Here is a 288358-nt window from a genome sequence, read left to right as displayed (position 1 = left end):
CTCTTCTGTTCTTAGACAGGAACCATCAACAAAATAAACCAAATCAGATTCTGGTAAGGGAACATCTTTTATGTCCTTCCTGGGCTTGGTGCAGTAATCTACAACATCCAAGCACTCATGATCAATGTCGATTTCATTTTTGACTTCAGTAACAACACGATCGGGCAATAATGTGGAAGGATTTAGATTCACACATCTTGCAATAGAAACATTATCTGATCCCAGAATTGTTTTCTCATATTTGGTCAGTCTGTTACTTGTTAAATACTGGGTCTTGCTTCGGGTAAGAAGAATTTCAACTGAATGAGGTACATACACTTTTACAGGAAATCCCATAATGATTCCTTCACTCTGCTCAAGGCTTACACTTGTTGCAGCCACTGCTTTTAAGCAACCTGGCAAAGCTTTTGCAACAGGATCTAAAACTGCTGAGAAATAAGCAATTGGCTTTCTCAGTTTTCCATGTCTCTGAATTAGAACTGATAATGCACAACCTTCCCTTTCACTGCAGTACAGCTCAAATTCTTTTTCATAATCTGGCATTCCTAAAGCTGGAGCTTCGCACAGACTTCTTTTTAACTGCTCAAAGGCCTCTAACTCAGTTTTTGTCAAAGTAATCGGGTCTTTTGTGTCAGCTTTTGTCAGTCTCTGTAGTGGTTTCGCAATTACCGAAAATCCACTAATCCATTGACGACAGTAACCAACCATTCCCAGAAACATTCTGACCTGTCTTTGAGTTGTCCGGGGTTGTATTGCTCGAATCATTTTAATTCTTTCAATTGTCACTTGTCTGATTCCTTTTGCAATTCTGTGACCAAGATATTTTACCTCTTGTTTGCAAAACTGTAATTTTGCAGGTGACACCTTATGTCCCTCATCGGAAATCGGTTCAAAAGAGTAATGGTGTCAGTTACACAATTTTCTCATGCTTTTGCAGCCACTAGAAGGTCATCAATATATTGGACCAATGTCGATTTCCCAGGCAAAACTAAATCTTCCAGGGATTTCTTTAACAACTGATTAAAGATAGATGGACTCTCAGTATACCCCTGTGGGATACGACACCATGCTAGAATGCGGTTCTGGAACCTGAACGCAAAGATTTGTTGGCTTTCTGGATGCAGTGGAACTGTAAAGAAGGCATTACATAGGTTAATGACCGTATACCATTCTGCATCATGCGGAATCTGATAAAGAATTACCGCAGGGTTCGGAACAACAGGGCAACATGGAACAACAATCTGGTTAATTTTTCTCAGGTCCTGAACAATTCTGTAAGTTCCGTTTGGCTTTTTGATACCCATAATCGGTGAATTACATGGGCTGCTCTCAATCTCTTTTAGAACACCTTGACTTATGAATTTTTCAATCACAGGAATGACTCCTTCAATTGTTTCAGCTTTCATTTTATACTGAGGAACGTTTGGGAAATCTACTCCTTGTTTTACAGTAATTTTTCCTGGATCCACATGTTTCATGAGACCCATATCATTTCCAGTTAAGTCCCAAATTTCTGGATTGACTGGCCTTTTAAGCTCTTCAGGCAAATTGTTTTTGTTAAAAGCAGGAAATAATTTACTTTCCTCTTCGACCATCAACATTGTTAATTTGTAAAGACCATCTACTTCTGATGTTTGTAGCTCAATACCATCCGATGAGCAATAAATTCTACAATTCATCTTACACAATATGTCACGTCCTAACAAATTTACAGGACTACTATCACAAACTAGAAATCTGTGTTTGTCTTTAAAATTCCCAATCTCAACTTTTACTGGTTCAGTTAGACTTGTTTTAATTTGCTGATTAGCCACACCTACAACTTGGATGGACTCACCAGAGAGAGGAAGATTTTCAATTTCTGCTGATCTAATAGTAGAATGGGTAGTACCTGTGTCCTCAAGAAAAGTGACATCAACATCATTCACTTTACCATTAACAAATGGACCAGCCTGATCTACCTCAAGAGTGGGTCCAAGCACACACTCTTCTTCCTCTCTCAGACACTGTCATGAGTAATCTTCAGAAGAATCACTTGCTTCATTATCTTTCAACCAAAATTGCTGAGAAACTTTTGACACATTCGTTTTTGGCAATCTGTTTACCTGATCTCCTCCGCAGAAACCTGTGTCTGGTATGTACCTCTGAGCATTCACACTGATGGGAAAAGGTGCTTGTGGAATCTGGCTCTGCTGATTCACTACCTGCCGCTGTAGCTGTCGCTGCTGACTTAATTCATTTAACTGCTGTTGTAGCTGCTGATGCTGATTTATCTCACTCTGCATCTGTGGATTCAATGATGAATTTTTAAAATTTCTGGGTGGATTTTTGCACTCTCGCTTCCAGTGTCCAATTTCGCTGCAATTAAAACATAGGAGCTTTTGTTTTAGCTCTTCAATATTCACATTAAATTTAGGTTTATTATTAAAATTGTTTCTAAATTTGCCTTGATTCTGTTGGACATTTTTATTTTCTAAGGCTATCTGCTGTTGCTCAGCTACCTTCACCTGTGCCCACATTGCCTTTTCCTTAAGCTTCTTTTGTTTTGCATCAATTTCATCACTGCAATATTTTGCCTTTCTCAAGATGTCATCAACTGAAAGTGATTGCCAACCCACAATTCCATTTTTAATCATATCACTTATTTCAGGCCTCAGGCCATAAACAAATCTGTAAATAAGGTGGCTCATGTCCTTTTCACTTAATTTTTCATAGCCACTGTATTGTTTGAAAACCAACAGTAACCTTTCATAAAATGAATGTACTGACTCTTTTGGCTCTTGGTTTGTTCTGTCAATTTTAACCCAATCTACTTCTTTCGGGGGGATTTTTTGTTTCAGCCAATAAAGTACTTAATTGTATATTTCCATTACATCTTTTGATGGGGCACCTGTAATAGTGTCTCGAGCAGGCTCTTCTTTAGGCCAACTCACAGAAATTTTACATTCTTTCCAAAGATCTGATGGGACAACAATGTCAAAGAATCCATCCAGATCAATCCACAGAACTTTTGATACTTTAATGAATCTGTCTACCTGACGATACCATTCCACAGGCTTTTCTCTCAGCCGAGGAAAATAGTTTGTATACAACAGGATGTCCTGTCTTGACCAAGGGACATGCACATACCCTCCACCTGCTATTTCCCTCATTGGAAATTTGGAAACTGTCTCTCCTCTGTCTCTTTTGTCTTGTTCTTTATTCTTTGAAAATTTCATTCTCCATTTAACTAATTCACCTAATCTTTTGAGGAAAGCTATCAATTCTCTAATATGGGTTATTCTTCCTGAAGTATTTAGGTTGTCAATATCTTTCTCAGAAAAATCCACTCTGTAATGTTTTTGCAAATGTTTCTGTTTGCTTAAATCAATTTCTAATTCAGCAGCCATTTCTTCCAGTTGTTCATACCTGTTTTTTGTTTTCCACTGAATACTTTTGCAAATAAAAAGAAGTCCATCATGCTGATACAATCTTAAATTGTCAGTACCAATTGTGCCAATTATTAATTCCTCCAAATCTGCTTTTAATTTTGCAACAAAGCTTTTTAAATTCAGGGGCTTCTGGAGACAGTGCATTTTGCGGTAAGTCTATTTTATTCAAGCTTCTTTCTGAAGAAGCAGGATCAGATTCTGCAACAGATGGTGTCTGACAACCTGTCAAGCTTTGATTAAAAGTTAAATTTGGCATCATAGATTTTTCCCTATGTATTTCTGATAGCTCCGAATAAAAATTTTCAGCCACTTTTTAAATTTCTGCATTTAATGGAACTGTCAAAGCTGAGTGTCTATTTTCTCTCTGATCAAAAACTGGTACAACAGGACCAATCGGTACTGGTACTGTCACTGCTTCTATGCCTTTAGTTAATTGTTGAATTAAATCTTCCTTTGCTTTATTATAATTTGAAATTTCTGGCATATCAGCAAGTCTTTCTGGGTTTTTCGGAAAATCACTTCTCTGATCTGAAATTCTGTTTTCTCATGGTGTACTAGAATTATTTATTGACCCTACCCTTTCAGGTAATTTTAAAAATTTGGGTGAACCTTCATCAGCTTCCCTAGGAGGTGCACTTGGAGAAGTTCCTATAGAAACTCTCGGGGTAGATTGTGAATCTGCTTGATAAGGTGGCGGTTTGCATTTAGTAGAATAAATGTCTTCTAAAACTGCATCATCTTTTTCTTCATCAAGTTTACCTTTCTTTTGAGTACTCTTTTGACCTGGAGTTTCAGTATTCATTATTCTCACTGGGTACAGACCATCATACATGTCTGCTTTTCTCCAGCGTCTCACTTTATCCTCATGTGTTTCTCTATTTACATTATATTTTGGGTTTCTAGGTAAACCTTTGCTTTCTCGTTCGAGTTCCATCATCTCAACCTCCCATTCAACTAAAGCTTTAAATTGTGTAGGTCGAGGCTTTGGCATAAGACCCATCATTTTTTCTCTCAGGTTTTTCAAAACTTTCATATTAAATGATCCATCTTCCGGCCATGCTAATACACCATCATTTTGTGTATATTGCATCCAATTTTCAAACCAAATTACAGTATGGTAACCATATTCGCCTTCCATATATGCTGCGGGTGTTTTGTACTTATGAAGTAATTTTCCACCACGCGTTTCAATTTTCTTGTCGGGATTAAATACATTTTTTATTTTCTGAAACCATGAAGGCTTCTTTTCCTCCCTATCGTACCAATAGCTCATGTTTTTTTAAGCAAAATCGCTTATTTTAAAAAGATCGTAATATTTTCTTGATGTTCCGCTACTCTAGTCAATCCGTGCGCGAAAGACACCAACAAGCCAATCAGGTTAAGCTACGTCACCACCTTGATCAACCAATAGAAATACTGTATTCAGAATGGACCAATCAGCTATCAGCTCGTCACTGTCACATGAGCCAATCAGTGCGCTTGCTGTGACGTATACTAGCCAATCACAGTGCGAACCCAATGACGTACACTGCCGCTGCAGCTTCGCTGTGTGTGCCACTCCGTAAACTCACCCCTCCTTCACAAAAAATTTTCACAGCGCCATTTTAAACAATACTTTTCAATGAACTTCAGTTAGTAACTACAGAAAAACAAACCATTTGTCTGTTTCGCTAAGAAAGGATAGTTTTAACAGTCATTCAGAAAATCTTTCGCAAGGAAATAGACAACACTATTTCTCTCAAAAATCATTTACGCATTCAAATGGGAAACCTAAATATACATACATGAAATATTGGCAGGACTCTAACCAACCATAGAAATCCGGAATCGCTAGTAAGAATAGACAAGGCTTCCTTACCCTTCACTGAAGCTCAGATAGATCTATTACCCTCTTCACAGAAAGTTTTAAAACAGGCTCACCAGGTCCCTATACTTAATGTTACGATTTCATAGACAATCCTCACAATGCATTTAACCAGACACACCTAAGGTCCCTAAACTTGTGTTGTTCGTCCGCAACACTAGTGATATATTCTATACCACAATTTTGAAACAGAACAAATGCACTGTGTAACTTCACCTGTCACACTACTCTTTCGCCGGCTAAACCAGGAATTTTCACACTGCAGGAAAAATCCTTTCGACTACATACAACAAGTGAACAAACTTAACAACATGTTTTAGACATGGATCCTATGTAATTACCATGTAACATGTCAGTTACCATAGCAACCGAACTCTGCTACCAAGGAAATTGATCCAGCGCCCCTAAAGAAATTCTGTCTCAAACTACACCACTCACTACCTAATACTCACCATTATATATAAAACTCTCACAAGGCCCATAGAAACCGAGACAGAAATTGAACAACTGAATCATGTGACCTAATTAATCAAACTATCTAATTTATTATATACACTTTATATACAACTGCAGTAAACAAACTTTAACCATGGTAAAAATAACAGAACATTTAATTAAGCCACTTTGGACAATGAATCAACTGATGGTAATGACTTTAAGAACTGACAAAACCAGCTTGTCATTTCAAAATCTATTTTATAAATTTTATTAAATTTCAAAGCAAAGCATCTTTATTAGAATTAATTTCTTTTATTCAGCAATTAATTAAACATTGGCACATTAGTCTGGCATTTCAAAATTGCTCAAAATGCATGAATCAAACAAATATTTTAATTCCCTAATTCCCTATGTTAAGCTCTCTATCCTGAAAAGGAAAAGACATTCAAGTTAAGTTCTCTTACGTGCGCCAAGAAATCGGACAGCACTTCGCCCTCAGGAACAAGACAGCCCAGTTCCTCTCAAGGGCCAAGTTTTTATAACTTTCTAACTCACTAATCTAAACTAAATTTAATTTTTCAGAGTCTTTCAGCAATCTCATTGGTTGACATCTGTCGGACCACATTAGATCATTCATTTTTTACCAAGTCCGGGGCACATCATAAGCCCCTTTTGTTCATAGTTTCACCATCATCCAGCTTCCTCAGAAGTGCAACATTAAATAACAAATCATTGTTGCTTCCTCAGCTTGGCAGACATCTCAATATCCTGTCCTTGTCCTAGGAAAGGACCATCAGAGCTCGACTTTGCTGGTCTTTGCACAGTTACATTTCTCTTTCGATGAACACATTAACAAGGCAAACCTTTTCCACTTTACTTTTCTCTGTGCTCAGCTCTTTCACGACAAGATTTCAAACACCCTCCAAAAAGTGTAGGCCTCAAGCCTTTTTCATGGGCTAGTATTCAAACAAACACAAAACAATAATTAATTCAGGTAATGAAAGTCATTCTGTTACCCACCCACCATTGCTAATGTTAACCCATTAGTTTATGTCACCTAGCAAAAAGCACAAAGAAAAGCAGCGTTTTTAAATCTACCATTCTTCATAAAGTCCAGCAGGATTCTCCATATATCTGAAAAAGATAAAAATACACAACATAGACGAAAGCACATAAAAAATAAGCACATTCCATTAATTAATCAGCCGCATTAATATTGACAAAGACAATAGGACAAACAAAACAAAGTTAGTTAATCATTTAAAAACATACTTGCATATGCAACAAAAAGCACATAATATTAATCCCGCGTATTGGTTTCAGCGATTTTACTCTAGGTTGGTTTAGTAATACAAATCATGCAAAAACCTATTAATAAGATTAATCAAATTATGGAAGATTAATTTCACAAGCCAGAATAAAATTATTACTGAAACTCGCTCCATCAATGTCATCAAGCTGCATCGATATGAAGAAATCGCTATTTGTGAATCTGTATTTGCAGATTCACTTTTTGCGATTCTGTAATACGTAATCGCTATTAGCGTTGCGATTTTTATGCATAGCCTTTTACAATTCCTAAATAGCGATTACTTAAAAATCGCTATTTAGAAATTACAAATGGGATGCTTGTGGCCCTATGTGATTTTGAGCATACAATAGTCTTCCGATTTTGGTGTGATGCTACATTACTAGGACACTGTTAGAGGCTTCATAAAAGAAGAAGCCCCAAAGGAGGGACATCGCAGACACCATTCTGATTTTTTCCTACTTGAGACCTGAATGCTATGCTAGTTGATTGGGAGGATTACTAAGAACTTTTCCCTTCCTTTGGACTGCTTTTCTGATGCTACAGTTGGTAGCTGATGGACTGAAACCCTCGTTGCTGAATCATTTTTATTTCCTTTTATCTCCTTGTTTATGCTAAATGACTCTACCTTAATGGACTTTAGGTTTGAACACTTTACCCTTGTGTGTAGGCTTTTGAGCTGTTAGGCAACGATCAATCCTTCTGGCTTAATGGTAGTGCAACTCTGTAAACTGATTCTGCTAAATAACCATCCGACAAAGCCTTGACTAAATGTTTCATGCTTTAATGCAAGCTGTGATATTCTTAACTGAAATTCTCAAAAGTTTGCTAATGGCTATACATTTTGGATCTTTAATACAATAACCCAATTAATCTAATAACTGTCTGAGTCTTTTGTGGAGTCTTGTTGGTTCTTCCATTCAAACTATGCTATTTTACAAATATGTTAAATGTGTTGTAGGGAGAATCAGTGAGGTCTGTCCGAACAAAAAGTATTACTGCCTTTATTCTGTGTTGCTATTGCAGATCTTCTGGTTTGCATAATTCTTGCCCAACTTAACTTTTTCAGGAGGTTGGGCCTTCCTGTTGCTATTCTTTCTTTCACAAACAAAACAGGTGATGGACAGAATGTGGATCAATGTCACACATTCACCCCAGTCCAAAGATCTGGGCCCAAATCCATCGTTTTTTTGCACTCCACACCACCCTGGGTTAGACAATGGCGATATGCAAATCAGCTCTGACCCTGTGCCCCATGGGAACAGTCCAGTCCGAACTACAAAAGCCATGTCCTTCCCAGAACGGAATCAAGCATCCGAGGACCGGACCGGTTTCGAGGTAACACCTCTCATCAGCCCGGCTAGCTTGACTCCAGTGGTGTGGAGTGCCTGGGACCCACGTCTGAGCATCCCCAGCGCACTTAGGGCGGAATTTGCAAACAAAACAGGTGATGGACAGAATGTGGATCAATGTCACACATTCACCCCAGTCCAAAGATCTGGGCCCAAATCCATCGTTTTTTTGCACTCCACACCACCCTGGGTTAGACAATGGCGATATGCAAATCAGCTCTGACCCTGTGCCCCATGGGAACAGTCCAGTCCGAACTACAAAAGCCATGTCCTTCCCAGAACGGAATCAAGCATCCGAGGACCGGACCGGTTTCGAGGTAACACCTCTCATCAGCCCGGCTAGCTTGACTCCAGTGGTGTGGAGTGCCTGGGACCCACGTCTGAGCATTTCTATTTCTATTTCTATTTCTATGCGGAATTTGTTAAGCGCACGGACACCCAGGGGTTTCATGGCGCTAGAGAAACAGAAGAGAGGGATCAGAAGATGTGGAGTTCTAGCAGTACGCTTGTGTAAATAGCCCGGTCTTCAGTGCACGTCTGAACTCAATCAGCTTGGAGCAGCTCCGGATAGACAAGGGCAGAGAGTTCCAGATCTTTGGGGCGAGGTGTGCGAAGCTGGATCCGCCGAGTCGTTTCTTTTTAAAGGTCGGCGCCTTGAGAAGGGATAGATGGGCAGACCGAAGCTCGCGGGGCGGGATGTGTTTGACAATGAGTTGGTTGATGAACCTAGGGCTTTTTCCGTGAAGAGCCTTGAAAATTATGCAGCCTGTCTTAAAGGTGATCCGATGGGTGATGGGGAGCCAGTGGAGGGAGGCTAACAGAGGTTTGGCTGACTTCCTGCGATTGCTCTTGGAAATTAATCTGGCTGCTTGATTTTGCACAATCTGCAGGCGTTTAGAGATGGTAAGGGGAAGGCCGAGGTAGGTCGAGTTAGAGAAATCTAATCGCGAGAGGACTAGTGCAAGTACTGCCTGGATGAGGGCAGAGTGAGACAGCAGATGAGCGATTTTTTTAATTTTTCTCAGTTGAAAGAAGCAGGAGGAGATCACAGTTCCGACCTGGGTTTTCAGAGAGAGATCGGCGCTAAGAGTGACCCCAAGGCTTTTAGCTGTCTGGGAAGGTAATGGGGGTGTGCCCATGGAGGGAGGCCAGAAGTGGGGCCCCCAGCTGAGTGCGCTGTCACAGGTGAGTACTAACTCAGTCTTTCCTGGGTTTAGCTTAAGATGATTTCGATCCATCCAGCTCTGGATATGCAGCATGGTCTTTTGGAATTCCTCGACGGAATCCGGGGAGTTAAGGGGGAAAATCAGCTGCAAATCGTCAGCGTAGTTAAAAATGATTACTTTTCTGTTTTTCAAGGAGTGCAGGAGGGGTTTAAGGTAGAGATTAAAAAGCAGGGGAGACAGTGAGGAGCCCTGTGGGACACCACAAGTGGTTGGGAGGGTGGGGGCTGTGAAATTCTCCAGCTTTACCGCCTGATATCTGTCCGTCAGGAAGGATTTGACCCAAGAGAGGGCCGTGCCACTGAGGCCGGCTTGTTCGGCACGGTGTAATAGAATAGTGTGGTCCACCGTGTCGAACGCGGCCGATAGGTCGAGTAGTACGAGGGCCTGATGGATTCCGTTATCGGCATTGGTCCTTAGGGTGTTCTGCACGGCGAGGATCACCGCCTCGCTGGAATGTGCCTGGCGGAAACCAGCTTGGTTAGGTTCGAGATAGTCAGATATTTTGATGAAGTTCGATAAGTGGCTGGTTACATAGGCTTCCAGTAGTTTTGCGCAGTAGGGGAGAAGGGAGATGGGGCGATAGTTAGCGAGGTTGGAGGGATCAGCGCCAGGTTTTTTTATGAGAGGGACCAGGGTGGCGTTTTTAAAGGAGTCGGGAACTGTACCATGTGATAGGGAGGTGTTCAGGGTGGGGAGTATGCTCTGGGGGAGTGTGGTGTAGACCTCTTTCAGGATGTGCGGGGGGCAGGGATCGTTGGGTGAGCCCGATTTTACTCGGTTCATTAATTCCAATAGTTTGGGTGGGTCAATGGGGGGGAAGTCTTGTAGGGTGTTGGGGTTTCTGCAGATATCCGACTCGTCTGCGGGGTGATTGGTATGAATGCTGTTTTTTATGTTGTCAATCTTCTCCTTGAAGAAATTGTTGAGTTGGTTACACAGCGTTTGAGATGCGGGTTGGGAGGGGGCAGTTCTGGTGTCATTGCAAAGGTCATTGACGACTCTGAAGATTTCCCGTGATTTGTTATAGGCGTTGGAAATTTTATCTGAAAAGAAGGTAGATTTAGCCACCAAGATTGAGTCCTTGTAGTTTTTGCGGGCTGTCTTATACAGTGCTCTGTCAGTGGCTAGGTAGCTATGTCTCCACTTCCGTTCGAGTTGGCGGAGTTCCAGTTTCTGCTCTTTTAATTCAGCAGAGAACCATTTGTGGGCGTCCATGTGGCGGGCGCGCGAGAACTTGGTCAGGGGGCCATGTTCATTACATGCGGAGAGGAGCCATTCGGAATGCATTTTATGCGTCAAATTGATATCTGGTAGCTGGGTAGGGATGGAGTTGGACAGAGAGGAAAGAAAATCTTGAAGGTTTAAAGATCTCCATTTCCTGACTGATCCTCCGGGGGGCGCATGGTTTTTATGATAACCCTGAGTGGTAATAGAGAATTGTAGTAAGTGGTGGTCGGACCATATGCATGGTGAGACCGTGGGACAGGAGGTAGAGATGTTGTGAGACCAGATATGGTCTAGGGTGTGTCCCTTTTCATGGGTGGGGGTCGCGACATGTTGGTGGAAGTTTAAGTTGGAGAGAAGTTCAAACAGTTCTGTGGCGTGAGGTCCAGCATCAGCGTTATTATACCAGTAATTGAAATCTCCTATGACCATAACTTTGTCGTGGTCGACGACTAGGCCTGCTATTTGCTCAGACAAGGAGGCAGGGAAGGAAGGCATGGATGTAGGAGGACGGTATAGCAATACTAGCACCATGGTGCCTGTCTCGGTGTCCGATTTGATAACAAGGTTATCCGAGTCTAGTAGGTCCAGAGGGCGTAAGGAGGAAAACGTGTGGTCTTTACGAATAATAGCGGCCACACCTCCCCCAATTTTACCTGATTTTCTATTTGCAGACAAGATGTAATAGTCTGATGGCAAGGCCGAGAGTATATCTGGCAAGGAGTCTGTGGTGAGCCATGTCTCAGTGACAAAGAGTATGTCGGGGCTATCCGTTTTCAGAAGCAGGAATATGTCGAGTTGGTGTTTGACCAGGGATCTGGTGTTGAGGTAGAGACAGCGGAGAGTCCTGAGATTGGGTTTAGGGGGAATGAGATTTTTTGAGTTTAGGGGGAGAATGTGAGTCGGGTCTTGTGAGTGATGAAGAGCGAGGATGCTACTTGCCTTTAGGCGAGCGTGCGTGGACGGGTCGAGTGGCTGAGGGACGGGATCTTGCAGGGAGTGTAACTCCAGGGAGGAGTATCTGATGATTTCATCATTCTGTCTGGTCCCTGGGCCCGTCCAGGCGCGGACGGGCGCAGACGGGCTTGCCTTAGGCGCGCCTTCGGCGCGCAAACGGCGCTCCCGCTGCGCTCGTCCTCTGCGCTTCCTGCCCTGGCACATAATAAAGGAGAAGGAAGGGGCGTGGCCTTAAGGGGGCGTGGCTAGCGAGCCCGCCTGCGATGGCGGCCGCTGGAAGTGAAACAAACAATTACTGCGACAGCGCTTAATCGGCTGCGTGGCAAGAAGGTAGGATGCAAGTATCAGTCAGCAGTTTTGCAGGTTATTAGTCAACACAGTAAAAACAATAATCACAGTTTTTTAAAAAGATCGCGTACCTCCAGAACCCGGCTTCCGCCTCAGGTCTGGGATCTGATTCTGTAGGTGTGTTTCAGCATACCCAGCACACTTAGGGCGGAATTTGCAAACAAAACAGGTGATGGACAGAATGTGGATCAATGTCACACATTCACCCCAGTCCAAAGATCTGGGCCCAAATCCATTGTTTTTTTGCACTCCACACCACCCTGGGTTAGACAATGGCGATATGCAAATCAGCTCTGACCCTGTGCCCCATGGGAACAGTCCAGTCCGAACTACAAAAGCCATGTCCTTCCCAGAACGGAATCAAGCATCCGAGGACCGGACCGGTTTCGAGGTAACACCTCTCATCAGCCCGGCTAGCTTGACTCCAGTGGTGTGGAGTGCCTGGGACCCACGTCTGAGCATCCCCAGCGCACTTAGGGCGGAATTTGCAAACAAAACAGGTGATGGACAGAATCTGGATCAATGTCACACATTCACCCCAGTCCAAAGATCTGGGCCCAAATCCATTGTTTTTTTGCACTCCACACCACCCTGGGTTAGACAATGGCGATATGCAAATCAGCTCTGACCCTGTGCCCCATGGGAACAGTCCAGTCCGAACTACAAAAGCCATGTCCTTCCCAGAACGGAATCAAGCATCCGAGGACCGGACCGGTTTCGAGGTAACACCTCTCATCAGCCCGGCTAGCTTGACTCCAGTGGTGTGGAGTGCCTCGGACCCACGTCTGAGCATCCCCAGCGCACTTAGGGCGGAATTTGCAAACAAAACAGGTGATGGACAGAATGTGGATCAATGTCACACATTCACCCCAGTCCAAAGATCTGGGCCCAAATCCATCGTTTTTTTGCACTCCACACCACCCTGTGTTAGACAATGGCGATATGCAAATCAGCTCTGACCCTGTGCCCCATGGGAACAGTCCAGTCCGAACTACAAAAGCCATGTCCTTCCCAGAACGGAATCAAGCATCCGAGGACCGGACCGGTTTCGAGGTAACACCTCTCATCAGCCCGGCTAGCTTGACTCCAGTGGTGTGGAGTGCCTGGGACCCACGTCTGAGCATCCCCAGCGCACTTAGGGTTGAATTTGCAAACAAAACAGGCGATGGACAGAATGTGGATCAATGTCACACATTCACCCCAGTCCAAAGATCTGGGCCCAAATCCATCGTTTTTTTGCACTCCACAGCACCCTGGGTTAGACAATGGCGATATGCAAATCAGCTCTGACCCTGTGCCCCATGGGAACAGTCCAGTCCGAACTACAATAGCCATGTCCTTCCCAGAACGGAATCAAGCATCCGAGGACCGGACCGGTTTCGAGGTAACACCTCTCATCAGCCCGGCTAGCTTGACTCCAGTGGTGTGGAGTGCCTGGGACCCACGTCTGAGCATCCCCAGCGCACTTAGGGCGGAATTTGCAAACAAAACAGGTGATGGACAGAATGTGGATCAATGTCACACATTCACCCCAGTCCAAAGATCTGGGCCCAAATCCATCGTTTTTTTGCACTCCACACCACCCTGGGTTAGACAATGGCGATATGCAAATCAGCTCTGACCCTGTGCCCCATGGGAACAGTCCAGTCCGAACTACAAAAGCCATGTCCTTCCCAGAACGGAATCAAGCATCCGAGGACCGCTGGGGGATGCCCAGACGTGGGTCCCAGGCACTCCACACCACTGGAGTCAAGCTAGCCGGGCTGATGAGAGGTGTTACCTCGAAACCGGTCCGGTCCTCGGATGCTTGATTCCGTTTTGGGAAGGACATGGCTTTTGTAGTTTGGACTGGGCTGTTCCCATGGGGCACAGGCTCAGAGCTGATTTGCATATCGCCATTGTCTAACCCAGGGTGGTGTGGAGTGCAAAAAAACGATGGATTTGGGCCCAGATCTTTGGACTGGGGTGAGTGTGTGACATTGATCCACATTCGGTCCATCACCTGTTGTGTTTGCATATTCTTTATTTCACAGCATAGTTTTAAGAGTGGTGTATCTAAATCTGAACTCAGATTTGTGAGTTGGCTGCCAATTAATGGTCCTCATTGGACAGCTAACGTGGTGATTTGGCTACCCTAATTTCCACCCCTCCTATCGGCGGAGTAAGATTGTACAGAGGATAATTTCCTCAGTTGTAAATGGAAATGCTTCAGATTGTCTAATCGTAAATGGCCCAGTTCGGTTAGAGTAGTAAGGAGAATAAACATATAATAAAGATGCTACCACGCTTCTGCTGCAACACTTAATCCTTTTTGCTCTGGAACAGCACCAGCCAGGAACTCAGCAAGTAATCTGAATGGAAAATCCACCTTGGAAAATCTACTAAGTCTAGAGAGAGCGCAAAAAGAGATCCTACAAGCAGAACAGAGGTGTTCCTATCTCGCAACCATCCTTTCCTACCACCGTTTTGTGTGGGGTAAACCTCTAAATTTGGCATCTCAGCAATATTAACTAAACAGTACATTCATGAGTTGATGAATGGGAGACGGTGTTAAACCTCAAATTCATGAGGCAATTTGTTCTCGAGAGAAGGCACCCCACAACATATCAAAATATAGTCAAGTAAGGGCCAACTCACTGTTTGCATTCTAGATCAGGAAAAAATGTAAAAGATTTATTACAAAAATGTTAAAAATTATGATACAGATATAATAAATGCGAAAGCATGCAGATAATGCCATGAAGGTTCAGAGAAATAAGGCGTTACAGTATAAAGTGCAAATCAAAAAAAACACTAAGTACCAAGTGAGCAGCAAAATCAATAGAGAAATAGACATCATCCTGAGTAGCATTAAGGAAAGTTCTGACTGAAAATTAGTGGTTGATATAGAAAATCTCCTCACTAACAGATTAGAATGTACAGATTCTTCATGGTATGAGCAAAAGAAATACATTTTCAGAAAATCAGAGCACATTTATTAAGCGTGATATTGATGTTGCTTTTAAGCACTACCCCACTGCAGGAATACTGATTCTGCTTGCTCTATGCTAGTGGCATCCAGAGATGGCAGAACAAACTAGTTACATGAACAACAGTTTGCTGTTGTGAATGAATATGGCACAGTAAGCTAGTAAAAGGTCCTGGAGGAAAGAAACATTATTGTGGCCACGCAGGAAAGTTTTCATCAAGAACAGAAGAACAAAGTCAAAGAGAATAAACTAACCCGACTGCTTGACTGTATGCTGTAGAAATCATGAACGGTATCAATGCTGAAGGAGACATCAAAATGGTGACTAGGTCTACATTGAGGCCTAGTTAACAAGAGCCAGAAAAACATGCTTCTATATGTCATCGGAAATTTGTTTCAAGTGCAATAGCATTATGTCAGTGTCCACATTTAATTGTAAAAGTAAATCCACCTTTTGTACATTGTTAATAATGCACAAAAATACAAAATGCACAAAAACTACAAGCATGATCCAATTTTTAGGTTTTTGAAAGGGGACTTCTATGGTTCAGATTTATTAAGACTTTACTTCAGTGCAAAGTGACACAGAGTGACTCAAAACAGTGCCCGATATTTACTAATCAGTGCAGTAGGTGCTCTGTTGCTGCAAATGTGCCTTTTTGTTTTTGGGCAAAACATTGTTTGCTTTACTTTGCATCGCTTTATATAAAGTAGTCATTGTCAGGGTGAATCATTGCAAACACACAGAGGATTTGATGCAAAGCTTGATCTATTGAGAAAGTCAAACTGGTTTTTGTGTCAAAAACACCTACTTGAGGCAGCGGTAAATAAGGGTAAATGTATTCATGAGTTAAGAGTTTTCTACATACAAGAATTTGTTCTGAAAAGGCAAGCTTCCATTACAAATCCTAGGCTAGCCAGTACACAGTCCATCTACACTATGGTGGCGGTCTATGTATGGTGAAAGGCACACTTGTCAGAGCGCCAGTGCAGGAGATGACTACAGCAGGCCAATTTTAGTAGAAATGGACCTTTGCAATTGTCCCCCCTTGTGTAATGCAGCACAGCAAATTTGCTTGATGAGCGGAGCGAAAAATTGGTAAAACGGGGCAAAAGTGCATTATTAATGTTCGTGTTTCTGTACCTTCGTGGATTCTGGCAGCAAGGTCTTAAAAATTATATAGAAAAGTCCTCGCAGGCATATTTTTGATGGAGCCCGCTACCATTCTGATAAAGCTGAGGTTTGACCAGATTGATAGGTTTTCAAGGCCCTTGCTTTTACTTTGGAGTTTGTGGATTACTCTGTAACTTTCTGTTGAACCACCATGGAAGGATTGATTTTTTACTCTTCAATGGAGATTCATTGGGAGAAATGTTCTAGCTTGTGGTCTAACTCATATACTTTCACATTTGTTTCAGAGACCTTCTTTTAGGAATTCTCCTATATTGCATTCAACAGAATATGATACAAAAGCATCAGCAGTCTGCTGAGGATCTGTAGAATTGCATTTCCTGTTGTGTGTTAATTAGATTTTGTCCTTCCCTGCCTGTATCTCTCCAATTGATAGAAATGCCCTTTCTGATTAGAAATTTACATTCTCCTGAAAGCTCAAGCCTAGCAGAAGACATTGAAACATGCCTCAGTATCTCTTCTCTAGCTTCACGCCTAGACTTCCCAACTTCCAAAGAAGGAAAATAAATGTGCATGTGTCCATACCAGAAAATGCTGTTGACCTGGTACTCTATAGGCTTGATTCATGCAAGGATTGAGCCCTCCTAACTTCCTCAGACCTTCTCCCAGATCTCACCTGCCACTCGTGAGGTGTTGGAGCATATTTAAGAAGGAATTGAGCAAGCCCTCTCCACTGAAGTGCAAGCCTAATCAACTTATTAGAAAGCAACTGCTTTGAGGAAAGCCTTATTTCAGTCACCATCTGAAAGACAATTTGATATTTAATATTTAGGGGTATCTGACTCATATGTTTTTGGGGAATGGTATACCGTGACAGGGCCCGCCTCATGCTTTCGAGGCTCAATGTATGTAGTGATCTGTTCTTATGTTATATTTTGTTCAAATAAATTCTGCGAATACTCAAGGGTTATTTGGCGCTGTGTCTTGGCGTGTTGTGTCTTGCCACTATGCTAACCCACCATAGGCTCTCCCTTGTGCCTTGGGTGAATGATCAACAGGGTCTCTCTATGACTATCCTTAAATATGGGGCGGGCATGCTTTGGCCTACCACTAACCGGGAGCACTTGATATTGTGTGGATAGACTATAAGTGCAGTAGGTGAAGGTGATATGAGTGGTAGGGAGAAGGTGCAAAATGACATAAAATTAGAAAAATTCCCTGGCTAGTATAAAAAATATACTTTATTCATATCTCTGTCTGGGAACATTAAAAAGGGGAAGAAGAGAGTAAGTGTGAGTAAATTATACTCTACTCTGTCAACATGTTTCGTAAGCAGTCACCTTCGCGAAGTAGAGGCAATCCAGGCGGATGCATGAGACTTGTCGGGAGATTGGAGTTTTTGCTGTAGAAGCCTGAGGGCTGCTGGTCCTCCTCTCTCCAGAGCATGACAACACAAGATGGCTGCCAATGGTGCAGTAGAAAGTGAGCGCCAGGAGCTCCACCGCAGAGTTAATCAAGCCACAGAGGAGATACCAATTTGGTAAACCTTTTTGAGGAGGTCATTCTGCCTCCACAATTTTAAGTTGACCAGCCTATTTTTGCGGTCAGCTAGTTATTAAATAATAGGCATATAAGACATATAAACTATTATCTCTGAGTGCAGTAAGGATCGCAATAGGTCCTGATGAGTAAAGCGGTAGGGGACTGCTTACCAAACACGTCGACCGAGTAGAGAGTATAATTTACTCTCACTTACTCCCTTCTTCCTCATTTTAACATTCCCAGCCAGAGATATGAATAAAGTATATTTTTTCTACTAGCCTGGGAATTTTTAACATTTTAAGTCAATTTGCACCTTCTCCCTACCACTCATATCACCTTCACTTACTACACTTATAGCCTATTCACACAATATCAAGTGTTCCTGCGTAGTCGTAGGTCGAAGCACGCCCGCCCCGTAGAGGGACGGGAAGACCCCCATGATGAAGCATGACACTATGGGATTCATAGTGTGTGAGGGGTATTTTAAAAACACTTAGTGCTTTCCCCATACATTTGATGGGTATAAGCTAAAGTCACACATCACAAGCAAAATATAAAAACCTAAAAAGAAAAAGGATAGAATCCCGTTGTTGATTTATAGTCTTAGAGGAGGTAGGTTCTATCCGTTACCTCTATACTCCCCTTTTTTGTTACTTTTATATCCTTAAATACCTCTGCTGTTCCTCCAGCCTCCTGAAGAGATCCTTCAATAATAAGAAGGTAATCCTTGGAATCGTTTGTAATAATGTTTATTAAAAGGAGCAGTGAAAGACACGTCTCAGTGAGCCAGGGCCAACCGCTACAACTGGAGCTCTCGGAACACTCTTCACTCCGAGTGATCCGAGTTCCATACATGAGCGTAGGACACGAGGACACACGAGGACACCACACATCTCCCCCCTTAAAAGAAACAAAACATAAATAAAAACTTTCAAGAATATTACATATTTGTAAAACTGAACAATCAAGAATGAAAACAAAATTAGGCATCAAAACAAAAACAAAGATTGTACACAAAAAATCATAAAACTATTACGACATAACATAGTCTTTACACCATGCAGGAGAACACCTTTTCCTCTGATTAAAACTATGTTGATTCTTCCATGTGTGCATGTTCCCATGAAAAGACAAACTACATTGTGGCACACTATCACGTGAAGAAACAGGAGAAGAAAAAGTATCCCTCTGACACTGTGTTGAACCTGAAGCATCGTCTGACCTATGAACCTTGAAAGGAAATTAAATGAAATGAAAAAGGATTTATAAAGCGCATGGCTGCCCGAGAGCATCCCAGCGCTGAGAGTGCAATGGAAAACTGAGGGGGGGCGAGGGGTGAAGGGAATGAATTTTAAAATTATTGTGGGAAAAGATATGTCTTAAGAAGCTTACGAAACTTCATATAGTTCGGTTCAATTCGCATCCGGGATGGCAGAGAATTCCACAGGGTTGCTGCCGTGATCGAAAAACGTTGCCCTCCAGTGTGGGCCTTCTTGACTCTATGAACAGTGGCCAAGTTGCCTTGAGATGAGCGCAGGGACCTGGAAATTTTATAGGGGTAGAGTATTGTCCCTGGCATTGGGGGCCCTTTACCCTGCAAGGATCTGTGAGTGATACATAGAGCCTTAAATTTGATCCTTTCCCGGACAGGCAACCAGTGGAGAACTTTAAGCGCTGGTTTTGCTGATGCTCTCTGGACGGTGCCTGTCAACAGCCTCGCTGCTGCGTTTTGGGTTCGCTGAAGGATGTTAATAGTGGATTCAGGCTCAGCCATGAAAAGGGCGTTGCTGTAGTCTAATCTGGATAAGATGAGACCTTGGATGAGCAATTTTTGGGACTGTGTCGGGAGTAAGGGGAGAATCTTCCGGGCTGAGCGAAGTAGGCCCACACAGGTACCAGCCGTCTTTTTGGCCTGAGTTTTCAAAGAGAGGTCTTGCTCCAACCAGAACCCTAAGCTTTTGAGTTCTTTCTTAGGTTGTGGGAGAGCTCCTAGACACAATGGCCATATGGAGGTGGGAAGGGATGTTATTCGATGACCCAGAAGCATAAGCTCTGTTTTAGTGCCATTTAATTTAAGTCTCGAGTCACACATCCAATTATAGATTCCTGCAAGACAATCATGCAGATTTCTAAGTTTATCTTTTTCCAGTGAGAATGAGACAACCATTTGGGTGTCGTCAGCGTATGTGACAGCTTTGATCCCAAAGGGAGTGACAACATCCTCCAGGGGGGCCATATAAATGTTAAATAATGTAGGGCTCAATGAAGAGCCCTGAGGAACCCCACACTGGAGGGGGAAAGACTTGGATCGCACATTCCCTTCACAAACCTGGAAGGTTCTGTCCTTCAGGAAGGATGTGAGCCAACGTAATGCAGTGTCTCTCACCCCTAGATTGAGGAGTCGCTGGGTCAGGATCCCGTGGTCTACATTTTTAAATGCAGCGCTTGGATCCAGGAGGATCAGCAAAGCCGATCCTCCTGAATCTAAGATGCACCTGGCCTCTTCGACCACATTCACAACCTTTGAAAGACTCCAAACATTACCATCAGACAATTCCACCACTTGTCTCCCTACTCTGACAACGAGCATTGGATCAGAAAAACGAGACTCACCAGACCTAATAAAACCAGATTTCCTAACACGCATCCAATCTCCAATGTTGCAAGGAACACCAATAGCGGAAGACTTCAACTTGGACACAGGTGTCATGACCTTTCCACTAGCCAGATCCCTCATCCATTGTTGGCTCATGTTACAAATGCTTTTTCTGCCACGCATTTTCTCAAATGGAGATAATCGCTATCACTCCTGGGAGTGTTCCTATAATTCCACAAAAGTTTTTTAACAGCATCATAACAATTTTGACCATTGCATAGAGCTAGTTGTATGCCCTCCTTCAAAACCCTAATCCACCTTTCAACCATTCCATTTCCCTGGAGATAATACACAGATGATCGTTTGTGAATGATAACATGATTGTTGCAAAATAACTTCATTTCAGCAGACGTGAACTGTGTACCATTATCTGATAACATGGAAACAGGAAAACCTTCTTTTTCAAAAATACAGTTAAGAAAATCAATGACAGTTTTTGAGGATACATGAGGAACGAATTTCACCTCTGGCCATTGAGAAAATTGATCAATCAAAACAATGGCAAAAATCGGATTCTGACCAAAACTCATGGGACCAGCAATGTTAATTGAAACACATTCCCAAGACCTAGAAGGTTTAGTAACACTATCGCGATGATAGTTAACAACTTTCTGAGACTTGTTACTAACAGTACATTCCACACAAGACCTGACCTTTCTCCCAATGCACCTGTCAATACCAGACCACCAAAACTCACACCTAATTCTTCTTTTCATGCATGTCATTCCGGGGTGACCTTCATGTGCCATATCGAGTACATTTTCTCTAAGATCCTGTGGTACAACTAATTGCAAACCTCTTAACAAAATGCCATTATGAACAGACAACTCTTGCACAATCTGAAAATATGGTAGCACATCTTGAGAAAAACTTGTTTTGTTGGGCCAACCATCCTTGCTAAAAGACATAACACATTTGTAGTTCTCATCGTTACTGCATGCAATCCTCCAATAATCTTCCTTAATACAACCATTAGAAACTACGCATATAGCAACCACCCTATCAGGATCCTCGTCACAAGCAACAACGTCATCATCATCAATGGGAAGTCTTGAGAAACAGTTAGCTAAAACATTTTTTGCTCCTGGGATATACTCCACATGAAAATGGAAAACTTGTAGTTTATATTGCCATCTAGCTAGTCTGGCAGTCGCTTTGTTACACCCCTTTGCTGTGAACAAATCAACAAGTGGGCGATGATCAGTCCTGACGAAAAACCTAGAACCATAAACATATTTACGGAAATACTCAATACCCCACCAACAAGCAAGGGCTTCTTTCTCCAAAGTGGAATACTTGTGTTCTGCATCCTGCAATGGCCTAGAAGCAAATGCTATGGTAGCAAACCCCTCTTTCTGCTTTTGCATAAGCACAGCACCAATGCCAACATTGCTAGCATCTGAAACAATGACAGAATCACAAGTAGTATCAAACGTAGAGGAGCAGAAGCAATACATTTTTTAAGAAAAGTAAATTCTTCTTTACAATTAGAATCCCAAACATATAATTGATGGTTTTTCATCAAGATTCTCAAGTGTTTTGTTTTGTCGGCAAACGTAGGGATAAATTTGGCATAGTACTCAGCTAGTCCTAGAAAGGATCTGAGTTGATCTTTGTTAGTAGGTTCTGGGGCCTGTTCAATAGCTTTTACTAAGCTTTGCTTAGGAGAAATACCTTTGTTACTAATGGAATGACCTAAATAGTCAACTGATTCCATGCCAAATTTACACTTCTCCTTGGTTAAAGTTAATCCACTATCTTGTAAAATTGATAACTCTTGATAGAGAACTTCAGAGTGCTCTTTGTCATTTTTCCCGAAAACTAATATATAGCCCTGAAAATAAAGAACATTAGGTAGATTCTTAAACAATTTGTGCATAACACGTTGAAAAACTGAAGAGGCTGAAACTAGCCCAAAGGGCATCCTTTTGTATCTATACGCACCTTCAGTAGTAATAAAAGATGTTAGATGTTTACTTTCCTCATGCAGTGCTATTTGGTGATACGCATTAGATAGATCTAACGCTGTGAACACGGAAGCATCTTTAAGTTTTGAAAACATCTCCCCAATATTGGGAAGAGGATGTCTGTCAACCCATACATTAGAATTTAGGTCTCTCATGTCGACACACAATCTTATTTTGCCATTAGGTTTGTGTGCGACGACAACAGGCGAAAGCCATTCAGAAGATTCAATCTCCTCAATAACATCCAGATCACAGAGCCTTTCTATCTCTTTTTTGACAGACTCCCTTAAAGATGATTGGAATATTGCGAACCTCTTGCACTTTGGGAATAGTGTTATGCTTTAGTATGATTTTGTGTTCAAATTTCTTTAATAAACCTAATTTAGGAGACAAAACATTAGGAAAGAGTGCTTCCCATCTATTATCAGTGACTAAATTAACTTGACTGATGATGTCAGAATAACCCAGAACTTGTTGAGGGTGATTGGGATCTAATTTAATCATTAAGTCTCTTTGCTGAGGCCATCCCAATAAACATGAACCCTCTTTAGCAACATAAACCCTAGAATTTATAGTTTTGCCTTTAAAAGAAAGATCTGTGGTAAAATAACCTAAAACATCTATTGTTTTTTTATCATAACCGACTAACCTTATATCCGAAGGAAGTAATGACACGAGGAAATTCTTTTAACCATTCATCACCAATTAAAGTGTGTTTAGCACCAGAGTCAGCCATAACTTTTATAAGTTTGGAACTAATTTGTAACATGCAGAAAGGAGCATCCATCTTTTCTTCACCAATTTCATATACGGTTAACAAATCATCATATTCATCAATATCAGCATTAACTTCATGAATGTCACCAGGTTTGACACTTCTTGTGTCAGAAGAATTGTATCTAAACTTATTCCTGCTCTTGCACATTCTGGCAAAATGCCCCTTGGATCTACAATAAGTGCATACTTGACCAATGGCAGGACATCTTTTGTCAGTTGCTACATGACCTGGAAAACCACATTTGAAACAGGTTACATCTTTTTTGAAGTTGAAGCTAGCTGAAGAAGACGGTCTATTGTAGTTATCAGAAAATTTCTTTTTGACCACTTGAACTTCGGAAGTCAATTTTTTTTCAGAGGATTCCTTCATTTTATTGTCAGATAATTCCTTCATGCCCAATTTCATGTCCTCAAAATGATGTGCGATGTCGAGAGCTTTGGAAAGAGATAAATCTTTTGCATCTAATAATTTTTCTTGTAACTTGACGTTGGCAACATTGTGTACTAATTGATCTCTTATCATCTGATCATGAAATTCCTGATTATTGCATTTAGCGGCCAAAATTCTTAGATCTTTTACAAAAGAGTCAATGGATTAGTTAGCCACTTGAAGTCTGCTCAAAAATTTGTGACGTGCGACAACCTCATTAACTTTCTTAATGTACTGTTTGTCAAGTTGCATTATGGCATTCTCATATACATCGTTTTCTTCTTCACTAGAATTTTCCATAGCTAAAGGAGGTAGATGACTAAGGACTTGCCCGCCTTCTGCGCCAAGAGAATGCTTTAAAATTGCCAACTTGCGCTTATCGGTATAATTTTCACCTCCTATAGCTTCAAGGTAAGCCTCAAAACCTTCTCTCCATTGTTTCCATTCCAATGGAGGTTCTCCAGGAGAAACCAAAAATGGAGGTGGAGCATTGAAACCCTCCATGATAAAATAGAGAACTGGAAAAATTAACCTAAAAGTTTAAATAAAATTAATTGTAATAATTTAGCACAAAGAGAGAAAAATAGGCAAGCTATTGTGATATCATAGCTTTCCAAGGCTATTAGAACACAATTACTGTTAGATGAGGAAGGCCTTGTAAGGTCAGAGTCATTGTACAGTCATCGGCAGCAAAAAGTAAAGAGAAAAGCCAAATGCGTCATAAACACTGGTTGCTAGGATACAGGAATGCACTTGCACTGAGATTCGATGCGTCATAAACACTATGTTGCTAGGAGACAGAAATGCACTTCTGTGGAGATTCGATCACACGGAGAATTGTGCGCATGCGTTAGGAAAAGCGTCACAAAGGTTAGTTGCGCACGTGCTGAAATGTGATGTGCGCGAGGATGCGCATGCGTGAGCTCGCGTTGAAGGAGAGTGTTAGGAACACTCACAAACGTGAAATGGGACGAAAAAGGATAAAAGTCTCACCGCTCAAGCTACAATTGCGGAAATTTCGTGAAGAAGCAGGAAAACGTTCTTGGCGTAGTCCGACAGCACAGCAGGCAAAGAAAATGCAAAGGCGGTATTCATGATCTGCGGGATGCAGGGCTCCAGGCTCCGGATTTCAGCTGGTTCGTTACCCGATCGTCGCCAGTGAAGAGATCCTTCAATAATAAGAAGGTAATCCTGGGAATCGTTTGTAATGATGTTTATTAAAAGGAGCAGTGAAAGACACGTCTCAGTGAGCCAGGGCCAACCGCTACAACTGGAGCTCTCGGAACACTCTTCACTCCGAGTGTTCCGAGTTCCATACATGAGCGTAGGACACGAGGACACCACACCGCCTTATGTGGGGCAAACAAGCTCTACCTCCTAGGGTGCCCATGGATTCCATTCCATTACATCTTTCAGCCTGATACTCCTCAGCCAATTGCTTCTTTCTAGGGTTAAACCTTGGAGATGGTAGTGCATATGGTGCAAAGCGGATTTTGTGAGACATGGGAGCTGCTGTGGGGGCTGGGTTTCCTTTTGTTGGGGGAAAATAATTATTGTACATCTTTTGTATAAGGGTCTACATGGCCAAGTACCTGCATCCTTACTGAGAATTGTGACGATGCAAATTCAGCTAATATCCCAATGAGTGAATTCATTAAAACAATGAAGATCAGGGTCATGAGGATGAATGCATAGGTAAACATACAGATGAAGAATGTGAATAAAGATGCAACCCACTCGTTGGCTATCTAAAACGCCAGAGTAAGACCCCTCAGTTGATCAGCAATGTCTCTGTAGTAACCACGCAAAATTAGATATGGTTAAATTCCAGGTTTATTAAGAAAGCAAGCTGTAACTGTCAAATGCCAGGGCCACACATTCTACAAACCCAGTTCCATAATGCCAAAGTCAACTCGTTGCTTCTAACTCCTTGGAAAAGGCTCCCTACAACTAGAGGCTGCAGGCAGGCTTTTGTCATAGCCTTTGTTCAGCACCCTAATCTTTAAAATGTTTCCACCTCACATGCCTGTGGATCAGACAGAAACTTGTGAATAGCGCATTTTTTCCCCAACTCTTTTCCTTGTGGAAAAATGTCATTGAATTGCTTGCCTTGTACTTGTTTTCTACTATGTGTCTGAAATACACATAGTTTTTTCTGCTACACTGGATCCAGTGGCATGTGCATTGCTGGGATGTCTGAAAGCAGTAGCTGCAACTTGCATGAGTCTTGAGCAAAGTGAATCCATCATTATGGGACACCCTGTAACCCTGTATGTGTCACATGCAGTTGTGATTCTATTGACAAGAACACACACTCAGTACCGGACTCCTAGTAGGCTGACTGGGTATGAGCGAGTTATTCTAGGTGCAGAAAATTTAACCATTGCCAGATGTACTGTTCTGTACCCAGCTACCCTATTACCCAATTCACATTTTGAAGAAGTAAAAGAGGAAGTAGAACATGATTGTATCAACCTCATTGAATACAGTACCAAACCACGACCAGACATACGAGAAAAACCATTCATAAATTCAGAACATGAGCTGTTTGTAGATGGTTCATGCATGCGACATGAGGAAGGAGGATTGAGCGCTGCTTTTGCTGTGTGCACATTGAATGGTATAGTCGAAGCATCCTATTTACCCGGAGTCAAGTCTGCACAAGTAGCGGAATTGATTGCATTGACAAAAGCTTGCAAAATTGGGAAAAATGGGAAAGTAACCATATACACTGATAGTCAGTATGGTTACGGGGTTGTGCATGACTTTGGCCAGCTCTGGATGTAAAGGGAGTTCATGACTACTTCACGTACTCCCATTAAAAATGGACATTATGTAAAAGATTTGCAAAGAAGCAATTCAATTACCAGAAACAGTGGCTGTGGTCATGTGTGCTGCTCACCAATCTGGAAATGACAAAGTGACAGCAGGTAATCGTTATGCTGACCAAGTAGCCCAACATTGTGCAAAATTCAAAACAGCTATAAACAAGAAAATTGAGGCTAATGGAAACAGCTGACAATTTATGTTGCTTGGACGTGTGAAAACGTGGGAAGAAGTGAGAGATTTACAAAAATGAAGCAGAACTAAAAGAAAAGGAAGAATGGGAGAAAATAGGATGTCAGAGGAGGGCTGCAGATGGTGTTATTGTTTATTTAGATGGGAGACCTTTGTTACCAGACTGTATGCTTGCTCCTATGGCTGGGATGTACCATGGAGACTCACACATAGGTAGAGATGCAATGATTAGGTTATTCAGACAGAGTTGGTTCAATGTGAGGTTCAGGAATGTATCAGAGAGTCTTTGCCAGAGGTGCATAACCTGTCAACGAATGAATCCTGGGAAGAAAACTGTAGTCTTGCCAGGAAACATTGGGAAGGCAGAAGGTCCATTCATAAGACTGCAACTTGATTTCATTCAGTTACCTCCTGTCGAGGATTGACGTATGTCCTAGTCATTGTCTGCCGGTTTTCAAAATGGGTAGAAGCCTACCCTACCCGCAGAAATGATAGCATCAAGGTAGGCAACCTCTTACCTAGAGAGCTCATACCATGTTTCGGTTTTCCAGTAACGATAGAGTCAGACCGAGGGTCTCACCTTAATAATAAAGTTATTTGTCTAATCTGTGAAGCATTTAAAATTTAGCAAAAATTGCACTGTGCATACTGCCCAGAGGCTTCTGGAGTGGTAAAACAACTAAATGGCACAATCAAGTCAAGATTGGGAAATATGTATGAATCTACCCGATTGGAGTGGCCTGATGCTTTACCTCTTGTTCTGATGGGACTCAGAAGCATTCCAGATAAAAAAAATAAGCTTGAGTCCCCATGAGATACTCATTGGAAGAGCAATGAGGCAAGCATGGGTACCAGGACACAAACTGATAAATAATACTGATGATTTAGTGCTCGAGTACTGCAAAGAACTGGCTGATCAAGTGTGTTCTATCACTCACAAGGTTGAGGAAGACGCTGTTGCCAGACAATGATCTCCAGCACATGACCTGAATCCATGTGACTGGGTAGTGATAAAAGAACATACTCGAGAATCTTGCCTAGAACCACGGTGGGGAGAGCCACATCAAGTGATATTAGTTACCACCACAGCTGTAAAGTGCAAGGGAATTCTGAACTGGATTCATGTCACTCACACCAAAAGGGTGACAGAACCTGATGAAATAGAAGCTGAAGGTTGTGCAGCTGTGGGGTCCCAAGAAATCGATCCTGAAGTAGCTGATGAGGAACAACCGAGCACCAGTCAGGAAGAATGGATTCCAGTAGTTGACATACCTGCGGAAATTGTGAGAACCAGAAGTCAAACCTATCTAGATAGTCAGAGTGATAGTGAGGATGAGTCAGGAATAGAAGAACGCACTCATATTACAGAAATCAAAGTGAATAGTAATTCTGAGGAGGATCAGATAAGGAGAGATCAATGTACTCAGACATTCAAAACCCTAAAAAGAAATCCTGAGTCTGAGAAGGGACAGATAGGTATTAGGGCAAAAACTCAGGCAGAAGGCAATCAAGTGATCAGAAGACCTGAGCAGGACCAGATAGGTGTAGAAAAACGTGTTCAGGAAGAAGAAAAGGAACTAAGTCAAAGTCAAAATCAAATCCAGCTAGCTCCTGAATAAGGCCAGATTAGTATCCAGGCAGAAGAAACAAAAACAAGCCCTGGACAAAGTCAGATAAAGAGGAATGCAGAAGACGACTTTGAACAAAGTGTGCCACAACTGAATGAAAATAAATGAGCATCTGAAGAAAGTCAAAGCACAGTGCCAGCTAAAAGACTCAGATAGGGAGATAAGTGGCCTGGTTTTGTCAAAAGACCTGACATTTCACCTTAAAACAAACGAAGAACCAGAGCAAGTAAATGAGATATCGAGCCAAGCTGGACCATCCACAGAAAAGCCACGAAGGAGAAGTCCACGTTTGAAAAGACTAAATAATAAATTCAGATACCCTGAATGGACCTACGTCATCCTTGAAGACTTCAAAAACTTAGAAATAAGTGACGAAAGTGATGACAAATTAATTGCTGATCAGACTGATGAAGAAGTGAGACCAACCTGAAGAAAATACACAGGTTAAGGGACTGTGTTAAGTTACAAAGAGGGGTTAAGACTCCTTAGTAAGATATGGCTAATTATAGTGTTGTTGGAAGAATGAAAAAAAACTGTATAAAAACATGTTGTAGAATATGCACATGTAGTATAGTGATAGTACTCATAGCATGGTTAGGACTGACATTAGCTATTCCTCATCTAATGAGTAGAAACATGCAGAATGACACTAGTATGCATGAAAGGGTAGATACATCTGAAAAATTAAATACATATGAACAGGTAGATAGCCTCAAACAGCAAAAAGTAGACTTAGAAGCACCAGGTGAGGTAGAACTACACTATAGTAGAACTAAGAATAGAACACATTTAAATGTGTTTGCTAATTTGTTAGTACACTATGTAGAAGCGATGGAAATTAGAGATTGCTATGTGTGTATGAAATTGCCCACATCAGTAGCTGAAGGGGTTACCCATCAACATTTGCCCCTGACATATGGTATTTCATGTAGTATATTAACTAGTTTATTCTATAGAACTGGAAAATTACAGTACTATTATTTTAATTTTGATGTAATTTTCTCTGAAGTCCCTTTACGTAGAAATCTAAACCCTGTTCTTAGTACTAGAGACCTAACAGTAGGATAAATAGATATCGCTGAAGCACACAAAGACAACTTAACATGTAAACTACACAAAAAGGAGAAAATATTTCTGAATTTAGTTGAGAAAAGGAGACAGGATTTCCATACAAAAGCCACTGAAGAGAAACGTAAAATTCCCAAATGGGCCAAAAGTAGAGAGTTTATCTCAAACGGCAAGACTCAAGCTGCTATGTTACTGGATTTCGAAAAGAAAGGGAAACTGTGTCTCCATATAGAGAAAACAGATTAGTATAACAATATATTCTTTGGTTCCAGTGAATGTGAACACAATTTCAAAGTCATTGGGGGTTGGGTTTTTAAAGATAGAACTGAACCACTTTTTCCTGGAATTTATTACATTTGTGGGAACAAAGCATATTTTTTGTCAAAGATATTTTTATTGATTTTAACAATTGAAATGCAACATTACCCGCACAACTTCCCTCGCAGGGGAGAGCGCTCTGTGGCATAACAAAATAGAGGCTGTGGTATATTATAGGATCTAGCATAGACACAACCCCACTACAGAGAGTAGCTTACTGAAGGTTACAGCTTCAGGAGAAGTGTGGCTCACTGGTAAGAGCGGCAGACCCTGATGCAGAGATCTGACCCGGGACCCGTTGCGGCTGGGTCTTGGGCTCAATGTCCGCGGACCCGATAATTCTTGCCACGGTGCCTACTCTAATCATGGGTCCCACTCTGCAACTCTGGGCAATAGGTTGCTTAATCGCCACACCGGCCCTAATCACTAAGGATGCCTGGCTTCACCTTGGGGTGCCCAGGAGTGGGCGCCTCACAGGAACAGGCCAGGATGGGTTCCTCAGCGGTACAGCGCGGGGACACACTGGCTAGTGTAACCAGGCGCTTTATAAGCTCAGTTACTTTACTGCTTTACTACTTTACTAATATCAACGGGGCTTGCAGTACAGTCCATCAAATAAAGAAGGCAAACAGTAGATCTATATGCCATCCATCCTCTCTCCGCCAAGTGCATGGTTCTGCGCCTCCTAATCAGAAGGCGCCATCCGCCGTAATCTTATTATCAGATCATAACTCTCCCCTCCCAAGATCAACCCACGGGAAAAAACGAAGGAAACAAGAATAAACCCTCCCAAAGCCATCCCCCCTACCCCTGTGGTGGCGGCAGCGTACAGGTGGTTGAATCAACCTAATACAGTGGAGCGTCCTCTTAGTTGAAAAAGATGAAGTGCCCTAACGCTGGAAGGGCAAACAGCCGATAGGAGACCCCATGAGAGAAAGGAGACCAGGGGACTCCACCTAAATGCAAAGTTCTTAAAGTCATCCCTAAAAATATCAGACATGCGCTCCAGACTCAGTAATTTCCATAGGCGGGAGTGCCAAATGGAGATGGCCGTCGCCTCTTTCCTTTTCCAGGCGGCCGCCAAGGTAGTCTTGGCTGCGCCAATACTGAGCCACATTATCTTTTTATCCGCTTTGTTCTGATGATCTAGAGATGCATCTCGGAGACCCAAAAGAATACTAGCCTTAGTTGTGGGGATGGAGTACCGCAACATGTCCTTAATGTGTGCTAAGATCTCCTCCCAGAAGGGGCGAATAATGAGGCAATCCAACAAATATGCTGAAAGTCCCCCAGTAATCCGCATCCCCGCCAACATCTTTCGGAGGTGTCGGGAAAGATCTGTCGAAGCTTGGATGGGTGAAGGTACCAGTCCATCATAGTCTTCATGTGGGCCTCCCTGAGCTCCAGAGAGTGGTTAAACCTTGAAATGTCAGACCATAAGTGAGTCCACTCCTCGTCAGTTATGTCTAGCTGAAATACCCCCTCCCACATGGACACATACCTTGGGCGGGGTGATAGCGTAGTAGTAAGCAGGAAGTTATATATGAACGAGATTACTCCCTTCATCGAGGAGGACCTAGTGAGAAAGGCCTCGAATTTAGTGAGGGGGTGCATAGCCGCCTCACGTACCTGAGTGGTGAGCGCCCAATGTAGCAGTTGAGCCTGATGGTATCTTTCTGTATCCCCTATTCCATAATCACGCTTGCAATTATCAAAAGAAAGAGGGTCAAAATTGTGGAAAAGGTGTGTTAGGGCAAGGCATCCTCCCTCCCTCCACGTATCAAATGGGCCCTCGTGTAGTGCTGGGGGAAAAGCTGGATTAAAGTGAAGTGGTGTAAATGGAGAAGGAAAATCGTCCACCTATCATCCCTTGTCACTGAGTCCCATACTGATATACACGTTCTTAGGTCTGTCACATTTGGGGCGCCAGACTAAGTCCCATATGGTCCTCCCAGTTACACTACGATCCATATGTAACTAGTGTTTTTCGGATTCTAATTGCGACCATTCTACAAATACTCGAAGCTGTGCCGCTTTATAATATAGGTGCATGTCTGGAAGACCCACTCCTCCCTCCTTGCGAGAGCACCGCAGTAGAGAGAAGGAGAAGCGAGCTTGCCCCCCTTGCCAGATAAAGCAGAGAATCATGGTCTTTACTCGTCTAAAGAAGTCCCCATCTAGTTATATGGGAAGGGCCTGAAATAAATACAAGAGCTTAGGGAGAAGGGTCATTTTTACAGCATGTTGCCGGTCCATCCAGGATAGAAACAGAGGTTGGTGTCAGATGAATCCCCAGGTATTGAATGGAGGAGCCGGCCCACGGTAGAGGTGTAAGGGACTGGAGTCTATGAACTTCCGACTGCGGAAGAGTGAGGTTGAGTATGTATGACTTGTCCAGATTTATTTTAAACCCTGCCACAGCTTCAAAGAGTACAAGCTCCGACTGCACATGCAGGAGGGAAGTGGCCGGTTCGGAGAGAGACAAGAGTACATTGTCTGCAAATAGAGAAATTTTATGCGATTCCCCCGTAAAAGGCAATCCTCGTATGTCAGGGTTAGCCCTAATCGCCAACGCCAATGGCTTGATACGAGCAATGAGCAGGGGCGAGAGGGGGCAACCCTGCGTAGTGCCCCTAGAATGGACAAAGAAAGAGGACTGGATCCCGTTTACAGAGACCCCGGATTGAGGATACAAATAGTTGACTTGGATCATATTTAGAAATTTAGGTGAAAAGCCAAATGCTGTTAATGTCTGGAAAAGGAAGGCCCAGTCCACATTGCCAAATGCCTTTTCGGCGTCTAGTCCTACCAGCCCAGCCGAGATTTTATACCTATTGGCCTTCTCTAAAAAGTGTATGATGCGTCGTGTGTTATAATGTGTCTGGCATCCCTTAATGAATCCGGACTTAACAGGATGAATGAGGGCAGGCATAAGATCATTTAGTCTTTTTGCGATAATTGCGGAGCATAACTTCGCATCTAGATTAAGTAGGGTGATAGACCTGTAAGAGGCACAGCAGCTATGGTCCTTCCCAGGTTTAGGTATAACCGAAATCATGGCCTCGGCAGTAGTACCAGATGTCTCGCCATCTTCAGCCATTTTATTAAAAAGTCGAACCAGGTGTGGCAGTATAGCCGTCAGGTCCAGGGGCTTTATGGGGTTTCAAGGCTTTAATAGCAGAAGTCACCTCCTCCCTAGTGATGGGGGTAGAGAGTTCCTCGTTCCACTCCGCGGATAGTGGAGAAGTGTGGCTCAAGTGGTTGGAGCGGCAGACCCTGATGCAGAGGTCTGGCCCGGACCAGGGCTCAGATCACCGCCTCGGCGGGTCTTGGGCTCAAAATTTCCCTGGACCTGACAATTCTCGCCTCGGTGCCTATTCCAATCATAGAGTCCCACTCTGTAACTCTGGGCAATAGCTTGCTTAATCTCCACAACGGCCCCTCGCAGTGGGATGCCTGGCTTTCACCTTGGGGATGCCCAGTAATGGGTTATCTCGCAGGGAAATACCAGGACGGGTTCCCTAAGCAAGCGCTGGGACGCTTTCGGGCAGCCATGGGCTCTACAAATCAAATTTCATTTCATTTCATTCATTTCATACCTGGGGCAGAGGCAAAGTCTGAAGATAGTCTTGCTGTTTATTTAGATCGAGAGTATCCCCAGAGTACAGGTATTTATAAAATGAACCAAAGAGCTCAGCTTTGACCTCATCTTTATGCGTAATGTCCCTTGGATGCCCCCTATATACTCCCGCTCTCTTTTATCTCTCAACTGCCTGGCGAGGTGCTTGCCGATCTTGTTGCCCTGTGTATAAGATAATTGTTGTAATTTTTGCAGGGTGAACTCCGCCCTATTATGATAAAGCGCCCTGAGCTTACCTCTGACCGCCGTCAATTTGCGCTGCGTTTGCCTAGTGGGGTGAATTTTATGTGCTCTTTCGAATATAGTTAGTTCCCCCACTAATTGTTCCCTCTCTTTAGTGCCTTACTTATTTAAGGCAGCATTGAGAGCGACACAATGTCCTCTAAAAAACGCCTTAAATGTGTCCCATGTGTTATACACCGATGTGTCCTCCGGTTTGTTAAGGTTGAAAAAAATCAGTGATGGGATTCCCTTAGGTTGGTACAGAAATCCTGGTCACGCATCAACGATGCCGGGAAGTACCATCTGGGGGAGGACGGGGCGCTCCCGTCCCAACTGAGACATATAGAGAATAGGCTATGATCGGAGACTGACAGAGGAAATATCTTGGCCTCCCGCAAACTGCCTTGTATAGATTGACTAAGAAAAAGATCATCTAAGCGGGAGTATGAACGATGAACATGGGAAAAAAATGTATAATTCCGAGACTGGGGGTACAGAGTTCGCCAAGAGTCCAAAAGACACAGGTCCTGAATCCGCTGTGGAATATCCAGTGTGAAAGAGCCCATGTCGGAGCGTTGTGGGTGTGTACTGTTGAGGTCTTTCTGCCATACTAGATTAAAATCCCCCATTAGGAACATCGGCTCTTCAACAAAGTCTATTAGGTTTCCTTCATGCTCTTTTGGGAAAGCTGTCTGGCCAGAGTTCGGTGCATATAGCGCGACAATTGTGCACATTTTCCCCTGCAAACGACTCTTACCCGTGACCCAGCGGCCGTCTTTATCGCTCTGGACAACCAGTGATTGGAAAAGTATGGCAGAACAGAACATAAGTGCCACCCCCCTGTGTTTCGTAGTCGCTGAGGAACGATAAATAAGTGGGAATTGTTTGTGTTTGAGACGTGTGTCCTCAGCCTTGACTAAGTGGGTCTCTTGGAGAGCCACTATATCAAGATGATGGTTGATGATGAATTTCCATATTTTTTTATGTTTCTGGGGGGAATTAAGCCCCTTAGCATTCCAGGTTCCAATTGTAATCAGCATCATAATAAAGGAACAAAAAACTCTGCTCTAAAGGAATCCATTACCCTTACAGCGCTGGTGAATTGTGCTGGTCCCTCAAAACATCTACCCCGCCTGAGCTTCCCAATGGTACAGGGAGTCATCTCAGAAGACCCCCCGTCTGGCACAGTTAAAAAGCCGCCACCACGTCCCTCCCTCCCCCCCAACACCCCGAAAATAAAAACAAACAAAAACCAATAAACCATACATACATCCTTGCTAGATCGCCCAGTGGGGCACAAAAGCCTCCACATGGACCAAGAGGGACACCAGGTCCGAGGACCCGGTCCGCGGCCCATCCGGCAGGATTCTCAAACATGAATCATCACTCCAAGTCAAGAGTCCAGGCCAAGCCCATGGCTCCCCCCGAGCGGGCCACCAAAACCAAACTGTCATTGCGCATAATGAGACCAGCAGTCTGATACTGCAACACAATAGAATACTAGCAACACACACATGAGGGGCTGGATAGTCCTTCAAGGTCAGAGATAAAGAAAAAAAGGATATGGTATAGTCCTGACTCAGGGATCTCTGTAAACCTCGGCATGCCTTCCAGAGTAGCAACAAGTCCAGGCTCCCCGAGTGGAGGGCCCAGGAGGAGTCCGAGGGTAGGCGTCCACTACCAGAGGAAGCTCGAGTGCACCTCCCCGCTGAGTCCGGAGATCCCCCGATGATCCACCGCCCCATGAAGGCGTTCACGAGCCTGGGTAGAACATTATCGGGGAGGGTAAGGCGCCCAATGTCCATCTTGTTGCTCTTCCTCGGTCATCACTTGCGTCCTTTGCATGCAGTCATCAGCCAAGTAGAAGCGGAGCCCGTGACTTGCGAAGGGCCTCCAGCTGCACCCGAGGTGGGGCCCTCCCCTTCGGGGAAAGGCGCAGGATGTCCAGCCCTTCCTTTAGGTCAACCACGTGGCATCGCTTGTTCCGGAACTCAAAACTGAGCCAAAATGGGTAAGTCCACCAATATCTTATGCCGTCAGCTTGCAGTTTGGCGGTGACCGGTCTGAGCGCTTGTCTTCGTGCCAATGTCGATGGTACGACATCCTGGTATATGATGCAGGAATGGTCTTGAAAGGAAATTGCATCTTTCGATCGCGCCGCCTGTAGGACCGTCTCTTTAACTTTGTAGGAATGGAATTTCGCCAAGACTTCGCGTGGTCTTTTCTTGTCGCCAGATTGTAGGGGGCCCACCCGATGGACTCTGTGAAGTTTTATCTGGAGTGTTTCTAGGGGCTCAAGATTTCCACAAAGAGACCTTCCATAAACGCTTCAAGGTCCGGCCCCTCAAATCCTTCCTTTAGGTATCAGACCCTAATGATCTCCCTTCTCGCCCGATTTTCAAGGTCCTCTGCTTTAAGTTGGGTCTGTTGCAGTTGCTTCTTGAGAACGCGTACGTCTTCGAGCCGCTCAGTTGAATGCTGACTTAGTTCCTGAGTTTGCGTTTCCAAGTCTAGCACTCTAGTACCCACAGAGTCCACGTCTTGTTGGAGTGAGGATAGGCGGGCTGTCAGGTCAGACCTCAATTGTTCAATGGAGGAGGTTATGTTGTGACAAAGCTCAGTGCGCAATTCAGTTTTAAACTCCTTAAGCATGGCCATCAAATCAGACTTTGTGAGACCCCTTGGCTGCCACTACCGTATACCCCCGCAGGGTCGGCCGCTTATCTGGAGTTGAGAAAAAGTCTGATACCTTGCTGGTCATCTTGCCTGTTGCTTTCTGTGGCGGCATATGGATGAGGCCTCATAGGACAGCACAGCTCCGATGATCCTAGTCCTCGTCACGCCTTAGTTAGCCCCAACCGGTCCTGAGAGTGAGGCACTAAGGCACATCTCCCCTCCTCCGGGCCGGTTGGCGAAGTAGACGCAGGGTCTTTCTGGTCCAGCTACCAGCGATAGTGGTCATGCAGGGGCAACCCCAAGAGCTCCCTTTTAGAGGCGGGACTATATTGATGAAGAAAACTCTGGCTTCAAACAAGACCGGAGGGTGCGGACAATGGCCTGAGTAGAGCTGGGGGGCCAGATCTTCAGGCGGTGTGCAGGTGCCTCGTTGCTGGTGATACTACGGCGGGAGTGGGGACTCATGCGTTCCCGGCAGTGAGCGTGGTTCCTTGGGAGGCACATACGCCAGTCAGAGTCCCCAATGATAGGGCACCGTCCCACTGTCCATGTCGCTGCAACCAACTAGTTCAAGGAGGACCCGAGGACCCTGTCAGATTGCAACGCAAGCGAGCTCGCTCCACTATCTCCGGCCAGATTCCGCAGGTAACTGGGAACACTCAAGGAAGGCCACTGCCCCGAACACATAACGTGGCTGCCATCTTAGGGTCAGGCAGGAGTGCCGATATATCTGGCAGAGCTCGCCGCTGCTAGGGTCCTTCAAAGCCACTCGCAGGACTCACCCCCAAAATCCTCCAGGCTTTAATGATGCCACTCGTCCGCCAAAGTCGCAACGCCACTCCTGATGTTCATCTTTGATCCGGGTACTTAGGAGCTCCAGCCGCCATTTTGATTCTAGCTGGGGGCAGCCGCAATCAAAACCTCTGAGTGCAGACTCTCCCGGGGCAGCGATTCACTCCCTGCTCACGCCGCTCATCATCCGTCGCCCGGGGGTGCTTCTATTGGACAATTACGCCAATCAAAGCCGCTGCAAATCACCCGCCGAAAGCCCGTGGACCGGGAGCCAAGACGATCTACGTCCGCTCGGCCATCTTGCCCGGCCACGCCCCTCAACAAAGCATATTTTAAATTGCCTGATCATTGGTATGGGTGTTGCTATTTCAGAATAGTATTTCCAAAAGTATATCATGTAAAAAGAATCACTGGAAACAATGAAGACAACACTGGACTAACACGTAATAAAAGAACTAGTTTTGCTGAAAATGTAGGGGATATATTTAGTGCATTGATACCTTCAGTGGGAGTGGTTCTGAATACTCAAAGAATTTGCAAATTGTCAGTGGTGGATCGCTTATCAACCGACACTGCTAGTGGATTTCTAATGATCAATACCAAACTAGTTGCGGTAAGATCAATGGTTGCCTTGCTCTTGACATATTATTAGCAAAAGAGGGCGGAGTCTGTAGAATGCTGAAAACGCAACATTGTTGCACCTACATTCCAGACGAAAGTGTCAAAATTGGGAAGTATGCAAGAATTATTAAAAACATTTGAAAGAAGAATTGAAACCACTGGCGGTTGATAGTGCATGGAAGAGACTAGTTAATGGTCTCTCTTCTGTAGGTAGTTGGTTTTCAAATGTAGGAAAAAGATTTGTAGGTAGAATACTGATGGCAATAACGGGAGTAGCCCTACTGATTTTAGGAATAATGATTTGATGTAAATGCTGCAGACACAAAAAGACATATACAGCAAATAAGAAAGGAAAGAAAATACATTTTGATGAAATTGAGCTGGAAGAGTTGAATGGGAATATATATAACAAGAGGAAAAATATCCAAATGAATAATGGGAAAAGACCAAACAAGGTTTTTGAGGAGATTGAATTGGGAAAATGTTGAAAGTTGGCATCTGTTTCTGTAGTTTGTGATGATATAAAATATCATCAAAGAGGGGATTGATGGAGTAAGGTTTCGCACGTAAAGAGACTTGCTTGGACTCAACCCTCTCTAAATAACAAGTAATGTATTAATCAACTGGTTTCGTCTTATTAATAATGCACCACACAACATTTCTAGCATCTAGGGGTAGCTTGACAATGTGCTTTTACTAATCGTAACTTGAATGCATTACAAGGGCCGCCGCAACGCGGGAATTTCACTGCGCATGTGTCTGTCACACTCATGTTACATGACGTCTTCTCTGTTTTGGTGGGAAATCTTTGCTTCTGCGAACTAGAACTAAAGATGGCTGCTCTATGTTTCACATGCTAACGCTTATGCTGCTGATTGTACTAAACATTGTTCATTCTGCTTAACTCAACGCTATAGTTAAAATAAAGTAATGGGAATAGAGTAGAGATAAGTGGTATACAGTGCATTCATTTATTCTTTGTTCTAAAACTGTTCTTCTTTGACTTCCTACTAGCTCGTGTTTGGACCAATGATGTACAATGTAACGCCAACTTGGGTCTTGGCACATGAACCAAAATCCCGAGTGTCCATAAGCCATGGCATTGAACTCGCGCCAGTGACAGTCTTGCCTGCGATGCTCCTGGGAAGCCGACCTCCTGAACTTCCAAGAGGATGTCAATTTGTTAAAATGTTTTAACATTGTATTTACTATTGGAAAATTCATTGTTGGGTGGAGTGCATTATGGGAGGGAACGTTGATTTAAATATTTGAATGAAGTGACCTCATAATGGCATGGTGTGATGACCTCTCCTCGCCTTTTGACCAATCAAAGTGAGGGAATACACGAATTTGCAACATTGGGGGTGGTACGTTGCCCTGGAAATTGGTATATCTAAGGTAGACTTACCTAGTTAGATTGTCCGACTTGTTCGAATAGCTGACCTGCCACTGACCCAACATACTCAATAGGCGATCGAGAGCAGAGGTGCTAGTGGAGCACTCTGTCAGAAGAATTGATAACCCAATCGGGGTTCTGAAGGAGAAGAATTCGATAACCCAATCGGGGTCTGACTGTGAGCCGCAGAGAGGGGTGTGACACTGGCATTGCACTTTAGCTGAGGGTACCTGTCCTGACCTGCATTTGTCCTGATTTGGTCTTCACTTGTCCTGATCTGCACCTGTTCTGTCTTGCTGTCACCTGAACTTTCGAGAGTCCTGTCCTTTATCCCAGCCTGTGGCCAGGGTTGGTCTTCACACCATTCTGGGTAAATATAATCTGTGTGGGTACGTCATCGTACTGTTTCCCTTGTCTACCCTTCCTATGTTCAAATGCTTGAAGACAGTCTCATAAAATCTCTGCATATTTTTGCTTTGGTCATTATCTTCCTAATTGAATGCAATTTTTTGTTTTCTAACGATTATGCTAACACCTTTGATCCCTTAGGACTCTAGGTACCGGTGACACGGATTAGTAAGTCATGTGATATAGGTATAAGCCCTAAAAAGTTCATTAAAATCCTAATTAGCAAGGGTTACCTGTTCAAAGCACGTATGACTATGGGCCCAGATGAGTATGGTAAAACGAGCAGGTGAACCCGCACTCTATCAGTGCCTCTGTGATCCTTCTTGAGTAGGATGAATCCATACCAGAGAACGACTAGGCAACACCTAGCAACTGACCTCAATGCAGATGATGATCGGTATTTGATTATTTTAGGAATTTGCTCATTAGGAAGATTTTAAACTTCCCTCTTGAAGGTTGAAGTATTTGGAGGTCTTCTAATGCTTTGAGGGAGCGAGTTCCAGATTCTGGGGCAGCTCCAGAGAATGCTCTGTCATACGTTTCCTTCCTCTGAAAGAAGATAGGTTTAAGCATCAGGTCTCTGGCACTCCGGAATGGTCTGCCTCCACCGATAACTCAATTTTCTGGGCTAGGTACGCTGGTGTTTTGTAGTGGAGCGCTTTGTGGTTGATACATGCCAGTTTAAGGCGAATTCGGACTTTGTATGGTAGCCAGTTTAACGCCTTCAAGTGTGGAAAAATGTTATAGTATTTTCTTGAACCTGTAACGAGTCTTGTGGCTGCATTGAGACAGGCTTTTAGCCCCTCCCATGCTCATGACGAGCTCAGCTCGTCATGAGCCATGGTTACCGTGTGCTCATGACGAGCTGAGCTCGTCACAGCCATTAGAACGCTCACACGTGGGGATAATACCCCTGCTGTGCTGAGCCTTCTATTGAAACGAGCGTGGCCGTGACGAGCTCAGCTCATCATGAGCACACGAGAAACGTGGCTCATGACGAGCTCAGCTCATCATGAGCACCGGGTGGTGTGCGCGCCCCCCTCCCCCAGCACAGCAGGGGAATGTGCCCCTCAGCCAAGGGGTTAGTGGTGCTGTGGAGATCTTATGTAGTCCTGTTAATGTTCTACAACCATAATCAATCCTTGAGATGACTAAGTCTGAACTGCCAATTTGAGGTCTGAAGTAGTAATGATTGGTTTCAATTTACTAAGGTAGTTCAGGTGAAATAGGGCACTTTTTGCCATTGATTTGATGTGGGCCTGCATGTCTAGGTCCTCATCGAGCGTGATTCCTAGTGATTTGGTTGAGTCAACTAGGACAGTGGTGCAATTTAGCGCCGTGATCAGTTTGGTACATTTCTTCGCATCAGCAGAGCTTTTTGGGGGGGATATTAATAGGAATTCCGTTTTTTGTGCATTTAGTTTAAGATGATTGCTAGTTAATCAATGTAACAACACCTTTAATGCATTATTCATTGTCTTGATCTCCTCCAGTGAAGAGATATTGATGTAGATCGGAGTGTCATCTGCGTACATGTGATAGGAGATGTTGGCGTAAGGGGTTCGACATATAGGTTGAATAGTGATGGAGATATATTTTTGAGCCTTGCAAAACTCCAATTGAATTAGGGGATGGCAGTGACAGTGCCTGGTTGACCATGAATCTGTGCATTCTGTTCTGTAGGAAGGATTTAAACCATTTAAGCACATTTTCGGATAATCCCATCCTGTCTTCAAGATGGGCTAGTAATTTTTCATGATTTACTGTGTCAAAAGCAGAAGACGGGTTAAGAAGAACTAGTAGACATGTTTCATTGTGATCCAGTGATTGTAATGCATCATCCACTATACATAAGACTGCTGTTTCCGTACTGTGGCCTGGTCTGTATCCAGATTGGCAGCCATCCAACAAACTGAATTTAGCAATGTGATGGCTTAGTTGTTGTTGCACACATTTTTCTAGTAGTTTGTCTAATAATGGAATATTGGTCACTGGACGGAAATGGTTTGTGTTGGCTGGGTCCCCTGTAGGTTTTTTTATGAAAGGTAGGACTTGACCTGGTTTTAGGCAGTCTGCTAAGGTACCTTGAGACAGGGAGGCATTGACTATTGTTGTTCATATGGGGACTACAAGGTGGTTGATTCTTTTCAAGCACTTTGAGGGGAGGGGGGCATTGTAATAGTTATTTAGTTTTATAGTTGAGAGAGTTTTGGCAATGTCATTCTGGTCATATACTTTGAAGGACGACCATTGTGCTTTATTTTTAGTCATAGATTCTGCGGTGTGCATGATAACATCATTCTGTGATGACAATGGGCTAGAGAGGTTGTCTGCTGCCATCATGAGCTCCCTTTCTAGAGAGTTGGCTTTGTCTGTAAAAAAGGCTGAGAGTTCCTCACAGTTCAGTTGGGTTTTTATAGATTCCAGAACAGATTTGGCCAATTTATTGGATTGTTGTTTTAACATCTCAAAGAGGTTCTGAAGTCTGTTTTTTTAGCATTATCCAGTTCAGATCCAAAGAATTCCTTTTTGGATCTGAGAATGCTTTTGTTGGAGTCGTTTCTAGTTTTCCTGAGAGTTTTTAGCTAGGGGAAAGATGGGTGTGGTCTCCATTTCCTTTCAGCTAGTCTCAGCCTCCGCCTTTCTTTATTTAGTGTCCCATTAAACAAGGGATTTTTGTCTTTCTCTGTAATTCTTTACAGTCTTAGAAGCACGGCGGAGTTGATTATATTCGTTATTGTTGAATTTTAGCGATCCGTGAGTTTGCTTACATTTATTATGTTGTTAGGCTGGTTTAAATTGCGATTCTACTATTAACATGACCAGAGAATCTGGATTTCATTAAAGACAAGGAGGCTAGCATTATGCTTACATCTTTTAATTGCAGACCAAGCAGCCGCATATGTCACAAAGTAAAAGTTCCATATTAGAACACTATAAACCAAACAATAGCAGTAAGCACTAGGCAATCAGCCTCTTTTAAATGTGGTGCAAAGGAGCAAGGAAATGTCCAAAGAACATCCACGAAGTATAACAAAATTCCATAACTTGAATGAAGAAGATGGAACGAAAAAACTTCAATATCTAGAAAACAGGAGTCAACTTGAAAATCTGTAGATCAGAAGCCACGAAAAGGAACTCACGAGAGGTTATCTGAAAAGATAAAGGTGTGAATGAAACCAGAAATATAATTTTGTAATGGAACATAAGAGCATGTTAAGCATTCAAATAAACATATCAAGAGAATAAAATAGACGCACAAATCAAACACAACCACCCAAGGGAAGGGTGGGAGGGATAATGCTAGCCTCCGTGTCTTTAATGAAATTAAGATTCTCTGGCCATGTTAATAGGGGAATCGCAATTTCATTACAAGACTGGACGCTACCATTATGCTTGTTGGTACTCATGTAGAACAACATCAGACATATGAGTAAAAGGTTTACAATAGTGATGAGCAAAAGTTCTAGAATTAGACCAATCAACAGCTTTAAGAATATCTTCCAACTTACCACCAGACCGGAATGACCTGCTGGCCATAGCACATCTGATGGAATGTGGTTTGAAGAGATCCAGATTGACACCTGCAAGACCCATAACAATTTTAACCCATCTTGCTATAGAGGGGGAAGAAATACCGTTGTGAGGCTTAACAAAGGAGATAAGTAATTGATTAACACCAGAAGGACGAAGAGAGTTCATTCTCAGATTGTATTCTTTCATACAGTGGACAACACAAAGTTTATTACACATGTCAAAGCGTGGGTAAAAAATAGTATCAGACATAGTTTTGGTTCTTCTATGTAAATCAAATTTGACCCCAAACATATCATAAGACCTATATGAAATATCCAGCGCTTTAACATCAGAAACTCTTCGACATGAAATTAAGCAAAGAAGAGTGGCTAATTTCAAAGAAAGGTTCTTTCTATTCAAAAGGGAGTTATCAGGCCAGGAACATAAAAGGTCAAGAACCAACTTAACATCCCAAACGGATTGATATCTAGGTTTTGGAGGTCTCCTAATTCTTAAACTCTTAAGTATTCTACAAATAATAGGATTTTTCCCTACTGTCTTATTGTTGACAAGGGAATGACCGGCCGAAATGGCAGACCTATAACAGTTGATAGATCTGTAACTCAGACCTCTATCAAATTGTTCTCCAAGAAAATTAACTATATCAACAATAGGTGCTTCCACGGGATCCAGGTCCCTCTCCAAGCACTAACGTAACCATACCTTCCAAATGTTGTTATACTGGTAATGTGTGCCGGGGGCCCATGATTCTCCGAGGAGAGCAGAAGCTATTGACGAAAGTCTTGTGAGATGGTTGGATCTCCTGACACCTTCCAGGTAAGACGGTTTAAATTCCCTGTCTGAACAAGAGGGTGAATCCGACCGTCTACGTCTGTAAGGAGGTCTAGAAGAGAAGGAATCAGGAACGGAAGAACGTAAGTGTGGAGTGGGGGTTAGGGCGGGCCGGAATACCAGGCGTGGAGGCCGTATGAAGTGAGCTATGATTAGCGAGAATTTTATTGATTGTACAGAAAGTTGGTCTTTGAAGTACAGTTGTCCGGGTGGGAGTCCAGGTAAGGTTGTAGTGATGAGGTTTCCGCGAGGCATCGTCGGTAGGATGTCCGCTGCTGGGCTGAGGTTGTCTTTCCGTGGTGTAGGTAACGGTGTGTCCCTCGGAGGTAAATAGAAAGAGACACAGGGCGGTTAGTCCGGAGGACAACGAACCTCGTAATACTGTCACCTGCACCGGGGAGTGAGAGGGTTTGAAACGGACGTGAGGGAGGGGCGGTAGGGTAGGTAGAGAGAGAGCCAGAAGATGGGTAGTGGGTAGAGAGTGTGGTTTGAGGGGGGAAAAAGGAGATGTGCACAGTTCTATACAGTGTCGGTGTACGTTTTTACAGTGAGTGTGGTTCGGGAGTCTATTTACGCTATGTACACTACTACAAAGGGGAAACACGGAGAAAGGTAACAAGCTACTCACGTGCCCCGCCGTAACTCTCCTCCGAGTTACGGCCGCTCTCCAGCCACCTCATGAGGACGCCACCAGTCCTCACACCAAACGTCTTCTTCCTCTTCCTTCTCTCGGCTCTTCCTTTCTCCTCCGCTTTCCGCTGCTGGTTCTTCGCGTGCTGCTAACTCCTGTCACGAGTCCACTGCTGGGAACCCTGTGTCCTCCGAGTCGTCGGCTTTTCTACCATCTGGTCGGGATCCAGTAGAATGACTTCCGGGGTCAGGTGTGGTCGCTTCCGGTCCTTCAGTACCCGCCACACTTCCGGGGTCACGAAAGGTCACTTGCGGTCCGCTGTGCACCGGTGTTGCCGTCGGCGCCTGTAGGGAGACAGAGAGAGGAGTAGCCTGGGTTGTCTGAGTTGTGGTACGGGTGGTTCCGAAGGTATGGGAGTCCACACTGGTTCGCCGCGCCCTGGAGGTAAGGGTCGGCCCTTCACATCCCCTTTCCCTAGGAGTGTTTCTTGTAGGGTTATGGGTGGCGGATACCGGGTGAGGTAATCCACATTACCCTGCTCTAGCCCTTTCCGGTGTAATGTTCTGAAGCGAAAGGGTTGGAGAGAGAGGAACCACTGAAGCACTCGATCATTGTGTCCTCTGTTGCGGGCCATCCATTCAAGTGGAGCGTGATCGGTATATAGAAGGAATTCCCGTCCCTCTAGGTAGTAACGGAGGCTTTCCACCGCCCATTTAATAGCGAGTGCCTCCTTTTCAACAACGGAGTAGTTAGTCTCTCGAGGGAAAAGCTTCCTGCTAAGGTAAAGGATGGGTTTTTCTGCTCCCTCTGAATCTCTTTGGGACAGCACTGCCCCCAAGCCCTGATCCGACGCGTCGGTTTGTAGTATGAAGGGCTGGGTATAATCAGGACTCATTAGCACAGGTTCAGAAGTCAGGGAATGTTTGAGGAGGTTAAAGGCACGCCACAGTAAGGGAGACGGGTGTTTTAGGACCTCCTCTGTTTTTGCCGTCTTCTTCAGGAGGTCGGTCAGTGGAGCTGCGGAATGGGAAAAGTTGGGGATGAACCTCCTATAATAGCCTAACATCCCCAGGAAGGCAGGGAGGTCTTTTCGTGTTTGGGGAAAGGGTATGGCTTGTATGGTCTTAACCTTGCTGTCCTGAGGACGAATGTGCCCTTCACCCAACAAGTATCCTAGATACTTTACACTCTGTGCCGCTAAAGTGGTCTTGGATGGGTTGATGGTGAAGCCGAATTTACCCAGGGAGGAGACAACAGATCGCAAATGTGAAAGGTGTTGTTCCCAGGTATCGCTATAGAGGACTATGTCGTCAAGATAAGCGCCTGAGTACTGGGAATGAGGTTGTAAAACCTGGTTCATGGCCCTCTGAAATGTCGCCGGGGCCCCATGCAGCCCGAAGGGCATTACTTTAAACTGGAACAAGCCTTCTGGGGTGGAGAAGGCGGTCTTGTGTTTATCTTCCGCTTTCAAGGGGATCTGCCAATAGCCCTTGCACAGATCAAGGGTGCTTATATACTTTGCTTTGCCAATGCGTTCTACCATCTCGTCTACATGAGGTAGGGGATATGAGTCGAAGGCAGAGATCTTATTCACCTCCCTAAAATCGATGCAGAATCTGGTAGAGCCATCGGGCTTAGGGACCAAGACGATGGACGAGTTCCAGCTGCTGCTGGAGGGTTCTATGATGCCCATCTTTAACATCTGGTTGGTTTCCTCTTTGATGACGGCTCTACGGGCTTCAGGGATGCGGTATGGCCGTTGTCTTACCGTCTTTCCGGGTTCTGTGTGAATGGCATGTTCCACCACAGTAGTGTTTCCCGGTAAGGAGGAGAAGACCGATTGTAAGGATGACAAGGACCGGCAGAGGTCCTTTTTCTTGCACTCTGGTAGGTCTGCGTCAAAACATACCTCAAACGGGAAGGGGGGACTACCGGATAGGACGGGACGGGGACCCTCCCATTTCTTTAGGAGGTTGATATGGTAGATTTGGGTGATTCCCCGGCTGGCATCCGTTTCAATTTCATATGTGACCGGAGTCACTTGCCTTATGACAGTGAACGGACCCTGCCACTGTCCTAGTAGCTTATGATCCGAAGATGGTATGAGCAGTAGAACTTGGTCTCTGGGAACAAAGGACCGAACTTTGGTTCCTTTGTCATATTGGGTTTTCTGGGTAGTTTGGGCGGCCAACAGATTCTGTCTCACGATCTCCCTGATTTCTCCTAAGTGTGTCTTGAGATTGTCTATATATTCGGGAAGAGGACTGGTTCGGTCAGGCTCAGCTTCCCAGGCCTCGCGAGCCATGTCCAAAAGAGTCCTGGGTGCTCGGCCATACAACAGTTCGTATGGTGAGTAGCCAGTACTACTTTGTACCTTACAGCGAATGGCAAAAAGGGCGAGAGGAAGCATCTCCTCCCATCTTTTGCTCTCAAGACCTAACAGTTTTTTTAGGGTTGTTTTCAGGGTTGCGTTATAACGCTCCACTAACCCGTCTGTTTGGGGGTGGTAAGCTGAGGTTCTTATTTGCTTAATTCCCAGATTAGAACAGACTTGGCGCATGAGAGATGAGACAAAGGGTTTTCCTTGATCGGTCAATATCTCACGGGGAAACCCCACTCTAGAGAAGATGGAAATGAGGGCTTTGGCTATGTTCTGGGTGGTGGGTTGACGGAGGGGTACTGCTTCAGGGAACCGGGTGGCGTAGTCCACTAACACTAGAGCATACCTACACCCGCTCTTAGAGGGTAACAGGGGGCCTATAAGGTCCATCCCTACTCTTGTAAAGGGGACATCTATGAGAGGGAGGGGTTGGAGGGGAACCCTCGGAGGCCGATATCGGCTGGTTTTCTGGCACACCGGGCACTCCCGGCAGTAGCGTTTAATCTGAGCATATACTCCTGGCCAGTAAAATTTCTCCAAGATCGCTTCTCCAGTCTTTTCATCGCTGAAATGTCCTCCCAGGAGGTGACTGTGGGCCAAAAACAGCACCTTCTCCCGAAACAGTCCAGGGATAACTAACTGGGTGTTTGTCTGGGGTCCTCCCTTCCTATATAGGAGTCCATTCTTTATGAAGAAGTAAAGACCTACTTGCAATGGGTCCTCATTGGGGAGAGCACGCCCCCAGGCATCCTGTAGAACTGGATCTTCTTGCTGGGCGGCACGGAATTCTCGATCTGTTTCCCATGGGTGTGTGTCTACCTGAGCAGGGCAAGCCAGGGCAAAGTCCCTTTTTTTCTTTTTTCTTTTGGGTTTTGGTTTTCAATGGTTTGGGGGAGAAACCTGAAGCAGGAGAATCATGGGAAAAAGGGGCTTCTGCCCACCATTTCTTCAGAGAATCTGTAGTGTCCTGTAGGAGGTGGGGAAGACCACTATAGTCGCTACCCAGAATAGCTTGTTCGGGTAGATTGGGTACCAGTCCGACTGTTAGTGTGCTTCCTTTATCGCTGGGGTGTTGTACACATACTCTTGCGGTCGGGTAGCTTTTTGTATCGCCGTGGACACATTTGATGGCCACGGTCCCTGTCACGGGTCCCACTGAGTGGGGAAGGTCTTGTGGTCGTAGGACACTATGTCGGCACCCCGTATCGGCAAGCGCCATCAACTGGTGTCCGTCAATCTGCACAGGACAACGGAAGGGTGGAGGGGTTGTTTCCGTAGTGAGACACCGAAGTTCTTATTCAGCCCTATTTCCATTGGTTCCTCCTTCTGGGGGCAAATGCGGGCTATGTGTCCGTATCCACCACAATGATAGCATTGTGGACCGGGTTGTGGTGGCCTAGGCATGACCGGATAGGGCATCAAGGGTACTGGGTCGGGTTTTCAGACCACCGGAGGTGGTCTTTGTGGCCGGGTATGACTGCCATGTGGTATGCGTGTGGGATGTTCTTCCTTCACACGTTGGGACTCTTGAGCTCGGTTATAGGCGCTGGCGATTTCCACAGCACTATCGAGAGTCAATCGAGCATGTTGACGCACCCATTTCTGTGTGGCTGGGTGTAAGGATGCTAGGTACTGTTCTAGGTAGATCTTGGCTAGTATCTCTTCCTTGCTGGATGTTGCAGGTTTTAACCATCGGTTGGCCAGATCCTTTATACGAAAGGACAACGCCCTGGGATTTTCTTGGGGCCCTTCCTTGGCCTGATGAAGTCGAACCCTGTACGTTTCGTCGTCTATCCCTAGACGCTCCAAAATACAAGCTTTAATGTCATCATAGGGGGTCTGTCCCTGTATGTTTGCTTGTTGGTATGCTGCTTGCAGTTCCCCTGTTAAAAGAGGACCGAGGTAATGACCCCAACGATCGGCCGGCCAGGCTGCGGCCTGAGCCAGGTGCTCAAAGTTTGTAAAGAAAAAGTCGGGATCTTCGCCAGCCACATATTTTTGCAGTACTACGGAGGGAAGAGAGGCCATTGGTCTTTGTTGCCCCATGACGGTTGTAAGCTTCTCAAGGGCTTGGTCCTGGGCTGTGCCCTGACCATTCAGGACGTCATACAGTTGTCCCCGGTCATCTTCTGCGGTCTTGAGGAACTGTTCCATCAATTTTCCAAGGTGTTCCTGGCCTTCTGCCAGTTGTTTGACCGCGGCCTCCATGCTTCCGGGCGATCCCACTTCTGACACCACCTGTGGAGTGGGGGTTAGGGCGGGCCGGAATAACAGGCGTGGAGGCCGTATGAAGTGCGCTATGATTAGCGAGAATTTTATTGATTGTACAGAAAGTTGGTCTTTGAAGTACAGTTGTCCGGGTGGGAGTCCAGGTAAGGTTGTAGTGATGAGGTTTCCGCGAGGCATCGTCGGTAGGATGTCCGCTGCTGGGCTGAGGTCGTCTTTCCGTGGTGTAGGTAACGGTGTGTCCCTCGGAGGTAAATAGAAAGAGACACAGGGCGGTTAGTCCGGAGGACAACGAACCTCGTAATACTGTCACCTGCACCGGGGAGTGAGAGGGTTTGAAATGGACGTGAGGGAGGGGTGGTAGGGTAGGTAGAGAGAGAGCCAGAAGATGGGTAGCGGGTAGAGAGTGTGGTTTGAGGGGGGGGAAAAGGAGATGTGCACAGTTCTATACAGTGTCGGTGTACGTTTTTACAGTGAGTGTGGTTCGGGAGTCTATTTACGCTATGTACACTACTACAAAGGGGAAACACGGAGAAAGGTAACAAGCTACTCACGTGCCCCACCGTAACTCTCCTCCGAGTTACGGCCGCTCTCCAGCCACCTCCTGAGGACGCCACCAGTCCTCACACCAAACGTCTTCTTCCTCTTCCTTCTCTCGGCTCTTCCTTTCTCCTCCGCTTTCCGCTGCTGGTTCTTCGCGTGCTGCTAACTCCTGCCACGAGTCCACTGCTGGGAACCCTGTGTCCTCCGAGTCGTCAGCTTTTCTACCATCTGGTCGGGATCCAGTAGAATGACTTCCGGGGTCAGGTGTGGTCGCTTCCGGTCCTTCAGTACCCGCCACACTTCCGGGGTCACGAAAGGTCACTTCCGGTCCACTGTGCACCGGTGTTGCCATCGGCGCCTGTAGGGAGACAGAGAGAGGAGTAGCCTGGGTTGTCTGAGTTGCGGTACGTGTGGTTCCGAAGGTATGGGAGTCCACACTGGTTCACCGCGCCCTGGAGGTAAGGGTCGGCCCTTCACAGTAAGTTAGTTCCAGAGTAGTAGGGAACCATGCTTGGGACGGCCAAAATAGGGTTATCAGGACAATTGAAGAGCGTTGCTGTCTCACCTTCTGAAGTACTCTCTGGATCATTGCAAACGGAGGGAAGGCATAACCGATGATGCCTTCCTAAGATTGGAGAAAGGCGTTCACCGCACGAGCACCCGGATCGGGAATCCAGCTGTAATAATTTTCCAGTTGGAATGTTAGTCTGCTCGCAAACAGATCTATTTGGAAAGGACCCCAGAAATGATTGAGGGAAATGAAGACAGACGCGTTGAGTTTCCAATCGCTGTAGTCATTGATGAACCCCGAGTTCCAATCTGCACAGAGGTTGGATTTTCCTGGGAGATGTTCTGCTCCGAGGCAGAATATCCAAAGTTTCTTGGCTAGGTTGGAGAGGTCCTCCGATTTGGTACCACCCAAGCGGTTTATGTAGCCGACAGCGGACATGTTGTCCATTTTCAGAAAAACCGATCTGCCTTGAAGAGAGTGCTTGAAACTCATCAGAGCATAAAGCCCTGCGGTTAACTCTAGGTAATTGATGTGTTGAAAGGATTCTTCCTGAGACCATATCCCTCCAGTGTTTTGATCTTGGAGACAAGCACCCCAGCCATGAAGGCTCGCATCTGATTCCAAAATAAAATCTGGAGCTGAACCGAAGATCGCCCTGCCATTCCATGCGTCCAGATTGTCCAACCACCATGTCAGTTCCGAGATGGCTTCCTGGTTCAAAGAGACGCAATCTCCTTACCAGAGTCCTGATCTGAGGGCCCTTGCTTTTATTCTTTGAAGGGCTCGATAATTCAAGGGGCCCGGAAAGATAGCCTGAATGGAAGAAGAGAGAAGGCCCAAGAGTCTGGCTAGTTCTCTTAGGGAGAGATTTTGCTGTTTCAGGACATGTCTTATCTCTTTCCTGATTTTGGAAATCTTCTTGGGAGGAAGAAGGCGGCAGTTTGTGGTGTTTACGGTGAAACCCAGGAATTCCATAGTTTTTGAGGGGATTAGAATGGATTTTTCCCTGTTTATGATAAAAACCCAGGCTTTCTAAAAGGTCTATAACTGTTTTGAGATCCTGGATGATTTGAACGTAATCTTGAGATAGGATGAGGATATCGTCCAGATAAATGATGAGACAAATACCTTTTTCTCCTAGAGATGAGGCGACTGCCCTCATCACCTTGGTTAAACACCAGGGGGCAGAGGACAGGCCGAAGGAGAAGGCCTGAAATTGCAAGAGACGGTTTTTCCAAACAAACTGAAGAAAGGGTTGATGTTCCTTTGCCATTGACTAACCAGTCTCCTTCCAATAAGAGGTCTCTGAGAAGATGGATGCCCTCCATCTTGAAATGTCTGTAGACAAGGTATTTGTTGAGTTCCCTCAGGTTTATGACGGGTCTCCAACCTTTGTCCTTCTTTTCTACAAGGAAGAGAGTGCTCATAAATCTCAGAAATTCTATAGGGACCTCTATAATTGCACCTTTCTTGAGCATTGAGGAAATTTCCTCTTCTATTATTTTCCCTGAGCTAAGGTAAGGGGAATCACCCTGGAAAGTGACTTCTGAACTGGAGTTTGGATGAAGTCTATAGAAAAACCGGCCACGATATCCAGAACCCAGGGGTCGTGAGTGATAGTCTTCCAGTTGTGGTAAAAGAATTTCAGTCTCCCTCCCACTTTTGGATTCGAAGAAAGGGGAGGGGGGGGGTGGGGAGTACTCACTCTGAGGGGTGGTGTCGGCAGAAGCTCCTCTCGCTCTCGAGCGGAAACCTCTTCCTCTCGGTGGGTAGAACTGAGGTTGGTTGGGTGGCTGTATCCTCTACCACTATAACCTCTCAATCTTGAAAAGGGCCAGCGGTTGAACCGGCCGGAAGATTGGCCCCTTCTTCCAGGCCTTCCAAAAAGGTTGTTAAAATTGAACACTTTTCTGTTCTGATGAGCTTTATCTAGAGCGGTGAATGTAGAGACAAATTTGCCCAGGCTTTTAATTAGATCCTGTCCGAAAAGTAATCCTTTAGGATTAAGGGAGGTCTCTTTGTCAGCCAGGTTGCTTAGTTTAGGGCTAATTTTTGTCGAAACCACTCTTCTTCTTTCAGAATTAAGGCCTGCATTAGCATTGCCTAAAAGTACAAGTGCCCTTTGGCTCCAGCCCCGAATAGAGTGGGTATCGAGAGAGCAGCCATTAAGGTAACTCTCCTTGGCTGCGTCGATAATCTTGGTTAGGGGACCCAGAATGTCAAGAACCTTATCTTGACAGATATTAAAGGATCTTTCCAACCATTTATGAGGGTCTCTGCCGAGTTTAAAAAGGTAAGTAATAAGTTCAGGGTCGAGATTTGGGGTCTGGCAAACTCTACCCTCGATCGGAGGTCTGGAGCACTCGGCTCTTAAGAGCCTGCGAGTCTCCCTCTCTAAAGGATTTCTAAGCCATTTAGTAATGAACTTAGATACATGGTCATGTGGGGTCCACTCAGAACTCCTAGGGTATTTCATATTGAAAGGAGAGAACATCTCCTCACCCAAGGGGTCTAAAATACTATCTTTAGATGAGGATGGGACATTATATTTAACACCTTGGCTGCTAGGGGGTTTTCCCCTCCTGTGTTGCAAAGTGGTATTTATCATTGTTCATGACAAGGTCAACTCGTCATAAGCACAGCTCAACCGTGCCTCATGACGAGCTGGCCTTGTCATTAGCATGGAAGGGGTTTAAGAGAAGGGAATCAATATCCTGATCGTCCTCATCCTGATCAAGGATGTATTTGTCAGGAAATTCTGAGCCATCATCGTTATCATTGGAGATAAAATTGAGATCATCAGTATCATCTTGAGCACTTTGATGGATTGTGCCGCGAGGGACACCAATTAATTATGTGCCGCTAAGGACACCTTTCGATTTTGTGCCGCAAGGGACACCTGAGGCAAATGAGGTGCGAGGACCTCCTGTAAATCTCGAGGTGCTAGGACCTCCTGTGTAAATTCAGTATTCTTTGTTTTCTTATGCCTCTTACCCCTTATTTCAGTGAGGTCATTCTCGTCCGTTATGTCTAGTTCTGAAAGATCATCCTCTTCGTGAAGGAAAGATCTTTTAGAGGACATAATCTGGGAGATTGTAGAGAACATGCATGATGTCATTTCTTTATGAATAAGGTTTTTAATGGCTTCATTAGGGAAGTCAGATTCAGCTGCATTAGCCTCATCTGAATCGGAGTCAGACATATTGAGTAGAATAGGTAAAAATGTCTGATCCCTCTGATATAATGAGTATTTTTCAACACAGATAAAACAATAATCCCTTCCATTTTTTCATATATATATATATATATATATATATATATATTATTATTATTTTTTTATATATGTCAAATAGGAGTTGGGGGGGTGGAGAGGGCCCAGTAGGACAGAGAGACTCACAAGGACATTAATGAGGGGAGTATAATGAGGGGAGTAATAAATAGAAATTAATGAGGGATGTATCAATAGTAATTTAAGACAAAATGACCCAAAAACTAAGAGCAGGGAATTCCAGCTGATACAGGACGCGAGCAACGGAAGGAAATTGTGCTCGAGGGGGAGATCAGTTGCTTTCCTCGATAACACGAAGAGGAAAGCCCCTTGGCAGCGTGCGAGCGCGACGCGGCTGCTGCCAAGGTGCTTTTACCGGCTTGCTCGAGAGGCTCCGAACATTGGAGGAGCGTCGGGCGGTATGCTAGGAAAGAAAGGGAATATTGGTTAAAACTACACGGGGGAGAGGTGCCTAAGGCGGCGAACCTCTCCCCCGAGTATTAAATAAAACTAAATGAAATACGGGCATTTAAGGACTACGCCGGTCTCCGTACATTGGAGACCGGGAGTTGGACACGAAAAGGGCGGAAAAGTGCGGAACAAATGCCTCAATAAATAAATGATAACAAAAATAATAAGCAAATATAGGTCTGTACAAGCAAAGGTATCATAGACCAATATAAACAATAAATAAGCAAATATAGGCTAACATAAGCGAACACATGTTAATATAAGCTAACATAGAGCAATATAAACGATAAATAACATAGAGCAATATGAACGATAAATACAATGATAAAGGAATATATTAAACAGTCAAGTAGGGTAATGAACTTATCTGCTTGGAGCCGCATTTAAAAGAGGCTGATTGCCTAGTGGTTACTGCTATTGTTTGGTTTATAGTGTTCTAATATGGAACTTTTACTTTGTGACATATGCGGCTGCTTGGTCTGCAATTAAAAGATGTAAGCATAATGGTAGCCTCCGGTCTTGTAATGAAATCCTTCTCACAGTGTACCACTAATTGCTCACTGTTTAAGCCTCTAGTGCCCCGAAACCCACTGTTTAAGTTTGACAGGTTGCGTGGTCTTATTCTTTTTTATAGTAGGTATTATAGAAGGTTATGGCATGGTGATCCGACCAATCGCATGGATCAATTGAGTGAATTGTAACAGCCTTATGTCTAAAGATAACCCAGTCTAAAGTTGACCCTTTGAAGTGTGTCAGCAGTGTGCAGGCTTGAGTGAGATTTAGGTCTGCTAAGACATCTTTGAGTATATTGACCTGTTTGTCATTACTATCGTCCCAATGTAGATTAAAGTCACATAGGAATATATCATTAGTGTGAATGTTAGAGTTAGCGGTGATGATCTCCATTAACTGGTCTGTGAAAGGGTCATTGTTACCTGGTGGATGGTAGAACGGATGCAATTTGCACAATTTATTATCTACAGTTCTTATAGCAAGACCAAGGTATTCACACAGGACTCAAGGGGGTCGGACTGTAGTTGGGTTACAGAGAGATCAGAGCGATGTATGCAAGCGATACCAACTCCTGTTTTTTTGGTCTGCATATCCTCCTAATATTATATTTGGGAGGCACCAGTAGATCCATGTATGGGGAAGAAAACTCAGTTATCCAAGATTCGGTTAAGATTGTCACGTCGATTGCATGACTGAGGATGAAGGCAGAAATTTCTGAGGCATGTTTTACTGCTGAACAACAGTTGAGTAGGAGGCATAAAAGCATTTTCCCTGAATTATCAGAATGTATCTCTTGATTGCTGGCATTTAACTGTACTATTTTTTAGAATATTAAGGTTGAGTTCTCTGGTATTGGGCAAGGTAGTCCTATTTGCATCGATCGGGACCGATATAATTTCTTGATGGGAAGAGTGGATGCAGACTCATAGGAATGGAGTAAAGCATGGGTTTCATCATCCGATGGATATTTAAGATCTTTGCATGGTCAATTTTGTCTATTTGGTAGTGGCTATCCATTTACGCTTTCCTTGAGGTTCATGCACTGATTCTTGAATGATATTGGCTATGGCGTGAGTACTTACTGTGATTTCCAAAATGTTCTTCATTACGTGTAACACATTAAGAATGCTCTGTGACATACTGTCAGCTTGTACTTTAAGAGTTTCGATTTCCATTTGTGGAGAAGGAAATATACTAGAAGTGGACACATACCTATTGCGTAATTTGCATGAGGATCTTGAGTCCCAGAGACTCAGCCTGACGTCTTTTCCAATGTTCCTTTTTTCTCATTAGGTAGTGTGCTTGAGCCTCCCCTGAGGGGGGATATGCGATTAGCTTCGTTTGTCCTGGAACCTTATTTTCGAACTTCGATGATACAAATTTTGTAAGGAAGCAGATGCTACTGGTTGTGTCGTAGTGTAGGTTTTGGAATGAGGGTTAATCTCCCCACCCTTAATTGCTGGAAGGGGGTTCCCACTAAGTGGCCTATGTGTGGGAGTGAGCATATCCTGGAGAAGAGTTATGATCAATACTCAAAAAAAGAAATTTACATGAGAAATATTTACAAGAATTCTCTCCTGACTGGCTTGATAGTCGGGATTAACTGGAAAGCTATTTTAACCAATATGGTCGCCTAACAAACCCTAGATTTCTTTCCACCTGCTCTCGGGTTAAATTAACAAGTTCATCATAAAAGTAAGAAGACTTGCTAATTGCATCTAAGTTAGCTCTTGAAATAAAAAACATTCAATTCGTTTCTTCTGCGTGTTTAAATCTAAAACAAAACAACCACGCTTGTTTTTAAAATGAAATAATTTACTCCAAAACTGAGACATATGGTAAAATAGTAGTGACATTAAAATATTTTTCAGACATACAAAACATTGATTGAAATATAGTACAGAATAATACATGAGACAACAATGGTATGTAGATATAAAATATATTCTATGCCAAGCTGGAAAACAAATTGGCGAGCACAGGGATGGACCTATGCTGGGACTATAATAGGAACCAGGCTGAACAACTGTCAACAAGTATTGGGAGCTGAATTCTTTAACAGAAAATCAAGGAGAAAATAAAAAAATAATTATCATTAAAGCCACAACGTTTTGTTTTTTTAAGTCATCATTATTCAAGGAACAGTTGGCATTCTGTAGAGTAGGAGACACTAGGATTGGCTTTTAAATGCTTCTATAATGTATACAGGATATATTTTGTGAGTTCATTTACATTCTTGTATGCATAAAGTAATACCATGCCACCGTGATCAAACAGGTGTTAATGTGTTTTTACTGCTCACACTTGCTCCACTCCCAGGTGCTCCTCCAAGCTCCTTTTTTGCTTCTCTTTTTCATTGCATTGCATGTGCTTTAGGGCTTCCTGACAAAAGGTTGCCTTTTACAGCTAAGAACACATATGTTTTGCGTTTTATAAATGTTCACGTGAAAAGGTTGAATACAATGTTGCATGCCCTTCTTCAAAGGGCATGTAACATTGTATATAGCATGAAAGGAAGAGAACCTATGCCCTGTTGATGAGTTGCTTAAATGTTTAAACACTCTTCCAAAATCAGCTTCCCGAACAGCGACAGAGCCTTTCTTTCACTATAAAACAGATATAGCCTTACTCACTCTTCCTTGGCAATGATGTCCACCTCCAAACATTTGCTTTTAAAGAGTTATGAGCCACCATCTTACTTCTCCCAACCCTTCTCCAAAATATGTCCCACTTCAGGTTTCCAAAGCCCTTGAAGAGGACCTCAAAGCCCTTTGTCTGACGCTCTGACGAATCTTGAGATATGACAACAAAGGGGTAGAATGAAACCTGAAACTATGTACAGTGTGAAGAATGTTATTATACACATGCACAATGAAATCCAATCGCAGTTCAACATTGCAAACTATATATGAAGATGCTCATCTTTTGATAGGAGTGTGTTATGCATTTTGTCACTGAGCGGATTCATCATTATTGCCTTATCATCAAATATATACACAGATGTGTACATTACAGTGCTGAACATAGAGTGTACGCTCAATATCAAGTGTTCAAAATCATGGTGTCCTGTGGCTTCTAAATTTAGTGGCCAAATGTATACTCCAAGCTCAAAATCCCATAGTGGTTGCGATTTTTTGTTCTCTTATTTGAGTTATTGCAGTGTGGAATGCAGGGAATGTCCTTCTTGAAGACGGAAAGCTCTCGTTAGTGGTCCTGAACCAGTGGAGAAGGGTAAATTCAAAGAGGAGTTATTCCTCAAAAGGAATGGTGGGAGTGGAGTGCTTTCTTTCAGTCCACAACAGACATTCTGCTATGTGGTAAGGCATTTGGGCATTCGTTGTTCTGCGTGGGTGCACACTGGGAGAACATCTCACTTCAGGAGTAAGGCACTGCTGGCATTACTCTGAAAAGGCTGGGAACATTAAATTATGCTGTACTTTGGAAAGCTTTGCAGAGAAATGATGGGGTCCCTTAACTCTTTAACCCCTTTGACGCTCATGACGAGCTCAGCTCGTCATGAGTTACGCCTGTTGTACGCTCATGACGAGCTGAGCTCGTCATGAACCGCGGGTTTTTTAAAAGTTCAGCGCACAGCGGGAAAACAGCCCGCACGCATGGTGTTAAAAACAACATTTTTGGGTGTAAAAAAATTAACAATGTAAGGGCTATTCAACTATTTATTCAGCAACCAGGACGAAACATGACTTATGTCACTCTCCAGCTCTCAATTAGCTATTCTATTTTTTAAAGTCTATTTCAGCTATAGTAGCTAGATTTCTGGCTAGCTGCAGAAATTGTTAGAGAATTCAAATACATGGATTTAATTTGAACTTCTGCGATATTAAAATGCCTTAAAAGGACCCTGCAAAAATAATGTCATATTCCCATTTACAATATCATGAGATTAAAAAACTCACATATTTATAACAAAAAAAATTGGGTTTACAAGTCTTTTTCAGGAATAAATGTAAATTAATAAACAATGTACATGTATTCCAACTTGTGTTTCAAATACAAGTTATATAAAAGCATAGTATCCATTGAAATCAGCTAGTAGCACATTCTCAATTATATTTTTTGCATAAAGTGTTCACATTTTACTTCTTCCTTACTGGAATATGTTGGAAGTCATAAGCACAATGATTACAGCAACTATTTTTATGTACGAAATTAAATGAGGGTAAGAAATGATGGAGCTGCCCACCCCCAGAGAAGAAAATAAAGCATCACAAATTATTGCTTACGATTTCTCTTTGTCTTGAACAAATACGTTGTTATAGCTCAAACATTATGAATTCAAATTATCAGGAAAATGTAAATTATGTAAATTAAAATTTTTCCATCAAAAACACTCGCTGTAATGGAGAAAAGAGGATCTTACTTTTATTAGCAGTCAGCTTTAAGTTTAGTGCTGTGTCATTCATTCCTTAACTTTTTTTCCCACTGGTATTAAAAGTCCCTGAATACATGATCATTCACAACTCATTAAATTGTAATTCTCCTGGCTGCAGTCCCTCTGCTTCAGGCTAGGTCTATTAAGACCTGTTGCCTTTTTGGGTCTGACTCTTGCAATGTTTCAGATGAAGTGAAGTCGTAAAATGCAGTAACAATTAGAGACCATTGGTTACGTCATTACCTCTAGGTGGAGATAGCATGAGGTCTAGCCTACTACTTTTACCCAAATCCTACTCATGCCTTTCTTTCATTAATTCAGTTTCATTATGGTTTGTGCTTCTTGTTGGCAAATTAAGAAAACAATGACAAACTGAAGTAAAAACCCGAAATAGTAGTTTTTAGGAACAACAGAGGGGAACACATTTAACATTATTTAAAGAAATTCAAAAAAGCTACATGTTCCAGTCAGTTTTGGTTCTTGTATTTTGTTGCAGCCCACATAGGGTCAACATTTTCTTCTTTCTACCTTTGAAAAATGAGCAAACATTTTATTTTATCTTGCTTAATTATTCCTAAAAAAAGTCTTTAAATCAACAAACACTACAATATGTTACTTAATCCAACATATTTCAGAGGTATGTAAATTATACAGTGATACAATATATATCTCTTAAATCATCTGCAAAAATAATGATTGTACTTTCCTTAATGGTGTTTAATTTGTGTGACCATGAGACATGTCCAGATATTCTTACTTTCCCTACAACAGTGAGACACTGCTACAGGGAGCATAGATACGGTTACTAGTGCTGGGCAGCACATAAAAATGCGAAGCAGAGTAGAACTGAGGCTTGTGCAGGACATTAAGGACCTGATTAAGAGTTGCTTTGTTATTCCGATGAGGGCAAAAAAGAAGGAAAAAGCTGTGCAGGTAAATTCATAGCTGTTTTGCTTTTCCCACTTACATTTTGACAGGAAAATCGTGATAAAATGTCTGCATGAAAAGCAGGCCGTAACGCAAGCGTACAGATTCAGTTTGCTCTGTAAGTAATGCTTGCCCGCCCAATAACGGACAGTTTGAACTACGCAGCAGATATATATAACCGGATGCATTATATTTAAGAGGTGTCCTCTCCTAAAATACAATAAGGGGTGGGTGAATGCAATTGCACGCATACTGCTATAGTATTGTATTGATTGTCTGAAAACTCAATAAAATTTGTTAACAAACCAAAAAAATGAAAAACAGGCCAGAAATGTGGAAAATCCAATGTGAATCAGTTCTCCGTTTGTGCGATCGCAAGCAAAAATGACTGCTGATCCACCATCCGAAAAGACTGATCTCTGCAATGTCTGTACGTCTGAATGCAGGATTGCAGATGAGCATGACTACATAATCTGTAGTCTGGTTCTAAGGATTTATGGTGGGATAAAACAAAGACACGTAGAGGTACACAAAGGTGCCCAGGTGAGGATAAAGCAAGTGAAGGAGTGGATAAGAAAGGGATAAAGGCACTGTTCTGTGAAATTGGAATCGTAGGGTCATTCCATGCTTGACTTCAACCAATGATCTTGCACATTTCTTTGATTATGACAATGTCATCAGCACTTGGACACCCAAAAGAACCCTTCACTATATTCACATCATGAAGGATCAGATTTATTCAGAATTGCACTCACACAAAATACATCCTTGTGTCTGCTGCTTTCATCCACAACTCTTCATTAAGGTTGTGTCTCTTTTTCTTGTTTGTATCCACAAAACTGTTTTGCAGTGAGGCCACATATTTTTTTTTCAGAGAAGCGACTAGTGTTTTCTAGAACTAGTGTAGAAAACGGGGCAAGATCAGCAAGTTCAGTTTTCCTACATTTTTTTTTACCTAAAGGAAAAATACTTTTCGCAGTGGCTAAATCCTTTCCTCTTACAACCACATCGATTTTGTGAGGTTTTAATCCCTATTAATCCCCGTGAAAACTTTATTACTGCAGTTGAAAGGAGTACATATGAAAGTGTTTTCATTTGTAATATTTCTCCCGTAAATGTTGCCTTTTGCACACTGGACTTGAACTTAGGTGCGCAAAAATGTCTGAGAATTGGGATAGTATTTCTCTTATTTGCTAGCCCACATATTGTTGATACGCTCAACAGTTTATAACTAGACTGATTAAATATGACTGATGATTGTGACACATATTTCAGCATAGTATTTTCATTGTCCCTGATTAGATAATCTTTTTACAAAACCTCGCGGAAGTGTTAAGGTAAATGAGCATATACCATTTTACATGCTTCTAATCATAGCTCTTCGTTTCCAGAATTCCATATTTTGTAAAGTCAATCCTGAGATTCATTACTACATGAGAAAAGTTAACATAAACTCCTTGTAGAATGCAACATATTGTATTAGTGAAAGCCAACGGCAACCATACTTCAAGATCATTTTAGAAATTGCATTATACCGAGAAAGAATGGTTTCCCTAACAATGAAGGGTTTATAAAATTGCCTAGTAGGACTTTAAGCATTAGGAACCAAAATCTACAGACTGCCATGGATATATAAAATTTCAATTCAAGAATAGGGCATGTTCCAATCGTCTCCTACCTCACCATGACAGCCATGTCAGCCTTAGTATTTTCAGAATGTCCTTATTTATGCAAGACTAAAAGTTGTATTACTTCTCTTACTGTCGATATGATAATTGGACTCGCTCCCTTCCCCATGCCTATCATCCACTACACTCACTTTTGTTATCTTCAGATAACATGCCTACGTTTCTCACATTATCCTCCGGGTGCGTAAATCACATCTCTTTGCATTAGGACTGAGAACTGTGCAAGATGATGATGCCTCTTCCACCCTTCAGGTAATTGCTAAACTCAGGGACCATTGCATGAATGGTGTGGTGTACATGCTCAAGGCTCAAGGAATGTCTCTCAGAACCGAGCCTAGATGCTGGGATCCTGACACAGGCTTCATGTGGTTGTCGACATTAAAATGTGGCCTGGATACAACTGATATAATTTTACAGAAAATTGAATATGACAGTGATAGGGATCAACTGAGAAGAAAGCATGAACCTGGATTTGAGGAAACTGGGATGTTTCAATTTTTCGGCAAAACATAGTTTGAGAAGGCAGGCATGGACCATTGTTAATGTTGGACTAAAGAGACTAGCACCATTGTAAAGGGCCAAGATTTGAGGCCAGGTACAGAGTTTTTATGATAAGTTGTTGGGGACATGAGAGGGCATGTTCTTGAAAGAGAAATTGGATCTCCTGCACAATGAAGATTGAGACTGTTCTAGCTATTTGTATCTCTGTTCGGGCACTGAATCGCAGGTACTAACACTTTAAAAATAAATGAATATTTGAATATAACTTTTAATTGCTCCCAAGTGTCCAGCTCCATTGATTATTGCAGAAAACGCAGTTTGTGTATGTTCGTTTGGAGGGACATGGATGAGCCACAAATTAAACTTTATGCTTCAGAATCGAAACAATTGGGTTGTAGCACCAAATTGCAGCTCGCCTTTAATGGACAGCATTTGAAATATCTCGATTATGTTTTTTTTAAATTTAAGTCTCATGCTCAGATTTCTAATAGTGTGCTTTTGAAACTGGTCACTTGGTAACACATTTTCAGGTGTGCAGTATGCAATTCTGCAAGGATAATGCTTATTTTCAAAAAATTCTATTTACGAAGTAGGACGAACGCATGTTGGAGCCCTTTTCTACTCCTCAGACATAATCAGGATGTTTCTTGTGAAATGAAATTGAATCCTGCACCGTTAGAGACCACACCTATTAATTCAGTTTTCCCTGATCTGGAAACAGTACATTTGACTGGCATGAATTTAATGCAGAAGCCAACCATTTTATAAAATACGTAGATATGGAAAAAAATCAGTGTGTCAGCTAAAACAAGCAGGCAATTGCAAACTGCTCACAAACCTTAAAAGGTACATTTTCACCTTCACTTACTATTGGGAAACAGAGTCAAAAAATCTGAAACATATAAAAATGTGCCAATGCACAGTAAAAGGTTAATCCTGCTCATTTCATTTCTATTTGTCCCCTTCCCCTCCTTTCCCAAAAAGGCACTTTTGCACTTAGCTCCCCTTCCCTTAGATTCTCCACTCGAACAGAAAAGAAAATAAGTCACTTTTTCAAGAATATTTTAAATGAATAGAGCAGGGCTTTCCACCCATCTCTAGCCATGAAATGGCTATCCTCTTCCTTTCTACTAGTTATACATTTGATTAGGATTTTATCAACTTTGTGAGCCAAAAACTATAATAGACAAATACATCTTCACATGGGCTATTCACGTCAGTGATCTGCAGTTTGCATTTGTAAATTCTGTCACTGTTTCAGACATTTACAAACTTGTATGATTTTGCTGTTGCGGTTTTACTTCAGCTGTACTGATACCGACATCTGAAACGTCTCCCTACCGACCAGACCTCTTTCCACTGTTTTCGGATTTCTTTGTAGCAAATTCTTCCTACAGCCAACATTCCACAAAATAATTATTTTCTTCAGTTACAGTATGCGATCAAGGAGGTTGTTATTTTTTGTGCAAACCTGTAACATTTAAGTGATGCCAGAACAAAACTGATCCTTTATTTACCTGCCACTTTGCATACCTAAAACTTCGCCACTTATCAAAAATAAATGAACTAGTGGCAGACCTTCAGGTCATTGCCTTTGTTCTTGCACATATTTGCTAGTCTTTTGTCATTGCTATGAAAGCACCTGATTTATCATGGCACGATTGGATCTCAAGCTGCCGCCATTTTGTCCAGCAGGCCTTTCAAGACCCTCTACATTTTTGGTGGCAGTGAGTAGAACAGAAGGAAAAGCATTTGGGCGTATGTAGATCATATATGCTATGTTGTGCTGGTATGGACTAATATCCAGAGAGGAAGCACATTTGGTCATGATAGGACTTGGAGAGGAAGACATAGTTTTATCTGGGAAAAAGTGCTTAGCGAAAAGATCCCAAGAGCCCTCCAGCACCGTGGGAGATTGTGTCTGAGCATGGGTAGGAGAACATGAAGTTCACCGCATACTTCATCTCTTTGCTCTTCTTGTCCCATTTATAGATGGCCGTGAGCAGAAGCCGCCCATCAACTTTGCGCCCCATGATCAGGAAGCTGCCGCTCAGGTTGTCCAGTTGAGGGCATGGGCATCCCGCGGCATTCTTGATGTACAGCACAAGCCTCCGAAATTCTTTCCTCTTCAGTTTCCCTGCTTTCAAAACTTTTTTCTTCTTCTGCGCAGCAATTAGTTTGCGATCCCCATTTTCAATCTTCACCTCTTTTATCCTCATTCGAAGTACTAATAGGAAAAAAACAAAAACAAATATATTGTAGCTTGGTGAGGAATTTTTCAACTTTTTTTGTCATTTTAGGAACAGGAAAGAAAAGATTGGGAAGAATACTTTTTACTAAAATATAATTGAACACATGAAAAATTTAAATCATATAAATATCTTGTATCTCACTTGCATAACTTTGAGATGGCTCAAACCAAATACAACATTTTTAGGAGAGTTGTTCTAGAATATTGTCAAACAGATAGGGTTTCCAGAAGATTTAGCTGCAGGCGAGGCAGAGCAACTGCATTCCTTTTGCTTAAGGGGCTTTAAAATAAGGATTTTGGGAATATCCCGTTCTACTGAAGCTTGAGCCCTGCTAGTTATTATAATAGGAACCTTAGAGGTTAGATTAGTAATGGTAGATTGTCACATTTATTTTCAGCCGCTGAAATGATGTAAAATGGAAGATAACTCATGCCAAGAAAAAACACCAGAGCTAGACATCTTCAAAAAATTATATTTTCTATTTGGTGCCTGATCATCAAATGTTTTGACTTAAGTTTCTTTTATGTGAATCATAATTCTACTTTGGTGTACATCCTATTTCTGGAATTATGCAATTTATCTGAAAAAAGTATGAAACATGAACAGGATTGAAACTCCTCGATGCCCATCTCCAGGTGCCTGCAATGTTTTGAAACCTTTATTGGCAGCACTGTTTCTTCAAGTAACTAGTCACAATGGTATTTTTGAAAGTTGTAAATCTATTCTTTGTAGATTTCCTAATTTTGAATAGATCTAGAACCTTTATACGGCTCACAAAAATTCCTAAGCATAGCTAGCTAAATTTGCAAAAATCAGATTTGTTTTAAAAAAACAATGATTTCGACATTTACCAGCAGTAGAGAGCAACAGTATATGATTAAAAAAAAACATTCTGCATAGTCGCTTTCAGCATCAGGCTGGGAGACATATCAGTAATATACATTTGAACAACTGTAATTCACCATATTGGACAGGGTGGCCTTACTAGCAATGATTTAGCTACCGAATACAGAATCTACAATTTTTTATGTTTCAGATTAACAATAATTAGTATGAAAATTGGGGGCCCCTACCTTACAGGATGAACCCTAGCAGGGAGACTATACTTTTAGGAAAAATAGGATTTTGCACCGGGTTATGTGCAAGGATTTAAATCACAGTTAAGACGCTGAAAGAAGATTCAGGTACTAATGAATTTTTGTATGATCTATTTTTTGTTTAATTTTATTAATTGTATCAAAAAGTTTGTTCACATTTTTATATCTATATATTTTTTTTTAAACTTTACATATTTTGTGACTGTACAAATAGTATCGTGCTACAAGTGACCATGTGCAAAAATTAATGAGTTACAAACACAGATTTATCACAATAAGTTGATCAGTCTTTTGTTGAAATACAGAACCAATTCCTCTTCAGATTAACAATAATTCACTTCTGATTACCTATACTGATCGTATCTAAAGGGACTTAAATTGTCAACCAATCCCCAATCTGTCATCGTCTCTTCCTCCTCAGCTTTGTGGGCGAGGAATGCCTAGTATGGACCCCAAATGTTTTTTGGCCTGCAGCGTGTGGGCATGAGCGCATTATAGCTGTCTGACTGTGTTTTGCAATAGGACAAGTCTGTACACCATTCTGAGAAGGAGGGTGTTGGGCCCTTCATCCAAGCATAGCTATTCCACGTTTTGCTATTAATATGTCAAGCGCTAGTAGTCTAAGGGTTAGCTTAGGTAACTCTGCGACGTATCCCAGGAGGGCCACTAATGGAGTCACAGGAACATCTGCCCAGCCATGTCCTGCAGTGCAGCAAAGACTGCTGTCCAGAATCTGCAGATCCCAGGGCAGTCCTGAGCAAGATTTGTAAAGTTTGCCTCAGCAGCTCCACTTCGTACACATTTATCATGTTCCCTCAGTCCATATTTATATATTAGGGCCGGCGTGTAGTACACTCTGTGCAGGTATTTATCGGTGTCTGCCGTTTTGCAAGATGGATTTCATGCTTGAGCAGCAATATAACCATTGCTCTTCTGTTATATCTACCCCTAATTCAGCGTACCATTTCTACACCTTTATATGTGTAGAGTTGATGCCGGTCCTCGTGAGTGTGAATAATATTGAAATTGTGCTCCGCATGGTCTGAGCATGCAATAAATACATTAAGAACGAGTATTCTCATGGTTCCAGCATGCAATGACCTAACACCTACGCAGTGTCTGTCTAGCTCGATGGTAATGAAACCTTGTGAGCACTGACGCCTCTGATGTTTGTGCCTGCAACTGATCACACTTATTGACCACACCTCTGAAAAGTAATCATCCATGGTTCGGGGCGTAGAGGAGAGTGATCCTCTGTATATCAGCAGCCCAAAATTGGCTTCATGTATTCCCTACTAGGTCTATAACATGGTATTGTCTCTGTGGCTTACCAAGGAGATATTGCGGCAAGGACACTGTGCTCACTTCATCTCTCTCAATGTACAGGTGTGCGGTATCATTGGGACCATGCAGCCAATAATATGCTTGCATTTGTTGTGCTGCGCAATAATACATTTCAAGTTCTGTGGCATTAAGCCCACCTGCTGATTATGGTTTAGTCAGTGTCTCCCACTGCACGAGTGGTTGCTTCCTAGCCCATGCCAGTCTGATCATGAGGGATCTTAGAGTATGAAAGAATGATTTTGGTAATGGGATCGGTAAGTTCACAATAAGGAATATAAAACGTGGAAGCACCATCATTTTCATGAGTGAGATTCGCCCCAGCAGCGACAACGGCACTCAAATCCACTTCTCAATAGTCTCTGAGAGCTTCTGTGCAAAAATCAGATTCATGTAAATTCACCTAATCTGTAAATTAATGAAAAATCCCATCTTTTTACAGTTATTCTTCAAGTGCCAATCGCTCTGCTGCGCCCTTCAAAATACGGTTAGTTTGAAATATGGTGATGATCATAAATTCTTTACCCTGGACTTATCTGCCAAACTTAGGGGTCAATTAGGATGGCGGACAGACAAAGTCCGTCCGCCATCCTGTCTGAGGCAGGTACCGTCCACCACAAGGGCGGAGGTACCGTGCCCGAATTAGGATGCACCCGCCACAGTGGCGGGTGCATCCCGCATTTCTAACATTGCGGCCGACGGTGCTGAAAGCATCGCCCGCCGCGATGTCAAAAATGCATGTTGTGCGTTTCACCGCAGAACATGACAGGCACCGCGCGGTGCCTGCCATGTTGTACTGTGAAACGCAGGGGGGTTCCATAGGTACCCCCCATGAGCACCCCCATCCCCCCTTCACCCTGGGAGCCCGCAACGGGCCCCCAAAACAAGGACCAAATGCCTTTTCGTGGCGGCATTGCCGCCACGGAAAGGCATTTCCCTCAGACCATCCTAATATGGCTGGCGGTGTCTGATAGACACCGCCACTATATTAGACCTTTTCTTGCAACCGCGGCGGAAAAGCGGCGGACGGTCTTCCCATCCGCCACGGTCTTCCCGCTATTGTAATATGGCGGGGGGGAAATAGTTGGCGGACGGGCAAGGATGGCGGATGGATTGCCACAGCCTGCAAAGCGGTGTCGATCCGTCTGCGATCCTAATCGCCCCTTCATTTTTTGGAGTACCTTTGGATGTGTATATGGAATGGAAACATTGATTGGAAGGATTTGTGAATTTGTGTTCAGGAGTATGCCTTGTATCACTAGCACAGGAGTGGAAATTCTACAAGCGAATTGCAGCCATTAGAGGTTACTCTTTCATGGAAGTGGTTTCACTACCAATCAAAAATAATATTTGCTAGAAGTGCATAGCTGTCTAGGTTTCAGATTGCTACATGTGTGACATTTTCATAATTTAGTGCATTTATGAATGGCATTTCAATGACAATAAGGAACACTTTCTCTTGAGCATAATTAAGCAATGAAGACGAGGGAAACATACAAATCCTCAAGAGATTGAGGCTGAGGCACACATAGGGCACAACCAAGCCGTATTATTTCAAAAAAGCTTCAGCTTGCTCAACCCTATAAAAACCATTAGCTGAGCGGTCTCCCCAGTCAGGCGCACTGCCTAGTATCCCAGATCACACCAGCCGCAGCCTGTCAAAGTGCTACTCTACAGGCTCTGCTCACTTAGTGATGCTCGGCACGGAGTTCACGGTAGTTACGTTGCTCCACAGAGACTCTCACCCCTTAGACCCAAAATTAGTTAGTGCAACTACTAACGCAGCTGAAAACTGTCAGGGAGCAGACAGACTGCTCTCAGCTGTAACACACTGTAGGCAGATCAGAAGATGGTCATGAACCTGCATGCTGCTAAAGCAAACTTTTATTAGCATTTAGCAACTTAACTGGAAGATACCCCAATGTCACACTCAGGCACTTTGAAATTGGTGGGCCGTGGCCGCAATGACCTATTGACTCCCTCGGCAATGCCTCATGATTCTTGCTAGGCAATACACTGGACTTGTGTGCTCGGGGCTGCTGAGGATCCACTTTGGAAGCAGCCCTTATGGGTCACTTGCCTCCCCATATATTCTCTTAGTACCTTCCTGCAGATTTATGTGTGCCACGTGCCCCAGCAGCCTTTGTTTGGTACCCTGCCCCAACTCTGCTGACCTTCTATGTACCCCTCGTCCACTGCAGCCCCTCTGGGCTTCCCAGTCTGCTTTGCTGGACCATCTGTAACCTCACCCTTCCTCTAGCTCCATCTATGTGGCAGTATGCCACTCTCTGTAATCCCTTTATTTGCTGCCCTACAAAACCTCTGTCTTCCATCAGCACCCATCTATGTGCCCCCGGGCCCCTGAAATCGTCCTGTATTCGCTTGCAGCATCAGCGTCTCCACCAGCTGACCCTCTGTGTGCATCTGGCCCCCTTTCACTCAATGTGTGATGCCCCGCCACTGCATATGACCCCTGCTGTCCCGAAGCTTCTAGAATTTCCACTGTGATGTACTCTGCCCTGACCTGTGTAACTTCCCAGTCTGCAGCACTGACAAAGTTAATAGTTCTGGCCTATACAATAAAATGGAAGCAATATTAGTTTGGCTTTGCCAATTCTTTTTAACTCTCACCCAATGGTTAAGACCATCAGAAGAGATATCGAACCCAGGGATCAGAGATGCAAATAAAATATTTACAAAAGTTCAAATCTGTTTCAGACTAAGGCAACACTTTTCAGTCTCTTGGAAACCACAAAAATTAGAATGTTCTCAGAGAGGGCAACACATTCAATAACATGAATCCAGTGAGTGCCCCAAATTTTCCACCATGCTGGGTACAGCTCCATATCGGGATACGTTTAGGTACAGCTGTAGACCACAGGAGTCTCTGAAGTGGAGCAGAGGCGGGGACCCTACAAGCGTGCGGCTGGGGGAGCCAAATGCCTTGCTGCTTAGGCGCGTCACTCCTCCCCTTCCTCTCGTAGCATGAAGCTGCTTCTGGATCGTGCTTCTCAGGAGCTGCGAGCCACGAACAGCGAGATGAAGATCATAGGAGATTAAGGATGTTTGTAGTGGAAGGTGCGGAAAGTGCCACAACACAACAGAGGACCTGCGGAGAAAACCCCCAAGGAGAATGCGGGTATTCTGGTTGTTGTTCTCCGACCCCCCGTGAGGACATGTGCAGCAGCTACAAGGAACTGCAGTATGAACCTGTGGCCCTGCGGTGAGAGAAAAATGGAGGTTAAGCAGTGAGCACCTTGAGGTTATCGTGGCTGGTGTTGGAGTTCGAGGAGGTTCTTATTGGATTGGAGGAGGTATCTTTTTTATGTGTGCTTTTGTTGGGAGGCTCTGTGGCTGCCCGTGAATCACTAGCTCCAATATCGATGAGAAGGGGTGAAAACTTTAAACAACTCTAATAACCTCTTAAAACAAGCAGTGGCATAGCCAATAGGTCTCGCCTTTGGGACCTTGACCTTATAAGTGTTTAGCCCATGGAGAATATTACCCTCAACTTTGGGAAATTCAAGCACCAAAATATGTAATATACATTAATATGCCAAACAGCGTCACAGGCGAGACCTGCGCATTTTGCCAATGGAATGCAGAGAAAATCAAAGGAAGAAAATGTTTCTTCAGGATTCCTACCACATTCCTGGCTAGTACAGATGTTTTGAGTGTCACAGAAAGTGGAACAACACACTTATCTATAATATTCAGCCCACGCAACACTCAGTGACAAGGGGTCTGGTTCCTTTTCACTGGGTCAACTACAGCGTTTAGAAACTGAAAGATTCGTTGTGACACGCTATACCGAAACAAGTTATTATGACTGGGTCGGTTTACGCTGCTGAAAATAATCAAATGCTAACTAAATAAAATGTTGAAGTGACATGTTTATTATAAGAAGGCCTGCGCGGCTTGGGCTGGAAGTGAGTCACAAGCACCAGGGAAGTTGTACGAGGCGATAACGGGGCACGAGCCCGGGTGGCGGGGTAGGAGGCTGCAAGCATGTCTGTGTGGAATGAAAAGAGAGACGCGACTAGATGCAAATTACAGATCTTTAAAATAACGCACCAGATGAATGACAGGCATACACGTGCAGTCTGAAGGTGGTAGGTTGGAGCTTGCGTGCCGGGCAGCGTCCCGTGAATGGTGACGGCCAGCGTGACCATCTGTTTACAATTAACGTGAGCGCCAGACGGGGGTGCGATAATTGGAAACAGATGGCTCTGCTGCTCGCAAGCCGTAGGCTTTGGCGGATACAAAGGTGGGACATGCACCTGCCTTTGTCCATTTGCGTGCTGTCTTTTTATAAAGACGCACGCAAAGCCCATTAGCGTGTGAGTACCACCCGCACCAGCTTCAAGAAAAGCAGTAGGGATGCCAAGAGGCCCTCTCCTAGAGCAGCGCATGAGCGCTGCGCTCTAGGCAAGACCTAAAAACTAAGAAATGTTTGGAAAAGTAATTTGGGAAAGTACTCGGCTTGTATAGTGTCCATATAGCAGACCTATAGTGACCCATAGTGTAGAAGTTAAAAACACTTATTCTGGGGCTTTGGTCTGAAGTATGCAGCAGATGGTCCTGAAGGGATCAGTAATAGGAGCAGGAGCTTCAGCTGCAGCTTGCATCTCTATCATTGACTCAGAAGGCGAGGAGAAAAGCAGCTCACTCACACATTTTTTCAGCCAGGAGAGGAAGACTATACTGAAAATGAGCGGGCGGCAAATACTGCAATGGATCCTTTGTCTCCAGGTTCCTCTCCCCAGGCGCTGGCCTCTTCAGTACCCTCTCCAGAATTTGATACCAGCAATTTGGGCGCTGGGGGCGGATACCATGGCCCAAAGTAGTTTCCAAAAGTTAATGGGGGTGGATGCTCCATAACTCTCCATCAATCTGCAAAAGACCAACAGGGCTGGAAGTGATGTAGGGTCAGCACGAATGGCTGTAAGAAAAGTAGCTGAGGAGAATTACAAGGCGGGAGGGATGGATAAACCTCCTAAAGACTACCCAGTATTTTTCAAAAATCGTAAGGCAACCTAAATGGACACTAATTTGCTACCTGTAGATCGGATGTCACACGGATGTTTCTCAAGTCTCAACAGTACAAGTCTGGAAATCTTACCTGGTAACAACCTGGATCAGAGGGGGTAGTCTGTCCAAGGGAAAGGTCTGACTGCACCTTTTTATGATCTAGAGATATCAGACTGCCCAGGGTTATGGTCTCCCTCAGTATCCTGCAGTCTCCTGATAAAACCCAGGGCTGAAGAGCTGGATTTGCCAAATCAGGAGGGTGCTATGAGTACGACTGTCTTTTCCAGGGAAAACGTCAGGCGGATGCAGTTCCTGTTGGTCTCGTTGCACCAAATGCAACAGTTTTTTGAGACTATTTTGGGGGAAATACGCGATTGCAAAACCTCTCAGGCCCAAGAGCTCTCTTTACTTCATCAGAGATTAGACAAAGTCGAGAATATGGTCAGCAAATACTAGAGCGATTTAAAGAATTGGAGCAATGTGTATCTGACATTGAGGACCACTCCCGGTCTTGTGACTCCGATATTGCCTCTCTGCAGAAATAGCTGCAGGCTTCACAGTTGAAGATGGTCGAGATGGAGAATTACGCTAGATAATCAAATTTGCACTTTACAGGGATACTGGAGGATAGTGAATGCCTCAATGGTCAGTCTAACCCCTTGACTTACAAAGAGACGCTGATCAGAGAACATATACTTGAGAAAGCACCAGAGGAGCTCCCTATAATGAGGGCTCATAGATCCCTTCCCAGAAACTTCTGGGGCCCCAAGTACCCTGGGACAATGATTGTGAATTATTCGGATTATCACATTAGAGAGGGAATTTTCAATAAGGCGATTCAAAGAAGGGATATTGTCCTTCCCGACGGAGCCAAGGTGAAAGTGCTCTCCGATAGGTCTGCGTTAGCAGCACGTCGATGGAGGGACTTTGTGTGCATGATCAGTCAATTCAAGAGCGCAGGAGTGCAAGTCTCCATCGTTCAGCAGTCAAAAATGAAAGTCTTATGGAGAGGCCAGTTCCAACTTTGCTCCAGTCTTGAAGAAGCTCAAGAGCTATTACAAAAGATATCCCAACCAAGTGGAAAATAGAAAAATGAGGAGTAACCGAACAGAATGAGGACACCAGGACTCTAGGACTGTACTTAGTTATATGGATTTGAAATACAGTGCAATATATTAAGCTCGGTTTCTATATTACCATATGCAAGTGGTAGTAGGCTTAGTTACTTGCACGTGGTATTTTTTGCACTTTGCACTTTATGCACCGTGTTCACTTTCACTATTGCACTTTGTTCTCCCCTTTAGGGATGATTAATGGTACCTACTTGGATGCATTGGGTAAAGCTGCTTTTATTCTCTTTTTATATAGGTAATCAGTCCCATTAAAATAGACTGCACTTTGCACTTTATGCACTGTGCTCACTTTCACTACTGCACTTTATTTTTACCCCTACGGTGGTATGATGGTATTCACCATGCCGTATTGGGCAAAGTGGGTATCAATCTCTTCTTTTATAGGTAATGGGTGACTTAAAAAAAGATTTGCACTATTTGCATTATCTAATTTTGCTACTCTACTTTGCTCTTCCCTTTTGGGGGGTAAAATGGGGCTAATTCGTATCTATAAGGCTGTGTTAGGAAAAAGCTGTTTTACATTTTTTTTTATAGGTAACTGGTATCTTAGAATAGCTGAAACTTCAGGTTGTTAGAGGTTTCTGAAGCCAAGGACTTTACATGCATGTTCTACCCCTTGTCTGCACTTTTTGTGCAAGAATTAATCTGCTTTTTCCCATGCTATGGGGTTTAGGTTTTGGCCAATAAAACCAGTTACAGATGGATATTTTTTGTCGGCGTGCACACTTAAAGCACAATCACTTTTGGTTAATGTTAGCACTTTATGTAGGAGGTACGCCAGTGGTAAATAGTGACATGATAAATAGCACAGAGGCGGAGGGGGGAAAGATATGAGACTAGGTGCCAGGTCAAGGCGCCCTTGTTTGCTGGGTAGGCTGGGGAAGGGAGGTAAGGGCTACTCCCTGCTTCAGGTAGCTTTGGGGGGGAGGGGGTTGAGGGGGTGTTGGGTGAAGTATAATAAAAGAAAATGGGCAGGAAAATAGCAGGCCAGCAATGGTCAAGATACAGGATTGGAACAAAACCAAGTACAGGGGTCAAGGGGCTTGCTGTGGTTTGTATGTTATTAAGGGGGTACAGCTAACTTCAACAAAGGAGATGGTACAAATTGGGGTATTGCAAATGGTAGAGCATAATAAGTATTCTTTGGTTGAGTTAATGAGCTTGATTTTATCCTGCAGAATGACACAACCAATAAAGATAATCTTGTGCAATGTAAATGATTTTCTAAATGTGCAGAAAAGAGGAGCAATGTAAAAATGGTTGGGCTCATTCTACCTCAGGTGTTTTTTTGCAAGAGACACACCTTGAGTCCAACTCCCCCAATTTATCACTCCCCAGGAAGTATGCTCGAGCGTACTTTGCTTCGGCTAATACTGTGGTACAGGGGTGGGTATTTTACTTTCATCCGTACTAGACTGGGAGGTAGGAAATGGGATTCGAGATGAAGGAGCAGGGTACATTTGGATTGAGGTCTCAGTTAATGGGGCAGGTCTTGTGCTGTTGAACTATTATGGGCCAATTTATGACGATATTAATGCCTTGAAACAGATATATGACTTGTTGATAAATGCACATGGCTCCAAAGTTTTGGGTGGGGATTTTAATTTCATACAAGGTTCAGGTCTAAACACTTCAATTAAGGGTAAACAGCAATTAAAACCAAAGATTGCTGAATTATTAAGAATTATGAAAGAAGATTTTGCCCTATTAGATCATTGGCGGGTAGATCACCCAGGCTCTACCCAGTTTGCATGCTATTCAGCTAGATTTAAAACAGCTTCACAACTAGACTTTCTTTTGGTAAATAAGCAACTTGTAAGAGGGGATTCTGATATTTTTCCCAACTCTTTTTCAGACCATTCATTAGTCTCCTTGGTAATATATTTAACCACCCCTAAAAAAAATAATACCAGGTGGTACTTTGATAAAGCATTGCTCTCGGATCCAATATGGATCTCTCAAACTTGTGAGTTTATACAGTGGTTTTATAGAGAGAGTGTTAATACAGCATTAGGTTTTATGGTGTGGGAAGCTTTTAAGGCCTCTTTTTGGGGACAGGTGATTGCATATAAAGCTAATCTATATAAATTTAGGCAACGTAAGATTGAAGGACTCCTGAATGCTGTAGATCGAGCTAGGAGAGATCTTACATTCAGGCCCCCAAGGGATCATGAGGAGAAGGTGCTTCAGCAGGAAATATTAAGGGAAAAAGAGCAACTAAAACACTTTTTTATTCTCGAAGAGATCTCTGGGATCAAAGAATTCCAACAGAAAGTATACGAAGAAAGACAGCAGATAGGTACATTTTTAGCCTGGTCTACTAAAACATAGCAAAGTAGGCAATTAATTCCACAAATAAGAGACCCCAGCACTGTGAGTCTGGTTAGTGATGAAGATAGAATTGCCCACATTTCTTATGTCGTTTTAAGAAAATGTATGCGGAGACCCAGCTAGTAAACATCCAGGCTCTTGAGAATTTTACTGAAGTCCAGTTACCCATGATTACCAAGGATGATAGTTAGGCTCTGAATGAACCGATTACACTTGCAGAATTAAGGGAAATTGTAAAAGGACTAGCTAACGCTAAGTCAAGTGGTAATGATGGAATCCCGATTAAAGTCTATAAGCTGTTTTTGGATGAGCTCCCTCCTTTTTTGATACTCCTGTACAATCAGATTATGGATGGTTTTCATGTCTCTGACAGATTTAAGGAATCAGTTGTGATTACTATCTTGAAGAAGGATTAGGACCCAAAGGACACGAGCTCCTATCGCCCAAGAAGCCTATTAAATGTAGCCTACAAGCTTTTTAAGAAAATTTGGGCACATAGGATCTTGGGATGTGCAAAACAGGTGGTCCATGAGGACCAAACAGGGTTTTTGCCTGGTAGATCGATGGCTCCTAATGCCTTTTTCTGATACAAGCAATTGACTATTGTTTAGCCAAGAAGGACAGAGCGGCTATCGTATTGATGGATGCCGAAAAGGCATTCGATCTGGTGGATTGGCAGGCCCTTTTTTCATTTTACGGAAGTTTGGTTTTACACCCCACCTGATAGAAATGCTAAAAGGAATCTATAGTGCGGCAGTTGCAAAGATAATTATAAATGCGGAGCAGGCGTGTGAGGTGGTGATTAGGCGGGGTACTGGACTGCCCCCTTTATCTTTTTATTGAGCCATTGGCAATAAAAACCTGTTCTAATACATCAATTTTGGCTCCGCTAACGCAAGGGTACGAATAGGAGACTCATTGAGGCAATACTTCCTAAAATTGCTTCGGAAACTAATTGTCGGTTTAACATTACGGAATGGCAGCAAGTGTGTGAGTTTTGGAGTAAAGTTTTGGAGTAAAGCACGGAGGGTGGCCAACTTCAAAAGAATGTATTTTCTTTATAGATGGCTGGTCTATTACACTCCCCTTAGATTACATAAATGGTTCCCATCAATTCCTAATGAATGTTTTAGATGTAATTTTGCTGGGGCAGGAGACTGGATACATACATTTTTTACATGTCCAAGACTGCAACACTTTTAGGAGGAGGTGTTTAGGTTTATTAGCTGTTGTATGTCTTTGGTTATCCTACCCTCAACGTCGCTGGCCTTATTTGGGTTCTCTCACACAGGCAGTCAGAGATAGATAGATAGATAGATAGATAGATAGATAGATACTTTGATGGAACCAAAGTAAACAAGCATTGAAAATGCAATAGGTCTCGCCCCCGTTTAAGTTAAAGCAATTCTGTTTGTAATTAGGTGGCTTTTTAGCTTTGCTTTTATTAGTGTTTTTCAAACTTTCATGTACATAAGACATGCATATGTATGCGTATATGTATGCATGCATTTATATTTGTATTTATATAGATATGCAGATTATATATATATATATATATATATATATATATATATATATATATATATATATACACACACATATAAATGCAAATATATATGTGCATATGTGTGTGTGTAAAGAGAGGTAGAGAGGCTAGAGGTGTAGAGGTAGAGGTGTAGAGGTAGAGAGTAGAGTAGTAGAGAGAGGGAGAGAGAGGTAGAGAGTGAGTAATAGAGAGTAGAGAGTGAGTAGTAGAGAGTAGTAGGGAGTGAGTAGTAGAGAGTAATAGGCAGTGAGAAGTAAAGAGCAAGTAGTAGAGAGTGTGTAGTAGAGAGTGAGTAGTAGAGTAGTAGAGTTTGAGTCATAGAGAGAGTAGTAGAGAGCGAGCAGTAGAGAGCGAGTAGTAGAGAGCGAGAAGTAGAGAGCGAGTAGTAGAGAGCGAGTAGAGTGAGTAGTAGAGAGTGAGTAGTAGAGTAGCAGACAGTGAGTGGTAGAGAGTAGTAGAGAGTGAGTACTAGAGAGAGTAGTAGACTGAGTAGTAGAGAATAGTAGAGTAAGTAGTAGAGAGTGAGTAGTAGGGAGTGAGTAGTGGAATGAGTAGTGGAGTGAGTAGTAGAGAGTGAGTAGTAGAGAGTGAGTAGTAGAGAGTGACAAGTAGAGAGTGAGTAGTAGAGAATAGTAGAGAGTGAGTAATAGAGAGAGTAGTAGAGAGTAGCAGAGAGTGAGTAGTAGGGTAGTAGAGAGTGAGTGGTAGAGAGTAGTAAAGAGTAGTAGAGTGAGTAGTAGAGAGTGAGAAGTAGGGAGTAGTAGTAGAGAGTACTAGAGAGTGAGTAGTAGAGAGAGAAAAGTAGAGAGTGAAAAGTAGAGAGTAGTAGAGAGTGAGTAGTAGAGATAGTAGTAGAGAGTAGTACAGAGTGAGTAGTAGAGAGTAGTAGCGAGTGAGTAGTAGAGTAGTAGAGAGTAGTCAGTCAGTGTCAGTCAGTGTCAGTCAGTCCGTCAATCAGTGTCAGTCAATCAGTGTCAGTCAATCAGTGTCAGTCAGTCAGTGTTAGTCCTTCAGCGTCAGCTAGAGCAGCTCTGCTGACCTTGTTCTCTGGCTCTATAGCAGCTCTGCTGACCTGGTTCTCTGGCTCTAAAGCAGATCTGCTGACCTGGTTCTCTGGCTCTAAAGCAGACCTGCTGACCTGGTTCTCTGGCTCTAAAGCAGCTCTACTGACCTAGTTCTTAGGCTACAGAGCAGCTCTGATGATCTGGTTCTCTGGCTCTACAACAGCTCTGCTGACCTGGTTCTCCGGCTCTAAAGCAGCTCATCTGACCCGTTTCTATGGCTTAAAAGCAGTTCTGCTGACATGGTTCTCTGGCTCTAGAGCAGCTCTGCTGACCTCGTTCTCTCCCTCTAGAGCAGCTCTGCTGACCTGGTTCTCTCCCTCTAAAGCAGCTCTACTGACCTTGTTTCTCTGGCTCTACAGCTCTGCTGACCAGGTTCTTAGGCTCAAGACCAGCTCTGATGACCTGGTTCTCTGGCTCTAAAGCACCTCTGCTGACGTTGTTCTATGGCTCTAAAGAAGCTCTGCTGCCCTGCTTCTATGGCTCTAAAGCAGCTCTGCTGACCTGGTTCTATGGCTCTAAAGCAGCTCTGCTGACCTGGTGCTCTGTCTAGCGCAGCTCTGCTCACCTGGTTCTCTGGCTCTAAAGCAGCTCTGCTGACATGGTTCTCTGCCGCTAGAGCAGCTCTGCTGACATGGTTCTATGGCTCTCAAGCAGCTCTGCCGGCATGGTTCTATGGCTCTCAGGCAGCTCTGCTGACCTGGTTCTCTGGCTCTAGAGCAGCTCTGCTGACCTGGTTCTCTGGCTCTAAAGCAGTTCTGCTGACCTGGTTCTCTCCCTCTAAAGCAGTTCTGCTGACCTGGTTTTCTGGCTCTACAGCAGTTTTGCTGACCTGTTTCTCGGCCTATAGAGCAGCTCTGCTGACCTGGGTCTCTGGCTCTAAAGCGGCTCTGCTGACCTGGGTCTCTGGCTTTAGAGCAGCTCTTCTGACCTGGTTCTCTGGCTCTACAACAGCTCTGCTGACCTGGTTCTCTGTCTCTAAAGCAGCTCTGCTGACCTGGTTTCTCTGGCTTTACAGCAGCTCTGCTGACCTGGTTCTCTGGCTCTACAGCAGCTCTGCTAATCTAGGTCTCTGGCTCTATAGCGGCTCTGCTGACCTGGTTCTCTGCCTCTAGAGCAGGTAAGCTTACCTAGTTCTCTGGTTCTAAAGCAGATCTGTGGACTTGGTTCTATGGCTCTAATGCAGCTCTGCTAACCTGGTTATCTGGCTTTAGAGCAGATCTGCTGACCTAGTTCTCTGGCTCTAAAGCAGCTCTGCTGACCTGGGTTCTCTGGCTCTAAAGCAGCTCTGCTGACCTGGGTCTCTTGTTCTAGAGCAGCTCTGCTGACCTGCTTCTTAGGCTCTAATGCAGCTCTGCTGATCTGGTTCGCTGATTCGAAAGAAGCTCTGCTGACCTGGTTTCTCTGGCTTTACAGAAGCTCTGCTGACCTGATTCTGTGGCTCTAAAGCAGCTCTGCTGACCTGGGTCTCTGGTTCTAGAGCAGCTCTGCTGACCTGCTTCCTAAGCTCTAGATCAGCTCTGATGACCTGGTTCTCTGGCTCTACAACGGCTCTGCTGACCTGGTTCTCTGGCTCCAAAGCAGCTCTGCTGACCTGGTTTCTCTGGCTTTACCGCAGCTCTGCTGACCTGGTTCTATGGCTCTAAAGCAGCTCTGCTGACCTGGTTTTCTGGCTCTATACCAGCTCTGCTAACCTGGGTCTCTGGCTCTACAACGGCTCTGCTGACCTGGTTCTCCAGCTCTAAAGCAGCTCTGCTGACCTGTTCTATGGCTCTAAAGCAGCTCTGTCCACTCCTACAATCATCCTGACAGAAGCATGTCCTTATCTAATCACTCTGCTGAAACATGAGCACTTATAAACTAATCCTGCTGTCAACTACTAGCACTCTAGGAACCCAGTCACTGTCTCTGCACTTGCAGAATGACTCAGGCATTGGGACAAGCAGTGGTACAGTCAAATGTGCACAATATATGCAGTCCCTTAACCCCTTGCAGACTGAGTCAGTCCTGCAAAAGTCCAGGTAATAGTCATGCTTGTCTGGAATCACACTGCGAGTCTGTGTCCACTCCTACAATCATCCTGACAGAAACATGTCCTTGTCTAATCACTCTGCTGAAACATAATCAATTATAAACTTATCCTGCTGTCAACTACTAGCACTCTAGGAACCCAGTCACTGTCTATGCACTTGCAGAATGACTCAGGCATTGAGACAAGCAGTGGTAGAGTCAAATGTGCAAAATGTATGCAGTCCCTTAACCCCTTGCAGACTACTGAGTCAGTCCTGCAAAAGTCCAGGTAATAGTCATGCTTGTCTGGAATCACACTGTGAGTCTGTGTCCACTCCTACAATCATCCCCATAGAAGCATGTGCTTATCTAATCACTCTGTTGAAACATAAGCGTGTATAAACCTATCCTGCTGTCAACTACTAGCACTCTAGGAACCTAGTCACTGTCTATGCACTTGCAGAATGACTCAGGCATTTAGGTAAGCCGTAGTACAGTCAAATGTACACAATATATGCGGTCCCTTAACCCCTTGCAGACTACTGAGTCAATCCTGCAAAAGTCCAGGTAATAGTCATGCTTGTCTGGAATCACACTGGGAGTCTGTGTCTACTCCTACAATCATCCTGACAGAAGCATGTCCTTATCTAATCACTCTGCTGAAACATGAGCACTTATAAACTAATCCTGCTGTCAACTACTAGCACTCTAGGAACCCAGTCACTGTTTATGCACTTGCAGAATGACTTAGGCATTGAGACAATAGCTAATCACTTCTAAATTAACTGAGCACAATGTTTGCAGCACTGTCATCATTCTAGTTACTAGTGATGTTCTTATAGAATGACCTAGGCACAAACACAAGTACACGTACAGTATTCTGTGCACCATCCCTACAAACCACTAAGCAGATACATACTATTGGTACACTCCACTAAATACTGAAGTGGTACTCATGCAGCCTGGGATACCTCCTGTCAGTCTCATGCAGTTCGTCAATCACCCATCCAGCACTATGTTCTTACTGTATCACTCTGCCAATACCTAAGCACCATGGGGTAGATTTACAAGCCCCCTGCGCTACCAGTACGTCACTTTTTGTAATGTAGTGATGGAGCTGGGGACTCCTTCAAATTTAAAAGGAGAGGAAAAGCCACCTTGCGTGGCTTTTCCTCTCATTGAAAATACGACCCATTCAAATGCAGCACTTTAAGTTGAAGGGGCGTTCCAAGGGTGTTGCTGTGTCTGTTCCCACACAACACCCATGGAATAACACATCTCAAGATTTACGAGAAAGTGTATATCTATAGATACATGTGAATGGTGCACCACCCTAGAGGTGGTGTAGCGAGGCACAACATGAAGAAATGTTTTCATTTCTCCTCGCGTTTTCTTCTTTCAATGCATGCTGCATTCCACAGCACACATTGAAGGAGGAAAATGCCTTTGTTTTTGATTGTTTTTGTGCAGGAAGTAGTCCCTTCCTGCACAAAAACAATCGCCCCATGAAACAGATATCCTTGCACCATGGTGAAAGTGTGTCTGCGTCACTGCATGGCTGAAGTTTGTGTGCTGCAAGGATTGGACTAGCAGCAGATTGGACTACAGCAACGCACTCTATGCAGGAATCCCAGCCAAATATCTACCTGCTTGTAGGCCAGGTCGCTCCCACGCCGCACAGCACCACCAGTGTGTCTGGGCCTTCCCCCGTGCTGCCGATTCTGCCGCGAGTTTGCAGCTGCTGTCTCCTGTGCCCCTGTGCCTGGTGTGAGCTTGAACTGTTCTTTCTGCCATTACTGTATTTTAACTGTTTTCTTTTGCCTCTCTACCGCCCCGCCCCTTTATGGTCTGTGCTTTTCTATTTTTGCCCTCATCGACGTTCCGCTCCCTCCCCCCTCCCCCCTTCTGCCCCCTCGCTTTTCCATTCGCCACCCCACTCTAGCCTCCCAGCTGCTCCTCCCTCCCTCTTCACCCTAAATGGTGGTCGCGCGCAGGGGGCGCACAATTGGTGCGCTGGAAGCGCACCAGAGGCAAGCCCGTCCTCGCCCGTCCGTGCCTGGATCGCGCCCAGCGCCAGAACCCCTGGACCCAGCAAACGCAACGCCACCAGACTTCGATACGACGCCTCCACCCTCCTCGCACTCAACACCAGCCGAAACCACACCTGCTTCCAGGCCGCCCCAAAACGGACCCAGGGACCCTTCTCCTGCCGGACATACGGCTTCACCTGCGACAGAACCTCCAAACCTCCAAGGACTGGTCCCAACCAACTCCGCTGCATACTCCTCAACAACCGCTCAGCACGCAAACATGCCCTCGAGCTCTGGGACCTGGTCGACACCTCTACCCCAGACGTGGCCTTCCTGACCGAGACCTGGTGGAACGACTCCTTGGCGCCCGACATCGCCATAGCCATCCCGGATGGCTACAAGGTCACCCGCAGTGATCGCGCCAACAGAACCGGAGGAGGAATAGCCATCTTCCACAAGTCCACCCTCACGGTCGCCACCCACGCAGACGACACCCTTAACACCGCCGAACACCTGCACTTCCGGATCCACACCGACCCCAACACCACCCTCAGAGGAACACTCATCTACAGACCCCACGCCAGCAAGAGAGCCACCTGGTTCACCGACGAGCTCCAGACCTCCAAACGCGCATGCAGGAAACTGAAGAAGAAATGGCTCCACGATCGCACACCGGAAAACCACGCAGCCCATAAGGACGCCACCCACAGACATCACAACCTCATCAGACTAGCCAAGCGATCCTCCTTCAAAGACCGCCTGGATAACAACACACACAACAGCAAAGAGCTCTTCAGCATCGTGAAGGAACTCTCCAACCCCAGCGCAAACGCCGACATCTCGCCCTCACAAGAACTGTGTGACTCTCTAGACATCTTCTTCCACCGCAAGATCACTGACATCCACAACAGCTTCAACACCACGACCGCCCCGACCAAGCCAGACTCCATCTCCCATGTCAACACCACCAGTGCCATCCTCCTGACTTCCTGGTCCAGTGTCAACAACGATGAGACGCGCAAGAGCATGAACTCCATCCACTCAGGATCTCCGTCAGACCCATGCCCACACCACATATTCAACAAAGCAGACGCAGCCATCGCACTCAAACTACGAAAGGTCATCAACATCTCCTTCTAAACAGCCACTTTCCCAGAAAGCTGGAAGCATGCAGAAATCAACGCCCTCCTCAAGAAGCCCAAAGTGGACCCCAAGGACCTCAAGAACTTCCGGCCCATCTCCCTGCTCCCATTCACAGCAAAGGTCATCGAGAAAATCATCAACATGCAACTGACCTGCCACCTCGAAGACGAGACTCGTCCCAGTCCAGATTCAGACACAACCACAGCACCGAGACAGCCCTCATCGCCGCCACAGACGACATCAGGTGCCAACTAGACAACGGCAAAACATCAGCCCTCATCCTCCTGGACCTGTCGGCCGCCTTCGACACGGTCTGCCTTCGCACTCTAAAGACACGACTCCTAGAAGCCGGAATCCAAGGAAAGGCCATTGACTGGACCACGTCCTTCATCTCAGGCAGAACCCAGAGCGTCCGGCTCCCACCCTTCCGATCCGAAGCCACCGACATCATCTGCGACGTCCCCCGGGGCTCATCCCTCAGCCCAACACTGTTCAACATCTACATGGCTCCCCTCGCACAAGTGGCCTGCCATCACAACCTTAAATCATCTTCTACGCCGACGACACCCAACTCATCCTCTCCCTTACCAAGGACCCACACACCGCCAAAACCAGCCTCCAAGAGGGAATGAAGGCCGTCGCTGACGGGATGAGGAGCAGCCGTCTGTAGCTGAACTCGGACCCACTCGCACAACATGGGACGACTCCTGGTGGCCGACCACACTGGGAACAGCACCAACACCCACCAACCATGCTCGCAACCTAGGATTCATCCTCGACTCCTCCCTCTTCATGACCAAGCAGGTCAACGCCGTCTCCTCCTCCTGCTACAACACCCTCTGCATGCTCCGCAGGATCTACAAGTGGATCCCAACCGAGACAAGAAGAACGGTGACACAGGCCCTCGTCAGCAGCAGATTGGACTATGGCAACACACTCTATGCAGGAATCCCAGCCAAACATTTATGACGACTACAACTCATCCAAAACGCCTCTGCCCGACTGATCGTCAACGTCGCCAGCCGCAGCCAAATCACCTCCCACCTGAGAGATCTACACTGGCTCCCCGTCGACATAAGGATCACCTTCAAGCTCCTCACCCACGCACACAAAGCACTACACAACACCGGACCAGCCTACCTGAACAGCAGACTCAGCTTCCACACCCACATACGCCAGCTCCACTCCACTCCACCAGGCTCGCCCTCGCCGCAGTCCCCCGCATCCAACGTTTGACATACGGCGGCAGATCTTTCTCCTACCATGACGCCAAGACCTGGAACACCCTCCCCACCCACCTACGGCAGACCCAAGACCTTCAGAAGACTCCTCAAACCTGGCTCTTCGAACAGTAGCAGCACCCCTCCTCCCCTCAGCGCCTTTAGACCCTCACGGCTAAGGAGCGCACTTTACAAATACCATGATTGATTGATTGATTGCTTGTGCAGAGGGAGCAGAGAATTGTGACATATTCATGTAAATATGTCACATCCATGTGCTTCAGAAGTTCCGCAGCACGGTGCAGCTAGAGGGCTTGCAGTGTCACGCTGCAGCACTTCCTCATAGATCTGCCCCTGTAAATTCACCATACAGTACTAATACATTATTTCGGTCAATCATTCTCTACATATACATTCAACCAAAGTTTCAGACATTACCATGCAATTATAGTTCATTTTTTAACCAGATAAGGTAGTTCTGAACTTTTTTTTTCTTCTGTTTTTGGTTTTCTATTTTTTTTTTGTAGTTTAACAATTTTGTACTTGTTTGGTGCTTTTTCAAAATTCAACAAAAAAGGAACTAAGTAAACAGTTAGCTTTTTGAATTCAACATCATTCCAAAAACAAAAAAATGCATTTGTTGTTCCGTTGAGCTGCACATATAGCGTCCACTGACTGTTCACCATAACAGATGATGGTTTTGCACTTAGTGCAGTGCTGCTGCAGAAAAGCAAATTCTGGGCGAATATCTACTGATGGTGCTGAAGTGGACGCTCTGGAGGTGCTAGCAATGCCTGGTGGTGGATTCAGGCCTCTGCTTGGGAGGATCTTTCTCCAAGATATCTTCATCTGAAGAATGATGAGGAGCTTGCGAACTAGATGCCATTTCTCCAATGCAATTTTTTAAAAACACAAAAAAAATTCCAAAACCAGCTCTGCAAGAAGAAATGTCTATCAACTTCTCCAAACTGAATAATTAAAATGGGTGGGGTCCTTCAATAGTTACAATGGGAAATGTTATGAACCAATCAAATCTTTTTTTTTTAGGTCACATGGGATCTGCACACTGTGCGCTCACGAAGCGCGCACCCAACACGACTTCGCGCAAATATATTGAAAAATAATATACGTTTATTACAAGTAGAAATATATTATTTTTATGAATACCTTAGACAATCTTTTGCCCTAACATGTATATTAAAGATACGTACATATCATTTTAGAACATAAAAAATTTCGTGGGAGTCGCGCACCCAGCGCGCCCCAGCACGTATATTTCGATCACGTGGGGCCCGCCACCATGCAAGGATTGCATACCGTAATACACATGTGTAGTAAATGCACAGGAGCAGGAGTTGGAGACTGGTCGTATACCAGTCGCCCACACCACGTAACATTGTACGTATATGACATAACTGAAAAAAAAAACACCAATCGTCGCTCACCATATGCGGATTCTTCACAACTTTTCCAAAATATCAGCTAGAATACGCGGACCCGCTGCAGTAGGTACGCTTTGGGTGCCTGTCTCCCAAAATCATTTTGAAAAAAAATGTTTAAAAGAAAATTATACAAATATATTAAAATACAAAAAACCCAAAATAATGAAAAATATTTCAGTTTTAAAAATTGTTTTACTTTTTTTTGCAATTTTCAGAAAATGATATAATGTTTAATAAATAAAATATTTATAAACAGTTAAAAAACTGTAGAAATTCAGTACAAACAAATAGGTATAACTACTTTTGCACTTAAAAACGTAGCATTTAAAAAAACCTTTGAAATTCACTTAAAAAACCATAGGTCTCAGAGATGTTATAGTTAGAAATTAGCATTTAAAAAAACCTTTAAAAATCACTGAAAAAATCATGAGTGTTATAGTTAGCCGGACATTTCACTTGTACAAAACCATAGAAATTCCTCGGTTATAGTTAGTTGTGCTAACTATAACTTGCGCGCCCGCAATGCACTGCTGATGATTTCACATATTACATCATTCATGACATGGTCAGTGACATCACAAATTCTAAGCTGATTCCTGCATGTGTTTGAGCAGAATGGCAAGAGAAACTGTGTTGGATACTAAACATGTCACCTGTCGTCAACAAAGCTCCCTCTATACGGTGTCCTACTCTGAAGCCAGACTTCTAGGGATCAAGAAGGTTGTGCATTTCTCATTTATTAGAAAGTTGTGTTTCCTAGCACTTGTGCACAAGAGGGCAGCAAAGATATGGGATCTGTAGTTAACAAGCATCTGAGAGTTTGTGGCGGGATCCTTTAATAAGGGAAGAATGTTAGCATACTTCCATCCAAATGGGACTTCAGCTGTGGCAAGTGAGATGTTGAAGAGGGATGTCAGTGTGGACCTTTATTTACTTGGACAAAGAGCAAAGATGTATTGCACTGCAACAACAGCAAAGTTACAAATGGGATGCTGGAATTAATCTCAGCAAATGGCGATCGCTTGGGCTGCATTCCAGTCCATCGTTTTCCATTCACCATGTCACTCTAGACAAAGGCTTACCTTATGCAAATCAGTACTATACCGGTTTCTCATGGGAAGAGTCTAACCCAAACTGCCAGGACAGGCCCCCTCCAGAAGGGTCCATAAACAACCCCAGACTGGTTTCGACCTACTTGGGCTAGTCAGTAGGGCAGTAGCTTGTGTCCTATGGCACAGTGAGGAGCGGACCGACATCTGAGCATACCCATCATGCTTAGGGCATCAACTGCAACAAAACAAAGATGATAGATCGAATGCTTGAATTACTTTAATCCACTGGCAGTCGCTTGGGCCACATTTCAGTCAATCGTTTTTTCAATGGCCTGGCAGTTTGGGATGGAATGCTCCAATTAGAGGAGAATCAAGAATAATTTGCAAATGTCTGGGTTCAAACTGAGGATGCATGGTGCGCAAAATAATGATGACTTGAGAGGTGGCCTGAGTAATTACTAGTGGCTGAGATTAATTCAAGCATTCCACTCATCACTTTTTTGTATACCTCAGTGCGATTCTCTACGTATTACGAGTAGGCGGAGATTTGGGAACCATGCTCACGGTGTCACTGGAACTAAGTTACACTTGAAGGAAGCATCCCAATCAGGGCAAAACCTGTCTTGGTTTGCTTGATTTTTAGCTCTTGGGAAGACCTAGCCTGGCAGTTCATAATGGACTGTTCCAATTGGAGGAGGGTCAATACTGATTTGCATGTTCTGGAGTTCAAACTGAAGTGGCATGGTGTGCAAATCAATGATAGAATGGGATGCAGATTGAAGAAATTACCAGTGGGTGAGATGATTAATTCAAGCATTCTACCAGATTTAATGCAGCATATTGTGTTGCAGATATGTGTTGACCGACGTGAATTTGGACAGGGACTTGCCACAGTAGGTAGAAGTAGGATGACAAGCAGAGTATCATTGGGGGGTTGGGAGTCAAAGCTGGTGAAAATTGGTTTGATTTTATAGTAAAAATCTTTAAAGTGCAGAGCAAAGGGCCGGTGAGGGATGATGGATTGTGAGCTGGCAGTAGCTTGTGAGAATTTCTTCATAATAGCAATACTTCTTGTACTAGTGTTGATACAGTTTACAAGAGAATCTTGACAAGTCCATCCGATATACCAGTGATAGTTCCTCAATGAAGCTTTGTATGTAACTGTATCTAGGTAACAGCATCTCCTGGAATACTCCAAGCATTTGGAATCTCATTCAAGATCTACTAATTAATTTGTGTGCCATTTGGGGGAACTCTCTTAATAGGATCGATAAAGTTGACAGTATTGATAATTTATTGGCTAAAACTTTCAGCTCCTAAGGAGATGTATGTCTCCTTGCCTAGAGGAGTGTTATTTAGCATCTCTTTCAGTCTGTATTTGTTTGATATATTTCATGGGTGATAGCAAAATGAAAGTGTGAAAGATCCGCGGTCCCTACCTCGTTGGAAGCGCAGAGTAGGTGGGGAAGCCACACCCCCATCCCGGGAGGAACATCGTCCCATTGTCACCGGGCTCCCTCTCTTCGCCCACAGGATCCGCAAAACCCCGAAGACCCGGAACCAGAACAGGATACCGGAAACAGAACTCCCGCCGACGACCCGGAACCCCACCCGACCGGAACCGGAAGTACAACCACGGCAGTCAGCCGGGACACTAGAAAAGACGGCAGGAGCGAGGAGACAGTGTTCAGCCCAGCGGACTCGTGGCAGGAGACAGCGAACGGCGCGGAACCCCCGACGGAGAGTGGAAGGAAGGAGGAGAGCGGAGAGGAGGCGGAGACCGGAGAAGAGAACGAGGAAGAAGACCTGTGGACGGAGGATTGGTGGCGACCTCCGGAGGTGGCGGGAGAGCGGCCGTAACTCGGATGAGAGTTACGGCGGGGCACGTGAGTACACTCTATCCTTCTCCGTGTTTCCCTAGTGTAAATATTGTACCTAACTGTAAGATATTGTATATAGAGCCCCACGAGCACTCCGCACCAGCCTTAGTACTTAGAAGTAACCTCACGAGCACTGTATTCATAGTCCCCACACTTATCCCGAACACTCCCATCACAAACCCCTCCTGCTTGCCGAGTGATCCTATCCTTACCTGCCCTTCCCTCCTTCCCCACGTTCATTACCCGGCCATTCACTTACCGGTGACGGTGGTAGTACTCAGCAGTCCTTACTGGACGGGACTAACCCCTATACTCTCTCTTACTTATCTCCGAGGAGACCCATCGACCGGCAGTAACCTGACGACCACAGCCCAGCAGCGGACCACATCCAGGATATCCACATACCATCGAGATTCCCTCCCGGCTGGGAGCTTCTTGGCAGAACTATTCTTCCCTACGAACTCTTTATTCCGGACTTTGTATTCACTTTCCATCAATAAATCCTTGACCATAGCACACTACATACGGCCTCCCCGCTTGTTATTCCGGCCCGCCCATCCCACAGTCTCACAGGTGGTGTCAGAAGTGGGATCAGCCGGAAGCATGGAGGCCGCCGTCAAGCAGCTAGCTGAGAACCAAGAGCAGCTTGGCAAGATGATGGAACGCTTCCTGAAAACTGCCGAAGATGATCGTGGACAACTCCATGACGTCCTTAAGGGACAGGGGACCGCTCAGGATCAAGCCCTTGAAAAACTAACTACAGTCATGGGGCAACCAAGACCCACAACCTCCTTACCCTCCGTTGTTCTCCAGAAATATGTCTCGGGTGAAGACCCCGATTATTTCTTTACCAACTTTGAGCGTCTGGCTCAAGCCGCAGCATGGCCTGAAGATCGCTGGGGCCACTATCTAGGTCCCCTCTTGACTGGTGAACTGCAGGCAGCATATCAGCAGGCCAATATCCAGGGTCAGACTCCCTACCAGGACATCAAGACATGTATTCTCGAGAGGCTGGGAATAGACGACGAAACCTACAGGGTACGTCTGAGACAGGCGAAAGAGGGACCCCAAGAAACGCCCCGGGCTCTCGCATTCCGAATACGGGACCTGGCAAACAGGTGGTTGAAACCCGCCACAGCCACCAAAGACCAGATTCTCGCAAAAATATATCTGGAACAGTATCTGGCCTCCCTACACCCGGCCACACAAAAATGGGTGAGACAACACGCCCGCCTGACTTTGGACAGTGCAGTGGAGATAGCCAGTGCTTTTAGCAGAGCCCAAGAGTCGCAACGGGTCCGAGAGGAACCACATCCACGAATTCCTCATGGAAGCCACACTCGTCCCCAAAGACCCCCACTGACGGCCAGAAGACCAGATCCTACTCCCTTGATGCCCTACCCCGTCATGCCTCGTCCTACCCCACCTGGTCCTCAGTGCTATCACTGCGGAGGGTATGGCCACATAGCTCGGGTGTGTCCCCAAAAAGAGGAACCGATGGACATTGGAATGGCCCGAAATTACGTTTGCCTGACTAACGAAGTAACCCCTCCGCCGTTCCGATGTCCCGTGAGAATAGAGGGACACCGGATGATGGCATTGGCCGACACGGGGTGTAGACATAGCGTTCTCCGACCCCAGGAACTACATCACCCCATTGGGCCTCTGACCGGAACAGTAGCGATCAAGTGTGTCCACGGAGACACTCGGAGTTACCCGACCGCCCAAGTGCGGGTACAACAACAGGCAGATGGAGGCAGAATGTTAACCGTCGGGTTGGTCCCTAACCTTCCTGAACAAGTCATACTAGGAAGCGACTACAGTGGTCTTCCCCACCTCCTGAAAGACACTACGGACTCCCTAAAGAGGTGGTGGGCAGAGGCCCCGTTTCCCCAGGATTTCCCCGCAGCCGAATCACCCTCAAAACCACAGAAGTCCAAGAAACAAAAGAAGAGGGAGAAAAGGACCTTTACTGGCGCTTATCCGGCTCAGGTCGAGGCCCATCCTTGGGAAACCGACCGCGAATTCAGAGCCACCCAGCAAGAAGACCCCGTATTGCAGGAAGCCTGGAATCGTGCCCTGGACAATGAGGATCCACTACACGTAGGTCCTTACTTTTTTCGAAAAAATGGCCTCCTCTATAGAAAAGGCGGACCACAGCTACCGGCCCAGTTGGTTATCCCAGGGTTGTTTCGGGACAAAGTCCTATATCTGGCCCACAGTCACTTGCTAGGTGGCCACTTCAGTGACGAAAAGACTGGCCACACTATCTTGGAAAAGTTCTACTGGCCGGGCGTACACGGTCAAATAAAGCAGTACTGTAGGGAGTGCCCAGTCTGCCAAAAAAACAGTCGTTACCGGCCCCCTCGAGTCCCGCTCCAGCCCCTTCCCCTTATAGATGTGCCTTTTTCCCGAGTTGGAATGGACCTGATAGGACCCATGTTGCCCTCTAGAACGGGATGTAGATATGCCCTAGTATTGGTAGATTATGCCACCCGGTTCCCAGAGGCCGTCCCGTTGAAACAACCCACTACCCAAAATATCGCCAAGGCTCTTATCTCCATCTTTAGTAGAGTAGGGTTTCCTAGGGAGATCTTAACAGATCAAGGTACGCCTTTTGTGTCCTCCCTCATGCGTCAAGTCTGTGCCCAGCTAGGTATTAAACAGATACGAACCTCGGCGTATCACCCACAGACCGATGGGTTGGTAGAGCGCTATAACGCCACCCTAAAGACCACGCTAAAAAAACTGTTAGGCCTTGAGAGTAAAAGGTGGGAGGAGATGCTTCCTCTGGCTCTTTTCGCAATCCGGTGTAAGGTGCAAAGTAGCACCGGGTATTCACCCTATGAATTATTGTATGGCCGAGCCCCCAGGACACTACTGGACATGGCCCGCGAGGCCTGGGAAGCTGAACCCGACCGAACCCGGCCCCTCCCGGAATATGTGGATAATCTTCGAACCCATTTAACCCAAATCCGAGAAATAGTGAGACAAAACATGGTAGCCGCGCAGGTATCTCAGACCCAACAGTACAACAAGGGAACCAAGGCCCGTACATTTAACGCTGGAGACCTGGTATTGTTGCTTCTACCCTCCTCCGACCATAAACTATTGGGACAGTGGCAGGGCCCCTTTCCTATCCTAAGACAGGTGACCCCTGTTACCTACGAGCGTGATATTGATGCCACCAGAGGGGTCACCCAAATATATCATGTTAACCTATTGAAGAAATGGGTGGGACCCCTCCCTGTAATGACAACCAATCCCTCTCTACCCTTTGAGAGCTGTATCGATCCGGACCTCCCGGAAAAGGACAAACAGAACCTGAGACAGGCCTTGTCCTCTGTACAAACAGTTTTTTCCTCCATGCCCGGGCACTCCACCATTGTGGAACACGCCATTCACACTGAAGCAGGGAAAACAGTGCGACAGAGACCCTATCGGATCCCTGAAGCGCGAAGGGCGGTCATAAAGGACGAAACGACCCAGATGTTAAGGATGGGTATAATCGAACCCTCCTGCAGCAGTTGGAATTCCCCAATCGTTCTTGTTCCTAAACCTGATGGTTCTACTCGTTTCTGTATAGACTTCCGGGAGGTGAATAAAATCTCTGCCTTTGATTCATACCCCCTACCTCGAGTGGACGAGATGGTGGAGCGTATCGGCAAAGCCAAGTACATCAGTACCCTAGACTTGTGCAAAGGGTACTGGCAGATCCCTTTAAAAACGGAGGACAGACCGAAAACGGCCTTCTCAACCCCTGAGGGTCTGTTCCAGTTCAGGGTAATGCCCTTCGGGCTCCACGGGGCCCCGGCTACCTTCCAAAGGGCCATGAACCTGGTCTTACGACCCCATACCAGCTATGCCGGGGCCTACCTCGATGACATAGTCATTCATAGTGACAGCTGGGAACAACACCTTCAACACTTGCAGGCGGTAGTACAATCCCTGGGTAAACACGGTTTTACCATCAACCCTGCTAAAACCACCTTGGCGGCCCAAAGTGTGAAGTATCTGGGGTATCTATTGGGCGAGGGGGTCATTCGCCCTCAACACAATAAAATACAGGCCATTCACTCCATACCCTTCCCTCATACCAAGAAGGAACTCCGAGCATTCCTCGGGTTGCTGGGGTATTACCGGAGGTTTATCCCCAACTTCTCCCAAGTGGCTGCCCCCTTGACCGACCTCTTGAGAAAAGCCTCCAGAACCGAAGAGAAGCTACAGCAACCCTCTCCCCAATTGCTGAAAGCCTTCGATCTCCTTAAACAGTCCCTGTTGTCTGAACCCCTGTTAGTCAGTCCTGACTATTCCCGTCCCTTTATCCTGCAAACAGACGCCTCCGACCAGGGTTTGGGGGCTGTCCTGTCCCAACAAGATGAAAGAGGGGTCGAAAGACCAATACTGTACCTCAGCCGAAAACTCTTTCCGCGAGAACAAAATTACGCTGTGGTAGAAAAAGAGGCTCTAGCGATTAAGTGGGCAGTAGACAGTCTCCGATACTATCTGGAGGGTCGGGAGTTCCTCCTATATACGGACCATGCCCCACTGGAGTGGATGTCCCGGAACCGCGGCCACAACGACAGGGTACTCAGGTGGTTCCTGTCCCTACAACCCTTTCGGTTCAAGACACTACACCGGAAGGGACTAGATCAAGGCAATGCAGATTACCTCTCACGTTATCCCACTACTGATACCCCTACTAGTAGGACAGCTAGGGAAAGGGGATGTGAAAGATCCGCGGTCCCTACCTCGTTGGAAGCGCAGAGTAGGTGGGGAAGCCACACCCCCATCCCGGGAGGAACATCGTCCCATTGTCACCGGGCTCCCTCTCTTCGCCCACAGGATCCGCAAAACCCCGAAGACCCGGAACCAGAACAGGATACCGGAAACAGAACTCCCGCCGACGACCCGGAACCCCACCCGACCGGAACCGGAAGTACAACCACGGCAGTCAGCCGGGACACTAGAAAAGACGGCAGGAGCGAGGAGACAGTGTTCAGCCCAGCGGACTCGTGGCAGGAGACAGCGAACGGCGCGGAACCCCCGACGGAGAGTGGAAGGAAGGAGGAGAGCGGAGAGGAGGCGGAGACCGGAGAAGAGAACGAGGAAGAAGACCTGTGGACGGAGGATTGGTGGCGACCTCCGGAGGTGGCGGGAGAGCGGCCGTAACTCGGATGAGAGTTACGGCGGGGCACGTGAGTACACTCTATCCTTCTCCGTGTTTCCCTAGTGTAAATATTGTACCTAACTGTAAGATATTGTATATAGAGCCCCACGAGCACTCCGCACCAGCCTTAGTACTTAGAAGTAACCTCACGAGCACTGTATTCATAGTCCCCACACTTATCCCGAACACTCCCATCACAAACCCCTCCTGCTTGCCGAGTGATCCTATCCTTACCTGCCCTTCCCTCCCTTCCCACGTTCATTACCCGGCCATTCACTTACCGGTGACGGTGGTAGTACTCAGCAGTCCTTACTGGACGGGACTAACCCCTATACTCTCTCTTACTTATCTCCGAGGAGACCCATCGACCGGCAGTAACCTGACGACCACAGCCCAGCAGCGGACCACATCCAGGATATCCACATACCATCGAGATTCCCTCCCGGCTGGGAGCTTCTTGGCAGAACTATTCTTCCCTACGAACTCTTTATTCCGGACTTTGTATTCACTTTCCATCAATAAATCCTTGACCATAGCACACTACATACGGCCTCCCCGCTTGTTATTCCGGCCCGCCCATCCCACAGTCTCACAGAAAGTTTATATGGTTATGGGAAGGGGGGTGTCTGTCTTAAAAGTATGTTATATTACTAAATATATGTCAATCTTGGCCAATAGGGCTGGTAAGCAATAGGGGGAGGCCAACCACTTTGAGGGTGTCAAGTCAAGTGATAGAGTCTTGATTGGAGGTATTGTTCTGATATTTAATGTGTCCTAGTATCAAGAAATCTTGGTTTTTTGAGAATGAAAAGAGAGACACATTACAGGTGTTTTTGCCTAAAGTTCTTGTTCGAGTCCCGGGCCTGTAGATCGAAGTGAAAGTGAATATGAAGTCTAAAACCCCATACAGGATAGTGGAGAATTATGGTGATTCCACCTCATATTTTAAGAAGTCTATTTACTCTCATGATTTAATAGCTGGGATGGCTGGTCACAGCATTTTCCGGGTTGGAGAATACATTGACCCCAGGTCTCCATGACAAAACATGGATCCAAAGGATGGTAGATGATGAAATCCCACATTTTGATTGGATATTTAGAGACATCCAATTCAATATGCTAGCCAAATAATGGCAGATAGTAGGGGAGAGCTCATTGTCAGGATTGGTTTGCTCTGCATTAAAGTCTAGATAGTTTTTGACACCCACGCTATTATAGAGATGAGGCAAGGTAAGTTGGCACCAATATTGCTATAACTGTCACAGAGGTCCAAAAAGATCTGGGTATCATTAGCATTCATTTGACACTGTAGATCCCGGGCCACCATAAACCCCATCCTGCGATCATGGGCACCCAGTGGGGTGTTCAGTGATCTGATGGAGGAATTTTGTCTGGATGGATAGTCAGTTTGGAGAGCAGGAATGTCACAGAGGATGACAATGAGCAAAGAATGTCAAACATGGCCTTATGCAGAAGTCTTGACTCTTATGAAAGACATGAGAACTCTATTCAATGTTCCTGATCCAAGATGAAGCAGGAGTCTTCTGTGAATGCAGTTCCTGTTTGAAACCTAATTAAAGGAGGCAATCACAAGAGGTAGATGCATTGCAGCACATTGGTTTCTTATTTTTTCTAATGCTCGTTGCCCGCTCCTTTCTTGTTGTCAGAGGGAGGCTGGAGCATGTCTAACCTGCTTAACTTGCATCTCAATCTTCAATCAAGAATTATATTTTCAAGGATTTTTTTTTCTTTTTTTTTTTTCCTGGGGCCATCTAAAGTAGACACTTGATAGTATAAATCTTTATTTTGACCAATGACGGCCATAAAAGATAATCATAAAAACACAGTAAAAACAAATCATTGAACAATTAAATACAGTGCAAAAAGTTAATGTGCAAAAATCATGATTAATCGATTGATTAAAATATGCTAACATGACAATAAAGAGTTAAAACGTGTCATCATCTTTAAAACAAGATAACTCACAAACGCTTGATGTTTTTTGTTTTTACTGATTTTTACAGATAAATACAGACTGAAACCATTTTTGTGTCTGTATTTATTTTAAAGTGTTGATAAAAAAGAAAATGTTATTTTTCAAGTAATTCTAAATGCTGTCAGTCATGACTGCTTGACCAATAGCTGTGTGTATTGACAGGTAAGGAGTTAAGAAAATATAGGAATTCTAGTAAAGAGGCTTAAACAGCAGTAGATACGCACAACCGTGATACTAAAATGTTTTTGTTATCATATATGTGCATTGATTTATCATCTGTGGGTGTTAATATTATTGACACACATCAGACATTTCAAGCATGAATGCACATTAATCGGGTACATAAATGTGGAAATATGCAAGTTTCAACTTCATTTTTTCACGAAGCCCAAAATAAATATGGGTAAATACAGTTAACATTAGAAAGAAATATATATGGATAAATACAAACGAAAATGTCCAAAAAATAAATACCATAAAACTGGCAGCCCTACTTGCAACCAGCCACCCAACAGCCAAATCATTGCATCAAGACATCAGCCTAACTGATTGCAATTCTACAAGCTCAAGCATATCAATATCATAACAACCAAAGGCACATATGGGCACATGCATCATTGTCAATTGCATTCGCAAACAGTGCGAATCGCAATTTTCGGCCGTTTGCGAATGCAATTGACAAAATTGGGAGGCATCATGTTTTTCGCAATTTTAGAAATCGCAATCAAGTTGAGATTTCTAAAATTGCGATTGCATTTAAGAAATCGCAATTTGAGATTTCTTAAATGCAATGCATGAACATTTTAAATTTGCGAATTCGCAAATAGGGAGAGGTAAATTACCATGAAGTTGACCTTCATGGTAATTTGTGAAAAGTTTCAAAAATGCACAAAAGTGCATTTTTGAAAGTTTCATTTTACACACACACATGCCCTTGGGGCATGTGTGTGTGAAAAATGCACTTGAAGTTATATTTCAGGGGTGCAAGGGGGTCCTTTGAACCCCCCTGCACTCTTGAAATTGCATTTTCAATTTGCGATTCGCAAATTGCTAATCGCAAATTGAAAATGACTTCCCATTCATTCCTATGGGCCTCTAGGCCCATAGGAATCAATGGGAAGGGATTCCTTAATTGCTATTCGCAAATTGTGAATCGCAATTAAGGAAATTTAAGAAATTGCAAAAAAATGCGATTTCTTGGTGCATAGCCGTTTGCGATTTCTTAATTGCGATTCCCTAATTTTCGCAATTAAGAAATCGCAAACGGCAACAATGATGCATGTGGCCGATAGAGTAATAATGTGTCAGATATAGCAGCGATTCATAATGCTCATCTTATAAGGATAATTAGGGCCCTTGTTTCTTGTGATACATACATTAAATTTCATGCAGTCAAAAAGAACCTCAGCGTACACTTGTTTCTGTGGCAGCGAACATCTCATGAGGGCAGTTGAACCCCATTATGCTTGTGAATAAGCCTCCAAGCTTTGTACAGATATCTGGCAGTTGGGATCGTGAGGGCAGTTGCAAAGTTTCTTACACCCCACATTCGACAGGCCAGGATCAACCAAGATTTCCCCACGCCTGCATATGCTCTACAAAAGAACATAAAATGTGCAAATGTTTCAGACTGAGATGTACAGCAAGTACATTTTTTAGAGATTCTTGGTTGCACACTCCAAGTACTTCTGTGCTTATTCACAGGTAAAATTCCATATTGGAATTTCAGATATAGGGTTTTCACCCCAGGGAGCTCAACTTGATCAAGAAATTCCTCAAAGTAGGGTACACATTTTACAACTAAGAATGTTCAAGTTAGGCTTCCCAAACAAGATGTTATTAACAAAGGCCCAATATCAGACGGACCGCCAACACCCTTATCACATGAAGATGGATTATCCCAGAGTCCACTCAAGTCTAGATTGGTAAGCCATGCCTTCACACATTTGAGCCAGGGAGTTCAAACTACAGATTCAAGTTCTATCAGCTCCTTGAGTGCTTGCTGGTACTGGCGCAAGTCTTTATTCAACCACAACCTCACCTAATATAGAAGGGGCTTTAGATTAGCAATTTCTGAGATGCTCTGCAGTACTAGGTCCAATCTTAGGGGAATCAGTGGGGCATTTTGAGAAAGGCCAGTAGGGGAATGCATAACTTTCTGTTGCTACCAGCTGGGAGACATTACCGGTACCCCACGCCTCAGAGCCACACAAGTCTGCACTTACTGCTGTTGCATGATATATCTGCAGCACGGCTGATAAGGGACGATAAGTAGAAGATTTTAATGCCCTCAGGGCAGCCTATGTTGGAGAAGCACCTTACTTTCTAGAGTTGTGCCGACCAAGAGAGGGAGCGCTTCAGTTGCACCTCAAAGTATTCAAATTACTTCACTCTCTCTAGGGGTGCGCCTTGGATCTGTATTTTCCCATTAAAGACCAAGGCGGATTGTAAGACATAAACTTTGTCTTATTGACATTTATCGCTAGACCAAGCAAACTACAAACTGTAAACATTTTTGAGGAGTTTGTAAGACTCTTGGGGTTTTCTTATAGTAAAAGAGGGTCATCGGTGAAAAGCAGGGCAGGGATATTTTTGCCTCCCAACTTAGAACAGTCGTTGTTACAATTGAACAAGTGTTCAATTACCCCATTGATATAGAAGTTAAATTGTGTTGGGGCTAGCCTTGACAGACACCTCTTTCAAAGTGGAATTTTATCTGTCAGCTCTCCCCTGATGCCCCATCTAACACGTGCAATATTATTACTGTGCGATCTTATAACCAGGGATAACAGTAAATCTGGTAGTCCCGTTTTGTGAAGGACTAGTCAGAGCTGGGCTGTGGGAACAAGGTCAAACGCTGCCCTTAGATTAATGAAGGCAACATAAAGATGCTCATGCCTCAACTTGACAGTCTTCCAGATCAAAAGGGAGAAGATAAAGACTTTATCAATTGTGCTGCTATTTTTCCTGAACCTTGCTTGCAAGTAGGAGAGACCCTTTGCCGCTTGAATCCAATCTTGGACTCACTCTAGGATCTGCCTACTAAAATTGTTTTGGGCAGTACCAATAAGGCTAATAGGCCGATAATTAGTTAGGTTGTCCCTACAACCCTTTCTAAAAATTTGAATGATTTCCGCCCCTCTCCACATGGCGGTAATGACCAAGCCCTGCGCTGTTGCATTAGTGAGTAGGTATAGATAAGGGCAGAAGATACCAACTTCTGACTAATATAGGTCCGCTGGGATCCTATCTAAACCTGCTGCTCCCCCCCCCCCCACATCCCTCCACCCCTTCATGGATTTGATTGCCTTCACTGTCTCATCCATTGTAAAAGTAGCTTGGTTCTGACTGTCCACTTCTAAATTTTTCAGCAACCTCTTAGTAATATCATGAGGGTCCACCCCCCCTCTCGGAGGGTGCATACAGTTCCCTGTAGTGCACGACCTATACCTCAGGTTGAATGTGGAACTCTTCTACCTTGCAGGGATTGGCACTGCCCTGTGGGAAGAGATTCCAAAATTCCTTGCCTTTTCTGACAGACATTGGCGATACCAGATAGTGAGGTGCTCTTAGCCTGGATTGCTGTTCATGTAGACATTTTTTTGGAGTTCATAAATGCCCATATAAATATTTGAAAAGTTTCAACCAAAACTAGCAGTCATCAAAAGTAGATTGAAAAATACATTTATTTAGAAAAAAGAGACAAATCTTTGTGAAAGTAACCTCCAGACAACGCAAGCTAAAAATCAGATGGTAGAGAGTGGGCAGGTGTCAAGGGCGCAATGGGTGACCTTAATGGCTTGTGCAATTTCAGTTTAGAGGGTTTGAATGCCCAGTGTCTTTATTATTTTGGAGCGTGTTTCAAAAGGCTAAAAATCAATGGTGCATATAAAGTCTGTACTGTACTCTACATAAGCAGTAGTGGTGGGAACCAGTGATCTCATAAAAACGTCTATACAATGACGTGTGATTGAATATGAAGCAACACACAGATACAATAGAGCATCCTATAGGATGTTCCTAGTTTTTATGGACTTTTAGGACTATGTATACTACCAGTGTTTAGGAAAAGTTTTTTACGCCCTTTTTTATAGGAACTATCTCAGCACTGATATCGCCAGTATTTTGGGCATAAAGCTCTGGTCCAAATATTTGTTTTGGAATGTCTTTATTATAGTTTGCAGTGCTCATAATCATCATGTGACTTCCCTTATCTGTAGATTACTCTGGCTGATGCATCCAAATGCATCCATTAGGACTCATAGTGTTATGAAATAACACTTGTATATCTGGTGAAGTGTTGTGTGATTCTTTGGGGGAATAGGTTTGTTGGGAAGAGTACTTGCCTCGACATTTCCATTTCTCTCTTCGTCTGTCCTTTGGATTGGTTTCTGTCTCAGAATCGGGGGATCCAGAGGAATGAAAAAATGTCACCGAGAGGTTCCTCTATTGCCCTTGTGGCTGTTTTTACTCTGTCTCAAATGCCACCTGCCCTCTTAGTTAATATTACCCACATTAAAATGTTTTCGACTACATATTGATGTATTTGGATAGAAAAGGAGGGCATCAAAACAAGAGAGTGAGAGCAGTAACAAGGAAAAATGAAATGCGCCCTAACACTATAATTCGATTAGTGTCTGTCCTCCCATTTGAACACAGAGCTGGGCATTTTAAAGAGGTAGGAGTTAACAAATAACGCCCTACCCCTCTCTACAAAAATCCATCATCCTTTGCACTACAATCAGTGTATAAACTGCCCCCTCTGCTTTTTTCAAAATCATTTCTCTTAAGCATTCAGGGTCACATGGAATATGAAAACTTTTCTCTGATAGCATTGGGGTCAACGCCCATATTATATTATGTCCTGTGAAGTAAATGAGAGGACTCCTGGGCCATTTGACGTCACTCCTGGAATTTTAATAAACTGACAACTTCTTTTGAGTAATCCAAGTTACAGAAACTAGTCTATCTCTAGAATTGCTTTTTCTTGTGGGTTCAAATCCACCACAAAACTGGTTCACTTGCGGTCAGCCTGCCTCAGATACCAGTCTCAATTAAAAAAAAAGATTAAAAAAAACTATAGACCCAATTAGATAGAATGCTTGTAAGAAAATTGACCAACAATATGTACCCCACTACGTCAGCACTAATACATAGTTCTCTTTGGGGGGGGGGGGGAGGAGACATACTGAGCATAACACCACTTATAGATATAAAACCTGACATTAGGCCTCCTCTTTGTCTTCCACCCTATTCTAGTTCGTGATTTAATCTTTCCCATGAGCATTTACTTGTGTGGTTAGTGACCATTCAGTGTGTAATTATGAAATACTGTCAAGATCCTCTGTGACACAATGTTAGTCAATATCAAGTAATCCATCTGCATTGCATCTGAGTTGTAATATTGGTCAAAACAGCAGTTGGAAGATAAAGTGGAAGGCGGTATGGAAAATCACAATGGAAGAAGGAGAGAGACTTATAGAAATCCGCCACTACAAGAAGAATCTTAAAGGAAGCACAAGACGTATGGTATGAAGTTATTTGGTGAATAGAGTACTCGAATATTACACTGTAATAATAACATCAACAAGACTCACCAAACCTCTCCACTAGGACTAATTGATCAGTATTCCAGTCAAAGTCACCTTATAAAATGTGTGAAGGAGTCTCAAGGCATTGAAACACTGCAGGCTGTACAGTCAGAGTCAACCACATGAAATCATAGCAACCCCAAACAGTGAGGCCGTTAAAGCCAAGTGCAAATTACATGAGGGAGGAAATCCCTTACAACCTGCAATGTTGCGGAAACAAAGAGTGAATCTCATATATAGCTTTGAGATGGACTCCGTCTTCCGTAACGCAAAGGCAGATGATCCCCTGAAGCCTCAAGTCTCTTTTGTGGCGCAATCTTGGTTGGAATGTATTGGGGCTGCTGGATTGCTGCTAAAGCAGAGGTTACCACAAACACCTGTCCTGTTCCTTGGTACTGTCGGGCTTGAAGTCTGTAATGCCATGCCATGCAAAGCTTAGCAAATACTGACCTCAGGATGCTCTAACCAACTAACCACCAGTGCCAACAGTGTGTTGTGAATATTCTACTAAACAGTTGCATTTTTTAGCATTTCATCTCTGTATGTAGTCTGGTTCCATATTCTGGTTTATTCAGTGCGTTTTACATACTACTTATGCAGGTATGCATTTAATTCGATGAATTAACAGTTCTGAGTTTTATTATCGATGGCAACTCCGTAGCATGTTTTGCATATAATGTAGTGTAGAGATGAAGTTGCAGTTTATTTAGTGTTCTAGAAAATACTTTTATTTGTTTAGTATCCTCGGTTATCTGATTGCGTATTAGTGCAGTTACATATTTAGTTCACTTGTTGCGCAGGTGTGTGCACAGTGCCCCTTGAATAAACAGTGACAGTCGTATATTTAGCATTCGATGGATAAACGTAATTTTGAATTCGTGAAAATGCAGATGTGTTTAAGTTCCCTGGTGAAATAGTGGTGTGTTTAGTAGTCCTGCTTATGCAGTGGCAGGATTACATTCTAATGGACATTCAGTACTGTGCATACTATTCATGAAGACGCATTTGTTGTGTGGTGTGTGCACTGGCCTGCAGGGATCTGTTCAGGCCCCCTTGGATATGCAGTTGGGTGTTTACTATACCTCGTGCTGCAGTGTCGTAGTAACATGAAATGGATATTACCGTTTTGGTATTCACGGAAATGCAGTTGTGTATTTAGTATCCTTGATTAGGCAGCTGTGTATTTAGTAACCCTGCTTTGCCCGGGCATGTTTACCACGCGGTGAGCATGACGCTATTTGTTTAACTTTCGTTCATATCCAGTTGCGTGTTTAGTACAGTATGCAGTGCCCCGCAGACAGGTGACCTCGATAGCGCCTCCTGGTGGTGCAGGCTCAGCCTACACCGGTTACTAGCTTTAAACAATGTATCACACCGTTCAGTCATTGGAAGCAGTTCTAGTTATAGAACATATTTTGCTTCAAGGTTAACACTCTTGTCATTGCGCTCGACGTCTTGTTTTGTAAAGTGCCAGGAAATGCAGCACTTACTTGTCTGGGCTGATGCGACCTGCCAGACAGGACCATTTGCTCGCTGCCAGAAAGCAACTGTTATCCACAGTAATTCAAGCTGTCAGTTTTGGCACAGTGCATACAGATCACACTCCTATGTACCCAGAAAAGGAAGTGCTTGAACTGTTAACCATCGGATGTGCTTGTGTATACTGTATCCTTTCCATAACTTCTCTTTCAACGGGTGCCAGCTTCTCATGTGGCTTTGGATGCCAGGCTACCACTATCTGAGGCGGCTTATGAAGATTAAAAAACATAACAGAACACATTAACTTGCAATTTGCTTGAGCATGCAAACACAGTGTAATCACTTCTTCAAGTGAGACATATTTGTAAAGTCCCTACTGCAGTGCCGCCGTATTGTACTATAAGCGATAAACCGAAAACTCACGCCGACGTGTATCAAAATCACTAGAGAGCCAATAAACCAGAAAAAGTAGCCATTTGCATCAGAGATGTAACAAGTCTTAGAATTTCAGTGAGATTTTAAGACACAGAAAACGACTATGGTTTTTGAGTATCAAATTGATACCCTTTCTACTTCTTTAGTAATTGAGGTTGCAAACCCATGCCAATGCAGTACTGTAACAAGTGGAAACAAATGCAGGCCAAACTTTCTGCTGGTTTCTAAATCAATAAAAGAATGTAACATGTGCTCTTATTCCATGGGTCCCAAAAGCAGTTACCATAACATCACTGTGAAGTTGGTAGATCACCTGAATGAGAGGAAGACTCTGGGGTTCCTTTGGGGAAAGTTCGTATTTATTTGTACATATATAATTCACAGGAGGAGCGCCGGGCGTCTTACAGTGCGCTCCGATCGCTCCAAAATGTGCGCCTAGTAGCTCGCGCATGCGCACTACTCTTCGCGATCTCGTCCTTGCGTGCCGCGTCATCACGCGCCCGCTAAGGACTAGACCGCTACACTACATATCTCCCCTTTTTACACACACAAAGAGATGGTATAAGTCAACTATTTCAACATCCCCCCAATTCAAAGTCTCTGAAGCGAGCGGGTATGACCACCGCTCTCCCTGCACGTGTACGCCTTACAGGGGTAGAAGTTCTCGGACACCCTCTCCCACAGGTCTCAACACTCCGCTCCTCATCTGACTCAGTTAATTTCTCTGGGGTGTCACCTCCCTTTCAACACGCTCTTCCTCTACCCTCGGGGCTTCCAGATCTTCTCTCTCTACGTGCAAATGTGCTTCCCCTTGGCTTTCACTCTCTTCCGTTTTTCTCTCCTCTCTTCCACTCAGTCCTTGATCTTGTTGGCCTTTCTCTTTTTCCTCAGGCCACTGTAGAATTTTGTTAATTTTAGCCATGCGGTCTTGGGGCCACACATTTCCGTCACTAAGCAACGCAGCTCTGTCATATACTTCCTCCACTTGCATGGGTGGGCTGTACTTGCTTTCTCCTTTCCTTTTCAGCACAGCCAACTTGACTCTCACCCATTCCCCTTTTTCCAATGTCGCTTCTTTCATGTTTCTTCTCCTGTTCTAGTGCTCAGTATATACTTTTTGGGCACTTTTGAGATTGTGCTGGACTACAGCAGGTGACCATTTGCTGGTGACGGTCTTCTCCCTCCAGACCACATTGTCCTTCGTGAACGGATGCCTGCCCCTTAGGACTTGGAAGGGGCTGTACCCTGTGGAGGTGGGGGTAATCCTGTATGCCCACAACATGCTTTGGACCTCCTTCTCCCAATCTTTGCACTTCATGATGGCAGCTTGTATGGATCCCATGAGGACACGATTAAATCTCTCCACCTGTCCGTTGCTCGCAGGGTGGTACACTGAGGTGTGTTTCACTTTGATTCCATTCCTTTTCGCGTACTTGTACCACTTCTCAAATGTGAACTGCGGACCATTGTCACTGAGGACCGTCCTTGGGATCCCTTCTCTCAGGAACACGGATGTGAGAAACTTGATGATTGTGTAAGTGTCCATCTCATCCTGCACATGTATTTCTGGCCACTTCGAATACTGGTCCACCAAAACACAAGTATTTCGGCTTACCTTGGCTATCCAGCACTGGTCCCAGAATGTCAACCGATACATCCTCCCATGGGTTGCGCGATTGGTCAAACCTTCCCAACGCAGGTCTCAATGGTTTCAATATTTTGTCTGCTCCTTGGCACTGGTCACAGTCCCTCACATGCCTTTCTACTTGAATGTCCAGTCCCGGCCACCAATAGATTTGCTTCACTCGCAGTTTTGTTTTCATGATGCCGAGATATCCCTAATGTAGCTGGCGCAGCAGGAGCGGGATTAGTCCCGTAGGGGGCACCACTTTATCACCTCGATATAGGAAGATTCCAGAGTCACTCACCGATAGTTCTTCCCTTACTTCGTAGAATTTTCTGAGAACCTCCTTCAGCCTCCTTTATTCTGGCCAGCCACCGAGCACACATTCTTTGACCTCCTTCATGTCTTCGTCCTCCTCATACGCCTGCGCCCACTCTTGCTTGCTGATTACTTTCTCGGAATCCTTCATCACAGCGATCATCTCTTCATTCTCCAACGACAAATTTGGCGCCTCTTCCATGGCCGAAGCGCGACTAAGGTAGTCAGCCACTTTGTTGCGTGTCCCTGGTATGTACTTCACATCATACCTATACTCTAGCAGCTTCAGCGGCATCTTGGCAATGCGTGGAGTTGCAGTCGCATGTCCACTCGAGGTGAGCACCTTGACCAGCGGTTTGTGGTCCGTTTGCAGACGAATTTTCGTGCCCCATAACAACTGCCTGAACTTCCCCATGGCCCATACCACCGCCAGCATTTCCTTCTCTAATACACTGAACTTTTGTTCTGTGGGGGATAATGCTCTGAATGCGAAGCTGAGGGTTTCCACAGTACCATCTTCTCTCTCTTGTGTGAGAACTGCTCCTAGCCCCTTCTCGCTGGCTTCTGTGGTCAGTATGGGCTGTCCAAGAGGATCATGTCCATGCAAGGGTACCGCCTGGCTTATTTCCGTCTTCAACACTTCGAATTCTCTCTGTGCTTCTTCATCCCAATGGAACGCCGTCTTGTTTCTTATGAGCTGTCTCAATTGATGTGTCTTAGTCGCAAAGTGCTGAAAGAATTTACTATAGTATTCGGCCATCCCTAGGAAGGATCTCACTTCCTCCTTGCTGACGGGGGCTCTGGCATCACAAATCGCCTTCACGTTCTCCCTCTCTTAGGGGTGATCCCATTTCCTCCAATTTCATGCCCTAGATAGGTGACGGATGTCATCCCCAATCGACATTTGTTCCATTCAGCTATCAGTCCCTTCTCCTGCAGCTTGCCCAGTACCTTGTTCAGTTTCTTGTCGTGGTCTTCTCGGTCCGTTCCCATCACCAAGATGTCATCTTGGAAATATTGGATGTCATCTACGTCCTTGAACAGGCGGAGCATCAGTTTCTGGAACACCGCTGCGGCCGATGCCAGCCCGAAGGGCATTCTGCGAAATTGATAACATCCAAACGGTGTTATGAAGGACATTAATTTACTGCTAGGTGGATGCAAGTCTATCTGATGATAGGCGAACGCAAGGTCAATGGTGGAGATTCACTTCACTCCCCTTGTTCCGGTTAGCATTTCTTCAATCCTCGGCAACGGGAATTTCTCCACTATCAGGCATTTATTTAGTTCTCGCAGGTCAACACACAAATGCACCTTGCCGTTGGGTTTTCGTGCTACGACTAAGGGTGATAGCCATTCCGAACTGTCTATGGGCTCAATTATCCCTTGTTCTTCCGGTCTACGTAGCTCTTGCTGCACGCTTCCCTCGCCGCAATGGGCACGTTCCGGACCTTGTGGGACACTGGGTGGGAGTTCTCTTTGAGCAAGATTTTGTGCGTGAATTTCTCCAGCTTGCCGACTTTCCCTCCAAATACCTTTGGAAATTCTCTCTTCACTTTCTCTTGATTCGGCCAGCACTCACAATCCATCAGCAACACTTGCTCACTGCCTCCTGGGTCCAATTTGATCCCTGGATCTCCTTGATCTCTCCACCCCAACACCGATGGGCCCTTCTCTGCCACATACAGTTTGCAGTCCACTGTTCTTCCCTTAAACTCAAACTTCACAATCCGGTAGCCCACCATGGGAATCGCGGTGTCTGTATAAGATACCGGCCGAATGTCTGGCGGTTCCAACTTGGGGCCTAGGCTTGGACTGAACTCTTTCTCCCATACCAATCTCTGGACTATGGTGTATGGGGATCCGGAGTCTATCGCAATCCTGATCTTCACTCCTCCTATCAGTATGTCGGCCCGTGGTTTACTCGAGCGCTTGTTTTCTATTCCCAGCACCTGCTCCTCGATGCACAACACCAGGTCTTCTTCTTCCTGTTCCTCATCTTCTCCTTCTAGCCGGTCCTGTGCCACATACTTCACGACCGTCTTCTTCCCCTTCCTGCGACATACCTTCTCATAATGACCTATCAGGCCACAGAACATTCATTTCGCCCGAAAACCTGGGCAACGGTTATCTTGGACCGCGTGGTTCGCACTTCCCCACCTGTAACACGTGGCTTTGCTATCCGTGGACTGTTTCCATGTTTGACTTGACTTTCCCGACCATCTGTTGGTTTCTTTATTATCCCCGGGCATCATTCTGTTTCGTCCTGACTGCTCTGCATCGTCCACCTTGTTCACCATGGTTCTCTGGGTGTTCTCCCATTTCGCTGCATCAGCGCATTGCTTCGACTTCCGCTTTCTTTACCATTGCTATTACTTCTTTTAGCGTCTGCCCACAACATATTCTGCACCGTCTTATTGGTGGTGTGCATCACGATTTGGTCCTTTATGAAGTCGTCTTGTAATGTCCCATACTTGCATGTAATCGCCAACCTTCAACGCCGCGACGTAGTCGTCAATGGATTCTCCCGCTTCTTGGTTCCTCTGCTGGAAGTTAAAATGATCAATGGAGACACACACTGCAGGCCGGTAATGATTATCTAGATCTTCCAAGGCATGCCGGAAGACATCATCATCAGCCGCTTGTCTAGGCGTGGCCCGTGGGCACTAAGTTCGTGAACACTCTTATCCCTTCCGGACCTAGATTATGTAGGAGTATCCTTCTTCTTATCGCACTGGGGAAGGGTTCTCCATTTTCGTCTTCCAAAGCTTCTAAATAGTTCTTGAAATATTCCCTCCAGTCTTCCCATTTCTTCTGGGGTTCACCTGGTTTAGGCAGAATCGGAATTGGCGCCGTAAGGGAAGATGCTTGTGTGCTCCTCCTGGCCTGTTCTTCCGGTTCCCCTCCTTGACTTCTAGGGCTACCTGGCGCACTTGTGTCCCCGCCTGGCGCCGTGTTGAGTCGGGGTTCTCCTTCTCCCCCTTCTCTTCTCTCTCCCCGTTCCGCCAGGCCCTCAGTAGTGGTGTATCCACCCTCCTACAGTGCTTCCTTCCCTTGTTCGCCTCTTTTCCTGGCCCTGGTGCACGTGGTGGGAGCCGCTAGTCTCCTTGCGCCTCTGCCACGCTCCTCCTGCGACTCTCTGCCCTTGTGATTCTTTCCTTTCAGTCCCCTGACTGGTACAGTGCAGTGGTGTCCCAGCGTCCGTTGCTCCTCTGTGTGTTTTTAGTCTCTTATGAAGCAGTCAAGGCTTCTTGTGGGAAATCCAACCCTCGTCGCCACTGTGAAGTTGGTAGATCACCTGAATGAGAGGCAGACTCTGGGGTTCCTTTGGATAAAGTTCGTATTTATTTATACATATATAATTCACAGGAGGAGCGCCGGGCGTCTTACATTGCGCTCCGATCGCTCCAAAATGCGCGCCTAGTAGCTCGTGCATGTGCACTACTCTTCGCGATCTCGTTCTTGCGTGTCGCGTCAACACGTGCCCGCTAAGGACTAGACCGCTACACTACAATCACGATCATTTCATTCAGCATTATTAGAAGATAATCACCCATACCCATCTAAGAAAACCGTCCTAGGCCAGAGATGAGGGCCATAATGAATAATGTCCTTAAGACTTTAATAAAGTTACTAGTATATTCTTTCTAAAAGCAACAGGGGTTATGAACGCATCTTCTAAGTTTTATGTTTTAAAGGTTGATTATGCAAATGTCCTCTTTTATGGCTGCTGGTATTCAGTTTCCTCATTTCAAGGGTTCCTAAATGCTGTCACCCAAATAAAACTTGCGCTCCAGGAAATGTGACTATTTCTAAGATTACCATTGAAAAAGGTCATAGTGGGCAGAGTAGGGATACCCTGACCTCCAAGCCCTTGTGGGGGACAGGAGGTGTCCCAGAGGAGATCTGACAGTTTCAGGGTTCATAGGCTTCTTGGGATCAAAAGGGGGGTCTTCAAAGTTATTTACCCCAATGTATGTATGATATTATATCTACCCCTACCTCATAAATTAGATTTCACCCAATAGCGGAGGTGTGATCTTTAACCTAGAGACCAAGGAGGCATCCGGGCTCCCTAGGCTCTGTATAAGTGGAGGAGTCATCGCAGATTTACTTCCCTTGGCCTCAGACTTTAGGGCGCTACCTCTCCGCCCACAATAGAATTTTATTACATTTCAGCCGCCATTCGTGCAGGTAACACTGTGGTGTTGGGGCCGGGTAATGGGGTCCTTCGAGGGACGATGCCGTGGGAAATTCAAATAAATAAATAATTTTCCCTTGGCATCGTCCCTCAAAATCCCCCTTTACCCGGCCCCACCTCGGTTATCTGCACGAACCGCAGCTGTGATGTTTAACAGGAACTGAAGGACCCTTCTTAACTCTGGTGTTAGTCAAGGTATGCCTTTTACTCTAGCCTACTTGCAAGCCTATGTTAGTGTCTCAAGAGATCATTATGTTTACAGTGTGCACAATACGAAATCAAAATAATCAATAAATGTAGCCTAACATGTATGCTGTTGCTATATGTATTTACAAAGCATTTCCAGAAGATGACAGTATGTCACTATATGATTAGATGGTATGTATGTTTACATCACATGATGCAGATTTATAGAAAACAGGCTTTTCCAGGCATTATATTCACATGAAATCCAAACACACTCATCAGTGAGTGTTTCAATCCTCTATTTTATTGGCATCAAAAAAATAGCAATTTAACATGTGAAATAAAGAAAGAATGTTTTCGTATGTTACAGAGCATGGTTTAGAGGACTATACATTTTGGGAGACAGCGTGGGATTGGTTCAGACACATCGTTTCGGTCACCACTGTATATTTATAGTTAGGATATAGTTACTACAGGAAATACATTTTTAATTTTGCTAATAGCTCTGGCATGGTTTGCTGAATCTTCATGAAACTTTCCAAAAAAAAGTTCAACCTCCTAAGCTCCTTCCTGGAAGTTTCAGGTTGAACATCAAGTGTGGGCTGAGAAAAAGGGGTGTCCCGAATCGCTATTTCCCCATGCAATTTCCATAAGGATTTTTGAACAGCGCTACTGGCAAAATGGCTGAACACAGTTGCACCAAATTTAGCTGAAAACTAGATATTTACCTGGAATGCATGCTTTTTGTGATGTGATGTGAATCCATTTAGTAGTTTTGAGAAAATAGGGTTAAAAATGTATGGATAACTGAACCGTTAGGCTGAATAAAAAAAATGAAAGCCTCCTGGCTGTCTGAGGGGGCAAGAACTCTGAATGTCGGCCCGCAACATGAAAAGAAATGTTGCAGCATCTATTACAGACTCGGGGACTTGATCCTCTGTCGTGAAAAGGATTTTGAAAAAGGACATAATGTGGTAGAGTAGGGATGCCACCAATTTTGTCTTAAATTTATCCCGCAGTCCGGTTGTAGTTCCACTGGACCAGCTGACAAGATAAAAAAAGATGTGGGACACCACATTTTGCTTTTTAATACTCTAGGGGTAGGCTAAGGCCCGGGCCTCGGCGCATTATTAAATAATGATGGAGAGGATGGTTATGTGTAGGGGCTCCCTTCCCAAGCTGGCCTTTGTCCTTAGGGACCCCATACCTGTCTCCAGGATCTCATTCCTCATGACAGAGAGAATAGTTAGTTCCCTGCTCAGACGGTGGGCATTGAAAAACTACTTTGCTCTTGTCCTGCAGGAGCCAAGAAAAAAGTCTAATCCGATCAGACAGGAGCTCACAGCAAATGGTGCCTGTAGCCATGCAGCCCCATAGGACAGGTGCTACACGGGGGAGCCAGTGGGGCCGCAGGACCCATGGGCTCCCTCATACATTATAAGATATAGTAGGTGTCCCTGGTGGAACCGGTAACCCAAAAATTCGCAATTTAAAAAAGAAGAAAGAAAGGACTACTAAATGATGAACCGGATTGCTACTTTATAATTCAATGCTCCTGGCCAGTAGTGCCCCATAATGCACTTCATGGACTTATTTTCATACTTTTTCCTGCTTAGTGGTGCCCCAATTTGGTCAGGGGCACTACCAACATGTTACAAAAGTGTAGTGGGGGGCTGCAGGGAGTGAAGCGGCCCACAAAAATAATTTATTAAAAGTAACTCTACGTTCCCTGGATTGTATACAGTGTGACTTCAGGTAATATTTGTAGTGTTTCTAAACTTTACCAGAGATGAAGCTTTTCATCTTCAGCTCAAAGTTGCAGGGACCTCAGAGAAGAATGAGCGGCTCGAGATTTTCAGGGCACTCAAGACCTCCAGGACCATCCTGAAGGATGGTGATTTCAATAGCAGATTAGAGATGAATTGATGCACTTTGCCAGAGTCTGCTGGGATGGACGTAACATTCAGATTGTTGGTGGAGAGTATAGGTGAGGTATCCCTGTGGAATGTCATTGGAAGCATGGGGCTGAACACCAGGAACTTCTCCTGGAGTAGGTAGGACGGATCTGTGTGTTCATGCATCGACTTCCTATTTACCTACCCAACAGTATAGCCTGGGCAAAGCTCCATGGTCGCCATTGACTTTTTTGACACAGAGCAGTCAATTTTGATGGGAAACTTCCCCTCTGGCCCCAGGTCATGGAAGCTGAACTGCTCTTTCCTGGAAATGTAGGAGTTAGTGGTGAACCGGAGAGCCGTGTATGTAGAGTTGAGGGACATGAGGGACCTCTTTCACTCCGCCAGTGAGTGGTGGAAATGAGTGAAGGACAGGTTCCGGGTGTTCTTCTAGGATGCAAGCAGAGCTGCAGTACAGGAAAAGAGAGTGAGCTCAGGAGGCTGCAAAGCAAACTGCAGCAACTGTACAAACTCAACTCAGGAGATGGGAGGTGGAAGACGAACTGGAGGCAATCCAAAAAGGGCTTGCGAGCACTTCAGAGAGGAATCTAGGAAAATCATCTACCAAGAACCTTGAGAAGGCAGAGAAATGCCACTCATTCTTTTTCAAGAAACTTCACTCAGCCCACACCCCGCTAGTAGAGTTTCGAGACTTTGAGGACAACCTGCAAAGTGAAAAAAAACACGCCATAAGAGTTGTAACTGGCTTTTATGGCAAGCTTTACTCACCAAAGTTGTCAGAGAGATCCCAGGCAGACAGTTTCCTGGAGGGCATCTCAAAGACACTGGATCCAGAAGAGAGAGAGGGCCTAAACGTGCCCTTCTCCCTGGAATAGCTGCATTTGGCCTCTGTGACCTCTAAGAGAGGCAACACCCCTGAAAGTGATGGTCTCCCAGTGAAAGTTTATGTCGAACAGTGGGATCTGATCGGGCTGGATTTGTTGGACCTCTATGAGGAAATGGTTGGCAAGGGCAATATGCCAAAGTCCCTGCGTGAAGGCATTATCACACTTTTGTATAAGCAGAAGGAAGAGAGAGAGAGAGAGAGAGGACCTCAAGAACTGGAGGCCCATTTTGCTCCTCGATTTGGACTCCAAAATATTATTGAGGGTAATGGCCAACCACCTAAAGAAGGTAATAGCAAAGATAGTTCACCCTGACCAGTTCTGTGGGATACCGGGTCAGAAAATTGAGAACAGTCTTGCCCTGGTCTGGGATACGATTGAGTAAATCAAGAGCCACATTCAGACATCCTTGGTCAGCCTGGACAAGGAGGAGGTGTTCAACCATGTAGCCATGTTATTAGACAAGGTCATAATTTGTTGCACTCTTATCGTATATCTGTGAATAATGTATTGAGAACCATGATCCTATATATTGTTTTCTTGCAGCTTATAAATGTGTGATATGCCAAATAGGAACCTTTGATTTAGATCTTTTTCAAACCAGGTCTAGGACCATTGTTTTTTGTACTATATCATACCCAGGTCCTCGATCAATATTGGGTAACCCCATTTTTTGAAATGGGCGCCAAAGATATAGGCACTCGAAAAATGCTTTTCTTATAGATAAACATTAAAAAATAAATACCCACTAAAAGTGTGGCTCAACTGTAACTACTTCTGGCTATCCCAGAGTTACTCCAAATATTAAACCAAAAAAAATATGTTTTACTTCTTTCGAATGTCCCTGTGGGAAAGTGTACGTGGGGAAGACCACGCGCAAAATAAAAATAAGACCTAATGAGCATAAGTCGAACATTAGAACTGGAAATGTGAAAATCGACAGTGGCCACACATTTCAAAGAAGAGAAACACAATGTGTCCCAACTGAAATTTTTGATTTTAGAAACAATTAATAAAATAGAAGGACGGGATAACAATCGTTTTCTCCTCCAAAGGGAAAACAATTGGATGTATCTTCTGAACTCCCATAAGCCATTTGGGCTCAATGATCGTACTGAATTCACTTGTTACCTTTAAACTTAGGACATTGCATAATGGTTTACTCTTTTTAGTTGTAACTAGAACTAGGCACTCTGGTGCTTCAGCCTTGCCTATGCGAATGGACGTCTGTACATTTACCCAGTAGCTCATGAGACATGTCCTTTTCAATTACTTGGATACGCGTAAGCTTTATTGTCCACAAAGCGGAGTGTCAGATTAAACAGTGGGTATGTTAACCTCCTCATTGGCCGGTTTTCCGATCGTGTGATCGGAGTTCGGGCCAATCAGAACTCATCATTCTATTTGAGGCCACTTCATTGTTATCAAATGTAACGCTATAGGCCAGATGCCCTGCTAATGCCGGCATCATTTGGATTAAGTTAAGGAAGACAGTTAAAGGCGTTTCTTCGTCAGAAATGTAAGTTTAGAAACATTGCGATAAAGTGGTTTTTGAAAACAGCAAACTGTTTTAAGAGTTAAAGTGAGTTGCTCAATGTTATTTTACTTTACAGTCATGTTTTACTTTTCAGTTGATGCGTTATTGAAGGATTGATGAACATGAGTACAAGTGAGTGTCAAGTTGGCATTATTTTTGATATGCACGTTACACAGCACCTATGCACTGGGTTTATCACGTTTGAACACAATTTTGATCACAATGTTTGTTTGATTAGATGCTTGTATACGGTAATTTAACTATTCATTGATTGGCATTTTTATACCTTGTTTCAGCTGATTGTCCCTGATGAAGGTCAACTATGACCGAAATGCATTGGACGAATGTATTGAAAGTGATTATAATCCGAAAAAGCAATGATTCATGAATGTAAAATGAACTTTTGAAAAGCTTAAGAATGAAATAAATTCGAAAGAAGTAAAACTTATTTTTTTTTTTGGTTTAATATTTGGAGGAACTCTGGGATAGCCAGAAGGATTTACAAGCTGTGCAACAGGGGATGCTCTCACAGTTGGATGGGGAGCACGAAATTGTGACTTTCAGTTAAGACGCCTACGACAAGAGGCGCCGCTCTGTTTCTGCACGCTGCAAAATTGACGTAACTAACTTTCTGAAAATATAAACTTCTAACTAAACGACAGTGCGCTCGTACCTTACATCTTTGCACATTTACGTATTCAACTGTAACTACAACACAGAGGCAACTGTCAGGCCAGGCCCTGTGGCCAACACCCCACCATACACGGCCAAAGGTAATTAAATATTACTTTACATTTAAAAAAACTAGAAATTCACAGAATAAAACAAACTTTAAAGGGATGTTATAGTAAGAAAATAGCATTAAAACCGTAGAAATCCATGGAAAAAAACAAAAGGTTACAGGGACGTTATAGTTAGGAAATAGAATTGAAAAAACGTAAACATTTGCTTAAAACACAAAGGTTACAGGGATGTTATAATTACATTCAAATATCAGCCACACAAAAGTATAGACATTATGTAGTTATAGTAAATTATCTCAAGTAACTATACCTCGTGTCCTACGGTAACTATAACATGTGCCCTCACAATGCACTGCTAATTATCCCACATATTTCATCACTTATGACATCTTGTATGACATAATTGATAATATGACATGCTGTGTGAGTGGCGGTATTGGTGAGTGAGTGGGTGTGTCAGTTGCTGTATGAGTGAGTGCGAGGCAGCGTGAGTGGCTCTATGGGCGGGTATGTAGTGACTGTATGGGAAGTGAGTGGGTGTCTTAATGGCTGTATGAGTGAGTGACTCAGTGTGTAAGTGGCTGTGTGGGTGAGTGAGTGGCTATTTGAGTGGGTGTTTTAGTAAGATTATTATGGAACACTTGTGGGGACAAGCTAGTATGCTTAAGTACTAGTAGTCACTTATTAATTCAAGTGCCTTCAACTGTATCAAATGGTTTCGGAGTGGAAACATACTTATTTTGCTTCTATCAAAACATATGACCTTGTGCTATGGTTGGATGAAAAAAATGTAACGCTAGTTATGCAAAGCAAAACGCTAAAGATATTTGATTAAATGTTCTTTTATTCATATATATATATATATATATATATTCATATATATATATATATATATATATATATATATATATATATATATATATATATATAAAAGTTATTATGGATTTTCCATTTTCCTTCAGGCTTGCAAGCTTGTCACAAACTGCAGTATCTTGAGTGGTTAGTAGATGTCCCTCTCAAGTTAGATGCAAAATCCTAAAACATTCATTCACAAACCCGCAGTTTCTTTAGTTGTTACTACGTGTTCATCTTGCATATTGAGCCAAGTGAAATGTCAACAAACTTGCAGTACCTCAAGGTCTTACTTGAGGTCCCTCTTGAGTCAGATGAAAGGGCTGCAAATGACCTGCACCAATCTGAGGCCTTTAACATATTCATTTTACCATGCATTCACAGGTAAATATAAGTGCCTTCAAGTAGATAGGTTTTGGCGTCTCAGTTTCGCTGAATGTATAAGGGTGTGCAATCTAAATGTTGTCTAGAAGTAAATGTACTCAATGTCTGAAATGGGATGATCCACTCTCATGCTGTGTGTGATGTAGTTAGATGGGGCATAATTTGAATAACAATTGAGCGGCCTAATGGATAATGATGGTTGACTGCTAGTCCTCTGTAAGTACTCATTTTATCTTTTTTTTGTAGAAAACACTAGGTTGGCAACTTTTAGCAAATGTCTTGATTATTATGAAACACTTGTGATGATATTCTCGTATAAAGCATTAGCAGTCACTAGTAAACCTAAAGTCCTTCAACCTTATTTTAAGCAAGCTGATTTTTAAGGGTCACTATGCATGTGTACCAATGATCAGAGTTGCCTATATTAAAGTGGAGGAGAAGGAGCTGGTAAAAGTATGAGCACTGTGTAGAGTGCCAAAAAGCAAAGAAACAGGTAGGTCTTAAAACAGGTCTTAAAATGGGAGCAGTGCATGGATACTAGTACAGGTCCATGCTCTCGGGGAAGTCTAAACACAAGAAGAGGCATGACCCATGCATGCCATGGATAAATGGGGAGAAAGAATATGAGAGAGACGAGGGAGCAAGTAAATGGTAATGCTAGGGTTGGGCTGAAGCCAACAGATTAAATACAACAGGTCTCTTCAAGATAGCGCATGGGCTGTCTAGCCAAGACCTAAAAACAAATGCTGAACAATGAAAAATAAATAAATACACCAGTTATAGTTTAATGAGCTAACTCGAATTTACACCCTGCCATGCACTGTTGATCACCTCACCTAATACATTACTCTTTACATGTTAAATGACGTGATTGATGATATTTCTGATGATATTGCAAGTGATATAATTTATGACATCACTAAAAACTTCACTGATGATATTGTCTTATGAATATGACAGTTTGCTATAAGCTTTTCATACTGGAAGGTATTTAACAAGGAACACATAGACCATATTTTCCATAACATCTGTAGGACGAATGGGCATACCCTTTCGCAACAAGCAGAATATGAAGCATACCTGTGAAATCACCCAAATTAAGCAGATATTATGATCATTTTTATTAGTGTTGAGGTGTGTTGGAAATGTAATGGCTCTGTTGGCATTAACAAAATTAGCAACGTATGCAACCTTGAATAAAGTTCAAAAACAGTGTTTGGTTATTATTATTTACCCTGATGAGATGTGCCTGTTAAATACCTAACCTGACACAGAATTTCAAGAGAATGGATTTATTTCTACACATTTGCCAATTATAAGGCATACACTACCAGACCCTATGAACAAACCTCCATAGTATCTTTAACTACCCTACACATATTTTTAAAATGAGCAGAATGGTGTGCACTATTTTAGCAATGCTTGAAATCATACTGCGACCTGAGACATCTATAAGAGAGTTGAGGAAATATAAATTTTATGGTCAAGTTGTGTTCCCTAGCGCGTACCCCACCGACTCCATGTACCAGCTTAAAGTGCATGTAACTTCCCTCCTGTGTCAGCTATGAAGACGCAAATACATTTGCGTCCAACGTTAACTTGTCCTCTTTCAGATCCACCCTGAATGGATTAAATAGCCCGTTCCTAAGTATGCTATGCCACCGTCTTTTTGTAGTGTACTTTACATGTTTTCCTGCTCTGGCAAAGTAGGCCCTGAATTTCTGCCATCGAGCCTCTTTTTCTGGCTTCTGACTCTGAAAACTTCAGCCCAGGATGCCTCTGTACCCGTGAACTCTGACTTACTTCCAGCGAGGCCCATCGCGCTCAGCTCAGCCTGCTGCCTGCCAAGACTGACTATAACCTTCGAGTTATCTGTTCCGCTCCTCGAAAATGCATTCCTGCCTACTAGCTTCAGTAAACATCCCCCTCTGCTACAGGGCCAAAGGGCCGACCTGTCTCAGTACAAGTAATTCATAGCCTCTGTTACCATGCTCCCATGGAAGGCCCATGCCCCCACGCTTCTCATGCAGACACTTAGGCGCTTGAACACGCACTCACAGTCAGTATAGAATAAGCTTCTGCCCTAGAGACCTTTCCGTCCAGATAATATGGTTCCTAAACATCAGATATCAGATATGATAGAAGTACAAGTTGATCTGACATGCCAGACTTCTGTCTCTTTCCGTCAGTGTAAATGTCAAGTCCCCTGCACCCCTCCAGTTTCACGTCAATCACACGTCATGCAGCTGCGCGCGCATCCAAGCTTCCGATTTCTGCTGACATTGCAACATTTCTGTTAGTGCCACCCCTTTGTGACACCCATCTGTGACGCTACTAGCACACACCTCCAGTTCACGCCTAGTCCACGCCTTCTGATTACGTACTAGTAACACGTGCATACTGTTATCTTGTCTTCTCTCAGCTGTTACGCCTACTGTACTGTTTTCTATGACATGAATTAAGTATATAAGCTATGTACTGTCAATAAAATGTAGCGCTCTTACTATCCCTTCTTCCACCCCAGTGGTGGGAAGAACATGATATCTTGGTCATGACCATTCCTTTTTGAGGAATAAAACCCCTAAGAACTCTAACACCACGGACTCTGGTTCTTTCTTTCCGATTTGAGTTATTATTGATTAAGTATTTACCTGCATAGAAATTAAGAGAGTAAATTATATATTTACGTCATTTTGGCGCCCGAACAGGGACCCCTCCCCCACCTCACGCGCCGGTTGGTGCGTTGCAAGCTCTGTCCCCTGCCATCAGTTAGATGGAAACTACGCGTACCGGCAGGATTTCCTGCATCTCCCTCTGACCCACGGAGGTGACGAAGACTGCGATCAGTGCCCAGACGAGGCGGTGAGGAGTGCGGAGGATCCCGACCAGAGCCTAGCCGAAAGAAGCAAGGTCTGAGGTGTCAAGAGGCCCACCAGTTTTCCGAAGTTTTCCGAAGTTTTCCGAAGTCGAGCCGAGTCGAGTCCAGTCCAGTCGAGTTTTCCGAGGCCTTCTGTTTCCGTGCTTCCCGGTGAGTACCATTGCTGGGACGTATCTAGACGGGTTTGGGTACACAAGTCCGGTCTGCACTGTTTCTAGGCAGTGTATCTGTACTGTTTAGCAGTACATCCAGTATAGGGGGTAGTCATCTATGTCTCAAATGTCTTTTCATGTGATTAATGTCGTGGTATGAATGTGACCGTTTTAATGTGCATTATTGTGTTTCTTATATACACTAGCTGTATCCAGTATTAAGTAGTAAGGATTGAGCATTCAGTAATAAGTAAACAAGATGCCATTTTTCAACAAGTTAAAGCAGATAGGAACTAGGAAAGGGATACTAGAGGAAGAAATTCCTATCCCCCCTAGGGACACTCCAGGAAACTTCATGTACCACAAGCATGGCATAGATGCCATATTATTTCTAGAGTTATGGGCCGACTATACCAAGCATCTAGACGAAAGACACAGATGGCCTGTTACCGGAACATGGGATGCCGAGTGCATCATGAAGGTAGAGGAAGTGCTATGGAAAAAGAAAGCCAGACAATCTCAGAAAGACGCCATAGAGTTTTGGCGTAAGGAATCACACAAGCGTGCTGAAAAAGCACTACGTAGAGAAGACAGACTTAAAGAATCAGACAAGGCCCAAGAAAACGAGTTAGTTAACGAGGGGATCCGAGTAAAAACAGAGCAAGTAGACCGCGCACGAAATAACCTCGTGAACGGTATGTATCTCGCGGCTGAGGGTTCGCCTGAGGCCATTTCTGAAATACCGAAAAACCTACCGCCACCATTAGTTCCAACTAAAGTAATGCATAAGACTACTAAAGACATATTCCTGAATTCCTATCTAGAGGATGTAGCACCCGCTTACACCAATCTGCCTGTCCGCGCCCTGCCCAACGACAGGGACGGGGGTGGTAACCCGCCCCGAGATCAAATTCCGCCAGTACCACAACAGAAACCTCCTGTTCCACTACCTCCACCACTTCCCGCACTTAAAGTTGATCTACCGAAACCACTTCTACCTGATCCTACTAAAAGGCAAGTTCAAGTTCAGATACAGACTCCGCCGAGAAATGATGCCCAAGCCTCCGCCTCAGGGGGTGCGGAAGGGGGTCTACACACCCCGCCATTGACACACAGGTTACAGCTCAGGGACTTTCGCAGTCCTTTTACGTTCAAATCACCCCGCCTTGACGCATTAAAAGAAAACCTTTCAGTTTGCAGATATGATCCAGTACCCGGAAAAGACGATCTAATGATGTTGGCATCACTACGGTTAAGATCTGCTACTGATATCTTGCTGTGCTATATAGGAATGAAGGACCGTCTAGATAGAATATATGAGTTTGTTCAGACAGGGAAAGACCCTGACAGTATTCAGGAGGCCATGGAGAAACAGAAAGTTGACGTTCAAGCACAGATACTACGTTTTTTCATAAATTGCCTAATAAGAGAACGAGACAGGCCCGGAACAGATCAAAGTGAATTGGATGCACTAAACAAGTGGGGTCAAAATATAGCTGAGGGAAAACATGATAAGGGGACTTGCATAGCCAGTATGTATAGAAAAATAAGAAAGACAGTAATAGAAATACACCAAAAAGAGAAAGAAAAAGCTTCCTCCGAGGAGGAAGAAGAGCTTGAAGAACCAGAAAAGACTACAGATACTATAGCATATGTAGGGAAGGGAACTTACCTTAGGAAAGGTATCCGTCCAGAAAGCAAGAGAGTTTTTCTCTCTGCCTTAACAAACCCGAATTCTGCGGAACATCAGTTCCAGGAAACCGATAAAAGACTCAGAGACCGAGTGGGGTACCACATACTCAATTCAATGGATGAACAAGAACTAGCCCGGTCAGCCATATTATGGGCTGAAAATCCGGATATGTACAATGATGACACAGTAGCACAGACATTTCTGAACCTCTCCCCAGATGAACAGAAACTAGCAGGTGTATACATGATTCAGCACCTCCTCACGAAATACAGAAACCAACATTCTGATCCAGGTCCCTTACATGAAACATTAGAAGCACTACTCATGGATAGATGGAGAGGTCTCAGTACCAAGTTAATACAAATAATTCTAGAACAACGACATAGATATAACACTTTCATAAGCTCTGAATATGTTCCTGCTCCGCCCCCAGAAAGGAAAACGTATCACCTGCAATGCGTGAGTGGCATTGAAAGTCAGAACCCCTTACGAGAAGTACACCCAGTTATGGGTGAGGATCATCGCTTGAAACGTGTATATGTACACACGCCACTGACTAAGTTAGAACTGTTAGAAATGAAGAAACTAGTCCCGAGCCATGATAAAGACCCTGCAGGTTTTCACAGAGAGCTTAAAGACATGTTACTGATGGGGGATTACACATATGATGATATCATGAAAATGTTAAAGGTACTGCTGCCCACGGGCATCTACGAGAAACTAAAGGAAAAGGAATGGGAGGTGGGAGAGAAAAAGATTGTATGGGCAGAAATAGAAGACGAAGAAAGCAAACGTGTCCCAGGAGTAGGCCTTGGGGACAAAACTAAAGCATTACCAGGTTTAATAGTACAGGTTCTGCCAAGATTATTGGCAACTAGAAAAGAAGACTGGGATGCAATCTCAGCATGTAAACAGAAACCCGACGAAGATACTAGTGACTTTTATTCAAGATTCGAGAAATGTTTTATTATTAATAGTGGTCTTAAACCAAGTAGCGAATCGTACCCGCATCTTTTTGTATCGAAGTTAGTTGATAACTCCCTGTTAGCAGTCAAGAATCGTGTGTACAAGGTTGAGAGTACATGGCAAGCAAATACGCCATCCCAGATGTTACAAATGTTACAATACCATCAGAATAGAATTAGAGAAGAACAGGATCAAGAACAGAAACGTATGAAAGACACGAAAATGAAAATGTTGGTAGCCCAGTCGGTCCATACCGACGGAAACAGAAAGGGTACGAACCAGACAGGTCACGTCGCAGGTCCCGTTAAAGGAACGTGCAATTATTGCAAGCAGCCAGGTCACTACGTACATGAATGTCCAGTTCTGAAACATAACATAGCAACAGGTAAAACTAAAGAGAGACCGCATCCACCTAGACAAGATCAGGTTCAGCAACAGACTTCACAGACTGTACAGCCCATGCAGAATACACAGCCTATGCATGCCACATCTCATACAGCACAGACCGCAGCAGTACCACAGCCCACTGCCACGACTCAACAAGTTTCCCAACAGATGTACCAGTATGCCCAATCTGCTTACCCTGAGTATCAACGATACACATGAAACAGCCTAGAGAGGGAATTTGGCTTGCCTCTTATTGAAATTCCTGTAGATCAAGAAGGTCCTTATGTACACAGTCAAGTATTGGGAAAAGACAGAAAGTTTTTAATTGACACAGGGGCAAGCCGCACCACAATCAGCCATAATGAAGTCCCAGGGGCACCCCTCTCAGGCTCACAGAATGTTTCCCTTGGTTTTTCAGGACAGCCTATTGTAAATGAAGTATCGGAACCAGTACCCTTGGCTAAGGGTCCATTATCACGAGTTACAGATTTGTTACTTACGAACTCATGCCCAGAAAATCTGTTAGGAATTAAAACATTGAAGGCTCTAGGAGCTATAATCTGCTGTTCCCCGGAGGGAGTTAGACTCTTTCTACGGGATTTCAAGGGTCACTATGTGTTGCGAGAATTCGATGTCAGATTGAAAAATGTACCAGATCACCTGTGGGCAAAAGGCCCAACTGATGTAGGTTGTATGCATATCACACCATACCGTGTTACACTCAAGACAGGAGTTGTTCTACCACGAATCAGACAATACAAGTTACCACCCGATGCTGTAGTGGCTTTACTGGAAATCATTGAAGAGCTTATAGCACAAGGAGTGGTCGTCGAGACTGACTCCAATATCTGTAACTCACCTATCATCCCAATTCTTAAACGTACTGACCCCAATGCACCGCCAGTATATCGGCTGGTGATTGATCTTCGAGAACTGAACAAATGTATTGTACCACAGTACCCTGTGGTCCCCGATATCTCTTCCCTATTGACTGCTATTGATTCAGAAGCAACGTTCTTTACTGTAATTGATCTCAAGAACGCTTTCTTCAGTGTACCTATTGATCCGGAGAGCCAATATCTCTTCGGATTCAGTTTAAATGGACGAAGTTTCAAATTTTCCCGCGCACCTCAAGGATTCACAGAAAGCCCCAGCATCTATAGTCAAGCACTGAAAAGACAACTAGATTGTATTCAAATGCCAGTTAACACAGCTTTACTGCAATACGTCGATGATCTGTTGATCACCGCACGAAGTGAGCCCGAATGTGAACAAGCATCACTGACAGTTCTACATTTTCTGGCAGACAAGGGACACAAGGTGTCTCCTTCGAAGCTACAATTCTGTGTTCAGCAAGTTGTGTACTTGGGTCACTTGCTGTCCAAAGTGGGGAGACAGCTCACTCCCGATCGCATTCAGTTAATTGTAAATATGCCACGACCCCAGACACAAAAGGAAGTGCGGGCCTTCATAGGCCTCACCTCGTACTGCAGACAATGGATTCCTCAATATGCATTTCTAGCTAAACCACTCATCCAGTTAACGACGCAGGAGGCAGCAACTTCGACTGCCCTCCCTTGGACTCAGGAACATACACAAGCCTTTGAGGAATTAAAGAAAGCATTATGCCAAGCACCAGTTTTAGCGACACCATGTTACAGCAAACCGTTTACACTTTTTGTTACAGAACGTGATGGTACAGCATTGTCTGTCCTCACTCAAGATCAAGCAGGTTCACATAAGCCTTGCGCTTATTTTTCAAGTACATTGGATTCAGTAGCCCAGGCACTCCCTGCATGCTTAAAGTCAGTAGCAGCAACAGCGTTAGCAATAAGACAGAGCGATTCAATTGTTTTAGGCCATCAGTTAACAGTACAAGTTCCACACTCTGTAGAGGTTCTTTTAAACAGAACCCAGACTCAGCACTTGACCATAGCACGACTGACAGGTTACGAATTAACACTATTCCAGCCACACATAGAAATCAGACGCTGCAGCATTCTGAACCCCGCAACACTGTTACCTATAATTATGACAGATCCAGCCCCGCATGATTGCATAGATATCATTAATGCAGTAACAAAGCCCCGACGAGGCTTAACAGATGTTCCATTGACAAATCCAGACCTGACACTTTATGTGGATGGTTCATGCATGCGAACAAGTACAGGAGAATTAGTGGCCGCATATGCCGTGACCACTGAAACCGAAGTAAAAGAAACACATCGTATTGACACACTGTCTGCTCAAGCGGCAGAGCTTATTGCTCTGACCCGAGCCTGTATTCTAGCCAAGAACAGAAATGTCAACATATATACTGATACCCGTTATGCGTTCGGAGTTGTACACGACTTCGGTATGTTATGGCAAGAACGAGGTTTTCTGACCTCTCACGGTGCCAAGATCCAACATGGTCCCCTCATTCAAGCACTGCTAGAAGCAATACATCTGCCTTCAGGAATATCTGTCATGAAGTGTAAAGCACATACTAAAGTCACAGATTCTGTTTCCCAGGGTAACGACCTGGCAGACCAGACAGCAAAACATACAGCATTGACTCACACTCAGACAACTGACATGACAAAGACAACCGGACCGACACATTGTATGACAGTCAGAGATCCCACACTAGATGTTATTGATATTCAGACACATGCTACCCCGGAAGAAATAAAGAAATGGATTGAACTAGGAGGGATCCAGACAGATCAAGGTTGGATGACGAAGGGAAAATCTACATGGTTTCTCCCTGACTCTATGGTTCAAGTCATGATTAATACAGCACATAGTCCAGCACATCTAGGAGAAAAAGCGATGCTAGACAGTTTACAAAATCTTTGGAACAATAAACACTTACGAGCAGCAGCAAAACAGAAAGTGCGTACTTGCATGATCTGTTGTCAGTTCAATCCAGGTAAAAGCGTCCCTGTAGAGCAAGGTGGATTTCATCCTCCCGATCACCCTTTTGAAGTCCTCCAGATGGATTATATCCAGATGGACTGTTGTCGAGGATTTAAATATGTTCTCGTAGTTGTTTGTGCTCTGTCCCGTTGGACCGAATCATACCCAGTCCCAGATTACACTGCTCCGACCACTGCCAGGCAGTTGGTTCGTGAATTCTTCCCACGGTACGGCTTGCCTCGTGTCGTGTACTCAGATAACGGTCAGCCATTCTCATCCGAAGTAATGAAAGAAGTTTCTTTATTGCTAGGATACCAGTGGAAATTCCATTGTGTCCGACACCCCGAAGCCGCAGGCCTTGTAGAGAGGCATAATCAGACATTAAAAACACGACTTGCTAAAATATGTAAAGAGAAAGGGGTCGACTGGATAGTCGCCCTGCCAGTGGCACTGTTCTATATGAGAATGGTTGCCCATTCGAGATCAGGGCTATCCCCGTACGAGGTGGTTTTTGGTAGACCACCGAATATGTGGGGGACGCCCATTCCGAAAAAAATTACTGATGTTGATTGCAATATGTTGACAGATTACCTTGCCTCCTTGATGTCTGCACTCCAATCATGTCGTTCACAGGTTGCCGCAGCCTTCCCTGACAACACTGATGTAAAGCCACATGATGTCCGTCCAGGGGATCTGATCCTGATAAGGAACTTCGACCGGAAAAGTCCGTTGGAGCCCCGCTGGAAATCGCCGAAGACCGTTCTACTTACCACGAGGACCGCAGTGAAGATTGAGGGCAGGAAGGGGTGGGTCCACATGAGCCATGTTAAGCTGTGTAATGAACTGAAATCCGACCCAGGCTCATCCACCCCTTTCAAAGACTGTATCGAGCCCAGTGACTTTAAACCTTCCGAACGAGAAAAAACTCCTCAAGAAGAATACAGACTCAAGCTCCGATCTAGCAAGTCAGACAGTTTAATTGTTTAAGTCCTCCCCTAGGTGAATCGGTTAAATAGTTTCTGACATGTATCCCCTAGATCGAGATAGAGAGAGAGAATTCAAGAAACGTACATACTGTAAATCACTGCGTAGTCACTGTATGGTGACATTGTTAATAATGTTTTTTCTAAGTCTTCTGATCATAGTTGCCAGTATACTTCTCCCTATCTACTACCCTATTTTCAGGCGTGAACAATGTGTTTACAATGTCTCTGCTGAACACACTTTTAGTGAGTTACCTCCACACGAACTCTCCTACAGACTTGCGCTGCGCAACAACACATTCATTAGTATGCTACACCATTCCTATCAAACTAACAATGCTACAGACTGCTGGATATGTGGCCGACTCCCTCCCTACCAGAATTACAAGGGAGCTCTGCCCCTCTTTCCGTACCCGTTCACTCACAATGGTTCCTGTGGTGCATGGTTTAAAATAATTAATTCCTTAGATCCTGATATTGCTGTTTTCGACGGGGGCTGGGTTTGGGGAAACCTGAACTTGGTCCTGCTCGACGTCTGTTACCCTGATAAGGAGGGACTCCCCACTAGAATAGGAACTGATCTAGAAAATGAAGTGTATGGATTAGGTAATTATACAATTAGCCTTATGATTCTTACTGTTGAATCCGAAGCCGCACCTGTTATACCCACTATGTCAGTATTACCCGTCACGGGTGAATTATGTGTCAGGAAAAAAGGTTCAGTACACTTAGGTCATAGTAAATGCACTACTGTGGTCGAATTCAGTGATCATGGTAAATCGTCCTTCAAAGCTATCCGTCATTCTTACTTTGTTTGTGGTCATACCGCATACATACGCCTACCTCCAGATTGGGATGGTACCTGTTATATAGCATTCCTTCTGCCACCTGTTTTCCTAGCTCCTCCTGATTACCACAGAAATACAAATCTAGTAAAGAATAGACCCAGAAGAGATATCCCACTTGTCGACTACACAGAAACGGCATGGGAACAGTACACCGATTTTAATAAAGGATTCTTTTTCTTCTTAGGACCAGTTCAAAATAGTAAATTAATACGCAGATTAACTAGAACACTTGAAGCAGTAGTGAATGAAACTGCCTCCGCCCTAGGTAACTTAACAGAAGAGCAGTCCGCCATGCGGGTTGTTGTCCTTCAGAATCGTCTTGTTATTGACGTCATCTTGGCAGATAGAGGTGGAGCCTGTAAGGTCATCGGGTCAAGTTGCTGTGTTTTCATTCCACAAAACGCACCATCTGTATATCAAGCTATTACACGTCTCCATAAAATTGCAAATCAGATACATCAGAATCCAGGCACCTGGACTTGGTCCGGTTGGTTCTGGACAACGTTAACGGCTTGGGGATGGAAGATCCTATCCTTCCTAGGCATTGGCCTAGTCCTAGTATTCAGTTGCTGCCTGTGCCTGCAGTGCGGGCCAGCGATTTGTGGACTGTGTGCCACATCTTGTATTGAACATTCCAGTTCTCTCAAAACGTAAAAGAAAGAAAGAAGAACAAATGATGTTACAAGAACAAACTGATCGATTCATGAGGATCGATATATCATGAAGGGTCCGTAGGGAACAAGGAGGGAATGAGGAAATATAAATTTTATGGTCAAGTTGTGTTCCCTAGCGCGTACCCCACCGACTCCATGTACCAGCTTAAAGTGCATGTAACTTCCCTCCTGTGTCAGCTATGAAGACGCAAATACATTTGCGTCCAACGTTAACTTGTCCTCTTTCAGATCCACCCTGAATGGATTAAATAGCCCGTTCCTAAGTATGCTATGCCACCGTCTTTTTGTAGTGTACTTTACATGTTTTCCTGCTCTGGCAAAGTAGGCCCTGAATTTCTGCCATCGAGCCTCTTTTTCTGGCTTCTGACTCTGAAAACTTCAGCCCAGGATGCCTCTGTACCCGTGAACTCTGACTTACTTCCAGCGCGGCCCATCGCGCTCAGCTCAGCCTGCTGCCTGCCAAGACTGACTATAACCTTCGAGTTATCTGTTCCGCTCCTCGAAAATGCATTCCTGCCTACTAGCTTCAGTAAACATCCCCCTCTGCTACAGGGCCAAAGGGCCGACCTGTCTCAGTACAAGTAATTCATAGCCTCTGTTACCATGCTCCCATGGAAGGCCCATGCCCCCACGCTTCTCATGCAGACACTTAGGCGCTTGAACACGCACTCACAGTCAGTATAGAATAAGCTTCTGCCCTAGAGACCTTTCCGTCCAGATAATATGGTTCCTAAACATCAGATATCAGATATGATAGAAGTACAAGTTGATCTGACATGCCAGACTTCTGTCTCTTTCCGTCAGTGTAAATGTCAAGTCCCCTGCACCCCTCCAGTTTCACGTCAATCACACGTCATGCAGCTGCGCGCGCATCCAAGCTTCCGATTTCTGCTGACATTGCAACATTTCTGTTAGTGCCACCCCTTTGTGACACCCATCTGTGACGCTACTAGCACACACCTCCAGTTCACGCCTAGTCCACGCCTTCTGATTACGTACTAGTAACACGTGCATACTGTTATCTTGTCTTCTCTCAGCTGTTACGCCTACTGTACTGTTTTCTATGACATGAATTAAGTATATAAGCTATGTACTGTCAATAAAATGTAGCGCTCTTACTATCCCTTCTTCCACCCCAGTGGTGGGAAGAACATGATATCTTGGTCATGACCATTACTTTTTGAGGAATAAAACCCCTAAGAACTCTAACACCACGGACTCTGGTTCTTTCTTTCCGATTTGAGTTATTATTGATTAAGTATTTACCTGCATAGAAATTAAGAGAGTAAATTATATATTTACGTCAGAGTCATCAATAGATTATATGTTCTATAATAATTCTTACTGTATCAGAATTATCACTGAACTTTTGGAAATAAATATCTACTCTTTCAAAATCTCCAATCTATACAGAAATTGTCTTTAGCAGCACATGGCAACGATTTAATGTCAGCATGTGCACAGAAATCCACAGGTTAATTCTAGAAAGAAGCTTTAATTTTTCTCACATATTTTGGGTAAAAATTTGCATTAAGATACAATCTATTCAAAATGTATGTTTGAGATCCTCACTAGTTGTGCTCATTCTCTATCTTGCTTTAATGAAGCACTGGTAGCAGCTAAAGAGTTCACCATACAACTTTTAGCATACTGAATGCGAATGGTCTCTAGCATTACACTTATTCCGTTTGAGTAGTAGTAGATTAGATGATGTCATCATTAATGACATCAATGATGTAAATAGAGATGTCATCAGTGATGTGATCAATGATATCATCTAATATGTCATAAATGATGTTATTTGTAAGGTGATAAGCAGTGAATGGGGAGGGCACAAGTGGTAGTAAGTTCAGTAAACTATATTTGGTACATTTCAGTGGTTTTGTGTTTTTGAAACATTTGCTTTTTTATTATTATGCTTAACCATCACTTTCATCTTTGGTGTTTTCAATGTATTTGTGTATATTATTATTATATACTACAGCAACCTGCAGTTTTTCTAGTTGTTAATAGAGGCCCCCCTCGAGTCAGATGTAAAAACAATAAAATTCCTTTCTGCTGCAGTTCCTCAAGTCATCACTAGAGGTCACTCTCAGGACATCTACAAAATCATCAAAATTCTGTATCAAAGCTGCAGATCCTGAAGGTGTTACTAGACATCCCTTTTGAGTCAGATGCAGAAACATTGAAATTCTTTCATGAAGCTGCAATTTCACAAGTCGTTATAAGAAGATCCTTTCAAGTCAAATACTAGTGCTTGAAATGTCAATTACAAAGCTGATGGGGTGTGGGTTCAACCTAGAAATCTGCATATACTCTTTCTACTCTAATGCCTTGTTCTCTTTTTCTTAAGGATTAACAAAAATCAAAATGTATTAATACTATCTTTGGGAAAACATCAGGTTGACAGCTTTCAAGAAGTACGTACATGTAAGTGCCTTCAACTGATTCTTAGTGAAGTAGCTTTTGAGTGGCACCATACATGTATGCCAATAAACAAAGATGTTTGTAGTAAAGTCCCATAACCCTATACACTAGTAGGAAGAAGAGATTATATATTATATTTCACATACACACTCACTAACCTGCAAAACCTGCAATTCCTTAAGTCATTACCAGTGGTTCCTCTCATTACAAGAGGTCCCTTTCAAGTCAGATGCAAAATCTTCAAAATTCTTTTACAAAATTCTTTCACAGAGTTGAAGTTTTTCAAGGCTTTATTAGAGGTCCCTCAAGTCAAGTGACATGTTTCAAGAAACTGCAGTTCCTCAAGTAGTTACTACGGGTACCACTAAATTCAGATACCGGTACTTGAATTGTCAGTCTCAAAGGTGAGGGGGTGTGGTTTCAATCTAAATAATGCATCTACGCTCTTGATATTATAATGTCTTGTGCTCTCTTTCTAAAGGAAAAATAAATATTCAAAAGCTGGTTTATGGTTATGTACCAAAATTGCAACGCACAATAAATGTCTTCAGTGAAATGGAAATTGTTGATGACACTCTACTATACATAGCGAGTTGCAGTGACTGAGAAGTACAGGTTTTGTAATAGTTCTATTCTTCCAGAATAATTTTTAGGTGCATGTATCCATGCACAAGGAAAAAAATAAGTCACTCAAAGTGAAGGTATGCAATTGCTGAAATGGGCTGGTCCACAGACCTGCACATTGTTCTTTGGTGGGAAGCAGGGCCATTCAGAGCATAGCGATTAAATACAGCGAGCGAGTTTGACAACTGGAGGGAGGCTTGGGGGGGCGGGTTCTCCCCCCACCCAACAAAATTTGGGGAAAATTGTGCATTCTATAACACATTTTTCATTATAAATTCAATTGTATTCATTTTGGAAGCATAGAAAATGATGACCTTACCGTGCACCAGGATACAGCAATCTTTATGACGATTCCCTCACTATTACCCCCCAAAAGTGCCTCACATCTCTCCATAGCCCCTCTCTCACATGTATTTGACTTGTTTTATAGAACCTCTCATACCAGAGTAGGGTGTCAGAGCATTTTACATCACACACACCCACATACAGAGACAGAGACAATGAATCATATATGTGTAAATACGTGTATAGAAAATGTTACATAAGAAAAAGGGGAGTTTGCAAGGTGTAGGATTCACATGCCATCCATACTGTTAGATATTTTTGATCTGGGAAAGCACAAACTCAGGATTCAGTTTGTAACGAAGTGGTTAGGGTGGACTTTACTACTAAGAATGTATTTCTACCTAAACAAACCCTTTTTAAACAAAATTAGGATAATGAAAGACTGGGGAAAAACAGAACTTTCTAACTTAGATTGTAATTTATGAACTGCACAGTGACAAAAGCAGTAACCCACTGTGCTGTGCACATAATACACCGTTCTGTGAACTGCATAGTACATGCTCTGTGCAGAAGGCATATTAACTATTTGTGCTACCTTAAATGAGTGAAAAATGCCACTAGACAGATTCCTCTCCAGCAGGTACATTAATCACCAGAGTTATCCTGTCACTTTTACTGTTGTCTGAAAACAGTTGGATATGCAAGGAACTCTGCAAGGCTTTTCAAACCGCTGAACAGCTACAAAACCAGCCACCAGTAACAAAATCAGCCCCTCACCCTTCCAGCCTCCAAGGGGAAAAATCGCTTGATTGCCGGTACAGCAAGTACAGATTTGGTGGGAGGAAGCATAATTCGAGTGACATTTGGGCAGACAAATTGTGAAAGTGTTGATGATTAAAAGCCTCAATAAGTGTATGTTTTGGAAAATATGAGGCAGGCAAGACGGCTAAAGCTGTCTTTAGGTTGACCTAAAAAATACATACACACACATATATTATATATATACATATATATAAAGAAAATGAAATCTGGTACAATCATGAGCGCAGTCTTTGACTGGAGAAGAATCCATAGATTGATAGGCAAGTACTGACGGCGAGGAATTTACAGTGGCTGTGGGGAATTATACTTTTGAATTTTTGCAAGTTGTGGGTTTATCTCATGCCGATTTTAGAGAATTTCCTTAGCTTACTATTGATAGTATTCTCTACATTACAGATTCAAAGAGGTTTTAAATATACACCACCTGTTATTAAATTGTAACAGTTCTTACCATAACCAGGGCTGTTAATACTTTTAAACTCTTAAAAATAGATGTCTCTGTGGGGCTCCCACCCCTCCATAGCAATTGTCATTAAAATCTCTTTTGCCTAATGCGCTGGGCCGCAAATAATATAAAACATCACTTATGTTCTTCCATATCACAAGTTCATCTTAAACATACTCTGTACGTTTGTACCATGTTGTCTATTTTTGATTTTTTTTTGTTATATACATATATTTTGAGATTGCTCACAACACTATAAAAAAAGGTCATGTACACAATGTTTCCCCTTAAAAAGTAGAAACGGTGACATTTGTGGTGGGTGCCAGTTACTATAATAATCCAAAGATGTACACATAAGAATATTAAATAGACACATTAAAAATACATCAACATTGATATTAATAGCAAGACCAGACTGCTACAGCCATTTAAACAAAACCACAGCATTGCACACCGTGTTGTAATAAGAGCAGACATTTATAGAGGGGCTGACAAGGTAAAGAATAAACAACTCGTGAAAGGGAATTTAAAAACCGTGAATTATTATGACACTTAACCCATGACTCCGAATAAGTGATGCATATCAGTGCATGTTAAACCGGGTATGTGTCAGCAGCAGGCCTGACTGTTCAGACCCCTCAGCATGAAAGCATGCAGGGGCTGCTTGCTCATTGGCCGAGACAGAACCCGCACGCCGCCCTGCCGCCTTGAAAGCATTTCATTCTGACAGCCTGAGTGCAGGCGGAGGGAGGGCTGCAGCTTTTAGAGGTAATGTGCTTACATATGATCACTTAAAATAGGGTAGAGGTGTCTAGGAAAGATGTATAACACGTGTTTTGACAGGCTGCTGATTAGGTGAACAGATTTTCCGTTCAAACTACTGTATTGCCACACAGGGAGGCGAGGACAGTGACATTTACGAAGTTCTTCTGGCTTCTTCAACGAGTAGCTGAACAGTTATTAGTAGCTCTCCTTTGTGCAGTCGAGCGTACTAGATTAGAAGCTTTTGTTTGGTTAAATTAACGTATGTATCAGAGAATTGAAAAATGTGCATTCAAGATTAAAAAGGTGCAAATAGGTGCAAATTTTCAGAACTTGAAATCTGATGTTTAGAGAAAAATAGATTTTCAAAATATATTTAAAACCGATATTTGAGTGAAAAATCATGGAAAAATATTAATTCCTTGTTGACAAGGGCATTTCAGCTATGGCTGTTGTGTACTACAAATGTAGAGCCATTCCTAATTGAACAAGCCTTTTTACATTACTGCTGGCAACCCTGCACGATGCACTGAGGTGATCACTCCTGGTAATCTTGAATGGCCACTGATGTTATCTTGTCCGTCGTGGTCACTACTAGAACACTAATGTTAGTAACTCAAGATGCTTTCTATTGAACATGAGTAGCTAGTACCACAAAAAAGTTTGCAGACCATAGACAAACAGTTTTGTCCATCATTCGATGGACAGGTTATGGTAACTTTGTTTCAGCAGCGTTAATCACAGCACACCATGCAGCCCTTCACCCATTGGATTCTGGTTTGGGACAGACTCCAAGAAATATGCCACATGGCACCATATAAATAAAGGGGAACACAATCGGTTCACAGTTACCTCACTACAATGAACTGATGCATGTTTCCTTGTTATAAAATTCAATTATAAGAACTTTGTTCATACCTAGTACTTTCTCTGACCATCTTTCAGCTGCCTACTGCTGTAAACATCAGGTGGCAGTGTAACACAATGCAATGGGTCTTATCTGCCTTGGACTGATGAAAAACGAATAAAGTCCGGAGGACACAATTCAAACCTGACACTTGCATGTTGTTGACATATTTCTGTGCAAACGCAGAAACAGAGGTTGCTGCTGCATCGTCGGTGTCTACGCATCGGAACCCATGGCCTCACTATTGAAGTTGGACATAAACCACCAACAGGGGTTGTTAACTGCACCCTCATATGGGGATGGTGGTTTCATGGAGGGTCCCTCTCCTGAAGAACACTATTGGACTTGGCACTTTCTGCAGGGTCATCTCCAAGTTTTTTGCGTTCACCCTACAGCTTTCTGAAGCCATTTTTGATGTTTGTTGGACTCTGTGCACTTTGCCACCGCTGACCAGTGTTAAAGTGCTTGTGCTCTCTCCTTAAAATATGGAAGAATTGGCTTACACCCAATTGGCATTCTTAATTCACATGTAGACCCATTAAAAAAGTTGTATTACATGTGCCCTGGGATTGTGAAATAAATGCTACTAGTGGGCCTGCAGCACGGATTGTGCCATCCACTTAAGTAGCAATTTAAATATGTCTCAAACCTGCCAATGAGGTGTACGAGTACAGTTTTAAACTGCCACTTCGATTTGGCACAATAAACCTTTTGCCAGGCTCTACCTTCCTTTTTAATACATGTTAAGTCACCCCAAGGGTGGAAGCAGTGTATTTAAATAGGTCAATATGTACCTTTAAGTTTTACTTGCCCTTGTAATGATAAACTTCTAAATGCATTTTTTACTACTGCAAGACCTACCTCTCCCATAGGATGAAATTGGGGTTGCCTTATTACATTTAATAAGCTGCAATTTCCCAAATGGGAGTAGGTGATCCATTCCTGTTTGGTGCCTTTGGAATCCTATCTTATGGCAAAGTTGGATTTTAAATTACAATTTCGAAAATGGCACTTTCTAGAAAGTTGAACCACGATAGGGGTTAGGCCCGATAGACAGCAACCAGGTAGGGCCTGTATAACGGTATGAACGTGAAATGACCTGGTGTCTTACTTAATTCACAATAGCAACCACACTATGTGCTTTTGGTGGTTCGGTCATTTATTTACCCTATTTTTTTATATACTTAAATTTCTTCTTTTTTTAATAAGGAAACTCATATCTTTTTTAGAAAAACATATATATAATTGAAATACACAATTTATACAACATATATCACAAAACATCTTGACATTATCAAACACATATATCATTTACCATCATCAATATGAACAAATATGTCCTACGACTTATAGCACCAACTTATATGGCATTTATATATCACAAAACTTGATATGCATTGGTTTTCTATTGTCCCAAATCAATCAATAAACATTTCCTATTTTATGCAAGACAAACTATTTTAAAGTCATAGATTGATATTGCCGACGCGTTTCTAGCCTCGCGGTTTTCTCTGCGGGTTTTCATCACGGCTCCTTAATGACAGTTCATTGGACATATCTACAAAATATAAAAACATATATACAGAATCACTTATTCAGCCTCTAACCTTCATAATTACTATCCCACCCATCTCCATGGGATTTGTCATGCCTGCTGTGTATTTTCTGTCTTTAAGCCATTCATGAACGACTTTTCAGCCTATAGAAATAGGCAGGGAAATAACCGGTGTGCACCCTATGTAAACAAACAGTTTAGTTAGATCCAATCGGTACCTGGTTTACTTTCTCATAACTGCTCATGACGATTTCTAGTTGCAAGATGTCACATACCTTGGGTGTATAGGCTGTTGATTATACTGTTGTTGTTTTCTTTTTGTCAGTGCGCCTAATTTTGGCCTCACGGATCTGGAAGGAAGTGATATCTAAATAAAGCTTCCTTCTGCAGTGCTTCACAAGTTTTTCAAATACTGGTACAACATGAATATCATACCTGAAGGTATGATATTCATGCTGTACCAGTATTTGAAAATGTTGCAGAGTGAAGATGTTCCAGAGTTCCTTTGAGTTGCAGATTTGGTGAGGTGGTGGTGGTTGCCAGACTGGCCACGAACAAGCCTTGGGCAGCGGTAAGATCAGCTAAATGATACTTCGGTGTCCAGAGGTCTGGGGGAAAGCGGTAGCCACAAGAAACTTGCTGGAGGTCAGGACTACATTTCCCACAATTCACTGGACATTTACTTTTGGGCGATCCCTCGGAGTACCCGAGAGCCAGCAATTTGTTGGTTCCAGCATGCTGTTTTACTAGTGCCACTAGTCCAAGGGAGTCTGGATTTGCCTTTGGCTTTCAAAGGGGTCCCCCTGTCTGGGAGACCGGGTCTTTGGTCCGGGACGTGACATCATTGTGCAGTTCCAGGAAGGTTGCTGCAGGTACAGGGTATAACCCCTTGCTTTCTGCATGTCCTGTTGTTGCATGCACAGGTTTCTTCTTTGTTCTTTGTTGCAGGTCAGATCCAAACTGAGGCTCTGGTGTCAGGGGTGTCCCTTAAATCCTAGATTTAGGGTTATTAGGTGTGTGGGTGTGAATGGCCAATGGGTCACCTTTTCTACCCCAGAACCCTCCAGTTTATCACTTTTAAAAATGGCAGAGGTTTTTCTCTGCTGTACAGAACAGGTAGCCCACCCTAGGGGTGTGGGTAGCCTTCTGGGGGCATAATCCTCTTGATTACATAATTTTCCAACCTGTGACATCTTGCAACTAAAAATCGTCATGAGCAGTTATGAGAAAATAAACAAGATACAGATTGGATCTAACCAAACTGTTTGTTTACATAGGGTGCACACCAGGTATTTCCCTGCCTTTTTCTATAGGCTGAAAGGTCGTTCATGAATGGCTTAAATACAGAAAATACACAGAAGGTATGACAAATCCCATGGAGATGGGTGGGATAGTAATTATGAAGGTTAGAGGCTGAATAAGGGATTCTGTATATATGTTTTTATATTTTGTAGATATGTCCAATGAACGGTCATTAAGGAGCCCTGATGAAAGCCCGTAGAGAAAACCGCGAGGCTAGAAACGCGTCGGCAATGTCAATCTATGACTTTAAAATAGTTTGTCTTGAATAAAATAGGCAATGTGTATTGATTGATTTGGGACGATAGAAACACCAATGCATATCAAGTTTTGTGATATATAAATGCCATACAAGTTTGGTGCTATAAGTCATAGGTCATATTGGTTCATATTGATGATGGTAAATGATATATGTGTTTGATAATATCAAGATTTTTTGTGATATATGTTGTATAAATTGTGTATGTCTCTTATATATGTTTTTCTAAAAAGGATATGAGTTTCCTTATGAAAAAAATAAATTTAAGTATATAAAAAATAGGGTAAATAAATGACCCCACCAGCAAAAGCACATAGTGTGGTTGATATTGTGAATTAAATAAGACACCATGTCATTTCACGTTTATACTTCTAGAAAGTTGGCATTTTTCTGGATTAGCCGTTTGGTGCCTGAAGCTTGTCTATGGGTCACAGGACTGGTGTAGCTGACAGTTGGGCTTTGTGTATAAATCCTAGGCAGCAATACACAATAGAGAGCTTAGGTTGGCCCGGATGAGCCATCATGCAGGATGGTAGGGCGGAGCTGGGCACAGCCCTACTTAGACTTAAATAGGCAGTCTCGTCCACACAAAAGGCTACATACTCCCTGTAGTTAGACTGCAGTCATGGCAGGGAAGGCAGAAAGCCTGTGGGCTCCAAAGGGAAACCTCTAGAAGCTTCTAGCAAGGAAGAACGAGGTATAAATATCGAGCCTCAGACGCAAACTCTTCAGTATACTTCTGGAACTGTGGATACTCTGCCAGGAAGTAGGACTCCTGTACTGTGGAAAAGACTACCACTCTGCTCGACTACTGCCTTACTGGACTGCTTCCTTGCTGGATTGCTGCCCTGCTGCCATGCTCCCCGCCTATATGAGTCTGATTAATTTGGACCTCCACTTGAGCCCAGGACTCTTAGAGTGGCTCCAATTGCTAGTCTGCTGGTCTGTTCAGAGCCAAAGGGATATAACAGTCCTCCAAAGACCTGAACCAGCACCCAGATCCAGCTGGAGCAAGCCCCTGATTCCCATGTGGTGCCCCTCAGGTGGATCCTTGGTGTGGTCCCAGAGAGGCTGCATTGAAGTTTTGGGCTCTTTGCGAACAGTCCTGTTGGTGCCAAAATCTTGTCACTCACACAGCCCACCAGTGCCATCAGCCTGACCCTTTACACTACAGCATTGACCGCTCATGGAGGGCGCCATCACAAAGCACTGGCCAGACCAGGAGTAATTACAACAGGATCGTCGTGGTACAGTGACACACATCTGGACGCCAGGCCTGCTCTTTGAGCTACGTCAACTACTGTCTGCGATGCTTCCCCGCTCCTCACGGCCCCCTCCACAATAAATGCCACTCTGTGTTGGACTAAAAAGATTACTTTTCAGCAGGACTAACCTGGTCCCTGTATCCGACCAGCGCTCTATCGCAGCTGGCCTGAACTTGTGACTTTCTCAAATGAACAGATATCCACTACAGGAAAGTGGAGTATTATGTAGTATGGCTAGTTCACCTGCACTATTTAATACTCTCATAATCCCCAAAGATGGTCCCTTGGATTCCCAATAATAAATCCTTAGCTCAGTCCTGGTACAGTGGCAAAGAGTAGACATGCTTTACTATAGGAATATATGTTGAGCATTTCAAAGTACCACTGTTGGCATTGATGAAGATGTTGCAGAGTTCTATGAGTTGCAGACTTGGTGAGGTGGTGGTGGTTGCCAGACTGGCCACCAACAAGCCTTTGGCAGCGGTAAGATCAGTTAAAGGATACTTCGGTGTCCAGAGGTCTGGGGCAAAGCGGTAGCCACAAGAAACTTGCTGGAGGTCAGGACTACATTTTCCACAATTCACTGGACATTTACTTTTGGGCGATCCCTCCGAGTACCCGAGAGCCAGAAATTTGTTGGTTCCCGTATGCTGTTTTACTAGTGCCACTACTCCAAGGGAGTCTGGATTTGGCTTTGGCTTTCAAAGGGGTCCCTCTGTCTGGGAGACCAGGTCTTTGGTCCGGGACGAGACATCGTTGTGCAGTTCCAGGAAGGTTGCTGCAGGTACAGTGTATAACCCCTTGCTTTCTGCATGTCCTGTTGTCGCAGACACAGGTCTCTTCTTTGTTCTTTGTTGCAGGTAAGATCAGAACTGAGGCTCTGGTGTCAGGGGTGTCCCTTCAATCCTAGATTTAGGGTCATTAGGTGTGTGGGTGTGAATGGCCAATGGTCACCTTTTCTACCCCAGAACCCTCTAGTTTACCACTTATAAAAATGGCAGACGTTGTCCTCTGCTGTACAAACCAGGTAGCCCAACCTAGGGGTGTGGGTAGCCTTCTGGAGTGTAATCCTCTTGACTACATAATTTTCCCACCTGCCCAGGTGCAAATGGGCCTGGGGGAAGAGGGAGTGCTATTTACTCATTTGCTGCCTGGATGCATATCAGAGGCAGTGAATGCTTTGAGGCTCACCGCTTTGATGTGCCAATTCCCTAGTCATCATGTCAGGGAGGGAGATGTCACTTCTTTCCCATCCAGGCCTTTCTTCACACCTCCTAGCAGGGGGGTCAGATCCCTATCTTGGTGGTAGCAGCTGTAGGCTGCCAGCCAGAGCACAGGAAAGGCTGAAGCAACCAGCTGGGCAGCCTCCAAGGAAGCCAACTGGGTGAATGCCACACCAACCCTGGCATGAGAACCATATCAGGGGTGATAAGATACATTGTTTGATACCAAACACAACATATTTCAGAGGTACCAAATGGAGCTGGCTACCTCTGGGGTACCTGGGTGCAATCTTGTGTAACCGATGTACTGCTGATCACTTATATTAGTCTTTAATGGAAAAGGCTACTAAAAAGACATATAAGCTGGCAATAACATCCTCAACTTTAGTAGACTGCACCCTGCCTCCTGGGCTCAGGCAGCCTATCTTAGGGGAGACCAACATATATTAAAGATAGTGCTTTGACCTGGTCATACATGGTGAGGGCAAAATTGAGTTTAAACGGCCTGTACTGCTTCTGCAGTCTGTAATGGCAGGACTGCTGTCATTTGTTTACTTGGGTCACTCAGGGTGGAACGAACAGCAGACCTCGCTGTCCCCTTGAATTCCCAGGCCCTGGGTACCAGTTACCAGGGACTTTTATAAGGGGGTTAAAGCCCTTGCCTCCTTGGGTTACCAATTCACATATATCAGTTTAAGGGAGAGACACTGGCATTGGGCCTGGGCAGCAGTCTCCAGTGCACTTTCAGAGTCATAACCATCAGCACTCGGGCAAAAAGTGGGGGGTGACCATATGCAAAGGGCACTTTCCTACAATTGTGAGTGGCAGTTTGGGCTTTTTGGCACTATTTTCACCTAAATCTTTCAAATTGCATACCCCTGGTTCTACTGATTGTCATTTTGTTCTTGATTTAATTATTACATTCTACTCTATTTATCTAATCTGGTGTGGGATCCCTTTTGTGGTGTGTTTCCACTGTGTTACTATTTAACCGCTTAACCGCAGCGCAAATTCAACCGCAGTGCGGCGGTTTTAATGAGTGGGCGGGGCTGCGTCAGCCAAAGGGCGTGCGCAGCACTACGGAGGTAGTGCTCACGACGGCCTTTGTCCGATGGAAGCATGGAAGGGGTTAAGTGCTGCACAAATAATTTCCACATTTCCACTAAGCTAAGCCTGATTGCTCTTTGCCAAGCTTCCAGAGGGCTGAGCACAGGTTAATTTGCAGTTTGCTTGTGACTTCACCTTGACGAGAATTGTGTTTTTTTGCTTGAGTAGGATTCTACCACCCCCCCTCAACTAGTAACCGACTTTCTTACAGATGCCATGGGGAGGGGGATCAGTGATGCGCCACCTCCTGTTTGAAGAACATTCAGGGGCATATTTACTAATGCTTCACGCAACACACGACAGCCAGCAAAGTTGCTGCTCTGCGTTACGTGAAACGGAAAGAGCAAAAAGGAGTCATGCCTACTAAGATATGTCACACTTTTGCTCTCTGCTATTGCTGGTGTACTGGGTGAGGTCTAGCACCAATGTAGAAACCCGTGTGTCATGCTCCAGGATTGTTTTTTGCGCAGGAAGGGATACCTTTGCGTGGTCCTTACGAGCAGCAAGGACAACACAAAGGCTTAAAAAGTCTAGGACCAAGCGTGTAGTTATGGACTCTAGTTTGCAAGCATTGCAAAAATGTTGCCAGGTTGTTGTTTTTTTACCTAAAATTAAGATACAAAGAAGAGTTTTTCACAGCTCAGTCAGTGAATGAATAGTCCGTGTTCTTCGGTGTTAGACAGAAATTCGACATTTAAAGATAGGTCACTTTTTCAGCAGTCCTCTGTAGCTATTTGTAAAATGGTTCTTACAGTTCTCCATTCTTATCTTTACTTCTGCAAAGACCTGGATGTATACATACATTTTGTTTGGCTAATTCAATCATTAGATTCAAACATAGAAGCATATTCTAGTAGGCTATTTCCTTTAATTGATTTTGTACTGTACACAAAGCAACTCAAAGCATGCTGAACATTTGTGTCGCTCTCTACACCATGGGACTGTTTATCAACACGGTTATCCTCTTATCAGCATGTCGATACTCTCCATTTCTATTGTTGCATATTTGGCTTTTGCACTGTGAAATTATTTGAGCTCTTTTAGGATTATGTTTTCATAAAACTGTCATTAGAGGCATCTGTTTTTAGTTTTAAAAAGCCTGCTGGAGAGTCAATTTATTAAAACTAGCCTTAATTTTCCAAACAGAATGAAAATATTCAAACAAAAAATGCAAGATAAAAAATGATTTGATAATGGGCATTTCTAATCCCGCTCGCTGCTCATCTCTACTTCGCATAGTGTTTTCAGCAGCTTCAGAAAACTTGCCTAAGCCCTCTGCGACGTGGCGCAAGCTAAAGTGCTCTCCCTGTGCCAACATACAACACGCTGGAGCAACAGGGGCCATGTGGAGGTCGAATCAGAGTTGATATGCACGTGTACTGGCTCCCTTTTGTCTAATGAGTGCGCAAACTCAGGTCTGCAAATTCTCTCTTGCTGCGACACCACAGGCGTACATGGTTAAATAGCCGAACTCCACCCCCTGATCTGGCAGAAGGTCAGTGCTTAATTTGTAATAAAAAAAAAATTAAAAGAAAGAGGTGCCCGTGCCAAGAATTTTGCCAAGGAGGCCACAGCCCACTTCTACCTCGGTGAGCCCCACTTACGACACAGACTGCCTCAGTCTAATCTTCTAACCTTGCTTTGTTGTCTGTCCTCTAAGTCTTTGCTATGAGAGTCTATCCTCTCACCTCTCTAATCATTTTCTATCGTCTTTGTCACACCTGGTGCTTTACCTTATTTCCTGTATTTCTGATTTGTTCGCTATTCATTCTACCACTGGCCTTTTTCTTCTTCACTGTTATCTATGTTTTGCTCTCTCTCCCCTCGATCTTGGCTCTTTACTATCACTCTTCTAGCATTGTTTAGCTGTGTCTCAGTTTTATAATTTCTCCGCTTTTTTCTTCTGTCATGTCCTCTACATCCTTTCATTCTTTCTTTTCTCTTCCTATTGCTCTCTTCTTCACATCATGTCTGCCTTCTCTTTGTCTCATTTGCTCTCCTCCTTTTCTTCTACTTTGCTCTGTTTTATCTCTCTCCTCTCTTGTTGTTTCTTACTCCTCTCTACCCTTGCTCTCTCTCATCTAGAACACTGCTACTAGCACCCCTGTCTCCAGCCTGTACATTCCCCTGCTATTGTGAACTCTACGTTTTCTTGTTGTCATTCCTAAAGAACAGGAAGATGACATGGATTGGACTTTCCTACCTATACCGAGTGCAAGAACAAAATGTGCACCAAATGAAAATGCTTTTTTTTGCGTATATTAATCAGTGCGGTTCGACTGGGTTTATTGCAGAACAGACGGCTGCCCAAGCACAGCAGGTCATGTCACTGCTAGTGCTGCCTCTAATTAGTAGGTCCAGGGATGACGAGGACATTGGTATCCACTGCTCAGTTTGCTGTGACCCTGCCTGCTACTGTGCTACTGTATAAAAAAGAAGGAACCCACACTTCGGTAATTTCACACCATTCAACTTAAGGTGAAAAAAGAGAGATAAACAAAGTTTAATATGTTTATCCGGGCGATTAGTTGCGCCGTTTTATTTTTTCAATTTTATCAAAAAGTACTTTGGTCTAAAGAAATCACAGTGTCTTGAACGTACTAGCCACCAGCGTACAACAAGAAACTTAAATCAAACAGTGCATCAAAACACAATAATTAAGCACAACATACAACGTGAAATCTGAAAGCATACTATGAGTGAAATTTGCAATGTGTAAAAAACACAACAAAACACAAAAAATGTGACAAATTATTACAGCAAAAAGGGGGAAAAAAAGATATATATAATCATATATTTTAAACATGACATGATCAGAAAATTGTTAAATGTAACCAATAGGGAATCTATTGATAAATCTCTTTTGGTCAGTTCATCACAAAAGGTATCAGCATGCACATTAAACTCCTCGAGATCCGAGCAGTTACGCCGAATTCTGAGTAGTTGGCCGTAGGGTAGATTCTGTTTGAGCCCTTGTGGGTGAAAGCTTTTGTAATGTAAGATCGTGTTTTTGTCTGTGGCCTTTTTAAACAAGGTGGTGGTGAACTTGCCACCTTCGGTGCCCACGATGAGCTCACTCCTTTGAATCACTGAGGTAATCGACTTCACATTCAGTCGCAGTGAAGGAATGAGGAAGTAGAGCACGCTGTCAAGCGGCCAGGTAAGACAAGCGCTCTGCTAACTGACAGCGCGTTACAAAGCGAAGCTCAAACCAGACGCACACGCCTTTCCATTTTGGAACGAGCGCTAAACATTTAAAAGTCGACCCGTCCCAGCGCGGCTTTTTTGTAAACTTCAACGCGCGCTTTGTGTTCTTACAAAGGAGCTTGAGGCTCCCGAGGGATTACTAATTGCCGCCCGTGCTTTTCCAACAGAATCACGGCACCAGTCGCTGTTGAAAGACAACCGGCACAAACCCCTTGAACTAAGGCATTCTTATTTTTCGACAAGAAAAGTAAACAAAGTAAGTGACTATTGGTTTCCAATACCCCTGAAAGTGCTATATTTCCCGCATTGATAACAGCGAGTAATACGCCCATTTTACCTGCAGTTAACTATGTGGAAAACGGTTTGAAAATCGGAGCAAAACCATTGATTTTCCCTGCACGCACAGAACCCACCAACCCCTTTGAAACCGACACATGTGGGTTGGATGAATTACTCCACCTCTATTCCCCGGAGGTACGTGTCATTTTTATAGTAGTATGCATGAGAAAGCGAGATTAGGTTGATGGGAGCTAATAGTAACAAGTGTCCCCTAAACCTTTATGTTTTTATGAATAGGTTTAACATACGGGGAAAAGAATTCAATTTGCCCTGAAGAGAGTTTGAGAAGACACATCACAAACTCGAAACGCGTAGGCGGACAGGATTAAGTCCTCAGTTCTGACAAACAGACTAAATTGTTAGGAACTACAAGCCTGCTAATAAGGCCACCGAGAGGTGGTCTTGTTCCTTCTTGAGATTTATCAATAGATTCCCTATTGGTTACATTTAACAATTTTCTGATCATGTCATGTTTAAAATATATGATTATATATATCTTTTTTTCCCCCTTTTTGCTGTAATAATTTGTCACATTTTTTGTGTTTTGTTGTGTTTTTTACACATTGCAAATTTCACTCATAGTATGCTTTCAGATTTCACGTTGTATGTTGTGCTTAATTATTGTGTTTTGATGCACTGTTTGATTTAAGTTTCTTGTTGTACGCTGGTGGCTAGTACGTTCAAGACACTGTGATTTCTTTAGACCAAAGTACTTTTTGATAAAATTGAAAAAATAAAACGGCGCAACTAATCGCCCGGATAAACATATTAAACTTTGTTTATCTCTCTTTTTTCACCTTAAGTTGAATGGTGTGAAATTACCGAAGTGTGGGTTCCTTCTTTTTTATACAGTATTTGGGCCCTTACCCCACTTCCGTCCGCATGGGCCAAACTCCCTTTGTTGTTACATGCTACTGTGCTACAGCACAAGCTTTGCCCCCGGCCCTAATGCTGCCAATGCCAGTGAGTATGGCTGTGGCTCCTAGGACTCGAGCACGCTCAGCAATTAGCATGCTGGGAGGCAGCAGCACCGATACAACAAGTGACTCCATGGCGCAAAAATGTTGCGGTGGGCCGCATCTAGCATGTTGAAGATTTAGCAGCAATGCAGGGGTGCAGCCAGTTTTACAGTCCTTTAGGGGCTGGCATCAGGAAGCTCTGCTCTAACCCCTTCTGGCACTACAACTTGCTACGCTCTTGTCTGTGTAGCCCCTATGGGTGGCAGTGGCCTGTCCATTCATGTAATCTAAAGCATCAGTAGCCCCTGTGCCCAGCCCGAGTCTGTGGGAAGTGCTACAGATCCAGAGACACACCCCAGTACAGGGGCAGCGCGATCCTGCCTGGATTTGCATCGCCACAGGTCGAGCCTGAAGGTTTCAATAAATTAGTGTTTTAATGACGCGCAGTCATGAGACTTCGACCTGTAGTTCAGGCCCATTAGTCCCTTTGGGTCCCAAATTTCCTTTCTATGTCAGTGAGTGAGCTCTTAAATCACGCTTTAAACCCGGTGCATTTTAGTTCACTTCCTAATCCGTTAAACAGCGTGCTTACAATCAGGAATGAAAAGAAACGCGAGGCGCGTGCCTCTTCCAGGCCCCAGGTTATGCTACTCTGCCTGCACAGCAAGATGAAAGTCCACAGTTACTTTCATTTATTCTTTGTCATGATGAGCCCTCACTCTCAAGTTCCAAATGCGCTCTTGCATCTTCCTTGCCTCAACTCCGTCATGAGCCAGCCCCCAGCTACAATTATCCAGTGGGAGGCCTAGGCTCAGGTAGTGGCGGGGTGCAGCAGACTCTGGGGAATAGTAAGAAAGCTATTGTTTGAAGATGACTTCTTCGATACGTGACTGCCAGGCGTGATGACATCATCACTAACGTAGTGATACACGATCATGTCTGCCTGGAGAGGCATGCGCCGGCCTGCCTATGAATACATATCAGCCAGCCACCATGCAAGGTATGTTATTTTTTTTATTTTATAATTGAACAATTTATATTGAAACCACCACCTGCAGGGTCAGAAATTGTAGCCCCAGCCCTGTGAAATAAGTGCCGGTGCATAGCACCGGAAGCACCGGCTCAAATTAAGCACTGCAGAAGTTGGCACCTGATTACCTACACATACTTTCATATTTTTTTGTTTTGAGAAAGACAGAGTGAGTACATGTAACTACTATTTTGTTTCAAGGGAGGTTCTACCACATGGACCCTGCCAGTCACTCCTGTATCTTCTCACTTTTCATGTTGATAACAGTGAACTTAAAAACCACCTAAAATCTAGGTTTGTCCACAGAGAAGAGGGTATCTATGAGTATAAAAGTCGCAAAGGATCTATGGAAGTTCTTCTGTGATTAGGAACGTTGTGTGATACATTTTACTAGCACTCTTGACTCAAAATGTTATTTCCACTAGTCAGTCTGTGCCCACCAATCAGCGTTCTCCCAAATTTTTCCCATCCCTTCCTTTATACCTGAATCTAGCACCGCACATCTGTAGAGGTTGCTGTGAAGCCCTTGCTGGTGCGCCTGTGACAATACATTCTTGGAAGACTGGCAAACACAGAGGATTACTACTGACCAAAATAAGGTAAATTACATTATCCCTAGGTGAAGACTGCATTATTTTAATTCACATCCATTTGACAAATTGACAAGGGTTTCCAACTTGCTTTTACATTAATGATTTACAAAATAGGTGTAAGTGCTGCATGTAATAAAGTTCCTAATAAAATGTCCACTACATTAAAGTTTAGTTGAAATTGTGGAGGCAATTCAGTAAAAGCCTTCATTACCTGTGACAATTCCACCCCAAAAAGTTTAATTTCAAAAGTCACATGCATTCATTAAGCTATCTAACTGTACCCTAATAAACCATTTGTACCCCATAATGCTTCTCATCCCTGGACCCCTAAAACCCCAAACTAATACTTCATGCTGACCCTTCCCTGAACCCTAAAAAACCTTTACTATCCCTTGATGCTACCCTTCTCTGAACCCTAAAAACCCATTTCTATCCCTTTAAGTACCCTTCCGACGAACTCGAAATACCCCTTATTACTTCTTAACACTTCCCTTCCCCTTTCCTTAAAACTCCTCATTACCCCTTTAAGTTACCCTTCCCTGAAGCCTACAAACACCTTATGATCCCTTAATGCTACCCTTTCCTGAACCTTAAAACAATTTCTTCCCCTACTTGCTACTCGTTCTTGAACTCTAAAAACCTTTACTAGTACTTAACACTATCTGGAAACCAAAAAACCTGTTGCTATCCATTCACACTACCAATCTCTGGACCTACTAAAACCCTCAACTACTCCTTAATGCTACCCTTCCTCGAGTCATAAACCTTACAATACATTAAAGCTACTCTTCTCTAAAACTAAAAACCCTTTACATCTCCGTATTGCTCCCCTCCATCGAACCATAAAAATCCCTTACTACCCTTTAACACTAATGGTCTCTGAACCCCTAATGCTAACCTTCTCTAAACCCTCAAAACCCCTTACTAGCCCATTATGCTTCTCATCCCTAGACTCAACAAAGATTCTAATCATCTTAGCTCTACCCTTCTCTGAACCCTAAAAGCCTGATTATCACGGGTTGAACACAATGTTAAAAATATAAATAAATATCTGTTCTGTTTAGAAAGCACATTTTGAAGCTTGGATGCAAAGTTGCAAAGGTTTTCCTCTGAAGAATTCAGGAAGACTTCTTCAAAACATACCAATCTTCACAACCTCTAGGAAGGTGTGAAATGTAAATAGTGGCATAGGGAATTCCTGAATGAAGGATGGAGATGCCAAGGGGCATCAAAAAATTGCATTGCTTCATGGTAGAACAAACACACACACCCCAATGACTAGGAGAGAGAATCATAGACATATTTGCAAAAAGAACATGAAGAGTATGTTGAAAGTCTGGGGAAAGCAACAGGAAGAATTCTTGCACCATCCTAGAGAGAGAGACAGGAGACAGAAAGCAGAGACGCACACAGCACTATTCACTTATGAAGAGGTAGCAGTCATCGTTGCAGAGGTTAGGAGAGGAAAAGGGTGAAGAAAAAATATAGCCTAGAGCCCGCCTAAAGTGGCGTTGAAGGCCCGGGCCGAAGGCAAGGCCCTGTAACAAGGGAGCCGGCCTTTAATGGCCGATCGGGCCCTCTAAGAAGGGCTCTAAGGCTATTAGAACATTCCACCCCTAGAGGGCAGAGTGTTCTAATTTGTAAAACAAAGGCCTCACGTAGTCCGAAGGGACTGAAATTCTCCTCGGGCTCTGTGAGACTTTTGTTCACAGCAACTGCTGTGAACAAACATTGGAAAGCTGATGCTCCAGGCTTCTTCCGGCCATTTGAAGCCTGGAGCACTCCATTCTCTTCAACGGAGCACTCAACATTCCATTGTTCTCATATAGATTAAAAAACCTTTAAGGTGAAGGTGCATCCTGTAGCCTGCTCTGCACTTGTGGGGCATCATGGCAGATGGAACACTGCCACCTGCCGAGAGTCTAAGCCTGATCATCATAGGTAAAGTTCAATATTTTGATAGGATATGCACTTTATAAACTTGCATCTTATCAGTACTGGATATTAGAATTCCTGCAAAAGGAAATAGTGTTCTTATTCAGGGGTTATGTGGCAAACATTCAGTCTGGACTGTCCCTTTTAAAGTGGGGCTAAGTCTTGTTTGCATGTGGGTGGTAATTTCCCGTAATTGGAAAAGAGAGCTAAAACAATGGTAAAGAATGCACACTCCTTAATCATCTGTGGTCTTGACTGAATTTGCACAGACATCAATTGTTTTTGAACTGCCTACTTAACATGCTGTAGGCACGGCCTGTGGTTGCATCCCACTGCCAGCAGGGTGCAGTACCACCTATTGTGTGATTAGTTTTTTCATCTTTAAGAACAAACTAACTATGTTGTACAGACTTTACTTGATTTTTAAGGCATTTTGATGCGGCCCCTGTCAATCGGCAGTTACGGGACAATGCTCTCTTTATGTAGAGTTGTTTACCATTAGGGCCAACGCTCTGTAATAATATTGCACTTAAACTGGATTACCAATGTATTAACTTTGTGCGCTTCACTCTATCCAGGTAGTAAGGACAATCAGTCTAATCTGACTCAAGGAAACAGTAGGGGTTACAATTTCCCATAGAGTGTGACACAGCAAATGCCACTTTGTAACTTCAATGACCAGTCAGGGTTGTAACTTCAAAGAAGATTTGGGTATTTATTATCAGGTGAAGGGTCTATAAAGAGCACCATTAGGTGCAAGTATCTTCTGCAGCTGACCCCAAATGTTTTATAGCTCTCACAAAGAGGCTTCTGGATTTTGTCAATTGGAATTACACTTTAGTTGAGAATTTATTGGGACTCTGATTTTTGCAAGTTTGTTTCTCTCAAGACATTCAGCCTTGTGGAGTTAATAGTGGTGCAGGATTATGGGCTCAAAGGTATATACTGGCCCAGTCCTGGGTACCATGCTAGAATATTTAGAGGGCTTTGCCTTAGAGAATGAGTTTTAGCTGGGGCGGCTCCTCCACAAAGGCGAAGGAGCTCTCCCACTGCTTTCAGAGCAGTGCAAAGGAAAAATAAAATGATAATACCAGAGCGTTATCATTTCATTTTTCCTGTTCCTAGGTGCGGGGAGGGCGGTGCTGGCCATAGCAGGGGCCAGGGGGCGGAGTGGTGCGCACACATTTAGTGGACATGACTGTTGGGCCGGCCGCCTTGGCCCAGCCAAACAATCCTGCACACTTTGCATCTTACCCAACAGGCTGGATTACACAGCCTGATGGGGAACATGTCCAGTATCACTGTTCCCGTCTGAGTGTTGAGAAATGGCGCTCAGACCAATAACAATGCTCCATTGCAAAGTTCTGATTGGCTTAGGGGAACCAATCACAATGCTGCATTGCAGCCTTGTGGTTAGCGGCGAGCTCAGGTGCTTCCTGCTGCAATGGAGGAGAGCCAGCGGGGAGGCAGAGGCTGGCGACGTGAGAAGGAGGTAAGTTTTCTTTTTTTAATTCTTTTTTTATTTTCTACCAACCTCCCCTGCCCTGCTTCCCCCCATCCCCCTCACCCCGCCACCGTTCGCTACCAGCTGCCACTGAGTTTTAGGAATCAAAAAGTGTCCAAAAAGATGAAAGCCAAAAATCTCACCTAGAAACTAGGACCCCAAGTTCAAACCCCCCAGGATATAGTGGCATGGATTAGCAAATTTAGCGGCACAAAAATGTAAATTTAGCGGCACAAATATGGAAATTTAGCAGCAATTTTGCGGCATTTTATTTGGCCATTTTTCCTACAACAAACACAGATATCTTAGTTTTTTGAGTTATTTAACAACATGAAGCTATGTATATTTGTTTTATTTACAATGTAGACACTTTGTTTGGCCTCGACACAGCTGTAGCTAATAAGACTCATGTGTAAATAAAAAAAAATCTTAATAGAAATATATACACGTATACCCAAAGAGTGACTTTCAGGCCGTTTCAATCTAGTGACCTTTTCAAATGTCATTCACGTTTCGGCCCCGCCCACCTATAGAATATGGCCTGAGACACTGCCCTTTTAACCATTGCCTAGCTGCGTTATCAGTGACGGCATTTTGCTCCAGCACATGTCTATATCTGCCTAGAAAGTAGTCCGCATAGCAGAGGAGCCGCCACTGTAATTGGTATCACTTACTGCAACAGCATTTGTTTCATGACCTGTGGGAAGGCATTTCATTATCTATACTGGAATTTTTTTTATGACATCACTACTGTTTGGGGTTCATCATTTTAGACTGATGTAATCTGCTTGAGCTCTGATCTTTTATGCGCTAAATGAGAAGCCGAGTTGTAGTATGAGCCAACGTGATTTGGCTAGCACTGCTGCATTTTGCGCATGATTGTTAAAGGAGAGGGAAAACACAATATTTTGTAAAGTAACCAACATCTTTGAAGACTTTCAAAATAGATAGGCAGAGCGGGTGTGTTTGAGGGCACTTTTGTAAAGAGCGCTGCATTTTTACAAAAGTGAAGATTTCGTGGCAAACCACGAAATCCCGGAGGGTCTGATTAACTGTATTTAAAAGACAAAGGAGGAGTTTTCAATCATAAAACTTCCATCACAGGTCAGATTCACATTTGCTAACCTGAAAGTGCTTTCTGACCTTTCTCACACTTTTTTCCCTATCAAGTCACAATTCTTTGTGGTTATAAGTTTCCTCTTGAAGCTTGTATGGAATGTGGTACATTGACGTTTTATGTTGAAATTGAACAGTGAGACTAACAGGTTAGTGACTGTGAATCTAACCTGTGAGGGAATTGTTAAAAGATTGAACACTCCTCCTACATCTTTTAAATACAGTTAACGTTTCTGAGTAAGTCAGGTCTGCATTTGTAGTGTGTCAGTGCACGTAATGACCTGGCCATTTTGAAGAAATATGGCTCTGCACTCTTTTCAACCTTCTGTGCAGCACAGCAACTTAAACTGCTGAGCTGCGTTGTTCTAACAAACAATATATCAGCATCCGAATGTCGTATTGCCATGTGTACATTGCGACATCATTGTTTTGTCGCACGCAGAACCATACTCTCCTTTGTCATCTGAATACCATATTTTGTTGCCATTTTCAAGCACCACACTCTTAGTTTTGAAGGAGTGAGCCAAGTTATACTTCTCGTGCTGCACTGAAGGGAACACGCAATATTGCCATATGTCACCATCGTGTGTTAGGAAATGTGTAATCGCATGCCACACACCTTAAAGCCGCGCAGTGTCCTACTTATGATTCAGAATGGAAAGCTCCCGCAGTCTACTTTGAAATGTAAATGACACACAAATCCTAAAAGGATCTACTGAGATTTTTGTGCTTGGACATGAATCCCATACATAAACATTGGCCGGCTGTGGTCTGGCTCTATGTTAATTCAGGTATTGATTTCTGTAATAATTGAGGTGTACTTTCTGGAAAGCAGATAATCACTTAGGCATTCATTATCACGCGCAGATAAATGTGGTACGGACAACAGTGAAGGTCTGGGGTGGCCAACCCTTCCCACATTTGCAGGCTTCTTCTTCAATCATGGTCCTTTTTCACAGCTCACATAGAGGTACTGCAGGGCACCCATTGCCCCGCATTTTGATCACCTGGTACTTTTAACCCTCTAAAACACAAGCAATTCTCACTCTTTCATCCCTTCATGAGTTGTAAAAGATGCACTTTTTTTTGGTGGGAAGAAGAATCTCCAGCAGAGAAGAATTTCCAAAATGAGGAAAACGCTTTTCCTAGAGAAAGCGAAGACAATTAAGTGCCGATTTCGCAGGTACTTTTGTTAAAATGCCGCGATTTTTACAAAAGTGCCGCTTTCGCGGCAAACCGCGAAACCGCGAAATCCTGGAGGGTCTGCCCAAGGCAAAGAATTCAATGGTGTTGTGATTGGTTTTACTGAGTTCCAGTACTCCAGTCATTTGTTAAGGACCCAATTGGTATCGCCCTGCTCACTGAGGACAAATGCTGCACTAGACCAGCACCAGTGATGAGTCCCCAGGGTTCTACACCTTTGACTGTTCAGATCTCAGAGACTGCACTTTGAGGCAAAAAAAATGTCTTGATGTGGGACAACCACAGGACGGGGAGCACTTCTGTCCCCGAAAGGTAAGTGAATCCATGCTTTTTGGAGAGTGCTGGAGATTAAAAATCACGACACGCATAATAAATTCAGAAGTGTTTGTCAAAGTCATTAAACGACTCGCATTCAAAGTATGAAATGTGAAAGAAAAAATGTACAATAAATGTTTATTGATACAAATTAATATGCTAGAGCAGTGGTTCTTAACCTTTCGACTTCTGTGGATCCTCACCTAATCCTTACTGGAACCAGGGTACCCCCATTGACTCATTATTAGAATCCAGGGACCCCACTGAGTCACTACTGGAAGCCAGGGTATCCCTTTCTAAGCCTTTTCAATTATTTGAAGCTCAAAACAATTCACAAGAAAAACAGAAACAAGCATTCATCAAATATATACACAAATGATGAAATATTATATTTCATTCACAAATATATATTTAATTTTAACGGTAAAGTTGGACCTTTTCTAAATCCATTGAGGTCAGTCATTGTTCATATTGCATTCTGTTTGATGCACATCCACTACTCTCACAAATCAATATGAGACTATTAACTTCCTTTTTAGAATTCAATTTCAGACTCCTCACCATATACAAAACGTTTTTAAAAAATTATTTTACATGTTGCTTCTTAATTTATATGCACTTTAATAATATGTTAATATGATTTCATTTTCTAAGCACCCACTGACCCCCTGAGTAGGATTCCTGGGCCGCAGGTGGAGAACCACTGTGCTAGAGTGATGATCAGGCATATAAGAGAATATTCGAGTATCCATATTTCCTCAGCTGTGTTATTTTGTCTCCATGAGTTTGTCACACTGCCGTTTTTAGGAATAGCCTTACACCTGCGATGTCGCTTGTTAAGACAGAGGAGTGCAGCTGGAAACGGCATGACTGCCCTCAACCTTTAACCCCCTCCTTTCAGAGATACGCCGTTTCACGTCACATTTGCAAATTGTTGGACTCTCTTCAGGAATCTCAATCCTGCCAGATATTTGTGTTTACATTGGATCAAACACCCTTTACAGGGCTAATTCGTAGCACACTTGCCTGTTTTCCTGAATAATGGACAAGATTGGAAGCACAAATGTACACTCACCAAAGTCGCTGGCACACAACTGCACTCTCATAGTTTCAGATTTCTGTTCAATTTCACACTGGGTGCAGATCTTGGTCACTGTGAAGAAATAACAGCATATACAATTTATGTTAAAATATAACCTTACTAGTTAGCAGTCATCTACACATGCTACACTTTGACCGTCATCAGTAACATATAGATAATTATCAGGGCAATATGTGGGAACACCTCGAAATGATCATCTCTTAAAAAAAAAATTTAAATGACATATAAAAACATAACAATGAGTAAGAAGAAGTTGTTAGGTACGGTTGTCATTGATCACCGCTATTGTGAACACTAGGGGCCATAGTATGAAAGTGCCCAGGGGCGCAACGAGCATGTGCGCCCGCTTTGCGTGCCCCCCGGGCACTTTCGTATTACAAAAGGTGCCATTGACACTTGTACGGCCCAATCTGATATACCAATAATACTGGCGCACATAATATTTTTGATATTTGAGGGGGTATTTCAAAAGAGCAACGTTCGCTCCGGAGGGAGCATCATGGCGCTGAAATTCCTGAAGGTCCAGTCGTGGTGGCAGAAGGAGGCTAGATGGCAGCTTTTATCCAGTCGTCGGGGAGGTTAAAGATCCAAGTCTTTAAAAGTTTTCTGAAAGGTTTCTCAAGGGCCTGTTGTCTCAAGTGTTTGGGCATGCTGTTCCAGGCTTTAATGGCCAGGAAGCTTAAAGTTTTTCCACCTTTCGTCTTCAAGTTGTACCTGGCGGGGGACATGAGGTTTTCCTGGGCAGAACGGAGGGAACGACTCGAGTTGTAGTGGGGGAAGCGTCTGGTTAGATATTTTGGACCAGTAGTGTTAAACGCCCGAAAGGCGATGGTAAGTATTTTGAAAAGTATTCTTTTATGGAGGGGGAGCCAATGCAGGGATCTTAGGGCTGCGGAAACAGATGATTTTCGGGGCAATTTTAGGACCAGTCGGGCAGCCGTGTGAAGAACACTTTGAAGTTTGGTCAGTGTGGACTTTTTTGTCCCCGCCAAGAGGCCGTTACAATAATCTAGGCATGAGATTATGAGGGCTACTGTTACCGTTTTCCTGGCGTCAAGTGGAAGAAAGTCAAAGAACTTTCTTAGTGATTTTATTATACCAAAACATCTGCCGGCAACATTCCTGGCGTGCTGGTCGAATGATAAGTCTGAGTCGAATAGTACACCGAGGTTCCTAGCTGTTGCTACGGTCTGGGGAGGGGCAACAGAGTTATCCGGCCACCAGAGGGCTGGGCAGAAGGAGGTGTTCTTTCCGATGGGGAGGAACTATGTTTTGCTAGAGTTACATCTGAGATGGTTAGTGTCCATCCAGTGGAAGACCGCTGTTAAGCAGTTTTTGAGATTGAGCTCAGCTTTGGTAGAGTTATACTCTAGGGGTACGATCAACTGCGTATCATCGGCATACGATGTTACCAGTATGCCGAATGATTCAATCAGAGATAGGAGAGGGATGAGGTAAATGTTAAAAAGAAGGGGACTCAGGATGGACCCTTGGGGTACTCCGGAGGAGACCTTTTTCTCTTTGGAATGGAAAGGGCCAAGAGCGGCAGTTTGAAACCTGTCGGTAAGGAATGATTTTATCCATGATAGGGCTGTATCTGAAATCCCAATGTCCATCAATCTGTTGATCAGGATTGAGTGGGATATGGTGTTGAACGCTGCTGTGAGGTCGAGAAGTATGAGAATAGCCTTCTTCCTCTGGTCTTGCAGCGTTTTTATTGTATCTGACAGTTCAATCAGAGCTGTTTCAGTTGAGTGTTTGGGACGGAAGCCAGATTGTTGCGGGTGAAGTATATTATGAGCTTCCAGATAGTGTTTGAGTTCTCTGTAGACCAACTCTTCGGTTATTTTTCCCAGAGCCGGGAGAAGAGTGATCGGGCGGAGGACAGATCCGGTGCTAAGTGACGACTTGACTATGTCGTTAATGATAGGGTAAAGCACAAGGGCTATCTTCATGGGGTGTTCCCTCATTTGCATGGGGGCGTGCCCCATGCAAATAAGGGAATCCCTTTGCCTCTGCCCTGCACCGTATTACAGATGTGGGCGCAGAAGCATAGAAGCTCACAGGAGGCACACTGAGAGTGTGCCACCTTATTGTTGGTGCACGGTCAGTGCGCTGCCTGATGGCAGCCCTTTGAAGGGAGTCCCCTGGACCTCCAAAACAACCCCTTGCAGCCGAGTCCAGTCACTGACTGCACCCGCCTGCAAAGGGATCTCTAATCCCCTTTAAAAGTGCAGGCAGGTTGCCTCCTGCACTGTGAAAACACAGAGCAGCTTCAAAGCAGCTGTTTAGTTTTTCACATGAATGTGCTGCCCTGAAACAAAAGAGTTTAGGTGGGTAAAAAGTGAATAATTGAGATGTTCTTCATTTCGGGGTTCTGAGTGACATCACAGACAACACAAACTTTTATTTGTGTTAGTTAGAAGCTCTCAGTAAAAAATATCCCATTCAATATATTTACTCTGCAGACAGTAGCAGTAAACTAAATGTTATTTCATAACCACGTCCCTAGATGTATATTTTTGTGAACTTACGCAAAATAATTTTCTGGTATTGTAGTCATTTCAATGAACGCAGCATGTTTAAGTCAGTAAGCAAGGCAGGGACCTGACTTTTAAGATGTTAATGTTAATGTTATATGTGCTTGTATAGCGCTCGGCTGCCCCAGCGAAGGGGCGTCCCGGCGCTTTCTGTATGAGATATTGGACGGAGGATAGGGTCAGAGGGAGAGAAGTAGGGAGAATACTGTTTAACAGAAGAGGTGTGTTTTGATTGCTTTTCTAAAAGATCTAAAAGGAAGCTTGAGTCCTTCCCTGGACCGGACTCAAGCTTCCTAGGACCGGTTTCTGGCATTACAGCCGTCTTCAGCCAGGCTTGCTTGAATCCAGGGAAGGCATGGCTTGGCAGTTCGAGCTGGACTGTTCCCATGAGGCACAGGGTCAGACTGATTTGCATATGGCCATGTCTGAACTGGGGTGGCAGAGTGGGCTAAAGAACGGTGATGGATTAAACCCAGATCTGTTGACTGGGTGTGAGTGTTTGATTGGTTCAGATGCTTCGTCCATCACCACCCCCTTTTGTACAGTATAAAGTTGATTACATGTTTCATCCCTTGCTCATGAGGCCCCTATGGGTTCAGGGCATTCATCAGGTTGCGAGTCCCTAGTCATATCTTTGCAAGGTAGTACATCATAGTCAAAAAGAAAAAGATAACTTACCTCCTACGATTGTTACATGTGATATTCATACCACAATTAAAGTATTAGATGGCTCGATTGGATCACTAATGCTACCTCTTGGGCTGACACTGGTGGCTTATTGCACACAAATTATTTCTCACAGAAACTATTTTGAAAATATTTTATTGATATAGACATGTACTGAGGTCAACAATACAATTAAACAGATAAACCAAATATTTTTTTTTAAAATACAATATCAATTATGTTAATTTAAGAGAGATTTTATAAAATATAGAATATTCTTTTCTGCATAAACTTTGCCTTGCAAATAAAGAGGTACTAGAAAATGTCGATGCAAACAAACAATAAGTGAGTTAGATTCTGCTCCCCATCATTAAAGAAGGTGCAAATCCGTTCTTCGGGAAACACACCGAAGCTACGTAATATGTGAAATCTTCATGCAGAGACTTTAACACAGAAAACTGCCTAAACAAAAACCCCAATACTTACACTGAAACCCAGACACCTCTCCCAAGAAGCACATCTTAAACAAGCACACATGTACCCCTTCACGGAGGGCCACGTTTAGGAGCCCAGCCACATCCCACCTGAAGACACACACCAACCAACCACAAAAAGAACATGTGACGGAGAAATTCTTCATAGAGAAACCCACACAGTGAGCCCACCCCCATTCAAAAATAACCACACACCTACACCAGCTGCCCTTTTGCACATGCTGGTTATGAGCAGGTGTCATATACGTAATGAGCTATAACTATAATATACATCTATTTACCAGATTTATTTATTTGAGGTTTTATATAGCGCTAGCTAGACCCAATGGTATCAAAGCGCTTTACAACAGTATATGTTCACGTCAAAGATAATCACAAACTCCAAATGATTACGTAATACGCTCTGTATTGTGATGAGTAACTTATACATTTTGGAATTACCTGGTGTAAGAGAGTAATGCTTACTTAAAAAGTTGACACGCCAATCTTTCTATGCCTAAGTCTGTATGCACAGAGTATCCATGTATTGGGTTATGGTTTATATTTTTTCCTTATCATTCCTTTCCTTCCTACAGGCGACATGTGGAAAATGGTGTTAATTGTTGCACTTTCTGACATTTTGAGCACCACGTACATGTGGTTCATACAGTCGTAACTTGGACGTGTTGAAAAGTATGATAAATACATTTACAATTATTTGGGAATACTTGCTGTCTGGATTGAGTGGATGATATTACATTTAGATATAATTTCCAGAGCCAGTCCTCTGATGCACAAGTGACAACACTCAGTTAGGGACTTAAGGCCATGGCTATGGGCAGGGCCGACATTTTCTCAGAGTACGCCCTGGAGAAACTAAATTGGGTGCCCGTCCTAATTGTCCTTCTCCACTCCTTCCCCATCCGTCACTCCCATTGGTTGTCCTAGTAGGGGCCCTTTTGGGCTCACAGGTCACGTACTGTGTGAACTCAGAGCAGGGACCAGCTTGTGAACACACATTTGCACCTAGTCCCTTCTCCTCAATCAGCTATTCTGTTGCCAAACTGGAAGTGAAAGTTTCTGGGAGGGGGCTGCAGGAGAAGGAAGCGGAAGTGGGAAAGAGGTATTTGAAGAAGGCTAAAAATGAAAGCCAATATGATTTACAAACAGCTTGAAGGGAATGGACTGAACTGTCGTCTAGAAAAAAAGATTAATTCAAGGAAGCTCAGGAGGTCAGCTACCTGTGCTCCCCTCCAACTGTAGGCGCCCTGGACCCAGCTCACCTATACCCAAAGCCAGCCCTGGCGAAGGGCCCGATTCACAATACCCTGGGTGGCAAGTCAGAAATTTCAACAAGTCGGATTATACCCACGATTCAGACTATTGATAAACTCGCAAAACAAAATAATTTCACAAATGCCACTGAGCACCTGTGGTTGACACAAATTCCAGGGTAAACTCACAATTGCTTATTTTTATTATTACAGAAATTGAGCAGTTCTACATTCCCAGATACATGAAAGAAGCCCAAATATTTATTGCACTTTTAAACTTCTTTTCTGTGTCTCCAGAGAATGTTTTTTTGTTTGTGCATTAGGAAACACCGTCCTCTTCCTCCACAATTTTCTGGGTGGATCCATCCCCAATTTAACCATGGAATTGACAAGATTACATTTCTTGCCATATCTAAAGTGGGAATATGCCTATCAAATCTAAGTGAACACCGACACACTTCAATCTGCGATTGTACACCTATTTTGAAAGGTAAGCAACACCACACAACCTGCTCCTGTGAGCAGATTTACCCACCCATATAGAGAATTGTGCCATATTGCAGGAATTTTATTGGTGATTAAATCCCCTTGGGCGTGCAAGTACATGTTTGGTAAACTCCTGGCTTGAATTTGTACTTGTAAATAATATCCATTGTGATCCTACGTCTTACTTAGGTGTGTAGGTACCTTTGAGCACCCCATGCTTTGTCAATGAATGAGTGAGTAGGCTACACACTCATAAATCTTGTATTTACATTTGTTTTGTGTTGTCAATCAGGTTAGGGTGAGCCGGCGTCCCAGATTTGCCCGGACGGTTTTGGTTATCTGTCCCGGCATATTTCAGTAAATCAAGCACTTGTCCCATGTATTTCGAGAGGCTCTACTGAACAAGCTTTTATGAGTTCCAGTGCATGAATAGGTACCAGTCTTTACAGAAACCAATATATTTCGCACTTATGATAGTCTGTGTAATAGTCGTATTTGATTTATGCAACTTAGTGCCTTTGTGTCTGTGTTTACTACGTTGAGCAGCACTGTCTTGTAAGTCATTCTGCGCTCCTCTGCGATGTGAAATTGTAGTCCTATTTCTACTTTTGTGAAATGTTTCAGTTTTTTGTTTTAAAAATCTGGGCACCCTCAATCAGGTGGAAATTAAACATGAGGAGGTTACACATTATTCCATGTGTAGATCGCATTTAAGGTAAAAAGAACACTGTATGCATCATCCTGGTGCATTAGCACTCAAAGAGACTTGGTTCCTAGGAGAAATCTTCTCATGAAAACTGTTAATTTGGTGTGCAGCAGCAGTGCTATGAGGAGACATGTTCAGTGCAGACCATGTCCCAGGACAGATATTTTAGAACTAGGCAATTTCACTGTATCACAATTACGACCAGGGGCGGCCTTAGGCATGTGTAAGCTGTGCACCTGCACAAGCCCGCCAAACCCCAGGGGCCGCCACGCCAATATATATCCTTAATATAATAATCCTCTGAGGATGGATACATATTTGCGTGGCGGCCCCTGGCAGGGATTTGTCGGCCTCCAGCTGTGTTCCACTTCCAAACACCCTAATCCTACCCCTCTTCCGGGGCCCCGCCCGGACCCCTTTTGCCGGGGCCCCCTACCTACGCTCCCTGCCCAGGGCCGCCATAAGCCTAGAGCCGCCCCTGTTACGACAATAAAATTCCAGGTATACATGGCTGTTACCTTTTTATTTTGTAGATTCATGTGTGCTCATGGGGAAGAAGTATGCAAGATGTACGTTGGTCAATAGGACAACCCACCAGGAGCAATGGCAAGAGACCTTTTTGGTGTACGTGTGCTTAACAAATGATCTACTACATAACACAATATAACAAGGAATTATCTGCCCATCTTTCAGACCCCAAATGACTCACACAGCCAAAGTTTGAGACTTAACATTCCATTCACACATCATCACTCATGCAGGCTGAGCACTAACATCAACCTAGGACATAGATCTAATACATCCCATGTCCTTATGAGAACATCAAAATACAGATGTAGCAACGGCCTCTGTGCAACTTTACCACGCAACAAAGATTGGGGACCAGAAAGGCCCATTTCCCTTGCTTGCGTTAGAGAACCATGGTGCCTTTGATAGGCCAGTGAAAGGAATTACGAAAACCCTCCATAACAAATATGATTGAATGTGATATGTAAGTGAACGCAATCTTTCAGTGGCTATGGTGGAAGCACTGGAAGGCTTTTTGCCTGCTCACCAGCCGAATGAGCCCAGCTAGGCAGCAGGGTCCAGTTATTTTCCCGGAGGCCCTTAAGATGCAGCAGAAGGCCGGATCCTCGGAACACCCGAGACACAGCTGGGGAAGTCATGGCTGAAGCCATTATGCAAACTCTTTAATCATATTGCACACTTTCTTGCATCTCCACTTTCTGTTTTAGTCAGCTAACACTTTCCAAGCGACCACCATCACAGGCCAGATCCAGGTTCAGGACAGTGGTTGAAGTGCATTAACATACCTGCCAACTTACAAAATAACTTCACTGTGTGATGAGGGGTGGGGACTTAGAGGAGGCGGGCCTGGTGCCGTATGCTATCAAGGCGCACTTTGGCCCTCACAAAGTCCCCCGGCCCCTCTACAAAAAAACTAAGGGTCATTGAGGCTGTTGCCAAAGTCCTGGGGTGTTTTCTCACATTTCAATGGACATCGACTGCTTACAGCCTCCGAAAACAAGCTGGAAATCCACTGTTTATAGTGGTTTTCAGCACGATTTCCTGTCACTATGTCATCTTGGCACCTCACCGGGTGACCATGAGAAGGAAGCTGAAATCGTGTGACACATGGTGGTACAGTGTGAGTTGGCAGGTATGCATTAAAAAAAAGTATGGAAACGGTGATCCTGAGTCCAATAGAGGCAAGGCCAGTGAGACCGGGGGCGGGATCAAAGGTGGAGAGAAATAGAAACGAAATATTCTGTAACTACCCTGCCGGTCTTTCTCCTTCAAGTAACTGTATATAAAAAAAAACACCCACATCTTGAATGAAAAATAAATGCAATTTACATTTATCACTGAGCCATGCAATTTTTATGGTGTAAAACCTCAATTGGTTATTGTGATTACAGCATATCTTGGAGTATGTAACCAGAGAGCCACATAATTGAACTCCGGTTGATGCAGTGGGGAATTCTGAGTGTGTTTTTGTGTCACTGGGTCACACATAGCCTGTGACAGAAAGCACTTGGAATACGTATCTCATTATTTTTAACTTGCATTACACACAGTATAAGATAAGCTGCCACAAAAGGCACAAAAATATTTAGGTTTAAGAAAATAAAGTGCTTCCAAAATATAGATTTTAGTAAAATGCATACTGTAACTGGTGCAAATTAATTTTTTTAACGGTCCATTAAAATCAGGCACGCTACAGTTCATCGGGTCGCCTTACAATAACTCTACAAATCACTCCATCAATTAAAGACAATACCAGCTCCCAAGCAGTTTTCATATTTTCAGATTAATCTAAAGCGCACATTTACATTTCTTTCAGGTAGCAGACACCCTGGCAAGAAGGTCTGTTTTTGTCCAGCAGGCTCAGCTTCACAGCACAGGACACTCTCTCTCCTTCCTCTTCAGCTGAGGCAACTCAAAATGTTAGAATTAGTCATCCCTGGACAGTTACCTTTTAACATAAATCAGTAGAATGTTATTGTCAAATTAAAAACATATTTGCATGTCGTGCCCCTCAAGCACTGCCCACTTTGACCTCTCGTTCAGGAGGCCTAAAAGAATTTCCCTGCAAAATACCTATTTGAGTTTTGACTGTCGAGCTGGCTGCCATCGAAGTCCGAAAACCTCTGTCTGCATAAATCCTTCTTTTTCATAAGGAGTCATTTTAACAAAATTTAAACTTGCAGAATTTTACTCAATGAGAAATATAGGGAAATATTATTTCTCTAGCAGCAACGCCCCCTTGTGGTCTATTCAACAGTAATGCCATCCATTTAGCATGAGAATAAAGCAAATTCATCAATCACAAGTGTTTGCCGGAATGCGCCTCTTTACATATATGAATGATTTCACAGTTACAATATACAATGAAATTGTATCACAGCACGGATATAGATGTACTACCACTTGTCAGAGGCAGTCATTTTTTTTCAGAGGAGAGTTACTGTTAGGACAATAGGTCACAATACTAGGCCATGGCTTAAGCCTCGCACAAGGTCAAAAGTGAGACTTATGAAAAGACAGAACCGTTTGTGAACAGGACTGGTTGAAGTAAATCCAGTGACAGAGGGGAGAGAGGTCTTGAACAAATAAGGCAGAACAACATTTGGGAGAAGGTAAGGAGGGATCTGGAGACTGATACTTTTCCATGAAAGACAAGTAATTAATTTGAGCCGGCGGTTGCAGGTGGGCACATCAGCTCATATTTTTGGGGACCAGCACTTATTATTCCTACTTAGACATTCACTTTCCTTGTCAGTGAACTGCTTCCCTTCCTGCACAGCTCCACCTAGGTAGCTGCTGCCCCTGACCCTTGCTGGTCTGAGTTCCAGGCCCTCTGCCAACCACAGGCACTCGCCTATGCCTCATCCCCGGTGGTCCGGAGGGGAGCATCTCTGCTCTGCTCCTGCTCTGCCCTCTTTCTCTTTGCTTTCTGCCTTTCTGATCTCTTTTTCATTCCTTTCATTTTTCTTTGCATTTTGTCACTTTTTTGTCCTTTTACTTTCACTCTTGCCTCTTTTCATTTTTTGAACCTTTTTCCCTCTTTGTCCTCTACTTGCTCATCCCCCATAGTCCCACCCCCCAGCGCCACTTTCCCACCTGTCCAGCCCTCCCCCTCCACTAATTATTGATGGCCACTGCGTGGCCGTGCGCAGCGGGCGTGCTGCTGGAGTGCCAATGGTGCACCAAAGGCCAGCCCATCCACGCCTGGACTGCACCGAACTCCACAGACCCTGGCTCTCGGACCATGCACCAGTACGATGCCAGCACCCTCCATGCTCTCAACTCTGGACGCCACACCGCCTGCCTCTGGGCATCGCCAAATGACACCCATGGCTCTTTTTCTGCCGTAACTGCATCTGCACCTTCGCCTGCCACTGCACACCAGCCCCACCCTCTGCCGGCCCGACAAATACCGGACCTAACCACCTCAGCTGCATCCTGCTCAAAACCCCAGGTGAAGATCTGGGACCTACTCAACTCAGTCTACCCCGACCTCTCCTTCCTCACGGAAACCTGGATGAACGCCACCTCCACCCCTTACATTGTCACCACCATCCGGATCGCTATAAGATGGTTTACAATTTACCGCATCGACGAACCGGGTGGAGACATCGCCATCGTACACAAAAGCACCCTCTGCCTCACCACCCACTTGGACGACCACTCAACCCAAATGGAGCAGATCCACTTCCAAGTCCTGACCAACCCGAACACCAACCACCATGGAACTCTCATCTACCTACCCCCCCCCCCCCGACCCGGTCTACCCTTCAGTAATTGAATCGACTTAATCGCACCCCACGCTCTTGTCTTCACAGGCTACATCCTCCTAAGCGACCTCAACTTTCCCCTGACAACTTCAACTACAGGAAAACCTCATCCCTGCTGGAGAACAGCACCACCCTCTGACTCAAATAACTGGTTACCTCCTCAACCCACACAGCACCACACACAGTTGACCCCATGTTCTCCATCAGCGACAACATCGCCTTCAGCCACACCTCCGAGCTCCTGTCGGCCGACCACCACTGTGTTCACTTCTCCTTCACCAAACCCACCTTACACCACCATACTCACCACTGCCCTCACAAAAGTTGGAACAAGTTCACCAAAGAACAGCTCACTACCTCCCTCAGCAAAAAAATCTACACCAACATCTATGGAAGCTAATACCTCAGCACGCAACCTACACCGATGGATCTAGAACTGCGCCAACACTGTGGTGAACCTGAAGAAAGCCCTAGGCAGAGACACTCCAAGAAAGCCAGCTGATTCGCTCCCACCCCATCATCAGTCCAGATGCACCTGTAGAAGTCCGAGAGGAGATGGAGGAGCAGCAAGACCCCGGAACACCACTCAGCCTTGAAAACCGCTGTCACCGCACATCACCACCTCATTAGAACAACAAAGAAAGCAGCTCTACAAGAAAGGATCAGTGCCAATGTACTCCATAACAAAGAACTTTTTGCCGTGATCAAAGAATTTGACAAACCCTGCACAGAGACAGCAGACATCTCACCCTCCCAAGACCTCTGCAACAACCTCAGCACCTACTTCCACTGCAAGATTATGGAGATATACAACAGCTTTGAAAGCCTTGTTACCCAAGACACTCTCACCCCACCCACAACCACTGCACCCAATGACACAGGACCACAGCAGATCCTACTCAGCTGAATACCCCTCATTGCTGATGACACCCTCAAGATCATGAAGAGCATCAACTCCAGAGCACCCTCAGACCCCTGCCTGCACCACATTTTCAACAGAACTGGCACCTCCATCGCCCCCAAACTCTGCTGCACCATCATCTGCGCCATCAACTCTGTCACATTCCCAGAGGACTGGAAACACACAGAGATCAACCCCTTGCTGAAGAAACCCTCTGCCAACCAGACGGACCTCAAGAACTTCAGACGCATCTCTCTGCTCACCTTTCTAGCCAAGGTCATCGAGAAGGCCATCATTGTCCAACTTTCCGAGTTCATCACAATGAACCACATCCTGGACCTCTCACAATCCAGCTTCCAAAGCAACCACAGCACCGAGACAGCCCACTCGCCGCCGCAGACTCCTCGACCAAGGTGAAACTGCAGCCCTCATCTTCCTCGACTGTCTTCTATACAGTCTCCCACTGCACCCTATGCACAATACTCCACGACATTGGCCTCCGGGACAAAGCCCTGGAATGGATTCTCTCCTTCCTCACTGACCATACACAGAGTCAGACTACCATAGTTCCACTCTGAACCCACAGAGATCAGCTGTAGAAGGCCTTAGGGCTCCTCCCTAAGCCCCACTCTCTTCAACATCTACATGGCCCCGCTCGCAGCAGTTATCAGTAACCATGGACTCAACATTATCTCCTACGCTGACGAGACCCAGCTGATCCTATCCCTCAATAACGAACCTACAGTCATCAAAAACAACTTCCATGACATGATGAAGGCTGTTGTCATCTGGATGAAGAACAGCTGGCTCAAGCTCAACTCTGAGAAGACTAAAGGCCTTATCCTGGGCTCCACGTCCTCTGCTTGGGATGACTCCTGGTGGCCCGTACCACTTGGAACCCCCACACACCCACAGACCACACACAAAACCTTGGCATCATCCTGGACTCCTAGGTCACCATGAACCGCCAGATCAATGAGTCTCATCATCCTGCTATCTCATGCTACACTTCCTTTGAAAGATCTTCAAGTGGATGCCCACTGAGTCCAGAAAGACGGTCACCCACAAACTCATAAGCAGCAAACTAGACTACAGCAACACATTCTACACCGATATCACCCGAAAACTCTCAAGAAACTGCGGAAGATTGAGAACTACTCCGCCAGACTCATCCTCAACATCCCCCACCACAGCCACATCACCGACCACCTGAGAGAATGTCAGTGGCTCCCAGTCAACAAAAGAATCACCTTCAAGCTCCTCACACATGCCTACAAAGTCCTACACGATGTGGGACCTGCATACCTTAACCGCCGCCTCACATTCCACGCATCCTCTAGAGACCTCAGTTCATCTCAACTGGGCCTGGCAACCGTCCCGTGTTTTCTCAAGATCACAGCCGGAGGAAGATCCTTCTCCTACCTCGCAGAAAAGACCTGGAAAATCCTGCCTCTCCACATGAGGAAATCATTGCCACTGCCTCAATTCAGGAAGGACCTCAAGACATTGGTTGATTGAACCCCAGCACCTTTGAGGGATAAGCAGTCCCCTACCCCAGCACCTTGAGACCCTTACGGGTGAGTAGTCGCACTCTACAAGACACTTGATTGATTGACTTTCCCCACAGTAAGTCAGAGGAAAACACAATAGGAAAAAAGAAAGATTTGCAAAAAAATAGTGACAGAAGGAAAGCAGTGATGAAAAAGAACTTGGAAGACTGGGAGTGTCTGGTAGAGGTATGGCATGGAATCGAGATTGAGCAGCCAAGGTATTAAGCAACCCATTATTCATAGCACCAATGTGGGCTTCCCAGCAAAACATTGGGCCCCAGCACTTATGTTTGTAGAACTTAAGCACTGTGTAAGACTGGTGAAGCAAACGTGCAGACTAGATATTCTTAGAATCAAAGGAGTAGTCAGAAAATTAAAAAAAACCTCCTTCTTCAAACCAAAGCTCTTAAGCACCAATCAAAACATGCAAGTCATCACAATCCTCCCCAGAAGAGCTCGTCTCTTCCATCCAAACATATATCCATTCAACCTTCCATCCTCCTGCTGATATCCACAATTTCACCTTTACATTCTTTCATCAGCATTTGCCTAGTTTGTGCCCTATAAACCGCTGTATGTTCACACGTATGTCCAATCCCAGGTAGAAATCAAATAGCCGAGAAGCACCCGAGGGGTTTGAAGTTATACATGGAGCTGATGTATGAATGAATGTGCGATCCATACTACAACTAGAGCATGTCAGGAATAGAGAGTTTGTCAAGTAGAGCTTTTTAGGAATCTTGTACGTCCTGAAGAAAACCGAGTGATCCAGAGGACAGGAAAAGGCTGGCTGAAACATGAAGTCCCAGACAACAGATGTTAGAATGTTGGTGATCTCCATGAACATATCAGATTCAAAAACTTTGTTCAGTCATAAATATGAACCATAAAAAGTAGAGAACAATCATAAACAACCAGGCACAGATAATGATAAAACACAATAAAAGAGCATGATTTCATTTTCAGATCCTTAAAAAAAAGTGAGAGTAAAAGCTATTATCCCCCCTCGACATATTAAATTGAAAAATAATAATACTTAAAACACAGATCACAGGATGCACCAGCTGTAGTGATGTCAGCTTGGAGGCCTGCCTATGGAGTTCTACAACATTAAGGTAAGCCTCTAAAAAGGGAACACAGACAGCGCATTCCATCTTAAGCCCAGAAATTACACTTTGTACAGTACTACAGAGCAATAATGAAAATAAATGGTAGTCTAATAAGAACAAAAGTATAAGCATACAGATGAATTGTCAATCATCTCAGAGACCTACTCAAGCAAGTTCCTTGCCTTAATCACAAGCCTCAGAAGGGTATACATGAGGGACACATTTTCCCTGAGGCCAGGGATTGCAGAAAGGGCAGCGCATCTGTAAATATTCCGTGCGCTATTATGCAGAGAATATCTAATGACTAAAGGTTTTAAAACACGAGACCTGCAGTTGGTATAGAAGGTGCAAAGACCTGCAGTTAGTATAGAAGGTGCAAAAAAACACGGTATGTGAAGTGCTCTGTGCTGATTTCTGATCACATGAACAGGGTGAAAGATCACGTGACCAAGCATTACACCGAGGAACGCGGACTAACCTATGGAATAAGCGAAGTCGAAAACTAGGTAGGATAACGTGCTGGTAGTGCTGTACATCATATAACACAAGTGGTTGAATGTACCTGGGTGGCTTAAGCTGCTTATATGAGGCGGCAGAGGAGGACTCAGCTACCTTGGTCTTCTCTCTTATTTTACGAGAGGGTGTAGCACATGGCCGTACGCAATTTTTTACCCACCAAAATGAGAGTTCGAGATGGGTCCTCAACAAGTCACACCTGCCGAGGGCCGTGGCCATATCCCGAATGCCCCTCAGTCATGGAGTCTCTAAATCCCAAGTCAGAGACAGACAATCCTCAATTATCATTCTATTTAGAGATAGGGCCTTATTAGTTCAGACTCTATGCCATAGCATAACTGGGCATGTCCTGGAAAAAATGTCCTTAAGATATACAAGCCCTAACTCCTTATGGCAGATAAAATTAGCAGGAGACAGTGGAAGAATCAGTAAGCGGTGAATTCACTTATTTTCTGTGACCTGCAAAGAAGTGCAGCCTGTATACTCCAGGCTCCTGCCCCCCAATAAATGGCCATGATATGGGAAAATTACCTTTACCCAGTTTGGAAGCTAAGAGAAAAAAAGACATTAATACTCCTTGCTAGTTGATTGTTCCTAACCTCCAACTGTGGAAGCCAGGAGCGCCGGTGATTGAAAGTTAACCTAGGTAGCTTATATTATCCATGTGTTTGACAGGGCTAGCATGAAGCTTAAAAGCTGGTTTCATATCCCTCCTATATCAGCAGGACATTACAAAGTACGTAACAGTAGTGATACTCATATCAAGCTTCTCCATAAAGGAGCTGAAGGCATTTAGGAGTTGTTACAGTGCATGAGGCGTACGTACCAAAAGGACAGCATCATCAGCATATAATAAAGCAGGTATAGGACGCTTTCCAATCTGGTGCATGTCCCCTCACCTTCACACTAACTCCTTCTCCAGATTGCTAAATTAAAAACACAAGAGGAAAGGCGTAAGGACACACAGTTGCCTGATGCCCCTGCTTACCCCTAATATCTCGGAGCACTCTCCCCTCAGCTCAAACCTCACTACTGCTTTTGAATTGCTGTACATTTCCCTGGTGGTGTCAATGATGGGTTTGTCAAAGCCCAAGTATACCATTAGGCCCCACAGTTTGGCGTGGGATACACAGTCCCAGGCACTGGACAGATCCATAAATCCCATGTTAAAAAAAAACGTGCTTAGTGACTATGTACTTCCCCAGTAGGAGGCATATGTTGATACGTTGATCTTCCATCCCTCTCCTGAACCCAATACTAAACTCCACCCATGTCTCAGGACATGAGAGTAGGAGACTGCCCAGGACCTTTACCATAGAGTCCAGGGAAGAGAATGTGTGGTAACAACTAGGGTCCTCTTGGTTCCCTTTCTCAAAGATTGGACAAAAAAATGAGTCGGATTACTCTTAAAATAAGGAGACTTGCAGCTAGATTCATCATAGTCCCGTTTTGCGAGTCCTTAATAGCGATTATTAAGGAATCGCTATTAAGGACTCGCAAAACGGGATTCATGTAGGAATCGCTAAATAAATTGAGATTCCTACACATTCCTGATTTGCGATTAGCAAATTGCTAATCGCAAATAAGGAATAACTCCCCATTGGAATGAATGGGGAGTTATTCCTTATTTGCGATTAGCAATTTGCTATTCGCAAATAAGGATGCGATTTCAAGGGTGCCAGGGGTGTCCAAAGGACACCCTGTAGCACCCCTGAAATGTAATCTACATTGGTTTTGCGCACACACACGTCCAAAGGACATGTGTGTGTGTAACATGCAACTTAGAAAAATGCATGTAAATGCATTTTTCTAAGTTTTCACTATTTACCAGGAGGTTTGACCTCGCGGTAAATAGCGGCCCAAAATTGCGATTTCGCAATTTTAAAATGGTTCATTAATTGCATTTAAGGAATCTTAAATAGAGATTCCTTAAATGCAATTCCTCGCAAATGTGCGAATTCTTTATTAGCAAATTTTGCATTTGGGATGATGAATCCCAAATGCAAAAATTGCACTTGCAAAGGGCCAGATTATCAGATTCTGGCCCTTTGCGAGCGCAATTAAGCTTGATGAATCTGGCCGTTAAGCACTGGGACTAGATCTTATGGCCTCTGTCACATCTTCTAGTGAGGAGTAGTACTTGAAAAGGAAATTAACCTTTGCTGCACTAGAGCAATCTCGGACACTTCCCATTCCTTTGCTAATAGAGTTAACCCCCTACCCACCCACCTCTCCAAAGAAGGTAGCCCATTCATGGCCGGATATAGTAGATTCGAGCATGGGCTCTTCGGGGCTTTTAAGGAACTGTTGGTTTACAATACTCCAAAAGCCTTCTGATTGCTCTGATGGCTTGCTTATTGCAGATCTTCCCAGGCCTTTAATTTTAGTAAATTTTTCCTTTCTGCGATTGCCATCTAATAGGCCTTCCTGCAACAAGTAACATCAAGGGTAGACCAGGTTTATTTATGAAGAGAGGCCAATAACTCCTTATGAGATCTGCGGCACCAAACCATGCCCTTCTCTTTTCTGATACCCCTGTGCTGGCCTGCATAATGTACCCCTAATTGCCTCTGAAAGGGAAATAAATGCTGTATATACTGGCAACTTCAACCTCTGGATCTAGAAAGACATCAAACAAGCTGCAATTAGCCTTAACCAACTAGTATATGAACATGTTCACGTTAAAAAACTCCCACTTAATGAGGGTACCTTTTTTCTTTTGAGTGGAAATACTGGTGACTCTCCTAAAAGGACAAGTAATCACTTGGCAGTTAAAAATTTCAGCAACTAAACTTTGAGGGAGATGATCGCTCAGAGCGAGGCTGTGAAATAAATGTTCTCGAACCATATTAGCTAAATCAGCGGATAATAAAGTAAATCCAAGAACCTTTACCCTTGCCCTTGCCCACAAAGTATTCGAGAAAAATCCGCTCATGTTGCTATAATCATTGACAAGGCACATCTTGAATTTTATCATCAATTTGTTGATATTGTTACCAAGCATGTCATGTAGAAATTAGACCTAATATTCTTATCGGCCTCCATAAAACCACAGTCATTCCAGTACACAGAAGGGCACAGATGGACATTAAAATCTCACCCCCCAATAAAAAAACCCTTCTCATTGCCAACTTTTGGTTGGAGGGAATCCAGTTCAAAATGTCCAGCTTTGCCAGAACGTAGCCTCTGTTTGCTTTTGGAATGTTATTATAAAACTTAACAATGCCCGATCAGACACAAATTTAAGTTAAAGAAACTGATGGAAAGGTGTGTTGGCTATATAAAAGAAAGGTTTGGCATTGACAGCCAGACTCATCCTCGACATCCCACGACACAGCCACATCTCCGGACATCTGAGAAACCTGCATTGGCTCCCCGTCAACAAAAGAATCACCTTCCGTCTCCTCACCCACGCACACAAAGCCCTACACGATCAAGGCCCGAGCTACCTCAACAACCGCATCAACTTCTACGCTCCCAAACGCCATCTCCGATCAGCCAGTCACGCCCTCGCCGCCGTTCCCCGCATCCGAAGAACGACAACAGGAAGGTCCTTCTCCTACCTGGCCGCCAAGACCTGGAACTCCCTCCCGACCGACCTGCGCCTGACCCAAGACCACCTCTCCTTCAGGAAGAAGCTCAAGACCTGGATGTTCGAGCAGTAGCAGCACCCCCCCCCCCCCCCCCCAAGCGCCTTGAGACCCTCGGGGTAAGTAGTGCACTCTACAAATGTCTTGATTGATTGATTGATTGACCATGGTTGAGATGTAAATTGCCAAGCCTTTGTAGGGCAGCCAGACGGGGAAGGGGTGGCTGCAAATTGGAATGTCTTAAAACCATTAATATGGACTGGTGGCTTGGTCCATGTGTCCTGGGGGCAGAGTATCGCAAAAGAACACACAAAGATGTTGCCTCCAATACCAGCAACATTGCAAATCAATAATGAGAATTTGGGAAAATTGCTGGTGTTAACATGGTTATGCGGAGTAACACAACACCTTAGCGATTGGATTGATTCAATGGTATCCTTAACTTGTGCCAATCTTATTTCATACTCCTAGATCCTTTGGGAATAAAGGATATCTGGGGCTAGGTGAGAGGGAGGAGTGGTGCCATATTGAGCTTCTTCCATATGGACTTGGATTGTATGCGAGAGTTCACAAGGTCCAGATGACAGGATAGGAATTTCACCAAAGTTAAAGAAACAAATAGAGTTATACACATGAGGGTTTTTTCCTGTTTCCCGTGAAGACTTCATGGACGAGCAGCCAAGGGCATGGTTCTAATCCATCAACAATCTTTCTCAGCATGATAGGCTTGGGAGATTTCTTTGCAGTGATGTCTCTCTGTATGCACGCTAATGGCTACCAGGGCAATTAATAAATGCTTGTGGAAATTGTAGCTTGTGGCTCCTCTCAGATTACCACCACCCGAGTCTTTAAATTTGCTGGTACTTGGTTAAAGTTTGCTAGGGTAACGTGGTGATAGCACTTGCAGCTGCTACAATCCTCATGAAAAAAGGTATCCTTACACTGCCAAACAAGATTGGCTAAATCCGGGGAAGACCAGGTAGTAATGGTAATAGCTCACTCTTGAATTAGGGTTTTTCCTGAACCCTATTGACACCAGATATGTTGTGTTAATATGTCTGGTGCTCTCCATTGTCCCAAGCAGTTTCAAAATTGTACTCCTGTTTAAAATATAGTGCTTTCGCCTGGAAGCATAATGTGGAATAAACGTAAACGTTTTGGTTGAAAAGTTAAAACTAGATGTAGGCTCCTGTCTACCCGCATCTACTTCCCTAGTGTTGCTTCCTTGTTACCCGTGTGGCTCTGAAATAGTCCTAGCTGAAAGAGAGTGGAACGCTAATAGATTGAGCGGCTGATGATCAATGTGAAGGCTAAGTGGCGGAGACTCAGAAATAAATGGCAGAATCTGTTAGCCAGGCTCCAACAGTGCCTAAGCATGTGGACTGTTCCATTGGTAATCGAGTGGCGAGGGTATTAGATCTTTGTTCAATATCACAGGTATATTTTGTCCTGAGGTAACAGTAATAGAATTCTTAGGGAATGTGTTAACAGTGTGAGTATTTAAGGTGGATAAATTGACAGCAGGCAGTGTTGGCATGTCACTAACAGCAGACTGACTGTTCAATTGCACTATTTTACCACCATTATCGTTATCGATCTTTTATCCAGGCTTTAATACTTGGCTGCGTGAAACACTGAATATCTTTTTGTTTCAGTAGAGCAGTTTGTCAGATGAAGAAGGTGCAGCTAAATTGCCCACAAGGACCTCTTTAAAGCCTCTGCTGCCAATGGGAGAGAAAGAGCGATCAAATGCAGTCTTCAAGATTGATAAATTACCATCCAGATGGTCTGCGGCTGATGCATAAACTTGGGCAGAGATAGTGAATGCTGTTCACTACTTGGAAATGCAAAACAGTCACCAACTGGGAATTGGGAAATTTGCTGGAAGGGACTCATAGCTCCATTGTTAGTGCTCGAGCTGTTTGGCTTTAAATAATCTGTAATCTTTGCTTGCTTATGTGGAGAAGTGAAAAAGAGCAAAACAGAGGCAGTTGGAGAAACAGAAAGCGGCACTGGTAATCACAAAGTGTTACCTACTGGGCCATCAGTTGAGGTATACATTTCTTTTCTGCCTGGCTTCCTGTCTGGCCTCCTGCCTCCCTCCTTGTTTTCTTGTGGTGGCCTAGTGCCTGAATTCTCCCTGAACGCATCATAGGTGGTTGAAGTCCAAGCCCAGAATTCAAAAGTGAGAAGCACCATCTTAAACTGGTTTGCAAGAGTCCCAATGCTGGCAGTAGTGGTGCCCATTGCTTATGGCCTCTGCTCGCACTCTTCTCCCCTCAGCTCCACTATTTGTGAGGGAGGAAAATGATACACTTGTGACAAGGCATATACCAAGCAGTCAGTCTAAGAGGCCCCCACTGTGAAAGCCCATGGTGGAGCAGCATGGACATAGGTTACAGTCCCCCAGAGGAGCAAGCCGCATGACTTAACACAGGCCGCCTCCACACTGTCTAGGGGTGACACATAGCCTAGGGCTACCCAATATGTAATCTCCAAACCAAGCAGGATCCATTCTGGGACCCGCACCCAAATCCTGGCAAAACTGCACAACTGATTTTCTAAGTCTGCAGGCCTAGAAGGTGGCGAGACAATGAGAGCTCCAATGCTCTTTCTATTCCCGCCACCAGTCCCGCCTCACCACCCCCCACCTTATTGTGTTACCCCTCAAAAAACATTTGGGGGGAGGGGGCGAACATGCTGTGATTTGCTGCACGGGTTTGCCTGCTTGTGCCACTTCCTTGCTACTCCGCTGCTGCAGCTGTTTCGTACTGCATCTCTTCGTATGCCTTCCTTGGGCCCAAGGCTCTGCTCGCAAAGAAGCCCAAGCATCTGGGCCTCAGCCCCAGAACCAGGCCTAAACCAGACTCTGCTCCTCACCTGGTAGTCCCCCTGATGTGGCCACCTGGCCTCGCGTGATACTGTAGGGCCCCTGTGCTCCTGGTGAATGCAGCCACGCGGAAGGTTTCTGCGGCTGATCATTGGGGTAATTTTTGAAGGCTGTTGGCTGCAGGCTACTCTGGTTGCTCTGCCAGCGTTAATGTCGTGTACCGTCTGCGAAGGCAGAGGTGGACAGGACAATCCAAACATGTAGTAACCGAGCAAAGTACAGGGCCAGGCCCTGAGCAGTCCTCTACGGCCCTGTGTGGTCCTGTGTGGCCCAGCCCGCTACAACAGTTTTTCAAGCCGTCTGCCTTGCAGAGCGCTGCCTGCGGATATCTCCCTACCACTTCCTGTGTCGTCATACACTCTCGGATCCTCTCTCCGATTCTGCAAGCTTCAGTCCTTTTCACACTCAGTCCCCCATGAACATAGGATCCTGTTTTTCTGTTGCCAAGGGTCCACTTGGAATGAACTGAGCAGAAAAGGGATTTATCTTTTAGGTAGTGGTAAAATTCTCTTACGGTTCCCTCATTACTAATATCAAAGTGCTCTCCCCAAAAGTGACTTTGAGCCCTCCTGTGGGTATTCGGCTTCTCAGGAGAGGGCTCAATGATGAAGCATACCACAGTATTTATGTGGACTTGAGTCCTTTATAGGATATTACATCTTTTACTGTTGGGTATCAAAGCTTGTAAGTCGGTTGGACTAGTAGGCAATCTCTTTAAAATAAGTCTAAGACCGATACATAGGCTTTTGGGCTATTTCTGAGGGTTTCCATACGCTCAATGTTACTCAATCTTAATTTATAAAAACGTGTCCACCACCGTTTCATCTGATCGAACATGGGTGCCTGTTTTGGAGGCTGCTCATTTCTAAGCATTAAGTCACATCATATCTGGATCACAAGTTACCCTGATGTTATTTGCCATAGTAGGTGCCTCTGTGGTGGTGGACAACCGCACTCTTAATGGCAGGACACGGTCACCAAATCTTTAATTTTAGAAGCCATAAGTTTTTGCCTTCACTTTACCAAGTCTTCTAGCAAAGAATGCGCTAAAAGACTGTCCTACCCACGGAATGAGGACTGAGATAATCTAACGCAGGGACTGTGCTTAGAAGACGCTGCTACATTTAAGAACTGCAATGCGACATCTCTATCAAAATCATATACAAACAACACAAAAACAGACAAGCTCAGATCATACTCTGAAACTGAACCATGTTTGAAGGTGAACAGCAGAAGCCACTAGATCCCCAAAAATCTAGATTTGAACACAGTAAAGGTTAAAAATAGTACAAATTAACACTTTCTGTCTATGTTCCATCCTTTCAGTTTCCCTACTAACTACTGGGCTTTAAACAGAAATAAAGACGCAGTGGATGAGGGGTGCTGTTCTCCTGTCCTATGCCTTACAACAACAGACGTTTAAATCACACACCTGACCCTTAGAGTGAATTAGATTAAGATGAAGGGCGAGTAAGCATGACTGATATTAGAAGTGTACCTAGAGAACTAATGCAAATACTCCGAACTTAAACTCACAAAGGACTGAGAAGAAAACGCAGAAATTAATTGGTGCTTAAACAGTTATCTGTGAAGTGTTTATAAAGGATTTATTAAAGTGACATATTCTGTTTTCGGGGTTATAGAAGCAGGTTATCCCAATCCCACTACGTCATTTTTCGTTCCTCATCCTCTTCAAGGTTCCATGGCTTAGTATGAGGCAGGTCAGCAAATAGGGTATATAAAAAATTAAAAAATAAAAACTACGTACCACAAAAGCCCTTCCCGCCCACCCCTTCATTTGAGGTCCTATTATGGGTCACATAAACTATACTTCCTGTTTTTTTCCGGTCTCAGTCGGTAGAAAGGCCTAGTGACCAGAGCAGCCCAGCGGTACCTTTTTGTAATTTCTCTTTCCACCAAAGGCTGAGTACTGATGGGTTTTTAAACAATGTTGCATGGTTCGAGAAGGCTAGCTGCAAGTTGGCAGGAGCTAAGGAACAGTGCTGGCCGTGGGCCCAGGAAGAGACACGGTTTAACCATTTGCAAGGGGACGTTTTAGATTAGTGACCAGATAATTGAGAAGACAGATAGACCAGAGATGTGGTAGATGGTGGTGCTGTGTGAAACCTCTACGGGTATCCCCTGGGAGGGGGGTTTGGGTGGCCTCTTCTGGCATTGAACTTGGATGGAGTAGAACTGAGAGTGACCAAGCAGTGCTAAGTTTTACTTCACATTGTGTTCTCAGCGTGCATGATCTTTCCATGCACTTGCTGAGCTTTATCTCAGCAGGTATGGATGTTTGTAACCCACCAGCCTAGCAGGTTTAAGCTAAGATGTCCATCTCAGCAAATTCTCAGAAGGGAATCAATTCCCTGGATCTTTGCTATGCTACCACATTGGCCGAGCAGACTTAGGGAAGGCAAGTTATTTGTTTCAGCTTGGGTTGTCTTCAATTGCCTGTACCACATAGTACTGGATCCCTGTTCTATATGGAGAAAGGGCAACTGGACACAGTTCCTCTGTTGGACTAGAAAACTCAATTCCTCAGTTCTCACACAAATGCAGCTGTGGTGTGATCGGGTGGGAGTGTCGTTACAGTCATCTCAGTGCAGCCTCAGTTGAATCAGGCTCCCTGACCCCTGTTGGTTTAACGCAAGGTGGAGTGGGTTTTGGGACTGCGTCTGAACATCTCATATTAAAGGCAAACAACTTTGTGCATCAATCATGGTCAGAAAAGACAAACCAACCACCCCATATTCAGGGAGTTCACATCTGGGCCCATATTACTTAAGCACAACATTTTCCCTGTTTGCGCCATGGTGCACCTTCAAACAGGTGCATCAGCAGCAAACAGGGAAAATTCACCCCATTATAATTATTGTGCTGCCCCCAGGGCCACTGCACACTCAAGTGAAATACAGAGCAGCTGTTTAAAGCTGCTCCGTGTTTCACAGTGAATCCAGGAACCTGCCTACACTTCCAAGAGGGATTAGAGCTACCCATGCAGGTAGACGCAGTGAGTTACTACACCAGTCTGCAAGGGGATGCTTGGGGACGGGTCCATGAGACCACCTTTCACCCCTCAAAAGGACTTTTTGTGGTGCACTCTCACCGTGCCTCCTGACAGCTTCTTTGCCTATGTGCCCGCATCTGTAATACAAAGCTGCAGAGTCAAAATGATTCCATCATCTGCTTGGAGCCACTCCATCATGCAGGAACACCTTTTCACATTAGTAGTGCCAGTACATGTGCAGCAGCACTGTCAGTATTACAGAAGGGGCCACACATGCGTCTGCAGCCTTTTCTGTACTACCAAAGTGTCCCGGGGTGAACAAAGCTGGAGCACATGCATGTTGCGCCCCTAGGGTACTTACTGTAATGCGGCTCATGCTTATAGATAAATGATAGAAGTAGGAATGACGTTATTTCTATGGCAAGGCTGTGCAGGACCTACTTCTAAACTTATTCACCCGGAATGCATTCTAAGGAAGTGGAGATCGTGCAGGGCCCTTGGGGACAGGTATACAGCTGTCAGGAGCACCCCGTCATGTTTGGTATGTAGGCACTCTCAGAGGTCCCTTCTTGCTCACGTTTCTGTCAATTAAGTGGTTTTGTTTTTTCCTTTTCTTGTCACTGCCAATGCTTGTTTCTTTTTACTGTACCTGTGGTGCCAGTGCTTGTTTTGCCAATACCTGTTTTAGAGTGCTAGCTACAGTGTCACATTATTGTACAGCAAAACACACAAGGTGATGGACGGAATGTTGCACATTGGCAAGACATTCACCCCCAGTCACGATCTGGGTTTAATCCATCGTTATTTTGCTCACCACTTTTGGGTGTGGCTAAGGCAGCTGGAATGCTTATCGGTGTGGCTAGCCTTGTGTGGATAACTGCCACTGAATTGGCTGTAAAAGCCCAAGTTTCGCACCTGTTGGTGCTTGGCTTAATCTCCAGGTTTCCGCTTCAGCTGCAGACTGCTTCTGTCACCACTTCAAGATTTCCTCCTTCACCATGGGACAGAAGCACATGCCGGTCCGGAACTTTAGCAAGCATCCGACAGCTAAGTGCAGCGTGCTTTAAAGCTGCTTGTGAAGTGAAAGTGTGTGACTTTGACATTTTCTGTTGGTATCGGAAAGGCTGGTCCTTGCACATTTACCATGTGAATTGGACATCTGGTATTTGGCACAAGTGACTTTTGATTCAAGAGTACAGCATTTACATATTTGTTTCACTCTTTGCACTTGGGGTCATTTTTTGTTTGAAATCATTTCATATTTGTACTACGCTTAGTACTTGGGGTCATTTTATGTCTGAACTCATTACTGACTTCCGAGAGGTCTTTTTTTATACTATTTGTATAGAACTTTTATATTAAGATTAATATTGTGAACTTGATACAGCGCCTTGTGCATTGAAGCATCCAGTTACCCCTCTGATCATCAGGTTGTATGGACAATGGCTTATGTAGCCCTTTGGGCCCGTTCTTCAATGTGAATATTTCTATATGGTGTTCTGTGCAAACAAAACGATGTGTCTATGTGCCATTTGTTTACATGGCTGTAGATATCACATAATCATAGCCTGGGACTCCTTTTTGGCAGCATTGTTCTTCGAGAACTATTATTTGGGTTGTATCCTCCTGCAACCTACAGGCAAAGGCTAAGAGAGTATCTCAGCTCCTCTTGAGAACCAGGTGATTAATATGACTCGCTTATTATGAATGTTCTGTGTTGAGTGCACCTGGGTAGCCTAGAAGTGCCCCTGTGCTCATCTGTTGCATTTCTTATTTTATAGAGGACCGCAAGTCCTCAAAAAAGCGACCTTACTCTGCAAATAAATCCCCTTGAGGGTGTCGGGCTGGACGAGGCTGTGTGGAGTAGCAGTGTTCCCTCTCTTTTTCTAGTCCCACTCTCCTACCCTTTCAGGACACCTGCCGGGACTCCTGTAGCATCTTTAGTGGTGCTGAGAGGTGTTATAGGAGGAGAAAAGAAAGTTAGTCGCTCCTGCAGACAACCTGAACTTCAGGTCAGTGGCTACGCCACAGTCTTACAACCGTCCACAATAGACATAGAAAGCACCTAGCCTTGCAAAAGCACATGAAAGATACTTGCTAAAGAGCTGGATGTTTTGCTAAAAAGGAACAGGCATTTTAAGGACAAAACTAAACTAATCTACCAGTCTGCATGCTTTACATTTGAGGTTGCTGTGCACCCTATAGTTGACTTATTTATTTTCTTAATACCACTACTTGTCACAAATTCATTATTTGTAACAACTAATCCTTTTATAAATGAGTTTTCACCAAATGAACTCATACTTTCCATGAACGTCAATTTACCAAAAGGCCTGGGGCAGTGGAAGTAGCATTGCACACCATTTGCCCTTTACTTTCACGCACACATGCATGCTTACACGTACACACATTCTCTCTCACATAGACAAACACTTACTCACCTGCATGCATGCACACAACATGCATTTAAAAGCATGTTATACTAACCTCTGGTACCAGTGAGGGCCGTGGAGAGCGGGGGTCTTAATTAAAATTAAAATAACATTTCAAACCCTACTCTTCTGTCAGGTTCCACACCTTCTCTGCCCCTGCTCTCCTACCTCCGACAGGAACAGGAAGCGAGCAGCCAGGCTCCCTCCCCTAAGCCAATCACAATGCTGCATGCAGCGTTGTGATTGGTCTGAAGCGCTGTGCCACCCAACCAGGGGCTAGTGGGGTGGGCATGTTCTGAATTTGGGCGGCCCGAGAGGGCCGACCAAACAGTCTTTGCGCACTCAGGAGTGGGCAAACCACTGCCCACTGCCCTGCTCGGAGAGCAGAGCAGCCCCGCCCACCGCCTGCCCCCAAAGCAAACATAAAATGGTAATGACTAAAAGTTATTACTATTTTATGTTTTCACTTCTCACACTGCGGGAAAGCAGTCGGGCGATGTTCCCCCACCATATAGGAGGAGCCGTCCCTGGTGGAGGGGCTCATCTTTCACTGCTTACCATCTTCCCCAGATTGTGGTCAATGGCCTTTAGAGACCACTAATTCATGCAACTCTCTGCCAGGTAGGACTACTGAGTATAGTTGGCCCCCTACTTTGCAGCCTATCTAGTCCAACATAGCCCAGCTTTGCACATGTGAGGGAACCTCCAAGGTGAGGAAAGAGGGACAGATCACCTCTAGGGAGGCTCAAGGTGCAGTATTACCTCTGATAATAGGCCACCCATGCAACGCACTAAAACTTTATAAATAAATAAACACATCTTCCCTACAGCTGGCCATAGCACAGTCAATCCGTCAGAGAGGTGTTTTCAAGTAATAGTAGCTATGGGGAACTCCCAACAGACAGCGGAAGCCAGGGGGGGGGGGGGGGGGGGAATAAATAAGACCTGGGTGTCACGTCTTCCATAGGATTGATTTACCTCCTGCATGTTGCCCTTACGTAGTAATTATGTTAAATGTGACACACTCCTAGAGGGCTCAGCGGAATCACCTATAAAACTAAGAAATTACGTTTTACACTTGCTTTAGTCCAGACAACTATTCCTCATATAAGCTGCAGACTATATTTTGTTGACATGGAGGGTGGACTGGATTGGCCTTCCAAAAGAAACATTCTGGGGAAGATTGTGGATTCAAGCTAGCCTGGCTGATGAGGGGTGTTACCCCGAAACCGGTCCCATGATGTTTGCTACCAGTCCAAGGAGGACCTAGCTTGGCAGTTCTGGTTGGAGTGTTCCCATGAGGAACAGGGTCAAGAATGATTTGCATAATGCCGGATCTGAACTAGGGCGGCAAAGTGAGCTAAAGAATGATGATGGGTTCAACCCAGATCTGTGACTGGGGTGAGTGTCTGAAAAGTTTCAGCGCTCAGTCCATCAGCTCCTTCTGTTTGCATGAACAACTGCATACATGGACAAAAGTAAGGCAACAGAAAAAGGGTAAGGGTAAGTGAAAGAGCACACTTAAATTCCAATGAGTCAGATGGAATGATCAACGTTAAGGCTTCCCCTAGTCCTCTCCCTAGACCATGGTGCCACCCTCTGTGGGTATTGCCCCTGCATATTAATGTATTAGGTCACCAGCTCGTACCTCCCTCCCAAGCCAGCCAGAGAATCTCAATATCAACATGCAGATAGGATAGTACACAACAGTAATAGTGGAAAAGTGTTACAGTCAAGTGTCACTGGGTCCTACTGTGTACTTGTTGGCAATACTACATCACTTCCAGTGTCCCCCATTCGTCCGGTCCTCTCAGGGTAGCCTTGATTGATTGAAGTATCATGCCCATCTGGTAATATGACAAAGCGCTGTGTCTTTTGGGTTTCCACTAGACTAAGTACATTTTTTTATCTTGCCGGGGTTAGTGCATGCACTCTTACTTGTGACACGATTTTTTTCTTTCCTTACAGGGGGCTTAGAACCTGCACATTGCTTACCATTGGTTGACTTCATCAACACTCTCACCGTTTTGGTCAGCAGGTTGCTGCTTCACTCTCTCAATGTGTATTTGTCCCTCTCCTAGAGCATGGCCCAAGTACTGTTTTCATGCCCATTATCACTCCACTGATTGCGCTTTGATGTTGTCTCTTGTCACCTCCCCCATCCCGCATTGTGGCTTGTCCACTTTCTGTGCTCTACCCCACACTCCAGTCCCATGCAGAAGTGAGCCAATGTCGTGTGAGATCACTTCCTGTGATGTCCTGGGAGCATGAGATATGTGATGTCATTAGCAGTTCGAAAGGCTACGAGATGTCATTTCTGCTTTTTCCTGACATTAAGATAAATCTGTATTATGCCTCTCTCTGCGTTTCTCATAGATTAGCACTCTAATTTCATGATATATGTTACAGTTGAAGACTTGCACAAGAAAAGAGGAGAGAGAAGCAATTTTCTGTCATGTATAACATAACGGGACATATTCTATCAACAGTGGTTCTTTGTAAAGGCTTTCATCTGTGTTTCATGATGTTTAACACGGTGGAAGAGCGATCACTGGTCACATTTGTCCAGTGTAAGGGGTGTTCCTGAATGAACCACAAAGACCATTATTCAGGGAAAGAAGCCGATTTTCCAATTCGGTCTTAGAAGATTCTGAAAAGACGCTCATCCCCATCTTGGTAACAAGAGCTGTGGCCTTTCCAACACGTCTAAAACACAGCACCTTTAGCCGAGAGCTCTGCAGAAAAATCCCATCTTCTCTAATGCTCATAAAGACAAGACATACAAGACTCTCTGCAGCATCTATAGGTAGGACGAAAAATGGTACCCTGAGGAGAACCATGTCACTTCTGGTGCATACTGATGGCAGGAGATCCTGGTCTTCGATTACAATGCTCCACTCCTTTTTGTCTGCAGGAATGTGATGGAGAAAGGAATAGGCTGGGCAAAGGTGCCCGTAAAGACTACAAAAAAGCCACTATTTCAGACAAATCCTCCAATTTTTCAGCCCGAATCACAAATTCTAATAATAAATCTAAGGATATCTGCACAATAGGGAATGAGTTAGCCAATGTAGAAAGAACTGTACCTAAGCCTATTGTGACTCAAGACCTATGTAACTCCTTGAATGAATATTTCTTGGACAAAAACGCCAGTATCAAGGCCAGTATTTCCAGCTCCTGCCCCAAGGAGGACTCCCTGGCCTTGATATCCAAACCGCACACCTTTCAGCACTCCTCAATCATAGATGCTCAGTCCCTACAGGCTCTTCTAGCTAGGGTAAAGTCTGGCTCGCCTAGGGACTGCTGTCCCCCATATATTCTAAAGGACGTCTTTTCGGTCTTTTCTGTTCCCATCTTGACCTTTCTGAATGAGTCCTTTTGCAGGGTAGGGTCCCTAAAGCCTTTAAGGATGCAGTTGTGGTCCCCCTCTTTAAAAAACCTGGAATGGACCCCCAGAATCTTACCAACTATAGGCCCATCTCTCTGTTTCCATATCTGGCCAAAGTCCTCGAAGCTCATGTAGTCCCTTGTTTGTCTCATTTCATTGAGCAAACAGATCACCTGGACCCTCATCAAGTAGGGTTCCGCCCCGCCCACTGCACTGAGACTGTAATCTTAGAGGTACTGGACACCATGCGAGGTAATGCTGATCAGGGAATCTCCCAGGCCCTGGTACTCTTGGACCTCTCTGCCGCGTTTGACACGGTCGATCATGAAATCTTAATGGACCATGTCGAACAGGCTGGCATTAGTGGCCCAGCCCGTAGCTGGATTGCGCCCTTCCTCAGCGGCCGCACCCAAGCGGTTCGCTTGGCCCCCTTCACAGCCTCTAAACTACTCACGACCTGTGGAGTCCCTCAGGGATCCTCACTTTCCCCTTTGCTATTTAATTTGTATCTGCTACCCCTGATTAAGTCTCTAAAGGCTAATAAAACTACCACCTTCCATTATGCTGACGATCTTCAGCTGATTTTTACGATTGATAATTCCCCTGAGTCTATCCAGCAATTCCAGGGCACCATGCTCCACATCCGCCAGTGGATGGATCAAAACCACCTGAAGCTGGACCCTGGTAAGACAGAGATTATCCTGAATGGGAGCAGTCAAACCTTCTGGGGCCCACACTATTGGCCCACAGAACTCGGTTCCCCCCCTACCCCCTCTTCTTCAGTAAAAAGCCTAGGGGTGACTAATAATAGTGACCTATCCTTGAAAACCCATATAGGCACAGTGGTATCCACCTGCTTTTTTTTAACTGCGCAGGATTAGGAATATCAGTCGGCTGCTCACCCACTCGGCTCTGATTCTGATGGTGATAGCCTTGATGCTATCTCACCTGGACTACGCCAAATCTACTTGGGCTTACCGCTTTTTCTCAGCAAGTGCCTCCAGCTAGTTCAGAACCAGGCGGCTAGATTAATCCATCAGCAACCAAGATGGCAATCTGCCAGACCCCTGCTGAGAAAACTTCACTGGCTTCCCATCTCTCAACGCACAGTATTTAAGACGGCCTGCATTATCTTTAAGTCCCTGTATGATTGCAGCCCCAAATTCATTAAATGTCTTTTACCCAGGTACACCCCCTCCCGCACCCTCTGTTCTGCCAGTCTTCAACTTTTGGTTACTCCGTCATTTAAGCTACAACGCCAGGGCGGGTGCAGGTTTGCAACTTTAGCTCCTAGACTCTGGAATTTCCTTCCCTTAGAAATTCGATCCTGTAACAACCTCCTGAGTTTTAGGAAAATGTTAAAAACGTGGCTGTTCTCACAGGCCCGTGTGTAAGCCGCCCCAGGTTCCAGTACAGGCTATAGCTAGCGCCAAGAAACCACTCTGTGAACGTGCGCTATATAAGATATTGTTAACATAACATAACAAAGGTGGCCATGAACATGAGCCTACCGACGATTTTTCAATCTTCCTGAAACATCAGATTAGGAGGCACATGCTGATCTATGGTTGTGACATACTGTAGTGCAGCCTTGATGAAAGACCAATTCATTCTTTACTATTTTCTGAAAAATGCATTTCTTAGATTGGAAATCTCATATCGGCTCTCCACCCTAGGAAGCTTCAAGGTAAGATACAATCAGGCAATTTGAACTATATTTGATTGAACACTAATACCCAAATATCACTATTGGGTATTTCTTCCACGAAGTTATGTTCCCATTCCGATGAGAAAGTACACAGACATGAAATCATCTGTTCATAAAATCCATTTGCACTCTGATGATGTAACAAAGATTCTGTAGGAGTAGTACTGCTCCATTCAGTCCAATCTTCAATGTGTGGCTTACTTCTGGATACGCATTGGCCCTAACATTTTCTTGAAACAAAACAACTAAATCCATCGAGTTAAAAAAAATGGAGTCAAAAGTACCCCCTGAAATGACAAGCATTTACAATGCAATCAGTCTCGCCTTTGGGCCCTTATATGTATTTGGCTATACAGCACATTAGCCTGGGTGCTGAAATATCTACTGTTCTTTAACATGGAGGGAAAGTAAGCACCAAACTGAGTGACATGCCAGGTATGGGAACACATGGAGACAAAATATTACCTTTCAGCGGGAAATGGTATAGTCCAAAGCTATGTTTTTAATATAACATCAGAGCCTTCGGTGGTCATATCACTGAAAATACAAGATTTTAAAAATATATTATTGTCTACGGGTGGTGTTGGAGGACACTTTCCATGGACTGGAATCTAGCGAATGCTAAAGTGATTTTGGTATTTTACTGACCTCTGCTGGTCGTTTTCTATCAAGAAAGTTAAATAGAGGCAGTTGCAAGAAAAAGAAAACAAGCAAGACCAGCAGGGGCGCAACCTCTAGGAAGGATGTTGCTGCGCTCTCAATACAGCCATTGCTTCTTGTTATATGGATAGCTGACTGGGTTAATGTACACACTGGCGAGACATGAATGTGACCTGAAGGACACTGCCGTGCTCCCAGTGCAGGCATTGCTGCTTGTTACATGGGTAGCTATGTGGGTTAAGTTGTACACTGCTGAAACATGAATGTGACATGAAACCCTGCTGCGCTCCCTCTGCAGGCTTTACTGCTTGTTAGATAGATAGCTTAGTGGGCTAAGGTGCACACTGCTGAGGACAATGGGAGAGATGAAATAAATATAGAAATTCAATTAGATCTAGATTGCACAGTCCAGCCAGACAGGAATATATTTAATGTTACAGAATTTGTGACAAACAATGAAGTGGGAACACAATCATGAGGCAAGCAAGATAGGGAAAAACAAAGGCTCAGGCAAAACTTGATGCTTGAAAATACTTCATCAATTTAGCAAGCATAAATAAAGAGGGACACCATTACACATTTGAAATAATGATTATGATTGTGGTAGGGTGTCGAGGAGTCGATCCTATACATAGAATTGTGGGTACATCATCAGGATATTAGATACATGCCCGAGTAATTGCCAACTTCAAGAAGGATAATGCCTGCAGTGGGACTGTGAACGGGAAACTGAACGAGCTGTCCAGTTCGATAACCTATATTCAAGCCGGCAACCACGAGTAATTTAGAGTACAATCACTCGATCTGGTGATCGGATAGTCAAGTGGGACATTGGTAGTTCATGCCTCTGCGTGTACCGCTAAGTGGTGGCATGTTCATGCAGGAGCCAGTGCGTCTGCCTATTAGATAGCTCAGTGGGTTAACACACATACTGCTGAGACAGGAGTGTGACCTAAAGGATGCTGCTGTGCTCCCAATGCAGACAATACTGCTTGTTCTATAGATAGCTCAGTGGATTAAGGCGCACACTGTTGAGATATCAATGTGACCTCAAGGATGCTGCCTCGCTCCCACTGCAGGCACTACTAATTGTTAATTAGATACACCCTTCAAAGACATGAGTGCAGCTTAAATAAAGGTTATTTTGTATATGCATTTGGTGACTTGTTTTTCTTAACTCAATTTGTGCAACACCGCCGTACCGTTTTTTAAATAGCATATTTAAAAAAACAAGGAGACAAAGCGCAAAATATAATGCCCAAAAACATACATGCCTTTCATAAGGCTCTACATTGGATACCAATACTCAACATACAGACGCCCCATCCCACGGCGTAATATGCCTTTTTGTACACACATTCCCTGTTACAAAACTCAAGAGCCACACCTCCCGTTTGAATACACAGCACACCAACCATGCCATCGCTTTTCGTTTATCAGCCCGTCCTCCCCGCTACACTTCATCCCACAGAACCCCACACCCTTCCCTCTGAGCTTCCTTGTGCTCACCAGACCCTCTTACTTACTGTTTACCAGAAACCCGTCCCATCTCACACACATGGTGCTCCGTCAAACCCATGCCTTTGAGGGAATACCACATTTCCAAAAACAACCATACCATACCATGTGTAGCCACAAGAATATCTGAACTAACTGCTTCACTCATAAACCTCACTGTAACTATAAAACTGTGTTCATAATCCATGTGTACCTCGCTGGGGCTAGTCCCATGTGCTACCCCTCGCCCACACCCAAATCAGGGATACTGCTCCCCGCCTAAACTGTATACCCCAAATAGCTGCCCCTACCACCTAGGGGTTGCCATTTTGGCTGCTACGGCCCACGTGCGCTCCCGTTGTTTCCTCTTGCCCTTCAGGTTAGGTGTGCTTGAGCGGGTGAGTGGCGGGGAGAGGCAGGGGTCTCGTCACCCGCCACAGGGAAAGCTGGCGGGACAGCGCAGGGCACATCAGTCGCGGGAAGCAGGAGGAGGCAATGCAAAAGTAGGGAAGCAGAACACACCAAACTGCGAACCACTGACGTGCGCTAGAGCACCACGGCTCCAAGTTGGGGTCAGCAGTCGCTTCCACCGCTTGCTGTAAAGGATAGTTCTGCACTCCCTCCTAGACGTGCCACCTCTTTCCGACAGCCTACCCTCCTACGTTCCAGCCGGGATTTTTTTTTTTTTGAACGAAAACAACCTGTGCTGAGTGATGGATATTGTATTCCCACACTCCTTCAATAGACTGTGCATGTAGGCAGAGCCACATCTTCTGCCATGTATAGTCAATGGCCTTTGGCAGAAAAAAGTGGATCACCGATGTTTGCCTGATCCATATATGGCGCTCGGGCCGTTTTGTACTTTCTGTGTCTCCGGGCTATGATTTTGATGCTGCTGCAGGCCTATTTCTGGCAGGCGGTAATAAGGCACGATCAATGGAAGTAATAAGGCACGAACAACGGAGGGGGGGGCGGGAGAGAAGGCTTGGACAGCCGGAGGGGTGGCACGGTAACAAAGAAGTGCTAAAAAAACTCTCAGTAAAGGGGCCAATAGCCGTGGAAGGAGATATGGCCGTCATAAGGCGGGACTAGCAGCCTCTAAACCAATCAGAAGGCAGCATTTACAAAGGAAAAAGCCACAAGCCAATGAAAAAGTGGGCATGGAAGTGGGCGGTGCTTCCCTCACCTATAGTGGGTACTGCATGCCTTCCAAAGCGTGCGGCGCATGCGCTGCACCGCTAGGCGAGACCTGAAAAAACTATGTACAACGTTCAGGAGCCCCTACATCCTACGGGCGGGTGCGTGTATGTCCTGCACAGTAGAAAATGTGTTCAATTATCAAACATTCAAGAAATTACCTCATGCGTCGTGTATGTTAAGTGTATTTTCTATTTATTCATGACTTCTTGGGATTATATGTTTGCACGTGGAAGTGAAGCGTCCAGAAACAAAAAAGAAGACGTGCCACAGAAATGTTTACTCTTCCGTGTCAATGGAAAACATGCTTTGCCACAAAGTTGGAGAGACCACCAGATACATCCTGAGTTAGAGACATGTCAAGCAACACTGGAGAACATGTTGGCAAGTTATCAAAGCCTAATTAATTGCCGCCATATTGTTCGTCCACTCCCAGTGAGCGGAGAGGGGCAGATTGAAACCGAGCGCTGCAACAACAATAGCACATTGCAGTGATCAGTTCATGTTGGTTAAGAAACTGCTCTGGCTGCGTCTCTGCTCGGACACTCTTGCTGCACAGCACATGTGGACGTTTCGACTGCCAGTGCACATTTATTCGGGATCTGGCCTGCTCCAGCGAGGTGAAAGCTATTTTATTTAAAACCCGGCGATGCAATTCTGACCCCCTGTCTTTGGTAAACATTTGCATCTTCTTAATTACATATATTCCGGATCAACATATTGTTGTAGTTCTACCTGTTCTTGTTCGGCCCCATACTTTGAAGTGATTTTTGGGGAAAAAAATAAATTACACTAGGAAACGGAGTGGCTAGGCTCTAATCAAAGATGGTAAAGTAAGCCTTGCTGCACAACTATCGAAATCTTTTCCTCAATGTGCAAGGTTTTTTTTTTAACAATTAGGAATTTCTTCCTGTTGCTTTCCTGTAAGCAAGCAACCACATTTGACCTAATGTCAGTGTTATGACCATGATGGAGAGCCCAAAAAATTACTTTTACACAAATCTTCCAATATAGTCCAACTTTGCTGCACCCCTAAATACGCTTTTCGGAATTTATGGTCGTGTGCAGTGAGTGAGTTGATGGCCTTGCATTAAGGCAATTGAAGAGTCCTCAGTTGGTCTGTTAATTAGTGTTACTGCACTACCCCGAGTGACCAATCACTAGGTCAACTAGTGCCCTTTACTAGGCCAATTATTTTTGTTTGTGGGGAAATTCAACTTTTCTGCAGAAATATTTACCGGACAGCAAATGCCAATCTTTCTCCGGCCTTCTTCTCCATTCAGCCACTCCTAACAAGGTTTCCAATCATTTTAACATGTGTTTTAGTGTTTATATTACAACAACAGACTACCACAGTAGGGAGGCGGATCACACATTTTATTTGACTGTTGCCATTTCATTCGAGGTAAGTTTTTCGGGGCTTGGCGCAAACACATTTCACCACCACATTATTAAAGCAGTTTTCCACGGGCAGTAATTTGTGCACGTTATGAGTCATTCCGTTGTGGTGGTGATGTCACATGTGTCCCTTTGTATTTGTGCTGCTGTACCCTTCGTGCTGTATGATTGAAATGTGATGTCGTTGTATTGAACTGGGATTTTTTATGTTGTATTTGGTCTGACTAGTTTGTTGTTTCATGTTATATTTAAATTGTGTTATTTTGCTTTGTTTATGATGTGCCATGTTCTGTTGTTAACTTTAGATATATGAACAAAAGCTAATACATTTTCGAGGAAAGGCATCACTTTCCTTTGAAGTTCGTGTGACCGGCAACGTTTGCCAGTGCCTAAAATGATAAAATAAAGCTGCTCCCATTTCTTAGCTATCCAATACCCAATTGAGCCCAAAACTTAAATTAACACTGATCACTCGATGTGAAAAGGCCCCTTGTTCCTTGCAGTACAAGAGCGGAATACATCCATTATCAGAAAATTTCTTTGGAATGTGCTGGCTATGATTTGCAGAGTAAAGTTCAGTTTTATCTGCACAGTTTGGCCTTCGTAAGTGACACTGCTCCATTAAGTATGTGCAAGGGTCGGACTGGCCATACCGGGCATCGGGCGTTTCTGGAAGGCCCTGGAACATTCAGTACTAGGATAGTGGCTTATGGAATGTGGGATTTAAAGGCACCCTAAATTTATCAGAGGCAGGGTGTGCATTGGGTTGAGTGCTAGAAATGCGAGCCTCATTTTCTAAAGGGAGAGCTCTCTGTTGTGCCATAATATTGTATATTTCTCATGGCTAACCGAGTTCAGCTTTGTTATGGGGAATAAGATGAACTAGAGAAAACTTTCTAAAATAGGCTGGAGGGCGTCCAATCCCCTCACTTTATGACTGTTTAATATTACCTATGTAAATTTTGCACATGCATTGGCAAAACTAACAGATCGGGCCTTGGTAAGCCTGCAATAGGTTTTAAATATTTTTGGGAGCAAATAGAGGCAATTAAATTAAAAGTGCAAAAGTAATAAAAAGTAATATCGGTGCCGTCTAAATAGGGCGCACATGTGTTTGCAACAAAATAAATAAGTACAAAAATCACATATTTTCAAAAATAAATAAAAGCCACAAAACAATACCAGAAACATAAATCGAAAAAGGCCTAGCAACCTTGGCATTTAAGTCGACTACATTTTAGGCAGATGTGCACATATGCAGGAGCAAATGGCGCCACTTACAGTGAGGAGAGTCAATGGCTGAAGTGCACAACTGTTCACATCCGCTTAGAAAAACGTTGCCTCATGCTGAAGTGGACAGAAGCAAAATGTGAGTGGCACTAGAACAGACCAATGAATGTAGGGGTCTGAAAAGCATCTCTTTCGCTAAGTCATATTATATGTTTAATAATCATTCAAGGTCATCGGGGCAGGACAGTCAGGGGAACAGTGACAGATCTATAAAAGGGCCTTCTAAAAGGCTGGTGCCCTGGGGCAGAGCCCACTTTGCCCGTGCCTTAAAATGTCCCTGTCTCAAGTAACTAACTTGCTCCCCTGCCGTGCACAGTGTTGTTATCAATGTCATTTCAGATGTCATGAGGGATGTTTTTAATGCAGTCATGTCCTGCATGATGTAATATGTGATGGTGGAAGCATTGAATGGCAATAGGCACAAATATAGTTTCTTTGGTGCCAGGGCAGGGGCACCAACAAACAACCTTTTTTTGTTCATGTTGTTGGAAATGCGGGAGTGGATCCTCAGAAACATTTTTATTTTAAACCAGTATCCTGGGTCATTAACTCATGGCCCCAGGAAGATCTGACCATATTTTTTTGAAGCACTACAAGCTGGAGCTGCATGATTTTCAGCTGGAGTGCAGGGCTCCCTTTGTGATTGGTTGTTTGGATGCACTTTGTGGCCTGAAAACTGTCAAAAACAGAAGCCTCAAAAGACATGTGAATGTTTTTTTAACATGCTTTATTAACCCCGTGTGTGCTCGTGACGGAACCGTTCCGTCACGAGCCTCGGGTGGGCTGTGATGGTGACGGAACGGTTCAGTCACGGCCTGCTCGCCGCGCCTGCGCGGCGCGAATTCCGCGCCTGTGCGGCGCGTTCTATTAGGCGGGCGGGGCCGTGATGGAACCATTCCGTCACAAGCACAACCCACCCGAGGCTCGTGACGGAGCGGTTCCGTCACGAGCACGGGAGCGCCGCGCCACCCCTCCCCCTCCCCTTAGCACTGCGGCAGAATAGCCGCCGCAGTGAAGGGGTTAAAAGTCATTTGAGACAATCAATATAATTAAACATTATATGTGAATTTATGAAATATTCATTTATAGATGACTTTGTGACAAAGTCAATAGGTCTGCTTTTTATATGTTGATCTGCTGACCTCTTGATAAAGCCAATGCACCCACTGCTGTTTGTATTTTGACCCTTTGACAAAGCTAGTAGGTCTGCCTTACTTAAAATGAAACCCTTTATATTGTTATATGACATAGTCAGTCGTTTGAGGTAGCGGGCGGCCAAGCTCTGCGCCCAACCCCACGCTGTGCATGGCCTTTGACAGGGTGCACCGGGGTGATAGCATCCACAGGGGGATTGGCACCGAGCCTGGCCACATGCCATGCGCGGTGGGGCGTTGGGTGCCTACTTGTGTTTGACTGCAGGGCCTGTCCACAGGCCAGGCCCTGTGCCCAACTCCAACAACAGTATATGAACTATGTTTACGGATTGGAAAATCACACATTCACTATCTAATCACCAATCACGTATAAAAAGAAAACAAATATATTATATATATTACCTTCTGGTGGTGGTCGCCAGTAGGTAGATATAGTTAGGACCTAGTTTCTTAGTTTCTATAGGAAATCCATAACATTCTATTTGGAATAACTTTGGCGCCGGAGGACGAATCTTAGCGAAATTCTCCAAGGAAAATGGCCTGCTCCGCTCCGCTCCTTCCCTGAAAGTTTGGAGGCGATTCGTCAAGTGGGGGCCAAGAAAAAAGGGGGGTCCCAAAACATATTTTCCCCATGCAATTTTTCATAGGGACCTTTAGCCCTGGCTACAGCCCGACCGGCTAAACGGAATTATACCAAATTTGGCAAAAAGGTAGAGTTTGGTTCGCAGATTGTGCTTTTTGTTAAATGGTCTAAATCCGTTCAGTAGTTCCTGAGAAAATCAAAAGTAAATTCATAGTGATATCTAGAGACGAAGTACCGTACGCGTAAAATTACGAGCACGAGCTGCATGCTGATTGGCCGTCAACTGTATGTCAACACTCCAAACCAGGAAGTGTTGGCAGCCATCTTGTGCCTCAGTAGAACCGAGTAACAAGAAAACAGTGAAACAAAGGTGAAAACGAAAAATATGGGGCAGGGTAGAAACACCTTGACCCCCTAGGCCTACTCAGGGGGTCCCACAAGGGACCCACATTTTTTTTTTTTTTTTTTTAAAGTTGCGGGATACCCGTATCGTACGCGTACACTGCCGATCCCCCCCAAAAAATTAAGGCACCACTCTGCAAACGCGCCCCTTGGCACGTTTGCAGAGGGGGAACTAATTCCCCTGAAATACTGGGGGTCCCTGGGGGCCAAGTAGCCCACCAACAACCTCCAGTATGCGCCAGGGGGCTGCCTTGCAGAGACGTGTAAAGAGGACACGCCCCTTTTTACACCTCTCTGTAACACAGCCCCCTGGCGCATACTGGAGGTTCCTGGTAGACTAGTTGGCCTCCAGGGACCCCCCAGTATTCAAGGGGAATTGGTTCCCCCTCTGCAAAAGCGCCAGGGTCGCGTTTGCAGAGTGGTGCAATCAGTCACCTCAAGCCCTGCCCCCTCCCTGCACCACTCTGTAAACGCGCCCCCTGGCGCATTTGCAGAGGGGGAAGTAATTTCCCTTGAATACTGGGGGTTCCACTAGCTCACCAGGTACCTCCAGTAAGCGCCACAGAGCTGCTTTGCAGATTGTTGTAAGAAGGGACATGGCCTCATTACACCTCTCTGCAATGCAGCTCCCTGGCGCATACTGGAGGTTCCTGGTGGGCTAGTTGGCCACCAGGGACCCACAATATGCAAGGGGAATTAGTTCTCCCTCTATAAACGCGCCAGGGGGCTGCCTTGCATAGAGGTATAAAAAGGGGTGGGGCTTCATTACACCTCTCTGCAACACAGCCCCCTGGCACATACAGGTGGACCCTGGTGGGCTAGTTGGCCCCCAGGGTCCACCAGTATGCAAGGGGGAATTAGTTCCCCCTCTGCAAACGGGCCAGGGGGCTGCCTTGCAGAGAGGTGTAAAAAGGGGCGGGGACTGATTACACCTCTGTGCAACGCAGCCCCTTGGCGCATACTGGAGGTTCCTGGTGGGCTAGTTGGTCCCCAGGGACCCCAGTATGCAAGGGGAATTAGTTCCCCCTCTGCAGACGCGCCAGGGGGATGCATTGCAGGGAGGTGAAATGAGGCCACGCCCCTTTTTACACCTCTCTGCAACGCAGCCCCCTGTTGCATACTGGAGGTTCCTGGTGGGCTAGTTGGCCTCCAGGGACCCCCAGTATGCAAGGGGACTTAATACCCCGACTTAGAACACGCTACGGGGCGCGTTTGCACAGTGGTGAAGGTAGGGGGCGGGGCTTGAGGTGATGTGTGCAAACATGCCCTGTGGCGCGTTTTAAGTTGGGGAATTAATTCCTCTTCAATCCAGAGGTCCCCTAGGGGCCAACTAGTGCAACAGGTACCTCCATTAAGCACCACGGAGCTGCATTGCAGAGTGTTGTAAAAAGGGGGCGTGCCCTCTTAACACCTCTCTGCAACACAGCTCCCTGGCGCATACTGGAGGTACCTGGTGGGCTAGTTGGCTCACAGGGGACCTCAGGATTGAAGTGGAATTAATTCCCCAATCTAAAACGCGCCACAGGGCGTGTTTGCACACATGTCACCTAGGCCCTGCCCCCTTCCTAAACTATTGAGCACAATATTACTCTAAAAACAGCGGAACTACAAATTCCGATTTACTCACCTGTTATCACGAGAGAAGTGAGTGCTGCATCTTTGAACCCAGTACGGACCCTGAAAAGTAAATCTAAGCATACTTACCAGTAACTTGTACTCCCTTCCGTAGGAATCTATTGTGTGGTTTTCACGAGAAAAGTTTTTGAGTGTCTAATTTTGAAACGTACAAATATTCCTCTAAAATCAGCCGAAGTACGAATTCCCATTTAATCACCAGTTATCAGGAGAGACCTCAGTGCTGCATCTTTCAGCCCACTACTGATCCTGAAAGGTAATTCTAACCATACTTACAGTAACTTGAAATTCCTTCCATAGGCTAACATTGGCTGGTTCCATTTGGAAATTCTTCGAAGTGTGGAGTTTTGGAACTTTAAAAAATTCTTCTAAAAGCAACCGAACTATGAATTCGGATGTACTCACCTGTTATCAGGAGAGACCTCAGTGCTGCATCTTTGAGTCCAGTACTGATCCTGAAAAGTAATTCTAACCATACTTACCAGTAACTTGAATTTCCTTCCATAGGAATCCATTGTCTGGTTTTCACCAGAAAAGTTTCTGTGCCTATTTTCACAAACTAAAAATATTCCCAAAAAAAAAAAAAAAACAAAAAAAAAAAAAAAAAAAAATCGCCTGTATGACTTAAACACATTCTTTCAACTGTTTACAGGAGATGCACCAGTGCTGGAACCAGAATCCACCACTGAGTAAGAAAAGGTAATGACAACACTACTTACCTGCTACGTGAATTTCCTCCCATAGGATAACATTGGTGATTCTATGTGAAAAAATTTCTAAGTGTCAACTTTTAAAAAACAATAATATTCCTTAAAAATCAGTACTGTAACTAAAACACTTTTACTCAACCGTTTACAGGAGATGTCCAAGGACTGAATCTAGGATCAAATCCTGTGGTTAGAAAAGTAATCCATAAAGTAACTAATTGCATTTAGCTAGAAAAACACATTGAGGTCAATGTTGCATTGTGTTTGAAATTGTGTTGCCCATTGCAACAACTGTAACTACTGTACTTAAAAGTCTATTGCCTATTTGCAAAGTATTTAAACTAAAGTAATTCATTCTGAGAAAGTATATTTTGTAATGTAATGTATAATGTAATTACAATGTAATTTAAAAAATAAAATATCTAAAAATAAATAGTTAAAAAAATGTAGTAAATCAGTATCAAAAAATATATAACAATTAACACATTTAAAAATTGTCATTTACAAAACTTTCAAAATTCACTGAAAAAACCCTAGGTTTCAGGCCTGATATAGTTAGGCATTAGTATTTAAAAACCTTAGAAATTCACTGAAAAAACTGTAGGTTTTAGGGGAGTTATAGTTAGCTGGACATTTCACTCGTACAAAACCATTGAAATTCCTCCGATATAGTTAGTTGTACTAACTATATCTCGCATGCCCGCAATCCACTGCTGATGATGTCACATATTACATCATTCATGACATGGTCTGTGACATCACTGATGACATCAGAGCCCTAAATGAATAGACAGAGGTTGTGAGGGGATAGTGTTGTACCAGTTAACACAAGAGACAGCATCACTGAAAAGGACTCAGGTAAAACATATAGTTACAATCAAAATATGTATTACATAGGCAGAGATTATACCTCTGTTGACACCTTTTTATCTCCATCATAGGATACTCAGCAGTCACAGGGCGATGCCCACAGGAGGTACTGCCATTTACCACTTCAGTACAAGGACTTCAGGAAATAGTGACTTCCAACTGGACACTCAATTTCTTTCGTTGTACACTGGTCTCTCCATATGACATGCTGAAGAGTGAAGGGTTTGACAGGCTGGGTACGGCCTTGAATTCCAATAGTAAATAACTGTGATAGAAGGGCATGACTGATGGTGCATAACACGAGGGAGAAAGGTGAATACATGGAAAATGGTGGAATGCCTAGTTTTCTGCACTAGCATGACAGCAGGAAAGACTGGTACCCCAGTAAGTTGAAGAGAGTCCACACATGTCTCCAGGTCACAATCACTGTTCATCACTTCTTTCCAAGCCCAGTTGTACATTAGTAAGCATTGGGAGACAGCATACAGAAGGGCAAGGGATGATGGCACTGCAAGCTCAGTAGCAGGTGTGGTCCTTCGGTAGCTCAAGCACGCCGTCCGATTTCTTGTGATAATTAAGCTTGTTAGTTGTTGGTCCCGGTGAGACGGATCGCAGACCCCCCAGGCTGTGGCTTATTTTCCTGGTCTTTCCTTCAAACAGGTTCCATCATCATTGCTTGGCTTTGTCTGTTTGGTTTCAGTGCAACCCAGAAACTCATCCTCCATTGTCAGTGCCATATTTGCCCACCTTTAGCCAAGGCCATGAGCAGAAATGCTATAAATGTCCTGTCACGCGCTATATAAACTTTATAAATAAATAAATGAATAAATTCCAAGCACATCACTGCTACCAGCTAAGGAAGCCCAGCTCCCTCGTAAAATGGAAATGAGTACAAAAGGGCTCTCTCCAAATATGTACAACTGATGGCAAATTGGGGAAGGCCTGTCAGGAAGTGAAGACCCAACTGGGATGTTTGAGGCTTTCAAAATTCACCTCCTCAACCAACCCCTTCTAAGGACTATATCCACCAGCGATTTAAATAACTTTGAAAGCGAGCAGATGAATGGGTATAAAGGTTGTGTGTTAGATATCCAAGGCGGTAGTAGCCTGCTGCTGGGCAGCAGAGGGGTATCTCTACACAGTCAGTCAAAAGATTCTTATTCAGGTGCAGTTGCTGAGCAGATTCAAGAGCTGAATGTGTCTGTAGTGCAGAAAGCTGATATGGGTGAAACCTTAATAGGGTTTCAGGAGCACATACAGTGGGGGTTGTTCCAAGAACAGGAAAACAAGAATAGCTTGATCCGTATATGCATGCATGGGACTTTGATCATGTGCCGCAGAGTTTCCTCAAAGAGAGCACTGTCTTAACAGAACATGGATGCTGTACTTACCTAATATGGCACAGTAAAACAAAGCACATTCAGCAGAAAATTAAGTGGGACTGAGCAGGAATCCCACAACATGGTCTGCAGGGACCTCTGTTAGGGGTAGCTGGTAAACAGATGTGTATCCCTGCAGATCTATCTGCTTCCACTATCATCTGCCACCATGACACCAAGGACTGGCACCATTCAGGCCGTGGCACTGTGATGGGAATTCCTGGTATGCCTTTGGCATGGGGGCATGATGATTCCAACGCAGAGCACGTGCTGCCCCTACAGTAATAGTGGAGATTCATTGTGTAATAGCGGTATCCATTGTAGCAAAGTGTCCACCCTTAATGTAATGTTGGCCTTAGACAAAAGGTTGTCATTTTGTGGGTACCCTTTTAGACAACAGTTCCCACTCCTGGCATAATGAAGGGCCTGGCATTATGGTTCTAATTCTAGTCTTCTTGTGGGCATCCATGGCATGAGATTGCCCCTGGAACATTAGTGGTAATTCCTGGCATATTGGGAACAGCAATGGTATTATAGTAGCGAAGTCGTCGATATATGGTGTGCATACTTGGCATGTAATAGTAATAAATGGACATATGTGGCACAATATGGCCTTTATGACAGTAGGGCGTATGAGAATTTGATGAAGGTGACACACTGATGGTTAAAAAAACAAATGTGTACTTACTAAAAATCAAAAACTAAAAATTATGTTTTTATTTCATTGAAAAATCTATTTTGGTTGAGAAAATTTCAGTTCATCCAAAATGAAAAGCCTGCTTTGGATAACAATGTGCTTATTTCCAGCAAGTGATAAAGTGAAATAAATATTGCATTCTTAAAATTGTTTTTCCTGATCCCATCAGTAGAAACATCCTGTTTCATGCTTGAAAATGTTTAAACGTCAGTTCCAATATGGGATGATTTTTCTAGGGCTCTGACACATGGTTGTTCTCTACGGTAGAATGTTGTTCGCTGACGATTTATTATTACATCTCTTTGAACTCCTCGAACTGACCTGAATGTGTGCATGTGAAGGAATAGAATATGGCAGAGTGCAGCACGGCCAGGTAGACAGAGAGAGACTAGGGGAGCCGATCAAGAGACAAGGTCGTGGTCTGATGAATATTTACCGTGTCAGAACAATTTTGACAACAGAAAAAACGTATAACAGAGGAACTAATATGAAACAACTAAAGTGATCTCACACCATATTCGCATTGATTAGCACAAAGGCTACTCTCAGATTTTCTCATTCATAGAGCTTTGCAAAATGAGATTTTTTCTGAAATTTCACGGAAGGTTCATGAAATTATACTTAAACAGGCACATGCATCAATGCAGGCTTTTGCGATTCCTTAATTACGATTATTGAGGAATCGCAATTAAGGAATTGCAAAAGCCTACGCATGTAGGAATCGGTATAAAATAAGTGATTCCCAAACATTCCTTAATTGTGACTCGCAAATTGCAAATTAAGGAATGCCTTCCCATTCGTTCCTTTGGGCCTACAGGCCCATAGGCCAATAGGAATGAATGTGAGATTGCATGCACAATTTGCGAGTAACAATAGGTACTCGCAAATTGCCATGCAATTTCAAGGGTGCAAGGATGTCAAAAGGACACCCTGTTGCACCCCTGAAATTGATCTGTGCACGCATGTTGGGCACACACATGCCCCAAGGGCATGTGTGTGTGTAACCTAAAGTGCATTTTTCAAAGTTTTAGCAAATTGCCATCAAGTAGAAATTGATGGTAATTTAAGCGCCCTATTAGCAAAATCGCAATTCCATCATGCATTGCATTTAAGGAATCGCAATTTGCAATTCCTTAAATGCAATCGCAATTTAAGAAATCGCAATAATTTTCCATTTCTTAAATTGCGAGAGGCTGACCGGTTGATGCATCGCAGAAGCCCTTTTTGCGGGCAAAAACAGACGATTTTTGTGAATCGCACCGTTTGTGCTCGCAAAAATGGTTGATGCATGTGCATGATAGTGTAAACTGTAGTTAGAGAGTAGCTTATGTGACTTTTTCATACGAGCGCAAAACATACGTTAAGATATCATCAAGAGTGCTTTCTGCAGAAAGTGTATTCCAGCCGTATATCGCCTGTGTGAACCAGTTTCCCATTGAGAAAAATTAAGTGAAATAGCATAATGCAGAACTTAAATAAATGCTGTAAATTTCGTTGCCATCATTTGATTTTTGTTAGGCCAACATTATTGCAGCATATGCAGAGCCTGTGCCATCGGGTCCTAGAGTCTGAATGGCTTCTCTGGCCCTTATGTGCCCAGTCATCCCCAGGTCGCAGGTTCAGTCGAGGGCACACATTTTGCGGAAAGTAGAAGAAGACCTGGGGGAAGAGTGGTAGGCACTTCCTACGTGCATTTTAGCAGACCCTCTTGGACGGGCAAACAGTCATGCAGACTTTGCATGTTCTCCACCGAGGCTGCATTACAACCCTGGGTGGAGAACATGCACAGCCTCCAAAACTCTGTCTGTACGCTGAACCACGGTGCTCAGACCAATCACAACTAGAGCAGGACTGGGACCACAAACCTGCCCTGGCAATTAAGAATGACCGGCCCCAAGGGGGTGGGGGTGGGGTTGCTGGTGGGAAACATTGCTGCTGCTGCGCTTGATTATAGGGGCCGATATTGCAGCACTGCTGCAAAACCAGCCCCCAGTAACAAAAACATCCCCCACTGGTCCAAAACCAGTCCCCACTCTTCCGAACCAGCATATAAATGGCCGGTGCCCACTACGACCAATCTGGCCCTGATCACAACGCTGCAGTAAGGCAGTGTTGTAATAGGTCAGGGGAGTATGGGAGGCTGCGGGCTTCATGGTTACTACTGCCCAGGGGAAGAAAAGAAGATGGAGGAGAGGAAGTGGCTGGCTGGCAGTATCCAGGTAAGTGTTTTATTTGCCCTCTGCTATCCCCTGCACTCCCCACCCCCACACTCATTTGGTAGCAACTGCTACTGGCCTGAGAAAGAGAAAGCAGGAGAGTGCCATATTTTAACAAAATATGGAACTCTTCGCCACGCCCCTTAGCGCCGGTGCAGAAATGTGCTGCTGTGTGCCAAGTAGACACCTTTGCACCATTGTGCAAGGGTGTCTGAGTGAGTTTAGCATAGGGTTTGTACTGGAAGGATACCCTTCCAGTACAACATACTGTGCTTAGACTAACCTTAAAACTTTTCCGACCTTGTATGTGTGCTGTATAGTGCAGCACAATGCAAAGTCGGAAAAGAAAAGACAAAAGCATTTCTCTGTGACAGCTCCTGGTTGAAGTGGGCACTATTTTTTGATCTAAAATCCTTTGTACTTTTTTCAGTAAATAGTGTTTGACGTCAAGAAGCATGGGTGGTTGCCTAGGAATGCTCATGCACCACCCATGGAACGCCCCTTGGTGCTAAGTAATGCAAAGCAGTGCTCTGCGCTACTTTTCCAAAGTGAGTTTCCAGTGCAAAACAATCTTTGCGATGGGTAGTAAATTAGTAAAAAAATAAAAAAAAGATTCTGTGGTGATTTGCATCACTTTTGTGACGCAAACATGCGATAAATCTTAGCAAATGTACTCCCTAATGTGATATAAAAATAGCCTCGGAAATGTATATATATATATATATATATATATATATATATATATATATACACACACACACATACATACATATATACATACACACACTTATATACATACATATGCACACACACATACATACCTAGACACACACAAACACACACATATACAAGGCTATTCAAAAACCGGTATAGGCAAAAACTAAAAGTAACATGAAAGGCTTTAGATCTTTCTGCTTTTATGTCGGACCTCCCCCAGCTTTTGCTTCTCAAAATCTGATCACCCTAGCCAAAACCCTGTGTATGAAGCCATCTCTGCAGTTAGGTGCATATGTTTCCTCAGTGGTTCTGCACCTCTGTGAGTGGTTGATACTGCACTTGCTTTCACAGTTAAGAGTTGCGTAGATATTATAACTTATGACTTCATACGCCCTACAGTACGTAGCATATATATATATATTAAAAAGTAGAGTAAAGCATGTGCTTGTGCTGCGGGATGAGCTGCTATGTTCCTGCTTAGATAAGACATGCTTGCTTGGATCACAAAAAGGCAGAGGATGTGGTGTAATGACCAGAGCTGCTGCTTTTGGAGCTGGGGAACCGGGTTTGAGTCTCAGTCGGCACCATTAAAGGACCTCTGAACTGACCTATATAATTTTCAAAATGAATTAATCCATACCTTTCATTGGATGCAACACATTAAAGACTTTCAGACTAATATTTTATTTTTCATTATATTTATCTTTTTTTGTATATAAAGTATTTATTTTCATTGTCAAGAAAAATTAATCATGAAGAGAAACCAAAAAATTGATAAAATGTTGTACAACATAGAAAACAGTTAGACCTACCCCCAACAAGTACTAAGCAGATACAATTAAATCACTAAAAAAATATATATATATCATCCTAAACTATCTCACCAATAAGACATTCACACACATACTGTGCAAAAAACGCTAGAAAAACAGACTACAGGACAAAATATATGAGAAGCATGACATGTTAACAGTGCATTTCATCAATAATTTAATACAATGTTGTTCCCAACATGGAATGATTATTTTGGTTCTCGGCTTGATTAACTCCTCCAAGAATTGGTCTCAGATATATGGGGCCCCATATATCTGAGACCAATTCTTGGAGGAGTTAATCAAGCCGAGAACCAAAATAATCATTCCATGTTGGGAACAACATTGTATCAAATTATTGATGAAATGCACTGTTAACATGTCATGCTTCTCATATATTTTGTCCTGTAGTCTGTTTTTCTAGCGTTTTTTGCACAGTATGAGTGTGAATGTCTTATTGGTGAGATAGTTTAGGATGATATATATATATTTTTTTAGTGATTTAATTGTATCTGCTTAGTACTTGTTGGGGGTAGGTCTAACTGTTTTCTATGTTGTACAACATTTTATCAATTCTATGTTTCTCTTCATGATTAATTTTTCTTGACAATGAAAATAAATACTTTATATACAAAAAAAAGATTAATAAATATAATGAAAAAAAATGTTAGTCCTAAAGTCTTTAATGTGTTGCATCCAATGAAAGGTATGGATTAATTCATTTTGAAAATTATATAGGTCAGTTCAGAGGTCCTTTAATGGTATAGTTCTTCTTGCTTCTCTCCCTCCTCTAGACCTAAAATTGATTCAGGGAGTCCCCTTGTTTCACATTTACTTGAGTCTCGCTCGGCTCAACATCCTGTGATTCTAGGCAAACCACTATCTCCCTGTGCCTACCAAAAATGAATACATCCTTGTGTAAAGTAACTGGTGCTCATGTAAGGCGCTCCAATACCTTTGGGGAGTTCGCCCTATATAAAACTGCAACAACAACAAAAAGTGCAGTGAATCAGACAGGAAACAAGTCACTGTCAGCTATGCCACCTCAAGGAGCCTACAGGACTATCAGGGGAAGTCAGGGTGTCCAGTTAAAATGTCTGTAATGACCAGCTCAGAAACCGAAGGCCTTCTGCAAATTTCTCCTACTTTCTGACTGCATACAGAAAGTGAAAATGGTGCCTGAAAACATGTTGCTGACTTCTGAGATAGAAAATAGAGTGGCACACAAAGTTATTAGCACTTTTAATTGCCTGATGGCTGACACTAAGGGATCCAAGCCCACAGTGCCCATCGCACACTTGTGTAAAATAGTGATATAATACCACCCTGGCACAATCAGCTTGCACGATAGTGACAAAAAAAAACAGACTTCCTCCCAAGGGAGATTGATGACAACAACTTGAACAGCGTGTGGTGCCAAGCTGGCTTTGATGCGCACACAACACAACCTGAACCCTACCTTGGCACCTAAAGAATAGGTTTCACAATTAGCCCCGTCACTGGCACTTATTACCCCCATCAGTGGTACTCATATTATCAACCTCGTGAGATGACAGCGGGCCTGCCCTGCCTGCATAAGAAGGTATGTCTTGCAAGTTGTACACAACTCTCTACAGCACACCTGCACTCTCTGGGCGGCCATGCCATGTTAGGGAAGCGTGGACCTGGTGTGGAATGCTGCAGGACCTCAGGCCATAGGACAAACGTAATGTATCTGAAAAATGTTCCTGCTGCTTTGTACTGCAGCCTTAAAGCAGATTATTTTCATCTCTTCTTCCCTGGTCCGCACCCTGAAGCCACCACTCACTCATCTTCTCACTCACATTCACCCATTCATCATAGAGCGCACATTGAACACAGAAGTGATCCCGTGACATATGGCCCATATTTATTGTTCAGATAGATAAATGGGAACACGCACTGGTAATTCCAACTGTTGTTCTTCGTACTCAATTTGTAGAGTGCTGTAAAGGGTCTCACTCTCTGATGCTGGAGTGTGTGTTAACAATGTAGAATAAGAGCGTCCCCTGTTGGGTCCATCCCCTTCAGTACAGCAAGTGCCCCTATGTCCATGAAATGATTCTACTTTAGTTAGATTCAGATGTACTGTGTTTTTTCGACGGCTGGTCTGAGATAATTGACATCCCCTGAAGAAGGACCTCGGCCCGAAATGCACTGGAATGGGATAATGCAATATACGTTTTCTTGGATGAAATTTATCATGAGAAGATTATGATTTATTGAAACAATATGATGTGTGACAAGGTGGATGAAAATTTAAAATTACCTTGACATAAACACAGTACATCTGAATCTAACTAAAGTTGAATCATTTCAAACAACCCCTGGACAAAGGGGCATTTGTGGTGTTGAAGGGGGACAGACCCTAACAGGGGACGCTGCTATTCAGCCATATTTATTGCTGCCATACTCCATGGCACTCATGTTATCAACCTCAGAAAAAAGAAACGAATCTGTCCATCATACGGCAACTTATTAACAGTCATGCAGGCACAGTTAATCCCAACAGTAACCTATGGCAATGAAATGATGTGAAATACCGGCCTTGAACAAAATACAAACAAAAGTATATAAAAAAAGTCTTCCATATCCAACAAAGTGCATCGCCTGCCCAGGTGCGGCTAGAGTTTGGCTTATTAAATCAGGAATTTCGCAGCAAAGGAGCATTCATAAAACTGTGCTGGAGGTTGCGTGCTTCTGCAAGCGGAACCCTAGATCACCTATGATGGAAAGAAATAGAAAGACAAAAAGAAAAGAAAATGCAAGGATCTTGGGGTAATTACTTAAACCAGGTGATAAAGGACCTCTCTGCCCTAGATATTTGGAATCTTAGCATAGGAAAAAAGGTGTTCAACAAACTAAATCAACATCACAATAAAATCCATGTCTCGCTCAACGGATGAGAATACCCTATTGCAAAGACGGCATGCCTGGACAGTTATTAATTCATATGGGAAAAGGAAGCCTCAGGAATATTTATCAGCCTATTTCAAACTTACCCTAAAACATCAATTTATGATGTTGCATCTGGCCATGTGGGAAACAAAAGACTTAATCCCAGCATAGAAGGATAAAAGGGAATATCGAGATTGCAGACTACGCGGATACAAAGACGAATCTATTCAACACATTTTTTGCGTATGCCCTAAGCTATTAATGGAACGGAAGTCACTATTAAAATCACTACTGAATAGTTTGAATATACGATCATGTAGAGAAGCTGTAATCACCTGGCTCGGTGGGACCTCAATCCCCCTAGTATGCAGGGGGGTGAAACTTTTAAATGTGTATTTAAAGGAAATCGGTTGAAACTCTGTGGAGAGCGAAAAAGGTTTTTTTTTTTTTTTAAACTAACGGACAACCAGAAAATCTCAAAGAGTTAAAGGCCGTTTAATAACAAGGATGCTAGAAAGACATGATCTTTTTAAACCTTTGTTTAAAAATGAAATTTTAAATATTTGACGCACAAAAGTTCCTTATAGATTAACTTTGTAAGATTCTGCCAATGAATGTATGTGTTTATATGTAGTAGTACTATTTAAAAATGTCATTTGGTGTAATGGATTTTGTTTTTAAAAGACCGATCACCCAACAATAAAATCTTACATCTTTTTTTTTTTTTTTTATCAACCTCAGAAGGTTGGAAACCTGGGAGAGCTCAGCAGTTTTCAAATCTGTGTCCACAGAGTCTGAGTGATCATTGGAGTGATACATTAGTCCCTCGAAAAAGTACCCGACTCACATCATCGCTCACTCACTTCTGAGCCTTGGCCTTTCGTGCAGGTGTGATGGAGCTTTGTCCTCCTCTGGGGCGAGAACGGCACGAATAGTAGCCCATGGGGGCCTCTCGCTTTAGCCTTTTAGCTCGTCCCTCTCTATAGACAGACAGACAGACCTAGACCGCATGGCTCCATCCATCGATGGATTCATGGGCTCTTTGTGCCCATGCTCTGGCTGGCGGCCTCTGTCGGCTGCTTGGTTTCGCTCAGATAATGCAAAAACTGTCTCACCTGAAAGTACTAATACATTTTTTTTTACCAAAATATAGGCCATTACTTACTAAAGTTTGTGCTGCTGTTCTCACAACTGAAAAGACAGCGTCAATTTACTTAACACACTTAAAGGCCCGCGTGGAGACAGCACTGCTTGAAACCCTGCACTACCTCAGAGAATTTTCGAGTTAATATATGCACTGCAGATAGGAAAAAGGCCACTCACACTGTGATGCGGCCCAGGAAAAGTAGGACTGCACTGTAACGAGGTTTCCTAACCCGCTTTTTAATGTTCAGCTATCATTCTAAAATGTGTGATATATTTGTGTATGATATGCTTATGTGGGTTCTTTTGGAAAATCGAATCGAATAAAGCTGATTGTGATTAACTCACTCATATCAATTAAATCACTCATTCACTCCTACCAACTCACTCTAGCATTCTTTCGCCCAATCACTCCCCACGCACTACTCATCCTCATCCCTAGTAATACAAACACTAGAATTTACACTGCGGCTCAAAAGACAATCCCCATTAGCATCTCGGGCTCACTATGAGGGCCTCGGATCAGCAGACAATGGGTACGCACCCCGAGAGTTAGGGGTGTATCACCGCCAGAGGGCAAAATATGTTCACTCTGGAGAAAAGCAAAGACAAATTTAAATGTACAAATTCACATTGGCAGCATTTTTCTGTAGGTAGGGTTTTCCACTTGGAGAAACATTTCAGGCATACATTTAATGCAGCGACTATCACAGTTTTTCAACAATAGTCCTGCACTGATTTGAGAATTCCATTAGATTTGGAAGTTACTTCAAAACAAAAGCATAATCCCCCACGGGCTAATGTTTGTCATGTCTGTGATACCGTCCGTCGGGCAATATGTTTGCAAGAATGCTTAGAAGTGAATCCGTGAGCCCTATTAGATACGCTAGGGTCAGATGTACAAAGCCATTTTGCATTCACAAATCCTGCTCTTTGCAAAATCACATGGTTTGCAACCATAAAATGCTATTATTCTATTTATAACCCCAGTTTATGAGTTGCAAAACCTATCTGGTTCTAAAATGGATTTTGTAATAATCCCTTCTTTATGCAAATTAGGGGTATCCCCTCCGCGATTGCATATATTGATCAGTTCCCGATATCCCCACCAAAGTTCATTTTGGCAAGAGCTTGGAAAGCGCAGGTGAGCATTAAAACAGACATTCTGTTTATGAGTCTAGAGTATCATTGAATTGGGCAATATATCTGATATCGCTGGAAAATCTGTAGTAGTGAGCACAATATAATGACTTAATATTATCAAAACTGTTACGATTGCTCAATCATGCACTTAAAAGCTACTGAGCTCAAAGCCACTACTTTTGGTTCCCTGTGACATCACACCTGTGTGATTATCGTATCTAATAATAATGCGTTTATATGTGCACCAGTGGCCAAACCACACAGTACTCCGATGGGCAGTGCCCGTACTGCCACCAGTACATCCGCAACAAAACACGACACGCAAGACAAAGATGCTGACAATCCTCTTTTTTAGAAAAAAGACTGCAAACTCCACAGTTCAACGTATACACGCTCTCTGCAACTTCACAGGCCTCCCTGGTACCTTATCGTAACCTTCATATGTATGTAATGCAAATACATTCTTTTGTGGAATACCAAAAGAATTGCTCTCGGCTTTTCAATGAATCAAAATACATCATATGAAACATAATGAATATTACTCTGAATTTAACTATGATTGCTCTCGTGATTCGGGGAAGAACTTCCGAGAGAGTCCCTACCTGGGGGCGGGGTGACCTGCTTGCTGCCGAACTGCACCGCGATGCACAGGTCGTTGTCCAGGGGGAACTTGCTGCAGCTGAGCATGTCCGGCCAGGGGAAGCCGTAGGACTCCATGACGGGCGCGCAGCTGTCCCGCACCACCTCGCACAGCGAGCGGCAGGGGTAGATGGGCCGCTCCAGGCAGACGGGCGCGAAGAGCGAGCACAGGAAGACCTGCGTGTCCGTGTGGCAGCGCTTGGCCAGCAGGGGCACCCAGCTGCCCGCCTGCTGCTTCACCTCGGGCATGCTCTCGTGCTCCAGCAGGTTGGGCAGCCGCATCTTCTTGTAGCCCACGCTGTGGCAGAGCTGCAGGTCGCTGGGGATGTCCACGCACTGGCTCTGCTTGCTGTAGAAGCGCCCGTTCTGGAAGCTGTCCAGCTGCCAGCTGTAGTAGTCGTACTCCTCGGCGGCGGCGCAGAGCAGCAGCCCCAGCAGCAGGGGGGCAGGGCTCAGTGCCCGCTGCATGGCTGGCACAGGCTGGTCCTCTCCGCTGCACCACAGAGATGCTCGTACCAGAAGTCGGGCTTCACTGATGCGAGCACCAATCTCTCTTCTTTTATTGTGTAAACCTGTTTCTCCCCAAAATCATCCCAGCTCTCCTCACCCCCCACTCTGGGAAAATGCCGGAGCCTCCGTGCTTGCACCGTCTGTGCTGGCTCCTGTGCGCACACGCTCCTTACACACTCCAGGAGACCGCTTAGCACCACCCACCTCTTAGTTTTACAAAAAAGCCCCGGAGGATTAGCCGGCAGCCAATCTGCGCAGGCCAAGCCCCGGCCGCTCTGGCTGTGCAGTCACTCCATGCCTGAGTCTCCAGTCCTTCTGTGGAGCCCTGCCAGAGCCGGCCAGCCCCACGGGTGCAGCTCCTCACCTCCCGACACCTGCATTGATTTCACCTGTCGGCGGCTCTGCCGTTCACCTTCTTTTTTTCCCACCTTGTCTGTGAAACTCTTTATTCTCGTTGGATTTATCAGCGTTTCTCCCCTTTTCTTTGCTTTCGTTTCTTTTCTACGCATTGACGTCTTTTATCGCCAACTGTCTCTCAACGTTTAACTTCTTCCAGCTTTTCCAACCAAGGATGGTGTAAAGTAGATTCTGCATAATATAATCCCAGTTTAATTTTAATTTTATTGGTGTCTGAGAAATATTTACGTAACTTTTCATGTCAAACCTACCTACCATTTCATTTTAACATTATTTAAAACAAATCTAAAGTGTGGATTTTAAAGTGAGGATTTGCATAAACACGCCTTAAGTTTGTACCCCAATCTTATCGCGCAGAGAGACGTCTGCAGAACGGATTTGTATGGGGTGTTAATTCACATTTTTATTAAACAGACACAAATGACACCGGGCTATCTTCTAACATTATTCGAGAGTAAAAAGGAGACGACAGTAAAGCTGAAATCACTGAGCTGCCTCACCGCCTGCCCTCGGGTCTTTCCTTTCTGTCTACCTGCTCTTGACTGTAGCTCCCCAAGGCGCGTTTCGTGTCTCACATTAACTTGCAACAAGCTCGCACGCATGCTGCAGGGAATCTGTCTGCCAGGGGCTCGGACTACGGTGAATGCTGGAGGGCAGGCTCGCATACAGCGCGCGCTGCTTGTGACCTGGCTGCCAAGGTGGATGCATGATGCCGGTTGGTCTCACTTACAGCGCGCGCACCCCCAATTAAGCTGCAGCTGAGCCTCACTGGTCACTGCTGAACCGCACCGTTCCCTGTGCCTCGAGTCCACGATGACAGCAAGTGACAGAAGCTGTCTGTGAGGCCCAGCGGACTGCATGCTGCCGGGGCCCCGCTCTCTCTCTGCGGGGACCTGAGTCAGCTAGGCCGGTGTGCAGCTGCAGTGAAACGCGTTTCCCCGGAGTCCCTGAAGGCAGAGGCGGCGCGCTACTGCTGCTGCAGAAAGTTAAGCTGCTCGCGTCGCGCTGGCTGGCAACGGCATTTGTCCAGGAAACCACTGACACGTTAAGAGGCTCAAGCCAAAGTATATAAGGCAGGCAAAAACATTTAGGGTTTAGGCATACTTCCACAGTGGTCTGGAACCGTTCTGAGAGTAGGGGAGCTGACCAGTGAGTGACATCAGCTCACAAAAGACATAAGGTTGGGAAAAATCCAAATGCTACTTAGAAAACATTTGCACTTAGAGTATCCCTTTTTAGTGCAAGGCAGGAGTAGTGTGAGGCCCAACAGTGCACTTTGAAGCACGTTAATTAATATCACCATGTTATCCGTGTAGGGTTTTGGTGAGGGCGCTAGGCCCTCATTCTATAGAGAGGTGAATGAGACACGGACACAGTGGTATGGGGATAGGTAATGGCCATGAGCACGTGCGCTCAGCCCCTTTTATTGGCCAGGGTCACCTGACCTGTGACGCCTGGTGGTGGGTGGGTGTTAGGTGTATGGTTACACTGGAACTGAGACACTAGACCGTGTCCCATGTTATTACAATCCGCACTACAGCTGCCTGTACTGGGCAGTACTATTCCGTGCTCACATACCGTGGGTCTCACAGCAAGTGCCACTATGTTTCAGTGCTGCTGATTTTTTTTAAAATACATAAAAGTTTAGTTTGTGAACCAAGCAAATGTTTTATTTACATGTATTATGTAAATCATAGATATACTCCAGCCATCTTTTTTCACACTCTTTTACTCTGGCCATATTGTCACCAGGGCCAAGTTACAAAATGCAAAGAAAGACAAGAAACCACAATGTTAAAATAATTCTTAGCAGCTGGTCAGCCTTGGTTGACCGCTTGCCTTTGAAAGAACATTGCATATTGCAAGAAAAACGCACAAAGACCTCTTTATTGTAAATTTTAAAAATAGCTTTGTACTTATTTTGTATTTCTAAAGCGCACATTCACTCTCAAGAGTACCTTGGCATTTAAATAACAGATGGTTATTTTTACCCAACTCAGTGGCACTCATTTTATCTACCTCAAAACGATGAAAGCCTGTGTGGACCTACCTGGAAGTTAAACATGTGACCATTAAGTTATAATACATAGATACATTTGCTCACTACACCGCCCTCTCCCATGGCAGCACCTCTCACATTCCTAGTTCCAGCACCAGGAATTCTAATATAATGAAATAATATTTATTCAAATATGAGGAAACCGTTATTATTTAGAACATCTATGTGCACAGTGTGCACTATTTTTGGTCACATTTGTTAATTTGCTGTACAATTAATTCAGACCTGTAACTTTAGAGTTAGTTCACATTGCCTTTAGGTTGGACTTCTTCAGCCATAATTTGGATGGCATGTGGTAAGTGTAACATATACATGGACTATATATGCGATAAAGTACCCCCTTGATTATTGCAAGTCAGAGGAGTTCCATGACCTCACAGTAGCAAAAAGATTGCAACTTTTCTACAATTACCTAATCAGTGCAAAAATAAATTGTTGCCATACATATCTTCTTTCTGCTTGTCACTGTACAGCAAGAGAAGCCGAACACAAGAAAAATAAATGTTTCCTTCTTTAAACAGCTACTTTACAGACCTCCAGGACCCCGCGCACAATTTAGTGAGGACATCACGGACTTCATCACTCCACACGCGCTCCCCTCCAAAGATTACATCCTTCTGGGAGACCTCAACTTTCACCTTGAAAAGAACAACGACCGCAACTCCACCACCCTTTTGGACAACCTCGCCAACCTCGGACTTAAACAACTGGTCACTTCCCCCACCCACATCGCAGGTCACACACTCAACCCTATCTTCACCTCCAGCAATCATGTCTCCTTCAGCCACACCACGGCTCTCCTTTGGACTGACCACAGCTGCGTTCACTTCACCTACAACAAGCCCAAACCCAACAACCACCCCCAACCAACTCTGCAAAGAAACTGGAACAAAATCACCTTCGACCAGATCTCCTCATCGCTTCTTCTAAACCCCCCAGCCCACTCCTCAAATCCCGACCAAGCCGCCACCAACCTCACCCTATGGCTATCCAACAGCGCCAACATCCTAGCACCACTGAAAAAACGACAAAACAAACTCGGCAGCAAGAAGGCCTCCTGGTTCAACGATGATCTTAAGAAATCCAAGAAACTCTGCCGCTCCCTTGAGAAGGCCTGGAAAAAAGATCCAACCACCAGCACCAAGGAAGCCTTCAAAAACGCCACCCGCTTACACCACCAACTGATCCGAAAAGCCAAGAAAGCCGCTTTCAAGGACCGACTAGATAACAACGCCCACAACAGCAAAGAACTATTCAATATCGTCAAGGAATTCACCAATCCCACGGCCAACTCCAACGACATCACCCCCTCCCAAGCCCTCTGCGACTCCCTAGCCTCATTCTTCCACAACAAAATCGCAGACATCCACAAAAGCTTTGACAACCAACCCGAAGACCAACCCACCCAACCCCTAGCAGGACCCCCACCTCCCTTGAACACCCTCAACGACTGGAACCCAATCTCCACTGAGGACACCATCCGCCTGATGAACTCCATCCACTCAGGATCCCCAACTGACCCATACCCTCACCACATCTTCAACAAAGCAGACTCCATCATAGCACCACACCTCCGAGATGTCATCAACTGCTCCTTCAACTCCGCCACCTTCCCGGAAAGCTGGAAACATGCCGAACTCAGCGCCCTCCTGAAGAAACCCACAGCTGACCCCACCGAACTCAAAAACTACCGCCCCATCTCGCTCCTTCCATTCCCGGCCAAAGTCATCGAGAAAGCGGTCAACAACCAGCTCGCCGCCTTCCTTGAAACTAACAAATCCCTCGACTCCTCACAATCCGGCTTCCGAGCCAAACACAGCACTGAAACCGCCCTCATCGCAGCAACAGACTACATCCGTACTCTCCTGGACAATGGAGACACAGTCGCCCTCATCCTCCTTGACCTCTCCGCAGCCTTCGACACAGTCTGCCATAGCACCCTTCTACAGTGCCTCAAAAACATCGGAATACAAGGAAAAGCATTGGAATGGATCACCTCATTCCTCACCGGAAGAACCCAGAGAGTCCGCCTCCCACCATTCATCTCAGAGGCCACTGAAGTCATCTGCGGCGTACCCCAAGGATCCTCACTCAGTCCCACCCTCTTCAACGTATACATGAGCCCCCTCGCGGCCATCGCACGCCAACACAACCTCAACATCATCTCCTACGCGGATGACACTCAACTGATCCTTTCACTCACCAATGACCCTAGAACCGCCAAAACTAACCTACACGAAGGAATGAAAGAAGTAGCCGAATGGATGAAACACAGCCGTCTGAAACTGAACTCAGATAAAACAGAAGTCCTTATCTTAGGCACCTCCCCCTCTGCCTGGGACGACTCTTGGTGGCCAGAAGCCCTTGGAAAAGCACCCATCCCGACGGACCACGCACGGAACCTGGGCGTCATCCTGGATTCCTCACTTTCAATGAATAGACAAGTCAACGCCGTCTCTTCATCCTGCTTCAACATTCTTCGCATGCTCAAAAAAACATTCCGTTGGATCCCCACCGAAACTAGGAAAACGGTCACCCACGCTCAGGTCACGAGCCGACTGGACTACGGAAACACCCTCTACGCCGGTACTACCGCTAAACTCCAGAAAAAGCTCCAACGAATCCAGAACGCTTCAGCCAGGCTCATATTAGACATCCCGTGCAAAGAACACATCTCTGGTCACCTGAAAAACCTCCACTGGCTCCCCGTCAATAAGAGGATCACTTTCCGGCTCCTAACCAACGCACACAAAGCACTCTACGAAATCGGACCAGAATGCCTCAACACACGACTGTCCTTCTACACCCCCTCACGCCAGCTACGATCATCCAACCAAGCCCTGGCCACTGTACCTCGCATCAACAAAACCACCATGGGAGGTAGATCCTTTTCCTACCTGGCAGCTAAAACCTGGAACTCACTTCCCACTCACCTTCGCCTTACTCAGAACCACCCAGCATTCAGAAAGGAACTTAAAACGTGGATATTTGACCAGTAATTCCCCACCCCTCTTCAAGCGCCTTGAGACCCTCTGGGTATGTAGCGCGCTATATAAATTTTCTGACTTGACTTGACTTTAATTGCACTTCATGACCTGACCTGTCTTTCCGCAAGCAGGTATTGTGATGTCAGAAGTCAACGGTAATAAGTATTACAGTTGAGCGGCTAGGTCATTTCTTTATGATAGTCAACTAGGTACTTCACAAGTCGCCTATTATAAAGAAAATTGAGTTGGGAATATATATATATATACATATATATGTGTGTGTGTATGTATGTATGTATGTATATATATATATATATATATATATATATATATATATATATATATATATATATATATATTTTCCGCAAAGTGATCCCTTCGTTCCAAGAGCACTCCGAAGCGGGTGCTCTGCATAGGGGCCGGATCCTTGCCCAAATGAATTTTTGTAGACAAAGGATGCGGCACTCTTGAAAAGTTTTTGCTTAATTTATTGGTAAGCATTCACTCCACCAACGCGTTTCAGCCTCACTCAGCTTTTTTCCGTGATCCAGGTGGTAATCGCTTTGGTCCTCTCCCGTTTGGATTTTTCCAATTCCATTTATCTAGGCCTTCCTTTGGCTCTCTCTAATCGCCTGCAGATTGTGCAAAATCAGGCGGCCAGACTAATATTTAAACGCAACGGTAGGAGTTCGGCAAAACCACTGCTAGCCACTCTTCATTGGCTACCTATTGCCCAACGGGTAACCTTCAAGGTAGGTTGTCTGGGCTTTAAGGCTCTTCATGGGAAAAGCCCCAAGTTTATTAACCATCTCATAAACAAATACGAACCAACTCGTAACCTCCGCTCTGCCCACCTGTCCCTCCTTACCTTGCCCCTCATCCAAAATAAACGCCTTGGCGGATGTCGATTTGCCTATCTGGCTCCAAAGATCTGGAACTCGCTCCCCTTGTCACTTCGGAGTTGCACTAATCTAATGGAGTTCAGGGGCGCACTGAAGACCTTGTTTTTCAAGCAAGCGCACGATTAGGACACGATTAGGACACTGTATACCATCTTTTCTTTCCTCTAGTGCCATGAAACCTCTGGGTGCCCGTGCGCTTTACAAATCCTGAATAACATAACAAAGTTATACTTATCCCTTTAACTTATATTTTACACAACACTTTCAAATTATTATAATTGGTGCACCTCCATACACATTGTATTGAACTAGGTAGTTCACCTACATTAACTATAACTTGCACCTTCACCATGCACTGTTTATACCTTTTACATTATATCACTGATACCATCTAAAATAATAGCATTTACAACAACACTTATGACATTGCAAATTACACCATTTCTTAGAACACAGTGCATGGTTGATTGACAAGGTATAATTAATGTAGCATGGCTACCGAGTTCAATACACTGTCTAATAATGTAGAGTGGAGTTTCGTTGAGTAGAGGGGAGAAGGGTGTACTGATGCACATTGTAATAGTGTAGAGTGGAATGGCGTGGGGTGGAGTGGTGCAGAGTGGAATAATGCACAGTGGTGTAGAATGGAATAGCATTCAGTGTAGTGGTGTACAGTCGAGTGGCATAGAGTGGAGTGGCATATGGTGAAATAGCTTAGAGTGGAGTGGAGTGGCATACAGTCAAGTGGTATACAGTGAAATAGTGAAGCATGTAATAAGGTAGAGTGGAGTGGCGCACAGCTGAGTTGGGTGGACTGGACTGACAGAGTGGAGTGGCATAGAGTGCAGTGACAATGAGTGGAATAGCTTTGAGTGAAGTGGTGAACAGTGGAGTAGTGCGGAGTGGAGTAGCATAGAGTGGAGTGATGTACATTATAGTGGCGAAGACTGGAGTGGTGTACACTGTAATTGCGTACAGTGAAGTGTCGTACAGAGAAATAGCGTACAGTGGATTGGTGGAGAGAGGAGTAGCATAGAGTGTAATAGCATAGAGTTGTCGTAAATTTACAGCAATCTGTTAGCATTTAGCTGAAGCAATCTTGTATTTATAAGTTATCTTATCCGCTATGTGAAAGCCATTTTGTATTTCCGGCAGCCATTTTGTTTGCCATGTGCTCTGTCCTACCTCTCTGTTAATTGCTTTTGTAGTCTGCCTAGAGACAAACTATGTTTAGCATCCACCTTCGCACATGCCCAGAAGTGCCTAGCTAGTAGAATGCACCTGCTTCTCTAGTATAACTTGTTGATAAACAAAAGAAGACGGCCAGCAGTAGCCTACTGTCTGGCGTTTGTGATAAAGTGGCACCTCATAGGTTTGTTAATAAAAACCCTCACACACCAACCTGGTTGGTGTCATGCTTCATCATGGGTTCCAGCCAGGCAGCCGAATGCTACTTGGCTGTGCTGCGACACCTGGTTTACAGTGGAGCAGGTTGTTTTTTGAGGTGGTGTGATGTGCAATTATGTGTGTGAGTTTACTATTAAAAAAACCTCCAGTGTACTACCATTTATTTTTATTCTTGGAGCCCTGGGGTATGATTAAAATAACAATAGAGAGTGGACAGTATATTCCAGTTACTATGTGTAGCTGCGAATAGTGTCAGTTGGTCGACATGTTTCAGCCCTATGAAAAAATGGGCGGGCTTTCTTCAGGACCTCTCCAAAAAGTGAATATAAGTGCAGGAAATAGTGAGTGGTAAATAATTACCACGTGTATGGCATATTCACACTCTCGCTAAGGAGTGTATATCATGCTTAGAAAACTGCCCGTTTAGTGTCCTCTAAAAATGTGTAATACATATGTCCAGTGATAGATTTTCTAATCTTGTCCCAGGGTGTGGGGGAGTAACGGAGGGGTAAAGTTGCCTCCTAGTAACAATCTTTGTGCATTGAAATGCTCCCACTGTATAACCTGTTTGGCTTCCCCGTGGCAAGGCTAGTATAACTGTCAGGCTATTTTTGCTGCTGTATGGAGAAGTAACTCTCCTCCCACTTTGTTGAGCAAGCAGATCTTGTATGCCCATCCTAGTCATTTTGCATGCGTACATGAGCCAGGACTGCCCTTTGGTCTTATGCTGAGTATGTAACCCTAAGCATATATAAATCCTGTTTTCTGTACTCCTCAGACTGCCTCATTCAGTTGCTAAGGCTTCTGTGTGACGTAGTCTCACTCATTGGAGTTTATTAAAGATGCTCTTTTATATTTCAGCTTCTGTGCCAATTTCTTCTTTGTTGGTTTAATATAATGTGTCTTGTAAAGCGCACTGCTGCCCTGAGGCGTCGTGGTGCTGTAGACCGCTGGGGAACCCGTCCTGGCTATCCCTGTGAGATGGTCCCTACTGGGTATCTCCAAGGTGAAACCAGGCATCCCCGGCGAATGTGGGGGGCCGCTGTAGAGATGAGGTAAGCTAATGCCCAGAGTTGCCGAGTGTGATCCCTGGTTAGAGTAGGCACCGAAGCGAGAATTATCGAGTCCGCTAACCCTGGTCCACGACCCTGCCGCGTCGGGAATTGAACCCTGGTCCCGGGCTGTTCTCTGCTTCCGGGTCTGCCACCTCTAACCAGTGAGCCACACCACTTTAAAAGGACTAAGTATCAGTGGGACCCCTGTTTCAGGTTTCTATGTTCTTCAGATGGCGCTCCAACGTGGGCCTCATCAGAAGTGACTATCTGAGGGAGTGATCTTGTCAGGAGACAGAAATCTACTGAGGAGGACAGGACAGGACTCTACTAAGGAGGTACTCTGTGCACAGAGATTCTGGGGATTTTCTGTCTCTGCAGCCCAGTATATTTCTGGTCTTCCTGATTTTGATCCTCCACATGATATCATCCCTGACTGAGAACCTTTTTGGCGTGAGTATTAAAAAAAGAAAAAAAGACTGTAGGTCATTCAGAACTTGGCAGTTAGAATTTGGACAACCATTTGTTTGGTAAGAGCCGTTCTGCGGCTCTTACTGTTGGTTTTGATGCCTTGGATTGGTAAGGTAGTTTCGTAACACTTACTGTGGCTTAGATTTTTGTTGGCCAACTTTTGATTAGTATGTATGTAATACGCAAATTGCAATTTCTGTAGGAAGGTAATGAGGAGATTTTTCTCTGTCTGATTTTGTTTGAACGGTGCAGCGTACGAATAATACTTTAAGCACTACTTAGGGTATAATATTTGTATTTTCTGCAATATTTTTGGCATGCCCGTTTCAAGCACACATCGGAGAATGTGTTGCTTTTTGGAGGTACCATAGTGAGATGTGAATTAACCACATGGCTGCTGGCAGTTTTCCCGTCCTGTGCTGAAAAATTCAGGATGCCATTAAGTCATGACGAGCTCAGCTCGTCATCAGCACACGACACCCGTGGGTGATGACGAGCTGAGCTCGTCATCAGCATCGAAAGGGTTAAATTAGGTGGCTCCCTTGAGGGAATATCTAAATGGGTTTAGGTATAAAAACATATTTCTTCCTTGGTGATTCTTTATCCCCATGGAATTCAAATATGTACAAAAATACATACAAGGATCCTTTTTCTGCCCAATTTTATGAATGGAGATATGCAGAGCGATTTTTTTTGGTGTACTGCCAGCCAAAGCTAGTGAATTGAGTGTATTTTGGCTTCTTGGAAATAAAATAGTTTGTTGGGCTGTTTTTGCAGTCTTTTGGAATACTATTGAGAAGCGCTTCTTGTAAATATGACTTACAACTAGTATTTACAAATGGTTTGGTTTAAGTACAGTCTCTGGGCTGTCCTTTGTTTCTGTTCTAAGTGTTGATCTGTGGGTTAAATGTGTGTTTAAATGTCTATGTGGTTCATGGTTTTACACTGCAACTTCTGTAAGTAAATAGCGATTGCGCTATTTATGAAATAATGGCTATTAAGCGCGGTGTATTATATGTCCTGAGTGTTTGACCCCTTCTGTATATGTCTAAAATGAGCTTAATGCGTGTGTTTGTGGATTTTCTTGTTGTCTTCAGTCTGTTATGCAAAATGGCATTTAATTAATATTAAACAAAAATTAAATAAACGTCCAGAAATGAATCATATGATATGCTAAAATAGCTATATGTTACTATTTAATTTATAGAGTAAGCAAATATGCACATGTACAAACTGCTAAATGCTTAAAAGATAAAATTAGAATTCACATTCAATAGGAATAAAAAAAGCCTCAAAAATGAAATTGTGTGTTTTGAAATAAATAAACAATTATAAAGCATTTTCCTTAGATACATTGTATTAGATATTAACAGGCAAACACATCATCTGAATAAATTGGATTTTGCTGAAATTGCACACACATTTTAAAACTAGAAATGTCTCAGTTTTAAATAGACTGCCATAGTGCTTACGTTTCAACACTGAAAAAAAAGCTTAGCAACAGCTGTCGTTTTTGTAGGCCACGAATAGAGAGGAATGTTCACTCAGCCAGGACTTTGTCAGTTAAACACGGGGTAAAATCTTGCATTTCAGACTGCTGTTTTAAAAAAAAGTTACAAAAATCAGGTTAATTATTTTTGGATTACAGGCGAACATCTAAATTAAGGATTTCCTTTCTTAAAGCCGTTTTTATAAGCACATTCTTGGTTCTGATGTTAAATAATGGTCCTTTAAAAAAAAAAAGTGGCGCAAAAATGTTTCATGTTTCAAGTTAGGCTTCTATGCTTAGGCTTGTGAATGAATGTGTCTAAAAATGATGTGCAAGGGATGCAGCTTGCTTTTCCTATATGGAATTATCAAAATGATTGGTTTTATTAAAAGTAATTATTAATTATGAAAAAAATAATGAAAAAAATAAGTGCTTTGAAATTTGTTTTTTAATATTTATAAAGCTTAATACTCATACTATGACCTCCTAGCATTAAAATTTAATTTAAGTTGTGTTGTACCGCCTAATGAGGACATTTGCATATGGAGTTTCACTCTGCGCAGGCGTAATAAACTCATTTTTTAAAGGTTAATTATACTATATTTCTAATTTTTCATTCCTGGGCTATGTAAAGAACATTCTGAGAATGATTAATATGTAAAAAAATGATAGGATATTCATTTTTAAGAACCCCAAATATCAAAGTCGAAATTAGGTAAAAAGCACTATTTAAACAGCATTTTTTTAGTTTAGAGTAGCTCTTAAAGTGCCTTAGGCTTCAGCAAATGCATACATTTAGGTATAATACAAACAGCTGACTTCAATAATATTAGACAAGTATATTGCACACTGCTTATAATTGAAAATGTATAAAAACAAGCAGAAGTTATTCTTTTAACTACAAACAGGGGGATAAGTGCTTTCCAGCTTTCTCTCTCTAAAGCGACTTTGAATAGGGAAAGCTGCAAAAGGATTTTTAGCGCTCTCAAAAGTGCTATGTACCTCCTATAACTTTGTTTATGCCCAGTTGCTACACACAGGGGTTGATTGTGTTAACAGAAGTGAAACCTGTTTCAGGTTTCCCTACTGTCAAAATGGAGGAAGGAGGCTAGCTCCTCTGCAAATTAAGGCTAGGTAATATGTATGTTGCTCTCTCCTTTTCTCAATTTGTTTAGCCTGTCTAAACTGTCTGTGAAATAGCAATGAGACATTTAATTGGCTATTCAGTAATACTGTTTTAAACATTGTTAGAATTAATAAAATGAATAAATATATAGGTTTTATTACTGCCCATCCTGTTTGATGAAATTATGACAGGATCAGTAGTCTAGATTGTTGTTCCCTTATTTTGACCCTTAAGGGGAATTAGATGTGGGTAGTTTTGTTCTACAAGTTTTAGGTGATAATACCATTATTGTAGTTTTGCAAGGGCATTGCTCGTTTTTTTTAGCTAGTCTGTGTAAATAAACTGACAGCCCTTATTAGAACTGATGTTGCATAGTTTGGATCATTACAACACAGGGAAGATTCCCATGTGATCCTTAGCAAACATGTTTTGAAGAAAAAGTTGTTTTATAGATAAGAGCCCCTATGAAATAAGCAGTTTTAGATTTTCCTGTTGCTCCTATAACATGAGAGCATGGTCCTAAGTGTACAATGTAGGTATAGCCCACAAATCTGTCACACATATCTTAATTCTGAACACTGAAGCGTACTATGATTGTAATCATTTATATGTAGGAGTAAGGGTAAGATGTGTTAGTATCTCTTTGCATTTTATGTTGGTTTGTAGACCTTGCATACCATGTAAAGTACTCTGATACCCTCACGGGTCAAGTTGGCGCTTTATAAAACACTAAAATAAATAAATAAGAAGAATCATTTTAGAAGTGTCTGCAGTCCTGTAGAAGTAATGTAAAGTTTATGAGCAAAAGGGTAGAACTTTTCCTTTTTTGAGGGTTTCTGATTAGTACACAGGAATACACCAATGTGAGGATTCAGAGTATGTCTGTGTTGTTTTTCTCTTTTCCTCTGAGTTTAGTAAATTAACACACACTTCCTTGGCTGCTTAGGATTGGGTGATGTATTAATCTTGTTAGTTCATCAAAGAGTTCCTTTTATACTTGTCAATCGGTCCAGGCTGTGTTTTTTTTACTCTCACATAGATAGATGAAAGTGGTTCTTGGGTGACTTGCTAATATATGGGGCGTATCAAGACTAGGAAGTATTTTCTAACACTATCCTCTCTGTTGATAGACCGTTTCTGTGCCTTGTCTAAAGACCTTTTGTTCTGTCCACCAATAGATATTTGCTGCTATACAAACCACTACCAGAGGGGCCCGGACATCAGATTCAGCCTGGGGAGTCAGCGTCAGCACCAGTCCAGCTTGAAGCCAAAGTGAAGGTAATCAGCACAGGCATTGCTGGCAACTAGGACCTCAGTGAAGGCGGAAGCCCTGTGATCAAATGTGTATCCCTGCCACTGTTTTGAGCGAAAGACGGGGTCACAAATCAGAAAGGGGAAATCGTGGATCATGCCCAGCTGAGAGTCACAGACCGACCAGAATAGCTAGGATGCTTTGCTTGAGGTGACCCCTTTTGAAACAAGGGTTGCTTCAGAGATCCTAGCATCAGGCCTTTGAATTCTAGTCCCAAAGTGAATACACGTTTGCACATTTGTTTGATATGATAATGATATGATAAATAATATTTGTCAAGCGCACGTTCACCTACGGTATCTTGGCGCTGGGGGGGAAGAGCTGTCTAGAACTGGTCTGAAGAACTCAATTGTATGCTAACGAAAAGAGCCAGGTTTTCAAGGATTTTCTGAAGTGAGCATGGGAAGGAAGAAGACGCAGTGCAGGGGGAAGGGAGTTCCAGAAAAGAGGGGCCTGTGTGGAGAGGCGCAAGCCTCCATGTTTTTTCCGCCTAAAGGGGCGGGGGGTGAGGAGATTGTGAGTGGAAGAGCGGAGGTCGCGCTGAGGAACATAACGGTGCAAAAGAGAAGAAATGAAAGAGGGTCCCTGAGAGGAAAGAGCTTTATGAATCATGCAGCCGAGTTTGAAAAGACTGCGCTGAGCCACTGGGAGCCAATGAAGGCTCTTTAACAGGGGCTTAGTATGAGTGGATTTAGGCAGTCCATAGACCAACCTGGCTGCCTGGTTCTGGATGAGTTGAAGACTTTTGATTTGGTATGCAGGGATGCCCACAAATAAGGAGTTCGCATAATCAATTCACAAAATAACCAGCCCCAAGGTGACCTGAACAAGAGCTTTGTGGGAAAGGAATCTGCTGATTTTTCGTATGCGGCGCAAGTGGTAGAAACAAGTGGAGACCACAGACTTATGGGGTCATTACGATCGCGGACGGACTTGAGTCCGTCCGCGACCCCAGAGCATGAGGGAACGTCCGCATGGGCTGCGGCGTTCCCTCTATGCAGATTAGGATGTGACCGCCTGGGTGGCGGTCACATCCTCTATTTTAACATTGCGGCGGGTGGAGCTTCAAGCTGCACCCGCAGCAATGTTAAAAAAGCATGCACAGCATTTGCGTGCACAAAGCGTCAGGCACCGCGCGGTGCCTGCTGCATTGTGCACGCAAATGCAGGGGGTACCTATGGTACCCCCCATGTGCACCCCCCACCCCCCACTACACCTAGGGGGCCCGCAACGGGCCCCCGCAGTGCAGTTACACATGCTTTTCCACGGCGGAAAAGCCACCGCGGAAAAGCATGTTCCCAAGCACATCCTAATCTGGCTGACGGTGTCTGAGAGACACCGTCACCATTTTAGTGCTTTTCCGCCGCGGTTGTAAGCCAGCCGCGGCGGAAAAGCTGCGGACCTAAACCATGACCCACCAGCCATCCTAATGTGGCGGTGGGTCCTGGTGGGTCCGCAGAGGATTTTCCGCATCCTCCGGGCCGGCGGTGGCTTCCACCGGCCCGGAGGATGCAGAAAATCCTCCATCGTAATGACCCCCTTAATTTGTGCCTTCATAGAGAGGTCTTTGGAGATGGTGATCCCTAAACTCCTAACAGTGTCAACAGGGGAAGGAGAGGGACCAAGTGAATGAGGCCAGAAAAGCGAGTTCCAAGGGTTATTGTGGGGACCAGTGAGAACGAACTCCGTTTTGTCAGGGTTAAGTTTGAGTTGATTATAAATCATCCAGGAGCTTATGAAGTTCATTACAGAGTGGGCATGTTGTATAGAGGAAGGGGAAGAGTCAATGCTGAAGATGATCTGGAGGTCATTCGCGTAATTGAAAATAGTGACAGATTTTTGTTGAAGCTCCGAGATGAGAGGACGAATGTAAAGATTAAAAAGAAGTGGTGAAAGCGAGGAGCCCTGCGGCACTCCACATGTAAGGTGTTTTCCCACCGAAGAAAAAGGTGGGAGGGACACTGGTTGAGTACGGTCCTGAAGAAAGGAGGCAATCCACTTCAATGGTAGCCCCTGGATGCCGGCGTGCTCGACACGTTCAAGTAAGATGGAATGATCTACCGTGTCGAACGCCGCCGACAAATCCAGGAGCACCAGAGCCTGAGGGATATTCTGATCTGCCCCCTTCTTAGCTCCTCATGAACGGCCAAGGCGATAGACTCTGTGGAGTGCTGGGGTCTAAAGCCGGCCTGATGGGGATCAAGGAAGTGAGAGGATTCAATAAAGTCACTCAAGCAGCTACCCACATAGGCTTCCAAGACTTTACCCAGGTAGGGAAGGAGGGAAATTGGACGGAAATTGGACGGAAATTGGAGGGAATGTCGGGATCTGATCCTGGTTTTTTCAGGATTGAAGAGACCACCGCAGTTTTGAAGGAGAGGTGAACCACTCCTGAGGAGAGGGAATTGTTCAGAAGGGCAAGAGGGGGCGTGGGGATTATGCGAAAGATCTCATGGCTAAAATCAGGAGGGCAACAATCCTGAGGCGAACCCGACTTCACTTTCCCTAAGAGGGAGAAGAAGGTGTCATCAGTGAGAGTGGGGAACGCAAGATAATGGGAATGGTTGGGGGCAGCTATGGAGGGGTGTGGCATAGTGACAGCAGCAGGGATACTAGATTTTATTGTTGTCATTTTGTCAATAAAATAGCTGTTAAAGGAGTCGCAAAGAAGTTGCGATGGGGGGGATTTAGCAGTGACGCAGTCAGGTTTGACCAACTCTTCAACGATGAAGAAAATAGTTTTAGATTTGCAGCTGGCGCTAAGTATTTTCGCAGAGAAGTGTGCTGATTTGGCCGACACGATTGCCAACTTGTAGTCCTGTAGGGCCTTCAGGAACAGGGTTTTCTTGAGGGGGCAATAGAGAAGCCTCCACTTGTGCTCCAGTTGGCGCAGAGCGAGCTTCCTGTCTCTAAGGTCTTTAGTGAACCAAAGTTGGGCATCGTGGGGTCGCTTAATTTTTAAGATCTTAAGGGGGGCAAAGTTGTCTCTCGTCTGGGTCAACCAGGAGGAGAGAGCGTCTGCTTGGGCATGTGGCAAACATTGGGAATCCGAAAGATCAGGAAAGGCAGAGAGGGTGGAAGTGAGATTGGAGCAAATGGAAGGAATATCTCCATGCTTCCAGTTTCTAATCATTGTGGGGCAGCTGAATGTGTAGATATGGTTGGCCGGAAGGCTAATAGAGAGAGAAACAGAGTAGTGGTCGGACCAGGCACAGGGGGATACCTGAAGCTCAAGAATGTCTAAATTGAGGCTCAAGGCCTGGTCCAAAGTATGCCCTTTGATATGGGTGGCTACTGTGATGAGTTCTGAGAAGTTTAGCCCAGAAAGCAGATCCCTTAACTGTCTGGAGCAGGGGTTCTCGAGGGGGTCATGTGGCCAGTACTTGAAGTCCCCTATCATGAGGAGCTTGGCATGGTTGATTGCGAGCTCTGCGACAAGATTGTTGAAAAGTTGAATAAAGTTTGAAGAAGGATTGGGTGGGCGGTAGCAGAGAACACATGTCAATTGAAAATATTTAGAGTGCAAAGTGACTGCGAGAATCTCAGCCAGCGGAGTGTTGGGGATTGTGAGGAAGGGGAAAATGTGTGGATGGGCAATGATGGCAGCAACTCCTCCCCCACTCTTCCCATCTGGTCGATTAGCGTGGAGAATGTAGAAGTTATCGGGGAGAGCAGCCAGAATATCTGGTGTGGACTCCGACGATAGCCAGGTTTCAGAGAGAAACAGGATATCTGGGTGGAGGATGTAGAGTAGATGGAAAATCTCGACCTGGTGTTTGGCTAATGAACGGGTATTTAAATACAAAATAGAAAGTTTGGAAGGGGTCGATTCGGGGTAAGTGGTTATGATAGAAGAGTTCTGAGGGCCGCCCAAGGGTGCAGGGGGAATGTAAGGGGACAAAGACAGGATCCCGGTCATAGCCAAGCTTTCACGGAGTTCACTGATGTTTAGCGCTGGGACGCTCAAGGGCAGCCATGCGCTCTATAAATCCAATTCCATTCCACTGATGATAGCCCAAGGTCCCTTAAGGTTCCTTAGCTCAGCAGAGGTGTAGGTGATAGTGAGTCGCTCAGGGGGGAGGGGCCCTAGGTCCCGGACGGGCACGGACGGGGGCAGACGGGCTTGCCTTCGGCGCACCGCCGGCGCGCCCGCTGCGCACGTCGGCTGCGCGACTTGTATGACATCTGTTAAATAAGGGTTGTACGGCCAGTGGGTGTGTCTGATGGGAGTGTTTGATAGGCGGATGGGCCCGGAAGTAGTGAATCACTTCCGGGGCCCAGAATCTCCTCCTTGTCCCTCCACAGCAATCCAAATGCTTGGTGGTGGACCGGAACTGTGGAGGCGGTGACGGCGGTACAAACGTGCAAACAAAGGTAAAAGTTACAGCGTGAGTAATTAAAAACAAAAGAAAGTCTCCGTGATTAAAAAGTGCTAAGCGCCCTAGATCGGCGTGGACCTAAGTTCAGCGAGATACCTGCAGACAAGCAAGTCCACCGTGCAGCTTGCCGGCTCCTGATTTGTAGCCAGTGGGGTTGGGCTGACCCAGTGGGAGCGTCTGATAGGCGGATGGGTCCGGAAGTAGTGAATCACTTCCAGGGCCCAGAATCTCCTCCCTTGTCCCTCCACAGCAATCCAAATGCTTGGTGGTGGACCGGGGACTGTGGAGGCGGTGACGGCGGTACAAACGCGCAAACAAAGGTAAAAGTTACAGCATGAGTAATTAAAAACAAAAGAAAGTCTCAGTGTATCAAAAGTGCTAAGCGCCCTAGATCGGCGTGCAACTAAGTTCAGCGAGATACCTGCAGACAAGCGCGTCCACCGTGCAGCTTGCCGGCTCCTGATTTGTAGCCAGTGGGGTTGGGCTGACCCAGTGGGAGCGTCTGATAGGCGGATGGGTCCGGAAGTAGTGAATCACTTCCAGGGCCCAGAATATCCTCCCTTGTCCCTCCACAGCAATCCAAATGCTTGGTGGTGGACCGGGGACTGTGGAGGCGGTGACGGCGGTACAAACGCGCAAACAAAGGTAAAAGTTACAGCATGAGTAATTAAAAACAAAAGAAAGTCTCAGTGAATCAAAAGTGCTAAGCGCCCTAGATCGGCGTGCAACTAAGTTCAGCGAGATACCTGCAGACAAGCGCGTCCACCGTGCAGCTTGCCGGCTCCTGATTTGTAGCCAGTGGGGTTGGGCTGACCCAGTGGGAGCGTCTGATAGGCGGATGGGCCCGGAAGTAGTGAATCACTTCCAGGGCCCAGAATCTCCTCCCTTGTCCCTCCACAGCAATCCAAATGCTTGGTGGTGGACCGGAGACTGTGGAGGCGGTGACGGCGGTACAAACGTGCAAACAAAGGTGAAAGTTACAGCGTGAGTAATTAAAAACAAAAGAAAGTCTCAGTGATTAAAAAGTGCTAAGCGCCCTAGATTGGCGTGCAACTAAGTTCAGCGAGATACCTGCAGACAAGCGCGTCCACCGTGCAGCTTGCCGGCTACTGATTTGTAGCCAGTGGGGTTGGGCTGACCCAGTGGGAGCGTCTGATAGGCAGATGGGCCCGGAACTAGTGAATCACGGTATTAAGCAGGAATATCAATGGGATAATATCGACTAGCATAAATATCGAGGTAAGAATATCGACTTTCAAAAATATCGTAGTAGTAAATATCGTTGTAAATATCGTTTTTTTAGAATGACAAATGACAGTTTGGAAGGAGTCGAATCGGGGTAAGTGGTTATGATAGAAGAGTTCTGAGGGCCGCCCAAGGGTGCAGGGGGAATGTAAGGGGACAAAGACAGGATCCCGGTCATAGCCAAGCTTTCACGGAGTTCACTGATGATAGCCCAAGGTCCCTTAAGGTTCCTTAGCTCAGCAGAGGTGTAGGTGATAGTGAGTCGCTCAGGGGGGAGGGGCCCTAGGTCCCGGCCGGGCACGGACGGGTGCAGACGGGCTTGCCTTCGGTGCACCGCCGGCGCGCCCGCTGCGCACGTCGGCTGCGCGACTTGTATGACATCTGTTAAATAAAGGGTTGTACGGCCAGTGGGTGTGTCTGATGGGAGTGTTTGATAGGCGGATGGGCCCGGAAGTAGTGAATCACTTCCGGGGCCCAGAATCTCCTCCCTTGTCCCTCCACAGCAATCCAAATGCTTGGTGGTGGACCGGAACTGTGGAGGCGGTGACGGCGGTACAAACGTGCAAACAAAGGTAAAAGTTACAGCGTGAGTAATTAAAAACAAAAGAAAGTCTCCGTGATTAAAAAGTGCTAAGCGCCCTAGATCGGCGTGCAACTAAGTTCAGCGAGATACCTGCAGACAAGCACGTCCACCGTGCAGCTTGCCGGCTCCTGATTTGTAGCCTGTGGGGTTGGGCTGACCCAGTGGGAGCGTCTGATAGGCGGATGGGCCCGGAAGTAGTGAATCACTTCCAGGGCCCAGAATCTCCTCCCTTGTCCCTCCACAGCAATCCAAATGCTTGGTGGTGGACCGGGGACTGTGGAGGCGGTGACGGCGGTACAAACGCGCAAACAAAGGTGAAAGTTACAGCGTGAGTAATTAAAAACAAAAGAAAGTCTCAGTGATTAAAAAGTGCTAAGCGCCCTAGATCGGCGTGCAACTAAGTTCAGCGAGATACCTGCAGACAAGCGCGTCCACCGTGCAGCTTGCCGGCTACTGATTTGTAGCCAGTGGGGTTGGGCTGACCCAGTGGGAGCGTCTGATAGACAGATGGGCCCGGAACTAGTGAATCACGGTATTAAGCAGGAATATCAATGGGATAATATCGACTAGCATAAATATCGAGGTAAGAATATCGACTTTCAAAAATATCGTAGTAGTAAATATCGTTGTAAATATCGTTTTTTTAGAATGACAAATGACAGTTTGGAAGGGATCGAATCGGGGTAAGTGGTTATGATAGAAGAGTTCTGAGGGCCGCCCAAGGGTGCAGGGGGAATGTAAGGGGACAAAGACAGGATCCCGGTCATAGCCAAGCTTTCACGGAGTTCACTGATGATAGCCCAAGGTCCCTTAAGGTTCCTTAGCTCAGCAGAGGTGTAGGTGATAGTGAGTCGCTCAGGGGGGAGGGGCCCTAGGTCCCGGCCGGGCACGGACGGGCGCAGACGGGCTTGCCTTCAGCGCACCACCGGCGCGCCTGCTGCGCACATCGGCTGCGCGACTTGTATGACATCTGTTAAATAAAGGGTTGTACGGCCAGTGGGTGTGTCTGATGGGAGTGTTTGATAGGCGGATGGGCCCGGAAGTAGTGAATCACTTCCGGGGCCCAGAATCTCCTCCCTTGTCCCTCCACAGCAATCCAAATGCTTGGTGGTGGACCAGAACTGTGGAGGCGGTGACGGCGGTACAAACGTGCAAACAAAGGTAAAAGTTACAGCGTGAGTAATTAAAAACAAAAGAAAGTCTCCGTGATTAAAAAGTGCTAAGCGCCCTAGATCGGCGTGCAACTAAGTTCAGCGAGATACCTGCAGACAAGCACGTCCACTGTGCAGCTTGCCGGCTCCTGATTTGTAGCCAGTGGGGTTGGGCTGACCCAGTGGGAGCGTCTGATAGGCGGATGGGCCCGGAAGTAGTGAATCACTTCCAGGGCCCAGAATCTCCTCCCTTGTCCCTCCACAGCAATCCAAATGCTTGGTGGTGGACCGGGGACTGTGGAGGCGGTGACGGCGGTACAAACGCGCAAACAAAGGTAAAAGTTACAGCATGAGTAATTAAAAACAAAAGAAAGTCTTGGTGAATCAAAAGTGCTAAGCGCCCTAGATCGGCGTGCAACTAAGTTCAGCGAGATACCTGCAGACAAGCGCGTCCACGGTGCAGCTTGCCGGCTCCTGATTTGTAGCCAGTGGGGTTGGGCTGACCCAGTGGGAGCGTCTGATAGGCGGATGGGCCCGGAAGTAGTGAATCACTTCCATGGCCCAGAATCTCCTCCCTTGTCCCTCCACAGCAATCCAAATGCTTGGTGGTGGACCGGGGACTGTGGAGGCGGTGACGGCGGTACAAACGCGCAAACAAAGGTAAAAGTTACAGCATGAGTAATTAAAAACAAAAGAAAGTCTCAGTGAATCAAAAGTGCTAAGCGCCCTAGATCGGCGTGCAACTAAGTTCAGTGAGATACCTGCAGACAAGCGCGTCCACCGTGCAGCTTACTGGCTCCTGATTTGTAGCCAGTGGGGTTGGGCTGACCCAGTGGGAGCGTCTGATAGGCGGATGGGCCCGGAAGTAGTGAATCACTTCCAGGGCCCAGAATCTCCTCCCTTGTCCATCCACAGCAATCCAAATGCTTGGTGGTGGACCGGGGACTGTGGAGGCGGTGACGGCGGTACAAACGCGCAAACAAAGGTGAAAGTTACAGCGTGAGTAATTAAAAACAAAAGAAAGTCTCAGTGATTAAAAAGTGCTAAGCGCCCTAGATCGGCGTGCAACTAAGTTCAGCGAGATACCTGCAGACAAGCGCGTCCACCGTGCAGCTTGCCGGCTACTGATTTGTAGCCAGTGGGGTTGGGCTGACCCAGTGGGAGCGTCTGATAGGCAGATGGGCCCGGAACTAGTGAATCACGGTATTAAGCAGGAATATCAATGGGATAATATCGACTAGCATAAATATCGAGGTAAGAATATCGACTTTCAAAAATATCGTAGTAGTAAATATCGTTGTAAATATCGTTTTTTTAAAATGACAAAAATATCGTCAAATTAAAATATTGTTGTATAGAATATCGTTAAGAAAAATATTGTTGTATATAATATCGACAAAATAATTGAATGTGTTATATAAGTGTTGAAAAGTATGTTTTATGTTTAAATAATAATTAAAAAATGTTTATTATTATTATTATAATATGGATAAAAATGTTAAATAAAATATAATAGTAAATATTATAGGAGCAGGTTATTGGTATTATAGGGGATAAGGGTGGGTAGTAATTTAAAAAAGTAGTGTAAATAATTTGTATAGAATGGTAACAATATAGAAATTTAAAAAAAATTTAATTTAGAATTGCGAAATTCCAAATATTAAAAAAAAATTGATAATTTAATTAAATGTAAAAAAAGTTTTAGTAGCGGGTTGTTGTTGATATAGGGGATAAGGGTGGGTAGTATATTACAATAAGTGATATTAAATGTACATTTAAATGTAAATAATTAAAAATTAGAAAACAAAATTTTTGTTTTCTTGGATTTATATATTATGTATTATGTAATAAATTTGTGTTTAAGTATTTGATTAATGTAATATAATGTTTATAAAAAATTAAATGTTAATAAAAAAACGAAATTCGGAATTTCAATATTTAAAAATCGAAATTTTTATTTTAAATGCGAAAAAAAATAATTAATAATATTTGAATAAGTTAGTTGTGTAATTTTTTATTTATCTGTTGTTTTTTAATATATGCTTAGAAATAATGTACAAAAATTCTAAAATTTGTATATAAAAGAATAATTTTTTTAAATTTATGTAAAAAAAATAATAATTTTGAAATGTAATAATGAAATTTTCATAAAATTATTTGTTATTGTTATTATAAAAATAGAATATTGTTTATTGTAATGTTATAGTTCTTTTTGTTGTATAATAGATAAGAGTTGTTAGTAATGTATATAAAGTGCTGTTTTTTAATTAGAATACCATAAATGTTTTTTTTTACAGTCCAGCATTTTACCTGACTTATGTTTGATTGGAGTTACAATAGTAAATTATTATGGTTTACTATCCAGCACTTTCCCTGAGTAATGTTATATTTGGAGTTAGAATAGTAAATTATTATGGTTTACTGTCCAGCACTTTCTCTGACTTATGTTGGATTGGAGTTAGAATAGTAAATTATTATGGTTTACTATCCAGCACTTGCCTGAGTAATGTTATATTTGGAGTTAGAATATTAAATTATTATGGTTTACTGTCCAGCACTTTACTTGACTTATGTTGGATTGGAGTTAAAATAGTAAATTATTATGGTTTACTGTCCAGCACTTTCCCTGACTTATGTAGGATTGGAGTTAGAATAGTAAATTATTATGGTTTACTGTCCAGCACTTTCCCTGACTTATGTTGGATTGGCGTTAGAATAGTAAATTATTATGGTTTACTGTCCAGCACTTTCCCTGACTTATGCTGGATTGGAGTTAGAATAGTAAATTATTATGGTTTACTATCCTGCACTTTCCCTGAGTAATGTTATATTTGGAGTTAGAATAGTAAATTATTATGGTTTACTGTCCAGCACTTTCCCTGACTTATGTTGGATTGCAGTTAGAATAGTAAATTATTATGGTTTACTATCCAGCACTTTCCCTGAGTAATGGTATATTTGGAGTTAGCATAGCAAATTATTATGGTTTACTGTCCAGCACTTTCCCTGACTTATGTTGGATTGGAGTTAGAATAGTAAATTATTATGGTTTACTGTCCAGCACTTTCCCTGACTTATGTTGGATTGGAGTTAGAATAGTAAATTATTATGGTTTACTGTCCAGCACATTCCCAGACTTATGTTGGATTGGAGTTAGAATAGTAAATTATTATGGTTTACTGTCCAGCACTTTCCCTGACTTATGTTGGATTGGAGTTAGAATAGTAAATTATTATGGTTTACTGTCCAGCACTTTCCCTGACTTATGTTGGATTGGAGTTAGAATAGTAAATTATTATGGTTTACTATCCAGCACTTTCCCTGAGTAATGTTATATTTGGAGTTAGAATAGTAAATTATTATGGTTTACTGTCCAGCACTTTCCCTGATTTATGTTGGATTGGAGTTAGAATAGTAAATTATTATGGTTTACTGTCCAGCACTTTCCCTGACTTATGTTGGATTGGAGTTAGAATAGTAAATTATTATGGTTTACTGTCCAGCACTTTCCCTGACTTATGTTGGATTGGAGTTAGAATAGTAAATTATTATGGTTTACTATCCAGCACTTTACCTGAGTAATGTTATATTTGGAGTTAGAATAGTAAATTATTATGGTTTACTGTCCAGCACTTTCCCTGATTTATATTGGATTGGAGTTAGAATAGTAAATTATGATAGTTTACTATCCAGCACTTTCCCTGAGTAATGTAATATTTGGAGTTAGAATAGTAAATTATTATGGTTTACTGTCCTGCACTTTCCCTGATTTATGTTGGATTGGAGTTAGAATAGTAAATTGTTATGGTTTACTGTCCAGCACTTTCCCTGAGTTATGTTGGATTGGAGTTAGAATAGTAAATTATTATGGTTTACTGTCCAGCACTTTTCCTGACTTATGTTGGATTGGAGTTAGAATAGTAAATTATTATGGTTTACTGTCCAGCACTTTCCCTGACTTATGTTGGATTGGAGTTAGAATAGTAAATTATTATGGTTTACTATCCAGCACTTTCCCTGAGTAATGTAATATTTGGAGTTAGAATAGTAAATTATTATGGTTTACTGTCCTGCACTTTCCCTGACTTATGTTGGTTTGGAGTTAGAATACTAAATTATTATGGTTTACTGTCCAGCACTTTCCCTGACTTATGTTGGATTGGAGCTAGAATAGTAAATTATTATGGTTTACTGTCCAGCACTTTCCCTGACTTATGTTGGATTGGAGTTAGAATAGTAAATTATTATGGTTTACTATCCAGCACTTTCCCTGAGTAATGTTATATTTGGAGTTAGAATAGTAAATTATTATGGTTTACTGTCCAGCACTTTCCCTGATTTATGTTGGATTGGAGTTAGAATAGTAAATTATTATGGTTTACTGTCCAGCACTTTCCCTGACTTATGTTGGATTGGAGTTAGAATAGTAAATTATTATGGTTTACTGTCCAGCACTTTCCCTGACTTATGTTGGATTGGAGTTAGAATAGTAAATTATTATGGTTTACTATCCAGCACTTTACCTGAGTAATGTTATATTTGGAGTTAGAATAGTAAATTATTATGGTTTACTGTCCAGCACTTTCCCTGATTTATATTGGATTGGAGTTAGAATAGTAAATTATGATGGTTTACTATCCAGCACTTTCCCTGAGTAATGTAATATTTGGAGTTAGAATAGTAAATTATTATGGTTTACTGTCCTGCACTTTCCCTGATTTATGTTGGATTGGAGTTAGAATAGTAAATTATTATGGTTTACTGTCCAGCACTTTCCCTGAGTTATGTTGGATTGGAGTTAGAATAGTAAATTATTATGGTTTACTGTCCAGCACTTTTCCTGACTTATGTTGGATTGGAGTTAGAATAGTAAATTATTATGGTTTACTGTCCAGCACTTTCCCTGACTTATGTTGGATTGGAGTTAGAATAGTAAATTATTATGGTTTACTATCCAGCACTTTCCCTGAGTAATGTAATATTTGGAGTAAGAATAGTAAATTATTATGGTTTACTGTCCAGCACTTTCCCTGACTTATGTTGGTTTGGAGTTAGAATACTAAATTATTATGGTTTACTGTCCAGCACTTTCCCTGACTTATGTTGGATTGGAGCTAGAATAGTAAATTATTATGGTTTACTGTCCAGCACTTTCCCTGATTAATGTTGGATTGGAGTTAAAATAGTGATTTATTGTAGATTACTGTTAAGTATTTTCAATGAGTTATGTTTTATATGTATTTTATTTTAAATGATTTTATTTAAATTAAAAATATATATTTATTAAAAAAAATATTTTAAATTTATAATAATAATATTATATGTCTTGTTGTAATATTATTTTTAAAAATAAACAAATATGCATTTTTTCAACATTTTTACATACATATCACAAGTTTCAACATTTATTAAGAAAAATAGTAATATAGTTTTGTACAATAACTTTTTATTTACACTTTCATTAGTTGATGCAAACATTTATATAATTTTAATACATATCTTTCAATTATTTGTTTACAATTTACATTGCAATTTTTGACATATATACATTTTGATATTACATTAATTAGTATATTAAATTTTAAATTTATTTATTAAAATTTAATATGTTAATTAATTTACATGTAATTGTATTTTTCAAAAATATGTACATAAAATAGTGCTTCTTTTTATACATTACACAAAAATATTTAACAATCAAAAACATATTTTTAATATACAATAATTAATTAATACATAATTATATTAAAAATATTATTGTATATTTTACATTAATCATATGTTTCTATAGAATAATAAGAAAATTATTAATAAACATGGAAAAAAAATGCTATTTATCACAATTTTTTTTTTAAAGGGTATTTAGTCCTATTTTTGTTTTTATTCTGCTGCCATTTTGTTTTTGGAACTTCACTTTTTAGTCTATCGACATCGTTGTTTGGGTCATTTCAGAAAACGGAACCTCGCGGTTGGGAGCTGCTTCGTGTTGGTGAAGGTAAGTTTATTTTACATTAATCTTAACTACATTTTAAGGTATTATAGAGCTAGTTGTAGCATTGTCAGCTGTAATTACATGCATGTTAACCTAACCGCATAACCGCATAAGTGATGCTATAGAGCCCTTATTTACCGATGGGTCCCCCTCATGTTTCATAAATGGCGCAGCCTTTTCTACCCTTTTTCTCCCCCTTTAGGTATATGTACTGATATGCTGAAACCTACTATATATATATCATTTACAATAGATACAAAACTGCATACTTTAGAAATGCCTATTCTGCCCTTGTTTTTTCCTCCCATGTTGCAGGCTATGTTGATTGACTTCATGATATAATGCAACAAACGTCTTTATTGTATGCTCCAGGCTATGGCATGAGACTCAGTTAGGCAAATCTTTTTTCCCAGCACTGGTTTTCACTTCACTTCACTACTTTGTAAATGCAGCCTTGCTTCTGCTGTCTTGTGTCATATCGTTACAGTAAGAGCATACAGATTGATTGCTCAATGGCGATGTATTTCTTAGCTTTCCATGTTTCTTCCCTCCATCCGTGCTCTTTTTCTCCAGTTTCTAGGTGCGCGGCACACTGTGTCAAGCTGTGCATTCGCACATCAAGTCACCACTCACTATGAGGGCACATAATTGTTTTCTCACACTTTAGGTGTTTATATTCACGTACTTGACAGTCACTCAAAGTTTTTTTTTTCCACCACTCTTTCCCACAGGTTTCCACTAACACTAGGTTCCCCTTTCCATTTTTTGTTCTCTGATTAGTGATGTGTTCTTTCGCATTCTTATTGTTATCAATCCCAAACCCCCTCCTTTTGTATTGTCTCCAGCCCTGAAGAGTCAATGGGTTAACTGCCCTTACTGACGAAACACGTGTCGGCTGGTTTCTTTGTCTCTTTGGTGTCTCCTGGACAGGAGGCCCAACTTTTCACCAATTAAAAACGAAAGACGGAAAGAACATCGTGTGTGACCTTATCCTTGAATGTCTACCATAATTACCTATAACCTTACAATTGTTGTGTGCGCTTGACTTGCTGTTGTACTTTACATAAGGGTAGTTCTACACCCTTTGGTTGCAGAGTTTTAGGGTTTTTCTCTGTACAAGCAGCACCAACGCAAACTACTTCTTTGTGATCACTCAACCACTACATGTTGTGCGCCATTCAATTCTGAACACTAATAACCCCTTGCCGAACTTGGAACTCTACGTGTCGATATGTGTTGTGATTTACAGTTTATGTGATAAGTACGTGTTATTTAAGGTCGTTATTGATAACGTACTTTGTTAGGTATTTCTTATGAAAAAAAGGTTTATGTATTGTATTAATAATTTAGTTCAGGTGTTTTGCTATGTTTTATATGTTATGTTTAGGCTTTGTGTCTTTCGTATTTATTGTGGGTGGGTTTTGTTTGTATTTATTTACAGGTGTTCGTTTTGGTGAGCAGATGGATTATAACTTGTTTTTTTAAAAAAATACAGGTAAATGTTTAATTACATTTCCTGATTTTTCGGGATTTTGGAGCTTTTTTGTCGTGATTAATTTTCGGGTTTTTAATGGTTCCATACTCCAGAGGATTGCGACGTGGGACCCTTATAAAACAGTTGCATTTTTGCATTTTGTGGGTATTTTTCAAACTATGTGGATTGATTTTGGTTCTATTTGTGTGGAAACAATCTTCTTGGAATATATTCTACAGCAGCAGAACCGTAAGTTATTATTATTTTTTTATTTTGGGGTGGATTGTGCTATATTGTACAATTTTGTTTAATGTCGTTTTATTATGTCTTGTAATACTAGATTACATTTATTTTTACATGACATAATTTAACTACATTGAAAAAAAATGTTTGTTTTTTTATTATTTGCATCGTTTTTAGGAATTGCTTGTTAAAGGATGGATTTTGCTATTAGGTCTAAGTATTCAAGACCTTCGATACTTGGGTACATTCTGTTTTTTTGCTGTAGGTATTCGTACATATTTAATGTTTGTTTACTTAGTTTAGGGCCGATTTTAGATAGAGATTGCTCTATTCTGAGTTCTTGGTAGCTTTGTTCTTTTTTGATGCTTTGGATTAGTTTATGAAGTGTGGGTTGTGTTCTTCCTAATGTGGCTTGGAAGGCATTATGCCATCCTTCGACTGCGTTGTTAGTTTTGGCTTTCTGTGTTATAGTACTAGCATACACATTTCACCATGGAATTTGAAATTTAGGTTGTCTGCGGTGGCCAGAACGATGTAATCTTCCCACCCACGTATCTTCAAAATAGTCTAAGAAGGGAGTTAATTTTTTCTCATTGGTGCGGTAAAAAGGGCTGTCAAGTAGTAAATTGTAGTAGTTAGCAACTTCTGTTGTTGGCACATATGCCAATGCAATTAACTTTTTAATCTGATAAGCAAAGTTACTGTTTGTTGAATATTCAATGCTTAAAGTAGATTTTTGTAAGTGCCTCCATATACTTTGGTTGTAGTGATAATAACACCCTTGTATTAAGGTGTGGGGATAGATTTTAAGCATAGCTTGAATCATGGCTATTTCAAAGTCAATTATGATTCTTTGTGGATAGTAATTATCTGTAAATTCTTGGATAGTTGTTAAAATTTCAACGTAGGTAGCATTTGTTTTATTTGGCAGCAGTGTATAAATTAAAGGGATATTTGTTTCTTGGTATTCACCATGGATGGTGTAAAGTTGATAGAAAGGTTTGGGACATACTTTAAAAGTTCCGTCCATCATCCAGGTTTCACATGATTTTAGTTTTTGCAAATTGCTATTTGTTGCAAATGTTAAATTCTTTTGTCATGACTGTGGTTATCATACATTAAGAATTTATCTTCATTGTGCGTAATAGTATATTCAGGATATATTTTTATGTCTTGAAAAGTTTCAGGTGCTGGTGGAGTTGGATCAGAAGCTCGTTTTGTTTTAGCTATTAATCTTTTTAAGTTGGGGATTGAAGGTAACTGTCCTGTTATATGTTCTGGCACTTTGCTTAAAACATTTTTCAAAATACTAGTGCTTGTTTCTTGTGAGCCTGTACTAGCATCTCTCAATGTCTCTAGTGCTTCTCTTACTTCGACTTCTGTTACATTGGGTGGGTGGTTATGCTCACGTACATTTACAACATTGTTATCAATAGTAGTTGCTCTACCATAGCATGCACTTGAGTAATATTTACTACATTTCCAATGGGTCTTATTCCCTTTGATTCTTTCTTGGGTGTAGGTGTAACCCATGTAGCTCAGCATTATTTTCCCTTTTTGAGAAGTAATAAAAGTAGCTCCAGTTTCCATGTCTAAGGTAGATCTGTGGAGACATATATATGTATTTTTAATAAAAGTGAAAAACATTTTTAGAGATGTGTATATGAAAAGGCAAAAGTGCAACAACGTACTTACAATGTTGTTTTCCTGCTAATTATATTATTCTTGTTTTTCTATCTTGAGTTTCTCTCTTTAATGTTCTGTAGTTGTGGTAAAGAATAATAAACAAAATGATTTAGTTTTATAGTTGTTTGTTTTTACTTTCTGATTTTTAATAGACACAGTGGGTATACTTACTTAATGTAGTAGAAGATGTTGTTAGTGTAGTTGTAGATTGGCCGATGAAGTTTGTATAATCTGTAAAAGAAAGTTAATTTGTGTTATTTATTGTATTAGGATTATAGTAGTTAATAACATATGAAGTCTTTTGCAAGTTTACTTTGCTACATTTTAAAATATTTTACAGCTTTCTAAGTAGACATGGATAAGGCAGTTCATAATTTCATTTCCTTAATAACTTGTGGTGGTTGTAGATAGGTTGTTGTAGTTATATTTTAACAGAAAAGAAGACCAGGTTTTTAGATTAGGGAGTTCTGGTTGTTTTCAACAGGTTTGAATGATACATGAAATGGGATTTCACTTACTTGAGTTGTAGTATGCAGTGTTGTAGTCGTTGTAGTAGGTGTGTATTCTCTTCTCTTCAGCAAGGTAACCGTTTTTTTCTCCAAGTTTGGGCCAAAAAAGGTAAAGTAAGTTAAGTTTGTAATTGTATTTATAGTAGTGAGTTAATTAATGTCAGCATTTGATTGGTTCAATTAAATATCTTTTAAATTCATTGGTTGAGAACATTATTTTGAATTTAAAAGCCATTATTTTGTAAAGAGTTTGTTGCATCAATAATTGTTTGCGAATTTATATTGTAAAATGTATTATATGTGTTTTATTTTAATGGAAAAAAATTATTAAAATGTAAAAATTAGTGAAATGTGATTTAAAGTTAGCCAATAAGAGTGTATGATATTCTTTGTTAATGTGTGTATTACTAAAGTATTTTTTATTATTATTTAGAAATAAATTATAGATATTGTATATACATATATGTGCGAAAAGTATTTTTTTCCATTAAATAATTATGAAAATGTGAATAATATAAAGGTATTGTGTATATTTGGTTCTTAAGAATTGGACGATATTATTTGTATATTTATATAAGTAGAGAGGTAGTCGATGTTAGTGTTGTCGATATTATTGTAGAAGGTAATGTTATTTTAAAGAATGTCGATAATGTAGTAGTCGATAGTTAAGTTGTCGATATAAGTGTTAACGATATTAGAGTAGTCGATAAAAAAATATCGATATTTGTGTCAATTCTTGTTTAAGTATATGATGACGATATTTTTGTAGACGATATATTTGTGACGATATTTTTGTAGGACGATGTTTTTGTAATCGATATTTCATCATGGAACCGTGAATCACTTCCGGGGCCCAGAATCTCCTCCCTTGTCCCTCCACAGCAATCCAAATGCTTGGTGGTGGACCGGGGACTGTGGAGGCAGTGACAGCAGTACAAACGAGCAAACAAAGGTAAAAGTTACAGCGTGAGTAATTAATTAAAAACAAAAGAAAGTCTCAGTGATTAAAAAGTGCTAAGCGCCATAGATCGGCGTGCAACTAAGTTCAGCGAGATACCTGCAGACAAGTTTGTTGGTCAAGAGATACGTGGGTACACTGGATGCAAATGTGTGGCCCCAACGAATGAGCAGTGCGCCAGCAGAGCAATATAGAAGGTAGGGAAGGACTTGAGATTAGGGTACACGTGCTGTGTCTCTGATGCCTGTTAGATTGAAGTGAAGAAAACTGGTGCACTGCCTGAGACACTGGACAGGATCGCTAAGAGCATTTGCCTGTTGGGTGACTGCCCTATCCTGAAAGAAGAGACTTTTTCCTTGAAACTGGACTGTGATTCTTAAGTTGCGAGTTGTGCAGCTCCACAGTGGAAACAACAAGAGCCTGCTTGTGAGGCTCAAACGGACTTAGGGAGAAGTCTCGCCTCTGGTTGGTTGTACAGCGGCTTCAATTTCCCCAAGGACGACTTCTTTTTGTCAATAATGTATCCCTTTAGTTGTCCCATTTTTAAGGAGGAGCAGCCCTTTGCAGCTCTTCGTCCTAATTCCTATGGCCCTGTGTGGTCCTCCTGGTCCCAGATATGATTGATGTTCTAGCCCTCATAAAAGGAAAATGTAACAGTCAATTGGAAAATGTTTTTATTAGATATGTGCTGTTAGCTATTCTGAAATTTAAAATAAATTGTCACTGAAATGCATAGGAGCGCTAAATATGTCTACTAGATGATTTTAGGATTTGCTTTAGGTCAGGACTAGAAAAATCATAATTCTGTTTGTGATAGTGGTCATTACTTTCTCCTGCTATCTGAATGTTAATTATGACCCAATGCCCCGTTCTCTTTGTATTCCTGCTTATAGCTTACATATAACTGCTTAAATGAAATATTTAGATTGGAAAATGCCCACCTAGCAATGAATTAGGATATTGATAAATTTATGAAAAATTAATGTGCAAATATTTTCTATGTTCCTACTGGATCATAGGAATGTCTTCAGCTAATGCTAAAACGGTTGTCTGTCGTAAATAGACAGCAATGGGTTAGCATTTAGCTGAAGCCATCTTGCATTTAGAAGTTATCTTATCTGCTTTGTGAAAGCCATTTTGTATTTCTGGCAGCCATTTTGTTTGCCATGTGCTCTGTCCTACAACAAAAAACAGAGGAAGGAGGGTCGTAGGGAAAATTTAAAGACCTGCAATGGTTCAAATGTCCTAGTACCTCATGAAAATCACAAAAAAGAACTGGGGGTCTATAGGCCACACCTTTTGGCCAGCTATCCTTAACTTCACTGTATGTAAGGAGATGCCCAAGTCATTTCAAAAGAAAACTAAAGAGAGGAAACTTAGTGTGTGAGAACAAAGATGTACTGTGCAAGTTAAACAAGATCCAACAACCGTGTGTGGATTACCATCAAATGGACTCAGTGATCAGTCATATCATATGGTCATCCAGCTCGTGATATGGTAAGTCCCTTGATCATCGGGACCACTTACCATTCAGTTGTATATGGACTGGATCTTGTCCACCAGCACAGGTGGACCACCATAAAACAGCTAATCATAGATGGCTATGTTAAGTGAAAAAGCAGTACAATAAAAAAATGAAAATGTGGTGAGTTAAATTAGAGTGATGTGTCCAAACGCCACTATTTTTATTCAGAAAATAAACACATCCCCTAACTAAAAACAGAACAGTGCAAACGACAGTCAAAACAAATGGCTGTCGGAAAAAAGGCCAACATGTTTCTGCCTTACGGGCTATCAGTCCCTCGGCTTTCGTCAGGGCCTCTGCTCTCAAGACTCTTGCTACTGCCAAAAATGTGATAAATAATAAAGTATAAAGTATTGGTTGGAATAAATACAACTTTAAAGATGCTATTCCTCCGAATCAGTGGATGTAGAGTGACATCTACAACAAATGTAGAACAAAGTGTAATTAACACAATGCACTTCACCTAATTGTCCAAAACACCACTGTCTCCTCAATTCATATTTGTCAATTACTAAATTAAACCTAAATTCTTCTCACCGAGCTGTGCGGGGGACTGGACCACACCTCTCCTGGACCGTGCTCAGGATGTCGAGGCCCTGCTCTGTAGAGGGAAAAAGGCAGACAAAAGAGAGTTTGGGGAGCCTCTGCTCAGTAAATCTATTGCCCCAAAAACCGCCTTAAATCCTATAACTCAATGTCCTCCATTATTAGGTTGAACTTGGAAGTGCCTATCTGGAGCCCTCTGCACCTCAAACCCACATGTAAACTTTAAACATTGAAAAACCAATGCTATTGGTAGTTGTATCTGTCTGTGCCCAGCAACACTACCCCTCATTACTAGTAGCAATCATTCAGACACATTCTTGAATGCAAGCGGTCTGCATAAACAAACCTAATGATATCTTGTTCCTTCGGGCTAGTAAAGGAAGGGCTATTGCATGAGTACACCAACTTAAGAAATATGCACGATCTATATAAACCTTGAAAGGGACAACAAGTCTCAATGGTCAAATGTATCTTGGCTTAAGCATGTGCCCCAAGGCAACACAACTCATAAGCCCTTTTAGGCCCCTTATGTTAATCTAAATCATACAACTACCAGGTCTAAAACACAAGAATACAGACACCTAGTATTGAATAAACCACTTGTTTGTTTAAAGGTTAAGAAATATCGAAATTTCCCTTACCTATCCGTCGGTGCCTCAAGACTGCATCTGAGTCTTGGGGGAGGCACCTGCTGTTGTCCGTGAAGTTTATTTATACAACACAAACATGGGGACTCTTTAGCCCGCTCCAGATCCTTGCTCGTTGTCTGCCTGTAAAATCATTCACGATCACTCACAAGCTGAGAGGAATGTTCACCTTGATTAATGTATGGAAAATCACAGACTCCAACCTCTTGAGTTACAGAATCCGAAACTTAATCGGCGGTGATCCTACAATCCCCAGACACGCAATCTCGTATGCATTCAAAGTACTGAACTACAGGATGACGCGAACTTGCGCTCGTTTCTAGTTCTCAAAGCCAGGCACCCAAACTTACCATCATTCATTCACGATCAAGTATGAGAAATCTTTTAAAGTGACACGTTTGGAAGATACTTAAAGCCCCTTGTATCACCCAATAATTACTGAGTTATTAATGTACAAGGGAAGAAGATCGTTTAGAAATACAAAGTACACATTGTCACGTGCGCACATATGTTGAAAAACTACAGAATGACGTAAGCCTCATAAAGGTTGTAGTTCAAGTTGAAAACTCCATGAACATTCTGTGATGGCACTAAAGATCGTCAAGTAATGCACACAATCCATAATTCCAATATTGTATGTTCGAAACTCAGAAGCCCCTCAATATTGTGCTCCCTTCATTCATATTGGTTGAAAAAATAAGCTGTATCTCCGACGCACTTGCTATTGTCAAGCACGACTAGCTTAAGCGCGCAAGCCCCAGATTCGCTCCCAGAGACATACATGGGGACACACGCCGCAGCCCAAAGGAACTGCTGGATGTGCTCTCCGCATACCATTCAATCACACAAGAAAAATCCTCAGCAAGGGAAACAGATAGACTCATATGAACTCCCTCATGCAAGAAAACTGGTCAATACTATTGTGTGTATGAAAACCCACTGGACTCGGGGACAGAAATTACTCCTCCTATAGATCCTCATTAAAAAGTCTAAAGCAGGCTGATAGCCCATTGGATTCAAAGGCTCACTCGTAACATGTCAGATGAGAATTAAGGGGGATGCGCAATCTATGCGTTCATCTTCAAGTGTACTCAATGGAATACTAATCCCATAGGTGTATGGTGTACATCTCCCTACCAAGAACATAGCTAGGAGCTTGGAAATGCATGCCAACAGCATATTAAACTTCACTTAATGACAGCATTAGAGTAATAATGATACGTGGTGTAAAAAAGGGTAAATCCACTCAAAGGGTACATCTTAACAGACATGTAAACGGGCAGGAAAACCGAAACGCCAAACTACAGGGACACCCATGGTATATCATCATTGAGCCCTGAGATATTGGTTTGGAGCTTATAGATCCATTTCTGTACTTTAAGAAAAAGATATCTGGAAACATAGGTAATATGTGATGGTATATGCGGTTTCTCTAAAACCGTCCATTGAAAATCATCTGCCCCATGTTGTCAGTCTGCAAAGTGTTTTGTCAAGCCAGTAATCATTTTTTTACAACGAAATGAGCTCTTGTGCTCCAACATTCGTGTACGCACCTTGCGGGTCATCATCCCCACATAGCGGGTCAAACACGGACAGGTGAGGAGATAAATAGGATTATCACTGTTGCAATTGGTAAATTGCACTTGTTGCCAAGGACGATCGTCCCTATGTCTACAGATCGAGCAGCTTCCGCAAGGACGGTGTCCTCCTATTGGTGGTAAATTCCACAGTGTGCCTAACACTCTTCTAGGTGGATCTTTTGGGCGTGTATGCACCAGCCGGTCACGAATACTGCAAGACTTTTTGAACGCAAAGAGAGGTAGATTGATTTTGTCATTGCTGTGATTCAAAATACGCCAATGCCGGCGGACTTTTTTCTGTATGTTGTTGCTTCTGGTGTTAAATGTGCTCACAAAAGTCAATCTATCCAGTGAAGATTTTGGTACTGGAGGTTCCAAAAGAGCTTCCTGATTGTTGTTTGCTGCCCGTTTACAAGATCTCTTAATGAGTGAGCGTGGATAGTGTCTTTCTAGCAATTGTCCAGTTAGATTCCTAGCATGGTTCTCAAAATCTCCTATAGTGGAACAGTTTCTCCGCAAGATGAGAAACTGACCATAGGGTAAATTATCCCTTAGTGTCTTAGGGTGTTGGCTATCATACTGGAGCAATGAATTCCTCGTCATTGGCTTCCGATACAGGTCACTCTGTAAGCCTCCTGGAGTTACATAGATCGAAAGGTCCAGGAATGCCAGTCTCTCTTTGTGGTATTCCACAGTGAATTTCAAAAATTGATTTCTGGTGTTCAGCCATCTGTGGAATTCCATGATGGATACATGATTTCCTCTCCATATTACTAATACATCATCGATGTATCTTTTCCACCATCTGATGGACATATAGAAGGGATTGGCTGGTGTCAACACTTGCTGCTGTTCGAACTGAAGTACGTACAGGTTAGCTAGGCTATGTGCAAAAACGCTGCCCATGCTGGTCCTTGATACTTGAAGATAGATTGTATCTTCGAACTGAAAGAAATTATCTTCATAGACAAACTAGCTAAAGCCATTATAAACGGTACTGGTGTAATAGTATCCAAAATGGTCTCCCCCATGATGGATGTCATGACTTCAAGAGTCTCATCCTGGGGGATGGAAGTGTACCAAGACTCCACATCAAACGAGACTAACAAATCTCTTGCGGCATTGAATTCGATCTCTGGTAGGACTCTCAGCACATCTATGTGGGCATCTTCTGTACAATCGGCCTTAAAAAATTATCTACAAAGGTAGATAGAGGCTCAAGAACCGACCCTTGTCCCGAGATGATTGGTCTCCCTGGAGGAGGCCTCTGTGGCTTATGTACCCTGGGAAGGATGTAAAAGTATGGCATGACTGGATGCTCAGTTTGTAAAAATAATGCCTCTTTGTTGGTAATCGATCCTTCCTCAAGTGCCTCCTCCACTAGGTTACTGATTTGTCTTTGGAGACCCACTATGGGATCTTGTTCCAGTGGCATGTACGCACCTCTGTCACTCAGCTGCCGTAAACACTCAGCTCTATAATCACTGGAATCCAAGATGACAATATGGCCGCCCCTATCGGCTGGCTTTATTATGATGGAATGATCTTGGGATAAGCAGTTCAATGCCTGATGTTCCTCCCTCAATAGATTTTTGTAAGTACTATGCTATGTCTTCCACAGTTTAGAGATGTCATCTACTACTGCTTTCTCGAAAGCCAGGACCTGTGGAGGGACCACATTGGCCGAGGGAAGAAACTTAGATTTCGGCTTCAATCCTGTGTTATCATCAATGGTAGGTTCCAAATCCGTCTCTTTGTCTTTAAAAAAATAATGAAGCCTCAATTTCCGGAAAAATTGGCTTAGTTCACAGCGAAAAGTAAAGGGATCGCCATTGTCAGTCATTACAAACCCCAGACCTCTATTCAAAACACTCTCTTCCATCTGACTGAGTGTTCTAGTCGATAGATTGACTATGAGGGTTGATTCCCTGAGGGACCCACTCTCTGGAGGTTCTTGCTGGTTTGACTGCGAGTTCCTGCATGAGGGCCCGTTTGATCCTCTCAGTGAACCCCTGTTTGTTGTGGTCGTCTTCTGCCTCGCGACCTGCGTGGGCCACATCCTAAAAAAGACTGTTGATGGAAATCATTCGGGAATCCTTGAAAATGACCCGGTGGTGGAGGAAAGGTATGTTGTTGCTGTGGTGGATGGCCAGAAGGACATGGTGGCCACCACTGTTAAAATTGATTAGAAGGGTGATTACCATAAGCATATGGTCTATTGGAACGCCCTCGCCCTCTTTTCTGAAAGTTTGGTGTCCCAGCACAGTCTGTGTCACTGCTACCATCTTATACACCACGTATCATTATTACACAAATGCTGTTATTGAGTAAAGTTTAATATCGGTTGACATGCATTTCCAAGCTCCTAGCTATGTTCTTGGTATGGATATGTACACCATACACCTATGGGATTAGTATTCCATTGAGTACACTTGAAGATGAATGCATAGATTGCGCATCCCCCTTAATTCTCGTCTGATATTTTACGAGGGAGCCTTTGAATCCTATGGGCTATCAGCCTGCATTAGACTTTTTAATGAGGATCTATAGTAGGAGTAATTTCTGTCCCCGAGTCCTGTGGGGTTTCATACACACGATAGTACTGACTAGTTTTCCTGCATGTGGGAGTGTAGATGAGTCTATCTGTTTCCCTTGATGAGGATTTTTCTCGTGTGATTGAATGGTATGCGGAGAGCACATCCAGCGGTTCCTTTGGGCTGCGGTGTATGTCTCTGGGAGCTAATCTGGGGCTTGCGCGCTTAAGCTAGTAGTGCTTGACAATAGCAAGTGCGTCGGAAATGCAGCTTATTTTTTCAACCAATAGTAATGAAGGGAGCACAATATTGAGGGGCTCCTGAGTTTCAAACATACAACATTGGAATTAGGGATTGTATGCATTACTTGACGATCTTTAGTGCCATCACAGAATGTTCATGGAGTTTTCAACTTGAACTACAAACTTTTTGAGGCTTACATCATTCTGAAGTTTTTCAACATAAGCGGGCACGTGACAATGTGTACTTTGTATTTCTAAACGATCTTCTTCCCTTGTACATTAATAACTCAGTAACTGTTGCGTGATTCGAGTAGCTTTAAGTATCTTCCAAACGTGTCACTTTAAAAGATTTCTCATACTTGATCGTGAATGAATGCTCGTAAGTTTGGGTGCCTGGCTTTGAGAATTACAAACGAGCGTGAGCTTGCGTCATCCTGTAGTTCGGTACTTTGAATGCACACAAGATTGCGTGTCTGGGGATTGTAGGATCACCGCTGATTAAGTTTCGGATTCTGTAACTCAAGAGGTTGGAGTCTGTGATTTTCCATACAATAATCAAAGCGAACATTCCTCTCAGCTTGTGAGTGATCGTGAATGATTTTACAGGCAGACAACGCACAAGGATCTGAAGCGCGCTAAAGAATCCCCATGTTTGTGTTGTATAAATACGCTTCACGGACAACAGCAGGTGCCTCCCCCAAGACTCAGATGCAGTCTTGAGGCACCGACGGATAGGTAAGGGAAATTTAGATATTTTTTAACCTTTTAACAAACAAGTGGTTTATTCACTACTAGGTGTCTGTATTCTTGTGTTTTAGACCTGGTATTTTGTACGATCTAGATTAACATAAGGGGCCTAAAAGGGCTTATGAGTTGTGTTGGCCTTGGGGCACATGCTTAGGTCAAGATACATTTGACCATTAAGACTTGCTGTCCCTTTCAAGTTTTATATAGATCATGCATATTTCTTAAGTTGGTGTACTCATGCAATAGCACTTTCTTTACTAGCCTGAAGGAACAAGATATCATTAGGTTTGTTTATGCAGACCGCTTGCATTCAAGAATGTGTCTGAATGATTCCTACTAGTAATGAGGGGTAGTGTTGCTGGGCACAGACAGATACAGCTACCAATAGCATTGGTTTTTCATTGTTTAAAGTTTACTTGTGGGTTTGAGGGCTCCAGATAGGCAATTCCAAGTTCAACCTAGTAATGGAGGACATTGAGTTATAGGATTTAAGGAGGTTTTTGGGGCAATAGATTTACTGAGCAGTGGCCCCCCAAACTCTCCTTCGTCTGCCTTTTCCCCTCTACAGAGCGGGGCCTCGACAGCCTGAGCACGGTCCAGGAGAGGTGAGGTCCAGTCCCCCACACAGCTGGGTGAGAAGAATTTAGATTTAATTTAGTAATTGACAAATATGAATTGAGGAGGCAGTGGTGTTTTGGACAATTAGGTGAAGTGCATTATGTTAATTACACTTTGTTCTACATTTGTTGTAGATGTCACTCTACATCCACTGATTCGGAGGAATAGCATCTTTAAGGTTGTATTTATTCAAACCAGTACTTTATACTTTATTATTTTTCAAATTTTTGGCTGTAGCAAGAGTCTTGAGAGCAGCGGCCCTGACGAAAGCCGAGGGACTGATAGCCCAAGGCAGAAACATGTTGGCCTTTTTTCCGACAGCTATTTGTTTTGACTGTCGTTTGCACTGTTCTGTTTTTAGTTAAGGGATGGGTTTATTTTCTGAAGAAAAATAGTAGCGTTTGGACACATCAATCTATTTTAACTCACCACATTTTCATTTTTTTTATTGCACTGCTTTTTCACTTAACATAGCCATCTATGATTAGCTGTTTTATGGTGGTTCACATGTGCTGGTGGACAAGATCCAGTCCATATACAACTGAATGGTAAGTGGTCTCGATGATCAAGGGACTTACCATATCATGAGCTGGATGACCATATGATATGACTGATCACAGAGTCCATTTGATGGTAATCCACACACTGTTGTTGGATCTTGTTTAACTTGCACGGTACCTCTTTGTTCTCACACACTCAGTTTCCTCTATTTAGTTTTCTTTTGAAATGACTTGAGCATCTCCATACATACAGTGAAGTTAAGGATAGCTGGCCAAAAGGTGTGGCCTATAGACCCCCGGCTCTTTTTTGAGATTTTCATGTGCTCTGTCCTACCTTTCTGTTAACTGCTTTTGTAGTCTGCCTAGAGACAAACTATGTTTAGCATCTTCCACCTTCGCACATGGCCAGAAGGGCCTAGCTAGTAGAATGCACCTGCTTCTCTAGTAACTGTCAGGCTATTTTTGCTCCCGTATGGAGAAGTAACTCTCCTCCCACTTTGTTGAGCAAGCAGATCTTGTATGTCCATCTTAGTCATTTTGCATGCTTACATGAGCCAGGACTGCCCCTTGGTCTTATGCTGAGTATGTAACCCTAAGTATATATAAAGCCTCTGTTTTCTGTACTCCTCAGACTGCCTCATTCAGTTGCTAAGGCTTCTGTGTGACGTAGTCTCACTCATTTGAGTTTATTAAAGATGCTCTTTTATATTTCAGCTTCTGTGCCAATTTCTTCTTTGTTGGTTTAAAAGGACCAAGTATCAGTGGGACCCCTGTTTCAGGTTTCAATGTTCTTCAGAGTGTAATAGCCTAGAGTGAAGTTGCATACAGTCAAATTGCATAGAGTGGAGTGGCATAAAGAGGAATCACGTAGAGAGTAATAGCATGGCGTGGATTGGCATAGAGTGTAGTGTTGTAGAGTGTAGTGGCATACAGTGGAAAAGCATGGAGTGGAGTGGCATAGAGTGGAGTGTGGTACAGTATAATGGTGTACTGTGGACTAGGATATAGTGGAGTGGCATAGAGAGGAGTGAGGTATATTCTAGTGGCATAGAGTGGAACAGTGTAGAGTGAAGTGGCTTATAGCAAAGTTGCATGGAGTGTATTGCCATAGAGTGGAATGGTGCACAGAGGAATGACAAAGAAAGGAGTGGTGTTGAATGCAGTGGCACTGAGTGGAATAGTTTTTTTTTTTAATACCTTTTTTATTGAACATAGCAATGGATAATCAATGGTACAAAGCATCTTTTCAATTTTCATTTTCAATAATCATTTCAATAGTTAAAAAGGCTTAAAAACAGCAAAAAAAGAAAGAAATATATATATATATATATATATCAGACATGAGACACAAAAATTAGGAAAAGGAGGAGAAATTCATCAAGCACAGAAAGGGAATACAAACAACAATTTTATCAAGAAGGGTCTGTGCAAAATCCGCAATCTATAAAGTGACACTGCAAAAAAAGTGCAAAAACCTGCAATAAAGTGGTACTGCATGTGCAAAAAGCTATAATGAAGTGAAGTCTAAAAAAGTGCTAGTGCAGTCAAATGTATAGACCCTTTCCTTATCTCCATCCTTCTGTTGCAGCTCATCCCTCCTTTAATTGTTCCAAATCCCCAAAATACTTCCAATTCCTTTCAAACCTCCTAATAGAACCTACTCTGCCCGCGTATGCTTTTTCAAAGAGACAGATGCTTAGCACATGGTCAGGGAGGATGGTATCATATCTTTTTTGCCTGCCCGATGTTGGAGTCTTTCTGGAAAGAGATATTTGCGGAAATTGAATTGGCCATTGGAAAATCATTTTCGCCTATGGTAGAAGCGGCCTTGTTTGGCATAAGCAAGGATAGGAGCAGGTTCAACAAATCCGAAGAGGTATTTATATTTATATCATGTGCGGTCGCTCGCTCTTTAATACTACAAAATTGGAAATCAAGGGAAATTCCATCACTGATAAAATGGTTCAATAAGGCACTGAGTGGAATAGTGTAGAGTGGAGTGAGATAAAGTGTACTGGCATACATAGTGTAATAGGGTAGGGTGGAGTGATGTAGAGTGGAGTAGCATAAAGTGGAATAGCATAGAGTTTAGTGGCATACAGTGTTGTAGTGTAGAGTGGAGTGGTGTTGAGTGGAATAGCGTACAGTGGTGTGGTGTAGAGTGGAGAGCATACATTGGAGTGGCGTATAATGGAGTGGTGAATAGTGTAAATTCGTAAAGTCGAGTGGAGTATAGTGGAGCAGTGTATAGTGGATTGACATAGAATGGAGTGGTGGCGTACTGTGGAATAGCATACAGTGGAGTGGCGTAGACTGGAATGGCATAGAGTGGAATGGCAAAGAGTTGAATATTGAATGGTGTAGAGTGTAGTGGTATAGAGTGGAGTTGTGTACAATGGAATAGAGTAGAGTGGGGTGGCTTTAAGGGGAGTGGTGTAGAGTGGAATGGCATAGAGTTTAGTGGCATAAAGTGGAGTGTTGTGGAGCGCCATACAGTGGAGTGTCATACAGTGGAACATCATAGTATGAATTGATGTAGAGTGGAATAGCGTTCATTGTAGTGGCCCACAGTGGAGTGGCATACAGTGGAGTAGAGTAGAGTGGCGTACAGTGGAATGGCATGCAGGGCAGTGGCATAGAGAAGAGGGCCATAGACTGGAGTGGCATAGAATGGAGTGGTGTACAGTGTAATAGCATACTGTGGAGTTTTGTTAAGTGCAGTGGCATATAGTGATTGGTGTAGAGTGGAGCGGCATACAGTGGAATTGATGGTAGTGTTGTGATGTAGACTGGAGTGGAATAGAGTGGTGTGGCATAGAGTTGAATAGTATGTGATGTAGAGTGGAGGGGTGTACAGTGGAGTTGTGTTGATTGGATTGTCGTAGAATAGATTGACATAGAAATTAATAGTGTACGGTGGGGTATAGTCCAGTTGTGTAGCATGGATTGGTGTGGAGTGGTATGCAGTGGATCAGAGTAGACTGCAGTGGGGTATAGAGGAGTGACGTGGAGTGGCATAGACTGGAATAGCATATGGGGGAGTGGCATATAGTGGGGTGGCATAGAGTTGGGCTTTGTAGACTGGAGTGTGGTAGTTTAAACAGACATGGCATGAAAGTGTGTGAACAGATGTGATGTGGAAGGAATTTAAATCATAGGGTGTAAATGGAAATTTTAGGGAGAAGGTGTCAATAATTTAAGTAGTTTTAATGTTATAAGTGTGAAACTACTTGGGTATATGTTGTGCCGCGGTATACCACTGTAACCTAGCGGTATGCCGCGGCACATGCAGATCAGAACTTAGGCAGTACATAATTGGCTAATGGCTGTGTTTACAAAATGTAAAAGGCAGGCATTTCGTTTTCAGCACATATTGTCTGAGTTCAGAGTTACAGCCTTAGAAATAGTTAAGTTGTAGGTTTTATTGTTGTTCTCTACCTATTACCATTAAAGTGGTAATAGGTGGTGAAATATATTTATATTTTTATATGTATTTGTTAAAATGTCTACGGAGAACCATTGTAGTACCTACAAAGTACTGCATTAGTTACAGGCAAAAAATATATAGAAACAATACACTGTTACTACACAATATTACTGAAATATAGTACAGTATTTTTATAACTTTCAACAAATGTAATTGTTTCAAAAAAAAGTTTAAGTAGCGCAGCAATTTGTAGCTCTGTAGATATTTTTGTAGAGCATTAAATATGTTAAAAACAGAAAGTACACTGTTGTACACTACATTTCTTAAATATAGCATAGTACCGTGTATTTTAAATATTTGATTTTTTTTTCAATTTATTTTTCACACAGCTTTATTCGATCATTGTGAACAGATCATTAAAGCAAAAGAATACATATACAAATATCCAGATCAATAAATATTCATATATACATTAGTTAAAACATTATTAAACACATTTTGCTGTGGTCCAATTAAAACCTTTAAAACCAGTTATAATAGAAAAAACTGTTCATAATATGGTTACAGGGTGCTGCTAGAAACTATGCCCACCCTTTTTCTCTTCCTGAGGCAGGCCCACAGATATGAGGCTACACAGAAACAGACCAATGGGTCACGTAGGGCTTTTAAGAAATACATTGCGACCTGACATTGCCTAAAATTATGATTGCTCAGAATTGGCAGTATGAACAATTTCATTGCCTCAGAATATTTTTGACAAAATAGTAGAATATGCAGGTCTGTCTGCGCCGCAAGGTTGTTTCAGGGGCAGCGATCGAGATCTGCTAGCCTATACTTCTTTTGTGGATATCCCAGGAGTAATGGGATCATGTTTAATCTGAACCGCAGTAGAATAAATCTGTGCTTGTCTTTGTTTATCCTTGCTAAGTAATGGAAACCATCTCCTGGTATTAATGGGACCAAGTCATAGGCGATAGTAGAGTGATGGATCTGTTTTTTCCCCCTTTTTTTAAATGTAAATACTGTAGTTCTTCTTAGGAAATACCGCAGTACCCCATACATTTTCTTAACATTTATAGAAAACTCTACATTTACCTTTTTGATGTGAAAGGTATTTTGTCATATTAACTTTTTTATAAAATGGAGTTTCATCAGACTGTATTCATCAGACTGTATTTCTTTATTTTGGAAATTTGTCAGTCTGAGAGTTTTATATGTGAACTGAAACTGGACATTTATCGGGGTAAAAGTTTCACAACCAATAGTGTGTTTGTTTAAAAGAAAATGATAAATGATATAAGGGAAAGTTTGGAAAACAAACCCCACTATATTCTTTAGAGAGATTGAGCCTATTTAGAGCAATCCTAGGGCTTACTATCTTCCATGGGAATTTAGAAAGACTACAGTCAATATTTTGAAAAAATACTATAAAGAATTTTAACAGGGATCACAGAAAGTTTATACAATATACCTGAGAGGCATGTAATTTTCACCAATTCTAATTGTCCCCACCAAGAGAGATACAGAGGGGACCACTTTTTCATTTTTTATTTAGTAAATTCTAAATTTAGACTAACTGTATTGTGCGCACGCACTTCACACTGCGCCACAGTGCTAAAGTGCGCAAAGACCAGAAATCACTATAATGATGTAACATTAAAAGGCAAAAAGTTCAGGGGTGAACCTGCCAGAAGGGCCAAGTCCAACACCACCCCCTTCCAGCCAAAACGCAGGGCAGACCCATCACCACTGTGATGGGCTTACCTGCTTTGGGCGATAAAGCATACATAAAAAAAAAAGAATTCAGGCCCAACTAGGCTACCCCACCGGTACTCCTTAGTTGTCCACGGCTAGGACCAGGCCCTAGGCCACCCAGATACCACTCGTCCTTATCCATCCACAGAGTGGGGGGTGGTAACTTCTGGCATACAACAGCCATTCTCCACTCCCTTTCTCAGTGTAGTTCCAAATTACCACTGATCCTTCAACCTAGGGTCCGCACCCTCAGGCTGGCCAGAGGTCACGGGCAAGAATGCCCCACCCTACCTCCACTTCTGGGGTTGTGCACTTTCCCAGGAGAAGCACCCTTCAGAACAAAACTCTCCCACCAGTTCGGGACCTCTCTCCCTCAGCAGCAGTTATCGCGGTCAGACCAGCACAAGATGGTGTAGAGAGGCCCTTCCAGTCGTGGTGCAGGCTACGGGTCGTTGACGGCATTAAGATGGAGTCAGTGAGCGTAGAGGCTGCATTGCTCAAGGCGGACTTTGCTCAGTGCGGTGCTTACAGGACACCAGGCCAGTCATGACAGTCTGTCACAGCTCCCTCAACTGGTCTACCACCTGGGATACAAATTCACCGGATGCACAGGGGTCAGAGGTGAGGTCTCCCTCCCTCTGCACCCCCCCTTCCATAGTTCTGCACCTTCCCAACTGGAGTGGTACCCCTAGAAGACAAACCGGCCAGGACACTGGCTACAGTCACCCTGCCGTCCAGGACAAGCAAACACCTGAACCTGGCTCCCCAACCTAGGGACGTTACCCTTTGGTCAGATGCCTGGTGCACCAGGAATTTTACAAATTGAAAATAAGGTCTAAGGCTTTCTCCTCTCCTTCATCAGCAAGGCAACCACTGCAGGCCAATCCCCCAGGTCAGGGACAGTACTCCTCCTGCAGCTTACCCAGTTCTTCTCTTCAGGCAGAAGTTTCTTCTTGCAATTGCAGGACACTACTTACAGTTGCCCTTACGTCCAGATCCGGAACCACCGGCTACTGGCTCCCCAATCGAGGGACGTACCCTTTGGTCAGATGCCTGGCGCACCAGGACTTCCTTGAGGGTGAAACATAACTAATGTGTTGTGTAACAAGTCTGCCTGTCACTTAGGACAGAAGTGAAACAAATCCGATGGGACACTTAACTCGTGTGCCCCTCTGTCGCACAGCCAATGTGGAAATAATTCCTGTGTATAACTTTTCTTGTGTAATCACTTCTTCTAGTTATCTTATTTAATCCAAAGTTGTTTTCTCATGTCTTACTTAATCACATCACAGCGGAGACATGGTGTTGTAGCATTGATTTGTTTATTCATCATTTTCAGATGCCAAACGTTGCCTTAGGCTTCTACGAGGGCATGTGTAGACAAACATTATTCAACACTTTTAAATGACATCAATGTTCTTCCCAATGCATTTCGAATTTTAGTAATTCTTCGTCAGGGGTTTTAACTGTAAATGAAATAAACGAAACAGATAAGCTGGCTACTCAACGTTATAAATGATTGAAACTAAAGACTTTAAATCAACCCATATCATACTCAAATCTATCCTTCTACCAATTCTCTACGCATTGTTCACCCTTCGTGTTCAAAACCCTCCCCTCTCCCGGGTTATCGCTCGATATTTTGCTTAATGTGGCATAGCTCACTCCCTGCTTAACACTTCCCGCTAGAGTCTAAACCACCCTTCGCATTTACCTTTTAAAACGCCGCGCTCGGCGGCATGATCTCCTTTCACTCCCTCCGTGACCGGTATTCTAGAAATGTTACCCTTCCATTCGCTGCGTTTTTAACAACACCAGTTGCACACCTGTGAGCAATGTATCTACAAGTCTCCACCCCAACTTGCAGTTTATACGTGCCATATGGAGATAAACTCAGTCCCCCATATTTCCCTGCATCGAGTCTAAAAAGGCGAGCTCACACATAATGTGGTTGAAAATAAATAAATAAAACAGTATCTTCTCATGAAATCTTCCTCAACATTAAGAGCATATGAGTAAAGTGTTAACATAAACATTAATTGCAAACATAAAAATCATTTTAGCGAAAAACAAGCCATTCAAGTAGCAAAGTTCAGCTGTCCCCTCGTTCATGTGCCAGTATTGTTCGTGATTGTATTGAGTCATTATTCAGTCTCCGCGATGACGTCTCCTTTTGAAAATTTTAAATTTAAGTCTTTGGGGTGCAGGCTCCGAGGCGATAAGGTTGCAAAGCAATTTTTTTGAAGATTGAGCGGTTGCACTCCTTCCCTTGTTTGTTTAAACTAGTATACCAGTTTTGACAGTAAAGTGCGTGCGTCCAGAAACCGTGTCAAGCCCCTTCACGGTTAAGTTGTGAAACAAAACCGAAACGCAGCGAATGGAAGGGTAACATTTCTAGAATACCGGTCACGGAGGGAGTGAAAGGAGATCATGCCGCCGAGATCGGCGTTTTAAAAGGTAAATGCGAAGGGTGGTTTAGACTCTAGCGGGAAGTGTTAAGCAGGGAGTGAGCTATGCCACATTAAGCAAAATATCGAGCGATAACCCGGGAGAGGGGAGGGTTTTGAACACGAAGGGTGAACAATGCGTAGAGAATTGGTAGAAGGATAGATTTGAGTATGATATGGGTTGATTTAAAGTCTTTAGTTTCAATCATTTATAACGTTGAGTAGCCAGCTTATCTGTTTCGTTTATTTCATTTACAGTTAAAAACCCTGACGAAGAATTACTAAAATTCGAAATGCATTGGGAAGAACATTGATGTCATTTAAAAGTGTTGAATAATGTTTGTCTACACATGCCCTCGTAGAAGCCTAAGGCAACGTTTGGCATCTGAAAATGATGAATAAACAAATCAATGCTACAACACCATGTCTCCGCTGTGATGTGATTAAGTAAGACATGAGAAAACAACTTTGGATTAAATAAGATAACTAGAAGAAGTGATTACACAAGAAAAGTTATACACAGGAATTATTTCCACATTGGCTGTGCGACAGAGGGGCACACGAGTTAAGTGTCCCATCGGATTTGTTTCACAACTTAACCGTGAAGGGGCTTGACACGGTTTCTGGACGCACGCACTTTACTGTCAAAACTGGTATACTAGTTTAAACAAACAAGGGAAGGAGTGCAACCGCTCAATCTTCAAAAAAAATTGCTTTGCAAACTTAGGACAGAAGTGGCATCACCATGGTCACTCACCGGCGACACAGCCCTTCTGTCTGGCCCCTGACCCGCTGGTTCTTCCACTGGGGAGCCTATCCCCTCGCACCCCTCCATCTGGATATCTGCACCCTCCCAACTGGAGCGGTACTGCCAGACACCAGAACTACTGGAACCCTGCTTACTGGGAGATCCTCCTCAAATGGCCTATTAGTACAGCCTAGGCCCCGACCTGATGTTCCCTTAAGAAATAATCCAGGCCCTGAGACTGGGTTTCAGGCACCTGGAGACACGCAGTCCCACCCACTCCTTCTCCTCTGAGACAGGACATGAACCCCTAGAACGGGACCTAGCTGGGCTACTTTGAACCTCTTCCACCATGCTGGGCTGGAAGACACCTCAGCCACTCCTTTTGGAATCACTCCCACCGCTAGCTCTCTCTCTTCACAGAACCTTACCAACTGTAACATACTGTATCTAAACAGACCACAGAAATCAAAAGCAGGCTCCATTTAGGCGGACAATCTCGAGAAAAGTTTAACACAAGGAACCTAGGTGTCTGAGCTAAAACAGTAGTACACACCAAAGTATTCAGCAAGCTCACTATCTAAGAGAACTCACACCCAAGTATTCAGCAAGCTCCCTATCTCAGAGAACTCACACCCAAGTATTCAGCAAGCTCCTTATTTCAGAGAACTCACACCCAAGTATTCAGCAATCTCCTTATTTCAGAGAACTCACACCCAATCATTCAGCAAGCTCCCTATCTCAGAGAACTCACACTCACTTGTCCAGTGCAACACAACATTCATCCAGACACCCCCCCCCCCGACCGGTGAGACAGTATCTACTGCCCCTGAATCTCAACCTGCACCCCTCTCACTGAGCACCAGGTACCACACTCTGGGAACGGGACGGGGAACACATGCACTGGACACACTTTAGCTGCCACCACTGGATCTTACCCTTGCTGGTGAATCCAGAAAACTCACACTGCACTTAGCAGATGATCTCCCCTCCCGAGATAGGGACACCTAACTCATAGTGCACAAGAAACACATTTCCAAAGAAATGACATTTAGAACAAACTTAAAAACAATAATCCCTTTCCATGTGATGATCTAAAATGCAGAGTTTTGTAGTGGAGCCAGTTATCGCTGTGGTACTGCGCAAACACAAGTCCAATTCCCACTGCTGACAACCAATGTTAAAAATTGAGATTTCTGGTTGGCTAAGGCTTGCGCCAAAGCCAGGCAGAAACCACCACTCTAGTCAAGGCAAGGAAGTTACACATCAAAGATAACCCCTGCTCACCCCCTTGGTAGCTTGGCACGAGCAGACAGGCTTATCCCGGAGGCAATGTGTAAAGCATTTGCGCACACACCCACCAGCAACAACATCCAAGGCCCCCCCACAAAAGGAACTCCACACAAGGTTATATATAAAAATAGCCTTTGTATTATACCAAACACATTAGAATAGTAATCACATTATGTACACTGTGCCAGCTGGCACTGGGCAATATTTACAAGGGATTATGTACACCTGACAGGGCCACACGAACCACTGTCAGGACCATCACAAAGTGAACTTGGTAAAGGTGAACTAAAACATACAAGTAAAAATAGGTCATAGAACGTACAGTCAGTAAACACTGATAATCACTGCACTTGCAACAGTCTGTGCCATGAAATCCATCATACACAGTATCCCACCAGTCTAACTATATTAGACCCTCACCACCTAAGTAAAACCTTACACTAGGGGCGTAAATCACACAGGGAAGTATAATCTCCCTAACATACCTAAACAGCCTTGAACATCACAGGGGAAACTGCTCCTGATACCATCCTGACACATCATTTAGAAACATTACATAATAGTCTTGCCTTGTTCCGAGGCTGCCTAGACCATTTGGACAGTGTACTGGCTATCCTGATGGGAACATTTGAGGCGTTGCACCCCTCTGAGGTGGGTGCGGGCCCAGTTATACCAGTCGCATCAGATGTCCCTAACGATTCTGCACTTATTGCCCTGGACAAATTGCTGAATAGGACTAGTGTTATTGAGGACTTACTAAGAAATGGCCATGGAGTCTCTTCATGTAATCACATGCACAAATCTTTAAATTCCATACGGGTTGATGGCAAGGCAGCCCCCCCCCCCCCCCCCCCTTGCAGACTGAGTCCCTGCACTCCTCAGATAAAGCGTCTGGGGGTTGCCGGGATTCTAGCACTACTCCTTGTATTGGTATCCCTGCCCTTAATAAACCAAGGGAAGCCCAGATTGTGCCCACCCCTTGTGTGACCCCTCTGGCCATGGAGGTGATCACATTGAATCTAACCCCAGGAAGCTACACTATCATTCTAGAAAATGTCCCGCAGCACACTGATACGGCTAATGAATCATGGGAGGGTTTGAGAAACAAGGCTCTCTGGTGGCTCCGATCAAAAACTGGACTTTCTGAGACCTTGTTCTGTGTTTTATATATGGTGAGACTTGTAGGATGGGTGGGGAGAAGGGACAAAAAACTCCCAGTGGATTGTGTTGTTTTTACTTTTAAATCACCTAGATTAGTACATGAGATTTTAGATAGACTTGGTAGCGATCTCCTGAATAATAATGGAATAAATGTATTGCCCCTTGGCTATTTCTACCCCCAATTACCTATATTAACTTCACCCCAAAACAGAGATCACAGGATGATTTTGAGATTTTGAGAGGGGGTGTGGAAACACACTAAGCGATTCCCATCCTGGGGGTCCAACCACCTAAACCCATTAGTGTACAACCTACCACTCTCCAATAGATTTGATCCATTGGAAATGGTGGATTGACTCGCATGCAGGGGGCCCTCACAAGGGAGCGTTGTCGCCCATGGGGAACGTATGGGGTGTAGGACACAGGGGCTGGGGCATTATGAACTCAAGAGGACAGAACCTGTCACTCAGGTGGAGGTAGAAAGTGGAGCAGAAATTAAGGGACGGAAGCTAGTTGATAATATCCAAACTCCTCATGACCATACCTGGGTGATCTCATGGCCAGCTATTGATCTACAGGGGGAGACTGAAAATGTTACAGATAATACCGCTGGCCACATACCTCTCATTGAAAGTCCACAGTCTCCTAGGCTGAGGGAGATAAGCTCACCATCCTATAGTGGTATAGTGAACCAGCGTGCTTGTCTTTTACATCAAGGTGCAACCCAGGGCCTGTCTAGGTTAAAGTGTCTTTCCCTGTACGTAGCAGGTCTCGCCTCCAAACTGGGTAATCCAGAATGGTGCTCATTCATTGGTTTACATGAAATCTGCATGTATCCAGGAAACCTGGGCCAGGACACACATCTATAGAGTGGGCCATGTCACGTTTAGCATAGCTGCCATTAGTGAGAGCAGGGGAAGACCGTCGGGGGGATTATGTACGTGGGTTGGTACACATTTGAGGTGTGTCACCAAACAGATAGAGACATCATCCTGTGATATTCTTTGTATTTTTTTTTAACCTACCCTAAGAAGATCAGAATTGCCTTGATAATGTCTACTCTCAGCCAGTTCGTGTTGGCCTAGAGTCATCCACCCTCGTCCAGTTGTCAGCTTTTCTTTATTCAATTCCTGATAATTTTCTGATTATAATGGGAGGGGATTTTAATTGTAAATATGAGCCACTGAATGGTTGGGCCACCGGTAGCCCAAGTGAAGAGGACCTCTATTGGGCCGTCCCACAGCCAGACATTCCTCCTGTACGTGCATGGTCCTCACTTATATTACAGATGAATACTCTCACACTTAACCACGCATTGTGAGCTTGTAATGGACGCATCAAATATGATATGCCAGGGAAATATACCTTTAATAGACGGGGGAATAATTTATCATAGACTATATTCTGGTAGATTCTAAATCATAGCTTAGGGTGACAGATTTCAATTTTGCACCCCGCCATGATAGTGACAATAATGCTCTCATATTAGTGGTAATTTCACCTTGTGACAAGATTGCTTCTGTAGTCTCATCTCCAGCTGATCATAGGCTAAAATTGAGTAACTGCAGGTGGAGAGTACGCTGGGGTGATTTTTTCCAATCTGACGAAAAGCAGGATCTATTATATCAAACAATTATTCCCTTCCTTGCAACTGCGGAACAACTAACCCTGATTGGTAGGGTTACTCATTCCCTTTCTGAAATTTATAATAACTACCAAAACCTAGTATCTAGTCTGTCTGATATACTTAACCCTAATAAAAGAACAAAGGGGGCCCGACCTTCACGACACTCATGGTATAATGTGAGTTCCCGTGAGGCTAAGGCAGATCTCATTGTTGCAATCAAAAGTAATGACACGCTAGTAACTAGAGAGAAAAGGGTCATTCACTGCAAAGCTATTGTGGAAGCTAAAAAAAAGTTGGGAAAATTAGAACTGGGACAACATGAATAATGCCCTAAGTGCGCACGATGTGCAAACCTTTTGGAATATAGTCAATAGGGGAACATCGGATGACAAAAGAGCGATAGAACCTAATATAGCGGAGAATGAATGGAAGGCATACTTTGAATATTTATATGTGAGTGTGGGAGATGATGATGAACCAGAGGGGATTATTTTGTCGCCACATGAGTTAATTGTTCCACCTATCACCTTGAAAGAAACAGCAGATGCAGTAAATAGGATTTTACCATCCAAGCCACCAGGGCTCGACAAGATCCCTGGGGATCTTTTTTGTTCCGAAACCCACCATTTGGACCCCCTATTTGTGCTCCCTGTTTAACGCTATTCTACTTGGAATTTCAATCCCCACCACGTGGGCTGGGGCTGAAATTATACCCATTTTAAAAAGGGATTGCCACTTCACCCTGTCAACTATGGCCCAATTAGTCTTATTCTTTTAATTTTTTTATTGAAGTTCTTTAGTGACATTACTAATTAATAATACAGAAACAAAATTCATCATATAACATATCAAGCCTGCAGATACAATCATCAATTACAGTTAACTTCCATCTGCGATGTCCCATATACACATTAATAAAAGTAAAATCCCCAAATGTTATCAAATTTTCTTACCCCCCTACCCTCAATGCATACATTTGTTCACTTTTCCTGACTCTCCTCATTTTCTGTAACCATTCCTGCATGGATGGGATCTGTTCTGACCGCCAATTCTGCAATAGCGAAGATCTAGCCACTACCATTGCAATATATACTAATTTGGCCAACTGGTCAGAGAGCTTGAGATCCGGATCAAAACCATAAAGCAGCAATTTTGCATTAAAGGAAATTCTAATCTTATAATAGGTTTGTAAGAAAACAAAAATGTCATCCCAGAATACCCTGATGTTAGTGCAGTGGACCATTACATGGGACCAGTTGGCCGGAGCATGTTGTAAACATCTGAAACAGTTAGATGAATGATTAACATACATTTTAGAAATGGCCGCAGGTGTACGGTACAATAGCCATTTGCCAAATAATAACATTCTAGGCCAATTGGCACCCCTTAATGTACTAAAATTCAATTTGTTAATAGTCCTCCAGGTATTCACAGATAATATATGATTTTCTTGTTCCTGCCATTTTTTTATCGCTTTTAGGCTTAAATCCACCTTCCTACTCTGCGCTAAACAGCGCTTCCAATCCACGGGTTTCCTTAACCCTTCATTCACAAAAAAGTCATTGGTCAATTGGGTTGGCTGATTGAGCTGTGTGGGATCTAATTGCCCCAAAATATTATAAATCATATTATAAGACCCGACCAACAGAAAGTTCCTGTGAATTAAATGTGCCATCTCTATCGGGGTTCTCCACAATCCATTTCTTAAAAAATCGATTACTTTAATAAATCCTGCCATTGCCCAATTTTCAACTATCTCTGACTCTACTTTAATCCCTATAAACGGAAATGTACTAGACAGCAGGGTTGTTGAATTAAAGATGGGAAGAGAAAATCTTTTAAGCATAGCGCAACGTTTTTTAAAAAACCATACCAGTGTCTTATAGCGAACGAATTTGGTAGATTTGAGTACCTGCAGGGGGGGAGGTATCTGAATTTCAAGGCAAATTAAATCAAAGAAGAAATTTATGAATACGTTTTGGCCTTGAGTTTGGTTTTTAAATCTTGACAAATACTGTGCGAAATATGCATTATAGTAATCCGTGAGATTTGGTAAAGAAAGACCTCCCGGATCCGATTCCTCATAAGGAGTCGCCATTGCAATTCGGGGTGTTTTTTTCGCCCAGACAAAAGCCGAAAACAGAGATTCTACCCTAGAAAAAAATACTCCTGGCAAAAAACAGGAAATGGTTGAAAACAAGAAATTAAATAAAGGAAGAACGGACATTTTTATCAAATCGACCCGGCCAAGGATTGACAATGGCAATGAGTTCCACTGTGCGAACATTATACGAATCTTTTGAAGAAGGGGATCAAAATTAAGTCTATACAAATCTTTGACTGAAGCTGAAAAAAACCCCTAAGGTATCTTTTAGGTTTATTATTGATACAGCAACTTATATCGGGATGCAATTCTGGGTCTCTGCCTCCACATACCAGAATTTCCGTTTTCTTTTTATTGATCCGATATCCCCCCAAAGCCTCAAATTCCTCAAAAATCCGGAGTACCCGTACTTGTGATTGTAATTCGGGTTTAATTAACAACATAATATCATCAGCGTATAGCTTGATCTTAGCCATAAAAGGAACGGGAGGGAGAATATTTCACGCAGTTCTGAATTGCGACTGCTATGGGTTCAATAAAAAACGCAAAAAGAACAGGTGATAATGGGCAACCTTGCCTCGTGCCCCGCTTGACTAAAACTGACCCAACCATTACCGTATTTATGATGATATCGGCTTTGGCTCCAGTATAGAGATTCCGGATTAGGTTTATGATTTTATCAGGAATAATAAAATACTGCAAAATAATAAAAAGTGTCTCCCAAACCACCAAATCAAAAGCTTTTTCAGCATCTAATAACAAAATTAATGCAGGAATCCCCGTGTCTCAAAATAATCTAAAGCTTCAATCAAATAATGCGTATTCGTTATCAGTTGCCTTCCTGCAATGAAACCATTTTGATCAGGATGGATCAAATCTGTTGATATTTGATTAAAGCGCATTGATAGTAATTTTGTCACGATTTTGTAATTGGAATTTAATAAGGTAATGGGTCGATACAAGTTTGGATCTTTAGCTTCTTTCCCCTTCTTCAAAAAGCTCACCCCAGTTCCTTCCTGAAACGTATCTGGTATTGGTCCTCCTTCCAACAATGAATTTAATAATTGCAAAAAAATAATGGAAAAGGCACACAAAAAAACTTTTAAAAACTCAGCAGGCAACCCATCTGGGCCACAGGCCTTGCCATTTGGGAGGTCCTTCACTACCAATTCTATTTCTTCCATAGAAAATGGACTTCACTACCAATTCTATTTCTTCCATAGAAAATGGACTCGTCATTATCAATTGTTCCGTTTGGGGGAGAGAAGGCAATGCGTATTTTTCTAAGAAGTCAGTTAACTTTTGCTGGTCTATTTTATATTGCTGACTGTAAATATTGTTGTAGTGGGTATGCATTAATCTCCCTATCCCAGACAAATCTACTGTATCAATATGGGTCACTGGGCACTTAAAACCTTGGATCAAATTTGCGGCAACTTGTTCTCTAACCAGCCAGGCTAAAAACGTCCCCGTAAAGTTGCTCTCTTCATATATTTTCTGGGATTGACTACGAAAAATCTCCTCGCTCCGAGCATAGAAATTTGCACTGAGTTCCCGTTTTGCTTCATTTAATTGATTTTGAATACTACTGGAGGGGTTTAGCTGCCTTAAGTCGGCGGCATCTTTCCCTATAACTATACCACAAATAAAATCCTTTAAGGCATTCCAGACAATATTAAGTGGGGCTGTTTCAATATTACGAGAGACAAAATCTCTAATCTCTGATTTTAATGATGCTACACATGTTTCATCATTCAGATATGTTTTATTAAACACCCAACGTTTGGGAATTTTTTAATTTTTTCCTAGGACGAACTCAATGACTAGCATTGCGTGATCAGAGAACCCATTGTGCAGAGTCCTCTAGTGATGCAAATTAAGTTGTCTGGAAACAAGAAAAAAAATCGATCCGAGAAGAAGACTTAAATCTCCCTGACCAACAAGTATATTCTTTTTTTGACTGGTTTTGTGTACCCCATGGGTCACAAATGTCCAGTGTTATTTTATAGTTAAGAATGGTTCTCAATTAATTAGGTTTAAGCTGCTTTCTTGATTGAGTAGTTGAATCCAACTTTAAATTCATGAGGACATTAAAATCAACTCTAATGACAATATCTCCCGCCACCATCAGTAAAGATTGAAACAAATCTTCATAGACTCTAGAGTTATCGTCTACTGGTGCATAAAAGCTTACACAGGTAATGGGTCTCTGTCTGTTTTTGATTCTACATGTAGCCCAGCACCAACGTCCTGAGCCACCCTCGTCTGTTTGTATAATTTCAGCATGTATGTTCTTATTTAGAAATATTGCAGCCCCTCGCTGAGATTCAGTAAACGAGGAGAAGCCTCGATATGAGGCCCATGTTTTAAACATTGAAAACTCATCGAGTTTTAGAGACGAGATATGTGTCTCCTGTAGCAGTATTACAGAGGGATTTTCAGTATTGATACACATTTCTATAGCGCAAATTTTTTTCTTATTATTTAAACCATTAACATTGAAAGAAATTATTTTCAAACACTCCCTACTAGACATTCAAAATTAAATGCATATTTGCATATTTTCTACGTCCGACTCTCTCTTTTTTGCATTTTACGAATGGGCAAAAACCTGTCAACCACAAAATAATTAACTGATTCAGTGCGGCGCCAATTTTTGCGCTGTGCTGAAGATTTAAAAATGGGCGTGGTCGTGACGGAACGGTTCCGTCATGAGCACAGCCCAACCGACGCTCGTGACGGAACCGTTCCGTCACGAGCGTCGAAGGGTTAAACAAAATAACACCAAGGACTTCATTTTTTCACTTCTTTTTTCATCACCACCACCCGTGACACCAACCCCTTCAACCCCCCATCCTGTGGCCCTACTTCCCTCCCCCACGCCAGCCACAGAACCCTAACCCCTAACATTGGGGTGTCCTGTTGTTACACCCCTTAACCCCCAAGATCCCTTGCCCATCGCCTCTCCGCTTCCCACCCCAGAAAAAGACTTCTTAGACTTAGTAGCGATATTCAGATCAGAGTAGTTAACATAACAATTTCTAGCCCTTCCGGCCATGTGAAATTTCCTTTAGCAGATCCTGTGCCTCATCTATCTCTGATAACATATAAAATTTGCCCTTAACCAACACTTTCAGCTTAGACTTCTGGGCAATCATAGCTTGGGCTCCCTTAGCTTTAAACAGATGAAGAATTTTCACGAACTCCTTCCTTCTCCGTGCAGCCGCTGCGGACATATCAGAAAAAAATTTGGCATTTAATTGTCTCATTCACTGCCCCTAGTGCCCCCCAAAGAGGTGTTGAAGGGACAGCTATGTAAAAATGAATTGCATTACATACGCTCTGGTATTACTAAAATCTACATTTTGGAATTACTATTTTATTGTAAAACTTTTTGCACATTTTTCAGCACTCTATCTTACACTGTGTGTAATTCAAGTATAAAACAATGACTTGCATATTCACTCTGTTTTCTGTCATAGGCTGTGACCTTATAGCAATACAAATGCACGTCATTATTCTCCACTGCCCGAATCAAGATTTAATTCTGTGGCTCTCTGGTTACACATAGACCTCTGCAGTGCATTAACTAATAGAGGTTTCATAATATACTACAGAGAATTTCCCACTGAGTAACAAGTTGCTAAATACATTTTTCATTACGCTGCCCATTATTTTAAATGAAGGTACCTGATGGTGAAAGCCCTAAAAAACGTCCAGAATATTTTGGGGCTTATATATGAGAGGCTTGCATCTCCAGAGTATCACTTTTTTTGGCACGAAAGCTGCGCAAGCATGTCAACCATACCTATGAGGCGGCGCAAAGTCACCCTGCATGGCTTTGCATGGCCTCATTGATAGGGAATAAGACATAGCAGCCAAGTTACTGCGTTGCCTTACTCTGGCTCAAGAAGGTGTTCCATTGGCTTTGCGTGGGGTTCCCATGCAATACCCATGGATTTTGATGCTGCCCCATGTTTACAAAATCAAGTAAATCTGGGGCAGCGCCAAAAACTGATGCCTCCCCCAGAGGAGGCGTAACGAGACATTTTTTAATTTCTCCTCCTTTGTTCCTCTTTCCATGTGTACTGCATTCTGCAGCTCACATAGATAGAGGAAAACGCCACTCAGCATTATTTTTGTGAAGGAAGGTGTCCCTTCCTGTATAAAAACATCCTGCCTATATTGGTGCTATGCAGCAATTTGTGCACCAACGCAAGGGAAAAGGACAGAAATGCACAGCATTTCATAAATGCGGTGCATTACAACCCTTTCACAGTGGCTGTACAGTAAATACAAAACGAAAGGGGATGATGGACAGTGCGCTTGAGCAATGCAAACACTCATCCCCAGTCAACTGATCTGGGTTTAATCCATCATCATTCTTTAGCTCACTCTGCCACCCCACCCGTTGATATTGTTTTGTTTGCCCTAAGTTGGCAGGATATGCCCAGAAGTGGGCCCCTTGCTCACTTTGCCACTGGATTCAAGCTAGCCTGGCTGATGACGGCTGATTAGCCAGAAACCGGTTCCAGGATGCTTGCTTCCGGTCCAGGGAAGACATGACTTGGCAGTTCGGGCTGGACTGTTTCCATGAGGCACAGGGACAGACTGATTTGCTTATGGCCATGTCTGAACTGGGGTGGTGGAGTGAGCTAAAGAATGATGATGGATTAAACCCAGATCAGTTGACTGGGGCTGAGTGTTTGATTTGCTCAAGTGCTCCGTCTATTATCTCCTTTGGTATCGTACAGTAAATACAGCACATTCATGGTGTTGCAAGGATGCCGCACTGAAAAAATGCAACACTTTTCTTAAATGAGGTCCTCAGTTTTTTATTCTCCCAAAGGTAGTTTGATACAGCTTTGTCAAACTTGCAGAAGAAATCTGGGGGGAGATGAACAGGGAGCAGGCTAGACAGGAAGTTAATCAGTGGTGAGACCATCATCTTGATCGTTTCAAGTCTACCCCACCAAGAATTATGTTTCGGTGACCATATGGATAGTAGGTCCTTTATTTTACTTAGAGTTTTGCTTTCATTGGTAGAAATCAACTCAGAAAGGGCCATAAAAAACCATACCCTGAGATATTTGATGTTGGGCTTCCATTCGAAGTTAGAGGAGCCAAGTATAAAGGGGTTTGATGGATGTTCAAGGGCAGAGTCTCAGTTGTGTCCCTATTCAGGAAGTAGCCAGAGAAGAAAGAAAAGCAGCCAGTACTATTTAGTATTGCAGTGATGGCATGTTCAGGGGATTCTGTAAAGAATAAAATACCATCTGCATATGCAGCTGCTTTATAAGGGGTATTGTTGAGGGAAATGCCTGAGATGTCAGGTGAGCTATTTAGCATTAGGAAATGATTGATGGCGAGTAGGAACAAAATGGTTATTGGGGCAGCCTCGCCGAGTTCCCTGTTGTAATGTATAGAGTTGAGACAGGCCTTCATTCATTCTAATTCTAGCCAAAGGGGTTTGAATACACAGCCATGGTCTTCGTTATAAATTCTTCCCCTAACTTATGTCTTTATCAAAAGCCTTTTCTGCATCTAGGGCTATAGCTGCTGCTGAGGGGGATAGGAAGTTGGAGGCTATTTCGATTACAGGAGCGAAGAGGCGGATGTTGTCGCTGGCACTATTGCCCTTTGATAAAACTGGATTGGGTGGAGTGGTGTAGTTTGGGGAATAAAGGTGCAAGGCAATTTGCATGTATTTTTGCATATATTTTTGCGTCCATGTTCATGAGGGATATAGGTTTAAAATTCTTAGGATCGGTACTGTCCTTCCCATCCTTTAGTATGACTACAATGGTGGCTTCTAAAGCAGTTTCTAATAGAGAACCTGGATGTAGCGAAGTGGGACAGGGTCAAGGCTAATGTGTCAGTGATTGTGGGGGCAAATGTTCTATAAACTTCTATTGGAAAATCGTTCGATCCCGGTGCCTTTCTGGATGGGATACTTTTGATGGCTTGATTAATCTCTTCTCTTGTAATCGGTCTGGTCAGTGACATTCATTCACAGTTGGAAATCTGTGAAATGGTAAAGTGTGTAAGAATTCTGAGCAAGCAGTAAGGGGTGTGTTATCAGAGGAGTGTATAATTTGGAGTAGAAGCACTGGAAAACATTGAGAATTGTCTCTGTTGATGTCTGGAACTTATTTGCTACGTTTTAAATCGTAGGGGGGATGTTAGAGTTGCACCTGAATTTTCGGTACTCCACCAGAGACTTTCCGGCTTTATTCAAGTAGAATAGCTTTTTGTCCTTTTGGGCATGAACACATAAGTGTGCATGTTTGCCGATTATAGAATTGACTTAATTTTTGGAACTTTTTGAGATGGTTAGCGTAGCTGGATAATTTGTTTCCCTGTAGGCATGCTCTTTGGCATTGATCTTGGATGTTAATTCATCAAGGGAGGACTTAATAAGCTTGTTGACATCCAGCTTATAATCAGACCTCTACAGTAACATTTCAGGGAGTCCCAAAGGATTATGGGGGAGGATGGGGATTCTTTATTTATCTGAATGAATTGGGATTGCTCATTATGGAGCTCCTTGACCTTGTTGGGGTCTTCAAGAATCTCTAGGTTTATACGCCAGGCCTTTGATTTGGGGGCGGAAGGAGTTGGAGAGTTATTGAAATGGCTGCATGGTCTGAGACAGTGATGGGTTCTATGTAGGCTGCATGTGCACGTTGAAGGAGAGTGGAATCTACTAGAAGGTAATCAATTCTTAAAAAGGTGTGCTGGGATGTAAAATCACAGGCAGTGAGATTGTGGAGTCTCCAGACATCTATTAACTTTTGAGCTGAGCACAGGGCATGTAATGATTTGTGGGATTTTCAAGTTCTGTATCTAAAAGCAGATTGTTTGTCCAAAAGGGGGTCCATTAGGAGGTTAATGGCACCACCCCACCAACAACAATCTGTGCATTCGGAGTGAAAAGTGTGAACTTAGCGGAGAGGCTGTCACAAAATTTGGGGTCCTCAATGGTAGGGGTATATATGTTTACTTCATACAATTCTGTAGTCGTGTTATTAGTCATCTGCATCATCATTTGGCTCCGACAAAATAATCGAGACTCCAAAAGACCATTGCGAGAACTGAATGTTTTTGGGATACAGCCGGGGAGCAGGCAATATCAGTTACCCAACCGAGCGCTTGGACAGGGCCTGTTTATAGTTAATTTTTGTCTCTTGTAGAAAGACCAAGTCTTCCTTAAGAGACTGTCAATAATCGTACAACGTTCTACGCTTTACAGGGTGGTAAAGTCCCTTGACAACAATGGAAACCACTTTAAGCATGGCAGTGTTTTGGTCAGCCATTAGAGTATTGAGGATTCGTAGTGGGCTTGATGTTGTGGATGGCCATTATTGACTTCTTGGCCATTGAGGGTGGAGGTGGGGAGAGAGGGCATAAATGGTGATTAGGGTAGGGTGAGAGACCAAAGGAAAACCAGTTACTCTTCAACAGGTAGAGAGATTATCAAAAAGACGAGGTGAAGTGTATGGGGCAGTGAGTATCTTTGCAGAAGAGCAACTAATCTAACAAAGCAAAGAGGGTGCAAGCTCCTAGCAACAGTGGTTTGTCAGTAGGGTATAAAGAGTAACAACAGGGCCCCACTGGGCACAAATGTATACATAAAGCGTTTTCCAACTTAGTACAGCTCAATGCGATAGAGTTGTTTAGAGAGGTAACACTTGCAACTATGAGCATGTGAAGTGAAGATATGAAACATTATAATTGAGGCATTAAGATGTACTGCATTACAATGGCATACAGTTATAATATGAGTGGTCACAGTCTGTTGTGGTAAATTGTGGCAAGTTGTAAAACATCATGAAGTCACATGTGGGAGACACAGAACTGCAATGTAGGGTGTAGAGTGCTGTAGTGAGATGTTATGTGAACGGATTCATAGTATGAGAGAGTTGGGGGCACAACATGTAGGTGTAAGATAGTAGTGTACAAACAGTGTCTACAGTGTCCGGGGTCATCTCAGCACCATAAAAGGAGAGACTTTGAGAGAACACTTAGTTCTTGGGGCTTTTGACCGAATTTCAACCCAGGTGGCGCCAAATCGAACTGTAGTCGGTAGAGCAAGGCCACTAAAATATAAAAAATGGTTTGATTGAACCTGCATGAGTGCACATAAAGTACGCATGCAGGAGCTTAAGCAAAAACCCAGTGTGGCTTATAGAGTCAAGAACGCCAGGAGGGCATACAAAGTGGCAGTGGAAACTCGGAAAAAGCAACTAAGAGAGATGGCATGCGAAGAGCTTAGTCAAGCTAGTATTCTGGTAAATAGTACCAGGTTGCTGAGCTTTGTCAATAGTTTTCTCTTTAAAGAATCATCAAACTCTGACAAAGATTGTGTAATCCCGGCAGAGAAGTGGGAGCAACACTTTGGGAAAGTGTAAAGTGATGGGGCTAACAAAATGTCCGCCCGCCCAGTTGGCAGCGTGCAAGTCTCATCATCTTTGGTCTTTACAATAGATGAAGTCACTAAGGCGATTATGACTATGTCAGGGGGTAAAGCCCCGGCACCTGACTGAGTTACGGCTGATCTTTATAAAGCAGACCTCAAATTATGGGCAAAAATTGTAACCAATGTTTTTAATGTAGCCACCAGGGCTGGCTTCCCCCCTTCTTGGGCAAAGGCGGTGATTGTGCCTATTTTTAAGAAGGGAGCCAGAGACGATCCGGCCTGTTATAGGCCTATTTCGCTTCTGGACTCTGCAGCAAAAATTATGGGGAAAGTCTTCCTTGCTCGCCTTACGGAGTGGCTTGATCATAACAGTATAGTTTCCGATCTTTAATTCGGTTTTAGGCAAGGAAAAGGTACGTTAGGTCATTGTCTTAACCTCCAATTGATAATAGGGAAGTACACAGTCTTAAAGCATGGGGACCTTCATCTGACCTTTATGGACCTAACCTCAGCTTTTGACCTTGTCAACAGGTCAAAACTCTGGGTAATCCTTCAAGACATAGGTATCGAGGATGACCTGATTTCTTTTTTGGCCTCCATCCATGAAAACACAATAGCAGCAGTGCGCTATAACGTAGATGGGAGCCTAACTGACTCCTGGGCAGTCAACAGAGGGATCTGGCAGGAGTGCATTCTGGCCCCTCTGCTGTTCACACTCTATTTTAATAAATTAGGGGCTGCCCTGACCTCCTGTAGTAAAGATATCCCTAGAGCTGGCACCAAAATGATTCCTGCATTGTTGTATGCCGACGAGGCGGCATTAATAGCAAGTACGGCAAGGGTGCTTTTATAGATTTTATGGAGTCCCTGGACCTGATTACTAATTTTAAAAAGTCACATTCCATGTCTATTGGTTCGAAGTTGGCAGAGGGTAAAATTCTATTGCAGGAATTTGGAACTAGTAAAAGTTTCCGCTTCCCGTATCTAGGGGTTCTTTTTGATGACCGGAGCTCATGGTCAATGCAGCTTACACACAAAAAAACATACTGGCCAGAGCCTCAGGGGTTTATTCTAGATTTTGCTAAAAGAATTGGCTGCAAACCCCTACCAGCACTCATGAAGATTTTTAACACCAAGTGTCTTCCAATGGCGATCTATGGGAGTGCCATCTGAGGATACCAAGAGGCTAGAGAAATTCAGGGGGCTGAAAACATCTTTTTTCGTAGATTATTGTCGCTCCCGTCTGCTACCCCAGTTTTTAATATACATGACAGGCGGGACGTGTTGTTGGAAGCTGCCCTGGAATTGCAGATCTCTTGCTGCCCTTGTTGCTGTTGCTGGCTGGCTGGCTGGTTGGGGACCCCTGCTATCTCCCCAACGCCTCCTCTGCCCCGCGGACCGAGTGCTGCCCAGGACTACATCTCCCAGGAGGGCAGCGCGGTCCCGCGAGAGGCGTGAGGCATCTCTCCTGCCCCCAAGGGTTCAAAGCGTAGCGCAGACTCCCGCGGCGCGGGACGCGCACGGGTGGCGCCGAGCCAAAGGCGGGCCCGTTTAAGCCCGTTCAAGACCGGAGCGGCTGGGCTGGGCTATCCCCCCTACATGTTTGTTTATCACCCAGCTAAAGGACTAAAGACCTGCACAAGAGGGTGAGCCACTTCCGAACTTTTTACCTGCATATATGAATCGCTGTCTGAGTGCCGCAGTTATATTAAACAGGCGGCACGGGGAGGAAGGGGAAGGAATGTAACAGGTGTAGATTATGTGGCTGGTACACTTGACCAGTTTATAACTAGGGCGTCCTCCGTGCTTGCCCGCAAGATCGCTGTTACTGAGCGGCGTCTCTCATTGGAGCCACTGTTTGCGAAATGGTCTTCTATGGGGGCCATCTCAAAGGCACGTACACCGGAAAGAATCTGCCCCCATACTCCTGACAGGGACCTCACTGATACTGCAGTAATTATATACCCAACCTTGCCAACATTACTGGGCACAGACGTAGCTAAGCTACACAATAACAGCAAGTCACATCACCCAAGGAGAACGGGTGTGAGTGTAGCAGAAATTCATGTGCAGCCCGCCGAACCTCCCAACCTACCTACTCCCACGCAGGGAGGGGCCATCAAAAGATAACGAGGGGGGACGCGTGGAGGCACCAAACAAAAGGGCAAGAAGCCCACGACTGTTGAGCTGGGAGGAAATAAAGAACCATCTCAAGCAGCGCCCTCCATGGGGAACGAGTCAATCGGGTCTGTCTGTATAATAACTACTACAAATGAAGATAACACCACCAGGTGCCCACCGATTATGGAGGTCTAATTCTGGCAGAAACTAGAGACCCTTATAACCGACTCTTTGGAACCGTTAATGACAAGATTACTCGCCATTGAAAATAGACTTGCAGAAACAGATAGCCGGGTGATGTCTGCCTTGGGGGGGGATTGAAAATAAACTAGTGATCCCTGGTCTGTCAAATGAAGAAAGGAGCAAGGTGGGGAGGGATTTGTTTGTATGCCCCCCACCTGTCGTTACTACACCAACAAGTATTACCCCAACTGTGTCCCCAGTATTGTGAGAATGCCCAGAGGTTCCAGAAGGTTCTAGGGGCGGGAAAGGATATTGTAGGGATGCATCATTACCTGAGGGAGGGGCCAGAGCTGTGGATAAGAACTTACACCCAAGTCTAGACCTCCCTCCAGATTGCGCACCGTATGTGGTGGTTTTGACTGGCGTCCCAGCACTGGAGGTTGGTAAAATTGAAACTTATGACCAGTTGAAAAATAAGACAGGCTTCTGGTTAAACACCAACAGACCACTGCCCAGAGATGAAACATGCTAAATTCTTCATGTTAGGAGAGTGGACTGGGTAGGAGGGAGCACAAAAAATCTAGATGGTGATTGTATTGTTATTAATTTCAGTGATCCCAGGATAGCAGATTACATCTGCAGGGGGAACTGGCCACAATTGGGCTCACACATCCAGGTTCAAGACCTGGGCTACTTTCATAGGCTCATATATTCTGTGGGTAACTTGTCTACTTCTCAGTTTGGTAACGATAGGACTGGCCACCAAGGAACTATAAGAGGGGGGGTGCGAGGTGCCAGGTACATGCGAGGGTCTGTGGAGTTAGGAGACGGAGATAGGTTTTGCCTACAGCTGACATTTGAGAATGGTGGGGGGGGGGGCATTTACCCACTGTAGCAGGGAGACAGGGAGACAGGGGTAGGAACTTCAGTAACCAGCCAATCATGACTAGCAATCGTTTTGAACCCCTGTCCACTATAGAGGAAATTGATTGACTGAGGGATGTTTACGACTTGTCTCGGCCTGTGGTACCCGGGGTTCTGGCAACATCAGGTCGGGAGTTCCCGGCCCATGTTGCTATGCATGGCCTAGATGAAACTCCTATACAGGCAATATCATCCATTAATGCAGGCTCCCCCGGAGTGCCCCTAGATCAGCATTTTAACACAGCTAGTAACGTGGCCTCTCTGACAGCAGGTCCACGTACAAGCAGTACCACTACTACGGTCTCCTCGTGACACATAGCGGGGTTAGAGTCAAGGCTACATTTACTTGACTGGGTTAGCTTCATCAACAAAATGGACATATGGGCGTTTCAAGAAACGTGGGTGGTGGAAAGTATTTTCCGCCTTGGTTACTTGAATTTTTTCACACCTGCTGTAAAGGGCCACAGGGGAAGACCAGTTGGTGGCTTGACTATCTGGGTACGTCAGCGCGAGGGGGTTTCTGTGGTAGAGGTCCCTATTGACTGGCCTGACATAACGGCCATTAGGGTCAGTTCCCCGAAGGGCCTCAATATTCTCATTGTTAACATCTATGCGAGGGGTATTCCGGGATGGAGGTGTTCACCTATCACCTCACTTCTGGAAGACCTTCTCAGCTTAGTGGAGAATGTTGACTATCAGATAGTGGCGGGAGATTTTAATACATGTTTCGAGCCCTTGGATGTGAATGATGGTAAGCTTACTGAAGCTGAGGACGCGATGTGGGGTATCCCGCAGCTAGAGTTAAAACCCATAAGGAAATGGACCCAGGCGGCCCTGCAACTGAGGGGGCTGTCCCTAGATAAGGGTATGAGAGCGGTTAACGGGAGAACGTTGTCTGACAGGCAAGGTGTAAAGACCTTTGACAATGGCAGAGAAGGGAGTCGGATTGATTATATTTTAGCTAATGTAGAAATGTGGTCGGCCATCGTAGATATGGTGGTGGTGAATAGACCGGAAAGCGACCATAACCCCCTGATCCTGACAATAACTGATAACAGTTTCACCAGCTCCCCTGTAGGCGATGATGTCCTCCTACAGGAGAATGTAATCCTCGCTAATGACAAAGAAGGGTTCGGTGGCCAAAGATATCCACAAACGATAGATCACGGGCAGCCATAAGAGATATGGTTAGATGCACTATGGATAAAATAACTAGCTGTGAGTCGGAGGTGGTGTTTAATGATAGAATGCTGGGCATCCACAGTGAATTATTTCTGGGGCTCAAAACACTTTTTATAAAGAATCTTCCAAACCGTAACAATAATAAAGTGCAGAGACCTTGCTCCTGGTATGATTACAGCTGCAGACAGGCCCAACGAGCCCTGGTAATAGCAATTATATCTAGATTACCAGATGCCATCAAAAGTTGTAGGGCCGCTTATAAAGCAGCACAGTCCAAAGCTAAGAGCTCGTTGGAGGGAGCTATTTCAGGCATGCGAGGGTCGTAATATGACCCAGTTCTGGCACTTACTTAAATGAGGAAAGTGCCCGCAACTTATGACTCCCACTACTCATGTTGGTCCACAACAGTGGGTAAGTTACTTTGAAAATCAGTTTAAGTCTAGGGATAGGAATGCTGTAGTTACACCATCCCCCAGCCATGTAGCGCCCATGATATTAGTCCCCAGTGAGGTGGAGTTAGTTCTGAAAATGATTCCGTGTGGTAAAGCCCCTGTGCCAGACTGCATCCCTGCAGACTTATTTAGGGAAGAACAAGCCCTGTGGGTCCCTTACTTAACAACTTTAGCTAATGCCATTGCTAGTGGAGAATCGGTTCCTGATTCTTGGTTCGGGGCAGAGATATTGCCGATCTATAAGAAAGGTGATCGCTCTGCCCCAGCCAATTATCATCCGATAAGTCTCATAGACGCAGTACAAAAAATCATAGCATGTTTAGTGCTGGGTCGTATTCAGAGTTGGATGTCCGAAACCAATATTTTAATGCCCTTTCAGGCGGGTTTTCGGTCACATATAGGGACCCTGGACCAAGCTTTTAGATTTGTGCTTCTGTACTGGAAAGAAGTATTTCTAGGGGGAGGCCAGCTTTATGCGGCCTTTGTGGATCTAAGATCTGCGTTTGATCTTGTGCCTAGGGCTAAATTATGGGAAGTTCTCCTGAAGATGGATATGCCTAAGGAGCTGGTGGCGTTCCTGGTTAAACTGCTTGAATACACCTATGCACAAGTCCGCTGGGGTAAACCTGGGGAGGTAACTGGAAGGTGTGCGGTGTCCAAAGGTGTTAGACAAAGGTGTGTGCTGGCTCACACCCTGTTTTCCTTGTTTATTAATGGGGTGGTTAAGTATTTTTCTAACCACCCGACAGATGCACCAACTCTAGCTGGTATGAAGGTCCCCCTGCTCATGTTCGCGGACAACACCCTCTTATTATCCAAGACGAGACAGGGCACTGTCTCGCTTTGAGTTGTTTTGCCGCGGGCATGAGCTGGAGGTAAACGTGGGGAAGACCAAGTTTATGGTTCTCCATGGACCAAGACCAGTTAGTGCAAGGGTACACATGGGTGGGGCCACCCTGGAACAGACATCTGTCTTTACTTACGTGGGGGTTACCTTCAGTGAAATCATGAGTTGGAAACCCCAGATAGATCTGCTTGCCTTGAAACATAACCAACTAGGTGGAGCCCTGATTAAAGAACATAGGCATTCCCTAACCAAACCGATGGCCCCACTAGTTAAAATTTATGATTCTAAGATCATACCTGCCATCATGTATGGCGCATTACTGTGGAGCTTCAGTAACCTGTCCCCACTAAGGGTCGCACAGAACAAATTTCTTAGGTCTGCTGTAGGGCTCCCCCAATCCACCCCTCAATTACCCTTATTGTATGACCATGGCTGTCAGCCCTTTGAGGACGTAGCACGGTACAGACCACTGGCATTCTGGTGACGTCTGTGGACTACATCAGAGCTATTCCTTTACGCCAAGGCTTTATTGGAAGTCAGAGGGTTAGGTGGTTCCAACAGGATCCCTTGGTTGGTTGAAATTAAGCATTACTGACCGACATGGGGATGGGGGAAGTATGGGCAAACCCTGATACAGCTGTTTTTCCTTCAAAAATGTTTTTAGGGATGTGTATTGGGACAGGATTATAGCCAAGAGACATGCATCGATGATAGGCAGCTCCTTGACTGCAACATTCATTGTTATTAAGGATGATGCATGCCTAGGAGAATATTGGGACATCATAACGAAGCAGAAAGACCGTAAACTTAACCACCAGTTTAGAGTAGGTACTCTACCACTACGATGGTTAACGAGTAGATGGAAGATCTCAGGAAGTGATAAATGTCCATTTTGCTTGGACCAGGTCGAAACGGTTGATCACTTCCTTTTTGTATGTCCGATGTATCAACAACCCAGATGGTTGTGGCTTACACCTGTCTGCCGGTTATTGGGAACCAGATCCGCGCAGGTTGCATGTAGAATTTTGAAATCTGATACCACCACCCCAGTGGTTCTAGGTGTAGCTAAATTTGTAAGCTGGGCTTGGGTACTCCGGATCCGAAAGCTCAGTTTCTAATCTTGTGGTGAATTTGACATTGTTGGCTGTTTCTAGCGGTTGTAGGCACCTCACATGGGTTAGGGGTTCTTTTTGATTGTTAGGAGTTTTTACTGTTAATTATTTAGCTGTCAAAGTCTCTTGCTATTTGCATATTTATTACCTTTTTAGCATCTATTTTTGGATTTTTATCTATTTATATTTTTATGTACCAACATATTTGGAATAATCAATTTTAAAATGTATAATATGGATGATTTGTACGGACTTTTGTATTGCATAGTATGTCTTTTATGATGAAATTTCGAAATAAAGACTTATTGACTGACAAAAATATACATGAGGACTTGGGAGCAGTCTTTATCTCTGCTCCACTATTGTGTTGGCTGAGAATTTGGGCCCAACACCACCAAATCTTAATCAATTGATCATTCAAGACTGCATGGCTAGACATCCCATGGGTTCGATATATTAAGACCCAAATGGAAGCTCTCGGATGCCCTGATTTGTTCTTTAGCCCCATAAAACTGGGTGATTCAGCCATCAGGGCCTTCAAGCGGCAGTTTGTGGAGAGATTAATGTTAATGAGGGAGGAGAAGGAAATGGTAAATACAACAGTGAGAAGTTTTGTCACAGTGAGCTTAGGCAGAAAGTTACAACCATATTTATCCTATATAAACAAGCCCTATCATTTGTTTGTTTTAATAAGATTTAGGCAGAAAATTATCTCCTGGCACTTAGCATTCCCGAAAGGGTTTTTTAAAGAAGGGACCTTAAATCTCAGTCTCTGTGACAACTTCTCTGAACAGAATACTCTCCATATATTTTTTTCTGTGCTTATTATAACTCACTACGCAGAAAATGTATTATTTCATTACTTAGAGGCTCCAGCGCTTGCATATTTGCAGATGTTAACATCTCCAGTGGTGTGCTTTGGGGTTGCAAGCTTCTTAATAGGTGCAATCCGGTATAGGAACAGGTTACCATTTTACTAAAGTCTTGTTATATTTATAGCCTTTTTCTTTTTTTTTATATGGGATGAGTTGTATTTTATATATTTATCTTACTCCAAGATCTGACTAACGCTGCCTTTTTACCAAATTCTGGGGGGTATATTTAATTACATGAAGTTCATAGGCAATTCTGTAATAGTATTATACTCGTGTACTTTGTATGCTGATTTAAATTGTTTTGTTTTGTGTTTTGCACTTTGATGATTTTAATTAATCGAATAAAGTTACATTTTGACTGACTGACTGATATATATTCAGTCTTCCTGTGTCCCAGATGTGGAGTGCTTTATGTTATTAAGGATGATGCATGCCAGGGAGAATATTGGGACATCATAACGAAGCAGAAAGACCGTAAACTTAACCACCAGTTTAGAGTAGGTACTCTACCACTACGATGGTTAACGAGTAGATGGAAGATCTCAGGAAGTGATAAATGTCCATTTTGCTTGGACCAGGTCGAAACGGTTGATCACTTCCTTTTTGTATGTCCGGTGTATCAACAACCCAGATGGTTGTGGCTTACACCTGTCTGCCGGTTATTGGGAACCAGATCCGCGCAGGTTGCATGTAGAATTTTGAAATCTGATACCACCACCCCAGTGGTTCTAGGTGTAGCTAAATTTGTAAGCTGGGCTTGGGTACTCCGGATCCGAAAGCTCAGTTTCTAATCTTGTGGTGAATTTGACATTGTTGGCTGTTTCTAGCGGTTGTAGGCACCTCACATGGGTTAGGGGTTCTTTTTGATTGTTAGGAGTTTTTACTGTTAATTATTTAGCTGTCAAAGTCTCTTGCTATTTGCATATTTATTACCTTTTTAGCATCTATTTTTGGATTTTTATCTATTTATATTTTTATGTACCAACATATTTGGAATAATCAATTTTAAAATGTATAATATGGATGATTTGTATGGACTTTTGTATTGCATAGTATGTCTTTTATGATGAAATTTCGAAATAAAGACTTATTGACTGACAAAAATATACATGAGGACTTGGGAGCAGTCTTTATCTCTGCTCCACTATTGTGTTGGCTGAGAATTTGGGCCCAACCACCACCAAATCTTAATCAATTGATCATTCAAGACTGCATGGCTAGACATCCCATGGGTTCGATATATTAAGACCCAAATGGAAGCTCTCGGATGCCCTGATTTGTTCTTTAGCCCCATAAAACTGGGTGATTCAGCCATCAGGGCCTTCAAGCGGCAGTTTGTGGAGAGATTAATGTTAATGAGGGAGGAGAAGGAAATGGTAAATACAACAGTGAGAAGTTTTGTCACAGTGAGCTTAGGCAGAAAGTTACAACCATATTTATCCTATATAAACAAGCCCTATCATTTGTTTGTTTTAATAAGATTTAGGCAGAAAATTATCTCCTGGCATTTAGCATTCCCGAAAGGGTTTTTTAAAGAAGGGACCTTAAATCTCTGTCTCTGTGACAACTTCTCTGAACAGAATACTCTCCATATATTTTTTTCTGTGCTTATTATAACTCACTACGCAGAAAATGTATTATTTCATTACTTAGAGGCTCCAGCGCTTGCATATTTTCAGATGTTAACATCTCCAGTGGTGTGCTTTGGGGTTGCAAGCTTCTTAATAGGTGCAATCCGGTATAGGAACAGGTTACCATTTTACTAAAGTCTTGTTATATTTATAGCCTTTTTCTTTTTTTTTATATGGGATGAGTTGTATTTTATATATTTATCTTACTCCAAGATCTGACTAACGCTGCCTTTTTATCAAATTCTGGGGGGTATATTTAATTACATGAAGTTCATAGGCAATTCTGTAATAGTATTATACTCGTGTACTTTGTATGCTGATTTAAATTGTTTTGTTTTGTGTTTTGCACTTTGATGATTTTAATTAATCGAATAAAGTTACATTTTGACTGACTGACTGATATATATTCAGTCTTCCTGTGTCCCAGATGTGGAGTGCTTTATGTTAGTCCCTGGATAGTCACTCCAGAGAAAGTAGGTCAGTGGTTTGCACCGGAGACCCTATATTACAGAATGATGACCTGTTATCAGATTAACTGTATTCTTGGGATCTCAACCAAAGTGTGTATGGGTGTAACCTACAATGATTGGTTCAATCTCTACTCTATGTAATTCCGAAAAAATATATCTGAAAAAATATATCCGTAGTCTATGGGCTTTACTGAAGTCCACTTATATAGTGATCGATTCTCTCTGGGAAGCAGGAGAGCCCTCCCTCTACAAAAATATGTTGCTTGCGTCCAGTCACAGTTCGCATGACTCACGGGTGGGGCGGTGGGTGTGGAGGTCATGCGGGGGTATTAATTAATAAATATAAATAAGAAACGTACCTCACCGGGTCCCGTGCCACCTCCACTGCTGGCCGGGTCCCACGTTTACCTGCTGCTTCAGGAAAACGTGGGACCCGGCCAGCAGTGGAGGTGGCACATTTTCTGTATGTATGCTGCATGCAGCCTACATAGAGAAAATGTAGAGTGCGCATGACTGGTTTGGCCGACCAAACAGTCAGGGCCCACAACAGTGGGCAAGCCACTGCTCCCCAAGCTCCCAACCCGGCAAAATTTCCCACCCTCCCCCAACCAGGATACTATTCTGCTTTCTCGCAACATGAGAATCAGAAATATAACATGGTATTTAAAATACCATTTTATGTTTCTCCTTCTCGTACTGCGAGAAAGCAGTGGGGCGATGCCCCTTCTCGCGTCTGAGTGAGGCAGCTTTTATACGGCGTCTTAATCATTGACTGGGTTGGAGACCAAGTGGCTTGTGAACCTGATCTGTGGTAGTCCTCCCACGCAGCCGAATGATTCACCACTGACCAACCTTAAATGTTTGTGTGCTTTCAGTGCTTGATACCGAGCTGCTCCTCTTTTCATTCTGAACCACATTACTTGGTAAATTTTTCTCTTTTCATTTCTTATACTATCAGTATCGCGCTAAAACTCATATTTTTTCTTACACTCACTCACACTACTTCAAAATAAAACCTCTGAATTTGTAACTGTAATTTTGTACCATGGTGTATTATTTACAACACTTCGGTGAGAAAGGGGTCAGGCCTAAAAAAATTAAATATTAATGAGAAAGGCAGAGCTGAAGACTAAGGCCCTCATTCTAACACCCACAGAAATCCTGAATTGGGTGCTAATGGGGCATTGCATCTGAACCAGAGCTCAGATTGCTAAGATTTTTTGTCAGGGTTGTGTCACTTTTTTGGCATTGCCTCAATGCAAATTTTGAGATTTACAAAGCCACCAAATTCCGATTTGCATGTTTTTGCAAAACACATTTTAGACTTGCCTCTCTCTGCAGGGTAACCCCCAAATATTTTACCTTCTCCCCTCCTATTTTTTGAATCCATTTTTGTTTGCCTTAGGACTGTACAACTTTTCTACTGCTAAACCGTGCTAAAGTGCTTGTGTTCACCCCTTTACACATGGTAAATTTGGCTTACAAACAAAAGGCACATTTTATTTATTTATATGTCCCCAGTAAAGTGGTACTATTTGTACCCAGGGCCTGTAAATTAAGTGCTACTAGTGGGCCTGCAGCACTTATGTGCCATCCACTTAATTTGAACTTTTTAAACAGGGAATAACACTTTCGCCAAGCCACAACCTTCCCTTTTAGTATATATGTCATCCCTAGAATAGGCCATAAACAGCCCTTAGAGTAGGGTGCAGTGTATGTAAAAAGTTGGGACATGTACTTTCAGTTTTTTTGAGTCCTGGTAATGAAAAATCATCTGAGGGTTAAGTCCAGACTAATGTAGTGGCTTTTTGTGGTTCACGCTGAAAGTATTGTGGTTGTTGCTTGAGTATGGTCTCTCCCCCTCAATCAATAACCCAATTTCTCACAAAAAAAGTGCTGCCTTGAATTACCTTGTGTCAGGTATGCATTACATGGGTGGTGCATGGGCGTTTCAATGCATTTACCTATGTATTTTGACTGGAACCCATATGTACAAAGACTTGTAAACATGGGTTTGCACATACCTGAGGCTGGCGTAATGAGGAGCAATAACTTTATTTCTCCTTGTTATTTCCTCTTTGTGTTTGTGTGCTGCATTTTGCAGGAACATACAAAGAGGAAATATCCTCAAAGGGTACTTTTCCTTCTTGCACAAAAAATAAATGGCCACAGTTCAGGCACTCTTGGGCCATGACACAAGGTTGCCTGTGTTGGTACTTGGCAGCGACAAGTGCACCAGCACTAGTAGGGAGCAGAACTGCACCATGTATTTGTAAACGTGGCACTGTTCTGCTCTCTCCCTTTCATGCAACACAGCTCAGCAACTTCACTTGATGCACTCTGTTGCATGAAATGTTAGTAAATAGGCTCGCAGGCGTGCTAGTGGTGCAGATATACCACACCCCTGGGTGTTTACCTACATGATTTTCAACAGGTAAAATCTGCAGAAAATCGTGCAACAATCACCAAGTTGGTTTACACTCCTTAAACCATTATGAGGCCCGAAAGTCAGAATGGTTAGTTAACTATAACTATGAACTTGGTAAATATCTCTTTCATTGGTATTGATATTTACCAGATACATCATTGACTGTTTTTTAGTAGGTGTTTCATAGGCTAAAATGACATTTCATGAATCATGGGCAACATTGCAGAATATACTACTAGACACTATAGGCTTAATTTATGGGGAAGTCTTGCTGTTCTGCCCTACACCGATGTAAAAGGGCACAAATGCACCGTATTTTTGAAATACGGTACAGTCCTGTTTTTCCCCCCTGCACTGGCATACAATTTGCAATCTAGCGCCAACACCCTTGCATCAAGGGTGTCTGAGTCGCATGCAAGATTATTTTTGTGCAGGAAAAGGCCCCTTCCTTCACAAAAACAACCCAGGGAGTTGTTTTCCTCTTTCTACATGTGCTGCAGAAAACAGCATACATGGAAAGAGGGAAAAAAACGAGGGGAAATACAAATATTTCTCCTTGTTATGCCTGCTCCCGGGGAGCCGTAAGGTTTTTGGTGCTGCCCCGGGTTTATGTGATTAAGTAAATCTGGGGCAGGATCAAAATCCATTGGTGTTGCTTGGGGATAACCCATCGCAATACCCATGGAATGCCTCACTGGTACAGAGTAAGGAAACACGGCGACTTTGTCTTACTCCATATTTATGAGGCCATGCAAAGCCACGCAAACCGGCTTTGCGTGGCCTCATAGATATGGTTGAGAGGTTTGCAAATCTAGAGCTTCTGAAAAAGTGACACTCCGGTGGCGCAAACTCCTCATAAATATGCCCCTAAGAGTGATTAATAAATGGAGAGGACTCCAAGATTACTGAGAGCCAAACCATGTAAAGCTCTTTTTGATTGATGGTGATTGGTGTTGCTGTGTCTAGTCTGAACCTCTGGGAGGGCATTTATTTAGCTGGAACTTGTGGGCGCTGGTCTGGGAGCTGGGTACAGAGAGCCACAATGTCTCTTTCAGCATGAGATTAGAGCGCAATGACAGCTTCCTGTTTGCTCGGAAAAGATACTTGGGAAGTGCTTCTCCAAGTTTGAAGTTGATCATTAGTCACAGCCTACAGTTACAGGGTCTCTCTTGATCTTGCCCTAAGTTTATCACTACAGTTACAGGGTCTCTCTTGATCTGGCCCCGAGTTTATCACTTGTTTCCACTCCAACTGTGTATCTTGCTTTGTGATTGCAAACAATCCAACCTGTGACTGCACAAGCAAGAGTCAGCACGAGCTTGAGATACAGCAGATCATCTACAAGGCAGGCAAGTTAAGACCTGCAGCACAATTTACCCTCATCAGTGCACAATGACTACTTATGACCAATCGCACCAAACCTCTACAGTTTTGCACTTACAGTTGCAGCGACCAGTGCTAAAATAATATGGGCACTTACCTGCTTGTGCATACATGACGTGTTTCGGTGCAAATGTCGACAATCACCATGAACAACTGTAAATTCATCTATTCTGGCTCACTGGAATGTGTAGCCGGTTATCCTGTTTCAATATTTGCAGGTACTTGTAGATACACGTGACAATCAAGTGGTTCCTTCGAGATTCCTGGCCCTGCACGCTCCACCACTTTGCTATGCCAGCGTGCCCTTTGCCCTTCATCTGGAGGACCCACTAATGTCAAAGGTCATTCAAAGGGGATCCTATGCTTATAAAGCTCCTTCCTCTCAAGGAACATTTCCAATACACCTTTAACAATTAGCTCTGAATTGTCATTTGAGTTTGTGTACATGGCGTAAAAATACTGCAACGTGTTGACGTAATCCACCAAACAAGGTGCAGGGTGGCAACACTCTTAGGCAAAACGTGATGTATACAGATTAAAATGACATTGTCTCATTACCTTGGACAACCTTACCGCGATAAACGTGACGTGGATATAAGTGAAATGTAATAATAACATATTTTTTTAGACAATCCGGTGCTTTTAAAAACGGCATCTATTTACAATTCGGACAATTTTCTATTTGTTTTTTTTAAATTTTGTTCGTTTACTGCTTTTTTTGTTTCTGTATTTGTGTCCAATTTTTCACTGTTTTGTGCCGACTGGTATAATGCATATAGTCCACCATTGCTGCTATTGCATACTTGCTAACAATGTGGGTAATTATATGAGATTGGTCAGTTGTGTAGAGGCCTTCCTGGAAACCCCATTACAGTGGAAACATGTAGAGGTCTGGAAAAATCATGGGAATCAACCTAAACATGTATAACAGATGTAAGCCAGATGTGTTCCACTCTCTGTCATGATGTGCCATCATCTCAGGGTGAAAGGTGAAGGCAAAAGACTAGCCAAAGGACACGGCCATTGTTCTCAGAAAAAAAGATTATAACAATTGTTTGGATAGCATTCAAAAGCCCATGGAAAGTGACAGTGATAACTAGACCTTTTTTGTTTATTTATTTACAATTTTGGGGTATGTGCAAAACATGAATCTGGCCCTGAGGTTTACAAAGTAAGAGGAGAATCACACTCGAGGGTTGTGCTTACTGAATACGGCCAAATATATTGGCAAAAGGGACTCTACAGCTAATCTATCCTGGTGTTTTTCTAATTTAGTAGCACAGATGTTAGAATGTTCCAAGAATTAATCTCTTCATAAATGTTGAGATTGAATATACCAACGGCAGCAATGAGTACTCTAAAATCATTTAAATCCTGATTAAGAGGTGGAATAAATTCTGATTCTTGCGCAAAATGAAGTTAACACGGATTGATCATGACTGTGAGCAATGCAGCAATTTATGACACCTGCAAATTTAGATGGGTTAAATTCGGATATTTGCTAAATTCCGAGCAGAAACATCGATTCTATTTGTAATCACTCATTTTCAAGAGGAAAAGTCAGAATGGGAAGTGTTTACAGCTACTGCTAAATATTACGTCCATTGGTTGTGGAATTTTCTAGGTGCAGGCAATACCCCACCTTTTACCTCCCTTATCATAATCTAAAACAGGCACCCTTTGTGCCAAACAAATTCTAATCAAACGGTGGTCTATGGGTATAGCTGCCCTAGACTCGGCTCCAGCTAAGCACTTGATTTCTCCCTGAAAGTCGTTAGCCCATGGATTAATGCTGGAGTGTATTTAATTGTCAGATCTTTGGCTAAATTCATCCTTTCAGTTACTTTCACTTGTTTTTTATTGTGCACTGTAGTTCTCCTTTCTAATTAATTTACTGTATCTCAAAAATATGCGTATTCTTTTAGTTTGCTAACTCAACACATGTTTTGATTAGACTCCCTTTTACCATTCCACCGCCCAGATTCACGAAGGCGTTGAACCAGTGTAAAGATGCACAAAGCGGAGCACAGTATTTATTATTGAGTGCAAATTTTGATTTGCACGGGAAAGGTGCCCACTGTCATCAAAAACGCTTTGTGTTGATTTGCATCAAGGGGAAATGTTACTGGGCTGGATCAGCATAAACACCCATGGCTTTCTCATGAAAAAAAAACTCATTGGATGTGTGCTGCATCTCACACCATACATCCGACGATTGGGGACCTTATGAGTTTGCCTGGGCACAGAAACTTCGATACAGGCTATGTTTTTAATACAAGTCCTAAGCTAGACAGTGCACTGTCCTCTACACCATGAATACAGGCTGTGCTTCCCAGATCCAGCTTTGTTAGAGAGTTAGTGTAGCGGATAACAGCAGCAGTATGCCAGCCTTAGACATGGCTCTGTGCTGTGTTCCCGGTTGTACAACACAGCAAATTTGACTGATGTGCTGGGTTGAATGAAAAATAAATAATCTAGGCCCAAAACTTGTATTTTATACTCTTTCCACAGGAGCCTAGGTTGCCCATGTACTTCCAGGTTTTTACTTACCTTGTTACATTTTTTCAATTCTCTAACTCAATGGTGTTTTCTTGTTTGGTGTGCTAGACATCAATCCTTTGCCATGCCTTGATCTATGAAGCTTCTGTGTTTTGCATTATATGCCTTCTACTCTACATCTCAGCAATAATTTCCATTCTTAAATTTTCCAAACAGTGAGCTAATGAAGTAGCAAGGTCTCCTAGCAGGCAGATTGCATTTGGACACTGGAGTTTGAGGATATAACTTGAAGCCTACTTGTTGGGGTAA

At 43.5% G+C, this 288358-nt stretch overlaps 1 protein-coding gene across 1 annotated transcript; it reads right to left on the bottom strand.

Moving 5' to 3' along the window:
* Positions 1 to 56116: 56116 nt before the first annotated feature.
* On the bottom strand, positions 56117 to 208902 carry SFRP5 (secreted frizzled related protein 5). Its single transcript, XM_086922613.1, has 4 exons — positions 208037 to 208902; positions 153452 to 153529; positions 57932 to 64055; positions 56117 to 57796 (listed from the first exon to the last, which is right to left on the bottom strand). Exons 1-3 carry the CDS (start codon positions 208539 to 208541, stop codon positions 63703 to 63705), a joined length of 936 nt encoding a protein of 311 aa, XP_086778739.1. The 5' UTR covers positions 208542 to 208902; the 3' UTR covers positions 56117 to 57796; positions 57932 to 63702.
* Positions 208903 to 288358: the final 79456 nt, after the last annotated feature.

Source organism: Lissotriton vulgaris, chromosome 5 (assembly GCF_964263255.1).
Source record: "Lissotriton vulgaris chromosome 5, aLisVul1.2, whole genome shotgun sequence".
NCBI lineage: Eukaryota > Metazoa > Chordata > Amphibia > Caudata > Salamandridae > Lissotriton > Lissotriton vulgaris.
This window is presented reverse-complemented; position numbering and strand designations above follow the sequence as displayed.

Bases quoted from the DNA above. Each gene is read 5' to 3' on its own strand.
- SFRP5 (XM_086922613.1), bottom strand. From the start codon at position 208,541: ATGCAGCGGGCACTGAGCCCTGCCCCCCTGCTGCTGGGGCTGCTGCTC. The intron at 153,530-208,036 runs GTAGGGACTCTC...ATTTCTTCACAG, and splicing joins GCAGGTCACCCCGCCCCCAG to TGACCAAGATCTGCACCCAG. The intron at 64,056-153,451 runs GTGAGTGTACAT...TTTTCCTATTAG, and splicing joins GTTGTGTGCCAGCGACTTTG to TACTTCGAATGAGGATAAAA.